The sequence below is a fragment of the Mixophyes fleayi genome, chromosome 4 (genome assembly GCF_038048845.1).
Source record: "Mixophyes fleayi isolate aMixFle1 chromosome 4, aMixFle1.hap1, whole genome shotgun sequence".
Classification (NCBI taxonomy): Eukaryota; Metazoa; Chordata; class Amphibia; order Anura; family Limnodynastidae; genus Mixophyes; species Mixophyes fleayi.
In genome coordinates, this window is record NC_134405.1 from 52,550,151 (window position 1) to 52,809,977 (window position 259,827).

The 259,827-nt window shown below is 41.4% G+C and overlaps 4 protein-coding genes and 1 long non-coding RNA gene across 8 annotated transcripts; 3 read left to right on the top strand and 2 right to left on the bottom strand.

Annotated features, from left to right (window-relative positions):
* Positions 1-15,906: 15,906 nt before the first annotated feature.
* On the top strand, positions 15,907-69,996 carry LOC142151407 (serine protease HTRA1-like). 2 transcript variants are annotated; one of them, XM_075207011.1, is made up of 9 exons: positions 15,907-16,922; positions 27,183-27,282; positions 28,333-28,537; positions 28,982-29,176; positions 29,376-29,408; positions 38,031-38,145; positions 41,383-41,440; positions 65,536-65,631; positions 67,576-69,996. In XM_075207011.1, exons 1-9 carry the CDS (start codon positions 16,460-16,462, stop codon positions 67,739-67,741), a joined length of 1,431 nt encoding a protein of 476 aa, XP_075063112.1. In that variant the 5' UTR covers positions 15,907-16,459; the 3' UTR covers positions 67,742-69,996. The 2 variants fall into 2 exon arrangements, with proteins under 2 accessions (XP_075063112.1, XP_075063113.1); XM_075207012.1 differs by lacking the exons at positions 65,536-65,631; positions 67,576-69,996 and adding an exon at positions 43,384-43,768.
* LOC142151417 (uncharacterized) lies at positions 65,359-111,429 on the bottom strand. Its single transcript, XR_012691190.1, has 4 exons — positions 111,199-111,429; positions 71,049-71,127; positions 69,942-70,111; positions 65,359-65,624 (listed from the first exon to the last, which is right to left on the bottom strand). It is a non-coding gene; the product is annotated as an uncharacterized LOC142151417 (long non-coding RNA).
* Positions 111,430-115,247: 3,818 nt separating this feature from the next.
* Positions 115,248-120,090, bottom strand: TM2D2 (TM2 domain containing 2). The gene is made up of 4 exons (XM_075207023.1): positions 119,850-120,090; positions 118,250-118,337; positions 116,950-117,065; positions 115,248-115,784 (listed from the first exon to the last, which is right to left on the bottom strand). The coding sequence occupies exons 1-4, from the start codon at positions 120,026-120,028 to the stop codon at positions 115,571-115,573; spliced, it is 597 nt and encodes a 198-aa protein (XP_075063124.1). The 5' UTR covers positions 120,029-120,090; the 3' UTR covers positions 115,248-115,570.
* A 508-nt stretch (positions 120,091-120,598) lies between these two features.
* On the top strand, positions 120,599-194,522 carry ADAM9 (ADAM metallopeptidase domain 9). 2 transcript variants are annotated; one of them, XM_075206999.1, is made up of 22 exons: positions 120,599-121,094; positions 146,234-146,328; positions 146,573-146,634; positions 151,655-151,733; positions 157,730-157,806; positions 159,289-159,478; positions 160,911-160,976; positions 168,062-168,133; positions 168,938-169,107; positions 170,191-170,272; positions 172,994-173,127; positions 174,576-174,747; positions 175,984-176,076; positions 176,537-176,732; positions 179,427-179,532; positions 180,710-180,893; positions 181,109-181,189; positions 182,191-182,296; positions 184,951-185,092; positions 186,093-186,402; positions 187,260-187,327; positions 189,212-194,522. In XM_075206999.1, exons 1-22 carry the CDS (start codon positions 121,022-121,024, stop codon positions 189,285-189,287), a joined length of 2,634 nt encoding a protein of 877 aa, XP_075063100.1. In that variant the 5' UTR covers positions 120,599-121,021; the 3' UTR covers positions 189,288-194,522. The 2 variants fall into 2 exon arrangements, with proteins under 2 accessions (XP_075063100.1, XP_075063101.1); XM_075207000.1 differs by lacking the exons at positions 120,599-121,094; positions 146,234-146,328; positions 146,573-146,634; positions 151,655-151,733; positions 157,730-157,806 and adding an exon at positions 157,820-159,058.
* Positions 194,523-197,373: 2,851 nt separating this feature from the next.
* On the top strand, positions 197,374-223,290 carry LOC142151410 (gamma-glutamyl hydrolase-like). 2 transcript variants are annotated; one of them, XM_075207019.1, is made up of 10 exons: positions 197,374-197,424; positions 198,050-198,177; positions 199,294-199,408; positions 207,360-207,410; positions 212,959-213,043; positions 213,253-213,391; positions 217,959-218,065; positions 218,185-218,278; positions 220,837-220,974; positions 222,316-223,290. In XM_075207019.1, the coding sequence occupies exons 2-10, from the start codon at positions 198,081-198,083 to the stop codon at positions 222,432-222,434; spliced, it is 945 nt and encodes a 314-aa protein (XP_075063120.1). In that variant the 5' UTR covers positions 197,374-197,424; positions 198,050-198,080; the 3' UTR covers positions 222,435-223,290. The 2 variants fall into 2 exon arrangements, with proteins under 2 accessions (XP_075063120.1, XP_075063122.1); XM_075207021.1 differs by having other exon boundaries at positions 197,383-197,424; positions 198,056-198,177.
* Positions 223,291-259,827: the final 36,537 nt, after the last annotated feature.

Genomic DNA, 259,827 nt, shown 5'->3' on the forward strand with positions numbered 1-259,827 from the left:
CCATAACTGCTATTACATGCTGGTGCTTGAAGAACTAAAGCGCCAGCTTGCACATGGGAGCAAATACATACGAACATTTGTAGAGCCACAAATGTACCATATAATGTCCCCAATAATAATATAATATTTATGGCCCCCAATAACGTAATAATTGGTAGTGAAATAATAATATGTAAGATCAGAAGAAGATGAGAATAACATTTGCTTCCTGTCACTGCTTCCCTTGCTAATGTTCCTCCATGATGCTTTGGACCCGTCTGAAGTATAGCAAAGGAGTTGTGAGGGGACCCACACTTGTGTGCATGCAGGATTGTGGGGCAAACACAAAAGGGAAATATATTGGCATTACAATGTGGGATTTAGAACCAATGGAGAGGCATTTAGGAAGTAAGCATATAAGTGAATAAGTCAAATCTAAGTAAGTAACTGTCTTGGGCTGCTGTCTGCATAGCAGATTCCGTTCTTGTTACCTCAACTGAAGGTGGATTCCAACACTATTTTAATGTAAAAATAAAATTGTAACTGGCATCACACCTGTCCACAACAGCTATTGCTTCAAATCTAACCAGGATATATGATATATTATTTATACCTAGCCTTACTCCTTGAGGACCCTCTTCCCCCATCCCCTCTCGCTTCCTCCTCTTCCCCTGGGGGTCTCCCTCTCATCCGTGCCCTCCCTCCTTGGTGCCGTTGTTGGCTGACCTTCCCCCGCCCCTCTAGCTGTGCCTTGAGCTCACTAAGTTACTGTGATTATTGTTTACTGTTCTGTGCCGTCTCTCCTAGTATTGTTATTTCGTTTGTCCCTGTACGGCGCCGCAGACACCTAGTGGCGCCTTATAAATAAAAATTAATAATAATAAATAATATATTCAATATAATTGTAAGCTCTTAGAACTCTTTCATTTGGTCTTTAAAACTTTAATTTCAATCAACAAAAATTAAATATTGCTGTGTTAAAATAATACATAGCAAACACACACACACACACACACACACACACACACACACACACACACACAGTAGGAACTCTGCCTAAGGCATGAATTTTGTATCACCTGCTCTAAGAACGACATTTTTGGATAAATGAAGTTATTTGGTAAGGAATGTACTAAACTATTTAAATCTTAATCTGGATTTTTTTTCTAGCCGCAGGAAACCAATTAAATAAGTTTATGCTGCAAGCAATAGATTTACAGAAGACCAAGTGATCACAAAGTGACACGGAACAAATAATACATTCAGGATTCCTACAAACACGTTTGTGGAGATACAGTGAAAAGATCACAATTTTCTAAATGCAATTTAATAAATATCACCCATCGATCTTAGAAAAATGATCCTCTTGATGGAGAAAGAAAATATCAGTATGAATGAGTAATACTTTAGTGTAACATATACGCATATTCACACAGTCCGTGAAACAATGGAGCTTACGATCTATTTTCCCTTCCACACAGACACGTGTTAGGGTTCATTTTGTCAGACGCTTGTGCAAAAGAGGGATAAACCTGTGATGAGAGTGGGCTAATGGGCATGTTAAAAAAAGATTAAGCTGGCTTGGGACCCTGTCTTGTGGGGAATAACTTCCCTAGATGTGTTCTTAAAGTTCACCATGTGGCATTTGTGAAATAAGAATTGTCAATCACACAGTAATCTTAGAGAAGAAGAAGCTATAGCCACTCTAGGTGTGTGTATCCCAAGATCTTGTATCAAACCACTACTCCCAGCTGCTATAGGGGCTGGCTGTTACAACTCTACCTAAGAGGTCTTTGTGCTTTAGCGATTGGCTATGGTGGACCAGAAGTTCCAGTAAACCTGATTTCCAAAATACTGCCGAGTATACGAAGACAGGTGATAACATATCTATCAGGATTATGTTCCTTTCTTGAAGAGTACCAGTCCACTTATCTGCAACCATCATCATCAGGGAGTCTCAAAGTAATTGTGTAAAGCCTCGTACTCAAACCACCAAAAGAGAATAAGTACCACCAATGTTGACAGAACAGAGGATGAGCTCCTCATTTGATTCTCAGCACCCCACACCATGGGAACAAGAGAAGAGATAAGAAGCCTTTCTGGGACCAGTTAGAAGACTTGCCAACTGTGCGGATACTGGGATAATAATAACCTTATAGCTTACCAGCCTGGCACACCCGGTATGCCTAGTGCCCTAATACTTAGGAAAACAGTTGGTAAAAACAAAATTGTGCTTTATTGTACAAAATACACAAAATAGACTTCAAATTTTTAAAGGGGCAAGTACTAGGAGGTTCACCGTACTAATAACCTAATTACCTATCCATAACAGAAAGAGCATGTAATCACTGTTCTGTGTGATCCAGGAGCCAGATGTTGTGATACACAATTAATTCCTCTATTAGCAAGATAGGGACCAAGCCCAAAGTCTTCTCACATTTTGTAGGCGCACAAAGTGACAAAGTCAGTGGAGGCTTACAGATTCAAAGAACCAGCTTCAATCCATGATCATTCCAATCGGAACCATAACTCAAAGTCAGTATTTTCCCCAGTAGAAAACTCCTGTTACCTAGGAGAGGCCCCTTTTCGTAACTCATCTGGTTCCCATGGTATAGGGCTTCCATCAAGGAGGGTGTTTAGAAAACAAGGTATCTCTGGATAGGGACGTAATCAGTAGAGGGGACTACACCAGCCTCCCTACAATCCACATGTAATCAGCAGGCCCCCTGCAGTGCTGGACCCTGGGAATCTGTTTGGCTGAAATATTAAACTACAGGATCCCACTTGTCCACACAATGAAGCATGATTACCCCTGTATCTGTCATCTAGAGCCACCAATTTATTAGGCCCTTAGCACTTTATTTAGCTCCACCTGGCACTTACCCAGGTGGAGCTGCAGGGGACCTGTATTTTATATACAGTCCAGAGCTCCGCAAAACAACTGAGGAACAAGAGACCACATCTGCAGGAACTGTGCCAGACACGAGGGATAGTGTTTTGCTCTGAGAAAATCAAAGAGGTTCTCATTGCCATATTGACCGCTTGGGAACGAGGACATCCTCAGGACTGGGATAGATGTCTCCAGCAATGAGGAAGATTTTCTGGCCTCACCACCTTTGTTTTTTTTAAAGAAGTCAGTCAGGAAGGGGGGCTACAGCAGTCCTGCAACCCTGCTAATGGAGCTACTTGTGGCACTAGGGATGAAATCCGTAGAGAGTGAGATGACCTGTACCATGGAGATGGTCCTGAAGTTATTGGTTTGGTTGAGACCAAGGAGAGAACTCTGGAATCTGTCTGGGATGTCCACACTTTAAATGAGGTGACCAAAGACTTAGACACTCATATACAAATGTTTGAGGCAATGTTGGCCCTCCACGGGATTGAGGAGGAGGATTGGTCCTGGTATTTGGGCCCCAGTGTCACAGGGTAGGCCTTGGAGAATAACCATATGTTGAGCCTGGCCATTTGCCAAGTATACAAGATATTACAAAAAGCAGTAGCATCTGAAATGTACTGGAACCAAGTTCCGGTCCCTGGCCAAGAGTGCATGCCAGTTTCACACTGAGTATACCGCTAGCTCAATGCCACTTGTTTCCGATGAACAACTGGAGGTTTTGAGAGACTTGATGGTGTTGAAGCAGCTACTACTAAAGCTAGTTTCCAAAATTCAAAAGTTCCACTAGCAGGGAGACAAGTTTGCTCATAAGTCTGTAGCCAACAAGCCTAGGTAGCGAATATCTACTGGGTCAACTTGTGGCGTGACCTCGCAATTTATCCAAGGTGTCAAGCTCATCCAAACCCCAGAGCAATAGCATGCCAGCAGCACCCTATGACAAACCGAGATAATGAACCCCAGAGCTTGCTTAGCCCTACTGCTCTTTCTGACATAATCAATGGTTCATTCCTGCGTGCCTGTTACAGAATCACTCCCGATTGGTACTAATAACCCAATGCAGTACCTGGATCAAGAGGAATGCTGAGAGATATACAATAGCACAATGAATACTCAGAGTAGTACTTGGTGAATAGACAGAGTTTATTTATTTCAGTAGCACAATGGATAATTAGAGTAGTACACAGCAGTATTTGGATTAATAGCAATGTTCAGTACACAGCAGTGCTTGGTAATTAGGTAGAGTTTAGTACACAGCAGTATTTGGGTTAATAGCAATGTTCAATACACACCAGTGCTTGGTAATTAGGTAGAGTTTAGTACACAGCAGTATTTGGGTTAATAGCAATGTTCAGTACACAGCAATGCTTTGTAATTAAGCAGAGTTTAATACACAGCAGTATTTGGTAAATACTTGCAAAACGGACAGGTCCCGGACACAGCGTGCTCCAGCGCTAGGATAGCATGCAACGTTCAGTACACAGAGGATCAGTGGATCAGGAATACACAGGAGCTTCCACTGGAGTCTTGCTAGCAAACAAGTTGCACTGACACTGAACATGTGTCAGTGCTGAGATTAAGTAGAGTCAGGTTTGAATGAATCTCCCGAGGATGAGTAATGTGACCACTACCAGTAAGTAGAGCGAAGCAGGACTGTTACAGTACCCACCTTAATTCACCCATGGCTTGATGGCTTGTTGTCTGGAGGATCTCCACTTATCCCAAATGCTCTACCTCTCTGATGGCAGAAGAGATGTGTTCCCAATTGTTGGTAATAGTTGGGGTGGAAAAAGCCTCCCCAGCCAATATTTGAGTGTAAATTGAATTTGTTTGGGTGGGGGATTGGGGAGTGATGAGGCTGAGTGACTCAGAAGCATCCATTACAATGATGCTACCTGACTTTGTCTCAAATGCTAAGGAGCCAAAGGGTCAACATTGCAATGGCCAGGCTACAAATTAAGAACATCCCTGTGACCAAATGATTGGGGACATGATTTTGGACAGGTGGAGGTGAGGAAACTGGATGTACTCGCTACTAATGTAACAAAGGTTGTCAGCACTGTGACTCGCAGCCAGATCTGGGCTTTCTGCCATGGACCTGGAAAAGCTCCACCATCAAGACTGGTTGCCCCTGATGGATCACCAGCCACCATCCCTGAGCCACAGCCAGTGAGAAACTCACTGACAGTTCTGACTGAACAGGAGGTTGACTTTGGTGAGATAGACAGAGTTCATTGAAGCCCAATGGATTGACCAGTCACTGGCTAGCCTCCACAACATCACAGATCAACCCAATAGTCCACCAGTGGGAATAAGATAGTGAGAGAGTATAACTCGCTGTATCACATAATTGACATATGGGTTCCACATGAGCCTTGGATGGCCACTAAGATCTGAAAGTATAGAGTAGAGCTCCTAGCCATAGCCCATGTTACCCAGTAGCAGGGCACCTAGGTATCTGCAAGACTAATGACATGTTACAGTTCAGCTTCTTCTTGCAAGGTTTCACCCTAGAGAGGAGGAGGAAGACTGGGAGAAGCCCTTGTAGCAGCTGCTGTCTATCGGGTTCTCCCCATTCTAGTTGTTGCATGTCCAAAGCATATGAGGACTGCTGGACCTAGTCAATAAATGCTGGGAGAGAATTTTCAGGGTACCTGAGGTACAAACCCTGGAATACGTAGAGAATTTCTGGAAACAACATAGATGATTAATAAAGCTCATTTGCTCCAAACTGCAGGTAGCGCACGACCGTCAGTAGCGGGGCTACGATGATGAGCCCGTAGTAGTTAACTGGCAAGCAGAGTGTGATGGTACTAATGCTGGTCCTGAGAAATAAGTTTCAGGCTACCTGGGCCAGGCCCTGCACTGTGGTGTAGAGGCACAGTGGCATGGATTATACAATGGGTCTGAATAGCGCAGGCACATTAAAGCATTCCACATTAACTGGGTCGAAGCACACCTGGAATAGGAGGTCAGGGCAAAGGCTGTTTGCTGCCTGCCCATGGACGGCTCTGAGACAAACCCCTTATCCACCTACAAGCTGACACTGAGCAAGAGGTAGGGGCAGAGTTGGTAGGTGCACAGTTAAACAAGAAGAAGATTGGGGAGATGATGGAGACACAACATCCCCATTTGCACAGCAAGTCTTGTCAAACTTATGTTATGGCCCACCATGTTGACATCAGAGGCAAACTTCCATATTGTATGAGCTCCGATGTCCTCAGCATGGTCAAGAAGGAGGTGGACTAGATGTTGGAACTGTGGGTAATTGTGCCTCATGCAGCTCCTATGTGGTGTTAGTACGTTAGATTGTAAGCTATCAATGTCAAGGACCTTTCTACCTTATGTCTCAAGTCTGTCCTCTATCCACCTACTGTGTATGTTCTCTGTCATATCTGATGCTGAATTTTGTCCACTGTACTTGTTATTTGTCTTCATATATGTCATATATCAGGCATTATGGAATCTGTGGACATATATATATATATATATATATATATGCATATATATATATAAACAATGATGCAGTGCCCAAAAAGAGCTGAACCATGACAGATGCCAACCCCATGTCCCATTAGTTAAGCTATTAGACCAACTGGGGAGGTGAGCTATATGTCCTACCTGGATCTTTGTAGAGGGCATTGACAGTTACCATTTACTTAGGACAGACCTGGAGCACCATACATTCATCACTTCATTTGGGCTATTTAAGTTCACTGCTTTGCCCTTTGGAAGGAAGAATGCCCAGCCACTGGATCACCACCTCGAAGACTAGACACGCAAGAAGCAAGCCAAGCAGGTCTTTGCCCAGACATACCTGGATGATATAGCTATCTTCAGCAAGATATGGGAATCCTAGACATCCTAGGCATATTGCATAGGTACTCAAACACATAAGCAAAGCAAGTTTGACTATCCACACTGACAAGTGACAGATGGGAATGGCAAAGGTTTTATGTTTGGATCACCAAGGCAAAATTTGACCAGAGCTGGACAAAGTTGAGGCTTTCTTGTTATTCCTCAGCTCGCCCATCCTAGGAATGGCTGAGTATTATAGGAACTTTGTGCCACAGTATAGCTCCATTGTCGAACCCCTGACAGACCTGACAACCATTAAGAACGCCAAGCAGATGTTAGGGAACCCAGAATGCAAGAAGTGATTCAATCAGTTAAAGACAACCATAGCGCATGCCCTTATTCTAGATACCCCTGAGTTCTGATGGTGGCTTATTGTGCAGATCAATGCATCAGTTTGTGGACTGCTGCAAGTGATTACACAAGTAAAGAATGATGGGAGGGAGTATGGGAGGGGGTTCTTAGTGGTCACTGACCATAATTTGCTAAACTGGCTGAACCAGACTGTAAGTGAAAAAGAATGGCTGTTGCATTGGAGTTTGACCTTGTAAACATTTGTTATGAGCCAGCAGCTGTGCCCCAAGCTGCAGTGGCTCATCATGTACTCACAGGCCGCTTCCCCGGCCGTCATCATTGTGAATGGGACATGACTTCTGGTGTTTTCATCCCAGCCATCACCTAGGGAAAGGTTGGGACGCTCTTCATTCATTCATTAGCGCCGCATGCCGGCAAGTGTGGCAGCCGGGTATGTGCGTATTAGTGATATATGTAATAAGCACATCCTGGGGCTAATTACTACTCACAGGCTTCCTGATTCCTGATTTGGCCACTCTCAGTATTTAAGGCAGGGAGAGCTTAGCCTGCCTGCTGGTTATAGTGTCCTGTGTGCTGCATAAATTGCTGACCAGCTTCCTGTTCCTGTGACCTGATTAACTGTTGTGTCCCTTGGCTTGCTTTTTGGATGTTGCTTGAACTCCTGTGCCCTTGACCTCTGCCTTTTTTTTTGTAATTCTCATGTTTGCAACCTGCCCTGACCTTTGGCTTTTCCCTCTGCTTTTGTGCTCGCTACTGACCCACGACCTTTCGCACAGGATGTATCAGCCGGAGGGACCCTCTCCCCACTTCCTCCAGTGGGGGGATTGAGCATGCTCGGAATCTAGACAAGTACCATCTGGGCCAAATTTAGTGATATTTTAAATTAGCATTTCTACAGGTGTAGACGTTTCTTTCATGTTGCACTGTAGCGCCCTCCACTTATGAAAATCAAGTGGGCCAGGGGCGAGCCAGGCCCTAGAAATCACTACCTTAGCCAGAGTCATAAGATTAAAGACATAAGCAGCAACATATTTATTAGTTAAATCTTCCAATGAAATGTCATAAAGGCATCACTTAGGACTCATAGATGGGGCGAGGCAAAGAGTATTAAGATCACATTCCCAGACTTCTGACCAAAAAGTATTTACAACCGGGCAATCCCATAACATATGCCAGAAATCGATGGATGGAGAGCCACATTATGGACATGATGAGTTACTCCCCCGTCCCATATGGTACAAACCAGTGGGGGTATGATAAACTCTGTGTAATACATTACACAGAGATTATCATAATACAAAGATGTGTTGATGTTTTGTTTGACGTGTGTAAAAGTTGATAATAGGGTAACCTAAGGTTAAGAGGGTGGCTGAGAAATATTGTAAGCTTGCCTGAAGAGGTGGGTTTCAGAGAACACTTAAAGGTTTGAAGAGCAGAGGAAAGACTTATTGTGCAAGGGAGGGAATCAGAGCCGGATTTACACCTCATGGGGCCCTAGGCAAGATATAGGTTGCCCCCCCTCCCTTCACACACACAGTGGCCCCTCACACACACGCAGGGCTGCCATCAGAAATTGTGGGGCCCAGTACAAACAAAAGAGTCTATGCCCCCCCTTCCCAATGTATAGTGCGGGGTATATTACATTGACTCCATATTAAGCCACACATAGTACCCCCAGATCATATTATGCTACACATAGTACCCCCAGATCATATTATCATACACATAGTACCCCCAGATCAAATTATCATACACATAGTACCCCCAGATCATATTATGCTACACATAGTACCCCCAGATCATATTATCATACACATAGTACCCCCAGATCATATTATCATACACATAGTACCCCCAGATCATATTATCATACACATAGTACCCCCAGATCATATTAAGCCACACATAGTACCCCCAGATCATATTAAGCCACACATTATGCCCCCAGATCATATTATCATACACATAGTACCCCCAGATCATATCAAGCCACACATAGTACCCCCAGATCATATCATGTCCCACATAGTACCCCCAGATCATATTAAGCCACATATAGTACCCCCAGTTGATATCACGCCACACATAATACCCTCAATACATATTATTTTTGTTACATTTACATATGTGCATAGTGTAGGAACCCCCTGTGTGCTCACCTTCTACTCAGCGCACCAGCAGAGACAGGAACATCAGCTGCCAGCACAGGCAGTCCCACAAGCCGGACATCACAGAAGAATACAGCCGCCGGCTCTATCACAACCCCGCCCCCGGTGACAAGACACAGTTCTCAAAATAAAAGACTCGACTCACGACTTTTTTTTAGATTTTCACTTGTCCCCCCCCCAGCTGGGCCCCCGGGAGCCGCTAGGCCCTAGGCAGGTGCATAGGTTGCCTAGCGGTAAATCCGGCCCTGGAGGGAATCCACAAAGTGGGTGCAGCCCGAAAAACGTCCTGTAATGGATGGAGAGTGGATGAGAGACGCAGATCTTGTGCAGTAATGAGATGTCGAGTTTTTTTTTGACACAAGTGAGTTGATGTTGATGGCCTTGTATGTTAGTAGAAGTTTTTTTATATTAGTTTTGGTAAAAAACAGGCAACCAATGTAGAGATTGACAGAGTGGAATGCAAGCAAAATCAATCTAGCTGCTGCTTGCAAAATAGATTGTAGGGGTGAGAGTGTGATTCATGGAAGATCAGTAAGGAGGGATGTACAGTAGGCAATACAGGAGATGATGAGTGCATGAATGAAAGTTTTTGCAGTGTCTTGTGTGAGATATGTGCATGTTCTGGAAATGTTTTATAGATGTATGCAACACACAATGGATCACACCCATTCCACTTGCCTGTGGGGTGGGATTTATTGTCATGTTGTCAACAGAAATAGAAATGTCAGGTAGGCAGCTTCTCTAGTGGGTTGAACTTTTATTAACTCTGTTTATGAAATATTTAGTTTGAGTTGGTGAGAGTACATCCAAGATGAAATGGCAGAAAGACAGTAACGCGGGAAAACACAGATAATGAGAGGTCAAGAGAGAATAGATAAATTTGGGTATTATCCACATAGAGATGATACTGACATCAAAAGGAGCTTATTAGTTTTTCAAAAAAAAGTGGTATAGGCAAAGAAAAGCAAACAGCAGAGGACATAGTAATGAGCCTTCTGGAACTCCAACTAGTAAGGAGCAAAAGTGGATCCAGAGAGATTAACACTGAAAGAGTGATTAGATAGGTAGTATGAGAGCCAGGATAGAACAGTGTTTTGAAAACTTAGGGATTGTAGTGTTTGTATGAGAAGAGAGTGGTCAACAGTGTCAAATGAAGCAGAGAGATCCAGGAGAATTAGAAGAGAGTAATGGCCTTTAGTTTTAGCAGTGATCAAATCATTGACAACCCTAGTCAATGCAGTCTCTGTGGAGTGTTACGAACGAAAGCCAGACTGAAGATGATCCAATAGGTTGTTTACGGAAAGAAAGCATGAAAGGCAATGGTAGGTAATTTTCTCTAGAAGCTTGGAAGGGCATGGGAGCTGAGAGATGAAATGGTAATTTGAGAGAGATTTGAGTCAGAATTTTGTTTTCTCAGAATAGGAGTAAATACTGCGTGCTTGTATAGTGATGGAAAGATGTCAGTAGAGAGAGATTACAGATTTTAGTTAGAGGTAGAATGAGCACACGAGACAGGGATCTACTGATTTTTGAGGAAATAGGATCAAGAGGACAGGAGGTAGAGTAGGAAGATAAGAAGAGAGTAGAATCTTCATCTTCATTTGTGAGATCAAATGAAGAAATGGTGTCACAGGGTGCTGGGAAGGAATTGAGCTGGAGGCTTGTCGAGTAAGATGATACCATTGCAAGTCAGATCTTATCAATCTTGCCCTAGATGTAGGAAGCTACATCCTGGGCACTTATAGTAATCGGAAGGTTTGGTAGGGGAGGGTTGAAAAGAGATTTAAATTTGTTAAAATGGCATTTGGAGTTAGAAGCCTGAGCAGATATGAGAGATTGGAAGTATGCACTTTTAAGGGTTCTTACAATGTGCATAGTAATATAACATTCAAAGCATAACAAATACAACAACAAAATATGTGAGGCTACTACGCTAATGTCGTACTATTTCATGTCGTATTAAAAAATATTTGTATTCACAAAATCACACAGGATAAAAATAGTTAGCAATAGCCAGGGGTTCACGACGCAGAGCATCTACTTAACAACCGTACCTTAAAGGGGCTATAGCGACCATTGCTTTGGAGCTCTGTTCCAGATGCGTAGCCACATCATTTACCCCTCTGCTGTAAGGCAGGGACAAACCCCAATGTCTTCCTGCTTTTACAGGTCCACAAAGTAGCAAAGTCCGCAGAAGACTTAGCAGATCTGATCCTCAATACACACAGCTCCGGGAAGTCTGACTAGAACTGGAAAACTACAATGGGCACTCATTTGTTGAACCATAAAAGATAGCACACTTTAGCAGATGTCCCATCTCTAAGCTCAATGTTGCCTACCACCAGTGGAGCACCAGCAAAGATTTTATCCAGCAGTCGGTGCAACTTCTTTATGTGCCTCATGACCGGGCCAGGTGGGGTTTGCGTTGGGGAGTCTTTTTCCTACCTGCAAGTGCACATCATTGGAATTCCCATGATCTTGACCCTTTTTGTGGGTGATCACAAAGTTCAATGCTGTTATGGCTACCGACTATTTAGATTAGCTTCAGAATCAGATTGAAAGAGGTCACCTATAGCAGCTGCCTTTCCCATAGAAGTGGTTATGTTTGGAGGTACTCCAATGCCCCAGAACTTAACTATAGGGTAGTAAAAGCTTATCAATGATAACCATAGCGCAAGTTGTAGGGTAACCAGAATACTGGAGGCAGGTTTCAGAGACAGTCAAAAGGTCATGGTGAGTCTTACAGCACTACTCCTGTATAATGCTAACACACATTTTGAAAATAGCTCATAGACTTATACATATTCTTCATCAGTTTATTTTACTTGTGAGTCAACATCTGTACTATGAACATTACGATTTACTTATGTTATGTATCTATTTATGTGTTAGTTTTGTTTGAAAAAAATCCAATAAAAATTGACCTGATTTAAAAAAAACAAAAAAACACTCTGAACCCCTGATCAACATTGCTGTGTGACTGGATCATATGGCCACTAAGCACCTTTTACCTTTGCATTCTGGCTGAAACATTATGCAATATGTAGCACTTAACCTCATGTATCCAGCTCCCAAAGATTGTAAGCTTGCAAGCAGGGCCCTTTTACCTTCACTGTGTTTGTTCCCCATTGTAAAGTGCTACGGAATCTGCTGGCGCTATATAAATAAATGTTGATGATGATGATGAAGTGTTGGGCAATACTGGACATCAGGGATCAGGTTTCAAAATAAGCCCATGGGTGCTGAACAGAAGCTGGTATTTAACTCTGGGTGCAGTCTTTGATGGTTGGCATGGGTAGTGAGCCAGTAAAAAGCTGGTGCTCTGACAGACCCAAAACTAAATCTCTAACTTTAATGGAAAGTCTGATCTTAGCCAACGCTGTCCAGTTTCTGGTTTCTGTCACTCTCCACCACTTTTTGAGCTCTTGGCTCTTTCCTTATTCGTTACAATTTCAAATGCTTACATTTTAACTTTTAAAAGTTATACCTGCATTATCCAGATAGCAGATGTGAGCTGGGACACAGAAAAGTAGGACTGTATTTTGTCTAAAGGAGAGCTATGTGCACCAAAAACTTGTGTGTACAGCATTGCAGAATGGGGAAGGAGAAAAGGGTAGTAATAGTTAAGTACAAGTAGTTCCCTCTGCAGGCTGTCCTACACCCCCTCCAAAGACTAACTACAATTCTCATTATTTGCCCTATGATTTAATAAAAAAAAAATCTAATCACCATACTCATAAGAGAATAGACAGGGGATATATTCTTACCCCAATTGGGTTCAAAATAGAACTTAAAGCCTGAAGTTAATTGCTATAAGGGATCTGGGCCTAGGAACACTGCCTACATACATACAAAAGTGGTTAAGTATATATGACAAATCACGTAAAAGTGAGGCACACCAACCAACACAAAATTCATACAGCAGATGTTGCTTGTAAAACTACTAGAATTACTGACATTAATTATTTGTTATCTGCACCATTTTAAGTGTGTTTTACTTGAGCATTAGCACACATACATTTTCAGGTCTGTTATGTTTTTTTACAGAGCAGGAGCTGAAACAAGTGCGTGTGAAAGAAGTCTTGGAAAAAAAACCTGCAATATCACTCCAAATGTACATGTGCATTTATCAAGCCATTCAAAGTGGAGCCTGGCTCTATGTATGATGTTTGTTTCATTAAGATGGACATAATAGAGATCTGGGAGTCGATTTACTAAAACTTCTAAAAATGAAAAGTGGAGGAATTGCCCATAGCAACCAATCAGATTCTAGCTATCATGTTCTAGAATGTACTAGATAAATGATAGCTAGGATCTCATTGGCTGCTATGGGCTACACCTCCACTTTTCCTTTTTAGAAGTATCATAGTTATCTCATAATCAGGGGTTAAATTGTATAAGGTGGTTTGCTTTAACTCAATGTGGGCAAGTACAGAAGTTATTAATTCTAATAACCTTAATTTTCCCTGCTTCATTTAGCTAAATGTTATATTTGAAGATGCCAGACCTGTCACTTAGCAGGGAAGTGTCAATAAGCCGTGTGTATAATCAGCCAGAAGAGATGTCTCTGGTACAAAATAAATCAGCCTGGGAGATATTACACTGCAAATGTTGTAAAAATCATTCATACTGTGGTCACTGAAGTCATTATATTTCATATAGGAATGGGATATACCTCAAAGAAATAACGTTCAGAATTCACACTGGCATCAATGTCTGCAATGTGTATATAATCATTGGGATTTGGCCTACGGCATATGTCAAACTTATGTGGTATGTTCATAAAGAAACCATAGTAATCATGAATCTTCCTTAGCAATGGACCTAATAATGTCTTACTTCATATGTAAATGTGTGGGAAGTTATGACCTGTTTATTGAATGGAAATATATATATATATATATATATATATATATATATATATATATATATATATATATATATATATATATAAATATATTTATATATATAAATATATTTATATTTATATATCTGTGATGTGTTACTAAAAAGATATTGTAGATTTAATAATTTCTGGTTATTTCTGAATAGGCTATGATTCACACACAGGTGTGAACGTCCTCCCCTTATGAGCATAAACACAGTCCTCTCCTAGTAACCTCACAGGTAGGAGGGCTGAGCTGAAAGATCAGTTTATAAGGTCTATGCATGTTATTAAACATTGCTCATGTACTTGGTGTAAATCTGATTTGGGAATGATCAATAATTCCATGTGATCCTGCAACAGAAAGAATAAACTGCAAGTATATCATATTAAGAGGTCTATGCATCAAGCAAAAACTTACTTGAAAGATGCGTAAACGGCTGTTTCCGCATCTTATAAGTAAGTTTGCTATGTATTAACTGCCTAACGGAGGAGATTTCATAGAAATCTCCTCCGTTTAGGCTGACACCGTGCGTCATCGCAGTCCCCATAGATTACTATGGGGACTGCGATGTTCTGCAATGCATGAAGCTTTCATAAGCTTTGCATTGCACAGACAGGTAACGCCATCTCAGGATAGCGTTACCTGTCATTTCCTATGGGATTCTGCTGAAGCCTCTATGGCTTCGAAGAATCTGGTACAGTGGAAGTGCTGTGCGCATGCGCACAAAACTTCCTCCTGTCACCGGCAACGCTAAGCTGCCGATAAGCAGAAAAAAAATACCGCAGGAGAGGGGTCACTTCGCCGGGGCTCCCAGAGTAGCCCCAGCATGGTGCATCTTAGTGATACCTAAATATGCATCACTGCGATGTGCAGCGATGCATATTTAGCTGTACCGCATCTTAGTGATGCATAGATCCCTTAGTTTCATTTAATAAGTTTCTGTCTTTGTGTTGTTATCGGACTTACAGTCAGACAGCTTGGTTATTGTAATTGCGACATAACTGTAGATGATTTAAAGGTTAATTATATTGGCATGTACGTTGTGATGGTGTTCCGAGTGATGGTAGTATCCTAGGCTGTGAAACCAAATACTGGGGGTGGCACTCTTGGTATTAATAGTAAACATATGATATAAAAAGGAGATTTAATTATTGTTAAATAGACCAGGTGGTCTTGTAGTGATTAACCCCTTGTCACACACTCATCACATAGGTGAGTCTTGTTTTGTGACGTTTCAGTATATCTAGCCTCTCGAACGTGCCTCACGGCTCATGTTTTTGTCTTGCAGTCAGAACTTCCCTTTCATCATATACACTTTAATATTTAAAAAAATAATATCATGTTATAGCTCTTTTGTATTTAAACAGTTCTGAGATGCTGGATTGGAATACGGAACTGCTGTATGGTAATATTAGAATATGTTTGCGAGTTATACCTATATATTTATGTGCATATTTTAAATTATTAGATCAGTGTACAATGTGATATATTATATAGCTTATTTATTTTTTCATTCTTCATAGTCTTATTATACTTATTTTAAATCAGGGCCTAAAATCTCCTTTTACCTTTCTTCTCTTCTCTCACTTTCTTTTCTCATTTGTCTGTAGGTTTTCTCAGTGAAATGATCATGACACTTACAGGATGATGCTGGAGATAGGACGTTGAAGGGAGGAATTTAGGGGCTGGATTTGCACTGAGGTGGGACTTGATGTAAATACACCAACCTAATCAGGGGGCTGAGCGAATGATTTCAGCTAAACTTACAGAGGCAGCTATTAGGAGAGGAGACAAGACCGAGAGCTGGATCAGCTGCTGGATTTCATGTCCTGGGGCCAGAATAGAGGGCAATTTTATTACGAATGACTAGTTTATGTAGTTTGTTTTGTAGCAGGGAGGAAAAAGGGGACTGGAGTATAAAAGGGGTCTGGGGAAATTCCATTATAAAACGAGGAGCAAAAATACATAGACTATTTGTATTGAGCAATTTGCATGGTTTTAAGCTATTTTCTACTGGATTATAACAGCTATCTGTGCACTTAAAAGGCCAGACATCTGAATGCAGTGAAGAAATTAATTCAATAAGATACCCAATTAATAGTAAGTAGGTAAGTTGATAGCATAACTTTCTGAAGCCAGAGGGAAGAAGTTAGCCATCATCAGTATACAATAACAAGTTGACACAGCATTAATTTCGCCCCAAAAAATTAATTTGGGTGAAACAGATTTTAATACATTTATTTCTACTTAGGACAAGTTCATGACCCAAGTTTATATACATAGGTTCCACGATCAGGGTGCTAGGCAGATGTCTATAGGATATAGAAGGTGAGCTTTGAAGGTTAGGTCTAGACTCCATTATGTTAGAAAAAATGTCTCCTTTATGGACACTGCTCCCCTTATTTCTCCTCTTTCTCTCAACTTCTGCCCTCCCTCGTATTTCACGTCGTCAGACATCTAACTGCCCTCGACTATGTGAGCTCTCCCGATGCCCACGTCCCCAATCACCCTGCCAGGCAGGGGAAGTGAGAGACTCCTGCGGTTGCTGTCCAGTGTGTGGGGCAGGTGAGGGAGAGTCCTGTGGACAGCGCGGGGGTTCCCCATGCGGAGAGGGCTTGGAGTGTGTCCTGCCTGGTGTTGGAGGTATTGTAGTCACAGCAAGGAGAAGAATAGGAGTGTGTGTCTGCAGAACCAGCGAGCCAGTGTGCGGAAGTGATGGGAAGACCTACAGGAACCTGTGCCACCTCAAAGCAGAGAACAGACGGGCAAGGCTGCATAATTCACCGCCTGCCATTCATATCCAGAAGGGGTCCTGTGACACAGGTAAGGAGGCTTTGTAGGGGGCACTCGGGGGGAGTCACAAGGTTTCCAGGTTGGAAAGTAAGGCAAAATTTATCTCCAACATTCCTCTTTTTTCATCTCGGTTGTTGTGACTGTTGTCTTAAACTTAACTTTACACATCCTCTCTACTTTATACAAACACTATACAAGCTCCACTGATATCAGTGCAACACAGTCCTTCGCATGATTTACTTCTTTGTACATTTCATTTCTGACTTCTTTCTTACTTAAGTCTTCAGTGTGACTGATATGTATTTATGTGGTTATGTCTATTGTGGACCATCCTTAGTTGCTGTGTGAGAATGAACAATCCTTGTGTTATTTTACTATTTTTTCAATGTTTTCTCAGGTAGGGTTGTATTTAGCATATAGGCAGATCACATATTGGCATATAAAGCACATGACTAGGGAAGCCATGTTCGGCATTAAAATAGTTCTCCGCTCATTTCACTTACTTTCTTCTCCTTTTAAATTTAATTTTCTATTTTATTTTATTATTTTTGCTCCATGCTCCTTGGAATGAGTGTACTAAGTTAAGTTGCATTTACTTGCAGTAGGTAATGCAGCATAATCTGATTACATGGCCCTGTTGTCAATTAATGTTTTCCCGTAAGCTTCAACACTTTAACCCCTTCCTTACAATTTTATGTCCTTTCAGAACTCTCAGTCACTTAGGGCTATAATTACTAAACTGCGGGTTTGAAAAAGTGGAGATGTTGCCTATGGCAACCAATCAGATTCTAGCTGTCATTTATTTAGTGCATTCTACAAAATGACAGCTATAATCTGATTGGTTGCCAGAGGCAACATCTCCACTTTTTCAAACCCGCAGTTTAGTAAATATACCCCTTAGTGTTATGACACTGTATGACACTATAAATGTTCGTTTTATTTCTGGATAGTTTAGCCTTCAACGAAACTGAGACAACACTTCACTTATCTGGCAAAACTTATTATATGTGCATCAGATTGACTTGTTGTTGTGTTTGAATGATAAAGGACAATGTTCTAGCTTTTGTTTTTTTTAGGGGGGGAGTATGAGAGTACTTATTCACACATTTCCCTTATCACTAACATGTACCCTCTTCATTTCATATTCACCTCTCTGCTAGGCATCTTCTATTTACATTTTTCCAATCCGTCTGTGCATCTCAGCACATCCCTATTTATTTCTTCTTCACCTCACATCCTATTCTATCATTGCTTCCTCTTTCATTTCAAGGGCACCCCATCATTCCAGCAATATTTCCTACATTTGCAATGTGTTACACCATGCATAGGGACATGCCAAGTTTCAATGCATGAAAAACTGTATTTATTATGGTGTTTGCTCCAAATTTAACACTCTTATTACTTAATACCACATAGTTTAATTTACGTTAATTAGCTAATGTTTTACCTTTTACTCATTTGTGTCTTATTTTTACAAGAATGTATTTAAATGTCTAAGCTTGCCACCAGTTTATGCTATGATTACAATGAACTTGTCAAATGCTTACTAAGACATATGAATTGTAGAACATAAACGGTGTTAAATTAGCAACAAACTAATACAAGAAGAGTAATAATAATAATAATAATAATGATGATAATATATATAGGGAAATCTCTGGATTTCTGATTTTCTGGTAACGTGAAGCACCATTCATCATTAACCTGGCTGGGCAGGGAGCAGTCGGTCCCATAGTTGGCTGCCTTGGGCCGGATACTGGGCTACCTGCATTTCTTTACTTTAAAATGTTCCTAATAAGTTGCTGAGTAGAGTTATTGAACAAATGTTGCACCTAAAATCAGTGCTAGTAAATTAGAATTAAAATGATTTAGCACTTAAAGCATTTTAGGTGGCATAGTGTGTACAAGTGCAAGAAAAGACAAATTGACATAAAAATATTATTTAAAGCCACATTATATTAAACCGCATTTCCCAAAGCACATACATGTAGCACATGTACAACATGTAGCACATATTAGATCACTGAGCATCACATCTTTTCCAGACACACAAAAGTGTTGTAATAGGTGCATAATATGCTAGAAATACATCCATCTTACAACTGGTTTTTAAGTACAAACCTCTCCTACAAAAGGAGTGTGAAATATATCTTGTCCAGGCCAGTGGCGGATCCAGGGGGGGGGGGGCGATCGGGGCGATCAGAGTAGCGGGACAGCACATTATCACTGCCTAACGGACCTGCACATACTGTGCAGCCGCCGTCAGCCTTAGAAGTTAGAAAGGGGGCGGGGCTTAAATCGCCCCCCCCTGTATCGCCCGGGGTAGAAAAAATTTCTAGATCCGCCCCTGGTCCAGGCCTAAAATGGATCTGATTTATTGCAAAAGAAAAAATAAAAAAATATTTACTGCACATTGTTTTCCGAACATGTAAATTTTATCCATGTTTCTTTGTATGCTTCCACCTACTAATTAGATTGTACTGATAGGGAATGTAATGTAGATTATTTTGGGATAGGGGCCTCTTTCGCACTGTATTCGTGGGTCCAAAGTTACTCTTGCTCCGAACTTATCTGTTATACATGTTTGTGCTGTGTACTTTGTGTGGTGCCATTTAGATACATTTATGTGTCATACAGGGAAGATTAAAGAACAAAACAAATACCTTGTGCGTGTGACTTGTACAAGAAACATCTTCACTATGTGTAAAAAACACTACTAATCAGACACGCGCTGTCATTGATTGATCAATGTTAGTTGCTGATTTATTGCAGATTTGCATTTTTTTTTTAGTAAATAAGCTCCCAATTTTTCTTGTTTGCTTAAACACTAAATACATCCATATTTAAATGCTCTACAAATACATATCAAACTTTTCCTTCTGAAAACCTTGGAAATTTATCCCAATATTAAATATTTTAAGATGACAGCATACAACATTTAGCATTAGTATTGTCAAGCAATTCAAATTGGCTTGCTTTAGATAAGGCTCTCTCATAATAAATGTATTGGTATTCTTATTGGCTGGTCTTTGGGTGATGCAAATAATGATATCACATGATGGTAAGGATGATGATGATATTTGAATGTGCACTCTGAATTACAATGAAAGGGAGGTGTCTGATGTGTACATACAGGATGCTATTGGCTTATTCATAATGATAAAGGGATAGTGATTTGCACAGTGCCAGTGTTTAAATCACCTCGAGGTGTGCCAATTAAGCTTGAAAGTAGCAAAGGCAGTTATAGGTACCTGTCACATGCTCTAACCTGAAAAGTAAAATGCATAGGTGTGCGGGATGGGGTTAGTAGAACACATAATAGTTTTTGGAAAATAATCTAGTAAAATAGTGCAATTAGCAGAGTATTTTATATGGTTTTCTATAAAGGACATGCAGAGCTATATGGACATGTGCCAAGTGTTTGGCTAAACATCTAAGAAGCTGCTGAAAATGTTGATGTCAAGTGTTGGAGATTTTTGATTGGCTGCGCCGATGTACCTGTGCTTTATAACTCATTGGAGTAAAAGATTCATCATCATCATCAAAATGTATTTATATAGCGCCAGTAAATTCCGTAGCGCTTTACAATTGGGATTATCTGCTCTATTTATCAAAAGGAGTGAAGCCCTAAATCCAGCGAAAACTAGAGTTTTCACTGTATTTAGGTCTTCTCCCTATTTATCAAAGATCACGTGCCGGTAAGGAATATTGACTATTAACCAAATACAGTGGTGGTACAAGTACAGTCCTATCACTATCGCTATCTCAGGAAGCCAAAGTCTGGCATGCAGGCTCACTCATGAGCAGATTGACCCCACCGAGCGACACAAGTTAAGATAGTGGGGGGAATTCAATTAGCCGCGAGGGTTGCGAACATTGCCGGCTACTATGGTACACAATCTCGGCTCATTTTATCTTCACACCTCTATTGGAGGCAAGTAAGAATGAGCTGAGATTTCAGTAAAAACTGTGCTGCAATGTGTCGCCACGGACTGCTCCGGAAACACATGATTGTAAAGCCGAAAAAAGACATCTTCAAAACTACAGGGTCTTGATAAATTGATGCATATATTTTTAATAACTGGGTTACTCATGGAGCAAAGTATTCATCTGCTGAAGGTCACAAAGATATTTTCAGAGTTGTGTAATTTAATAGAGGCTTGAATCCACACGTTTCATTCCTACAGGACATTTAACTCTGAGGTAATTTGTAATAAAATATCTGCCAAATAGTCATTTCTTACTATACATAAGTTGTAAAAAATGTTGCTAATCATCATCAGTTATTTATATAGCGCCACTAATTACGCAGCGCTGTACAGAGAACTCATTAACATCAGCCCCTGCCCCATTGGAGCTTACAGTCTAAATTCCCTAACATACACATGCATGCACACACAGACAGACAGACAAAGAGAGAGACTAAGGTCAATTTTGATAGCAGCCAATTAACCTTCTAGTATGTTTTTGGAGTGTGGGAGGAAACCGGAGCACCCGGAGGAAACCCACGCAAGCACAGGGAGAACATACAAACTCCACACAGATAAGGCCATGGTCGGGAATTGAACTCATGACTCCAGTGCTGTGAGGCAGAGGTGCTAACCACTAGGCCACTGTGCTGCCCCTAGCTAATATTGAAAGCTGAGTAATGTCACTACTTGCTGATCAGAACAATATAATCCACTAAGCAACTAATAGGAGGATTGATTATAGAGGCGTGTCCCTTACGTACTACAACCAAAATAAAATACTACTATGTGATATGGTAGACCTGTGGCCAGTATGGTCACATGGATGTACTTGCAGAGATTTGATCTGGTTCAGTTATTAGTCAATTAAATTTTCAAATCTACTTGTCCTAATCAGTTCTGGATTTAATTTGGTTGATCCATTTTCTGTGGCCAAATTGCTAGGAAAAACCTGCACATATGTAGCAGCTTAAATCAGTTTCCCTAGAAATCTATGCCAGTTATCTAGGGCTATGCATAGTATTTTGTTGCATTTGGGTATCCATGTGCATTGGGATTTTCTTTCCTTTGAAAAGTAAAGTAACATGCCGGAGAAGACATTCTCTGTTGATTTTATGTGTCGTTGCTGGAGGTGACAGGCAGTTCTCTGCAGGGTAAATACCTGTGAGTGTGTGTTGTGAGTCAGTGTCAAGCAAGAACATGCTGGCTGAACGTATTTGGGGGTTAGAAGGAAAAAGCAGCCTTGCAGCAACATTGACCCAATTGCATATCTGGATGTATGTAGTTTTAAGGTCAGTGTGCTCTAGTTGTGAATAGGATTTATTTAGTTTCACCCCTTTTTAATTGTTTAAATAGCCTTTTTTTTATATATTTATATGTATTAATATGAGATTAAGCTACCTTATTTGTGACTTGACTGAGATAAAATTAAATATTACCATAGACTGTATTAATATTAGATAAATGTCCCTGGTAGCATGTTATCATGGAAACAGTAAAATATTTGCTTGTTGGGGATGTTGAACTTCGGAAATTCCCTGAACACTGCCTTGGGAACAACTCTGTTAACTTAATATATACTATTAAGGGTCCATGGCTGTGGAGTTAAGGATGTAGCACCTGTGTGATCTGTTCTGCACTCAGTAAGTACTAGAGAAACTCAGCGGTAACTGCTTTAAATTAAACTGAAATGTAATGACTAAATTACTTTTTTTTTACAGAATTCAATAAGGTTTTTATACACTACATTACATGAAGAAATCTTAACACCAGAGTATAATGAATAAATAACTATATTATCAATCACTATTTTAAAGGAACTAAAGAATTTCTTTATACACTGCAATATGTGTATAACTTCTTCCATCGAAGTTACATTGCTGGGCATGGTCCCACTGAAATATGTGGCTGCAAATAACTGTCCCAGTTTCCAGAACACCCTGCAGATCACATGTCCTAGGTCACCCAGTAGGTGCATAGGGAAAGTTCACTAACTGTCACAGTTTCCAGAGCAACCAGCAGCTGCACAGGTGTATTGGCAACTGGCACATTTTCCAGAGGACAATAGTAATGCATTGTTGTACAGAGTGGATGTTTTGCAAAATAACTCGAAACAATGCAACCAATTACAACGCCAATTTTTTTCTGCAAATCTATAGACCAAGACCCTTCAGACAACGTCAGCATAGAAATAAGTCACTCATAAAACTCATACTTATGCTATTAATATATAGGTGAGAGAATTGTGCTACCTTGTGTATTCTCCAAGTTGCAATCAGCAGCTAGCTCGTTCAAGTGGGCCTGACACTTGTGCAGGCCACAAGACAAAGGGGATGCTCAAGGGTCAGACAGGAAACAGGAGGAACAGATTAGTGGGGTAAATATAGTGTACAGGATAGGAAGAATAGGAGAAATGCCAGGATGGCAGGCTAGAGACATAGGGAACAAAGGTGACAAACATGTTATACATGTTCTACTGACCAAGGTTGTCAATGATTTGATCACAGCTAAAACTAAAGGCCATTACTCTCATAGTTCTCCTGAATCTCTCTGCTGCATTTGACACTGTTGACCACTCTCTCCTCATACAAAACGCTACCTCTAATTAAAATCTGTAATCTCTCTCTACTGGTAACTTTACATCATTATTCAAGCACGCAGCATTTACTCCTATTCTGAGAAAACAAAATTCACCTCTAACGCAAATCTGTAATCTCTCGCTCTCTACTGGCATCTTTCCATCACTATACAAGCATGCAGTGATTACTCCTATTCTAAAAAAACTGATTCCGACCCAAACTCTCTCTCAAATTACCGTTCCATCTCTCAGCTCCAATGCCCTTCCAAACCTCTAGAGAAAATTACCTACCATCGCCTCCCATGCTTTCTTTCCATATACAACCTATTGGATCGTCTTCAGTCTGGTTTTCGTTCGTAACACTCCACAGAGACTGCATTGACTAGGGTTGTCAATGATTTGATTACTGCTAAAACTAAAGGCCATTACTCTCATAATTCTCCTGAATCTCTCTGCTTCATTTGACACTGTTGACCACTCTCTCCTCGTACAAATGCTACAATCTCTAGGTCTTCAAGACACTGTCCTATCCTGGTTCTCATTCTACTTATCTAATTGTTCTTTCATTGATAATTTCTCTGGAACAACCTGTACTCCGCTTCCTTTATTAGTTGGAGTACAACAAGGCTCTGCTATTCTCTATCTAAACCACTTCTCTTGGAAAACTAATAAGCTCCTCTGTTGACAACATGACCATAAATCCCACCCCATAAGCTCGATGCCTAGGTGTAATTCTTGACTCATAACTATCCTTTGTTCCCCACATTATATTTACATCATGCTGCACACGTCTAAAAATCATTTCCAGAATACGTACATATCTCACACATAACACTGCACAAACTTTAATTCATGCACTCATAATCTCCCGCATCAACTATTGCAATTCCCTTCTTACTGGTCTTCACAAAATCAGTCTCGAGCTCCCACAATCTATTTTGCATGCAGCAGCTAGATTGATTTTTTAAAAAAATTACGGCATATTACTTTACTTTATTTATCCACTCTGTCAGTCTTTACATTGGCTGCCTGCTTTTCGACGAATCCAATATAAAATTTTTCTACTAACATACAAGGCCATCAACAAAATTACACCAACATATACTATATGGACAAAAGCCTTCTCGTCCAACATCGGTGCCTGACCTCATAAATGCTCTACAGAATGAATGGGCACAAATTCCCACAGAAACACTCCAACATCTTGTGGAAAGCCTTCCAAGAAGAGTGGAAGCTGCTGTCACTGCAAAAGGGGGACCAACTCCATATTAATGTATATGTATTTGAATACAATGTCATTACAGCCCTTGGTGTAATGGTCAAGCTTCTGAATACTTTTGTCCATATAGTGTGCATCTCCTTACTTGTCTCAAAATATCCCCCAACTCACCACCTCCGTTCTGCACAAGATCTGTGTCTCTTATTCACTCTCATTACATCCTCCCATTCCCAGTTCTAGGATTTTTTCGGGCTACACCCACTCTGTGGAATTCCCTCCCTTGCACAATAAGACTTTCCACTAGTTTTCAGACCTTCATGCGTTCACTGAATTCCCATCTCTTCAGACAAGCTTATAATATTTCTCAACCACCCTCTTAATCTCCTTAGATTAACCTATTACCACCTTCTACACAGCTAACAAAAGACGACAACCCTCTTACCAAGAATAGTTGTGTGACTGAACATACAGCCCACTAAAACCTTTGCAATCTAGCTGGGCCAATATGATATATGATGTAGCATGTACCCTTGTGTATCAAACCATTGTCCTATAGATTGTAAACTTGTGAGCAGGGCCGTCTTACCTCTCTGTATGTATTAAATGGGACAGATAAAGGAGGCAGACAGGAGACAAGAATCAAAAGTGATTAGTTAAACAGAGGAGGTGTATTAGAGACAGAGGAAGGAGACTAGTGGAACAATCAAGGGGCATACCAGAGAGCAGTGAGTAAGCCTGTATTTTGGGGAAAATAATTTTATGATGACATTATTAATTTAGACACCGCCATCTCCTGACCAGTGAATGGAGACCTTGATTATTTGTGTAAGACAGTCTTTCATTTTTATTATTTTTTTCTCTTAACACTACTGGTTGCAATGTAGATAACAAGCTATTATCTGTATAGCACGTGGGGCGACAGGAGGAGGGAGTGAAGGACTTTCTATTGAGAATACTAATAATAGCATGAATATAGTTGGGATAGTGGTATCATTTTAAATAGTGGTTTAATATTGCTGGAACATTGTTGGAATATTTGCGGGCTATTGTATGCTTGAATATTTAAGGGCTATGCAGTGGTATTGCTGCAATACTGCTGAGATGTTACAGAGGTATTGTGGAATATATGCTGAAATGTGCTGTGCTATTCCAGATATATGGTTTAATGCTGTGTGCACCACATCAGATTAGATACCACCTTTATAAATCATGGTAATAGTACCAATCAACCCCAACTCTGGGAGTTTTTAGCAGTACCTCATCAATGCATGTATATATAGATACACGCAAATGAACTTTCAACATGAGATTAGCAACAGGGTGTGTGGAAAAAATAAATATTAGGTCATTGAGCTCATAGGATATAATATCCAAATGTGAAGAATAAAACACACAAAATATTGCATATCAATTAAATAATTATATTGCATAAATAAATAAACAATGTACATGCATATTCCATCCAAACCCTGGTGATCTAGTGTCAGAGGAGCTGTCTGTCTTGTCAATGTATACTTAACCCAAATAATAAGCAATACGTCCAGGCATTTAGGGAAGAAGTCCAACGCATGTCATTACATCAAGTGTCAGTACCTGTCTCCAACACAAGGTTCAAAAATAACTGAAAATCAGGTTTACACTCAACCACTATCCCTAATGAAAGGTGTTTGACCAGTCATGTCATACCATTTTTTTTTACCTTCTGTTTCTTGTAGTATGTTATTTATTTTTATTATGGTCACCTCAATGTACAGCACAGCGTAATATGTCAGTTTTTTATAACTAAAGGATTATAGAAATAATACTGACTGGGTTTCATGCTTCAGTTGCTCTTCATCAGAGGGTAGTGATTGGGTGTACACCTGATTTAGTTTTTTTGTTTCCTCTGGCTTTGAATTTTACTATTTTTATTTATTATTTAACCTTATCTTGGAATGAGACTAGCGCTGGCACGTGATATCATGACATGCTTTGTACATCTTCCCCACATACTTGTCTTGATCCATTACTTATCATTTGGATTATATATGCAAACTCCTGTAAAATGTATTTGTTCAAATGGCAAGTGGTGGTGTCATTATTGTGCATTCACAAGAAACACGGGTAGGACTTAACATATACACTACTGTAGATTATAAGGCTACCTGAAGTCACCTTTGAATTTTGTGACCAGGATATTAGCATCCTACATGCAACCAAATTCCTAGTATGTTCACAGAAATACCCAGTGACTGTATATATAATAACTCTGTGTGGGCTGGAAGCATCAATGGTGGAGATGTGGTCTTCAATTTTCTTTTTGTGAATAAAATTGTATTTGTAAACAAACCGTGTATAATATAGAGTTATCTAGACAAACACTCTAACTGTATAAAACAGTAGACATATAAACTACATCAGACACTGCTTGTTTTCTAAACCAAATTAGATTAAAAACATCATAGCGCCATAGAACTTTTCCTCTTAATTAATCTATCTTTACATTTATGTGGCAAATTAACTTAGTATATTAACTGTTTTTTAAGGTTCAAGTTACCCTGACAGCCTGAGATACAAGTTTAATTTCATAGCTGACGTGGTACAGAAGATCGCCCCGGCTGTTGTACATCTGGAACTGTTTAGAAGGTAATATTCTATGATAGTAAATTACGCGGTTCTATGACTTTCTGCTAGACATAATCTGGATGTGTCGACAATTATTGTTATGTGTACTGTAGACTCATAGGAAGCAATTCATTTTATTGTCCCCGTCTTTTGATTCAGATTAGTTGAGACTATGAAAGTGTATCTTACACGTGCTGAAAACTACCATTTTTATCCCACCACTGTACAGATCACCAACATATACTGCCTGCTGTAAAAGTCCACAAAGATTAGTATATATAATAGTTTTCTTTAGAGGACATCACATGAGTTACTTTATGCTATTCTACACAGCTACCTATATGGGGCATATTCAATTGTCCGCGGGATTGCCGAAAATCCCGCGGCCCGCGCAGAATTTCTGTAATAACGGTAATCCTGTGTGGAAAAACCGTAAATTTACTCGCTGGATTTCAGCTCGCAGCTCAGGGAGCTGACAATTGCGGACAATTGAATATGCCCCATGAATGTCTTTTTGCCAGCTGTGATAGGTTATCACCTATAGATACGTGAAAAATGGAAAGATTAATTTGCATCCATAAAATATACATTTTACCTCATGTGTTAGTGAAAAACTTTTAAGATCGAGCGGATGTAATTGTTATAGTGCACAAAATAATAGCAGCCGCCATAATTCAGCTGGAATTGTCTAATGTATGTTACAAAGGCAAGCTCACTGGGAAAACAAGAAGTGACAATGCCAATTCTTGTCATACTTGTGAGGCATAATCCATAGATATCAATGACACCTATTTAAATGTAGCTGTGAAAAAACTATAGTTGTTCACTTTTGCCCTCCTCCTCCATGTAGAACGTTGATGGGTGGTCTACCTTCTATCCACTTCTGTTCTGTTCTTTGGTGGCTAAGTTCAGGCTAACATGTTGTCATCAAGAATGTGGTATTTCACAGAAGTTATAGTTTATGAACAGAACCTAGTCACAACAGTCAATTCATCCTGATGTGTTGAGTGGTTGGTGAGGACTGTGTGGGACGTGTAGGACATAATCTCAAAAATTGTTTTCCTGTCACAGGTCTCCATTCACTGGTCAGGAGATGGCGGTGTCCAGTGGCTCGGGATTTATTGTGTCAGAGGATGGACTCATAGTGACAAATGCGCATGTCCTCACCAACAAGCAGCGGATTAAAGTAGAAGTGAAAGATGGTGCTCATTATGATGCTAAAGTGAAGGACATTGACCAGAAGTCGGATATAGCACTGATCAAGATTGACCCAGATGTGAGTGACGGAGACAAACTTGTCATCATGTCAACAGTGGAGGCTGCCATTTTGTGGGATGAACCAATATTTGTGCAAAGGCAGCCAAATAATTCATCGGGTGCTAGTCACATCACTGGGGCACACCATGATCACTAGACATGGATGTACTAGTGAATTGGTTAGCTGCATTGTCTTGACTGTGTTTAGACTGTAGGTTTTCTTTAATAGATTCCGTAACTAAATTTTTTCGGTCTCCTAAATAGTAATCATCATGTGAATGGTTCTGCACAGAAATTATTTGGAGCTGTGGTGTGGCTACTATTACCATTACCTTACCTTACCCTTCTCATTTCTTGATGTGGAATGTCTCTCTGATGTTACTAAATGCAAGCCCTTCCATCATTGCTTTATGCTACTATAGACTCTCTGTTAAACCTAACACTGTATAATCTGATTGTATAGGCTCCCCTCCCAGTTCTTATGCTGGGCAGATCATCTGACCTCAGACCTGGAGAATTTGTGGTCGCTCTTGGAAGCCCGTTCTCTCTACAGAACACTGTGACTACAGGGATTATCAGCACCACCCAGCGAGGTGGGAAGGAACTGGGTCTGAAAGATTCCGACATGGATTACATCCAGACAGACGCCATTATTAATGTAAATATGATGAACTGGCCCTCTTCTAATAAATACAGGATATATATATATATATATATATATATATATATATATATATATATATATATATATATATAAAATAAAAATAAATGCATATAATCAACTTATATTTCAACTTATATCTACTGATAGATCTTTTATTATGGAGATTAACATTTTCTCTTTTTCTTTTTCACAGTATGGAAATTCCGGGGGACCATTAGTAAATCTGGTGAGTAACCACTCTGCATTTCATTGCTCCCTGTTCTATGTGCTATTCACAGAATAGAGACACTTTTATCACTGTGTTCGTGTGGGGCAGATATGTGTGTGATTTTTCACCCCCGGTGAATGAGGAGTGCAAAACGGTTTAGAAACGGAGAGTATTTTTTCTTGTTTACTTTCATGAGATTAAAAAATTATTTACTGTAACTTTGTAATTGTATGTCATTTTGTGACTTTACAGTGCAGTTGTTTTACACGTACTACTTTTTGTATACAATTTCACTATTTAACACCTAAGTGAGGTGTATTTTGTATTGATTTACCTTAATAATTATGGTGCCTGTTTACTTTGAAAAGCAAACAAACAAAAAAAACAAACTACTTTTCCTTATGACCTTTGACAACTCCAGAAATTATTACATCAGATTATGCAAATATGAAATGTGGGATCCCCTGTATTTCTCAGGTGACATCTGCCTCCCTCTTGTTTCTGCTTGCAGCACTCTCTACTGGTGTATACAAATTTAAATAGTTACTGACAGTAGTCGAGTCAATATTGAAACACTAGTTTTGTACTAATATACATCCCCTGCATAAATAATAAACCAAAAAAGAGTAATGTAAGCTAAACAACATGAATGTAATAGCACATCATGATTCATTATGATAAAAAAGGTTAAAATATGTACATGACTATTTACCTTTCATGGGGCTATTTATCGAAAGATGACTGAAGGTTATTTTTTCGTTTCACTCTCTCTCTCTCTCTATAAATATATATATATATATATATATATATATATATATATATATATATATAAAATCACCTACCACACTCATGCAGCTAATCATAATGCAGTTCTTATTGGTGCTGCTGCTTTTATAAACCTCTTCCTGGCAGCATACCAATGCTGGTGATAGTTCCTGCTTGACCTAGTATGCCTTGTATCCTGACCTGTTCTGCTATCAGTGTTTGACCTGGATTATTTATAGGAATTGCTGTCTTGTCCAATCTTGACACTTGGCTTTGTTAAACATATTTGCTCTCACATCTCCACCTGCCCTGATCCCTAGCGTGTTTAAAGGATTCCGCTGTCTTCTCTATTCATGATCCCTACCTGTCTTACTCTGAGTTCTGCCAAATACATTCTGCTTGCTCACTACCTGTTACCATGAGCTGTCCACTCCATCAGACAAGTTCCAGACTAATCCACATTAAGCCGTGTCTTTCTGGCTCAGAGTTCTTCTGATATATCCTGGTTGTTCATTACCTCCTACTGTGTTCTGTCCTCTTCACCGGACAGGTGCTAGATCAACAACTGCTACTACCCAAGCCTACGTCCTGGGTGCAACCTAGTACTGAGGAACATAACAAGTTCCTCGGAAAGGGGCTGCTAAAGGTGAACATCTCGCAATGCAGTTCTAGCAGTTGAGGATCTCAAGTTACACTGCCTTTAACAGTTGTACAGTACATGCATAACCCAGCAAGCTGTCTCACGCATACACAGACTGACTCAGAGAAGTGAGAAGTATCGAGCTGCCCAAGCAATAATATACTAATACATTGTGGTGAATAGAAATTTTAATTATGCAATAAGAAGAGTTTTAATAAATAGGCCCCTATATTTGAGGCATATAAGCGTACATTTTAACAGAGTACTGGATTGTGGCAAGGAATTGATCACAACAGGATATGCCACACATGGGCCAATCCTGCTGCTCTGAATGAGTACTAGGCTCAGTGAATGAGAGATCGTCATACAGCCTCTCAAGCCGAGTGTGCAGATCACGTCTGGCATCACTTGTGTGTGCAGTCACATGACCATTTGCTAACATAACCCATAATGTTCTGATCAATTTTCGATTGGATGATTATTGTGCAGTGATTCTACTCAGGTTACACATACTGCAGTATTAGGCCAATTGAACTGATTTGGTGTCAATGAACTTGCTATTTTAGGTCCTTTCGTGTCATACGTTGTTCAGACTTTCATGTTGTGTATATAAGATACCTAAATACTTTGAAATATTAAATGTCAGATCAAACAAACCATAAATATCATAATTTGGAATAACATAAATATAACATAAAAAGGGACACTTAAGATTTGTTAAATAATAAGTCACAGATTTTTTTACGCTTATAGAAATGTGTCCTCGTCTTCCTCGGACATTGCCGGTTTTCTGGCTGGAGATCTGTAAGATTGAGTTTTTATTTTTCAACAATTTATATTTCCACAAACTGGGACTAGATTCCTATAACTGTTTTAAGGTATGTGACACCCAGTAGTGAGTATGTCCAATGCTGTCCCCCATTTCTGTTTGAAAATTTGGGATCCCTGACTACTTTTCCCAGCTGTAAACACAACACAGTACTACAAGGCCTACTAATGCTGTACATTAAGATAACAAGCAGACAGCTACAGGATCTCATTAAGGAGTTTATCCATGCAAATTTATAGACCATCCCAAAAAGGAAAGCGTATTCTGTAGTGTTTAACTATCAGAAATACCATCAGGGGTAGTTAAGGGATCATGTATGGCTAGTAGGGACAATAAAGAGAAAGGGCAACATTTCCCACGTAGCGAATGTGTGTATATGTTTGTTGTGTGTATGGCACTCAAATTCAACCATTCTGTGTAAGAGAAAGTTCCTAAATAAACTTCTATTTAAATGCACTCCCTTTTTCCAGATGACAGCTCTTTATCAGATATCCCTGTATGTTCCACCAGGAATGTAAAGTGTAAAAGAATAAAATAGGAAAAGGCGCCTTCTAGTGCAGTGTTGCCATCTGTTATAGTCATTTCTCGAGACAATCACGTACCATAAATATAATAAAATTGTGCTCCTCCGTATAGTATGATGATCCACTGTACCTTTTAGCTCCTCAATTATTATTTATTTAATTATTATTATTTAAATAATTAACTTATTTTGCTCCACATACCCAAGGATGATGACATAGAACTAGTAAAAAAAAACGTGAATTGTTCCACAGTAGAGCTCTTTTTAGCAGCTTTCTATATATTTTTCTGTGTACCTTTACAGCAGAAACTGATGTATAAAATTCCTACATACCAGAATTTCATCAAAGATGTGCATATCTCAAATTTGTGATCCATGAGGCCCAGATCTCTTTATAGTCCAGGGGATAAATTTATGTTGCCTATATTAACCAATCAGATTCAAGCTGTCATTCTGTAGAATAAATGATAACTAGAATTTGATTGGTTGCTATAGGTAATATCTCCACTTTTTAAAACCTGCAGTTTAGTAAATATACCCACAGGAGTCTTCTCAATCATATCTGCTCATGTTCTAACCAATTCCCTCCCCTCCCTCATGCCACATAGAGAGGCTCAATGGAGAGGTACATCTAAGTCTGCAAACATACTTGGATGTATACAATTTTACTGCACATGCACAATATAGAAAACATTTTGCTCTTAAGAGTTAGTGTATGTCTAACTCTACATGAAATAAGTGGAAATGCAAACTGTCACGAACACGCTCCCAGCTGCCGTGACTTTGGGTGTTCGCTGAATGAGGTAACACACGATTCCAGCACTCAAGTCTCTCTCTACCTATCACACAGGTTATAGACCTGCTGAATCGCCCCACAACAGCGCTCTCACACCCCCACACACTTCAGCCTTTGCCACCACCTATTGAATACGGGCAAAAGGACCCCAATATACTGTCCCACACTGGCACACAAGGCTTCTGGCTACCCACAGGCTAGCAAGGCCCACACCAGCACACAAAGAGTTAACTTCACACCTCCAGACTGTTACACAAATGTACATGCAAGCACACACTAAGCTTGTTAATCAATTGTATCAACAAATCACACACCGACATTCAAAGAGTTAACTTGGTCGAGCTATATTCTTCTTAACAGATTAATGGATTCGTTAGAGTATCAAGAACGTAACTTGCTAAATTTATAGATTTAATATACAAGTGTACAGGGCATTCAGATATTTTAAAAAAAGCAATTAATAAACAATTCACATAACATACATAAGCAAAGCAGTTTAAAATAAAAGGGGTTTCATTCAGAGTATCACATGAGTTGCATAATCTGTGCCATGGGAAATTGGCTAGGAAGATGGACAGCTTATCAAAGTGGATTGACTTTCCCAAAAGACTGATAATTTGCCCCTTCGCAACACAGGTTTATTAAGCAAAATGAAATGGGACGGTTTTCACAGGGGCAGTGTTAAATGCTAATAGGGAGGCAGGGATATCCCCTGGGTGTCATTATAGTTTGCTCACAAATATTCCAAAAGTTTGACCTTTGGTAATTCTTCAAAGATATATCCCAGAGACATAACTCCCCCTTCAATAAACCAGTCATAATCTCCTGCACATTTAAATACCAAACATGAGGAAATTATGACAATGTGACATACCTTTCCTACAGACATGTGATTATAGCTCTTCTCGGATGCTGCAGTACCTGTCATTCACAACCCTGGTGTGATTGCTGCTCCTCAGTATGGAGTTGCACCCAGATTTACCAAAATATGAACTATGATGACATTTTCCTTTGAAGCTCATATTCCTATATACATGTATAGGCCCTCAAATGCTGTCTTTGGCTGCAAGGATTTCAAGCTGTGACCGGCTCCGCAAAGTCTATTCAGGTGTCCAAAAACTAACTTGTGTCGGGATGTAGCTCACAGCAGGGGCTCTTAGAAGATAGGAGTGTAACCTGTGGCAGCTTCAAACATGGGGATGTACAGAGTCACTGAATACACATACAAAAGACTTTCTGACTTCACATTTTACACTTTTGTAGCTCAATTTATCAATGGATTAATTTTATATAACATACTTACACTGTAGGTATGATTAGGCCTTATTCCCTACAATTATGTGAAGGGTTAACTAACTGTAAGTTCTCTATGTTCACGACACAAGCAAAAAGGTTAAGAAGGAGATATGAGGGAGGTATGATTAAATGGAAAGGTAGATAAAGAGGAAATAGGAGGAGAAATGATAGTATGGAGAGGTAGAGAAAAAGGGTAGCAGAAGAGATGACATGTGGTGAAATAGAGAGAGGATTGGAGGGAGAGATGACATGTGGAGAGCTAGAGAGAGAGTGGACAGTAAGAAATGACCTGTGGAGAGCTAGAGAGAGAGATTTGGATAAGAGATGACATGTGGAGAGCTAGAGAGAGGGAAGAGAGGATTGGAGGGAGAGATGACATGTGGAGAGCTAGAGAGAGAGTGGACAGTAAGAGATGACCTGTGGAGAGCTAGAGAGAGAGGATTGGATGAGAGATGACATGTGGAGAGAAAGAGAATGAGTGGATAATAAGAGAGATGACATGTGGAGAGCTAGAGAGAGAGAGAGAGAGGAATGAATGAGAGATGACGTGGAGTGGTAGAGAAAGAGAACATATTAGGAGAAATGACATGTGTAGAGGTAGAGAAAGATAAGATAGTAAGAGAGATGATATGTGGAGAGCTAGAGAGAGAGAGGATTGGATGAGAGATGATATGTGGAGAGCTAGAGAGAGAGAGGAGAGAAGAAAGGAGGAGAGAGGATATGTGGAGAGGTATAGAGAAGAGAGGGGAGGAGGAGAGATATGTGGAGAGATGGCAAGAGAGAGGAGAGGAGGGAGAGATGATATGTGGAGAGGTAGAGAGAGAGAAGAGAGGATAGGAGGAGAGATGAAATGTGGAGAGGTAGAGAGAGAGAAGAGAGGATAGGAGGAGAGATGAAATGTGGAGAGGTAGAGAGAGAGAAGAGAGGATAGGAGGAGATATGATATGTGGAGAGCTAGAGAGAGAGAAGAGAGGATAGGAGGAGAGATGATATGTGGAGAGGTAGAGAGAGAGAATAGAGGATGGGGGAGAGATGATATGTGGAATTCTAGAGAGAGAGAAGAGAGGATAGGAGGAGAGATGATTTGTGGAGAGGTAGAGAGAGAGAAGAGAGGATAGGGGGAGAGATGATATGTGGAGAGCTAGAGAGAGAGAAGAGAGGATAGGAGGAGAGATGATATGTGGAGAGGTAGAGAGAGAGAAGAGAGGATAGGAGGAGAGATGATATGTGGAGAGCTAGAGAGAGAAAATAAAGGATGAGGAGAGATGATATGTGGAGAGCTAGAGAGAGAGAGAAGAGAGAATAGGAGGAGAGATGATATGTGGAGAGGTAGAGAGAGAGAAGATAGGAGGGAGAGATGATATGTGAAGAGGTAGAGAAAGAGTGGATAGGAGGAGAAATGATATGTGGAGAGCTAGAGAGAGAGAAGAGAGGATAGGAGGAGAGATGCTATGTGGAGAGGTAGAGAGAGAGAAGAGAGGATAGGAGGAGAGATGATATGTGGAGAGGTAGAGAGAGAGAATAGAGGATGGGGGAGAGATGATATGTGGAGAGGTAGAGAGAGAGAAGAGAGGATGGAGGAGAGATGATTTGTGGAGAGGTAGAGAGAGAGAGAAGAGAGGATAGGAGGAGAGATGATATGTGGAGAGGTAGAGAGAGAGAAGAGAGGATGGAGGAGAGATGATATGTGGAGAGGTAGAGAGAGAGAAGAGAGGATAGGAGGAGAGATGATATGTGGAGAGGTAGAGAGAGAGAGAAGAGAGGATGGAGGAGAGATGATTTGTGGAGAGGTAGAGAGAGAGAAGAGAGGATAGGGGGAGAGATGATTTGTGGAGAGGTAGAGAGAGAGAAGAGAGGATAGGAGGAGAGATGATTTGTGGAGAGGTAGAGAGAGAGAAGAGAGGATAGGGGGAGAGATGATATGTGGAGAGGTAGAGAGAGAGAAGAGAGGATAGGAGGAGAGATGATATGTGGAGAGGTAGAGAGAGAGAAGAGAGGATAGGAGGAGAGATGATATGTGAAGAGGTAGAGAAAGAGTGGATAGGAGTATGTTGAATACATAGTGACTTGTGGTGTGCCAAGACAGGAAGAAAAATAATGAATGGAAGATAATTGGGCAGAACTTTGTGGAGTTAGGCTGTAATTATATGGTTATAATTAATGAACATATCATACCTCTTTTCCTTTTACATCACTCTTCAAACTGTCGTATAAGATTTAACGAGCAATGAAAGTACTATGTCCTGGGGCTAAAAGTTGATGATGGCCCTCCATAAATAGTAACCATATAGCGGCACATTAAAATGCTAAATATCATTAACTGTTCCACTACGTTAATAGTCACTGTTTTGTAGTGACTGCGCTTATGCTGTCAAACTGTTCATATGATAAATTGCTTTTGAACCACATGTTCCTTCTTGCACATTTCATCCCAGGTGTTTGCTCTATGTCAGATATTAATATTAAACTAAAAAAATCTTGTTAAACTAGCTTTTCAGCACCAGCCATAATATTACGACACAAGTACAGGCAGAATCTGTTTTGCTGGTATTTCAGATGTCCAGAACGTGTAACATTTTTTTCCCATAGTTATTTCTAGATAGCAGATACCCTCAGGTGCTCAGTACCCACATACAGTTCCTGTTCTGCTGTCAAATGTTCCTAGGTTTAGTTTTTATATGTCTCCAGGTATATGTAAATTCTTACACATTCTCTAAACATGACTTTCTGGCTTGTAATGTCAATATTATAGTGCCAGCTGTATAATAATATATATGTTATATTTATATGTATGTAAACTGTGACAATGAGTTATTGTGACAATTGAGTTATTCTGTCTAATAACTCAACTTAAAGTGTACCTCTTTAGTGTCCTATGTCTGTTTAGAATATAATAGAAGAGTAATATGAACATGGTGATGATACCCAGGTGAGCTTGGCTTTTCCCCCTTGCTTGTCAGTCAAGGGTGCCCAAGCGACTGCCAGAAAAGTGAGACTTTGCTGAGAGTTGGCACTTTGTTATTTGCCTTACCCCTCACTGTGGTGCTGGTATAACTTCACACCTAGGCAGCTATCCACAAACTAATCAGGGTTTAATATATAAACATTCCAATAAGTGCACTGGTTTATCAATAAAGACACAATAATCAAACTGTATACAGAATTACATAGAGGGGAATCACCTATGACGAGAGAGAAGCACTAGAAAGTCCACCAGATATTGGAGTGGTTTGGGGGCGGATGAGATAGTCTTTTGGGTGGAGGACGAGAGGGGTTTATTTTGTCCTGATTCTTGCTTTCTAAAATGGTGGGAGATATGTAGACAGTAGTACTGTATGTGTCTTATGTAACCAGAATGCAGTTGCAGACTGATCAGTAAATTAAGCAAAATTTAATTAAAAGAAAATTATAAATAATAAAATAGTAACTTTTAACAGTTAATTCTGGTGCAAACCCATTTAAAAATTTAAGAACAGTTGATAGGTAGTGACAGTAGTGCATCATTAATAAAAACATATGCATCAATCGCACTGCTCTTTGGTTGCCTTCACAGACCACTACAGAGAGTTTTCCATTGCCACAAGCCATCTAATCTTGCCTAAAGTACTAGCCTACCTGTCACTATTTACCAAAACACACGACCCGCACATTTAAATTACTTTACTTGTTTGAAATAAAACAATCCCTAAATACAAATCAGATTCTATTGGTTTAGTATAGATATGTGCAGTAGATATGGGTTACCGAACACCAATCAAATTTTATGATTCCTTATTTTTGCTTTCTTATAGGATGGTGAGGTCATAGGTATAAACACATTAAAAGTGACAGCAGGGATATCATTTGCTATTCCATCTGATCGAATCAGGCAATTCCTAGCGGAGTCACATGACCGTCAACTTAAAGGTATGAAGCTTTCAGATTATTTTTTTTCCATCATTAATCACTTACATAATTTCCTTACAGCAGTGGGACCAACTGGACGATGTTTACATCCTTTGGCGAACACTAATACTTACGGCATTCATAAATAATTAGTAAAAAAAACAAATACAATTTCTACAGCACAAAATAAATAATAAAAACTAAATGATGATTAAGTACTCTAAGAATTACAGAATGAGTGAGTCCTTACTCCGGTCTTCTTAATCAGTTGCTGTTTTATTTTATCACAACAACACAGTAACACAATCATTAAATGTTCCTCGGCCTCCTGGCACTAACTAAACCCACCAGGCCTAATTATCGTCCGGCTGCTAGTCAGCGTCGGAAGCCCCACCCACCAGATCCCACAATCCTTTTATTCTTAACAAACACACCTCAGCAATCACAACTATGTCGTGCACCTGTGAGTAAAATACTTCCTTAAGGTAACAGCAGGATCCTTATGCCTGCCTGACCCATTCCCAGGTGGACGGGCACTGTTCTGGTTATCAGGCCGTTGTAAATTACGCCCTTTTCCACAGAACATATTCAGAACAAAATTGAAAACAATATTACAAGGGGGGAGGCAGGTGAGAAAACTGCTAACCACTACACGCCAATAGTTGATGCTAGTTGAATCAACCCAATAAAGTCTAATGAAGAAATCAGAGATTTGATCACTAGTTAATGCACCTATATCACCTATAAGAGGTGAGTGAAACTACTGCCCACAGCACTTTGTTAATATTCACAAACAATACACACTATATTTTATTCTTTGTTTCTGGGTTCATCTGTAGCAGAGTTTTCCATTATTCTACATGATTCTAAAATGAAGACTGGAACTTCCAAGTGGCTGCTACATGGGCCCTTGACTACTTCCACCCTAAAGAGTAAATGTATCAAACCTTCTAAAAAAGGAAAGCGGAGGTGTAGCTCATAGTAACCAATCATATTCTAGCTATCATTTATCTAGAACATTCTCTATAACATCATAGCTTGAATCTGATTGGTTGCTATGGGCAATATGTTCACTTATCCTTTTTAGAAGGTATCATACATTTAACCCTAAGATTTATTTAATCTGAGGAAATTGACTTTTATGTCAGGAGTGGCGCAGGGCATATCCACAGACGCTAGTCATTTCTTCAACCAACATAACCTGACAACAAGGCATTATGTTATAATTATATTAAAAGCTGTATAGACATAGGACACTACAAACCCAACATGACCTGACCAATGGACATGACTATAATACAGTTCTACTAAACTCTATATAGACATAGGATACTACACCTTCCAACATGAACTGAACATGATTATAATAAAATTGTATTACACTCTATATGGACATAAAACATTACATCTACCCAACATGTCCTGAGCACTGACCATGATACATTTATATTTCATTATATACAGTCATAGAATATTTAACTTCTCCAATATAGTGCAAGCACTGGCTTGGAGCTGCTACTCATTAACAGGCCCCTGCAAACACATCTACCCCAATTGTTGCTTGTCAGGTTGCTGAACTAACACTAATACATGTTACATACTAACATAAGTGTTTCCTTACATTGTGTGCTGCATGACATTAACAACTTCAGTTTACAATCCTAATTAGGCAAGTAGACCTAATTCTTCTACCTGAGGAACATAGCACAAATCAAACACCTCTGGATCTACGAAGCATAATCTATGCTTTTGTATGCTTCTCTGGTCTAGATAAGTGTAATGTCCTGTATTCAAGTCTACTAGACAAGGATCTGCACTAACTACTGGCTGTGAAGAATGCAGCAACTAGACTAGTAAACCAGCCCTATCACTTGTACATTGCACCTACTCTTCAGCCTATTTCAAGGTTGGCTACTTTTCTTTTAAAGCATTGAGTAACCATTCCCCCAAATTTCTGAAAGAACGTCCACATTTACTGTACCTAAGCTCCCACCTTTCCACGGACACAAGATATCTGCTTGTGCCAGAAGGCTGAGCTACAAAAAATCCTTATCCATTATGATAGCAACTAAGGGAAATCGGAATACTGTATCTAATCTTTGTTTATCATGCTCTGTTCCGAGGTTGGAGTTATGCAAGAGAAAAAGCACTAAATAAGCATTATATATTTGGTAAATTTTGAATTTATGTGAATAAATTCACACACATATGGTAGATATCAACAGATAGACACTTGAGTTGAATATAATAATTGATAATCTTTCATTTTCCGAGCAGGGCTGGCTAAAGGGTAATGCCAATGAGGTGATTGCCATAGGCCCCAGGCAGTGAATTAGGTAAAAAAAAATCTTCCAAACATATGTATCCTAGATAACACAGCCACAGCTTTCATGTATATATAAATGTATCCAGGAGCAGTTACTGCCATGCTCTATATACATTAAACACCACCATGAAAATCAATAACCAAAGACTTTAGTTGTCCTTCGTTTCTAGGGCTTTACTGAATAGGTCTGCACAAGCCTTCATGCATCTTGGTCTGTATGTTACTGTGTAAAGAGCTGTGGAATATACTGATACAATATAGATAATTGTCAATAAATAAATATAGCATATGTCCCGACCCTCTTCACTCCTTTAGTAATTAACTTTGTGACTTATAGATTGCTTTGAGTTGCCATTTTGCTTGAATCCTTATACTTATAGAAGACATCAAAATCATCTTTGACAGTGACCTAGCATCTTAGTTAATGAAACTATACTGTAAATATTATATTTGTAATGGTAGCATTTAGACACAATACTTGCTTAGTTAATACATTTGTGACTAGAACAATTTCAAAATTTTGCCACTAACTGGCTAAAATAAGAATATATTTTTACTTTGTTTACTTTTTTTAGGGTATCATATTGAATAAAATTTTGTGATAGGGATTCTTTTGTTAATGTTAGGTAGAGTTTTCCATTAGGTTTAACTATGACTACTATTATTTAATTGTTGCGCCCCCAAGAAATAATCCCCGAAAATGTATGTTCTTATTGATATAGGTTCCATCCCACTGCTGACACCCATACTCATCCTTCTACAAAAATTGTGCCACTGTATTCTATAGTTTTGGTATATTGCGGGGCCCCCAGATTTAGCTTTGGCCTCAACCCCAAATTTTGCGGAGATGGTCCTGTTCTTCAGAGAGAAGAAAAAGTAAATTTCAATAGGGGTTTTGGCTATTACTCATCAGCTGTATATGTTTTCTACAGGAAAGTCCCTTCCAAAAAAGAAATACATGGGAGTGAGAATGCTACAGCTGTCATCAAGGTAGGCGTTTCTTTCCTTATGTTCAGAGTTCTGGCATCTGTGGTATTCTAAATAGTTTCTTATGCAAAGGCATATATTACAAACAGTGAGGACAACAAGGCTCATTTACTATGAATGTTTTACAGTACAAAATTGCATTAATAGCATGACAAGCAATTGGGCACCTGCTTTCATCGTCTAGCCTGCGTTATACAGGTAAAAGCCATTTGTTGAAGGATGCTGTGGTTCAGTGCAAATTGTCTTCCTGAATGCAATGTTTGTAGATGAGTCCTGGGGGTAAATGTATCATACCCCGGTTTTTGCAACTCGTGGGAGATCGGCGTCTTCGCAGCTTAAATTTAAAGCGGCGCTGCCTTGTAAAGGGAAGTTTCTACTCAACAGTAGTTTTTGACAAAGTTCCTGGTGCTCTGTATTTAATTTCCTGCCAGTCTGAAACGTGCCTCCTAATTCTCAGGAATTATCCAACTGGAAAAATTTTAATAATGCTTCTGGTGCTCATTTTTCAAATTAGTTCCAGTATGAACAGCTCTTACTGATTCTTAGGCACTGCAATATTATGTATAAGACATCCATGGTGACAAGAATTAGCAATTAGTATATTATCACTACTGCTTGGTTTACAATAAATGCACATTTCAATATTAAAACAATGTTTTACTATTTAATGGAAAATCTAGAAAATGAATAGCAGATGGATATGAATCTACAGTTCACATTAAATTAAAGTTAATATGTTTCAACCATATCAGAAAATATTTTTATATTTCCAGTGATCCTTTCCAAACAAAAATTAGATTAATTAATAAAAAAAATATGATCCATGTGTGGGTTAACAGTCCAAACAGGTGGTATAAATCCCATAATCCCATAAAGAGATTTCCATATTAAGGTGCAAGTTTTGCCCCCATTGCTGCATCATGCTTCTTGAGTTATCCTTTACCATCAAACTTGAAATAATTAATAAAAAAGTAATACATTCAATACAAAAGTCAATATATGACATATATAATAATTATCTAAACAATGTTGTTTTGTGTTTATACCTTATGTATGAATAAAAGAATATAAACTGCATTCATACATATGCACAAATATGTATGCAAATCCTTTATCAAGGGTTGCAAATTATATTAACATTTACTGATACACTCTCCCTAAAAGACCCAGTAGAAGGGACAATGGGCCTCCTGGGGTTGGAGGGGAGGTGACCATAGTTTTTCTGTACTTTACATAATACATGGAAGTATTTAAATTAAAAAGCTATTCTTCTGTTAATATACCTACCTACTGAAAAACCTTGCCTAGCAGTTGTGTCAAGCTTTGCTTCATACCACAGTATGTGTTCATTTTTACCAAAGACTGATAGATATCTACATCAGTAATTACTCTATCGCTATGTATACAACCAAACTTTATCAGCATTCATAAATACCAGTTGATCCCTTTTAATAATCTCCTTATAAGGCTTGATACCCCTATAATTAAGAATTTAATTTTATGATTAAGAATTTATGAACACTTTCTATCCAAAAGTCTAGAAGTAGATTGATAAAAAGTAGAGATTCTTTATAAATAAGTTGTATATTTAATTGTGCACATTCTAATATAGTACTTTCACCCAATAAATAATTTCAATCTCTGACAGTAGCATGGTCTGGAAAAATTAATTGTAAATTCATTAGTTCTCAAAGGTTCTTATCAAAAATAGCATTGTCTTATGTAAAATATTTTATATCCATATATACATTAGACATAATGCCTTCATTGTATGACAATGCTTTCTACAAGCGTAAGTTTCCTAGCAAATCTATTCAGTCCAGAATACTATTAAAATTATTAAACTGTAGTCAGTGCCAAATTTAGTACCTTTGATAAAGCCCCCAATTGAATCTCAGACAGTGTAGTGTGTGACAAATTGACAACATTTGACTTGTCTATCACAGTGCTAGTTATCGAGGTCTTCTCCCTCTTCCTTTGTCCACATCTCGTGGTTTTGTGGAACGGCGTGTGCTGCATGACCAATAAAATCTTGTGCCTTTTGTCTGATCCTGACAATCTGGGTCTGTGTCCCTCTGGTCTCCTAAAGAAGACGATGAAACGGATAGCGCTGAAGCACTTTCTGCATCAGATGAGTCCATATCTGTACTGGTGTTAACTCTACCCCCTCTTCTTATAGATTTCAAAGGTGTACTGTTTATTCTATATAGATCAGATATAAAGTGTTTCCAGGTGCAAATATCTCTATATATTATTATCTTAGTCCCATTTTTCTCTTTGGATCTTAATTTGTTTCTTTTGTTAAATTCTTTCCTAATTTTTCCACTTTAATATTAAGACTCATATCATAGTCAACATTATCCTTTCATTGTACTAGTAAGTCCTGTATTTTAGAATCCCGGTTTAGTTGCTCTTGTTTCTTGTGTCTGATAAGTACTAACGTTAGAAGATTAAAGGAACATGTTGTTACTCTTTGATTCCAGGATGTAATAAATTCTATATTAAATGTATTAAAAGTTCGCACTTTTATTGCAATTCTCAGTCCATGTGGGCTTCTCTGTATCTTAATATAATTTTCCAAACTTGTTATTTCCCACCAAAATGTATTTTCCATTAGCATCAATTTCCTGAATCCCTTAATATGATTTTATGTTGTTCATTCTTGCCTACTTTTACTTCCTCGCCTCCGAGAGATCTTGGGGGGAAGTGAAAAACAAGTCTGGAGAGGGCAGGGCGCCATGAATCATATCCTTTTGGTCCCTCCCCTGTGATGTGTGCACTACATTTCGTCACAGGACAGGGCCACAATGACACGAATCACTAGGGGGCGGGCAGAATGCGTGAGAATTGCTTGCTCTCCCGGGAGTCTGGGACACCTACCCGGAATTTGGGAGTCTCCTGGACATTCTGGGAGCATGGGCAGGTATGTGTTAGTTGCTGTTTTACACAATGTTTGTATATCTCCTGCTCTATCTCCCCTGTTAGAATGGCCTTTTTGATTTTGAAAAAACAACACAGGAAGACCAGTCTGCATTGTCAGTCTGTTGTTTTAGGGGTTTTTTTAAGTAATTTTTTTTATAGAGACTGCCTTAAATACATGCACTGAATAAAAACAACCAACCAGGTCAAATAGTGGTTATAGTAATATGCAATTGTAAGGATTTCGAAATCAAAGGAATATTGTAACTGGGCAAACAGAAGACGCTGATTATTGCAGAGCTATACCTCTAATTCTAAAGGCTCCAAGAAAACATTCCATCTGTCCAGAGATGTTTGCAGTAATTGTTTTACATTTTGGCATCTTCCCTTCATGTGAATATCATTCACTAGTTCTGGTGCAGCCACATAAAGCACTGCCTCCGCCAAGTCAGGCAGCAAATACTTTGTGATAGCGCTCACGTTGCCAAATAGTATAAACCGGGGATAGTGATTGTAATGTTTTATTGTAATATATTCATTATCGACGCATAACACCAAAGCCTAACTGAATCAGACTGGAAGGGGCGCCCAACATGATTTGCGTCCTTGGTGTTTTCTCTGGAATTTCCCCTCTCCCTTTGGAACACCTCTAGCATTTAAACCCACAGCCATTTAAATATGTATTAACCTATTAAGAGGTATGCTGAATTTTATCAAATCAGACGTATTCAACTGTCAGTCCATTATTAAAAAAAAATAATATATGATAACATGAAAATAAATAAACAATCTGTCCTGATTTCCTGGGAGGAAAATGAAGGAAAGCTATAAATCACAGGCTGAGAGTTATAAAGTGGAAGACGCAAGGTTCCCCAACAGTAGAGAGGAGTAATGCAAGGCTCCGGTCATACTGATGCAGAAAGATTATCGTGTTACATGCATCTCTTACATACATTGAATGTGTTCAAACTTTCCATATCAAGGAATGCAAAAGTTATCTGTTACTTGTCAGTGGGTAGATACAGATCAATAGAATGACTCTTACTGTTGAAATATGACATAAAATTAAGTAAAAGATAACAAAAAAACTAAAAAAACAAGCCAAACCCCTGTGACAAGTTGGGTTTATTTTGCCACCCTGTCTGTCTCAAGTCAGTTGTTTGATCTCCTCTTTTGTCTGTTCCATACAGAACCTTTGTTTTTTTTATTCTGAATTTACCTTATTTTTTTAAATCAGAATGTGAAAATAAATGGCATTGATAAAATTATTGACACCTTTGACTTAATATTTGGTAGCACAGTCTTTCGTAAAAATAAATACAATTGACCAGCTTTCTACTGGCAGTTTGTTCCTCTCTTGTTGTGCAAGCTGCTCCAGTTCTCCCAGACTTGAAGCAGGCCTTCTGCCAAGTGTTGATTTCCGATCTCACCAGATTTGGACTCATTACTGGCCGCTTCAGAACATACCAGCACCTCATTTTGACCCTTTTTGAAGTGTGCTTGGGCTCATATTCGTGCTGAAAGATCCATGACATTCCTCCAGAGTCACAGCTTTCTGACACAGAATTCAACATTGCGCTCCGAAATGGCCTGCTAATCTCCAGATTTCATGAAGGCCATGCATACTTTCAAGAAAGCCAAATGCAAATGCAGCACAACAACCCAAAAACATTACTGAACCGCCTCCAAGTTTGGCTAAAAAGAAGGTGTTCTTTTCATTTAGCTTTCTGTAAACAGAGGAATGATGTGCTTTAGCAAAAAGCTCTAATTCAGTGTTATCTGTCCATGATCTTTGATCAGGTTCTCTACTTCTAGGGATGTTGGCTACAGAGCCATGGGTCCTAAACATCCTAATAAGACTATGGTGAAAAAGGGAACATCAATGTCCCTATAGATTGATGTGTGGCATTGAGATTGACCTCCTCAGACAATTCTATGGCTTTCTTTCTTTTCTTCACGCTCAAGCAGTGCACAAAGTGACATAAAACAGAAGAATGAGTCCTTTGCTCCATTCAAGCTCTTTAATAGTTGATTTTTTTATAGCGGCACCTCCTACTCACAGGTGAGTTCAGTTCCAAAGTGAAGGAAAATCACCTGTTTTAAATCTAATTAATATCTAACTACTTAACTAAAGGTGCTAATAATATTTCTGGCCCATTTAAGGATTTCTGTGTAGAAAAAGCTACGACTTAGTAAACTTTTTGGGTTTTTTTCCCACTTCAAATGAAAGAAATACATACGTGGATACCAAAATATTTTTCAAGTTTAACATTTTTCTGAAGTGAAAAAAAAAATTAGAAAAATCAAGGTGCCAATAGTTTTGGTCACAATTGTTCCTACTTTTATTCTAGGAATTTCAACAACCTCATTGACATCCCTACTGGCACTGTTGCCTCTAAACTCCTCACATTATTGTGGACTCTCCCAATTAACATTATCTCCCACCCATCATTGTGGACACTCCCTGAACCTGTTGTGCCATCTCCAGTATCTCCAACTTGGCTTTGTCACTCTTTGACCACAACCTTCTTCCCTTCTATCTCAGTTAAGTCTCTCGCAATCCCAACTGCACTCAAATCCATCTGCACATCCTCTTCTCTGCATCACTTCAACTGCTCATCTGTCCTTCACCTGCACTGATCACCCTGCACTGATACTGCAATATTTTTTACACTACACTCACAGCAACTCTAGCTGAGGAAGCATCAGCCACTATACATCATCTCTGGAAATCCATACCCCAACTTTGACACCCCAAGTAAACCAACCATTTGAACAAGTGTTCAAATATCACTGAGTGCCAATGGAGAAAATCTTGCTCCCACCCTTTCTCTCTCAAAGCAAACCAACTTTAATATCCACCCACCCAGACAACCTAAACAAATCACCTATTTGTCACCTTCAACTTGCTTCCCTGCTCACCCCCACTACTATCCAATTCTCCGCTTACTTCGTCGCCACCTACTTCAAAGTCGAAACCTACACCATCAACAAATCGTCTTTCATCAGATCTATGACGCCATTCAACTCCCGACCTTGCCTCTCTCACCTTTCCTTTGCTTCCAAACTACTTGAATGGCTTGTTTAAAACCACCTTACACCCTTTCTCTCCACTCATTCTCTTGTGATGTCCTAAAGCTACCTATAACTCTATGGGCCTGATTTGCATCTGATTGTGTAGCATATCTTGTATTAAATAGCTCTGTGCATGCCAAAAAATGGACATTATGCCAATCAATGCAATTTATGCCTGCACGAAACTGACTCTAACTGTCTATGACTTGAGACGCGACACTAACATAGGTCATTTACGAAAGTAAGGGCGTTCCAACACAGATGTGGCCAATTCAAGGCCTGTGTTTGTTGTAAGTATGCCGTATCTTTGGCACCCGTTACAGGTCAGTTGTAAATGCTGACTGATAGTGATGACTGACACAGCATATTCTATGAATTAAGAATGACACTTATGCATGTGAATAACTATCACATAACTGTACGCAACTAAGATATACTCTAAATACACAATGTATGTACAGTACACATTGAAATCTTCATTTATGTATATGATTATACTGCTAAAATTTGTTATTTTAAATTTTGATGAAATAAAAGGGTTACGCGTTCTGATGGGACCTTTTATTGTACTTACACATGTACATATATAGCAGTCTGTTCTGGGTGTATACATATGACAAGCACTGTTTAGGCAGAGCCTAATTCCACCCAGATAACGTATCTTTAGATGCACTTGAACTTGAATACGGCTGGAACAAGCTGCATGCTCTTTTTAAAAACGCAGTTTATGTGCAAGTTGCGTTCGGACATGAATCAGACCCAAAACAGGACTCATTATTTCCCCCCCTCCTTGTGTCACTACCTCTAGTCCACCGCACTGCTGACAGCCTCACACTCTGCCCAGTTCCCCAAGCCCACTGACTGGGTTCCATCCTTGACTATGTACTCAGCTTTGCTAAACGCATGACAGTCCCTTATGTCACCTTCAAAAATTCCCTGAAAACACAGTTTTCTAAGTCAGTAGAACTATTACTAAGACACTTGTCCAATCTATTATTATCTTCTTCACTACAGAAATCTCGTGCTATCTTACCTTTCCCCTCTACAATGCGTCCTGAATGCCGCTGCAAGTCTGAACCTTCCTTTCTTGCTGCTTTACATCTGACTACAGTGACACTCAATTGCCTCCAGAATTAAATTCAAGCTACTCAAGCTCACTTTAAACAGCCCTCAACAATTACTCCCATTGATACATTTGTGAGCTTGTCATAAGATAAACTCCCTCTGACTACCACCTCCAAGACTACATTGTGCTATCTCTACTTAATTAACTCCCTACTATGCCTAACCAGACTCTATGTCCCAGGCTTCCTGGAGCCTCAATGTTCACTTCCCCTGTTAGGCTAGCTGTGGAGAAGGGAAGATAGCAGTAATATGCACACAGATCACAAAGTCAGAGGTGTTTGACTGCTTCAGGCATCCTCATCCCTGGGGTCAGTTGGCTAGGAGACATCAGGTGGGAGAATGCCTGGGATTTCTTGGTTCCTGCACCATACTCCCATTCCCTGTTTGACTCAAGTCCCCCAGGTATGGGACCCTCTAGAGCTGGAATTCAGCCACTAGCTCTTATTTGGACAATTATTCATATGGTAGGTTTAGGACTGCAGTTTAATTTGATTGATGGATGAGTAATCACATTCAGTTCTCTCTATGTCAGGAACTCTGTATTTAGATGCCAGACTCAGTATTTGTCACACTTTTACACAAAGAATATCACTGACTGGTATTAGCGCTACTAACCTGAGAGGCGCGGAGTCTAACACACCACAGCAAGGAGGTTTGGGCTTTGCTGCGTGCGATGTGCAGGTCGCGGTTCTCCCAGGAAGTCACCAGTGCAGCGATTAGAGGGTAGTCAGACAGGCCGAGTCGAAACCAAGGAAGCGAGGTACCACGGAGAGTAGGCAAGAGTAGTCAGGAACGGTCCAAAGGTCAATACCAGTGCGGGCAGCGAAGTACAAGGGATATCCGGAAGAGAGGTCAAACAAGCCAAGCAGTCAAATACACAGGAGGTCAGGAACAGGAATATAAACTAAATGCTGGAGCTGGTTAGAACCAATACTCTGGCACTAGACATGTGTCAGAGGCTGCTTTAAGCACTCTAAGGTGCCTCCTGATAGGGTTAGGGAGATTTAGGCGGTAAAGACATGCTGGCTGCAGACAGGTGAGTAGATATAGAGTTCTGCTGCTAGGCAACAGGACGTGGATTGCGGAGAGAAGGTGTCCGTCTCCGGCGCCTGTGGAGAGCGGGGAGACGGCACCTGACAGTATCCTCCCCTTCTTTCTTACGGGTGATGAGGGAATCCCGCAGAAATCTTGCCAACAGACGTGGAGCATGAATATCCTCTTCATAGACCCAAGATCTCTCCTCTGGGCCGTAGCCCTTCCAATGGATGAGAAATTTACGTTTTCCTCTAGAGATACGAGATTCCAGAATGCGTTCTACCAGAAATTCTTCACCACGAATGGTCTTGACAGGAGGAGGTGGAGAGGATTTACTGGAAAATTCGTAGAGAATGAGTGGTTTCAGCAGAGAAATATGGAATGTATTATGAATCCGAAGGGAAGCTGGTAGATGAAGTCTGTAAGTGACTGGATTAATCACAGAAGAGATGGGAAAAGGCCCTATATAGCGTGGAGCCAGTTTCATAGTGGGAACCTTGAGTCTAAGGTTACGGGTAGCTAACCACACTTTATCTCCTACCCGAAGTCTTGGAAGGTTTCTTCCGTGACGATCAGAAAAGTGTTTGTACCGATTTGAAGACAGTAGTAACCTGGAACGAACTTGGGACCATATTTGGGAGAAATTGCGGACCAAGTTTTGTGCGCGCAGGTACGGAGGAATCGGATAGATCGGAGAAGGTGGGGAGAATAGGATGTCTCCCGTAGATGGTAAAAAAGGGAGAGTTACCTGTAGACTCGTGTTGGTGGTTATTATGCGTAAACTCTGCCCAAGGTAAAAGTTCACTCCAGGAAGATTGTTGGTTCGAACAGTAACACCTTAGAAATGCTTCCAGGTCTTGATTGGTCCGTTCCGTTTGCCCATTCATTTGCGGGTGGTACCCAGAGGAGAATTTTAAACTAATACCCAGCTGTTTGCAAAAGAACCTCCAGAATCGGGAGACAAATTGGACTCCTCTATCAGAAATGATGTCCCTCGGGCAGCCATGAAGGCGGAAGATCTCTCGAATGAACAGGTGGGCCAACTGGGAAGCAGAGGGAAGTCCCTTGAGGGGAACGAAGTGGGCTAGTTTAGAAAAGCGGTCCACCACTACCCAGATGGTGTTAAAGCCATGGCTGGCAGGAAGATCCGTAATGGAGTCCATGCTAATACTGAGCCATAGTAGATCTGGAATGGGCAGTGGGTGGAGAAGGCCAGCAGGGGATCTCCTAGGCGTCCTGTGTTGGGTGCAGACCTCGCAAGAGCGGATGTATTTCTGGACGTCCGAGGATAACGAGGGCCACCAGTATAAGCGGGATAGGAGAGCAACTGTCTTCTTAACTCCAGCATGACCAGCGAATTTGGCGTTGTGGGCCCATCTCAAGAGTTTAATGCTCAGATGTTCTTGTACAAAGGAACGACCAGGAGGAGGGGTCTTGAAAGAGGAGTTGGTCAAGGCTAGAATTGTAGAGGGATTGAGGATAGGTTTGACAAACATGGATGACGAGACATCAGAGAAATCAAAAGATCGGGATAATGCGTCAGCACGCAAATTCTTGGTACCGGCCCGGAAAGTTAGTATCAGCTGGAATCTGTTAAAAAATAGCGACCAACGGGCCTGTCGAGGGTTCAGACATTGTGCAGACTGTAAGTAGGTGAGATTTTTATGATCAGTATACACTGTGATGGGAAAGCGTGCCCCCTCCAACAGATAACGCCATTCCTCCAGGGCGGTCTTGATGGCGAGAAGTTCCTTATCCCCAATCCCGTAGTTGGCTTCACTGGCCGAAAATCTTTTGGAGAAAAAACCACAAGGAACAGGAAAGCCTTCAGAATTCTTTTGGGAAAGTACTGTTCTAATCCCAACGGAGGATGCGTCCACCTCTAAGAAAAAAAGCTTATTTTGATCGGGTTGAGATAAGATGGGTGCAGACAAGAAGGCCTCCTTGATTGCTAGAAATGCTCGTACAGCATCTGGGGGCCAAGACTTGGATTGGCCGCCTCTCTGAGTGAGAAGAGTAATAGGGGAAATTAACGTAGAAAACCCCTTAATGAATTGGCGATAATAATTTGTGAAGCCAATAAAGCGCTGGGTAGCCTTGAGCCCAGAAGGTTGAGGCCAGTTATGAATAGCCTCCAATTTGCTTGAATCCATCTGAAGACCAGAGCCTGATACAATATATCCTAGGAAGGGTACTTGAGAGCAATTGAATAGACATTTCTCGAGCTTGCAGAACAGGAGATTAGCACGTAAACGGGAAAACACCTCTTTGACATGCATGAGATGAGTGGACAGGTCTTGTGAAAAGATTAGGATATCATCCAAATAAACAACCACTGATTGGTAGAGTAAATCCCTAAATATTTCGTTCACAAAGTCCTGAAAGACAGCTGGGGCGTTACTGAGCCCAAACGGCATCACCAGGTATTCATAGTGTCCGTCTCTGGTATTAAATGCGGTTTTCCACTCGTCTCCTCTGGGAATTCTGATTAGGTTATAGGCTCCCCTGAGGTCCAATTTAGTAAAGATCCGTGCCCCTCGAATACGGTCAAAGAGCTCAGAGATTAAAGGAAGGGGGTAGCGATTTTTAATCGTGATGGCATTTAGTCTCCTGTAATCAATGCACGGTCTGAGAGAGCCGTCCTTCTTCTTTACAAAAAAGAAGCCTGCACCTGCTGGAGAAGATGATTTCCAAATGAATCCCTTCATGAGGTTCTCAGCCACATACTCCGACATAGCCTGTGTCTCGGGCAAGGACAGTTGGTGTACCCTGCCTCTAGAAATGTTCTTTCCAGGGATGAGGTCGATGGGGCAATCCCAAGGCTGATGTGGAGGAAGGATCTCGGAAGCGGTTTTAGAGAACACATCAGTGAACTCAGAGTAGACTTCAGGAAGGCCCACCAAGGAAGAGGTACAGAGACAGGCCAGCTTGGGTTTAGATGGGAAAACGGATCTCAGACATCTTTTATTGCAGGATGAACCCCAGCGGATAACTTGAGCTCGCTGCCAGTCGAATTGTGGAGAATGGAGCTTCAGCCAGGGTAGACCCAAGATGATAGGGTTAATGGATTGGGGTAGCACAAGGAAACTTATAGTCTCGGAGTGAAGTGCTCCTATCTCCATCCGGAGAGGAGAAATAGAGAGAGAGATTGAGCCATTGGAGACTCTATTTCCGTCCACCGCAGTGAGCATCAAATGTTGAGACAAGGGTATAGTATCCAGACAGAGTTCGGTCACTAGTTTGGAAGAGATGAAGTTCCCTGCAGACCCCGAGTCCACATAGGCCCAGGTAGTAAATGGGCCATTAGGGCAAACCAAGGTGAATGGCATCAAGAACTCCGACTCCTTCCGAAGGTAGGGAGAAAGGTCCTAGGTTGACCTCCCTACTATCACCGAGGAGGTGGCGTTTCCCGGCCTCTTGGGACAAACGGAGAGAAGATGTCCTGGTTCACCGCAATACAAGCAGAGGCGGTTTTTCATACGTCTCTCACGTTCCTCTGGGGACAGATGTGAACGGCCGATCTGCATAGGCTCCTCTGCAGGCGGAGTAGGAGGAATAAAGTTAGGTGCCAAACGAGGAAACAGCCGGCGAGTGCGGTCCCGTTCGAGAGCTCGTTCCCTGTGGCGGATGTCCACCTTAACACACAGGGATATGAGGTCATCCAGATTGGAAGGAAGATCACGAGAAGCTAAATCATCCTTGATGCGCTCATTAAAGCCTTGCCAGAAGGTAGCGATGAGAGCTTCGTCGTTCCATCGGAGTTTGGCTGCAAAGGTCCGAAATTGTACCGCATATTGTCCTGCTGTAAGAGAGCCTTGGCGTAATCCTAGGAGACCAGAGGCGGCTGAAGAGATTCTTCCGGGTTCATCAAATACCTTGCGGAATCTTTCAATGAAGACCACATAATTTTGTAGTATGGGGTCCTCTCGTTCCCAGAGAGGGGAAGCCCAGGCCAATGCTTGCCCCGAGAGAAGTGAAATTAAATAGGCCACTTTTGCTCTTTCTGACGAGAAATTCTCCGGAACCAACTCGAATTGAATCGAACACTGGTTGAGGAAGCCACGGCATTTCAACGGATCGCCATCATATTTCTCGGGATGAGGAAGACGGAGGACTCTAACGGTAGTACCCCTAGCGGGGATGGTAGGATCTGATGCAGCAGAGAAAGTGGCGGCCGAGGAAGTGGTAGATGGTGATGCTTGCAAGGAGTCCAGACGGGAGATGACTCCCTGAATGCATTGCAATAATTGGGCCTGGTTGGATTCTTGTCGTTCCACTCTTTAACCCAGGTGAATTAATAAGTCGCGGGCCGAAGGTTCGTCCGGTCCGCTCATGGCCAGAGTATTCTGTCACACTTTTACACAAGGAATATCACTGACTAAAGCAACACGAAATCTTCAAAAACGGTCCCGTAAAGCAGAACGTCACTGGCGTAAATCTCGCACCTCTAATGACTTCTTCACATATACTTCTGTCTACCACTCCTATCAAAATGCTCTGGACACTGCAAAACAAACATACTTCCAATCTCTTATCTATGCTCAGGCTTCTAACCCCAAACGCCTTTTCAATACATTTAAATATCTTCTCAACCCTCCCACCCTGAACCCTCCATCTACTATCAGTGCTCAGGATCTTGCTTCCTACTTCAAGGACAAGATTGACAAGGTCAGACTAGAAATAGTATCCTCTTTCTTGACAAGCATTCAGCTCAATTCCTTCCCACTACCCTCTGACACCCTCTCTTCATTTGACCCCACAAATGAAGAGGAAAATTCTACGCTCTTCTTATATTTCTACTCCACCTCCTGTCCTCCTGATCCTATTTCCTCACAAATTGGTAGATCCCTGTCTTCTGTGCTCATTTCACCTCTAACGCAAATCTGTAATTGCTCGCTCTCTACTGGCATCTTTCCATCACTATACAAGCATGCAGTGATTACTCCTATTCTAAAAAAAACTGATTCCGACCCAAACTCTCTATCAAATTACCGTCCCATCTCTCAGCTGCCGTGCCCCTCCAAGCTTCTAGAGAGACTTGCCTACACTCGCCTCACACGCTTTCTTTCCGCTAACAACCTGTTGGATCCTCTTCAGTCTGGCTTTCGTTCTCAACACTCCACAGAGACTGTGTTGACCTATGTTGTCAATGATCTGATCACTGCTAAAACTGAACGCCATTACTCTCTCCTAATTCTCCTGGATCTCTCGGCTGCATTTGACACCGTAGACCACTCTCTTCTCCTACAAACGCTGCAATCCCTAGGTCTTCAAGACACTGTTCTATCCTGGTTCTTAGCCTACCTTTCTAATCGCTCTTTCACTGTTAATTTCTCTTGAGCCACCTCTGCTCCGCTTCCCCTATCAGTTGGAGTACCACAAGGCTCAGTGCTAGGTCCTCTGCTGTTCTCTATCTATACCGCTTCTCTTGGAAATCTAATAAGTTCCTTTGGCTTTCAGTATCATCTCTATGCGGATGATACCCAAATCTATCTATCCTCTCCTGATCTCTCGACATCTGTGTTGTCCCGTGTAACTGACTGTCTTTTTGCCATTTCATCTTGGATGTCCTCTCGCCAACTCAAACTTAATCTTTCTAAAACAGAGTTAATAATATTCCCACCCACCAACAAGAGCATACCTGACATTTCTATCTCTGTTGATAACATGACCATAAATCCCACCCCACAAGCTCGCTGCCTAGGTGTAATCCTTTACTCACACCTATCCTTTGTTCCCCACATTGACTCTATATCTAAATCCTGCTACATACATCTAAAGAACATTTCCAGAATTCGCACATATCTCACGCAAGACACTGCAAAAACCTTAATTCATGCACTCATCATCTCCCGCATTGACTATTGCAATTCCCTCCTTACTGGTCTTCCCAAAAACAGACTCAAACCTCTACAATCTATTTTGCACGCTGTGGCAAGACTGATTTTCCTTGCAAATCGTTCTTCCTCTGTTGAATCACTCTGTATGTCTCTACACTGGCTGCCTGTTTTGTACCGAATCCAATATAAAATACTTTTACTAACCTACAAGGCCATCAACAAAGCTGCACCAACATACATCTCCTCAATGGTCTCAAAATATCTCCCAACTCGGCAACTCCGTTCTACACAAGATCTGCGTCTCTCATCCACCCTCATTACATCCTCCCATTCCCCGTTACAGGACTTTTTTCTGGCTGCACCCACTCTGTGGAATTCTCTCCCTCGCACAGTAAGACTCTCCTCTGGTCTACAAACTTTCAAGCGTTCTCTGAAAACCTACCTCTTCAGACAAGCTTATAATATTACTTGGCCACCCTCTTAACCTCCCTACCTTTAGCCTGTTACACAGTTTCAAGCGGGACGGCTGCCCCCTGACCAACATTGTTGTGTGACGGGTTCATTTAGCTTATGAGTCACTTTTACCTTTGCAGTCTGGCTGGGCCAAAATGCAAAATGTAGACTTAACCTCAAGTGTCAATCTCCCATTGTCCCATAGATTGTAAGCTTGCGAGCAGGGCCTTCTCACCACTTTGTTTGTTTTGCCCAGTTTGTTAATTAGTTTATTATGTTTGTCCCCAATTGTAAAGCGCTACGGAATATGTTGGCGCTATATAAATAAATGATGATGATATGATGATACCTGGTCCTGACTTTGTACTTCACTGACAGATTGCTTTTGAATGTTGAATTTTACTGCCTATTCCTCTGCCTGCGGAGCCTGACTATTCTGCCTTCAGAGCTACTTTCCAGTAGTGCTTTGTCCACCAAGCTAAGGGCCAGATCAGTGGACAACGACATAGTTACTATATTCATCCTGCGTTGTGCTGGTCAGTCTTCTTCACCTTAGAAGGATGATCAGGGCCAACAATCATCTTGCTGAGGTGCTGGTCATCCTCATGAAAGTCAGTCATGCTCCATAAACCATTGCAGTTTAGTAACCGCAGTTGGAGGTGGTGATCATCTTATATTTCAGGCCCTGCCATCTATTATTTCCATCCATGTGCTATGGAAGCTCAGGAAGGATCTCCTCCTGTGCATCTAGAATGGGCATGGATATTAGCTGTCCACAATGCAGCCTCTTCAACTCCTGTTCTGCTAGTGTATGTCTTTTTGTCTACTCTGGATTCCTCAACTATTCCAGACAGTGTGCTTCAGCCACTGAAGGTTTACCGTACATAATCGAAAAAATCTGTATCATCAATAACTTTTCAGCCAGTAAATAGCTTCCTTCTCCATTTTCTGATTCTGTGTGCATCACTGCAACAGATATTCCTTGAAGCCTTCCAAATAGGCATATGGATAGGAAATGGATTGAAATCTGGTGTGGTTCCATCTTCATAATAGGAGTCTCCACATTGTTGCTGAGGCACTATATTTTCTATACTTGAATACTTGTTCCATTTACAAGGCCAGCTAGCTGTGGTTCCTCCGCTTACACCACAGACCAATATTCCTTACCACTTACAGAGCATATAAGCCCTCAGCTAGGTGGGTGAAACCCTTGCCTGCTACTGGGGTTATATTTCCATTCATCCCTTGTTTGTCATGGCCCAATGCTCCATATTGCTTGTAGGGTGCATGAATCCTTGCCGGGCCAGAACCTATATGGATCACTGACTTCTGATCCCTCTTTGGCTTCTTGAGATACTCTCACAAGAAACATGGTGATGTTTGCATAACCCTGGAATGTACCTCAGGTACGTTCCCCAGCGGCTCTTCCCAGCTTGGCAAACAAGTCCAGCACCATATCAGCAGCACTGATCTTATTCTGAAGCCATGCAAATATAGAAATAGAGAATATGTATTTATTAAAGTGTTCTCCAACTGTCACTCACCGGACCGTGAGTGCCTCTGCGCTGGTGTGTGGTTCTCTATCCTTCCTGCAGGCGCCTGTTCTGAGCCGCGGCCGTCCCCATCTTGATGGACTGCGCATGCGCAGCATCCATGAACTCCTATGACCTTGCTTTTAACCTAATTGGTGGATCAATCACCTCTCCCTATTTAAAGCACCTGTGGCCATTGTATCGTTGCCTGATCTTGAGTCTCATTCCCTGTGAGTCTCTGAAGGTGTCTCCTGTGTCCTGCTCAAATCTTCAGTATCTTGCTGGATTACCTGCTCTGCTCATCGGCGGTTCCCATACCCGCTACTGACTCCTGTGTCCTGCTCGTGTCTTCAGCTGTCTGCTGGATTACTTGCTCTGCTCATCGGCGGTTCCCATACCCGCTACTGACTCCTGTGTCCTGCTCGTGTCTTCAGCTGTCTGCTGGATTACCTGCTCTGCTCACCTGCGGTTCTCATACCCGCTACAGTCTCTCAGCAATCCTGCTGTGCCTGCATATCCTTGATGGACAAGCTTCTCTACTCAGCAGCGGTATGCATACTTGTTATTGACTATCAGCTGTTATCCTGCATATCCGCTTTGGACAAGCTTCTCTACTCAGCAGCGGTATCCATACCCACTATAGACTATTAGCCGTTACGCTGCATATCTGTTTGAACAAGCTTCTCTACTCAGCAGCGATATGCATACTTATTATTGACTATCAGTTGTTATCCTGCATATCCGCTTTGGACACGCCTCTCTACTCAGCAGCGGTATCCATACCAGCTATAGACTATTAGCTGTGACGCTGCATATCTGTTTTGGACTAGCTCCTCTGCTCTGCAATTGTATTTATACAGTTACAGACTCTTATCACTCCTCCACGTATCCGCACCTGGACAAGTCCTCACCTCATCACAGCAGTGGTACAACTTGCTACACGCAGACCACTGACTCTTCCGCTACCTACCTACACCTGGACAAGTCTTCCCTTCACAGCAGTGGTACAACTTGCTATACGCAGACCACTGACTCTCCCGCTACCTACCTACACCTGGACAAGTCTTCCCTTCACAGCAGTGGTACAACTTGCTATACGCAGACCACTGACTCTCCCGCTACCTACCTGCACCTGGACAAGTCTTCTCATCACAGCAATGGTACAACTTGCTATACGCAGACCACGGACTCTCCCGCTACCTACCTGCACCTGGACAAGTTATCTCTTCACAGCAGTGGTACAACTTGCTATCCGCAGACCACTGACTTTCCCGTTACCTTCCTTCACCTGTTCACGTCCACTCTACTCTCCTACCAGTACAGCTGCAAGTTGCTGACTCTCCTACCAGTATAGCTGCAAGTCACTGACTCTTCCTACTATTCACCCTACTGCCCAGAGGACCGCTGTGTAAACCCCGCCCCTCTGGTAAGCATTATAAACTGGTGAATCCTGGGCAGAACTCCTAGTGCCCGTGATAGTAAGATCAGGCCATGACAGACCCAGGATCGGAACCAACAGCTAAAGAGATGCTGCAGTACCTGGTTACTCGGATTGAACAACAAGATGTTCGAGAGCAACAGTTATTCCAATGTTGTCAGGCTCTAGCCTCCCGAGGAATCCCTGCGCAAAATGTAGCAGCTACTGTTGATCCTCCAGTACCTTCTTCTTCCTCCCCAGTGCCATCCAAGGTGTCTACCGTTTCCACGCTACACCTGCCTACTCCCTCTAAGTATGATGGAGACCCGAAAACCTGTAGGGGTTTTCTTAACCAATGTTCCATTCATTTCGAACTTCAACCTCACAACTTTTCTACTTATCGTTCTAAAGTGGCCTATCTCATCTCTTTGTTTTCCGGACAGGCTCTCGCATGGGCCTCCCCTCTGTGGGAAAGAAATGACCCTTTATTGGAAGATAGTGCCATGTTTATTTCTACATTTCGAAGAATTTTTGACGAACCTGGTCGTGTTATCTCTGCGGCTTCCAGTATTCTCCGACTACGCCAAGGATCCCGGTCAGTAGCCCAGTACGTCAATTTCGGATTCTTGCCTCCAAGCTCCAATGGAACACTGAGGCGCTGATAGCTGCCTTCTGGCAGGGTCTTGCCGACAATATCAAAGATGCACTGACCTCACAAGAGTTACCCTCCTCCTTGGACGACTTGATTTCTCTATGTCACCATGTAGACATGAGGTTTCGTGAGAGAGATTCCGAAAGAGGAACTTCTTCCAAAGCGCCTGTTCGCTCAGCATCTCAAGTTCGTTATCTTCCACCTCCAGTAGAACCCATGGAGGTAGGACGTTCTAAACTAACATCTGAAGAGAGGGAGCGACGAGTGAAAAATAGACTCTACATCTATTGCGCTGACTCTACTCACATGCTGAACTCATGTCCTAGAAGGTCGGGAAATGCCAGGCCCTAACCAGTTCTGGAGAGGTAAGGTTAGGGTCCCTGAAGTCCTCTCCATGTTCTATGGATTCTAAAATCTGTGCTTTTGATGTTACCGTTTCCTTTGCTACCAAGTTATTTATGTCTCAAGCGCTTCTAGACTCTGGAGCTGCTGGAAACTTTATCTCTAGTGTTCTAGTGAATCAATGGTCTCTACCAGTGATTCCTTTAAAAGCAGCTATCGCTGTCACCGCTATCGATGGTTCTCGCATAATTAATGGACTCATCACTAAATGTACGACTCCATTGTCCCTTCAAATCGGAGCCTTACACCAGGAGAAAATTTCTTTGCTGGTCCTTTCTGTTACCACCAGTCCCATTGTACTTGGCCTTCCATGGCTTCAACTTCATTCTTCTCAGATTGACTGGAACACTCCTCAAGTCACTTCCTGGGGTCCAGATTGTCGTCATAGATGTCTGTCTCAAGTTGTTCCACTCAAAATAAATCAATCTTCTATTACACCCTGTCCGGTGGGTCTTTCTCCACAGTATACTTCCTTCGCGGACGTGTTTGATAAAATCCAGTCTGAACGCCTTCCGCCCGATCGGGCGTGGGATTGTCCGATTGATTTACAACCTGGCAAGAACCATCCTAGGGGTCGTGTGTATCCTCTCTCGCTACCAGAGACCCAAGCAACATCTGATTATATCAAGGAGAATCTCCATTGTGGTTTTATTCGACCTTCCACTTTTCCCGCTGGAGCGGGGTTCTTTTTTGTTAAGAAGAAAGATGGGTCATTACGACCCTGTATAGATTATCGTGGACTTAATTCCATTACCATTAAAAATCGGTACCCTATTCCGCTAATTACCGAGCTCTTTGACCGCATTAAGGGAGCCCGCATATTCACCAAACTTGATCTCCGAGGCGCTTATAACTTAATCCGCATCAAGTCCGGAGACGAATGGAAGACAGCTTTTAACACCAGGGATGGACACTATGAATATCTAGTTATGCCCTTCGGGTTGTGTAACGCCCCAGCTGCCTTCCAGGGATTCGTGAATGAGATCTTCCGGGACTTGTTGTATGTTTGTGTCGTCGTCTACCTGGACGACATATTAATTTTCTCCCAGGATCTGCCCACTCATCATCAACATGTGGCAGAGGTCCTTTCCAGACTCCGGAGAAACTCATTATTCTGCAAGTTAGAGAAATGTTCCTTTGAGTTATCCCAGATTCCATTCTTGGGATATATTGTGTCCAGAGTAGGTCTAAAGATGGATCCGGAGAAGGTGAACGCTGTACTACGTTGGCCCCAGCCAACTACCCTCAGAGCAATCCAATGCTTTTTAGGGTTTGCAAACTACTACAGACGCTTCATTCAAGGTTTTTCCTCCATTGCTTCTCCAATAGTGGCTCTGACTCGTAAGGGCGCTAATACTAAACAATGGTCCTCCGAGGCCTAAAAAGCCTTTCACTTCCTCAAAAAGGCGTTCTCTACCGCTCCTGTTCTTCGACAGCCTGACGTGACCCTTCCTTTCTTTCTGAAAGTAGACGCCTCTAATGTTGGTCTAGGGGCCATTCTATCTCAAAGATCGGAGCAACAAAAATTCCATCCTTGTGCCTTCTACTCTCAAGGTCTTCTACCTGCGGAAAGAAACTATACCATCGGGGACAAGGAGTTGTTGGCCATAAAAGCAGCATTAGAGGAGTAGAGATATCTGCTGGAGGGGGCTCGTCATCCTGTAACTATTTTTACTGACCACAAAAACCTGTTATATCTGCAGTCAGCTCAGTGTTTGAATCCTCCTCAAGCAAGATGGTCACTTTTCTTTTCTCGTTTTGAACTTATCATAACCTTCAAACCAGCTTCCAAGAATAGAAAAGCAGACGCCTTATCTCGGGCATTTGTGGCGTCCTCTGACACTGAGGATAGTCCTAATCATCCCATATTGGATCCCAAATGTGTGACTCTGGACACTTCTTCCACCAAGGTGCTACCATTTGGGAGAACCCTCGTGCCTCCTTCTCTACGTAAAAAAATATTATCGTGTTATCATTCTTCCCGTTTTTCTGGACACTCGGGAGAACGCAAGACATTAGAAATCCTTTCTCGAAGCCCTCTATGAGGAGAGATGTCAAAGAATTTGTGGCCGCATGTGAGATTTGTTCCCAGTTTAAAACCCCCCGCAGAACACCGGCGGGATTACTTCAACCACTAAACATTCCTTCCAAACCATCTTCCTCCTAGCAAAAGTTGCAATACGATCTGGGTAGTGGTGGATAGATTTTCGAAAATGGCACATTTTGTTCCTTTGACCAGATTACCTTCATCATCTACTCTGGCTGACCATTTTATCAAGGAGATCTTTCGGATTCATGGATCTCCATCTGAGATTGTTTCGGATAGAGGAGTGCAGTTCGTCTCCAGATTCTGGCGAGCCCTTTGCAAGACCTTGGGTATCCGATTGTCACTATCATCCTCCTACCATCCTCAATCAAATGGACAGACCGAGAGAGTCAACCAAGATCTTGAGACTTTCATAAGGATGTTCTCCTCAGCCAACCAAGACAATTGGGTAGATTTGCTTCCATGGGCTGAATTCGCCCATAACAATATGTATCACGAGTCATCTTCAAAAACTCCATTCTTTGTGGTATACGGTCACCATCCGTCTCTCCGGGAATTTCCTGCCCTCCCTCCCACCCAAGTTCCTGCAGTGGAGAGTTTATGTCATAGTTTCAAAACTATCTGGTCTCAGGTTATATCCTTTCTGAAGAAGACATCTGCCAGATACAAGTGTTTTGCTGATAAAAAGAGGCGAGCTATTCCACCACTTAAAGTTTGAGACTGCGTATGACTTTCTACCAAAAATATTCGCCTGAAGGTTCCGTCCATGAAGTTCGATCCCCGTTTCATTGGTCCATATAAAATCACTCAGGTGATAAATCCGGTGTGCTTCAAACTACTATTACCTAAGAACCTTCGTATCTCCAACGCCTTCCATGTGTCATTACTCAAGCCTCTTATCATCAACCGTTTCTCTGGCCCTCCTTCAGCACCTCGGCCAGTACAAGTTCATCAAGAGGAGGAGTTTGAAATTACTCATTTTCTGGATGCCAAAATTTTGCGAGGAGTTCTTCGCTTCCTAGTGCATTGGAAGGGCTTTGGTCCAGAGGAGCGTTCTTGGATCCACGCAGATGATCTCAACGCTCCAGCTCTTCTAAAAAAAATTTACTCCAAGTTTCCGGGCAAACCCGGCTCCAAGTGTTCTGTGCCCACCTTTAAAAGGGGTGTACTGTGACTCACCGGACCGTGAGTGCCTCTGCGCTGGTGCGTGGTTCTCTATCCTTCCTGCCGGTGCCTGTCCTGAACCGCGGCCATCCGCCACCTTGATGGACTGCGCATGCGCAGCATCCATGAACTCTTATGATCTTGCTTTTAACCTAATCGGTGGATCAATCACCTCTCCCTATTTAAGGCACCTGTGGCCATTGTATCGTTGCCTGATCTTGAGTCTCGTTCCCTGTGAGTCTCTGAAGGTGACTCCTGTGTCCTGCTCGTGTCTTCAGCTGTCTGCTGGATTATCTGCTCTGCTCATCGGCGGTTCCCATACCCGCTACTGACTCCTGTGTCCTGCTCGTGTCTTCAGCTGTCTGCTGGATATCCTGCTCTGTTCACCTGCGGTTCCCATACCCGCTACAGTCTCTCAGCTCTCCTGCTGTGCCTGCATATCCTCGTTGGACAAGCTTCTCTACTCAGCAGCGGTATGCATACTTGTTATTGACTATCAGCTGTTATCCTGCATATCCGCTTTGAACAAGCTTCTCTACTCAGCAGCGGTATCCATACCCGCTATAGACTATTAGCTGTGACACTGCATATCTGTTTGGGACTAGCTCCTCTGCTCTCCAATTGTATTTTTACAGTTATAGACTCTTATCACTCCTCCACGTATCCGCACCTGGACAAGTCCTCACCTCATCACAGCAGTGGTACAACTTGCTATACGCAGACCACTGACTCTCTCGCTACCTACCTACACCTAACAAGTCTTCCCTTCACAGCAGTGGTACAACTTGCTATACGCAGACCACTGACTCTCCCGTTACCTACCTGCACCTGGACAAGTCTTCCCTTCACAGCAGTGGTACAACTTGCAATACGCAGACCACTGACTCTCCCACTACCTACCTGCACCTGGACAAGTCTTCCCATCACAGCAGTGGTACAACTTGCTATACGCAGACCACTGACTCTCCCGCTACCTACCTGCACCTGGACAAGTCTTCCCTTCACAGCAGTGGTACAACTTGCTATCCGCAGACCACTGACTCTCCCGTTACCTTCCTTCACCTGTTCACGTCCACTCTACTCTCCTACCAGTACAGCTGCAAGTCGCTGACTCTCCTACCAGTATAGCTGCAAGTCACTGACTCTCATCTATTCCATTGGCATTCTCTCTCCATCTGCTGTTATATACGTTCCTACTATTCACCCTACTGCCCAGAGGACCGCTGTGTAAACCCCGCCCCTCTGGTAAGCATTATCAACTGGTGAATCCTGGGCAGAACTCCTAGTGCCCATGACACCAACAGAGCCTATAGCATTTTCAGGAACAAATAGTAATTAGTAATAACTCTATTATTTCTGTGGGATCCAGAGCTCCGCACTCACCGGCACTCCTGCATCATCCTGGCAGGGTGGGGTGAATGAGATGGTAATAGGAAAAGGGCTGCACACATGTCTTTGCTGGTTAGGTTACCCCAAGGTGGCTACAGCTCATTCATGGATAATTTTTACAAGATATAAAGAAGGATACATTTGCCCGTTGTGGACCTCCCAGGCTGGCCTTACATTTATTAAACATTCCCAGCACCCACTTCTCCAGCACATGGAGACACTCGGGGAAACAACAGAAAAAAAATGGCCAGTTGACATTTTCTCATGTCCCACTGTATGCACATATACTTAACCATTTTGCCACACGATGTCCACAATGGGAAATGTGTAAATTCAAGAGTAACAACAGCAACAACAGAACCTGCAACTTAGTGTAAATGACTTCAGTGTATAGGATGTGCTAGTGTAAACATTTTTCAGTTTAACATCAATGTTCATTTTTATATTATACAAAAACACAGACACCTAACGCATGCACTTAAATCTTTAAAGTGAGTTTCAGTAGAGTCAGAGAACCTTATTATATTCACTCTTAAACTTCTGCATGTCCATTTGATCCCAGTGTGATGTAGGCAGAGATAGAACTAAATTTAGCCAATCAGATCATTGGAATGTTCAGAGGCCCCCAAAATATTTCAGAAAATTAGAGTGAAATGAATATGCTGGTCTTGGGGGAGGTTGTGATCTGTCTGATCATGTGCTTGTATAAGTGAGGACAGGGGTTGCATGTAAAATTACAATGTTATGAAGGGAGATGAGGTACGCAGGGAGCCATATACAGGGGTAGGTAGTGGAAGGAGACTGCTGTTAAACTGATGCTGTAAGATTGCAAGGTCACGCGCAGTATTTCATAAATCCAATATTTACTGAGAATGAAGCCAAATTCACAAAGCATTTGAGTACTTTATAAAGCTCCTGTCATGTTTGTAAAAGTCAATAAAACTAGCAAAATACAATATGTTTTGAATACATTTGGATGGCAAACACTCTTTAAATAATTGAGTGGTTATTTTGGAAGCTTTGCAGTATGTGCATCTTTATTTTCCAGCCTTATTCGTGAGCTTAAAATGCGGGATAAAGATTTCCCTGATGTCAACTCTGGAGTCTACGTGTTTGAGGTCATCCCGGGAACTGCGGCTGCAAGGTGAGAAACATTCTGATTAATTGCAAAGGACCCACACTATTATTTTCACATGTTAAAGCCCAATTTTGTGAGAGAGTAATTTCTTATTCAAAGCTGTGAAAACATTACAGTACAAGACCCTGTACACTTAGTTACACTTCTGATGCCAGGCAGGCAAAGTAAGAGTCTGGTTGTTGAATAGTAGAAGAGAAGAAAGTAGAGAAAAGAAGGCAATGAGGAGTGTAGAACTGGATGACAACAAAGAGAAAATAGATCATTGCTCAAAGGGAGGCAACAAGAAAAAGGAAAGTGGGCAGTAGCATTGCTGGCCTTCACTCTGACTGTGGGACCAATTCTGACCAGGTGTTATCTACAAGAATTTGCTCAACCTCTGTTCGTGTGAGTTTCCATCAATTGCTCATTGTGTTTATCTATAGTAGTGAATTTAAGTTGTTAGCTCCACTAGGATACAGTTGTGTTATATGTTGGACCTTTACAAATAAAGATAATAATAAATATAGGCAGACAGTAGGAGGGTGAGGCGAAAATATTGTCATATTAAGTAGTTAGAAGTGAGGGGGGTGGTGTGAAAGTAGAAGGACATTAGATAAAAGAGCAGCAAGAATGAGGGCAATAAATGAAAGGGGCAGGCAAGGGGAAGGACAGTAATAGATGGGACAAAGCCAGAAAAGGAACTTTAGCATAGCATGTTGCCTAGCCCTCATATTCAACAAATGTGCCCCTCCCCAGGTTATCCCCAGTGTACTGGAATGGGCTCATGTTATGTTGCCTGTGCATACCCATGTTTATCTTGCACTTTGTTTGTGGCATCTTTCCCTATTCTTCTCCAGAATTCCTACGAAGACATGTTGGATCCCTCTCAGCCGGAGCCAGGGGTGACAACAGCCAAAATACCCCTGCCTGGGTCAGCCCACCCCAAAACACTATATGCACAATTACTTGTCTAACCTCTAACTGGGGAGATATGATAAATTCAAAAGGAGTAAGAGAGGGAGTGATAAAGGAGAAAGACCGGAGAGACCGTAGAAGAGTAGACATTGAGAAATCAGTGAAATTTAAGGAAAACAAAGAGCATAATTGCAGAATGAGGCACATACTCAAGATGACTGTGTGATATGAGCAATGTATAAAGATGTATATATGATAGAGAGACCAGGCAAATCCAGGAGTGGAAGGAGAGTTCACCTTCAAATTCCAAACATCCTGGATTTATTAACATTCACCAACATTATAGCGCAAAAGCACGATCTTCAATACTGATAGGGAGGTGATGAGACAACAAATGGAGGAGGGCAGCAAGGAATAGTGCAGTGGAAAAGCAGGTAGTGAATTATATTGAAGAAAAAGGAAAAGTCTAGAAGAGGGGTCAGTTTTGGGAGTGGTGGCAGAGGTGGAAGAATGAGAAAGACACTGGGGAAAGAAGTGAAAAGACTCAGGAGTATAACAACAATCAGACAAGGAAACAAGAATAACAGTGAAACAGAGTGCAGATGAATTGAGGTATGATATATTAAAAGTGATATGTAACAAGGAAAATAAGGGGAGACGGAGTCAGCAATGATGATGGTAATAAAGCAGGTATCAGAAAGTAGGAATGCAGGACATTTATGAAAAAGGATAGAGGAAAATGGGATGGAAGGAAAAGGAGAGTTCAACGAGTAGTAGAGACAAAGAGGATAGAGAGTGAAACACCAATAGAAGGGACAATGAGATAGCAAGGTAGCATTATGATGTGACAGTGGTGCAGGAAGGAAGGGAGAAGGGCAGTGGCGCAGTAATAAAAAGGTGTGAGAAGCGAAATACACAAGGCCGAGATGGTGGCTAGTGATTAGGCATCATTCAACTATTACTGATCTATGCATAATTTACATTACATATACCACCTGCATAAGATGTCTGCCTGATTTCTCTCATTTTCATGTTTTGCCTTATTGTCCTGTGCAGTGCGGGTATGAAGGATCATGACGTTATTATCAGCATTAATGGAAAAATGGTGGCCACTACCGAGGAGGTGAGCGAAGCAGTGAAGATCAGTGAAACACTCTCCATCGTGGTGCGACGAGGAAATGAAGATATCATCCTCAATGTTGTACCTGAGGAGATGGGCTAGAACCAACCCCTGTACTAAGATCAGATGTTCCAGTCCTTCATTAGGATCTCCTCACAGTGCCTTGTGCACAGAAGTTTACACTTGGAACTCACCAGTTGGCTCAGATTCTGAACTCCCATTGGATGGGAACTAATTCCTTCAATATATTCTATTCACACACAGGTTGTGGCGGAGAATTAGTATCCCATTAATACAAATATACATGGCTATATGTAAAACAGATCTAAAAATGGATATTCAAATGATGCCTTTGTCAAACTTAACATTCAGTGAAGAAGAGAGGAATGGGAACACCATCAACACAGCCCATCAGAGGACAATTGATCAAACCACACATATGAAGTATATTACACCGTCTCACAAAGAAAATAAAATGGTGCCAATATCGAATATATTTTATATATAAAGAACTTTTGTAAATTTGTAAAGCTGATGGACAAAACCCGCCCCACAATTTTGAACACCTTGACAGTAAAGCAGCCCGCTACTTTGTTTAATAGCAATGTATTTTATAAGTATATTGGTTGTGTAAAATTGCTGTGACATATTACCTGTTAGTATACATACACATTTTGTATTATTCTTGACAACATACAGCAGAACTGGATTCTGGGAATTGCAGTGCTTCTCAGCAGAACACATACCAGGCACACAAACCAGGTTGCAAGTCATTAGTATATTTAACATGCCTTCAATATGCATCAAATGATAAAAATGATGCAGAGAAGGAAACATCACAAGGTAATATAACAACCCCTTGTGTAAAATAAAATGTAAAGGACATGGATAGCAAGAGACTGAGCAGGCTATCGCTACATAGCAAACTAGATGGTGCTAAACTAGAACTTAATCTCAGTATCTCCCAATATTTCAAGTTACAAAATTCTTATAGTAGTAAAGCTTATTATACACAAATACCGACACATACAGTATACAAAACAACTTGTATAATTTATAGAGTGGATGATATTAAAAATTTAGGGAGCCATTGGAGTAGATATGTCATACAAATCAGTACATAAAACCCAAAAGATGGATAATCTTGGAGGAAAAATGCAGGGGGACATTTAATTGACTAAGATGGGAGATAAATACATTACGTATCCAGACTAATAAAAGTGATATAGCTAATTCCACCGTATTCTACGATTCACTAAACAAATCTTATATCAGGTTGTACCCTGTTTCAGAAAAATGTCAGCATGTTTCAATATGTCCTCTCAGTTCAGCATTTACAAACACAGATTCTTTAAGAGTGTTTGATAGGTAATGGGTTTACACAGAATATAACTTGAAATAAAACATATAAGTAACTTTGTTTTTATGTAAGGTATTGTTTCATCTATAATTCAATTTATATTATATATTGCATGTCAGAAAATATATAAATTGAGTAATCAGCTCCTGACATTTAAAGAACTGCCCTATTCAAGGGTGAAATAATATGAGAAAGACCAGGCTGTACTATGCATTCCGAGTGCTAATAATTGTTATTAAAATAGGAACTGGAGTAGTACTGGAGTAAATGTACAATTTATACCCCTCTGTCTTGTATTATGTTTATGAGGTTTCCTATCTAGAAATATGTTGGTATACTTGTATCTAGGTTGTTTTCTCACAAATCTTTGAATTCCATCAAAGTTAGCTATGGCAGTCTAGTTCAGGTCTATTTCTTTAGTATATGACTATCGAACAGTTGGCTCACCCAGATACTGTATGATTGTATTTGACTTAAGTGTCTTACAACAATACTCTAGAAACACTATTGTATGACATAGAATCTTGTCCAGTACGTATATACAACATGTAAGCAGTGTTGTAGTGTTGTATACATGATAACGTACAGGAACCAGATTGTGTGGATATTACCCACCATTTAGATTGTAGCTTTCATATGTTAGTGCTCCTATGTGACCTGAAATTATTGGGCTTCTAAATAAGGTAAAAATAAACCCGAAGTTTTAGGAGACGTCCCAGGTATCCAGTTAATTTTAACAGATTCAAGATGAGGAGCACAAGCAAAGTCAGTTTAAGATTTTGGGTGGAAAATGGGTAAGAACTATATGTCCACTCGCAGTGTCATTTTAGAATCTCTTATTAAGGAACAATGGTGCACTTTATAATGATACTGAGTATCTATGCACACTTGCAACCCTTAGTTAGAACTGTGCTATATATAAATGCCACATTTCTAAAATACCTGTAATAAGCATTCTGTAACAAAGCTGGCTATATACACAACTACAGGGTACCACAGTGGAATGATGGATCTCACATCGAGCACCGATTTTCATTTCGGAGGTCTATAGTCGCTAGAAGAGTCCTGCTTTGGACGTGTCTACCGACAACCTTCAGGGTGAAATTAATCATCTGTAAAAGTTATTTGTCATTTTCAGTTAATCAGATTTTTATTTTACATGTTAAAATACAAACAAAAGATGTGGCATTTGAGTTAGAAGTTTACATATAGCATATATCTATTCGAATATTTTGACTTTGTATTTTTCTTAAACAATTACATTATGTATGTTTAACTCTTCTGTATTATGATGTAATTATATTTTACTAATACAACTGTTATTTGTTATATACATGTTCATCTTTTATTTAGCCATTTTTTGTCTTACACACAGGACTGATAAATGACCTAGTAATTTTGATGTGACAAATTGATGGTGGAATAGTCTACAGCAGTGTTGGGTAACTGGCACTACAAATGTTTCCTAGTGCCTGCAAACCCCCCTCCAAGCCTAGGAAATTGTATAATTGAGGTGGCTGAACCCTGCCACCGCTTCACACAGCTCTACTTGAAAAGGTAGAGCTGCATGCACCTAACAGTAGTGCACGCAGCATTGCCCATGTATATTATGGGGATAGGAAGAGTTGGAGTGCAGCAAAGCAATGTCTAAAATTATAACCACGCCCCCATGCATGCTTGTCACGCCCACTGGCGGCATGGTGTGGAAATTTCCCTCTACAAATCCTGCGTTTGCCCCTGGAGGGGGGGGTCCAAATGCTTGATTTTGGAACAAAGGAAAAAAATAAAAACTTGACACAATAATAATAAATTAGAAAAGTACAATGTACATAAATATAATAACGTATTTTTAAACAAAAAATAAATTATTAAAGAAGTGTGAGGCATAAAGTACTTTATGTAAAACACTACACATTTATATTTACATAAATACATCTTGACCAACTTACCAAATTAATAAAATACTTTGGAAATTGATATAACTGTACAAAATGAATATTAAACTTCCTCTCACATCCAATTTAAATAAAGAAAATTACAGTTACTCACCCAATACTTCATATCACTGTCAGCAGCCAAGAATCTGCAGATGAGCACAGGTAACTTTCTTTCTGCATTTTCTTTTATCCTAAAATCACAGAAGAAAATTGAAGCGGAAACATAACTAAGAACAATACACTAGAGCCAAAAAATGAGTAAGAACAATAACAGTGGCCATTTTGTTGAAGACAAAGTTCATTAAAACATAGGTATGTTCCCAGAACAGGTGGAACTAAAGAGGTTGCTAAGGGGCCCGGCTCTCAAAAGAGCAAAGCGAAAGCCTCTTCTGGGCAATAAGAGGGATGGACAGAGGGCTAGAGCGGCTTTGCAGGACTCTATCTAAATTTTACTATGGAGCCTGACAACGCAATGTTCGACACCATAGAACATTTGCGATTTGAGTGTGTGGGGATTTCTCAGCAACCCACCTGTGACGGAGCCGGGCCACAATGCCAAGATAACATCTTCCACTGACCTGTCATTCTCGCACAGATTATATGGATTGTCACCCCAGGACCAGTTCTTAAATTGCACCCAGCAGACAGAGGGAGAACGTATTGCGGACACATGGGGGAATAAGAAGGAAGGGACAAGAAGCGAGGGACAACTGAAAGCCCTGACACGTAATAAAACCATGGAAGAGGTTAATTTCAGGAGGGACTGTGTGTTAGCCAAGATCTGGAGGTGGGAAAAGATAAGTATTAGCTATGTCTTTCACAGGACTGGCCCAAACATTGTGGCATGGACACAGCAGGGCACGCACTGTGGAAGGCCAGCTCATCTTCACTCCCACTTGAACCCCCCTGGTCCAGCACCCACCAATGTTTAAGGAGAGACCCAGCAGAGGGAAAACACTGGGGAGGTAAAACACTGTGGGAAATGGACCATGGATATAAGGAGCCACTCCAGGAGGGAGGGGGTATACATTCTCAGGATTGATTCCTTGAAGGTGTGGGGCTGACTGGTGTTGAGTTTCTGTTCTCTACCAGCAGACCCAGTGGTCATCACTGTCCTGTACCTCGCAAAGCAGGTTGCTTTCCATCTTGGGACCTGTCATAACCTCACTCCATTGGGAGATACTCGCCAGGTTCTAGGCAAATTGGTGCGCCCACAGGAGTGGAGAGACTGATACCCATAACCCCACCCCGATGATGGAGAGCAAGATACCAAGACTCCCTGGACCTTCTGTTGACAGACTCTTTTGCCTGTGGAACTTTGCGTGGCTAAGGTGGATGGGGAACCTTCCTGCGACTCCTATTGACACTGGTGATCTGCTGAAATATGGCTTAAAGTGTGCAGTTTTATATTCTGTTGTTTTACTGTAAGAAAAGTAAAGATAGAATTGTATCTTTCGTTCTGCTCCTTGCATATGTAATTTCTGAACCTAAGGGGGCCAGGTAACCTTATGAACTTTGGTTCTAAAAAACTCAATATCCTCACATTTGGAGTCAGACAGTGGGATCACACAGTCCCGACATTGGGTAGAGCGCAGGGACTCATATTCTGATACGGTCAGGCTCTGAAAGGATGAGCGGCAACAGAGGCTCAGCACCGGTATCAACATGGGAACTAGTAGGGGATTCCTCAAATATGGTCACAGAGGCAGACATGAGCAGGCTTGATGAGAGGGAGAAAACTTATCACAGGGCGAAAAAACAACACCTGCAGGTATTTTACAAGAGGTATGAGGACTCTTAAATCTAAGAGGTGCTGTTGGCCCGATTAATGGAGTGGGAAAGAGCCCAAAAGAATTAGATGAAAGAGTCAGGGGTGGAGGAGGATGAATCAGTGACTCCCCCACAGGGGCAAACCCCAATCACTACACCCGGAGTAACCAACGCCAGACGAGCAGTACTACAGGATTGGCTGGGAGCGCTGGGGGAAATAGCGACCTCACAGAAAAGAGCAGGAATCCTACAGGCGGTGCTGGGAGTCTCAATCGGAATGCCCAGGGGACCGCAGTTGATGAGCCATGAGATGTCCTCAACTGGGATATAGTCTTGATAGATAAATATTGGTCAAGTACCAAGTGTGTTATATAAAATTGCAGCTCAAGAAAAACCCAAACAACTGCACATAGGTTGAGAGTAATAAAGATAACAAAAAATATAGTAGGGATATTTTCAGAGCTATTGAAATCTCATAAACAGAATGGAAAACTGTGGAGAGCTAACTATATATCTGATTGTCCAAATGGATGACAATATAAACAACCAGCAACAAAAGTTTGTTTATATAGGCTCACACACCGTTCTTAATATTCCACTTAGGCATGTATAGAGGGACACGATAGGAGTTTCCAGGTGTCCTGTTCTCAATAAACTTACAATTGTAAAGCTGTCAGCATAGCAGGTACTTGTGAGGAGAACGATCTTCTATTCCAATATGTGTTAGGTGCACAACGTGGTAGGTAGATTGTTAAAACGATTCGACTTCACTACCCCTCTCAGCCATAAACCGTGTGCATAATAGAAGAATAAAACAAAACAAAATCTGGTGCAGTATGTTCAAACAGTCAGATTTATTAAAAAATATAAATAAGAATAAAAATCACACAAGACAAGAGATGCGGTTGCTCATACCAGATAACAGGTAATGATTAACACAGGATAAACATTGTTCCGGAACGAGATCCAAAGAAAATCTCTACATAGATGTTCAGATGCGGAACTGGGTTGCCGATACTCCTGTCCTCCAACCACCGACGCGTTTCAACTTAAGAAAGTCTTTTTCAAGGTAATGGATACATCCGAAACACGGTTATATTTATACCCCTACCGGATGCACCTGTGACTTAATTTGCATAATTACAAGGTAAATGTGTATTCAAATCAATTCCACACCAAAATTGATACATACATATATCATCAATATTACATCCGATATAAAACGTCAATATTAACATCCAATATAAAATAAAACAAATACAATTTACGTCTTAAATAAGAAAACACTCCATCAAGTCTTAATCTAAGGCTTGCGCATGCGCAAAGAGACCTGCGTTCCACCAACAAAGTGATGAAACTAAGCCTCATTGTGAAGTTTGCGCATGCGTACAGAAGGAGGATCACCTTCATCTATGTAGGGTAATGTTTTTACCATAATATAACTACTCATATGCTTGAAATACTGATCACATAGAGATGGGTATACCTTATCCTAAACAAACAATGTATAAATCCATATTGCATTTTTGTATCTTTATCCGATATACATTAGGGCCAACATGTAATAGAGGATAAATATTAGGAGATAAGTACTTCAATAATGTAATTAGCACTAAGGTTAAAAAGTAACTCACAGTTTTTTAAGTGTTTTCCACTATGCCATTATAAATCAATTAAGATTGGGATGCCTTTGTTTTATGAATACAAATAGATAGTTCTGATATACGGAAGGCAAATACATCGTAAATCATAATATACATAACATAATATGCAATAACTAAACGTGTATGAAAATCTTCTTTCTTCTTTTCAATTCAAGCAATAGTGATCCTTTGTATAGAAAATTAGTTCTAGCATAAAAGAAAAAAGGACAAAACAGAAAAAATATATATTAAAAGTCAAATCAAAAGTTATAAAAAGCCCTTTCATCATCATCATCATCATCATCATCATTTATTTAACTCAAAGTCTTTATTGAGACCCACCGGTATTAAGCAATTCAATTTAAAAATCCAGGACATTTCCTTTTTAGATAAGAGGTTGTCCAGATCCCTATTATTCCAATTCTTTTAACGACATCTATGCCCAAAAAATTCTTTATACCAGTTGTTGAGGAATTGTAACAAAGCTTAAAATGTTTGGATACCGAATGCAATTCAAAACCCAACTTAATATTGCAACAATGTTCGTATAGGCGTTTTTTCAATGGGCGGGAAGTTTTCCCTACATAAAATAGACCGCACTGGCATTCTAGAAGGTAGATAATATGATCCGTGTCACATGTACTAAAATGATTAATTTTAAACACTTGATCATGTACCATACATTCAACAGTTTTGTTCTTATCACATGGTACATTTTTGCAAGCTGTACAACATCCACATCTAAAAAATCCTTTTGATAGGACTTTTCCTGTTGGAATATTATTGATTGTTGGACCTTTCACCAATTTATCCTTCAACTTTAACACCCGTCTATAGATAAAATTAGGTTTACTCAGAATAATGTTAGACAAATATGGATCTTTTCCTAATACATGCCAATGTCTACTCATTATTTTCTCTAATTGTTTAGAAGACTGACTAAATCTTGAAATAAAAGCCAAATGAGAACCATTGTCACTTTTACCTTCCTTTACTCTATTACAATGTAACATACCGTATTTCCCCATGTATAAGACCTTTTCCCCCCAAATTTTGGGTCTAAAAAAAAGGTGCGTCTTATACACTGCAAGCGCTACTTACCTCAATGAAGAAGTCGGCACCTGGTGTGAGAGAGGAGTCCAAGCTAATCGGAACAGCGTGTCCCCGCTGGCTGTATGGAACAGCGTGTCCCCCGCTGGCTGTATGGAACAGTGTGTCCCCGCTTGCTGTATGGAACAGCATGTCCCCGCTTGCTGTATGGAACAGCGTGTCCCCAATCATCTCAGGAAGCAAACAAGTGTCACCAGCGGGTCCATCAAGTGTTCTCCACTACCCAGGTGCTGCTGGCCGATTGTAGGCTCAAAGGTAAGGCAGAATATGAATCCTCTGAGTGGGAGAGCACAAATTATGCGACCAACCGAGATGGTGTCTTAGCCCCCCCAGCTGGCTGTTTGGAACAGCGTGTCCCCGCTGATTGGCAAAAGGACCTTAAGGTCCGTCAGGCGCCTCCCACAGTCTCGGAGCTGTCAGTCTTTATGTAATACATCTTTTTTTCATTTTGGGCCCCAAAATTAAGGTGCGTCTTATACATGGGTGCGTCTTATACATGGGGAAATATGGTATCTAGTCTTTTCATTTTTCTTGCTTTCTTTTGCTACATTTAAGATGGGACTTTCATAGCCTTGTTCTTTAAACTCCTGATACATACATGTCATCTGAGTTTCAAAGTTAATATCCTCTGAACAGTTTCTCCTTTGTCGTAAAAACTGGCTATAGGGATAATCTTCAGCCAGTTACCATGGTGTTGACTGCTACATAGAATAAATGAATTAGTATCCGTAGGTTTACGGTAACATCTCGTTTGTATCAATAAGTCCTTAATATAGATCTCAAGATCCAAAAATTGTACTGAAGTCTGGCTAATATTAAAAGTGTATTTGATATTCCACTGATTAATATTCAAACTGGCACAAAATATATCCAGAGAGAATTTATCACCCTTCCATAGAAAAAGAACATCATCTATATATCTTTTCCAGGACACCAGACCAGCACCCAGTCTATCCACAATATGGTGATGTTCCCAATAAGCCATAAATAAGTAGGCATAGCTGGGAGCGAATCTGGTTCCCATCGCAGTTCCTGTTTTTTTAATGTAATAGTCTCTCTTGTAAAATAAATAGTTATTATAAAGTAGAGATGGTCACTGACCCCCGTGTTTTGGATTTGTATTCGGTTTTGGATCTGGATTACCGTCGTGTTTTGGTTTTGGTTTTGCAAAACCGCCATTGCGTGTTTTGGTTTTGTTTTGCTATTTTGTTGGAAAATCAATGTTTTTGGGCCTACAATAACCCAATTTAGTGCTCCACCTGTTTCATAGATAAGTAATCTAATTGTAAAGCTAATAAATTATCAAAAAAAAAGTTTAATTCCTGGCAGGTAGGCCTTCATTTATTCTACACACAAAACAGATTGTCTTCCTCTCCATCTATGCATATTGGCAATGCAGCCATCATCTTTGGATGTATATTACACCCTACACTTATAGTTAAATTGTCACTCACCGGACCGTGAGTGCCTCTTCACTGGTGCGTGGCTCTCCAGTATTCCTGCCAGCACCTATCCTGAACCGTGGCCGCCCGCCATCCTGATGGTCTGCGCATGCGCAGTTCCTAAGAACTCTTCTGACCTTTGCTTTTAGTTAATTGGTTGATCAGGCAACGCTCCCTATTTAAAGCACCTGTGTTCATTACCTCGTTGCCTGATCTTGGAGTCTCATTCCCTGTGAGTCTCTGAAGGTGTTCCTGTGTACTTCTCCGTGTCTTCAGCTTCCTGCCGATTCCTGCTCAACTCATTGCCGGTTTCCAGACCGCTTCAAGTCTCCTGTGTTCTACTATGTTTTCAGCTTCCTGCTGATTCCTGCTCAACTCATTGCCGGTTTCCAGACCGCTTCAAGTCTCCTGTGTTCTACTATGTTTTCAGCTTCCTGCCGATTCCTGCTCAACTCATTGCCGGTTTCCAGACCGCTTCAAGTCTCCTGTGTTCTACTATGTCTTCAGTTCCCTGCTGATTCCTGCCGGTTTCCAGACCGCTACAAGTCTCCCGTGTTCTACTATGTCTTCAGTTCCCTGCTGATTCCTGCTCTAATCATCTGCGGCTTCCAGTCCGCTATTACCTCCAGTGTTCTACTCGTGTTCGCTATCTCCAGTGATTCCTGCATTGCTCATCATTGTTCTACCCGTGTCAAGTTCTCTGCCTGTGTGCTGACCCGGACCCTGATTACCGCTACCACTCACCTGTAGTTTCTTTACTCGTGCTGGCGTGCAGCCGCTCAGCTGTTCCTGTATTCTCTCGTGGACAGCCTGCTCAACTGAACCGCGGTATGCTTACTTTCTATTGACTGTATTAGTTTACTGCATATCCGCTTGAACTGTTCTCCACTTACCCACGGAATCCTCTATCTCCCTGAGACTGTGTTATTACTCCGCATATCTGCTGGGAAGTTTACCTCTTTGTTAAGTCGTGAGATACATATGCTAATTGACCTTCTGCTATTAGCCTGGATTCCAGTAGTGAATTCATCTCTGTCAAGCAGCGCCTGCCACACCAACATAGACTTGTGCATATTGTTTGGGATCAAGTTCCTTGTGCTCTCAGTGTCTACATTCTATGTTTACACTCATCGACACCTGTACCTATCCCCACCTATAGCAGTGGTACAACTTGCTGTACGCAGACCACTGACTCCCAGTTACCTACCTGCACCAGTAACAAGTCCTCTCACTACAAGCAGTGGTACAACTTGCTATACGCAGACCACTGACTTCCCCGCTACCTACCTGCACCTGGACAAGTCCTCTCACCATAAGCAGTGGTACAACTTGCTATACGCAGACCACTGACTTTCCCGCTACCTAACTCCACCTGGACAAGTCTCTTCACTATAAACAGTGGTACAACTTGCTGTACGCAGACCACTGACTTCCCTGTTACCTTCCTGCACTTCTTCACGTCCATCAAGATCCTCGTGTTCATATCTACCTAATCATTAACCAGATTGCTGCTAGTCATTGACTTTTCTATTTGCATCCTCTCGCCATCTGCTGAGTCATATGTTCCGCTAGTCACCCTGCTACCAGAGGACCACTGTGTAACCCACACTACTCTGGTAAGATCATCATCTGGTGATATCCTGGGCAAAGACTCCTAGTGCCCGTGACATAAATATGTAAAGAAATGGAAAAAGGCAGTTTGCTTTCTGTCTCTATAGGCCCCCCTCCACTTGTTGAAAAAACAAAAAAATTCAGCCGTTATAGACTGTACAATATTAATTGAAATGGACAAAGCCAGTTTGGTTTCTGGCTGTCACTGGCACTAGGAGTCTTTACCCAGGGATCACCAGGTGATAGGCTTACCAGAGCAGTATAGGTGGTAATATGGTACTCTGGTAGCAGGGTGATCACGGAACAGGAAATAGCAGATGATGAGATGCTCAGGAAAGTCTATGACTAGCAGCACTGGTAATATGGAGGTAGTAATACACGAGGAACTGTATGGACAAAGGACACGTGAAGGTAGTCAGTGGTCTGCGGTAGCAAGTTGTACCACTGCAATAGTGAGGAGGAATGTCCAACAGAAATGAGGAGGTGATGAGAGTCAGCGGTCTGCGGATAGCAAGTTGTACCGCTGTCTGAGTGAAGGAATGGAATCCAAGTGGAGGTATCCGGGGAGTCAGTGGTCTGCGTTAGCAAGTTGTACCACTGCTATGTGAGAGGATACTGGAACAGGTGACACAGGAAACAGGGATCAGTGGTCTGCCTCTAGCAAGTTGTATCACTGAATATATATGTGAGGAGGAGCACGGGGAGAGACTGCAATACAGGAGATACACGGACACCTTAAACTTGATCCACAATAATATGCACAATATATAAATGACTGAACAGCACTGCAATAATAGAAAGTCACTTGAGGTAATCCGGCACAAGATAACACAGTCAATGATGGCAATAGACTCAGCGGATAGCAAACTCCAGAGGAGAACCAACACAGTCCAGCAAGATATGCAATACACCAGCACAGTCAATGAGAAGTATGCATACCGTGGTTCAGAAGCAGGCTGTCAGACAGGAGTGCAGAGATACCTGAACGGCTGGAGGCCGGCAGGATGCGAAGTCCCTGGATGGGTGAAGCGGTAGTCAAGTAGGTGCAGCGCACAGGTAGGTAGACCAGCAGGGGAACAAATACTCAGGAAGCAGTAGTATGTAGAACTGGACTCCTGGAGGACCCTGAAGAGTAGCGATGGTCTAGCTGAGAAGAAAGTAGTGAGGCGCAGATCCGATGCTGACAGGCGGGTAGAGACCAGCGGGAACACAGGAAAGCATGGAGAGCGGATCAGCTGTTGAAGGATGAGTAGAGCTGAGGAGTAGCAGCAGCAGGACTCTGCAGATACACGGAGGTAGCCAATAGCAACCAGCAGGTGCAGTAACGATGGAACACGGGAGAGCAGAGCTGAGCTGGAACTGTTGATCACGGAGAGTAGCGGATAGGAATAGTTGTAGCAGTCTCGAGGAAACACGGGAGAGTTGAGATGAGCTGAAGACTGAAGCGCACAGAGGCAGCGGATAGGAATCAGCCAAACAGTCACGATGAAACACAGACGAGTTGAAGGTTGAAGACTGTAGTGCACGGAGGCAGCGGATAGGAATCAGCTAACAGTCACGATGATGCACAGGTGAGTTGATGTAGATTGAAGGCTGTAGTGCACGGAGGCAGCGGATAGGAATCAGCTAACAGTCACAATGATATATAGTAGAGTTGAAGTGGCTTGAAGACTGTAGTGCACGGAGGCAGCGGATAGGAATCAGCTAACAGTCACGATGATGCACAGGTGAGTAGAAGTGGTATGGAAACCACAGGAGTAGAAGTGGTTTGGAAACCACAGAGGTAGAAGTGGTTTGGAAACCACAGGAATCAGCAGCGCTGAATACACGAGGAAACACAGGAACACCTTCAGAGACTCATGGGGAATGAGACTCCAAGATCAGGCAACGTGGTATTGACCACAGGTGCTTAATATAGGGAGTGTTGCCTGATCTGCCAATTAAGTTAAAGGAACATGTACTGAAGGGTTTGAAAGGGCTGCGCATGCGCAGACCCTCAGGATGGAGGACGGCCACGGTTCCTAAATGTCCGGGAAGAAGCACTCACAGTCCGGTGAGTGACAGTACCCCCCCTTTTAAAGGTGGGCACAGAACGCCTGGAACCGGGCTTGTCCGGATTTTTGGAATAAAACTTCTTCAGAAGAGCTGGGGCGTTGAGATCTTCAGCTTTGATCCATGAACGCTCTTCAGGACCAAAGCCCTTCCAATGAACGAGGAAACGGAGAACTCCTAGCGAAATTTTTGCATCCAATACCTCAGTAATCTCGAAATCTTCCTCCTGATGAACTTGAACTGGCTGAGGTGCTGAAGGAGGAGTCGAGAAACGGTTGATGATGAGAGGTTTGAGCAAGGACACATGGAAGGCATTGGAAATCCGAAGATTCTTAGGGAGTAGAAGTTTAACACAAACTGGATTGATAACTTGAATGATCCTATATGGACCAATAAAACGAGGAGCGAATTTCATAGATGGGACCTTCAAACGAATATTTTTGGTAGATAACCAGACACGATCTCCAATTTTTAGTGGTGGAATAGCCCGCCTCTTCTTATCTGCGAAAGACTTATATTTGTTAGATGTCTTCTTTAAACAGGTTTTGACCTGAGACCAGATATTTTTGAAGGTCTGACAAGCAGTCTCTACAGCAGGAACTTGGGTGGGAGGGAGGGCAGGAAATTCCGGAAAAGACGGATGGTGACCGTAGACCACAAAGAATGGAGTTTTGGATGATGACTCATGGTACATGTTGTTATGGGCGAATTCAGCCCAAGGAAGCAATTCTACCCAGTTGTCTTGATTGGCTGATGAGAACATCCTTATAAAGGTCTCGAGATCTTGATTGACCCGTTCAGTTTGTCCGTTAGATTGCGGATGGTAAGAAGATGAGAGTGCTAATCGTATGCCCAAGGTTTTACAAAGGGCCCGCCAGAATCTGGAAACGAATTGAACTCCTCTATCTGACACAATCTCAGACGGACATCCATGGATACGAAAGATTTCTTTAACGAAATGTTCAGCCAGAGTAGACGAGGAAGGCAAACCAGACAAAGGGACAAAATGAGCCATCTTCGAAAATCTGTCTACCACTACCCAAATAGTATTATAATTCTTACTAGGTGGCAAATCAGTAACGAAATCCATACTAATATGGGTCCAGGGCTTGGACGGAATGGGTAGTGGTCGCAGCAACCCTGCTGGAGTTCTGCGGGAGGATTTAAACTGGGAACATAAATCACAGGAAGCAATGAACTCTTTGACGTCTCTCCTCATCGAAGGCCACCGGTAACTTCGAATGAGAATCTCAAAGGTCTTGCGTTCACCAGCGTGTCCAGAAAAACGAGAGGCATGGAACCACGAAAGGATTTTCCTCCTCAGAGTAGGAGGCACGAGGGTCTTCCCAAATGGTAGCATTTTGGTGGACGAAGCAGCCAGCGAGATACATTTGGGGTCTAGAATAGAATGGTTGGGAACCTCTTCAACGTCAGCGGACGTCACAAAAGCTCGAGATAGAGCGTCAGCTTTTTTGTTCTTGGCCGCTGGTTTGAAGGTTATAATTAATTCAAAACGGGAAAAGAAAAGAGACCATCTTGCTTGATGAGGATTCAAGCATTGGGCAGATTGTAGATATGACAGGTTCTTATGATCCGTGAAAATCGTCACCGGATGGCGAGCTCCTTCCAATAAATATCTCCACTCCTCTAATGCAACTTTGATAGCCAGCAACTCCTTGTCCCCGATCGTATAATTTTTCTCTGCAGGCAGGAGACCCCGAGAGTAGAAGGCACAAGGATGGAATTTTTGTTGCTCCGAGCGTTGGGAGAGAATGGCTCCTAAGCCCACATTAGAGGCATCTACTTCTAGGAAGAAGGGAAGTGTCACATCAGGCTGTCGAAGAATGGGAGCAGAGGAGAAGGACTCTTTAAGAATTTGAAAGGCTTGGAGAGCCTCAGATGACCATTGCTTAGTATTAGCCCCTTTACGAGTCAGGGCCACAATAGGAGATGCAATGGATGAGAAGTCTTGAATGAAGCGTCTATAGTAATTGGCGAAACCTAAAAAACGCTGGATAGCACGAAGAGTAGTTGGCTGGGGCCAATGTAATACAGCATTCACCTTGTCTGGATCCATCTTCAGGCCAACTCCGGAAACTATATACCCCAAGAATGGAATCTGGGGCAACTCGAATGAACATTTTTCTAATTTACAGAACAATGAATTTTTCCGGAGTCTGGAGAGGACCTCTGCCACATGTTGGTGATGAGAAGGCAGGTCCTGTGAAAAGATCAATATGTCGTCCAGGTAGACAACGACACATACATATAATAAGTCCCGAAAGATCTCATTAATGAAGCCTTGGAAAACAGCGGGGGCATTGCAAAACCCGAAAGGCATTACTAGATATTCATAATGCCCATCTCTGGTGTTGAACGCTGTCTTCCATTCGTCACCGGAACGGATTCTAATTAAATTGTAGGCACCACGAAGATCCAACTTGGTAAAGATCCGAGCTCCCTTGATGCGATCAAATAACTCAGTGATCAGCGGAATGGGATACCGATTCTTAATAGTAATGGCGTTGAGTCCACGAAAATCTATGCAGGGGCGTAGTGATCCATCCTTCTTTTTAACGAAGAAGAACCCGGCTCCAGCGGGAGAGGTGGAAGGTCGAATAAACCCTCACTGGAGATTCTCCTGTATGTACTCAGATGAGGCATGAGTTTCAGGTAACGAAAGTGGATAGACCCGACCCCTGGGAGGAGTCTTGCCAGGTAGAAGATCGATCGGACAATCCCAAGAACGATGAGGAGGAAGACGTTCAGACTGAGCTTTATCAAACACATCGGCAAATGAAGCATACTGAGGAGGGAGTCCCGGTGAGGAAGACGAGATGGAAGATTGCTGTACTTTAAGAGGAATGACTTGGGAAAGGCAACGATGATGACATTCAGCTCCCCAAGACGTAACTTGAGGAGTGCGCCAGTCAATCTGGGGAGAGTGACACTGAAGCCATGGAAGGCCTAAGACAATCGGACTTGTCATAACTGGAAATATTAAAAACGAAATTTCTTCATGGTGCAGCACACCAATCTGAAGTGTTACTGGAGACGTACTCTGGGTGATGAGACCATTGATGAGACGTGATCCATCTATAGCAGTCACAGTAATTGGTGTTTTTAAAGTAATCACTGGTAGGGACCATTGATTCACTAGGGATTTAGAAATGAAATTTCCTGCTGCTCCAGAATCAATCAATGCCTGTGACTCAAAGGATTTGGTAGCAAAGGAAATCGTAACATCAAAAGCGCAGACTTTTAATTTCATAGAAGATGGAGAGGACTCCAGGGACCCTAACTTCACCTCTCCAGAACTAGTTAGGGCCTGACATTTCCCGATTTCTTAGGGCAAGAACTGAGCATATGTGTGGAATCAGCACAATAGATACAGAGTCTATTCTTTACTCTTCGTTTCCTCTCTTCTAAAGATAATTTGGAACGTCCTATCTCCATGGGAATCACAGAAGGTGAAGCTGGACGAAATTGAGGGGTTGAACGAAGAGGTGCTTTAACAGAGGTTGTTTTCTCAGATTCTCTTTCACGAAATCTCATGTCTACACGATGGCAAAGAGAGATCAAATCTTCTAGTGACGAAGGAAGCTCTTGGGTAGTCAGTGCATCTTTAATTTTATCGGAGAGCCCCTGCCAGAAGGCGGCAATTAATGCTTCAGTGTTCCACTGAAGTTCAGAGGCTAAGATCCTAAATTGAATGACGTACTGGCCTACTGTATGAGAACCTTGTCTTAAACGAAGAATGCTGGAAGCAGCGGAGGTCACACGACCTGGTTCATCGAACACACTTCGGAACGTAGAAATGAATTTGGCACTATCTTGTAGTATAGGATCGTTTCTCTCCCACAGAGGGGAGGCCCAAGCCAGAGCTTGTCCAGAGAACAATGAGATAAGATAGGCCACTCTGGAACGATGGGTAGAAAAATTTTGAGGTTGGAGCTCAAAATGAACTGAGGATTGGTTAAGAAAACCCCTACAAGTTTTGGGGTCTCCATCGTATTTTGACGGAGTAGGCAGGTGAAGCGTGGGAGCTGTAGACACCTGGGATGGCACTGGGGAAACGGAGGAAAGCACAGGAGCTTCAACATTAGCTGTAACAGGTTGTCCAGATGGTCCTTGGGAGGCTAACGATTGGTAACATTGAAGTAACAGCTGTTGGCGAGCATCCTGTTGCTCCACACGGGTGACCAGATGCTGCAGCATCTCTTTGGCTGTAGGTTCCGTATCTGGGTCTGTCATGGCCTGATCTTACTGTCACGGGCACTAGGAGTCTTTACCCAGGGATCACCAGGTGATAGGCTTACCAGAGCAGTATAGGTGGTAATATGGTACTCTGGTAGCAGGGTGATCACGGAACAGGAAATAGCAGATGATGAGATGCTCAGGAAAGTCTATGACTAGCAGCACTGGTAATATGGAGGTAGTAATACACGAGGAACTGTATGGACAAAGGACACGTGAAGGTAGTCAGTGGTCTGCGGTAGCAAGTTGTACCACTGCTATAGTGAGGAGGAATGTCCAACAGAAACGAGGAGGTGATGAGAGTCAGCGGTCTGCGGATAGCAAGTTGTACCGCTGTCTGAGTGAAGGAATGGAATCCAAGTGGAGGTATCCGGGGAGTCAGTGGTCTGCGTTAGCAAGTTGTACCACTGCTATGTGAGAGGATACTGGAACAGGTGACACAGGAAACAGGGATCAGTGGTCTGCCTCTAGCAAGTTGTATCACTGAATATATATGTGAGGAGGAGCACGGGGAGAGACTGCAATACAGGAGATACACGGACACCTTAAACTTGATCCACAATAATATGCACAATATATAAATGACTGAACAGCACTGCAATAATAGAAAGTCACTTGAGGTAATCCGGCACAAGATAACACAGTCAATGATGGCAATAGACTCAGCGGATAGCAAACTCCAGAGGAGAACCAACACAGTCCAGCAAGATATGCAATACACCAGCACAGTCAATGAGAAGTATGCATACCGTGGTTCAGAAGCAGGCTGTCAGACAGGAGTGCAGAGATACCTGAACGGCTGGAGGCCGGCAGGATGCGAAGTCCCTGGATGGGTGAAGCGGTAGTCAAGTAGGTGCAGCGCACAGGTAGGTAGACCAGCAGGGGAACAAATACTCAGGAAGCAGTAGTATGTAGAACTGGACTCCTGGAGGACCCTGAAGAGTAGCGATGGTCTAGCTGAGAAGAAAGTAGTGAGGCGCAGATCCGATGCTGACAGGCGGGTAGAGACCAGCGGGAACACAGGAAAGCATGGAGAGCAGATCAGCTGTTGAAGGACGAGTAGAGCTGAGGAGTAGCAGCAGCAGGACTCTGCAGATACACGGAGGTAGCCAATAGCAACCAGCAGGTGCAGTAACGATGGAACACGGGAGAGCAGAGCTGAGCTGGAACTGTTGATCACGGAGAGTAGCGGATAGGAATAGTTGTAGCAGGCTCGAGGAAACACGGGAGAGTTGAGATGAGCTGAAGACTGAAGCGCACAGAGGCAGCGGATAGGAATCAGCCAAACAGTCACGATGAAACACAGACGCGTTGAAGGTTGAAGACTGTAGTGCACGGAGGCAGCGGATAGGAATCAGCTAACAGTCACGATGATGCACAGGTGAGTTGATGTAGATTGAAGGCTGTAGTGCACGGAGGCAGCGGATAGGAATCAGCTAACAGTCACAATGATATATAGTAGAGTTGAAGTGGCTTGAAGACTGTAGTGCACGGAGGCAGCGGATAGGAATCAGCTAACAGTCACGATGATGCACAGGTGAGTAGAAGTGGTATGGAAACCACAGGAGTGGAAGTGGTTTGGAAACCACAGAGGTAGAAGTGGTTTGGAAACCACAGGAATCAGCAGCGCTGAATACACGAGGAAACACAGGAACACCTTCAGAGACTCATGGGGAATGAGACTCCAAGATCAGGCAACGTGGTATTGACCACAGGTGCTTAATATAGGGAGTGTTGCCTGATCTGCCAATTAAGTTAAAGGAACATGTACTGAAGGGTTTGAAAGGGCTGCGCATGCGCAGACCCTCAGGATGGAGGACGGCCACGGTTCCTAAATGTCCGGGAAGAAGCACTCACAGTCCGGTGAGTGACAGTACCCCCCCTTTTAAAGGTGGGCACAGAACGCCTGGAACCGGGCTTGTCCGGATTTTTGGAATAAAACTTCTTCAGAAGAGCTGGGGCGTTGAGATCTTCAGCTTTGATCCATGAACGCTCTTCAGGACCAAAGCCCTTCCAATGAACGAGGAAACGGAGAACTCCTAGCGAAATTTTTGCATCCAATACCTCAGTAATCTCGAAATCTTCCTCCTGATGAACTTGAACTGGCTGAGGTGCTGAAGGAGGAGTCGAGAAACGGTTGATGATGAGAGGTTTGAGCAAGGACACATGGAAGGCATTGGAAATCCGAAGATTCTTAGGGAGTAGAAGTTTAACACAAACTGGATTGATAACTTGAATGATCCTATATGGACCAATAAAATGAGGAGCGAATTTCATAGATGGGACCTTCAAACGAATATTTTTGGTAGATAACCAGACACGATCTCCAATTTTTAGTGGTGGAATAGCCCGCCTCTTCTTATCTGCGAAAGACTTATATTTGTTAGATGTCTTCTTTAAACAGGTTTTGACCTGAGACCAGATATTTTTGAAGGTCTGACAAGCAGTCTCTACAGCAGGAACTTGGGTGGGAGGGAGGGCAGGAAATTCCGGAAAAGACGGATGGTGACCGTAGACCACAAAGAATGGAGTTTTGGATGATGACTCATGGTACATGTTGTTATGGGCGAATTCAGCCCAAGGAAGCAATTCTACCCAGTTGTCTTGATTGGCTGATGAGAACATCCTTATAAAGGTCTCGAGATCTTGATTGACCCGTTCAGTTTGTCCGTTAGATTGCGGATGGTAAGAAGATGAGAGTGCTAATCGTATGCCCAAGGTTTTACAAAGGGCCCGCCAGAATCTGGAAACGAATTGAACTCCTCTATCTGACACAATCTCAGACGGACATCCATGGATACGAAAGATTTCTTTAACGAAATGTTCAGCCAGAGTAGACGAGGAAGGCAAACCAGACAAAGGGACAAAATGAGCCATCTTCGAAAATCTGTCTACCACTACCCAAATAGTATTATAATTCTTACTAGGTGGCAAATCAGTAACGAAATACATACTAATATGGGTCCAGGGCTTGGACGGAATGGGTAGTGGTCGCAGCAACCCTGCTGGAGTTCTGCGGGAGGATTTAAACTGGGAACATAAATCACAGGAAGCAATGAACTCTTTGACGTCTCTCCTCATCGAAGGCCACCGGTAACTTCGAATGAGAATCTCAAAGGTCTTGCGTTCACCAGCGTGTCCAGAAAAACGAGAGGCATGGAACCACGAAAGGATTTTCCTCCTCAGAGTAGGAGGCACGAGGGTCTTCCCAAATGGTAGCATTTTGGTGGACGAAGCAGCCAGCGAGATACATTTGGGGTCTAGAATAGAATGGTTGGGAACCTCTTCAACGTCAGCGGACGTCACAAAAGCTCGAGATAGAGCGTCAGCTTTTTTGTTCTTGGCCGCTGGTTTGAAGGTTATAATTAATTCAAAACGGGAAAAGAAAAGAGACCATCTTGCTTGATGAGGATTCAAGCATTGGGCAGATTGTAGATATGACAGGTTCTTATGATCCGTGAAAATCGTCACCGGATGGCGAGCTCCTTCCAATAAATATCTCCACTCCTCTAATGCAACTTTGATAGCCAGCAACTCCTTGTCCCCGATCGTATAATTTTTCTCTGCAGGCAGGAGACCCCGAGAGTAGAAGGCACAAGGATGGAATTTTTGTTGCTCCGAGCGTTGGGAGAGAATGGCTCCTAAGCCCACATTAGAGGCATCTACTTCTAGGAAGAAGGGAAGTGTCACATCAGGCTGTCGAAGAATGGGAGCAGAGGAGAAGGACTCTTTAAGAATTTGAAAGGCTTGGAGAGCCTCAGATGACCATTGCTTAGTATTAGCCCCTTTACGAGTCAGGGCCACAATAGGAGATGCAATGGATGAGAAGTCTTGAATGAAGCGTCTATAGTAATTGGCGAAACCTAAAAAACGCTGGATAGCACGAAGAGTAGTTGGCTGGGGCCAATGTAATACAGCATTCACCTTGTCTGGATCCATCTTCAGGCCAACTCCGGAAACTATATACCCCAAGAATGGAATCTGGGGCAACTCGAATGAACATTTTTCTAATTTACAGAACAATGAATTTTTCCGGAGTCTGGAGAGGACCTCTGCCACATGTTGGTGATGAGAAGGCAGGTCCTGTGAAAAGATCAATATGTCGTCCAGGTAGACAACGACACATACATATAATAAGTCCCGAAAGATCTCATTAATGAAGCCTTGGAAAACAGCGGGGGCATTGCAAAACCCGAAAGGCATTACTAGATATTCATAATGCCCATCTCTGGTGTTGAACGCTGTCTTCCATTCGTCACCGGAACGGATTCTAATTAAATTGTAGGCACCACGAAGATCCAACTTGGTAAAGATCCGAGCTCCCTTGATGCAATCAAATAACTCAGTGATCAGCGGAATGGGATACCGATTCTTAATAGTAATGGCGTTGAGTCCACGAAAATCTATGCAGGGGCGTAGTGATCCATCCTTCTTTTTAACGAAGAAGAACCCGGCTCCAGCGGGAGAGGTGGAAGGTCGAATAAACCCTCACTGGAAATTCTCCTGTATGTACTCAGATGTGGCATGAGTTTCAGGTAACGAAAGTGGATAGACCCGACCCCTGGGAGGAGTCTTGCCAGGTAGAAGATCGATCGGACAATCCCAAGAACGATGAGGAGGAAGACGTTCAGACTGAGCTTTATCAAACACATCGGCAAATGAAGCATACTGAGGAGGGAGTCCCGGTGAGGAAGACGAGATGGAAGATTGCTGTACTTTAAGAGGAATGACTTGGGAAAGGCAACGATGATGACATTCAGCTCCCCAAGACGTAACTTGAGGAGTGCGCCAGTCAATCTGGGGAGAGTGACACTGAAGCCATGGAAGGCCTAAGACAATCGGACTTGTCATAACTGGAAATATTAAAAACGAAATTTCTTCATGGTGCAGCACACCAATCTGAAGTGTTACTGGAGACGTACTCTGGGTGATGAGACCATTGATGAGACGTGATCCATCTATAGCAGTCACAGTAATTGGTGTTTTTAAAGTAATCACTGGTAGGGACCATTGATTCACTAGGGATTTAGAAATGAAATTTCCTGCTGCTCCAGAATCAATCAATGCCTGTGACTCAAAGGATTTGGTAGCAAAGGAAATCGTAACATCAAAAGCGCAGACTTTTAATTTCATAGAAGATGGAGAGGACTCCAGGGACCCTAACTTCACCTCTCCAGAACTAGTTAGGGCCTGGCATTTCCCGATTTCTTAGGGCAAGAACTGAGCATATGTGTGGAATCAGCACAATAGATACAGAGTCTATTCTTTACTCTTCGTTTCCTCTCTTCTAAAGATAATTTGGAACGTCCTATCTCCATGGGAATCACAGAAGGTGAAGCTGGACGAAATTGAGGGGTTGAACGAAGAGGTGCTTTAACAGAGGTTGTTTTCTCAGATTCTCTTTCACGAAATCTCATGTCTACACGATGGCAAAGAGAGATCAAATCTTCTAGTGACGAAGGAAGCTCTTGGGTAGTCAGTGCATCTTTAATTTTATCGGAGAGCCCCTGCCAGAAGGCGGCAATTAATGCTTCAGTGTTCCACTGAAGTTCAGAGGCTAAGATCCTAAATTGAATGACGTACTGGCCTACTGTATGAGAACCTTGTCTTAAACGAAGAATGCTGGAAGCAGCGGAGGTCACACGACCTGGTTCATCGAACACACTTCGGAACGTAGAAATGAATTTGGCACTATCTTGTAGTATAGGATCGTTTCTCTCCCACAGAGGGGAGGCCCAAGCCAGAGCTTGTCCAGAGAACAATGAGATAAGATAGGCCACTCTGGAACGATGGGTAGAAAAATTTTGAGGTTGGAGCTCAAAATGAACTGAGGATTGGTTAAGAAAACCCCTACAAGTTTTGGGGTCTCCATCGTATTTTGACGGAGTAGGCAGGTGAAGCGTGGGAGCTGTAGACACCTGGGATGGCACTGGGGAAACGGAGGAAAGCACAGGAGCTTCAACATTAGCTGTAACAGGTTGTCCAGATGGTCCTTGGGAGGCTAACGATTGGTAACATTGAAGTAACAGCTGTTGGCGAGCATCCTGTTGCTCCACACGGGTGACCAGATGCTGCAGCATCTCTTTGGCTGTAGGTTCCGTATCTGGGTCTGTCATGGCCTGATCTTACTGTCACGGGCACTAGGAGTCTTTACCCAGGGATCACCAGGTGATAGGCTTACCAGAGCAGTATAGGTGGTAATATGGTACTCTGGTAGCAGGGTGATCACGGAACAGGAAATAGCAGATGATGAGATGCTCAGGAAAGTCTATGACTAGCAGCACTGGTAATATGGAGGTAGTAATACACGAGGAACTGTATGGACAAAGGACACGTGAAGGTAGTCAGTGGTCTGCGGTAGCAAGTTGTACCACTGCTATAGTGAGGAGGAATGTCCAACAGAAACGAGGAGGTGATGAGAGTCAGCGGTCTGCGGATAGCAAGTTGTACCGCTGTCTGAGTGAAGGAATGGAATCCAAGTGGAGGTATCCGGGGAGTCAGTGGTCTGCGTTAGCAAGTTGTACCACTGCTATGTGAGAGGATACTGGAACAGGTGACACAGGAAACAGGGATCAGTGGTCTGCCTCTAGCAAGTTGTATCACTGAATATATATGTGAGGAGGAGCACGGGGAGAGACTGCAATACAGGAGATACACGGACACCTTAAACTTGATCCACAATAATATGCACAATATATAAATGACTGAACAGCACTGCAATAATAGAAAGTCACTTGAGGTAATCCGGCACAAGATAACACAGTCAATGATGGCAATAGACTCAGCGGATAGCAAACTCCAGAGGAGAACCAACACAGTCCAGCAAGATATGCAATACACCAGCACAGTCAATGAGAAGTATGCATACCGTGGTTCAGAAGCAGGCTGTCAGACAGGAGTGCAGAGATACCTGAACGGCTGGAGGCCGGCAGGATGCGAAGTCCCTGGATGGGTGAAGCGGTAGTCAAGTAGGTGCAGCGCACAGGTAGGTAGACCAGCAGGGGAACAAATACTCAGGAAGCAGTAGTATGTAGAACTGGACTCCTGGAGGACCCTGAAGAGTAGCGATGGTCTAGCTGAGAAGAAAGTAGTGAGGCGCAGATCCGATGCTGACAGGCGGGTAGAGACCAGCGGGAACACAGGAAAGCATGGAGAGCAGATCAGCTGTTGAAGGACGAGTAGAGCTGAGGAGTAGCAGCAGCAGGACTCTGCAGATACACGGAGGTAGCCAATAGCAACCAGCAGGTGCAGTAACGATGGAACACGGGAGAGCAGAGCTGAGCTGGAACTGTTGATCACGGAGAGTAGCGGATAGGAATAGTTGTAGCAGGCTCGAGGAAACACGGGAGAGTTGAGATGAGCTGAAGACTGAAGCGCACAGAGGCAGCGGATAGGAATCAGCCAAACAGTCACGATGAAACACAGACGAGTTGAAGGTTGAAGACTGTAGTGCACGGAGGCAGCGGATAGGAATCAGCTAACAGTCACGATGATGCACAGGTGAGTTGATGTAGATTGAAGGCTGTAGTGCACGGAGGCAGCGGATAGGAATCAGCTAACAGTCACAATGATATATAGTAGAGTTGAAGTGGCTTGAAGACTGTAGTGCACGGAGGCAGCGGATAGGAATCAGCTAACAGTCACGATGATGCACAGGTGAGTAGAAGTGGTATGGAAACCACAGGAGTAGAAGTGGTTTGGAAACCACAGAGGTAGAAGTGGTTTGGAAACCACAGGAATCAGCAGCGCTGAATACACGAGGAAACACAGGAACACCTTCAGAGACTCATGGGGAATGAGACTCCAAGATCAGGCAATGTGGTATTGACCACAGGTGCTTAATATAGGGAGTGTTGCCTGATCTGCCAATTAAGTTAAAGGAACATGTACTGAAGGGTTTGAAAGGGCTGCGCATGCGCAGACCCTCAGTATGGAGGACGGCCACGGTTCCTAAATGTCCGGGAAGAAGCACTCACAGTCCGGTGAGTGACACTGGCTCTATAGGCCCCTCTCCACTTGTCGAAACTACAAAAATATTTAGCCGTTATAGACTGTACAATATTAATTGAAATGGACAAAGCCAGTTTGGTTTCTGGCTCTCTAGGCCCCCCTCCACTTGTCGAAAATACAACAAAATTCAGCCATTATAGACTGTACAATATTAAGAGAAATGGACAAAGCCAGTTTGGGGTCATTCTGTCTATGACACCCTACCCTTAAGGAGAAATTGCCCAAACAGCAGCCTTTCAAGACGGTACGTGATATGGAAATGCCACAAGTCCCTTTCCTCTTTTTAAAAAGATGTTATCATCATCATCTTCAGCTTCATCCTCACCCTCATCAGTGTGTACGTCATCATCACAGACTATCAATTCATCGCCGCTTGAATCTGCCATTAGAGAACAGTCAGTGCTTGGATGTCTTGGATGGTGAAGGCCTTCCTCGTGGAAGATGTAGTTCATTTTTATAAACATCATTTTCTCCACATTTTTGGGAAGTAACCTTCTACGGCGATCACTGACTAAGTTCCCTGCTGTGCTGAACACTCGTTCAGAGTACACACTGGAGGGTGGGCAGCTTAAGTATTGCAAAGCAAGTTTGTACATGGGTTTCCAAATGGCCTGCTTTTCCTCCCAGTAAGGAAAGGGACTGTCTGACATTTCCATATCAATTACCTTTTGAAAATAATCCTCCACCATCCTTTGCATGTTTATACTCGTATTGGATGGAGTTATGGGCAAAATGACACATTTTTTTGAAAAATCCTTCAAACCAGCCCAGATGTTAAATTGTTCTGGTCTGCCCCCTGCGTCTTCCCTGCTTCTTTTTGGGAAATTTAATTTTTTACGAGCAGCAGAAGCTTGAGAAAGGGAAGGAGGACACCTCGTCAAGCCGAGGCCCAGTTCAGCAGCCAACTTGCTGAGCAATAGCTCCTTGCAATAGTTCACATCTCGTTCATTTTGAAGCAAAGACTCAATGTAGGTCTTAAACCTTGGATCAAGCACAGTGGCCAAAACGTACTGATCCGAGTTCAAGATCTTAATAACTCAAGGATCATTGTGAAGTGAATGAAGTACTTGATCGACAAGGCCAACATACTTTGCTGAATTGCTTGCTTTCAGCTCCTCCTTCATTTTCTCAAGCTGCTTTTCCAATAGTCTAATTAAAGGAATGACTTGGCTCAAACTAGCAGAGTCTGCACTCACCTCACACGTCACAACTTCAAATGGTTTCAGCACCTTGCACAGCACTGAAAGGATTCCCCACTGTGCAAGAGTGAAATACTTCCCCCCTCCTTTCCCAATGTCATGGCTTGTGCAATACGCTTGGATGGCTTTGCGCTGTTCCTCCATCCTCTGAAGCATGTACAGGGTGGAATTCCACCTAGTTACCACCTCTTGCTTAAGTTGGTGGCAGGGCAAGTTAAACTGCTCTTGGAGCATCTCCTACATGCTGTGGCTGAATGCCTGAAATGGCCTGAGATTTTACGGGCCACCGAAAGCATCTCCTGCACCTCACGGTTATTTCGTAGGAAGCTCTGCACCACCAAGTTGATGGTGTGAGCAAAACAGAGAATGTGTTAGAAATCACCCAGCTGTAATGCTCGCACTATATTGTTGGCGTTATCAGAAATGACATACCCTGGGGAGAGTCCAAGTGGTATAAGCCATGTATCAATCACATCTCTCAGTTTGCGTAACAAATTGTCAGTTGTATGCCTGTTAGTGAAGCCGGTGATACAAAGAGTGGCCTGCCTGTGACAAATGTTACGTAGTGGTGTAAATGCTGCTGCTGTTCTTGCTGTTGAAGGTGAATGACCAACCCAGTGGGCTGTCACAGTCATATAGTCTTTGGTTTGGCCACTTCCACATGTCCACATATCTGTGGTTAAGTGGACAGTGGGCAGAATGGCATTTTTCAGCGCAATCTCTACATTTTTACACACTTTTTGGTATAGTTGTGGAATTGCTTTACGGGAGAAATGGTGTCGCGATGGAATTCTGTAACGCGGACACAAAACCTCAATTAACTGTGAAAAACCAGCTGCGTTTATTGTGGAGATTGGACACAGATATAACACTAACATTGCAGCCATGGCGTCTGTGATTCGCTTGGCGACTGGGTGACTGCTGTCATATTTGCTTCCCCTAGCAAATGATTGTTTCACAGTTAATTGCTGAACTGTAGGACTGCTCATTTTCTTGACCTGCCTCTGGGCTGACGATTCACCCCCAGCAGCAGCAGCAGTAGTGGGACTAACGCTTTCTTCAGAGGAATCAATAATAGTGCAGGAGTCATCCAACCTTAATAAGTGGGATGCCGGGCTAACTCCGAGCGCTACTGAGGATAATGATGAGGATGGTGTGGTGGGTGTATATTGTAGCTGTCGGGATGTCGGTGAGCGGAGTGTCTTAGCTGATGATGGAGTGCTTGTAATTTTTGGGGAAGAACTTTCAGCTTTTCCCAACACTTTGCCATGAACTCTCGTTAAATGCGTAACATAGATGAGGTTCCAAGATGGTTAAGGTCCCTCCCTCGACTTAAGGCTTCATTCTCTCTTTGCCACTGCATGTGTAGAATGGCATGTTGGCAATTTTTTTTTATCGGCACTCAACTTTTGCTCAGTAACACTTCTTTTTTGCTTCAACACAGTAAAAAGAAAAATTGTTTTTGTTTTTTGGACTGATTTCGAAACACTGTGTAGTTTGACATCGCCTTGCCTAGATGACGTACTGGGAACACTAACATCAGGACTGGTGACAGAACCTGGTTGCTTATTCTGATCATATGTGGACTGCTTTGATTCCTTTCTGAGCCCAAAGCACTTGTAGTGCTAAAAAATATTTGGTAAGATACTGCTGACAGATAGTAATTTTGACAGCCAGAAATATTTATGCAAAATAATGGGGGACACCCCAAAAGCACTGGGGAGTGCTAAAAAATATTTGGTAGATACTGCTGACAGATAGTAATTTTGACAGCCAGAAATATTTATGCACAATTATGGGGGACACCCTAAAAGCACTGGGGAGTGCTAAACATTATTTGGTAGATACTGCTGACAGTAATTTTGACAGCCAGAAATATTTAGGCACAATTATGGGGGACACCCCAAAAGCACTGGGGAGCGCTAAAAATTATTTGGTAAGATACTACTGACAGATAGTAATTTTGACAGCCAGAAATATTTAGGCAAAATAATGGGGGACACCCAAAAAGCACTTTGAGTGGCAAATATTGAAAAAAAAAAACTCCTCTATCCTCCTCTCTAGCGATTTTTGTTAGCACAATTGGAATCAGAATATTGTATTCTCTGTCCCTGCTCTAATCAGCCTGTGACTACACCCTGCTCTCTCCCTCTGTCAAATGGCGATGGATTGCTGTGGAGGCGGGTATTTATAATCTTCAAGTATCGTGAGAACCGAGCCCCGAGATCCGACGACATCACAATGACGTTCGGCCTCGATTTGGATTCCGAACGGGCGGGAGAGTACCGAGCCTACTGAGCTCGGTACTCGGATACCCAAAGTTTGGGTGGGTTCGGTTCTCGGGGAACCGAGCCCACCCATCTCTATTATAAAGTATATATTCAATACTCTCCAATAAAAACAGTTTCAAATTTGTTTACATGGTTATGTTATCCAAGAAAATTCTTACTGTTTCTAAACCCTTTTGATGTGTAATAATGGTGTACAGCGATATTACATCAGCTGTTACCAAATACATTCCTTCCTCCCACTTATAAGTCTCAAGTAAATTGAGAACATCTCTTGTATCTGTTAGATATGAAAAATTTTCCTTAACCAAAGGCTGAAGATTAAAGTTTATGAAGGTTAATAGGTAAGATGAGATACTGTTGACACCTGATATAATCGGTCTGCCGGGTGGATTCAGCAAGTTTTTATGTATTTTTGGGAGTATGTATATAAAAGGAGTGGTGGGTCCACTCACTTTCAGATAATTTAATACATCTTTGTCCTAAGCGTTTCCAAATTCACTAATAAGAATATCAAAACGTTTTTTAACCATAATTGTTGGATCATTAGGCATTTTACTATATGTATCCAAATTCGGCAATAACCTCTCAATTTCACTACAATGCTGATCTTTATTCATCAACACTAATGCCCTCCCCCCCTTTATCAGCTGGTTATATGTAAGGATGAGCGGGCTCGGATTTAGTAAATCAGAACAGCCCCAAACAGTGCGGATCCAAGCCCGATCCGAGCACTGTTCGGGTATTCCCGCCAATTAGCAAAACTCAAAACGAGGCTATGACTCATATCCCGCTGTCGAATCTCGCAATACTTGGATTCTTTAAATTCCCCGCTTGCCGCCGCCATCTTCACTCGGGCATTGATCAGGGAAGCGGGAGGTTGTGTTTTGTTAGTGGTGTCCTCTTTCCTGGTCATTCCTGTGCTCTGTCCTGCTGAGTCCAGTGGTGCTTTGTCCTGTGCTCTGTCCTGCTGAGTCCAGTGGTGCTTTGTCCTGTGCTCTGTCCTGCTGAGTCCAGTGGTGCTGTGTCCTGTGCTCTGTCCTGCTGAGTCCAGTGGTGCTTTGTCCTGTGCTCTGTCCTGCTGAGTCCAGTGGTGCTGTGTCCTGTGCTCTGTCCTGCTGAGTCCAGTGGTGCTGTGTCCTGTGCTCTGTCCTGCTGAGTCCAGTGGTGCTGTGTCCTGTGCTCTGTCCTGCTAAGTCCATTGGTAGTAGTGCTATATATCAACATTCACTGTTCCTGCAGTCTAAAAAAAATGGTACTGCAATCTAACTATGTTCACTGTTCCTGCAGTATAAAAGAATTAGTACTGCAATATATAACTACGTTCACTGTTCCTGCAGTATAAAATAATTAGTACTGCAATATATAACTACGTTCACTGTTCCTGCAGTATAAATGAATTTGTACTGCAATATATAACTACGTTCACTGTTCCTGCAGTATAAAATAATTAGTACTGCAATATATAACTACGTTCACTGTTCCTGCAGTATAAATGAATTTGTACTGCAATATATAACTACGTTCACTGTTCCTGCAGTATAAAATAATTAGTACTGCAATATATAACTACGTTCACTGTTCCTGCAGTATAAATGAATTTGTACTGCAATATATAACTACGTTCACTGTTCCTGCAGTATAAAGGAATTTGTACTGCAATATATAACTACGTTCACTGTTCCTGCAGTATAAAGGAATTTGTACTGCAATATATAACTACGTTCACTGTTCCTGCAGTATAAAGGAATTTGTACTGCAATATATAACTACGTTCACTGTTCCTGCAGTATAAAAGAATTGGTACTGCAATCTAACTACGTTCACTGTTCCTGCAGTCTAAAAAAATATAATATAATATTAATATATATAATATATATATATAATATTAATAAAAAAATATAATGGAGTACAAAAATTTGGAGGATAAAGTAGGGAAAGAGCAAGAACTACTTCCTCCTAATGCTGAAGCTGCAGCCACTAGTCATGACATAGACGATGAAATGCCATCAACGTCGTCTGCCAAGGCCGATGCCCAATCTCCTAGTAGAGGGCATGTAAAATCCAAAAATCCAAAAAGCCAAAGTTCACTAAAATTAGCAAAAAAAGAAAATTAAAATCATCTGAGGAGAAGCATAAACTTGCCAATATGCCATTTACGACACGGAGTGGCAAGGAACGGCTTAGGCCCTGGCCCGTGTTCATGACTAGTGGTTCAGCTTCACCCAAGGATCTAAGCCCTCCTCCTCCCCCCCCCCTCTAAAAAATTTAAGAGACTTAAGCTGTCATCAACAACACAGCAAACAACTCTGCCTTCTAAAGAGATGGCATCACAAATCCCCAAGGCGAGTCCAAGGGTGTTGGTCAGGGCCTGATCAGCCAATAGGCTGACCAGGCTGCAGCCTGGGGTGCTGTGTCCCAGGGGGCGCAGTGTCGGGCACATTTATATCTGTTTTTATATTTTAATTATTTTTTTTAATTACCGATTGGCGCCTTTTCCCTTAATCTCGGGGCCGCCCCTTAGTCTTAAGGGGGGCGGTCCCGACTGTCAGTGGATCCAAGTAGGAGGCAGGCAGGCAGGCAGCTAACAGTAAATCCGAGGATGTTAGCTGTCCTGCCAGAGCGGGCGCGCTGTCACTGCTTAGTGTGGTCACATGAGATTCACATCTACACTAAGCAGTGAGAGCGCGCCCGCTCTGGCAGGATAGCTAACATCCTCGGGTTACTGTTAGCTGCCTGTCAGAAGACAGAAGTGCCGGCGACTGCAGAGAGGAGGAGCAGAAGACATCCAGGTAAGTTTTGTCTATAATATAATGGAGGAGGGTGTGATACAGGTGGTGACTGAGGATGGGGGGGATTACTGGTGTGGGCAGCAATGGTTTTGAAGAATTGCCTGGGGGGTGGGTAATGAGTTACCTGTAATGGGTTGATGATTTTGTGGGGGACGGGGGGGGAGGTTAATTAACTACCTGCAGTAGGTAGATCATTGGGGGGGGGTGTAATGTTATTGCCTGTAATGGGATAATCAATTTGCCCTGGGGGGGTTAATGAATTGCCTGCAGTGGGCTGAAGAATTATGTGGTTGGGGGCAATGTATTGGATGCAATAGATTGATGAATTTACCTAGGGGGGGTTTCTGAATTACCTGCAACCGTTGATGAATTAGCTAGCAGGAGGGGGGGGGGGGTGTTAATGGATTGGCTATGAAGGGTTAATGGATTGGTTAAAGTGAGGTGATTCATTGGCTGGGGGGTGGGTGAGCAAATAAGTGGTTGGTTGGGAGAAGATATGGATGGAGTGTCAAACTTTCTGGTGAGGGTTTACAAAAATGGCTGGGGTAGGTGATAAAATAGCTTGTGGGGGACCTGATCTCTGTATTGTATGGTAGTGACGTGGATGATCTCTGTAGTCTCAGCGGTCACTAGAATGTTAAATACTTGACAGATGGGGCTGGTAGATGTTAGTATATGATTATAAATAATTTGTATATATTTTATTGTCTATATATGCCTGTACTAGGAGGTTGTTTTATATGGTCATAATGGAGTGTTGTGTTTGTATCATTCAGGGTTTGTTAACATTTTTCACTATAATAACATTTTTGCACATTTTCGAAACAGGACTCCCAAGTTTCCAGAATCCAGCCAACTAGCAACAATGCTCCAAGTACAAACAAGAAAAAACATCAGGTAGTCTACGCTGCAAGATCAGGTAAGAGAGAACGGAGCAATTTGTCTAAATTTCACTGCGGAATCTTACTGTAATGATATTTTAATATGTTTGCAGAATTAATTGTATTCTATGTATTAATTTATATTTTACAATTTTGTGTGTGGTGTGTTTGTATGTGCGTGTGTGTATACATATATATATATATATATATATATATATATATATATATATATATATATATATATATACACGCACAGTGGCCATACCGCCACTTCTACTGTCTTCATTGTAAAACTTTCCTGAATTTCCACTTTGACCACTGTTTATAAATGGGATTGGGGGGGGGGGGGCGGCAACCTGTGTATTAGCCTAGGGCGGCTGGAACCCTTAATCAGGCCCTGGTGTTGGTGGTTGCAAAGCCTGACCTTCCCATCACTGTATGGGAAGAAATGGCTTCTTCCACCATTTGCAGCACACCCTCTGCATATGCTGGAAGGATCAACCACAGTGCAGTTACAGATTTGGCTAATGAAGGTGTCAATGTTGTACACCGGGAGGAGGATATTGATGTAGCTGGCGCTGAGGAGGAACTTGACGAGGAGGATGCTGATGTGGTTATCTTAAATGAGGCACCAGGAGGGGAAACAGTTGTTGTCCATGGGATGAAAAAGCACATCGTCATGCCTGGCCAGAAGACCAAGAAATCCACCTCTTCGGTCTGGAATTATTTCTATCCCAATCCGGACAAGAAAAGTATTGCCATATGTACCTTATGTAAAGCTCAAATAAACAGGGGTAAGGATCTTGGCCACCTAGGGACATCCTCCCTTATACATCACCTGAAGAACCTTCATAATTCAGTGTTTAGTTCAGGAACTGTGGCTAGGACCGTCAGCAGTCCAGGGACACCTAAATCCCTTGGTCCTTTTGTATCCACACCAGCAACACCCTCCTCGTCAATTTCCTCCTCGATCTCGATTGGAGATAGTCCTGCAGGCCATGTCACCGGCATGACTGAGTCCTCTTCAATCCGGTATTCTTCCGGAGGATCCTGCAGCGCTACGCCTACTACTGCCGCTGCTGCTGTTGCTGCTGGTAGTTGGTCATCTTCCCAGAGGGGAAATCGTAAGACCGCTACGTCTTTCACTAAACAATTGACCGTACAACAGTCGTTTGCCATGAGCACGAAGTACGACAGTAGTCATCCTATGGCAAAGCGGATAACTGCGTCCTTAACAGCTATGTTGGTGTTAGACGTGCGTCCGGTGTCCGCCATCAGTGGAGTGGGATTTAGACGGTTGATGGAGGTATTGTGTCCCCGGTACCAAATCTCGTCGAGATTCCACTTCACTAGGCAGGCGATACCCGGGATGTACAGAGAAGTGCGAAAAAGTGTCCTCAGTGCTCTGAAAAATGCGGTTGTACCCACTGTCCACTTAACCACTGACATGTGGACAAGTGGTTCAGGGCAAACTAAGGACTATATGACTGTGACTGCCCACTGGGTAGATGCATCGCCTTCCGCGGCAACAGCAGCATCATTAGCAGCATCTCCAAAACACCTGCTCGTTCCAAGGCAGGCAATGTTGTGTATTACCAGTTTTAGTAAGAGGCACAACGCTGACAACCTCTTAGAGAAACTGAGGGAAATAATCTCGTAGTGGCTTACCCCACTTACACTCTCCTGGGGATTTGTGATGTCGGACAACGCCAGTAGCATTGTGCGGGCATTACATATGGGCAATTTCCAGCACATGCCATGTTTTGTCCACACAATAAATTTGGTGGTGCAGCATTACCTGAAAAGTGACAGGGGTGTGCAGGATATGCTTGTGGTGGCCCGCAAAATTGCTGGACACTTTCGGCATTCTGCCACTGCCTACCGCAGACTCGAGCAACATCAGAAAAGGCTGAACCTGCCCTGCCATCACCTCAAACAAGAGGTTGTGATGCGCTGGAACTCCACCCTCTATATGCTGCAGAGGATGGAGGAGCAGCAAAAGGCCATTCAAGCCTACACAGCCACCTACGACATAGGCAAAGGAGTGGGGATGCGCCTGAGTCAAGCGCAGTGGAGACTGATTTCCGTGTTGTGCAAGGTTCTCCAGCCGTTTGAACTCGCCACACGAGAAGTCAGTTTCGACACTGCCAGCTTGAGTCAGGTGATACCCCTGATCAGGCTGTTGCAGAAGCAGCTAGAGAAAGTGAGGGAGGAGCTGGTAAACCATTGCGATTCCACAAAGCATGTAGCTCTTGTGGATGAAGCCCTTCGTACGCTTTGCCAGGATCCGAGGGTGGTCACTCTTTTAAAGTCAGAGGAATACATTCTGGCCACCGTGCTCGATCCACGGTTTAAAGCGTGTGTTGTGTCTCTGTTTCCGGCGGACACAAGTCTACAGCAGTGCAAAGACCTTCTGGTCAGGAGATTGTCATCTGAAGAGGACCGTGACATGCCAACAGCTCCTCCTTCATTTTCTTCCACACCTGTGGCTGCGAGGAAACAGCTGAGATTTCATAAACGACCCGCTGGCGGGGATGCAGAGAACATCTGGTCCGGACTGAAGGACCTGCCAACCATTGCAGACATGTCTACTTTCGCTGCATTGGATGCTGTCACCATTGAAAAAATGGTGGAGGATTACTTTGCTGACACCATCCAAGTAGACATGTCAGACAGTCCTTACTTTTACTGGCAGGAAAAAAAGGCAGTTGGGAGCCCCTGTACAAACTGGCTCTATTTTACTTGAGTTGTCCCCCCTCCAGTGTGTACTCCAAAAGAGTTTTTAGTGCAGCGGAGAACCTGGTCAGTGAGCGGCGAAGGAGGTTGTTTCTGCAAAATGTAGAGAAGATGATGTTCATAAAAATGAATAATCAATTCTTCAATCAAGACCAGCAATGGCCTCCAGAGACTACAGAGGGACCGGTGATTGTGGAGTCCAGCGGGGACGAATTGATAATGTGTGAGGATGAGGAAGTACACACTGAAGGGGGCGAGGAATCAGAGGATGAGGATGAGGACGACATCTTGCCTCAGTAGAGCCAGTTTATTTTGTACAGGGAGAGATGAATAGCTTTTTTTGTGTGGGGGCCCAAACAAACCAATCATTTCAGCCACAGTAGTTTAGTAGCCCTGTCACTGAAATGATTGGTTTGTTAAAGTGCGCATGTCCTATTTCACCAACATAAGGGTGGGTGGGAGGTTCCAAGGACAATTCCATCTTGCACCTCTTTTTTTGGCATTATGTGCTCTTCGGGGCCTAGTTTTTCAAACTGCCATCCTGTCTGCCACTGCAGTGCCACTCCTAGATGGGCCACGTGTTTGTGCCGCCCACTTGTGTCGCTTAGCTTAGACATCCAGCTACCTCGGTGCAACCTTTTGGCCTAAAAACAATATTGTGAGGTGTGAGGTGTTCAGAATAGACTGGAAATTAGTGGAAATGAATGTTATTGAGGTTAATAATGGCATAGGAGTGGAAAAAAAGCAAAAATCTGGATTTTAGCACTTTTTAATGCTTTTTTAAAAAAAAATCAGAACCCAAAACCCAAAATCAGAACCAAAACCTTGAGTGGGGTGTTTTGGCAAAACCCATTCGAACCCAAAACCTCAAGGTAATCAGAACCCAAAACCCTAAACACGAAAAGTGGCCGGTGAACACCCCTAGTTTTATGATCAGGTTAGGATCCTTTTGAAGCGATTTTAATGCTGATCTTTCCTTTGGGGTCAAATTACACATAAATGAATAATTAGTCTTCTTTTTATTTTTGAGTAATTTCATAGCATCATCTGTCACTAATTTATTAAATGTGTCTATAAATGAGCCTTTAGCATGAATCAGGAAGAAAGTAGATTGATTTTTGAAAATCACATTTACATCTAATGAGTCCATAGCTTCCAATGGTTGTTAATCATTTTTCATGGCAACAAATCTTTTTAAGGCAAGTTTACTAATGTATTTCTGAATGTCCAAAAACACATCAAATGGATCTTAATACCGGAGGGTCTCAATAAAGACTTTGAGTTAAAGTGCTTTTTATAACTTTTGATTTGACTTTCAATATATATTTTTTTCTGCTTTGTCCTTTTTTCTTTTATGCTAGAGCTAATTCTCTATACGAAGGATCACTATTGCTTGAATTGAAAAGAAGAAAGATTTTCATACACGTTTAGTTATTGCATCTTATGTTATGTATATTATGATTTACAATGTATTTGTATTCATAAAACAAAGGCATCCAAAGCTTAATTGATTTATAACGGCATAGAGGAAAACACTTAAAAAATTGCAAGTTACTTTTTAACCTTAGTGCTAATTACATTATTGAAGTACTTATCTCCTAATATTTATCCTCTATTACATGTTGGCCCTGATGTATACAATGTATACATTGTTTGTTTAGGATAAGGTATACCCATCTCTATGTGATCAGTATTTTAAGCATATGAGAAATTATATTAGCCTCCCAACCATTCACTTAACCCCTCATCCACTCTGGTGTTCTCCCCTCTCTCCCCTGGTCCCTTTTTCTCCCTTGCACCACTGCCTCCCTTTGTGCCTGTTTTGTCCACCCTCCCTTAGGATGTAAGCTCGCATGAGCAGGGCCCCTCTCCCCTCCTGTCTCCATACCTACTCTTCTGCTCCGCCCTCTCTCCATTTGTCTGCCCCGGAGTTTCTGAAGCATTGGTACTTAGTACGAACAGTAGACCATACAGGGTAAAACATTACAGAACAATAAACACTATGTAAGGCGCTGCGAAAATCCTGTGGCGCCCAACAAATAAATGATAATAATAATAATAATAATAATAATATTATGGTAAAAACATTACCCTACATAGATGAAGGTGATCCTCCTTCTGTACGCATGCGCAAACTTCACAGTGAGGCTTGGTTTATCACTTTGTTGGTGGAACGCGGGTCTCTTTGCGCATGCTCAAGCTTTAGATTAAGACTTGATGGAGTGTTTTCTTATTTAGGACGTAAATTTGTTTTGTTTTATATTGGATGTTAATATTGACGTTTTATATCGAATGTAATATTGATGATATATGTATGTATTAATTTTGGTGTGGGATTGATTTGAATACACATTTACCTTTTAATTATGCGAAATAAGTCACATCCGGGTGAAAGAAGAATTTGCTCAACCTCTGTTCGTGTGAGTTTCCATCAATTGAAGACTTTCTTAAGTCGAAACACGTCGGTGGTTGGAGGACAGAAGTATCGGCAACCTAGTTCCGCATCTGAACATCTATGTGGAGAGTTTCTGTGGATCTGGTTCCAGAACAATGTTTATCCTATGTTAATCATTACCTGTTATCTGGTATGAGCAACCGCATCTCTTGTCTTGTGTGATTTTTATTCTTATTTATATTTTTTTATTAAATCTGACTGTTTGAACATACTGCACCAGATTTTGTTCTATTTTATTCTTCTGTTATGCACATGGTTCATGGCTGAGAGGGGAAGTGAAGTCGAATCCTTTTAACAGTCTACCTACCACGTTGTGCACATGACACATATGGGAATAGAGGATCGTTCTCCTCACAAGTACCTGCTACGGGAAGGCTGACAGCTTTACAATTGTAAGTTTATTGAGAGCAGGACACCTGGAAATTCCTTTTGTGTCCCTCTATATATGCCTAAGTGGAATATTAGGAGCAGTGTGTGAGGCTATATAAACAAACTTCTGTTACTGGTGGTTATTTTGTCATCTATTGGACAAATCAGATATATAGTTAGCTGTCCACAGTTTTCCTTTCTGTTAATGAGATTTCAATAGCGCTGAAAATATCCCTACTATATTTTTTGGGATGTGTCACTCACCGGAGTGTGAGTGCCTCCACTCTGGTACGTGGTTCTCCATCTTTCCCGCTCACACCTGTGTGGAACCGCGCCGTCCGCCATCCTGTCGCACTGGGCATGCGCAGGTCCCTTTAACAACTACACCTGACCACTAATGTGATTGATGGATTAATCACCCCTCCCTACTTAAGGCACCTGCAGCCTTAGGTAGTGGCCTGATCTTGAAGTCTCACTCCCAGTGAACTTCTATAGGTGTGTGCAGTTTCCAAGCTGCTTCCAGCTCTACTCCTGTGTGCAGTTTCCAAGCTGCTTCCAGCTCTACTCCTGTGTGCAGTTTCCAAGCTGCTTCCAGCTCTACTCCTGTGTGCAGTTTCCAAGCTGCTTCCAGCTCTACTCCTGTGTGCAGTTTCCAAGCTGCTTCCAGCTCTACTCCTGTGTGCAGTTTCCAAGCTGCTTCCAGCTCTACTCCTGTGTGCAGTTTCCAAACTGCTTCCAGCTCTACTCCTGTGTGCAGTTTCCAAACTGCTTCCAGCTCTACTTCTGTGTGCAGTTTCCAAACTGCTTCCAGCTCTACTCGTGTGTACAGTTTCCAAACTGCTTCCAGCTCTATTCGTGCTTCAGCTTCCACGCTGCTCCCTGCTCAACTCAGCGGCGGTTCCCATACCGCTACAACGCTTCACTTCTCAGCTGATTCCGGATCTACACAACTGGGTATGCTCTACTGACTATTGACTATTGCCTATTGCTCGCATAACAATTGTATCCATTGTTGTTTGCTGCACAGGGTACAAGTACCCATATAGACTGTGTTACTGCATTGCTTCATTTAGGACAAGCTTTCACTCAAGCTACGATATCTCCGCACGCTACTACTAGCGTTATTGTGCATATCTGCTGTGACCAGCTTCTCCTCCCTGCAAGGCATCTACTCCATACAGACTATTCATTGTGCCTTCCATCTCTGCCTCACAAGACATTGCTCTACTCGCGCTGTTTCCATACAGCCACAGTTTGCCTTTCAACTTCACTCCCCTGCTACCTACCCGCACAAGTCCTCCTGTCACAGCGGTGGTACAACTTGCTATACGCAGACCACTGACTCTCCTATTACCTACCTACACCTGGACCAGACTCCTCACCATAGCGGTGGTACAACTTGCTGTACGCAGACCACCGACTACCCTGCTTCCTACCTGCACCAGTACTATTCTTCCCATCACTGCAGTGGTACAACTTGCTGTACGCAGACCACTGACTCCTCATCTACCTACCATCACCTATCCACGTCCACTCCTCGTGTCTACATTATCTTCAGCCTCCAGTTTACTGTTCCAAGTCGCTGACTTTCCTCTAACCATAGCTGCAAGTCGCTGACTTCCTCAGACTATCTCTACTCTCCTGCTGTTGTGTCACTCCAATCATTCACCTGCCTGCTTTGAGGTGCGTGCCATAACCCCGCCTCTCTAGCAGAGTCCATCTGGTGAAACTCGGGTAAGCAACTCCTAGTGCCCGTGAATGGATGTAGTCTTGTGAAAGTGATATGGAGATTGACACCCATCTGCAGGTCTTTGAGAACCTGATGAGTGTCCATGAAATCGAGATGGGGGAATGGTCCAGGTACTTAGTACCAAATCTGACTGTAAAAGTGCTGGATGCCTTCCAGGCATTAAGCTCTCAGGATTGCGGGGACTTCGAGTCAGTAATAATTGGGCAGACAAGATGGGCAAAGCTGTTCTTATCTGCCTTCAAATTCTATGCTTCTATGTTTCAGTGAAGAAAGCACAGTTGGCTAAATTCAAGGTGACTGTGGAGACTTATAGTTACAATTTCATACCCTTGCCAGAGTTTGCCAGCCAGCTGAGGAGGGAGTGCAGCAAGTGGATGGAGGGCAAGAGGGCAATTTCGGTGAAACAGGTACAGAATTGAATCCTGCTGGAGCAACTGACTTTAAAAAGGGCTCCAGAGATCCAGGAATAGCTGGCTGACTGAAAACCTGAGACCCCTGAGGAGACAGCCAATCCAGTTGGAGAGCCAGTTATGCAGTTATCCAGTTATGTGCCTGCTGGGGGGAGGGTCCCGACAGAGTTCAATAGAGTGTGTGCAGGTGGGGCCCCCTTTTAACCAAGGGAATTTTGAGAGTACCCAGATGGGGAAACCATCGAGACCCAGGGCACGAGAACAGGAGCCCCGGAAGTGCTGTCACCTAAGAAGGAGTGTCCCCAGTACAGAGGGCAATTTTCTGGTGCCTGACCAGCGCAAGTGTCGGTGGTCCAGTACATTCAGAAGGACTACCAAGTTGGCTTGGAAGCTGCACCTCCCCATCCTGATGTGGCAGAAGATGGAGTCTATATGGTAAACTCGGCTTTTGGGAAGGAAAAGAACAGCCCCAGCAACATGCAGGGTCACCTCCAATATGTTTCGGTGGGGGGCTGCAAGGTGCAAGGGTTAAGAGGTTCAGGAACCTCCCTTACGCTGGTGGAACCACACGTGATCCTCTGGTCCCAACTTATTAACAGACAGCATGTCAGGATTGGCACTGTGGGGTACCAGAAAATACATAGTCCAGTGGCCCGAGTACATCTGGACTGGTGGGTGGGGCATGGGCATGTGGAAGTTTTAAAGGAACTGCCCGCAAAGGTGATTTTGGGCAATGATTTTGTCCAAGCGATTACCAGAGTAGGAATCATCTGGTGACAGCTACTCTTCCAAAATGTACCCAGGTGGGCCAAGGGAAACCCCTCCATGATAACAAAAGCCAGTGATCAGTTCCCTCGGTGAGTAATCCTGACGTTCAATATGACGTATAATATGCTGTACCAGAATCAGACTTGGGGGAGGTGGACAGAACAGAGTTTAGAAATGCACAACAAATGGACACTTCCCTATTTAAATTGTGAAGTGCAGCTGACACTGAGGCAGAGGGAGTCACGGGCAGTACGAGTTTGCGGGACAAGGGCTTTTTAAACAGGGTGGATCTGCCCATAGAAGATCAGGATCTAGTGACGGAGGTTAAGCATTTGGTGGTACCCCCCCGACCCTATTAAGCAGTTACTAGCCCTGGCCCATGATATCCCTGCCACTGGGCATTTTGGCACTCACAAAACTCTGGCACGCGTGTTAAAGAACTTCTTCTGGCACAGAGTCTACCAAAAAATAAAACAGTATAAAGCCACTTGTGACGCATGTCAGAGGATATGCTAGACACTCACCATGTAGACATGGGGGAGGCGAAACCAATCCAGTGTGAGGCAGATAGGATGACCCCCGCAGTGCTGGCCTAGGTCAGGACCGAGATGGAGGAGATGTTAATCTTAGGGGTGATTATGAAGTCTAAAAGCCGCTGGGCAGCAAGGTTGATGCTCGTTCCGAATTAGGATGGGACAACCTGCTTCTGAGAGTAATATAGGAAGCCCACATAGACGAGTCATTGTACTGGTTGGGCTCTGCCAGGTTTCTGTCCACATTAGATCTAAGCAAAAGGAATTGGCAAATACACCTCACCAAGGAAGCTCAGGAGAGATCAGTTTTCATCATCCCACTAGGTTTGTTTGAATGGACAGCCAAGCCCTTTGGAATGAAGAACACCCCTGCCACATTACAGAGAATGGTTGATGATCTCCTAGCTGGGTGTCAGGACTTTGCTCAGGCCTACCTAGATGACATACCCATTTTTAGCCAAACGTGGGAGGAGCATATTGTACAAATAGCAGAGGTCCTGAAAAGAATCACACAGGCAGGGCTGACCATACGCCCTGACACATGTTACATGGGGATAGCGGACGTCCAATATCTGAGACACAGAGTTGGAGAGGGCTTTATTCATCCAGAACCAAACTTGAAGCCATAGCTCAATGGCCCTGGCCCACCAACAAGAGGCAGGTGCGAGTATTTCTAGGGCACACTGGGTATTACCGAAAAAATGTGCCCCAGTAGAATATCATCACCCCTAATTGATTACTAGGCAGAATTACAGTAAGCAGATTGAGTGAAACCTCGCTTGCGAAGAAGCCCTGACGACTTTAAAAACAGAACTGACCCAGTTCCCAGTCCTAGCAGCCCCAGATTTAAGAAGATGGTTTCTTATCCCTCAGGGTGCAGGTTGGGTACTGTTCTCAGTCAAGTGGGGGGGGGGGGATGGGCAAGAGCATCCATTTCACTACCTGTCACAAAAACTGGTTAAGTGAGAAATGGCCTATGCAACTATAGAGAATAAATGCCTGGCTATTGTTTGTACTCTAAAGAAGCTGCAACCCTACCTATATGGCCAGAGGTTGCAAAAATCATCAGGGAACAATAAGTGGTTGTTGTGCTGGGGTCTGGTATTGCAAGAGTATAACTTTGTCATCTCTCATAAAAAGGAGAAAGACCATTCCAATGCAGATGTGCTCTCATGGCAGATGTGCTCTCCAGGTGGGAGGCAGAGGATACCCCATGAAAGGCGCCAACGGGCTGAGAAGACCTCCAGGAGTCTGTCCCTAAGAAACCAGTGGTCTCCTCTCAATTTAAGAAGAGGGGGGTATGTGACAGGATCGGGCCACACTGCCAAGATAACATCTCCCACCGGCCCATCAATGCGCAGGAATTACATGTACTGCCAGCCCAGGACCAGTTCTTAAATTGCGCCCGGCGGACAGGGGGAGGACTTATTGTGGGACACATGGGGAAGAAAGAAGAAAGGGACAGGAAGTGAGGAACAGCTGTCAATCTTATTAAGTTGTTTGCAAAAATAATACACATATATCCAATGAAAAAGAATAATTAAGAACAATTAACAGTACTCATTGATATTAATAAGATTAAACTAAATAAAACAACAATGTGTACAGAAATGTGCTCATCTCACTCGATACATAAAGACAACGGCCTTATGTGTTAACATTTCATTCCTAAGCACCTCACTTAAAGGAGTGACAAGTTCTTCATAAAGCACCATAAAAAGATATAGAAGTGTCCAGGGAACCACAATTATTATTTATTTATTTTTAAATGGATGACTATACATATTTAAAAAGTTGTAAAACATTTCATAAAAAAATATGCATATAGTATATAGTTCAATCATATTATGATGTACATAAGAATAAGATAAAGGTGGTAATACTTAATGGTAAAGGGAGAAAAATTACATGTACAAAAAGGCTATTTAAATAAATGCAGAATATGTATCTCCATCACACAGTTCCCCTTCATCATCACACTGTGCCCTTCATTATAATCATCATCATTTATTTATATAGTGCCAACATATTCCGCAGCGCTTTACAATTGGGGACAAACATAGTAAACTAATAAACAAACTGGGTAAAACAGACGAGAAGAGGTGAGAAGGCCCTGCTCGTAAGCTTACAATTCATTATGCTTTTCCCCCTTCATGGCAGTGTTCTCCCTCTGTTCCTTTACTTACCTTTTACCTGCCATTCTTGCTGCTGCTTTTTTCTTCAGGCTCCTCTGTGCGTCGTGACAGTCAGTGAGAAGTGAACATGGTGGAGGATGCCCTGTCTCAGGCACTGCTGTATTGGTAATAAAAAAATTCTTGGCCGGCCAGTGGACAAGCGAAGTATTGCAGGCAGAGGGGAGCGCCTCTCAGGCTTGGCACCCCCCCCCCCCACTGTGAACTTGGACTTGAGCATTTAAGATATAAAAATATGTGCGTTCCATTGCCTCATTCTGCCTCCTGAACTGTTCTCATCGGACTGTGTTAGTTTTAGTGTTCTCCCCAAAACATTGTGCCAGCCGGGTGGCATTAAGAGGCAACCGGGTAGTTGCAGTGTAATACTTTGCAATAATAATGAGCAATATTAGAGGTTATTGTCCACACCTGCTAGGACTGGTCAGACTGGCGGCTTAACACACACTGATGGCTGTAGTGCTCACATAGTGCCCGTTATAATTGGAGAACAATGGTTTATTCTATTATAATAGGACTTTGTAGAACTCCAAGAGCTGGATGACAAGTAAAAACAGCCGGGTGGAGCATCTTGGAAATAGCTGCTGGGGAGAACACGGAGTTTACTGTACTTTTGTTTACATACATGTGCTAAAAAATTAGATTATACTTCCTGGGTATTTTAGGTTATTGATTGGGTATTAGAAGGGTTTATTCTTAAATATTGCCAGGTAGAAGAGTTAATCAATGATAAGACAGGACAAGGACGTTGGCAAAACAAGGAAAGAAAGCAACCACCATATCATCATTGTACTCTTGCCTAGACTCCTAAGCACCCTCTCCCCAGGGAACCAACATTTACCAGTTAGTGGGGGGGGGGGGGGGCACTCCGGGGTTAGCCAGTCATATTACCACCAATCACCTGCGAGTTACCGCCCCAGTACACTCCCCATTAGCTTTGTGACCGTGGAATAATCAGTGTTATATAAACTGTGTTTTTGGGGACTGTGACTGCATCTTGTGTGATAACTAGGAACTGTGTTTCCGTCACGTGCCTATGCTGTGCTTCTAGGGAATCACTCTGCTGTTTTCTCATTGGTTGGAGAAACCGCAGTTCGGTTGCAACAATTTGCCTAGGTGATTTTTTAACGAAACCACCCAGACGCACGGTCATCACACCTGTTGACCACCGGCCCTGGCCACAGCACCGCAGGGAGCCACGGCGCACAGTTTGGGAGCCACTGATTTAACCAATATGTATGAGAACACAACTTATCAACTCTAGGAGCTAGTGACATCATATAAAATGAAGCCAATTAATTATATAGGAACTGCTGATGTCACTAAGACACCACCTTCATTGCAGGCAACAAGTGCCCTTTAAAAAGGGGTTTCTACTTTAAATAACACCTGTACTAAAACCGCTCTCTTTTTCCAAGCGTACTTTGGTTAGAGGTCCATTACCTGGAGCTCCAACCATTTCTTCTATAAAGCAGCATCCCAGCACTCACATAAACTCAGGATGATTACCTACAGCATTGCTCTACCTACCCTAACAAGTGCTCCTAGCAGTACCTCTAATGCTGTGTCGGATCTATTCTACTACAGAGACCAGATAAGCTCTCAAGGTAACTCACATTTGTTCTATTGATCCAGAACTCCTGCTGAGTGTCTCAAATACTATTGGCAAGGGAGGTTTATTTAGTACAGGGGTTATTATATATATTTTTATTAAACTGAGAAATACAGAGACTAATGTTTCTGTGTTCCAGGAGAACATACTAGGAGCAGGGAGCTTACAGACATAAGATAACAGATAATTCTTTCCCAAAGGCCCTCACTATATTATCTGGCTTGAAGTTTTCTGGTATCACCTAAGTGGGTACGAAGTCACCTAGGCAATTGATGGGTAAAGACATTTAATTGTCAAACACAAGACACAGGATTATAGTAATTGACAGGAATAAGTACCAATTCTAACACTACACCCCTACCTAGGAGCTATAGTCACTGCTTACCGATGGCAGTGTTCTAACAATCCGGGCAGAAGAGTTCTCAGAGTCTGACACCTGGCTTCCTCCCCGGTCTCAGGTCACTGGAGGCACCCTACAGTGTGCAGCTCTGCACAGTCTAGCTGGACAAGAAGATGAGCACTTAGGGCCTTATTTATTAAGGAAAGTTAAGCAAAAGTAAACCAAAACCATGTTGCATTGGAGGGGAAGGTAAATTTAAAATGTGATGGCAGATTTATACTTGGAGTAGGACATGTCCTAGATTAACTTTAAATTTCAGTGTAAAAATAAGATATTAAGTATTTGGGGCAGATTCAATTGGCTGCGTTACTGTAAAAAGTAACGCGGCCTGCACACTTTTACTGTTATTACGGTAATAGTACGGGTTAAATTTACCGTAATAATGGCAGTACATTTATTGCGGTACTATTCTGGGAGGAATTGAATTCCCCTCCTTTGCGTGCTACATAAAAACATACAGTATTTTCCTTATGTGCAAAATAATAAACTAATTTGCACCCCTTGCATTGCAACATGGTTTTGTCCAAAAAAACTTGAGTAAGAAAACGTACTCAATTTTTTGCTTAACTTTCCTTAATGAATCAGGTCCATAGTATCCACACAATCATCGAATGGAAAATAATTTATATTAAACACCTTGGACAGCGTTGCCCGAAACTTCCGTGGCCGATCACTGGGGGAGGAGGGGGGCTTAGTGCTCTGATAACCCTGAGTAATACCCCATTCATACTGCACCAAAATCCTGGGTTTTTCCCAGGTCGAGCTCAAACGACCCGGGCTTGGTGCAGTATGAATGGTACAAGTCAAAAATCCCAGGTCTAAAAACCCGGGTCTTCAACCCGGGATTTATCGAGGGGTAATTCCCGGGTCGGACCCGGGTTGCCTGCACTATGAATGGGAAAACCCGGGTTTTTCAACCCGGGTTGCACAGAAAACAAGATGATTGGCTGTCTGCCTGTCAGTGAATCATGAAGAACTGTGGGGCAATGGTGAGGGGTATGTTTTATTGTACAGATCTGTGTGCAGCATATCTCACAGTGATTCTACTGTGCTGTGTACATACATTTTTTGGAACTGAAGGTGACCTCTCAGTTTTCTTTATTAAAAGGGGAAAGAGTAAAATGTAGTAATTGGATTTGGATTGTGAGAAAATTAAGAACATCAACCAGAATAGAGCTACAAGTACACTAAATTTGGAATATAAGTAGTATATAAAGGTCATCAACAATTAAAGGTCATTTAGCCAGTCCCTGCAGCTGTATAATGCTCATTCTTCAGCCACAGAGGGGTCACAAAGAAGAAAGCTCAATGTACATGTCAAGTTGCTGCCTCGTTTTATTACCATAGAGTAAAATTAAATTCTAAGCACCAATAGTTATTATCCCTGCACCTTTAAATCACAATAGCTTGGTACACACCTTCTTACCATACCTTTTTGTAAATATTGTGCAGGAATCCGAATGATAAGTTCAGTCGCTGAGTGATGAAGAAAGGTACTTAGATCCCAAATACTATACACATTATTATATTGATTGCGTGAATCATCACATCCCCAGATTATGAGACATATAAATGCTGTGTTCCAGCATTAACTAGTCATCTTTCAATGACATCACCATTTTTCAGCCATTGAAAACTGCTCTGGTGATGACTCCCACAAATTGAGACTTGTGCAGTATGAATGGGGTCAACCCGGGAAATTCCCGGGTCCGAGGTGCAGTATGAATGGTGTTTCTGAGCTGGGACACTCCGAGACCCTGCAAAAACCCGGCTTCAAAAACCCGGGATATTGCAGGGGCGGCAGTATGAAAGTGGTATAACAGAAACTCCATTAGGGTGCATAGAGGACCTACCAGTTGACATTTAAGAATTGTGCAAGCATAACATGGAAATACATGACACACTATATACTATGTATGCAATATCAGTATAGGCGAGAGGGGATGTCTATACTGCACTTTATACACCCCACTTATACAGTAACTTCTCATTTTTCTGTAATCTTCAATGTATATAGAATGCCCAGAGGCTGAATGAGTATAACTTCTGTCACTTTTATTAAACCTAAATACAGGCAATTATAATGTATTTACAGGATTTTTAACTTACAAATGAGACCAATTCTGACAATGGTTCTGTGTGTTCTGCCTTTCTGCAATTTTGGAAGTTATCAGTCTAAGGGTTAATTTCCTTGTTTATGCCTAATGTAAAATACCAAAGAAAGGTACAACTTTGGCGATGATTGCCCCCCCCCTATGAAACATGTTGGAAAAGGAGAGTCTGTGACGGGGTCTCAGCAGATTAGAGTTCTTCAATATAAGTCCATAGCTGAAGTGCTAGAAGAGACAATGGCTTTATCAGTAGATGGTGCACCAGTTGCTATTGTCACTCGGCATTAGTCCTCCGGTGATGAGTAGAATCAGATCTACAAACCACCAGATGCCCAGTCCTCCTAGAGTGAGGAGCTTTCCCACCGCGGCACCTGTATGTCCCAGGCAGAAGCGATCTACCCCAAAGCAGCCCAAGAAGAAGGAGTACAGTAACGTGGTGATAAAATAGTGACCGGTATACCTGATAAAAGACAAAGAAACATCACATGAGTAGAAATGGTTTAACGTCAGCAAACTTTTGTATAAATATTATGTAATACATAAGAACATCAATCATTCTGCACCATGACCTTTCTTTCTGGACATACAAATGTATCAGTGGTTAGCACTTCTGCCTCACAGTGCTGGGGTCATGAGTTTGAGTTTGTATGTTCACCTCGTGTTTGCGTGGGTTCCCTCTGGTTGCTCCGATCCCTCCCACACCCCAAAAATATACTAATAGGTTAATTGGCTGCTGACAAAATTAACCCTTGTGTGTGTGCTTGTTAGGGAATTTGCTGCAAAATTTGTGGCGCTATATAAATAAATAGTGATGATGATTGGTCTGGTTAGGAGCTTGTCATAGATAAATATTATCAAAATACTCCAAATGCCCCTAGTGGCCAGATTATCATGGAGAAGGAGTACATTACTTAAAGCCACTGATCACCTTTGGACAACCCCTTATAAAACCTATACCCAACATATCTTATAGGTGCTGATTCTTACAACCTGCTTTCCTCACAGCTACTGAAATATGTTGACATCCATTATGCTCCTACATCATATACCATTTTCATCCTATACCACCCTGTCTTAATATCCAACTACTTTTCACCAAATATTCTCCCAACCTATAGTTTAACAAGTCATTTAATTTCCTATTAAAGTACACCTACACATGTTGATAAAAGCCATTTTGTGAATGACCCAATAAATAGGAGAATGCAGCCTATTATTAGAAACCGTGGAGGGGTGGGATGGCAAATTTCGGCCCAGGGGGCAAGACTTGACTCAACAGCCTATTTTAAAGCAAAAAATGACCCAGCCCAAAGTAGCCCATTATGGGACCAGCCCGAGGGTCATCATCATCATTTATTTATATAGCGCCACTAATTCCGCAGCGCTGTACAGAGAACTCACTCACATCAGTCCCTGCCCCATTGGAGCTTACAGTCTAAATTCGCTAACATACACACAGACAGACAGAGGCACAGATGTCCCCCTGCCCAACCTGCCCCTGAGGCACTAGAGAAGGAATAGGCCGCATTGTTATAAATGTTTGTAAAACCTGCAAACTGGCTGCCTCTACCGTTTGCTGGTGCAAGGTGCTACTTAATAAAAACATTATACGTAAAGTCACATACTTGATGCAAGGTTTGTCCCCACGATGGAAGGATCGAGGTCCAGCACACTCAATCCCGGCTAAAGCTCGGCACAACACTTTCGTGTGCTCCACCTCGCCATACGCCTGTCCCCCGAACTGTGGAGGACGAAAGCCCACGTTATTCACAATAATTCTAACATTGCTCTCAAACAAAGAATCAAGACAAATAAGTGGACTGGAACAAGGACACTAAATAAATGGGAGGAAAGAACCAGTCAAATCTGCTCAGTTAGCAAATACAAATGAACCACAGTAGGGACACTGTCTGGATTAACAACAACTACAGCAGCTATAGAAAGTATTAATTTCCTTTCACATTTTATTTTCTTACAACATAGAATTAAGATGGTTTTATTTGGGAATTCTCACCACTGATCCTTCTAATGTTAAATGAACAAAAAATTAATTGTTCAAAACTTGTTTTTTTAATTAATAACAAACAAGCAGTAACTGGATATATAAAAGTATTCACTCGATTGTTTAATACTTGGTAGAAGCACTTTAACTGCAGATATGACAGCAATTCAATTTCGGTATTTACCAACTTTAAAAATCGGGACGCTGTAGTTTTCCCATTTACACACTCAGAGAGATTATGTCCCCGGCTACCGCTGAGAGAGGGATCCCCGGCAGGCTTAACATGTATCGAACGTGTTCGATGTCCGCCTCTCCTTGCACCTGGGGACATAGGATAACTTGTCTATTTCACTTCTGCCATGGAAATCTGCCAGTTGCCAATAGTCTCCCACTCATGCTCAGTATAGCCTCTTCTAGGCAAATTTACAATTGTGCCTTAACCTCTACATTTTATTATTTCATGATCTTAAGTGTGCTCTGGGGAACATTGATCAGGTAAAGGATATAAGAATATGTCAAATACTTTCAGTGCTTTTCAATAACCTTGTTTCAGATTTACTTTAAATGTTTGTTGATCTTCATGATGAAACCCTTGTGAATACTTTTGCAATCCATACATATTATTTGTAATTAATTAAGAAAATGTTTTTATTTGACACCACTGATTATTTTGGTTGATTATTGTCAATAATTCCAGAATAAATCCATTTTACCTCCATGATGTGAGAAAAATGGCAAATGCGGTACATATCTTTTAGAATCACTTTATGTTATAGGAAACAGTCACTTTTGGAAAGATGTTTATTGAATTGTAAAATAAAATAAATAATTTAGGTCAGACAGATTTTGACCATGGACTGACTTCCCATAATATAATAATTATATGAAAAATGACACAAACACATGTTTTCTTAAATATTCACCTTGGCACATCCATAACCAAGCTCTTGTTGCATGGACGCATTTCCTGTGTGGTCTACTGGATCGTCGCACTCGATAAACTCTTCTGGCCTGAGGAACATAACAGGGGATATGAACATTTTAAATATGAAAAGCTGTAACTCTAACTGAATTGTACGGACATAGATGGTGAGCATGTGCAGCATATACTTTACAAGCTCAACCCTCTACAATAGAAAGAACATTGTCACAGCATTTCAGAGTTTCTATTGGTTTAACCACTGATGGAAGTGATGAATAGCATGAATATAGGACAACAAACAGATACCTGAGGACTTATGTCTCCAAGTCAATGACAGTCCTGTGTAACTCGACAATTAGAGGGTTTGGGTAACAAATAGCATATTCATGGTGAGAATGCATCTCCTATTTTGTAGGTGTAAGGGTGGCTTGTCACACATCACTCACACTCTACCTCTGAGGTGTAAGGGTGGCTTGTGACACATCACTCACACTCTCCCTCTGAGGTGTAAGGGTGGCTTGTCACACATCACTCACACTCTCCCTCTGAGGTGTAAGGGTGGCTTGTCACACATCACTCACACTCTCCCTCTGAGGTGTAAGGGTGGCTTGTCACACATCACTCACACTCTCCCTCTGAGGTGTAAGGGTGGCTTGTCACACATCACTCACACTCTCCCTCTGAGGTGTAAGGGTGGCTTGTCACACATCACTCACACTCTCCCTCTGAGGTGTAAGGGTGGCTTGTCACACATCACTCACACTCTCCCTCTGAGGTGTAAGGGTGGCTTGTCACACATCACTCACACTCTCCCTCTGAGGTGTAAGGGTGGCTTGTCACACATCACTCACACTCTCCCTCTGAGGTGTAAGGGTGGCTTGTCACACATCACTCACACTCTCCCTCTGAGGTGTAAGGGTGGCTTGTCACACATCACTCACACTCTCCCTCTGAGGTGTAAGGGTGGCTTGTCACACATCACTCACACTCTCCCTCTGAGGTGTAAGGGTGGCTTGTCACACATCACTCACACTCTCCCTCTGAGGTGTAGGGCTGGCTTGTCACACATCACTCACACTTTCCCTCTGAGGTGTAAGGGTGGCTTGTCACACATCACTCACACTCTCCCTCTGAGGTGTAGGGCTGGCTTGTCACACATCACTCACACTCTCCCTCTGAGGTGTAGGGCTGGCTTGTCACACATCACTCACACTCTCCCTCTGAGGTGTAGGGCTGGCTTGTCACACATCACTCACACTCTCCCTCTGAGGTGTAGGGCTGGCTTGTCACACATCACTCACACTCTCCCTCTGAGGTGTAAGGGTGGCTTGTCACACATCACTCACACTCTCCCTCTGAGGTGTAAGGGTGGCTTGTCACACATCACTCACACTCTCCCTCTGAGGTGTAAGGGTGGCTTGTGACACATCACTCACACTCTCCCTCTGAGGTGTAGGGCTGGCTTGTCACACATCACTCACACTTTCCCTCTGAGGTGTAGGGCTGGCTTGTCACACATCACTCACACTCATCCCTTTCTCACTCCACCTTTGACAACACATTACAGTCAGGGGACACTGACGGATAGGACTCATACTCACAAGTACTCGCACAGTACAAGGGGTCCCGTGGGGTCTCTCTGTTCGGGCGTCGGGGTGCTGCTCGGCTCAGTGGAGGGGGCCGGGCTGGTATGGTTCTGCGAAGCGATAAGGGAGAACGTTAGGAGCAGTCCCTGGCCTCCAAGTAACAGATAACCCACTGGCGGCACAGGCCAACCCATCTTCCTCCTCCACGGACTAACTTGTCGGCTTCTTCCGCCAGTACTACAACCCACCAATCACAAGGCTGTCCAGTGACGTCAGTGTACGACTAACCGCAGCCGTCCTTCTCAACTGTTTGTCTTCAGATATCGGTCTTCAGTATCGGTGCCTTTTTGACTGAGCTGGATGGTATAGCTCATGGTACACGCTGGTCTCCAAGAAAATGGATACTCCCTGAAAATAAAGTAGTATTTATACGAAAATCTATCAGACTTTTTGGTGACAAACTATATCCAGTCAGGTTCAATGGGAGTCACATATACAATCGCAAAAGAATGTCTTCTTAAAACATCTTTTTTTCATAAAACTTTAGAGATACTCGTAAAGGTAACAAGACACTGCAAAATACCACAGTTTTGCTACTTATGATGGTGCAATCATTTATTAAGATTAATAGGACTATACACTTCAGGTAACTGGGGACCTGGAACTAATTTATTTATGACTACATTGAATTAAATGCAGTTCACATCAAGAACATGAGATGGCGCTGTTGCGCGGAGAATCATGCAGTGGCAGCCGGTTCGCGCATGCGCGCCGGGCATGTTGAGGTCAGGGAGTGATCAGCTGGGTAGAGTGTGAGCACTTCTATGGGAGAGCTGAGCCAGAAGCGGGACATAGGGATCGTTTTTCTCCTCCTCCTCCTCCTGCCAGGGATCATCCAGCAAGGAGGAAGTGCTGACTTCAAAACGCAGATTGTTAACTTTGGGAGGCTTTCTCATTGTGTCTGGAGGAATCTGCTGCCAGAGGAGAGGGCTGACGCTTTGCGCTTGAGCATGAGGCTCAGTTAGGGGGGCTACTATTGAGGTGGGGTGCAGGGCACATAGAGAAGAGGGTAAAGTGGGCTGGTATCGGCTTCAGTCAGGGGGGTATTGTGATCAGACTGGGGGGGTCAGGGGGATTGTGCTGCTCTTGTGTATACAAATATCATCTATAGTAAAGGTTTACATCCCATGGCTGCTACCTGCATATCTGTCACCCTCCACACAGGGATTATACTGATCATCACCTGCACAGTGGTCCTAGGTAAGAAACATTATAACATTCTTCTTTGGATCCTTTACCTGATAAAACTATGCGGCTTTCATTTTGGCACATATATGCTAGGCATGTACACATGTTTATTTGGTTAAACATGTTTTTTTGATGTAGTAGATTTTATGGCACGTTTATTATATTATTTTCTTGCTGTACTGTATACTTTGTGTGTAATAATGTGGTTGAACTGTTTCCTCTTTCCTTTTTTTTTTTATTCCTTGGAACACATGAGTCATATGTTCCATATAGATGTCAATTACTGTACGATAGGTAGATGTATATCACTTTTTATGATGCCATAGGAAAAGCCTGGAATGTTGCTGAAAGCTTAATTAATGTTATCAGCTGAATCAATACAACTATGTTACATAGGGGCCTATTTAACAAACAACACAGAAAATGAAAAATAGTTTTCAATCCTTATTGCATTGATAAGGATTGAACTTTTTCTCATATTTATTAAAAAACTAACACAGGAACAGCAGTTTCGATAAACTGCTGTTTCTGTGATAAAGAAAAATACTTACAACGGCGTCTTCGTAATGTGCTCGTGTCAGGATCTCCTCCTCCTCCTTTCTTCGTTCCTCTTCACCGAGCATGTGCGCATGTCCCGAACGAAAATCTGCAGCATGCGCACAAGAACCCTCCTGTAGAAATTATATCATGTGGCAGGGAGGGATCACATGATCCCTCCGCACATGCGCTGTAAGAGCTGGACATAAATGAAAAATTAAATAAAGTCTTCATTACCGATGATGTACGCCAGTGTACATTAACATGACAAGTTTTCGAAAAAAATCTCTTTTTCGAAACTTGTTAGGGAGCAGTCCCCATACTATTTTTTGGTGACTACTAATAAAAACGAAATAGAATGCAAAGCAGCAGATATCCACGATAGAAGGAGGAAGGGGGCAAAATCTCTGCATGAAATCAATTGGGTTTGACAAAATGTAATAAAATATAAGACAAAAATCATTTAGATTATAAACATTTAACCAGGGAAGCCAGGTATTGTCAGAAGTGTTAGAGGCGTTATTAAGAAAACGTGATACGCTGTATATTATAAAATGATGAAACTCTGTTTATATCAGTGATGATAGAGGGCGGATTCCAAGACTTCCAAAGAGCGACTATCTGGGAAGGTGTTGCACGGTAGATGTGACAATTTAGTTCATTACAGTGTCTGTTAATACCTGCAATCGGGAGTGGTAGAAGAAAAAATTATAGTGAAAGAGGAATGTCGAAGGATGCTACAGCTTTAATCAATTTTTTAGTTACGTTCCAACATTTGAGTAATTAAGGCAAGTCTCCAAAATTTGAGAACAATTTCTCCAGCAATGATCAGATGAAGATGGGGAAAAGAGATGTATCTTGAAGGGAACAAGATATTGTTTGTAGTGATGTTTTTTAATTTTAGTACAAATGTACATTTTAAAAAGCTCTTTTCATATACATTTACATAGCCAATTTCCAATGGCGAGCGTAACCCCCATCTCTGGTCCTCATGATATTCCAAAAGGATGTTTCATCGTTTGAGGTTAAAGCTATAAATAATTTGTAATTTAAAGTGGTACCCCAGGAAGTTTAATGAAATAGATAAAACGTAGAAGTCTGTGACCGGATGGACCTCCTATGCCACCCTATGTGGTATGTTGCTGGGAACCGGCTGGGCTTGTCTTGTCACCGCCCCCTTTCTTTTTCCCAAATTGTGCCCTCTAACCGCAGTAGGAGGGGCTTTTTCTGCTGCCACCACTAGGCTCCTTCACTGGCACTTAAAACCACGTCCTTCTGGGTACCTGGTAGTGTACCCCTTTGCTGGGCACCTGGCTGGTGCACCTGACCTCTTGCCTTCAGATCAGGTTTGCTGTGAAAGGTTCCCCCTGGCCTATCCCACTGGCCATAGCTGCAGGGTAGCTGGCAAAGCGTTGGTACTCGATGCTGGGTTCCAACCTCGGAACAGCCGGATAACAGATTAGATTGGTCTAATCTGTGGTCACAGGAATTACAGCAGGTAAGTAGGCGTCAAAGCAGGATCTTGAGGCAGTGGTGTTTTATTAGCTCAAGCAATCCTAATAAGGACAGTTACACACTAGTTTATGATACTGGTGATCTCAGAAGGTACAGATGGAATAATGCTACTACATGTTCAGAAAGAGCTGTTTTTATACAGATTCTGACACAAATCCTGGCAGTGGGTAAACCAGTCCACTGATCCGATCAGGCACAGAAGCGTCTGATAACCATCAGATAATGTAACATCAGGATGTGATATTTCTCTAGACGTGAAGTTAACACAATTTAACTTACAAAATTCACAGCATTTTGTGATATCCTAAATTACTTGTATCCTGAGGCTATATTGTTCAGACAGGTTCCTCTGACAAGACGTAACAACAGGTAACGACCACCTGCTGGACCTTCAGGCTAGAGCAGGTTTTTGTCACTTCTGCAATGAAAAGACTTGCTTAGCATTTCCTGCTATCAGCAAAACAGACTTCCTCTAACCTGGCATGATACATTAGAAATCAATACATTTTATATACCGACATATACACAATTTAAAAAAATATAGTAAATATCAGTACATTTGCAATGATATGCAGTGGTGCCCTGCACTCTTCATTTTAATATGTACAATAAGTTATTCCTATGTGATCCAGCCACAGCCCGCAAAGAGTTTTTTGATGGATTGAACAAATGGAATCATGAAAGTTTCGTATTTGTAAATATTGGTGAGAATGTTCTTCTGAGAGATGTAGTTTCAATCGAAGGTCAGATAATTCAGGTTAAGAATCTAATGCCACTAATAACAATTAGGGTTCATGCTAGCTGGAATTATTCCAAAGAGAACAAACGGAAGGTGTTGAAAGATAAATTTTAATAAAACTGTCACATGATCCCACATTTTAAAAGAAAAAGCCATCGTAGCGATGGATTTAATTAATAGAGGTCTATGGGTCTTCCGAAGTCGTAAACAAGACGCTTGATACTACTTGTAGTAATTCTGTTTAAAAATCAGTTTGATAGTTTGATGTTTGAACGAACATGGATTTGAACGTATTGTGAAGTATGCAATGCTAAAAAACATTTTTTTTTAAAGTCTGGGAGACCTAAGCCACCATCCACAGTTGTCATAAGTAGAGTTTTCATTTTTACCCGGGTCCTTTCCCACCCCATACAAACTTTTGAACGAAACATTTTTATTGTCATGGGTACATAATTTTTTTCTGAACAGTACTGCTTACTTTGGCTATATTTTGTTATGAGATGTGGCTATCTAGGTTTACATCACATCATTTACATTGTAGTCTGCAGGGTGTCAAGGAAAGAAATTAACTTTTGTTGGTCAAACATTGTCCTATAGTGCAGAAAAGAGAAATCATGGCTCCTCAGCTGCTGTGGAACTACAAAAATAGGGGTGATCTCCCTCACTCCCTGAAGAGTCTGGCATTTTCCCTGATGCTGAGTCAGTACAAGACGTGGTTGACTTTGCCTTCTGTGGCATGATGACAAAGTTCAGAAATTGTGTCCTATGTCCATGTATTGATGCCTATGGAGGCGGCCATTTTCATGGAGACCAAGATTTAATCAAAGACTGGCAGGTAAGACAACATGACTTCAGTAATGGAGACAGAAATGTAAAGGGACTTCAGTCTCTAGAGATTAATTAGCTGCTTTTCTTTAACGCATAGTTGCCTACTCTCCCGGAATGTCCAGGAGACTCCCGTATTTCTGGAAGACCTCTCGTGGTCCCAGGAGAGCAGGGCAACCTCCCGATTCTCTTCCCCGCAATAGATAAGTGGTGGGAGTCGCAGCTTAATGACGCAAATATCGCGTCAGCCACCCCCTGCTGTAATTGCGACAATCGTTTAGGGGGGCGGTGTCAATATGATGCGATTCGTCAAGCCCCGCCAACACACACCCGCCTCCTTCGGGATCTCCCTGAAGCCAACGAGGAAAAGTTGGCAAGTATGGCTTAAATACCGTTATTTTGGTAATTTCCACGCCAGCTTTTTGCTTGCTGGGTTAAATTTACCGTAATAACGGTAGTAGGATTAATGTTGCATTAATCTGGGGGGGGAATTGAATTCCCCCCTCCTGAATTTTTTTTAAAAAAAGTAGTTAAAAAGACATTGGTGGCTTGTACAGCCTCATTTGTATATTAAGCAGATTATTACTCAGTGATTAGTACCTTACTTTCTTATCTTTTTCTGAGGTTATTTTTATACAAGGCTTTGGCACGCTAGCTGTTGCGAAACTACAGAAGTCTGGTAAAACATGCTGGAACTTGTAGTTCAACAACTGCTCAAGTGCCACAAATTGTCCTCCTTGGTTTTATACTTTTAACGTTTCACTGCTGCATATGATTGCAGGTGTGTCGTCAAATTGTCATAATCGGTTCATGGAGTTGATTTGAATATTTTAGGAGGTTGTGGTTCAAGGGGAGGTTTACATAATGTTTTACAGTGGAGGAATTGCTTATAACAAATCCATTATAGGTTAACACACATTCTTTAATTGCATCTTGGGTGTATTAACCTTAACACTGTTATCCATTTACTTCAAACCCTAGTTAAAAGCAATTGTCCTTTGTAACCTAGTCCATGTGTTCTGGCAGCAGTGTGTGGAAGCCATATCGGTGTACTGCATTGCTGGTGTATGATAATGGTTACATCCTGGTTCTATCGTGACTATGCTACATGTGGCTGTTACATCGCATGTACACATTTGAACTACACTGTGCTGTGTTCCCTTCATACAAGCAGCTCAGCTGAGGCAAATATGTTACATCGGGAGACTGTTCTGAAAACTGGGGAAAAGGAAAAAGGTGGCGTTGGCCCATGATTTTCTCTGTGGCTGCTGTGGTCCATGCCATTTGCTGTGATGCTGTGGGCCCGTTGTACACATGGGGGTAAATGTATGAACCTCCGGATTCTTCAACTCCGGCGAGTTCGGCGTCTTCAGCGCTTAAATTTAAAGCGGCGCTGCCTTGTAAAGGGAGACTTATTGTATACAGCACCACCGCAGATGCTTCTTAGACATGCGCAGTAGCTCTCTCTCAGTTTTTTTTTTTTGTTTTTTGGGGTCGGCGGGGGAAAACCCCCCCGCCGACAATACTCCGTGTGCCCCTGTCATTGACCCCCGTGTTCTGGTTTTGGTTTTGAATCTGGATTAACTTTGTGCTTTGGTTTTGGCAAAACCGCCCTTGCGTGTTTTGGTTTTGGATTTTTCAAGTCATTTGCAGTCAATTTTGACCATCTCACAGGTCACAATATTATTTTCAAATACTTTCAAACAAAGACTGCAGCGACCTGGCTGGATGGTAAGCGACTGAGCTATGACACAAAAACATGGCAGTTCATAGCATATCTAGGACACATTGGCATACAGCAGTGGCAGAAAAGAAAAGTGGTGCAAGATGGAATTGTCCTTGGATCATTAAATCAGTTATTTCTATTTCAGCAATGACAATTAGCAATGGAGCAATGGAGCTCTGAATGTCACTGGAGACTTTAAGAACACTGCTAGAGACTGCCAAGAACTGTGCTACCCCTTCTGTGTCCCTCTATGAAATGGCACTGGATCGCCGTGGAGGGGGGTACTTATAGAATCCAAAACTCGTGAGATCCGGCGACATAACAATGTAGTTTTGCCTCATTTTCAATTCCGAGGGTGCCCGATAGTACTGAGCCGGCTCGGTACTCTGGTCTGCTAAGTTCGGGTGTATTCGGTTCTCGGGGAACAGAGCCTGAGCATCTCTACTGAATGCAGAAGACATCCCACCAAGTACTGTGTCCCTTACACTTTTAGGTATTAATTAATATCCTCACAGGTTCTTGAAGAAGTTCATTTTTGTTTTTTTCGAATAAAATACATCATCCCATCATAGTTTGAGTGGTGTTATTTTATTATTTGCATCTTTTCTCCCTGCTTCTTCATAATGACTGCAGCTAAAATTTGAGTATTTTTTATATGGTTGACCACTAATTTTGCTCTTCTCTAGATTTTTCACAGTGTCGAACCTCATGTCATTAAGGCAGCAATACCATGGTAAAATCAGGTGTACTTTTAACATACGGCACTGTGGCAGGTTGTCAGAAGAATGCTGGTATTTACCACTTTCCCTGGTCCCCCAGTCATATGATATAGTGAGCAGAGAGGCTTTGGAGCATTCCTCTGTGCTATGACAGCATCCTTCTCCTCACTGTACCTTCACGTCACATGCTGTGAGTCTATGTTAGTGTAGCGGACCTACTGTATCTGTCTGGCAGCCATTTTTGTTTGCCAACCAGAGAGCTTTTAAAAAGGAGGTAATGATTTGTGGGAATATATCTACGGAAAATGACTTTCAAATGCATGCTTAAAAATGACTTAATTTAGAAATCAATAAATTGGGATTGCTGCTTTATGAAGCCGGTTTAGCCCGTGGGATGTACAACACTGGAATTATAATATGTGGATATTTATCCATTATGCTCTCCCACGTTCCTTTCCTATTGCCAAAGAAGATACAATTTCTTATCTTGCAGTATGGCTGTTCTCTCTTATTTCAACTCTTCTGGAAAAAACAGCGTTTTTAATCCTTCCCCAGCACGTTTGTCCATCCATATATCCGTTTGTTCCTGATCTTTAGGTGTCCTCATATCTATAAGAAGACTTTGAGAGTGTTTTGTGTGCAGTTGGCTGGTTATTTGGTTACTTGAGAAAGGAGATTGAGTAACCCTTTAATATGCTGGATATAGATGAAAAAACAGCATTCGGATGTCTGGATCCAGGTGAACAATTGGAAAGAGCTACTTGCATTGTCCAAGGATTAATTAATGTCTCACATACATGTCTTCATTCTAGTAGTACTGGGAAATATATTTCATTTGACAGCATCTGCACTCTCACTTTTTGCAGAGGGTGAAAAAAGAAAATTACAATGTAATGGCTGCTTGTATATATAAAGCTGTGGATATGTAGTTATAAATGCAGGGAGAGGTCTCCCCAGAGTTACCTGTAAATAACTTTCACTGCTTACGCTGGATAATTCCTCACATCTTATCACAGTCATCGGAACTCAATTATTAATTAAATAGGTAGTAAGAATATAGTATTGTAGTTTAAATTTAGCTCTTTTGCATTTAAATAGAATGACACTCTTGTACTGCGTCTGAATCTCAGGCATACAGGGGACGCTGGATGCAGGTCCCAACTCCAGATGCTTTATACCTATATTGTGTCCTCTCTCCTGAGTCATTTGAGCAGTAAGGGCAATAAGTGACTCTGGTTACAACAGTCACTCTGCGGAGAGGGGTTTCAGGAGGGCTGGTTAAGTTTGGAGAAGAACAAAGTCACCCATTTATTTGGCCACAAAAGATAACTCACTTAAGAGCGTGTCCCACCATGAATTGACGCATGAGTGTCTTATTGGGCAAAAGTGGTTCCATGTCTGACTGCAACATGATCGGAGGAAGGTTCCTCAAAATTGCAACTTGCTAACTGACTGAAATGTCAGGTTGGTGTCAGATCACCTTTGGACAGTGTGCTAAATATGTGAGACGTGGTTCTAGATGTTTAATAGAAGAGAAAGGTACATTTTAGCAGAACTGCAGTGAAATGTTAGGGTGACACTGGACAGTATATATTACCTTTGTGTGTCGTATATATGAAAATGTTAAATTGGGTTTTGTTGGTCCTTTTAACATTCCTATATAACAACAAGCTGTTTTGCTTCTTTGGTTATACATAGTTAATAGCGTATTAATAATCTTTAGCTATTCGGGAAATGACGTTCATTTGTTTCTGAATGGGAAGGGAGGTAACATTAAAGTGTGTTCATTTCCTCTTATGCTTCTTGGTGAAATGAGAGGGCAGAAAAACGATCTGAGGAAACTGTCATGTCATGTGTTTGGGAAGTAGTGCCCTTTGTCTGTGTACATTCTTTTATGTGACCTGACTAGTGCCCTCTGTGTACATTCTATCATGTGACCTGACTAGTGCCCTCTGTGTACATTCTATCATGTGACCTGACTAGTGCCCTCTGTCTGTACATTCTATCATGTGACCTGACTAGTGCCCTCTGTCTGTACATTCCATCATGTGACCTGACTAGTGCCCTCTGTCTGTACATTCCATCATGTGACCTGACTAGTGCCCTCTGTCTGTACATTCCATCATGTGACCTGACTAGTGCCCTCTGTCTGTACATTCCATCATGTGACCTGACTAGTGCCCTCTGTCTGTACATTCCATCATGTGACCTGACTAGTGCCCTCTGTCTGTACATTCCATCATGTGACCTGACTAGTGCCCTCTGTCTGTACATTCCATCATGTGACCTGACTAGTGCCCTCTGTCTGTACATTCCATCATGTGACCTGACTAGTGCCCTCTGTCTGTACATTCCATCATGTGACCTGACTAGTGCCCTCTGTCTGTACATTCCATCATGTGACCTGACTAGTGCCCTCTGTCTGTGTACATTCTTTTATGTGACCTGACTAGTGCCCTCTGTGTTCATTCCATCATGTGACCTGACTAGTGCCCTCTGTCTGTACATTCCATCATGTGACCTGACTAGTGCCCTCTGTCTGTGTACATTCTATCATGTGACCTGACTAGTGCCCTCTGTCTGTGTACATTCTATCATGTGACCTGACTAGTGCCCTCTGTCTGTGTACATTCTATCATGTGACCTGACTAGTGCCCTCTGTCTGTGTACATTCTATCATGTGACCTGACTAGTGCCCTCTGTCCGTGTACATTCTATCATGTGACCTGACTAGTGCCCTCTGTCCGTGTACATTCTATCATGTGACCTGACTAGTGCCCTCTGTCCGTGTACATTCTATCATGTGACCTGACTAGTGCCCTCTGTCTGTACATTCCATCATGTGACCTGACTAGATCCTGGAAATTGGGTTGTCATGTCAGTATGTATATATGTTTCTTTGTGTAATTGGCTACACAAGAATGAGAGCCTCAGGCTGATGTGCCCTTTCATGACTTCCTGTATGTGTATATATCGACTCCTTGCAGTTAATTAAACAGTGTGTTGTGTAAACATAACTTGCAAGCTGCCAAAACCAATGTTTTAATTCTCTTTGGAAAAGAACCATTGTCCTTACATAGAGGAAGCAGACATGATTACCTATTTTTTGTGTTATGGAGCCAAATGTCGGTCATCAAAACTGTTGTTGTCACCTGTTACGAAAGTTGTTGGAAAGATTCCATGAACATTGGTTTTATCTTACATAATAGCTGCGTGTGTGTGTGTGTGTGTGTAAGTGATGGGTGTACTTTAACATGGCTGCAAAAAAACTTGAAAAAAATATTCTAGGTACTTGCCACGTTGAAGTCATTCACATTTGGTCCCACAATCGTCAATTGTTTTGTGGCATTTTACATAAGGATCCTGTTACCATGAATTGATATTGACTTATTAAATGAATTACAGGTTGTTTATTTTCATTTTTTAACTGTTCTTTGTTAACCTGCAGTAGTAAGCCACTTGGTCACCACCATTAATAAATAATTTGGCCACCATGATTCAAGCAAGGTGGCAAGGAAGGAGGGACACTAGGGGGTATATTTACTAAACGGCGGGTTTGAAAAAGTGGAGATGTTGCCTATAGCAACCAATCAGATTCTAGCTGTCATTTATTTAGTGCATTCTACAAAATGAAAGCTAGAATCTGATTGGTTGCTATAGGCAACATGTCCACTTCTTCAAACCCGCCGTTTAGTAAATCTAGCCCCAGGACTGTAATGCAGCCTCTTATCTTCTGACTTTGTAAACACACTTCCAGCAGGGGTCTGGTCAAGAGATGGCCAGAGAGATAAATCCTCCTTGGCTACATCCTGATTAATGACCCTTATTGGCAACAACTCAAGTATAGACTATTCACCGGGACAGGATCCGGAGCCGCTCTCCTGGCTGACAAATTTTTTAATAAATAAGAGCATTATATAATTTCTTCTCATTGTGATAAGAAATGGCAACTAGCATGAAGAAAATACAATTGGTAATAAAATAATTAGTCTCTTAGTGGTATATATTGACTCTGCTCTGAGAATTGTAAATGTAACATGATTTTATATTACGGTAAATGAAAGAGCTGATAATTGTCTCGCCATCAGATCAGTTAGCGGTGAACTCTGCAGTCACACTTGGCGGTCACAGGAATCCTCCAACAAACATAATACAATCCTCCAAAGCCCGATGGCTTTAATATTGCATCTCTCAAGCAGTGAACTCTGCATTCAGTTAGTGGTCCAGATAGATGCATCCCAAGTGCTTAGGCCCCCAGTATACTGAAAGGGCTTCTCCTATCCAAGTATAAAAGCAACTGTAAAATGATGTGTCCAATAGCATATCACTGCTTCAGCCTTGTTACTTGTTGCACACGCGCTTCTCCACCAAAACAGTCATTTCTTCAGAATCATATATTGACAGAGTATAAGCCATCACTATTACTGTCTTATACTCACATTGCACAAATATATTCCGCAGCTCGGTATATTCTATAATAATCATTATGAATGACAATACGGTAAAAAGTAATGGGACCTACTAAACAATTATTTCCATTAATTGGTTGATCAAAAGTGAATATCTGATTGGTTGTCATAGGTTGGTCTCTGCCTATGTATACTATCTTCAACTGTTTTCTATATTCGTATAATGGACAGGGGATCTGTCATACTTGGAATACTGGAATGGGAAAGTTTCAAAGGGCTGTTTATACATCTCTCTCTCCAGTCTTGTGGTGACCGGTCTGGGTCTGGTTTGCCAATAAGCAGGGGCACCCCACTCCGGTTCATGGTAATACCCACAATATTGCCAAAATTCACCATCATTCATACATTACTGAGCTGAAATTTGGCTGAAATGCACAATTTCTGAGCTTTTATGCACCTCAAATGTGCTTCACAATTTGTGTCACAATTTGTTTTTCTTATATTCCCAGACTACTCTTGTGGTTAGTTACTACTAGGGAAAAGTTGGTTTCCTGCCCAGATAACAAATATTTCTAACGTTCTGAATTAGGAGAGGCTGAAAACATTTCCCAAAAGTGAAGCATCTCTATGTACGGGCAGTTCAGAACTGCTGCTTCCTGTCTAACTAGGCGATTCTGCCGAAACATCTGGGGGTGGGGCCCAGAACTAGACACATAGCACGTGCACATTGTGTAGAGTCTTTAGTTGTGATGTCACTGACTGTTGCCAAATAAAACTTACAGTATAAACACAAATCTGTTAACACTTTCTAACATCACTATTACTTTTGTATCTGTAATGAAAACCTGATGGACATTTTCCTCCAAGGTTTAAAATGTGCATAGTCAAGGCAGCCATTTTGTGGGCCTGTCTACACACTGGGTACTCGTGACATCTCCGAGGCACAAGGCAATTTGCATTGTCGTGAATATTGGCTTCAAGCTGTAAAATAATTATCTCCTCAGTGTGTGGGAGACGACTACACTTCAAAGGAGATGCAGATTCTTGATATTTCCAATATGGGAACCCTCTCAAAGTATGTGCCGCTGCTTTGCACGTATTGACATGTTCATTTAATATGCTCCACAATCCTGTTGTCATGCTGTGTTCTGTCGCTTCTTAACCGTACGATTGGTCAGTGATGCTAAATAATGCATTTGATTTTTATATTCTACCCATAGATGAGGTTATTAGATTTTTTTTTTTTTACTATGCAGTGTTGCAAACATGTATTTCATGTTCACACATCTTGCAATCCTCTTAGCTAACTTTCTCTCTTTTTCTGCTTCTATTAGCTCAGATCCCCCACACTCCTCACACACACATACATCAGAACACTGCCGCAATCCAGCAAACCTCAAACACATCACCTTTCTTTCCTCTCTTCCAAAGTCCTTTAAATGTGCCCTTTGGAATGCACGCTCTGTTTGTAACAAACTTACCTCCATACATGATCTCTTCCTCTGAAACAACCTCAACCTTCTGGCAATAACAAAAATATGGCCTCCTCATACTCGCAGAAATCTTAACTCTATTAAAGCCTTCCAGTCTCCCACTTAACTACCTACCTTATCCTCTGCCTCTCCCCCTTCTTTCCCCTTCCCTGCCGCCGTCCCTCTACTCTCCCTCTCTTCCCTGTGTTTCTCCGTCTGTCCACCCCTCCCCTTAGATTGTAGGCTCCTCTGAGCAGGGCCATCTCTCCTCCTGTTTCCACCACTTCTAACTCTGCTCTCCAGCTACTTTGCCCTCCTCCTCGAGGGCCCCCTCCACCTCTGGGGGTCTCCCTGTCTTCCGTGCCCTCCTTTTGGGGCCCGTCATTTGCGGATACTCCCCCCACCCTCACTAGCTGTGCATTGAGCTTACTGAGTTACTGTGCTTTATGTTTACTGTACTGTGCTGTCTCACCTTGTATTGTAATTCGTTTTTGTCCCTGTACGGCGCCACGGACACCTTGTGGCGCCCTATAAATAAAAATTAATAATAATATTAAACTTCAACAGTTTTCCACCTCTCTCCAACACCTTATCTCCCCTATCTCTACATTCTCCTCCCCTGAGTTTGCAGTGCTTCATTTTCACCAAACCCTAGCAACAGTCCTTGATCAAGTGGCTCCAGTGACTCTTCATACTACACATCAACTTTGATGTCAGGTCTGGCATACTAAAGTAACATGAAATCTTCAAAAACTTCCCCGTAAAGCAGAATGTCACTGGCGTATATCTCGAACCTCTAATGATTTCTTCACTTATACTTTTATTTATCACTCCTATCGAAATGCTCTACACACTGCAAAACAAACATACTTCCAATCTCTCGTCTATGCTCAGACTTCTAACCCCAAACGCCTTTTTAACACATTTAAATCGTACCAAGACTACAATCCCTAGGTCTTCAAGTCACTGTCCTATCCTGGTTCTCATCCTACCTATCTAATCGCTCTTTCAGTGTTAATTTCTCTGGATCCACCTCTGCTCTGCTTCCTTTATAATTTGGAGTACCACAAGGCTCAGTCCTAGGTCCTCTGCTGTTCTCTCTATCTACACCACTTCTCTTGGAAAACTAATAAGTTTCTTTGGATTTCAGTATCATCTCTATGCGGATGATACACAAATTTTATAATCCTTGACTCACACCTATCCTTTGTTCCCCGCATCGATTCTAGATCTAAATCATGTTACATACATCTAAAAAAACATTTCCAGAATACGCACATATCTTACACAAGACACTGCAAAATCTTTAATTCATTCACTTATCTCCAGCATTGATTATTGCAATTCCCTCCTTACTGGTCTTCCGCAAAACAGACTCGAGCCCCTACAATTTGTTTTGCACGCAGCGGCTAGATTGATGTTCCTTGCAAATCGTTATTTCTCTGCTGAATCACTCTGTAGATTGATTTTGCTTGCATTCCACTCTGCAAATCTCTACACTGGTTGCCTGTTTTTTTTTACCAAAGCCAATATAAAATACTTCTACTAACATACAAGGCCATCAACAAATCTGCACCAACATACATCTCCTCACTTGTCTCAAAATATCTCCCAACACGACACCTCGGTTCTGCACAAGATCTACGTCTCTCATACACTCTCGTATCTTCCTATTCCCAGTTAAGCTGGGTACACACTACACTGTTTTCGTCCAATAATCAGCTCAAACAGCAGACATACGACCGCTCGTTCAAAAGTCGGGTCGGTGTGTGCAGTGACACAATGGTCGAAAGTCTGCCCAAATGAACGATTATCGCCTCATTTGGTTGGTCGTACCGTTTAATATTTTTGTTCCAATCTTGTTTCCGCTGTGTAGTGTGTATAAACTTCCGACCGATCCACAACAGCGAGTACGAAATTACAGTCATTGCTCACGACAACATGGCTGTAAAAAGTCGCTAAAGGAAGTCCGCTCTTCCCTTTATCGTCCGAAACAAGGCTAGTGTGTATGCAGTCCATGGACCGAGTGATCGGACCATCGATCGCATGTATAATCGCTCGGCATAAAAAGTTGGTCGAAATTTCTGTAGTGTGTACCCAGCTTTACAGGACTTTTTTTTGGGGCTGCACTCGCTCTATAAAATTCCCTCCCTTGCACAATAAGACTTTCCTCAGGTCTACAAACCTTCAAGATTTCTCTGAAAACCCACCTCTTCAGACAAGCTTATAATATTCCTCAACCACCCTCTTAACCTCACTAGATTACTCTGTTGCCACCCTCTACACAATCCAAGCAAGACAACTACACTCTGACAAACATTGCTGTGTGACTGGATCATATAGCATACTAAGCATACTCTGTCTGTTTTACCCAGTTTGTTTATTACTGTGTTTGTCCCCAATTGTAAAGTGCTACGGAATATGCTGGCGCTATATAAATAAATGTTGATGATGATGTGTGCCTGAATTTACAGGGCTGCCCAGTGACTCTAAATTCATCATAATCTCTGTAAAGTGTAGTGAGTGTGATTGGCAGGTATTATTTGTTATATTTTGGCAGTTGTATGGAATAATTTTGTGACCCATCAACCAACTCCTGCAGTATATTCCGTATTATGATAACACTACTCAACTAATTTTAAAATGTTCTCTGCATCTAGCATGTGAATGTGTGTTTTTGCCTAATTTAGGAATGCTGAATTCAGTGGAACAATCAGATTATTTCTATAACATCACATTTTTCTAGATACACACAAATAACAAGAGCACTAATAGCTATATCTGAAAAAGTAAGATACCTGTAAATTTCAATGAATCTCTACAGAATTTATGAATTCTCATTGTATTAATTTATAAAATACTAATTAAACTGCCAAAATTAAACTTCAGAAACTCATAGCTATTCAAATTAGCCATAGTGTAATTGTTAATAAAAGATAAAATGTCACTTTGCTTTAGGGCAGTGTTTCCCAAGCCCAGTACTCAAGTACCCTTAACAGTGCAGGTTTTCCAGTTCACAAGTGAAATAATTGTCACTTGTGGATATGTTACAATGTGTCAGTCAGTAATGAGTACACCTGTGCTCCAGCAGAGAGAGATGGAAAACCTGCACTCGGGGGCAAACGCAGGATTTGAGGAGGGGGTTTCCAACGGCACAGCACCAGTGAGTGTGACCAGCATGCATGGGAGATTGACCATAATTTTAGACAGTTCTAGGTAGCTCTCCAACTCTTCCAATCTCCCTTTAAATACACGAGCAATGCTGTGTGCACTACTGTTAGGTGCATGCAGCTCCCCCTTCATGAGCAGAGCAGTGTGAAGTGGGACACACCTCCCAACTGTCTCTGTAGTTGGGACAAAGTCCTGACTGAGTGGGTCAGTCCCCAAACTCAGGACTGCCCCACCAGAATCAGGACTGTCCTGCTCTCTCCTACCTGTTCTTCCTGCTTCCAATACTTGTTGCTGCTGCTGCTCGTGTCTTAAGCTCAGTTGTACTTTTCTGGATCCTGGAATGTTGGCATCAGCACCCCTCACTTACCTTTAGGTGCTCCTCGCTGCTCAGACAGGAAGGAAGTGAAGTGAGCACTTCCTGTCTGAGGCCAATCGGCAAAAGGTAGACTCACGATTGGCTGCCTGTTGCTGCCACTGACCACCAATGACTTGATCATCACCCCCCCCTTCCTCCAAAAACAGCAGTACTTTGTGAATCCATCTTTCATCTACGTTTAAGTCACAACAATGGTTCCATCCACGATACTCATACTTGATTCCCTCCAACAACACAGCTAGACTTTCATAAGTTTCTTTCATGTCTCCTGCATAGGCCAGAGGCACTGAAGGGAGTTTGTTCCCATTATGGAGTAACATTGCTCCACATTTCTGAGAGTATATTTAGATTCTACACACCAAATGACATACAAAATTGATATATTTCTTGTCAGATGTAAATTGGCTGTTGAATAGTGTAATGCTTATGTGGTTTTTGTTTGTTTTTCTTCTAAGTGGGGGGGGGGGGTAACACTACTCTGAGGTTAAGTTTGAAGAGAACAGGTGAACGGAGCATGGGGTGGGGAAGTTGTAAGCGTTCAGTTTGTGTTTTCTCTTAACAAACTTCACCCGAAACAAATCCTTAAAACCAGAATATTTCATTGATACTCCCTCCTTTTGTGGGCTGAAAGAGACCTGGGGGTAAATGTATGAATCTCCGGATTCTTCATCTCCGGCGTGTTCAGCCTCTTCAGCGCTTAAATTTAAAAACACGCCGGAGATGAAGAATCCGGAGATTCATACATTTACCCCCTGGGGGTAAATATATGAAGCTCCGATTTTTTTCAACTCGCCGAAAATCTGCGACTTTGCAGCTAAAATTTAAAGCGGCGATGGCTTGTAAGGGCAAACTTGCCTTTACAAGCCATCTCTGCTTTAAATTTTAGCTGCAAAGTCACCGATTTCCGTTGAGTTGAAAAAAATCGAAGCTTCATACATTTACCCCCTGGGGTATATTTACTAAACTGCAGGTTTGAAACAGTGAAGATGTTGCCTACAGCAACTAGTCAGATTCTAGTTACCATTTATTTAGTACATTCTACAACATGACAGCTAGAATCTGATTGGTTGCTATAGGCAACATCTCCACTTTTTCATACCCGCAGTTTAATAAATATACCCCTTTGTGTAATGTTGAAGAAGCGCCAAAAATGAGGAGGGATTTGCACTTGCCTAAAAAACCTAGCTGGCTCCTGATTGGTTTTTAGCAGCCTCATCCACTCAGGCACAGCTACCAAGTTACACCAAGTGGTGGATTTATCAATCCTTTTAAAAAGTAAAAAAGTGAAGTGTTGCCAATAGCAACCAAACAGATTCTAGCTATCATTTTCTACAATGTACTAGATAAGTGATAGCTGGAATCTAATTGGTTGCTTCAGGCTCTTGTCAACCGTATGGGTATGTTCTATTTATCTTACTTCTAAAATATCCTGTATTGTGATATTTTCTTTGTTGCTCCTAAAAGTGCCCGCATTGTAACGTCTCTAATGTAAGATGTGTCTGGGCATGCAACATTGTTCTTCTAACTTGATTGTTCATTTACAGAAGTGTTTACTCTGTACATTTGGCTTGTCTTCATAATTGTACAATTGCCCTTATTTAAACCACATTATTATTAGCCGGGGATTTGCATTCTTTTAGCAGCTGTTTTCGTAAAACAGGGTGAGGTTTGCTGTGTTCAGTATGAGTGAAGTAGAGGAACGAAATGAGTTTTTATAAATGTGCACAATGGTTTTTATTTATCAGACTGGCTTTGTCTGCTGCTGGCACCAAGTGAAATATTAGTCCTGTTTGTCATAATTCCTGTCTGCTATTATCCTCTCAGAGTCCTAGCAGATAAGGCAGGAATTCCCTTACAGATAATTCCACACAGGCCTCACAGGGATTTGTCAGCTGAAGGAGTCTTATAGGTAAGTAATTACATAGTATATAGAATAATCATTTACATTACACAAATATAATGCAGAGAAATTAGTTATTTTAAAAAATATTATGCTTTGCAGTTTCCCCTCAGCTGAATGAGTACCCTCATATCTTATAGTTATAATGATATAAATTTGTTGTACAGATTGAAATGAGGCTCTTCAATGATAAATTAGTCACACAGTATAGCAGTGGATCCCAAACCTTTTCAGTTCAAGGCACCCTTAGGTTCTCCATAATTTTTTTAAGGCACCCCTGAGCCAAAATAATTACTGAGTGGTCCCCCCACATTGCTTACCAGTGACCCTGGCCAAGGCACCCCTGTGAGATTGCCAAGAAACCCCAGGGAGCCTAGGCGCACAGTTTGAGAACCACTGCAGTATAGTGTTCCATTGTTGTCTATCTCTTCGGTTGAAGGAGGGAATATATAATATTAATAATATATATATATATATATATATATATATATATATATATATATATATATATTCATTCTAGTGTACTTGAAGTTCACTGTATTCCAGGTCGGCTACTAGAGGGATTATATTTCAACCTATTTCCTGCCCCGGTCCTGCTTACCTGGGTAATGATTACACCTAGGTAAACGTCTTGGAATAATAAAGAAATCTTTATTTAGCAAAATCTCAGTAAGTCAATAGCAGTTTTATGAATTGAATTGTTTCTCAATTACACTGTAATCATAAACAGGCAACTCCTACATTTAAAAAACAAAAGCTCTCTGTTCAGACCACAGAAATGTTTCGATACCCCATAAGCCTCGTCTGGGGTATCCACAGTCTGGTAAATGAATGCGCTGATCTCTCTCTTTATTTCTTGGGAGACTCTCTAGTGATTGTCCAATTGTAAAGCGCTACGGAATCTGCTGGCGCTATATAAATAAATGATGATGATGATTGCTCCCCAAAGTCTGGAGGTAAAAGGCACACACTATGGGCATGTACCTTGAACATCAGAATGGCATAATCAATGTAGATAAAACTGAGTGCTGGTCCCCTCCCAGAGTTAACCCTTGTCCTTACAAGTTCATTGGCACTTTCGGTACATGGTGACAGACCGTCTTAACATATAGTCCTTCTAGCTGCAGAGGCATGGGCCAGTGCTTAGCACACTTGTAGCAGTGTCCTGGTGACAGTCATTTAAAGGGCAAGTTTCCCTAGGATGACTGTAGCTTTTTCAAGGACTATATGGATTATTATTATTATTTGTTTACATTTATATAGCGCTGAGATATTACGAAGCTCTGTACATTGAGGGAGTCTGTGAAACAGAAGGTAAAGATGGTGTGGGGAGCAGTTGATACATAAAGAAGCGGAATAACAATTGTAGCTTCTTGCGGGACCGGTGTGTATGGCCGTGCAAAGCAGAAGCATTGCTAGCCACAAATATTAAAGCAGCCATTGGCGACTGGCATTTCTATGCAGCGACCGGTGGGAGATGGAGACATGAAAGGAGGCACAGAGGTGGCATCAGCAATGACGGTTGAACTAACTGGGCGCAGCAGTGGAGCCGATGTTGCATTCCAGTAGATGATTGAAACATCCCTGTTCTTGGTTTCTTGGTGTGAGCAATGTTTTATATTTGTGAGGAGAGATAGGACAGATCTGATTTATAAAGTACAGTCATGCACATGCCACTAACCAATAATGTAACATTTTCAATATCACATATCAGTAATGCAGAAACTTAGCACTAGTATTCTTCCCATTGAGAGGGGTTCCAAGGTAGGCTTAACCTATTATTATTAATTATTATTATTATTATTATTATTATTATTATTAGTGCCTGGTCACACCTCCAATGCTCATCATGACATGTTTGCTGAATTTGATTATAATGTTGGTTTCTGGCATTTTCAGATATCACCTTTAGTATCTATGACTGTATAAAACTTAGAGAAAAGGATTAGAGAGCTAGAATTACATCCAGAAGATGTAATGCTGATGGTGAATATTGTGAAATAGGGACATTTCATGTGACAACATTTCAGGGACAGATCTTTACACGTTGGGACTGCTTCTGGAAATAAGGGGCAGTCGGTAACCATGTTGATGTGCTAGTCAATGAAGGTTAAGCCCATGTGGGAGCCCTTTTTGTCACTTCCCCACATTTTTAAATGCAACACGTGACAATGTTACATAATGTGTTAATAAAGGATTGTAATCAATGTATTCCTAAGAGAGCTGTAACCACCCTAGGGCTGCCTACCTGGCCAAAACTAAGCCCTACAGCCCTTTTTACTTGTGCACATTTGGCCTTTGCCAAAGCAAGATGCCCTGTACCATCCCTGGGGATGAGAGGCGAACCCATACCGGAAGATGCAGGCAGGTTCAGAGTCCTGCTCTTGCTAAAATATACTAAAGCAGTGGTTCTCAAACTTTTGCAGCTCGCGGCACCCTTAGTCTCCATACCTCCATCACCTCCACACACTCTGTGCGCCTGCATCACCTCCACGCACTCTGTGCCCTCCTTCATTCTTTTGCCCCTCCATTGCTGTTTTCTATCACCATTCCCCTCCGTTTCTTTACTTACCATACTTGACCTTCTTTCTTCAATTTCTTCTGTCTTTTCTTCTGTCTTGCCAATCCTCCTGGCCACGGCACCACCGTGAGAGCGCCGCGGCACCCCTGGGAGCCGCGGCGCACACTTTGGGAATCGCAGTACTACAGGGTAGTGTAGAGGACCAAACCTACTCTACCATAAACTGTTTAGGGCCTTTGTTCCCCATCTGTTGGTGCCCATTGTTTGGAACCCTTGTCTCCAGATTGAGTCAGGGTCAGCGTGGAGGATTGAGCAGAGGGCTTTCTGTACATTGGTTCTGAATGATCACATGAGATCCGTGTCACAGAATCTTTTGCACACACCAACAGCTAATTAAAGAATTCCTAAGGTATTAATGACAGACAGGGAGGGGCAAGTATTATAGCTGATTTATCTCATTAATGGTATGTGTGTTGACAACCGTAAGTTAAACTATTGTTTAATATTTCACAGCTGCATGATAATTATGCTTTAATTGATTATTTTAATTTCACTAGACTTTGTCCTTTTCAAACTAGTTTGCTTTATTACACAACACTAGACACATTGTAACTGAGCTCCAGCCCTGATGTTTACTGATGATTGTTCTCTGTTTCCCCAAGACCTAGTTGTTATGGTTAAAGCTTTTCATAAAACCTCCTGTGTTTAGGCTTTCCTGCACACTAGTGCTGCTTATACATCACAGTATAGTATTCGCAGTATATAGCTAAACTATAATGTGTTCCCATAGAATAGTCTAGGCCTGGCCATTCTGTGGATCTCTGGGTGTTTGTGAAACTACAAGTCCCAGCATGCCCAGCCAGCTATTGGCTGGCTATCTGCTGGCAAAGCATGCTGGGGTTTGTAGTTTTACAACACATGGAGTTCCACAGGTTGGCCAGGCCTGGTTGTCCATTTAAACCCATTATAGCTGACAGAATGCAGAGATCCCAGGAGCTCCAGACTGTAGGCATCACCAGTTTTACCCAGGAGCTGTGCACATGGATCATTAGTAGGGTCTGTGCTAGACCATGGTCATAGATTAGATGTAACTGTTTTCTGCAGCACAATTAGCTTTTATGGAAAGGGGGTTGAGATATATAAAATAGAGAAGTGCATATCTTTCTTGCGTTATGGTTCTTATTTTTTTTAACATGTAAATCTCAGTGAGAAGTAGCTGAACAAATGACTGTATCCCTAGCTTATCTACAGAATACATGTGGAGCATTTTCCTAATCTAGTGTTGTCAGATGTCCTAGAGATTCACTATCCATTATAAGCTACTGATCTAACCAGTGTTAGACACTGATTTGTTTAAATCTGATACAGCTTTGTTCTGGCTGTGTCACTGCGATATTGTGTCCTCTTGGTTCTTTCCACAGATGTTTTTTTTTTTTTTTTCCCCTGCAGGTTGTCGTACCCTTGTCTGCATGTTCCAGACTAAGCGAAATTAACTTATTTAAAAAGTTTCCGTGCCTGTTGAGAGTCTGAAAGAATTATTTGTATGTGCAGCAATGGTTTTATGAATCACGTGGGCGTGTGGTTTGGGAATTTTAAGAGTGTGGTTCTGTGCTAATCCAAGTTGGCAGGTGATGCAAGTTTCTATGTACAAGGAAAGTTGATGTGTTTTCAGCAGCATAGCCATAGCGGATGAATTATTAGAAGCAAAGAAAATTAATAATACAGGGTGTTCGGAAAGTCACTGTGCACTTTTAATAAAGCAGTGAATACAGTGCAGAATTGACGCAGCAGAGAAGTTGCCCATGGCAGCCAATCAGCATTGAGGTAACATTTCTAATTTGCATATAATAAAATTATGATATTGGTCTTGGAACTGCTCATAAGGCCGTGAAAAAGAAGTTACGGCTCTTCCCATACAAAATAATGGCGGTACAAGAACTGAAAGCAACTGACCATGAGAAAAGAATACACTATTGCAGATGGTTTAACCAATTTATCACAGAAAATACAGATAATGTGTTGGATGTGACCTTTTTCACAGACGAAGCTTGGTTCCATCTCTCAGGTTATGTTCATTCACAAAATTCAAGATTGTGGTCATTCAATAATCCTCACGTTTTGCACGAAAAACACCCCTACACGATCCCAAGGTTGGTGTGTGGGTTGTGATTTCCAGATGTCGATTTGTGGGCCCTACTTTCTTTATGAACACAATAAACAGCGAGTACTATTGTTTGGAGATTCTTTACCCCTTCATCAGTCAGATGACAAGTGATAAAATAAGTTACTCATGGTTTCAACAGGATGGGGCTTCTTACAGATCTATGCAGTTGTTAAAGGAATTTTTTGGAGATCGCATTATTTTCAAAAGATAGGTGACCACCGCGCTCACCAGATCTAAATCCACCAGACTTTTATCTATGGGGAGCAGCAGAATCTGCAGTGTACAAAGATCGTCCGCGCACACTGGATGACTTGAAAGCAGCGATAACCGCATTCATTCAGCCTATTTCAAGCGAGCAACTGATAGAGATGTTTAGAAACAAAATACTAAGGATCCAAGCCTGTGTTGATGCGAACGGTGGTCATTTTCAACATTACTTATAATTATCATTCGTGTTTACATCATTGTGTATTGAAACGTGTGTTAGTAAATATACATAAGTGCACAGTGACTTTCCGAACACCCTGTATACTTCATAGCAGCAAGTGTATTGTATGAAAGTTACATATACAGTAATATATATATATAGGCAGGGCAGGAATTCCATGATCCATTCAAATCTAATGGTGAATAGATTGAAAATGCAGCATATCATATTAAGGCAGACTCATCCAAAAAGTGAGACTGGCGCCATAGGCTTTCATGGGGTTTATTTGTAAAACTGGTGCACAGGTAACTATGCTGAAACTCATTGCAACCTATCCTCTGTTTGCTTTCATTTCCTAAACCAGTGATGGGAAACTGCCCCCCCTGAGCCATCACCTGTGGCCCCCAGCTCCTGCTTTATTGTCAGATGTGTTTGGTATAACTTGCAACACTTGTTTATCTTACATTAAAATGCCTGTTGATATATTATTACAGATGGCTGTCTCTTAATTTCAGTAATACATTAAAACAATACCATGAATTTGTTCTGAACTGCACTAGAGAGATGGTAGAATCTGGTTGCTATAGGTTACAGTACCTTTTTTGCCAGCTGTAATATTTGTTGTTGAGTTTAGTTTTATGCTTTTTTTTTTTTTTCCTCCACCTAGTTTTCATCTGTTCAAAAGAAAACTGTGCATGTGAAACCACATAGGTGAATGTTTACTCAGATTTGTCTGCCTCTGACCTTCACATCATTTGTACCTTTGTTTTAGGTGGTCGGTAATATTGGTCACTGGAAAGGCTTAAACTGACCACCCGGTGAGATGGATACATCTTGGCCACCATGGCCACACACAAGCATGCAGCAGGACCATAACATGACTACACTTTAAGCCTTATCATTTGATTGGCTGATATGATAGTTTATTCTGTATCCCAGTGGGTTGTGCCTGTTGTCATTGATTCCGAATCAGATGGAATTTGGGGACTCGCTAAACCATTCTGGGCCATTTACAGGTTTGAGTTGGATAAAACCATGATGGGCAGACAGCAGTGTGTTGCGCGCACACAGTTTCCATGTCACACAGGGAATGCTTCATGGAGATTTAGAGGTCAGAGCGCTGTGTTTTAGCAGCTGAAGGGTTTCCTGTGCCATGGTAGTCATGCTTCCCATTGTCACCGCAGGAGCTTATAGAATGCTTTGCCTAAGGTTGGATGCTTCCCCCCTCCCCCCAATTATTAATATAAAAACTAACTGAGTTAATAAATAGGGCTAGTGCACAAGGGCAGGTTTAATCCTCTAATCTGCTCGCAATGTCCTGATTTTCTTCCATGATATGTAAGTAAATGCTGGTGCACTAGGGACCCCTCAGGTCATGTGCTTTTTTACGTCCATATCAGTCCTGTGTTATGTGAAGATTATTATGTGCCTTGTGGCACCTTTTCTCATAGACATCAGTGGTAGCTAGAGCACTGGCATTACCCGCTGCCTCCATCCTCCACCGTAGGGTAGAAAGATACAGCACGGGCAGGATAAAACCACACTAGCCTAGGGTGTATGCTTCTATCCTGAACAGGGTACCCACGTTGTATCTAACATTGATGCCATTAACAGCACCCACCCATTTGTATTAACTGTGTAATAACCTCATCAATGTGGTTTTACATAGAAAATGTTCATTTTTATTCACAGCTTTAATCTATTCAGCCTTTTTATACTGAATTTCCAACTGTTTCTATTCTTGATTTGTGTTTGTGTAGCAAACGCTACAGCCTGCAGGACACAGAGCTGTATGCAAACTTTCAGCATCCCTGCATCTGTCAGCAGACTGACACCATGTGACTGAAACATCCAGCGCAGAGGAAGCTGGTCAGTCTATTTTGGGTGATGCTGACTGTATAATAATGGTGACACAATAGCAAGAGCGATTTATGCAGTGTGTGTGTATATGTATGTATGTATGTATGTATGTATATGTGTATATATACACACCTACATGATGCATCTTCAGATCTGTGCTCTTCATCTGTCCATCTGTCATAAACATCTACTGATAAGATTGTGACTCTGCACACTCTACAGAGATCTGCCTACACTGCTGGTTGTGAGTGCGTATACACTTCAACATTTGTCCAACATCGTTCCATCGTTGATCTTGACTTTTTAGGAAGTTTTATAAAACCGAATCAATATTCTTTATCTATATGACCAGTTTCTTATGGGTTAATGGTTGGTATTGGTAAAAGCATTTTACCAATTTCCCAGTGGATATGTGTGAAAGACCCCTGAAGGTTTTCAAGCAATTGCCAGGACTGTCTCAGGAAACCACATGGATTCATTGAGCTTGTATGGAAATTATTGAGACCTCAATGCCGCACAACTCCATATTGGTAAAGGATAAAGAAATCCTAATCAGCTTTTGAAAGAGGTCAGCTATTTGTAGTGTGAGAGTGTCCGATAACATAATGAACAGACGTTGGATATAAACCGTTATTTCATATATTAGCAATATGCTTTGTTTGGTATCACTGTCCAGTAGCGAGTTGACTTGTCCTTTTAAAAATGACACTTTTGCTGATGATAACCTGAAACTGTTTTGTCATTTCCTGTGAACTCAAAGACTAATATTTGTCCTATATACTTTTCATAGGTGTGGATCCTTCATCTTTTTTGTCTTCATATGAAATTATTATACCCCAGAAATTAACTCGACTAAGAAGAGATGCATCTGGCACCCTGAAGGAGGTAATAAAACCTGTTCTGTTTGCTAATAAATTGTCCCAAGTGCTCTTGGGTGATGGCTGACAGGAGTTGCGGTGTCATAGTTTGGGTGGGGAGTAGGATAGGTGGATTGTGTTGAACCATGTGGGTCCCAGCTGTCTGTGTTTTTTTTTCTTTTTTTCTATGAGTTGTTCTGATGGCTTCGCTTACATATGGTAAAATGATGACTTGAATAGGAATATTGTAACATTCTGTTTAATATTTGCAGGGTCTGTCTTACATCATCGAGGCCGAGGGGAAGAGACACATACTACATCTTGAGCAGAACAGGTATCTATCTTCCCTATCTTCCCTAACCCCTAGTCTAATGCTATGCTCTCCAATAGCATTCTGGTTGTATTAATGAAGGGGGGGGGGGGGGGGATCAATATCTCTATCCTTTGTGCTTGTAATCACTAGTAGTGTTGTCCCCAAAGCTTTTCCAGCAGGACTGAGGGGGAGATGCGGTTTGATGCTTAGAGGGGCACATCATAGATGCTTGATGTCAGAGGATTTTTTACCAGTGGAAATGAGTATTTTATGTAGTCATTCGTTCTTACAGGAGGGCAGGAATGATGCATGTGGGTCTGTGGATAAACCATCCAGGCCAGAAGAACCCAGGGGTCTTGGAGGGGAAGGAGGAAGCTTATTTACAACAAAATATAAAAAAATAGGTGGTTTGGGCTAAAAAAAAAAAATCAAATCCTTAAATAAGTTTTTAAATATAATACCAGCCTGCATTTCTCTTATATAAATAATTGATTATATGCTACATTTTTAGTACTCTTTTTCTAATATAAGTGTTCATCATTTTTTAAGTAATCTACCACTGCTTCAATAAATATTTGCTTTCTTTTCTTTCTGTTTAACATACTTAATAACTCCTCCCCATTGATTGGTTAATCCTACATTGTATTATGAGCTAACAATGTGTGTGTTTGTGTTTGTATTTTTTTTATTTTTTATATATATATATATATATATATATATATATATATATATATATATATATATATATATAGATAGATAAATGACATTATATGTGATGTTTATGTCGTACCTCGATGTAGATAAGGTGTTGAGTGTATAATAGTCAGATCAGATGGTTTCTTGTATAGCATAGCTACAGCAGAGAGATAAGGGTCTACCCCCCAGATAGAGATTATAATAGATAAGTTACACAAAGGTTAGAATAATTTCTGGTTTTATTAACTCTGTCCATAGGTGTAACCTGGAGAGTCAAATTCAGTCAGCCTTTATATGCAATCATAAACATTTAACGTGTAAACAATGTATTTTCCAATATAGTACCAATATGCAATAAATTCAAAATAAAACACTTTGGCTTACATATAAAAATAGAAATAACTCTAAACAGTACAAGTAATCATTTATATGGCCGTACAATAAAGATACACCTCTGAACACAGTATTTAAACTTGGTTTGCCAGTAACTCACTGAAAATGTATTACTTAGGCAGCAATGCTGAGTTCCACGCGGTTTTGCCAGAGTTCCTGTTCCAATGTTACACACAAACCTATAGCTAAATATCTATATATATAACCCGGGTTATCTAAACTGTTTAATGTGCACGTTGGGGCCCTTGCTGTCCAGGATTTATAGGATAGGAATTGTTGATCTCTTCCACTTTCTATACACAGATATGGATGTTACTGCTCTATGAGTAAAAATGCCTGTGGTGCACACATGGGACTTGCTTTATACAGTGTACACTTGTTCTCTGGACTGTCTGTACCATGTAGAATAGGGGCTGGTGAAGTGCAAATATGTAAATACAAAAAGATAAATGTTTTACTTCTCACCACTGCAGACTGTCCTGGGAGCAATAGATCTTTCCCTCTTAATCATCAATCACAATGGGCTTGGAGAAATTTGTGGGTGTCAGACACCAGTGAGCTATTTTTATTGAGGTGACTGTTTCCAACTTGTTGCTCTCTCTTCTGTCTCTAGCACTTGTTAGACTGTCTCCTGTCAGCATACAGCACCTGCAGTTCCCGGCAGTCTTTATTCTTGTACTTTTCTCTCACATTCTCAAACCGTTTTTCTCCCAGTGCTTTCTGGGGAACCATGTGCATTATGGGGAATTTTGTTACTATAAAGGCTCGCCCAAAATGGGCGCCAGTTCCACATATGGGCTACTTAAAGATGGCCATCCACAAAGAAACTGACAGTCTGAATGATAGATGAGTGAGGCTCTGCATCAGCAGGAATTACATTTAGCCGGGCAAACATATCAATGTCAGCTCTGTGCTATGATCCTTTGTGTCTTATAACACGCTGCTCACAAGCACTAGATCTGACCTCTGAACATGCAGATTTGAAGCCGCCTTATGTTTTTGTTTTGACTGGAATCCAGGTTCCCATATAGTTATCAGTAGTGATCTGGACAGAGGAGAGCACATCCCTCTGACGTTTGGTAGCATCACAGTTCTCTCTTCCTTGCTCTGTTTTTACAGCTTGTAACTCTCATTTGTTTACCAGGAATTGTCAGAAAGAGAGAGTGTTATGAATCATGTCCAGTATCTATTCTGTTCTCTTGCAGAGATGAGTCACCTATACAACTGTTGACTCTAGATTTCACTACCTCTTAGCTTTGTCTTAATAACGGCTTTCTTTTTCAGCTATTATTATTATTATTATTATTATTCATACACTTTATGCAGTGCCAGTTGTATAATTGATAACATGATGTACTTGTGATCATGCCAACAATGTACTGCTTGCGCTATACAGCACAGCAGAGATATTGTCACTTTTTATAAATAAATTGTTATAATGTGATGCTGTCATACAGGCTATAAATGTTTTGTATTGTATATTATGTGTGTTATTGGGGAAGGTTACAAGTATTATTTATGGCCTACACACTTTAGTACTTCCACAATTTATTCAGCCTTGTGAAAGTGTATCATTCGTCTATTTCTCATTACAAACTGTTGTTGATATTATGTAGAATCAGAACCGGTACTTTTTCCAAGTTTAGACAGTAGTTATTGCTAATTTCAGACTCAATTTAATTATGTGTTTTTAATCTTCTCTCAATTGACTGTAAGATTACTTACAAATCATTATTCATCTTCTAGTGGAAATCTTATTGTCCTGTCTGGGACGATCAAGTGCACACATGTAGCTTTTGGAAGATGACTGTAGACATAATTCGTTGCATTGTCGGTCATGGCTGATATTGATCTGACAATATTGATAAGGTCATTATGTGGTATTGCAGTCGTATTAGAGTCACATACTGCAATATGGGGCCTATATCGCAACATATGGCCAGGTTTAGTGCTTCTAAAATGTATCCTCCAGTTATCTCCGTTAAGTACAGCTTAGTTGAGTTACACAAAGTGAAGGTATCCATTTTGTGGGCTGTACCATTGTGCTGTCTATCAGTTTGCACTACCTGACTGATATATATGAGGTCTGTCTAATTCATGAGGTACTGTTCATAAAGAATTAGTTAAGTGGAGCCATCCATTTTCTGAGTTGAACTAACAGTTACATCCAAATACACCCTTTACAGCTACTTCCTTTACGTTTCAGTCTACCTGTACCTGTGACAGCCTAAGCTGATATCAGATGTGTTATTGGTTTCTTCAGATACTCACAGGCTGTGACTCTTGGTCATGCTGATTATCCTGGGGTCACATGAGTCTATATTGGGTCAATCTGTCTGTATGATTGCTGATATTGGGGCGTGTGTGGATTTAGAGTTTTATAGTTACCGATCTGTATCTGTATCTTGTGAAGTTAAGGAAATTAGTAGGTGGTGGGGTTATATTAAAAAAAAAAAAGTGGATCTAGCTTTTTTAAAAAATAAATAAAAATGTAATTTATCTTATGCTTCCTGTGTTCTATTCAGATATCTGATTTGTTTGACAAATAATCATAAAAGTCAGCTATTTCCTTTTGTTACTAATGACCTGTCTAAATATGAAAAGAGTGAGTATTACTGTTATTTTTATGTGTTCAGCAAGTTACATTTAATTAAATTGCTGGAAAGAAAATATATTAATTGCATTTCATAAAACTGTACATAATCCTTGCTCTTGTGTAATAATGTATAGTAAAAATGCACGGTTGGCCAAATTGGTCAATGACATCATTGAGCTGCCAGCTTTCTGTACATTGGTTCTGAATGATCACGAGATCAGTGTCACAAGCCATTTTGCACACAACAGCTATTATAAATAATGCCTAAGGGCTAGATTTACTAAACTGCGGGTTTGAAAAAGTGGAGATGTTGCCTATAGCAACCAATCAGATTCTAGCTGTTATTTTGCAGAATGTACTAAATAAATGATAACTAGAATCTGATTGGCTGCTATAGGCAACATCTCCACTTTTTCAAACCCGCAGTTTAGTAAATCTAGCCCTAAGTCTCTTATGGCAATAGCAATTGCAACATTGCAGTCAGGTTTTTACTAATTATGTACGTAAATTGTGTCTATTTCAAAATCACATGTCGGATGCAGGTTACAATGCATCTGAACAAACGTTGTATTTTTCAAAGCCAATAGAGTTTTCTCTTCTACCTAATGGTTTCCAAGACTGTGTCTGCTGACCTGTAGCACCCGATTGTATGGCATCTACTCCTGTTTAATTGTTTCCCTGGCACCATGCATGGAGCATACAGACAGTGACCTTATTCAAAACTGGTGCTCTGGAAAAAGATGCTTTTAATAGTAACCAATCAGACTCTTTGATATTTTTCTGCTACAGGGTAGAAAATAAAATGCAGAAACTCATTGATTATTGATTGATTTCCGCATGTTTTTTCTATGCATCATTTGTCAGAAATATTACTTGTTGCAATTGCTGTTTAATATATGCATTAAAGCTCTATGTATTCTTGCACCAGAAACTTGTTATGTCATTGTCCCATGATACACAATATATCACTTTTGTTTGGCATTATTTGATCAGTAATCCATTACAGTAATACTTTGTACCTGTGACAGCTGTTGCCTCATTTAGAAACATATTTTCTAATAATCGGTAATCTAATTTCATAATCTTAGCGGTATCATCCAATCACATGCACATATTATTACATTGGTGTCAAAGTCCAGGAACTGGAGCTATTGAAGGAATTCAATAGGAGGCTGAGTATAACTAGTCCCGCCCAGCTCCACAATGATCTGGCCACGGAGCCATACCTGGAGCAGCCAGGTGTGCTCCTTCTGGCACAGATACTATGTACTATGTTCTGCAATGTTGAATTAGAGATTTAACCTGTCATCCTGACATTCACATTTATCATACTTTTTTCTTTTTTTTTCTTAACAGAAACTTGTTAGCAAAAGATTTTACAGTCTATACATATGCTGAGAATGGAACTAGACTGGCAAGCCTGCCTCACAATAAGGTGTGTGTTAATTAATCAGCGCTATAGTGTAATATTGACTTTATGTATTTGCCATTGTGTTGGGTTTTTCTACAAGGTATAATAAGGAGGCCAAGTAGAATCTTCTAAGGCCTTTGTTGGCGCTGGACAGTGAGGTTTATTTATTAACATTTGGTCAAGGTAGCACTCAAATCGTAGCGATCAATCAGACATTTGCTTTCATTATCTCTCCTGATTCGGGCAGATAAAAGCAAATGTCTGATTGGCTGCTGGGATTTGAGGACTTGTTCACTCCAGGAGTTGTCATCTGCTTTACAAGCAATGCTGACCACATATCTACCACATGTAACGTGCTTAGTGACCTAAAGATCATTGGCATATTTGTCTTTAGCATGCGCGGCTACCATAGAAATCGATGATCCCTAGGTCATTGTGTCAAAAACACGTCTTTTAGTTCCTCCTTGTAAAGTGGATGGTGAATCCTACTGTGAAGGAGCCTTGAGCAGTGTTAGTAAATATGAACAAGTGTTTATGTCCAAATTGTGGCCTACGAGAATCTCAACCTGTGCCTAGCGATTGTGCTGCCATTTTGTTTGACTATGAAATGTTTCCTAATGCCATACTGTAAGTTGAAGTATGGATTATGACCTATTACAGTCCTGTGACTACTTAATCAGTCACATAGCTGTGCTTCGCTTAGTGACTAGAAGTGATTTGGAAGATCTTTGTTGTCTAATTTCACTTCCCTTTAAGGTTACGACTGAGATTAGCATAAAGCATACAATAGTTAGTTCTGTAAGTTCTGCATTTTGGTGTGGGAATAATCCCATATTGGGAAATGTCTTCAAAAAGTTCAGCATCATTATTTTTACTTGAACTAGAAATCATACACTTGTCTGTTCTTTTGTTACAACCGACAAAGTGGGGACGTCTAAGGACTCTTACGCAATGGTGGTTTAACTCCGGGTTGGCTAATGAGCTCCCATGTGCCGCAAGACCCATTTGTTTGATTGTCCCAACAGATTTTCCATTTTGATTATTCAAATAGGATTGGGTTTGAATCATTTGTTTTTCAAGGGCCTTACAAGTGGTCTTGGTCCCAAAAAAGGAATCACACATGACCTTTGTTGAGAAGAATCAGATCTCCCAGAGATCAGAACGTTGGTATAGAGAGTTCACACAATCCAAACTGTAGGGTCACCTAAGGCTGGACAGTCTGGTGAGAATTTGCTTTTCGGTCACAGACTATTCCTCTACAAAACACTGGAATCGCTTTGTGACATCAGAATCTCTAGAAGGAGGCAAAAGAGGGGAAATCACTCTGGTCAGGAGTTACACATGTCCCCTTTAGCAGCCAAAAGATATCCGCCACTGGTTCAGAATGACTATTTCTGCACACACACATAATGCAATTATTATATAATTAGGGGAAAAATATCAAATTGGTAGAAGAAATCTGCAGTTGTGGCTGGAATAAGTAATACATGATGATTTACTAATTACATTAGGCATTTGCTTCTACAATCGCAGCTTTTATTGACTGGGAAACCATGCCCTCCTCCTTAGCATATTAAAATATCAAATTTTGTTCCACATTAAATGAACAAATTAAAGGATTTTTTTTCTATTGTTTCTTATAATTAATTGTATTTCGTGTTCTTGTTTGACATCCGTGTTTCCTCCCAGACATGTATGAGTTGGTACACTATCTACTTCTCCTATGTCCTGTTGTAGTGAGTCAGCAGGAACTGCTGATAAGACAGAGTTTATAGGTCAGCCACACTTAATGGGAAATGAGGCAGTCTCCAGTAAGCTGATTGTAAAATACGATTTCCTGATAGATAAAATCAATTGTTTAGCACTTTTTCTTTCCAGATTTATATTAGGTTTTGGTGATATGGTGCATATTTTAATAATTTAATAGTTCATTATATAGCGCCTTTCTCTCAGCAGAACTCATATCCTTGTTGCAGGGGGTGAGGCAGCCATTTTAGACTCGCTCGGCTTTTATTCTCTGGAAACATTCGCACAAGTCCCTGCCCCATTGGAGCTTGCAGACTAAATTCCACATGCACACACTAGGGTTCATTTTTGTCAAAAGCCAATTAACTAACCAGTGTATATTTATGGACCGTGTGGGAGGAAGCGCATGCAAACACGGGAGAACATACAAAGTCCACACAGATAAGGCCATGGTCGGGAGTTAAACTCTTTGTAGGATTCGAATGCATGATCCGAGCACAGTGAGGAAGCAATACTAACCACTATGCCACCGTGTTGCCCTAAATTCATCTGATCAAGTACTTTGGTCTCAATTGAAATGTTAAAATGTACCCATTAATTACACTTGGCGGAGGCAGACATTTTGTGAGCTGATCCAATATGTACCCCATCACTTTACTAGCAGCTAGTGATGTCACTGGTTCCTAGTGAACTGCTTGACTGAACATTATGTCATGCTGAATATTGCCTCAGGGATGTCACTAGTTCCTGATGAAGTGATAGGTTCAACCCACCAAATGGCTGCCTGAGTGCGCTGAAAAAAATAAATAAATGGAATGAAAAATATGTTTTATATCAGCAAAATATTAGTATGACATGGAAAAATGTATGTTTCTTTTCCTCAGAAGTAGATCTGAGGAAAATCTTATGTTCATTGGTTAGGACAATGATAGGAATAAGGCGGCCCTTAAACCTTCAAAGGAGCCCGCTATTGCCCTTAATCTTAGTAATAAGTTCAAAACAACACATTAAATGAAAGAAACATACCCCCATCTGTAATAACATATCAGCAGGTGTTTTAATGTAGTGTTACCAGCTACAGTCATGGCCAAAAGTTTTGCGAATGACACAAATATAAGTCTGCTTCCTCAGTTTTTATGAGGGCAATTTGCATATACTCCAGAATGTCCAGAATGAAGAGTGATCAGATGAATTGTAATTAATTTCAAAGTCCCTCTTTGCCATGACAATGAACTGTATCCCAAAAACAACATTCCCACTGCATTTCAGCCCTGCCACAAAAGGACCTGCTGATATCAGGTCAGTGGTTCTCTCATTAACACAGGTGAGGGTGTTGACGAGGACAAGGCTGGAGATCACTCTGTTATGCTGATTGAAGTAGAATAACAAACTGGAAGCTTTAAAAGGATGGTGGTTCTTACAATCATTGTTCTTTCTCTGGTAACCATGGTTACCTGCAAGGAAACGCATGCAGTCGTCATTGCTTTGCACAAAAAGGGCTTCACAGGCAAGGATATTGCTGCTAGTAAGATTGCACCTAAATCAACCATGTATTGGTTCATTAAGAACTTTAAAGAGAGAGGTTCAATTGTTGTGAAGAAGGCTTCAGGGCGCCCAAGAACATCCAGCAAGTGCCAGGACCATCTCCTACAGTTGATTTCAGCTGTGGGATTTGGGCACTACCAGTGCAGAGCTTGCTCAGGAATGACAGGAGGCAGGTGTGAGTGCATCTGCACGCACAGTGAGGCGAAGACTTTTGGAGGATGGACTGGTGTCAAGACCAGCAAAGAAGCCACTTCTCTCCAGGAAAAACATCAGGGACAGACTGATATTCTGCAAAAGCTACAGGGATTGGACTGCTGAGGACTGGGGTAAAGTCATTTTCTCTGATGAATCCCCTTTCAGATTGTTTGGGGCATCTGGAAAAAACGTATCATGTCAACAGTAAAGCATCCTGAGACCATTCATGTGTGGGGTTGCTTCTCAGCCAAGGAAGTGGGCTCACTCACAATCTTGCCTAAAAACCATGAATAAAGAATGATACCAAAACATCCTCCAAGAGCAACTTCTCCCAACCATCCAAGAACAGTTTGGTAATGAACAATGCCTTTTCCAGCATGATAGAGCACCTTGCCATAAGGCAATAGTGATAACTAAGTGGCTCAGGGATCAAAACATCTAAATTTTGGGTCCATGGTCAGGAAACTCAGCAGACCTTAATCCCATTGAGAACTTGTGGTCAACCCTCAAGGGGTGGGTGGACAAAAACCAAACCCCCCCTCCACAAATTCTGACAAACATTTATTAGACTAGAATGGGTGGCCATCAGTCAGTGTATGGGCCAAAAGTTGATTGACAGCATGCCAGGGCAAATTGCAAAGGTCTTCAAAAAAAAAAAAAAAAAAAAAAAAAGGGTCAACACTGCAAATATGGACTATTTGCATAAACTTAATGTAATTGTCAATAAAAGCCTTTCACACTTATGAAATACTTGTAATTTTACTTCAGTATATCATAGCATGTGACAAAATGGTCTAAAAACACTGAAGCAGCGGACTTTGTGAAAACCAATACTTGTGTCATTCTCAAAACTTTTGGCCATGACTGTATAAGGCTGGGTACACACTGGAGCATTTTTGTCCAATAATCGGGCAAATCAGCCAACATATTACTATTCGGTCGGAAGTCGGGTTAGTGTGTATAGTGACACGATGGTCGAAAGTCGTTCCAAAGTCTCGAAAGTTGGCTCATTGCTTGGTCGTACTGTTTAATATTTTACGTCCAATCCGTAGAACGATCATGTAGTGTGTATAAGTCTCCAGTCGACAAACGAGCAACTGTGAATAGTTCCTCGAGCTGCGACTCCTTTAGAGGCGTGAGTATGTTCATTTCTGATGCCTTTACTTCTCCCATGTGGTGTGTCCACACGTCACTCATTTGGTAATTAGGTGTTTCTAGCGGTAAAGCAATAGCAGGTGTCTATTGCACTATGCGTACAGCAATGAGACTTACTGGATGCACCCCTGTTTGTGGAAGATATAATCAAAGGAATATTAAAAACATATATTTTTTATGAGGTTTGGGGTGGTTACTATTGAACATGCTCTGTCCTTTATTTAAATGTCTTGGGGATATTGTTACATGGACCTCATAAGACCTTTCAGTGTGTACAAAATTCTAATCTTTGCTCGGAATAATATGGCTGTGAAGAGTCAACTCAGACGATCGGTCTTTTGTTAATCATCTAAAACGTGACTAGTGTGTACACATTAATCGCTCAACGATCGGATAACACGTCGGTTGGAAAATGATTCAACGTGTACCCAGCCTAACAAAGACATTTAACCATAAAACAGGAAGGAACTGGGGGCCACAGTTGACGTCTTGTAGAGCCAAGGGCCTTAGGGCCCCGGTTGACCATCACTGGGTTAATATCATTGCTTTTTTATAACCGTTTTGAAATTTAGATGGCTGTCTGTATAATGCATCTAACTAACTCTACTGTATCTGTATTAGAAAGGTTAGATAATACAGTCATTATTATCTGATAGGGAAACATACTAATAAATAATAATATGGCAATGCACAGGCTTGGTAGATGGCAATCAGTTGCCATCCAGTAAACACTGCCCTCTACTGGTCTGTGCATCCATCTGATCTTTATTCCAGCCACTGTATTATTACAGCTGAACTTTGTCAGAGCAGTCTGTCAGCATTAATGTCTTTATTGGCTGCACTCCTAGTTCACTGAACAAGTTTGTAGCAATAATTTAGTTAGAAATTAACACATAATCAAATGAAGGTTATAAACATTATTACTCTGATGAAAACATTCTGGTTTGAGTATTGCTTTTCTGATCAGGGTTTTCCACCTTCAGGTAACCTTAATGGCACTGGCTTCTGATTCGCTTTGTCTCACCTGTGCCTTTCAGCCATGTGTCACTAGACTCTGTTTCCCACAGATGCTGCACATAGTTCCTGCAGAGCTGTCTGGTGATGTAAATACATGGCTGAGGAGCACAGAAGAAAGCCAGAAAGCAATTGATTTAGTGAAAGCTGCAAGAGAGTGTGTACACATCAATACATTAAAGTCGCCTGCGAGTGCAGAACCCGTTTCATTGGAAATATGTCCCATTTGTAAATCACCTATGTATTTACATTTTTTACTACCGAGTTTTACTTGTTGATGTTTTGATTGTTACATGATTTGCAGAACTCTAGTTTGTGTTTCCTAAGCAGCAATGTTGTTTCATTCATGTTCTTTATACTCTCAGGACCAGTGCATTTATCAAGGCTATGCAGAAGGGGATCCAGACTCACAAATAGCCGTCAGCACCTGCTCAGGCCTGCGGTAACTATCACCCTGCGTCTGCACATACTTGGTTGCAATCAGGGATAGTTTTTCATTTATTTATTTTTTGTACTGATTTTTATTTTAGCTTAAGCATTTAGTTTAAAAGTTTTATTTTCCCTTTCACCTGTGATATTGAATATTATCATAAGTGGCACTCTATATACGGCTAAGGCCAACAGCCCTAAATATGATTTGTGTTCTGTGGATCCAGCTGGTCTCCCGATACTTCTGGCAATCCGAGTGGGAGATACTCCCTCCAACTCACGTGTGCCTTGTTCAGGGTTGTCTAGCCCCTTCCCAAATATCAAAAGCTGTCCGAGCATCGACATCTACTATTTCCATCCATGATTTAGCTTAGGGAGGAGATAACCTTCAAGGTCTACCCCATTGCCTACACAAAGTGGGTATTTAATTTTTATCTTGTATAGTTCTGCTGTACACTGTCATTTTTAAACTAAAATGTATGTGTATGTAGAATGCATGTAGTAGGTATGTGTATGTACTATGTATGTGGAACACAGAAAGCTGACAGCATTTAGGTTAGAAATGCAAGATGTCAAAAGGACAGACATCTGCAATTGTCATTTCCATTATTGTAATTTACAGTAATGCGTAAAGAATTTGTAGAGCAAAGAAACTCAAATGTACTTAAACTGTAGTTTAAAATAAAGAAAGCAATCTTTAGAATTCACTCATGTGATACAAGTGGCTGGAGCTTTTTCCTAAGTACACATGGGTATAATCTCGAGAGTGCACTCTGCAAAATATAGAGGGTCTCATTCATTAAGGGACACATACTGAATGTAATTTGCATTTAAAAAAAAAACTACTACTAGACAAGACTCTGCAGGATATGTCTGATACCTGTGTGGAATATAAACTCATGAAAGAGCTCTTGGGGGAAAAAAACAAACAAAACTATTCATCTAATGTTGTCACCTGCTATTAATAAAAAAAACATATCAAACAAATAATAAGTATTTTTTTCCCCATGAAATGCACTTATTAGGTCCGTAACTTACGCTTAGTATCCTCCTGATGGTCCTTTAGGGTTAATAGCCTGAAAAAGTGGGAGATTGTTGCGGCAACTGATTGGACGGCTGCAGTAGTTGGCCCAATCAGCTGAAGCCACAACTTTCCACAACGCCTGGTTTACATTCAAGCTACTCCAAGCTGTTAACTGCAAAAAGTGTATGTTGCCTGCACAATTGTTGAAGTCTTCAAGCCCTGCATGCAGATACCAGCATGAGTGAGTATGTGCTGAATTGTGGGGCTTTCGGAGGTATCTGTTAGTTTGGGAGAAGAAGTTCATAGTGTACACACCAAGTCTTTCAAGGCTACCGTGGCTGGTAACCAAGGACCATAGCTTGCAGCCATGTCTAACATCTTCTTTCCTTGTTGACATGTAAACCTTTCATATTTGATCAAATGATGGCTCTTCAAGCATAAATATTACAAAGAGTTCTGTTTGTTTCACAGCGGCCTGCTGCACCTGCGAAATGGAAGCTATGGCATTGAACCCTTCCAATCACCTGAATCCAAGTTTCATCACCTGATTTATCGACTTGAGGATGTGAAGAAGGAGCCAGCGGTCTGCGGTGTGTCTAGCCCTGAGGAGGGCCATGCCAGTGAACACCAGTTCTCTCCCAGCATGACTCCATTATTGCGGGTATGCATTTACCTATACTTGTATCAAAATACCTGTCCATTGTGGTTCCTATTCTCAACTGAAATAACAATATTCATTTTGTATGGGTATGGATGCACAGAAATGTTATCTCTTGCTTCTCTTTGCACACTTTTCTCAGTTTCTTAGGTTTATGTGTCTAGAGTACAAACATCTATTGTTTTCATACCTTCAAAACTGGGGACACGTAGAAGAGTAGAGGGTGAAGTGGACAATGTTTTAAACACTTGTAGCCAATCAGAGCATTAACATTTTAACGCAAGAACACAGTGTTAACAGCTCTGCCAACGTCTTCATGTGTAGACCGGTTTGAAGTGAGAGGGGCAAAACCAACATGTTGCCAAAGTAATGATGTGAGTTTCTTGCCACACTGCCGTACAGAAACTCAGCTCTGTAAAACATAAGTTTCATGCAGCCAGCCTTTCTTGTGGTTTATAAGCTTTGCCTGTTTTGTCAAACAATAGGAACACAAAACAGCAAAAACTTCAAATAGGACAGGATGAAAAGCAAAAGACAGAAGAGAACTAATTTGTGTACTGTACAATAGACTAAACTGTGTTTTAAGTACATTATGCAGAAAAACACAAACAAAACAAAAAAGGACCTGGGAGCCTATAGATATGTAAAAAAAAGTTACTATATTTAATATCCTTTTTCTGAGTCAACTCACATTTTGCCAATTTGTCTTAATAACATTGTTTCTAAAGTAAAATAACATTTAACAAATGTAACTGTTAAGAAGCTGCCATGTGTATAAATAAATAGTATATGTATTGTTTCCTATGTCCCCTGTACAATTTACCTGCCAAACAATCCAGTTTTCCTTTCTCTTTGGTTTTGTGGTTTTCAAAGTTCCTAGAGACAATTTATTTGCTATACATGCAATGTTGTAGTTTATTAAAGGACATGATTATTATAATATTGTGTCCTGTCTGTGAAGAGCTGCAGTCCTGTTATTAGGGCAGATGGCAGCTTACACTTCATTATTCACTTTTATCTTCTAAATGAAGGAGTGATGTTACCGATACAGCTATATAGAGACAGGAAGCTAGGACTCCTCTTTAACATCTACTGGAGTACTATGAGTTTTTTATTAGCTTTTATCGGGTTTAAGTCATTAATAATTCAGGATGAATATTTTACCAAAAGAACTTAACATCTGCTGATACCAATAAAAAATGTTGATGAGCATTAAATTGAAATGAATCTGCAGAATAGGAGGCCAGGGATGGCACAACACAGAGCTTAGGCGTTTGTAAGGCAGTTTACTTTATTCAAACAAATGGCGACAGTGGTGAAAATTTTCCTAATGCCCCACACTCAGTAGAAACATAACAATTATAACTAATACATAATTTCCTCCTGCTCTAAACTAGTTCAAATGTATAATCCTGATTTATTTTCTTGCATTTAGAGGAAGAGAGCGGTCCTGCCCCAGACGAGATACGTGGAACTGTTCTTGGTTGTTGACAAGGAAAGGGTAAGTCATGGGAGCAAAGGACTCTGGGTATGATAATTGCCACATATGTTATTTCATCTTGCATTTTTCCGCTGTGTTGAGAGCAAAATCATTTTTAAAGTTTAACTGTTACCTACACACATTGGTGGCCAGGGGCGGATCTAGACAAGTGCTCTACCCAGGGCGATTTTAGGAGGGGGGGGGGGATTTAGGCCCCGCCCCCTTTCTGATTTCTAAGGCTGCCGGAGGCTGCACAGTATGTGCAGGTCCGCTTGGCAGTGGCAGTGTGCTGCCCCGCTGCTCTGATTGTGTTTAAAACACAATCAGAGCAGCCGGGCAGCACACTGTCCCTACCTGTCACTGCCGAACGGACCTGCACATAGTGTGCAGCTGTCGGCAGCAAGCCCCCTCGATTGCACCGATGCCCCCCCCTAGATCCGCCACTGTTGGTGGCAGACGCTTTGTGGGCTTAACTAGTAAATGAGGAACAAGTCATGGATCAGGTGTGTTAACAGTCCCTAGTAAAATGATGGATTGCTTGAGGAGGGCAATATCACCTTTAATTCTTAGCACATACAGCCCTGAACCCAGCATCACATCCACATCCTGTAAGTAGATCATCATGTCCTTGTTCCCAGATTATCAGTTTTATACTTACCACAGCCAAATACCCACTATATACTTCTGTGTCCAGTTTATCTGCATCCTGCTAACCTTACAAAGCCATGTTCACCTCTCCTCCTCCTCCTTCTCTCTTATTGGTGATCTGTGTATAGCTCCTGCAAATCCATTTAAATCACCCTTCACACATTTTCCAGTTACCTTCCCTCCACTCTTTCTGTGGATGTTAGTAGTCTCTGACATTACGTGTGTGAGACGCCTCTCCTAGTGGGGGGAGCTTTGTGTGAGATAGTCATGATGTCATCCAACGAAATTGCGGCACTTTCATCCACTTGAAAGAAGCCAACGAAATCACCTTTTGTTCCGTGTAGCGAAGCTACATCAGCTTTTATATTGAAACCGTGTAGTTTCTTCTTGAGAACCGCAAAGGTTTTTTTGCTTGTTGCTGTATCAAAGAGTGAAGTCAAAGCAGTCAAGGAGACCGCTCAGCTCAGAGTACCCTTTTATATTACTATCAACGTCAACCCATTAATTTCTGTGGTTTATAGGAAGAAGAAATTAATTGTCTGACTGTGGTAGTAATGTGAACCATTGCAGGCAGCTGTCCGGTATGAGTAGAGCTCCCTGTAATACACCTAGAAACAAGTGACCACTTGTAAAATACAGAGGTGACTGCACATGGACGGTCAGGACCTAAGGCAATCGCCCTGCCTAGCCCGGCACTCATCTCAATCAGATGTTCTCCACGCTTATTAAATGTTAATAAAGGTGGTTGAGGGATCTGGTTCAATTTGTGCAGAGTACTAACAAGTGTAATTGTTTTGTATGTTGATTGTGGTCAGCATTGTCTTTTTGTGTACAAGCACCATATATAAGTTACTGGATTAGTACTTGTATAGATAAAATAAGTTGCATTATAACATAAAAGCATGTTGCTAACCAGGTTCTTAATGCCAACATCTGTTTAGCATAAAAAAAGCAGCTGCAGTAGTGCATGATGGGTATCATAACAGCTTCTACTGTAACTTACTTACTATGAACAATTACAGTGGTTCTGTAAAAGATGCCAACCTATACTATTGTGTTGTATAACTACACTAAATGAGGGAAGTCCATTCTGAGCGCAGTCCCTTCGGAATCTTGCCAGAAGAGTCTCCCCGGGATGTTCGAGTACTAAATCGGTGGTGATTTATATTCCGCAATACCAAGAAATGTGCTCCGACGCACATCATGGAAGAGTCCGTCAGAAAATTGCTCAACATTACTCTCAATGTGACAGATTATAGTAGCAGCGACTGGTCTTGGTTAGCATACTTGTATGTACAGCACTGAAAAGACATTTTAGATCTATAACTCAGTCACATCATTATTTACATGAAGTTTTCAAAAAGTTTTATTTACTGAAGAGTCCAAAATATCTGTAAAATCCACCCTTTGGGCTGACTCCAGTGTATGACACATAAGTGTATCACAGTCCAGATAATATTTCACAGATTTGTCTGCGTGTCAGTGATTCAGTGTTTAGTCAATCTGCTCCATGAGTGGTAATACTTAGAATTACTCAATAAAAGTATTATTGATTGTAACTTTGACCAGGTTATTCATGTGAGACATTTGTCCTACATAACACCTGACTGTACCCAGATCACTTTGTTTCTATATGTGATTATTCATTAATGAACAAATCGTAGTCTCTAGATCAGTAGACTTCGAAATCTCAAAAATACCGATTTCGAAATGTGTTGCACACAGCCAAGCAGCATTCAATGCTATTCTCATAGAGTACAATGTCTGGCTATTGCCATTTTTCTATATATTTATTCGGCACAGGTTTATGACCAGGACTGCCAATCCTGTGTATAAATATGAGTATATGTATATGTTTTTTGGTTTAAGGCATCTTCGATTGTATTTAATGCGCTATGTAGCCTGCCATAACCAGAAAGGGTGCTCCTTTACAGCTTACAACACCCTCAAAGTAGTTATAATGTTGGTTTATGTAAGGAAAATTAGGGCATTATTTTAATTATCATCTCAAGGCTTCATTTGAGAACACACAACGTCCCATTAACAGTGCAAAATCAGCTTTGGTCCCACCGTGTGCCTTGATTTGTACAAGAAGTTTGCTGTCACTATCAACAACTTCTGCTTCCTTATTTTCTTGATGAACTTCAACAAACAGAAGAGAGGCTGTCTCCATGCAGACAATCTACTTTTTCACACATTGTTCTATTTCTTGATTTGGTGCGGCTGTTTCCAAACACAGACAGGTTTATTGCTGCATAAAATAGAGGATTCTGAAGGAGGCTGTCAGGAGCTACATTGTGCAGAGGCCTTACCACCATGTTGCTGAAGGGATTTGCTTGGCACAGTCTCTTATTGCATTCCTGGACGAAACACCTGACAATGTTTTGCAACCTTTGAGAGCACCCTTCCAAATGGAATACAGTAGCAGTGCTATCACAGCCAACACTTCTTCCATTGAATCTTGGATCCCCGTTATTTGCAGCAGCATGAATTGGCTGGCAACAGCATTCATTCAGTCTTTAGTTTTCCTTCTTGGAAACATGCAGGTAAATTCTAAGCAACATTGGATTTTATCTGGGCCATATGATGAACCCGGAAGGTATCCCATCCAGTTCTGGGTACTTTAAGATCTTTAATTATCTCTTCTTCTTAAAGAGCTTCATAATTTTTTATTAGTGAGTATGGAAGTAAGATCAATGCCCAATCTAGGACTTCAGCTATAATAGTATATCTTATATGTCTGTTCATTTTGCTTTGCTTTTCTATCGATCTTTTGCAGACTGTCTAATTTCATGGTGCCATTTAGAAGCCATTAAGTAGCCCATATTGCTGCTGTATCATGTGAATATTTATCCATTATGCTGTCCTATGTTGCTTTCATTTGCATTATCGGTTATCAAAGTAAATACTTCCAATGCTTTCCAGGACGTCACATGTTCTACTTCTGATTTGTAGTCAGGCTGTGCTCTCTGGTTTCATTGCTTCTGTAAAACACTGGTTGGGGTTTGAATCCTTCTTCCCGCACATTTGTTTTGCATTCAGTTGGCTGCAATATGTGGTCACTAGAGGAAGGAGATGGGGTAGCCCTTTATGATGCTGGATATAGAAGAAGAAACAGCATCAGGAGTTCTTGATGCAGATGATCATTGGAAAGAGCTACTTGTACTTTCATCATTGTGGTCCATGGATTTATTAATGTCTCACATACATGTTCTCATTCTAGTAGCATTTGGAAATGTATCTTTCTTTTGACAGTATCTGCAAATCCGTTTTGTTCTCATCCACGTTTCCACATTTTGCCAGAGCTTGTTTATATAAACGCACAGCTACAACATGTATGGATGCAGAATTACCTGTAGATAACATCACTCCCCTGCAGGCATACCTGCCCTCTATTTCTAACTCCTCTCCGTGAGATCCCGGAGGGGAGGCCGGGTGGCAGCTGCGGTGGGGGCGTGACGTTGCGTTTGGCTTCAGAATGAATCTGGCTATTGTTTATGAGAGATGTACTGTACTGCCTGGCCGAAGTGTAACAGGATTGTAACCTGAAGCCGTATGGTCTATCGCAGTGATGGCTAACCTGTGACACGCCAGGTGTTGTGAAACTACAAGCCCCAGCATGCTTTGCCTGCTATCAGCTAATTATCTACTGGCAAAGCATGCTGGGGCTTGTAGTTTCACAACACCTGGCGTGTCACAGGTTAGCCATCACTGGTCTATCGTGTTCCATAAGTGTTTCTATCACTTTTGTTTTAAAAAAAAAAAAATCATTTGGGGCACATAAAGGGTGGAAATATATGAACACTGTCTTAAAAATTCAACGTTCTTAAGAAAAACATTTGTAGTACAAATCAATTGTTTTGTTGTTTTTCTTTGTGACGGAAAATTGGTTTACTTTGTGTTGATGAATGTTTATTAACTGTTAACAATTTTACGGAACAAAACGATACAATACCTTCAGAATTTCACTGCAGTGTATTGATTAGGTGCTCTCATGGGTAAATTATACCTCACTTCTTATTCTCTTTAAAGATTAAAACCATTCATACATTCATTGCTAAAATAACAGAGAACAGCCGCCCTCTTATGGAATACTTTGTGCTATATCCAAAAAGGTGAAGACAAATCACAAGAAAAAAAAGGGGGACTAAGAAAGCGCCTTTTCCTCTACCTCCTTTTTTTGTGTTAACAATTTTCCCTGTGGCTCCTCAAAGTGGAACTAGATGGTTATGTAATGATGCTGCACATCTGCTATTGTATCATTCCTAAGAAACTCCCTGGACATTTTCAGCCTTAGTTAGGATCCCCACCCCTGTAATCCATGCACACAATGTGCACAATGCGATGGAAAACACCAAGGATCCTGCTACGGTCATTTTACAGTTACAGATCCAAATACCTATTTAATAACATCAGCGTTTATTGTCTCTCGTTCCTTCATAAATACCCCCACAGTGTCCTCCTTACACAGTCCTCATCACGGCTCTCAAAATTAGAGGCTCCCTGTTTAGAAATAACACTACCTTTGATTATATTAAAGAAATATATGCTTTTATCACTGCATTAAAACAGCAATCCCACATAGAAGTTTTTTTAGTTTTAATTTAAAGTTAAGTTCTTTTTCAAGCATGCTTCTGCTTGTTGTTTTTCTTAGCTATCTATCCTACAATATGTCTAGTTGGCAAACGACATACTGACAGACGCAGTTAGTCTGCTACACAGACACAGGCTCACAGCTCTCAACATGTCCAGTGATAGCAGGAGGGGTGAGGGGGGATGTCACAGTGCAGACAGAGCTCAGAGGGATGTTCCAAAGCCTCTCTGCTCACTCCAAATGGCTGGAGCTCATCCAGAGAGTTGGAGATGAATGTAATTCTTAAATTCTGGGGATGTCTGCTGGAGATGATTAGTGTGTCATGAATGCAAGCAGTCCTTGGTGAATAACTGTATAAGGACTTTGGATGTGTAAAGTGTGAGCATCCCCCACGGGGGATAGTGGCAAGAATAGTATGAAGTGCAGGTGTATTTTTAAGAAGTTTGTATAGTGCTGACTTGTGGTTAGAGGAGTGGGCAGTGGGAGAAAATAGTGGCCCCCTAGTCGAAATGAATAGATGACCAGGTATGGAAGTGTCTTGTGGATATTAAGGAGGGTGTACTTGACAGGGCATATAGAATGAGCAGTGGTTATTATTTATGAATAATATCAGAAGAAAGTACATTAGTGAGACCTAGATCAAGGTTCGTATTGTATGCTACCATGCGTCCTTTGTCTGGGACTAAGCTGAGGGGCATAGGGGCGTCTACCCCTGCCCCACCCGAGCCGGTCCCATAGTGGGTTACCTTGGGCTGGGTAACTGGGCCGCCTGCCTTGTTTTTTTCCTTTAAAATGTTCTTAATAGGTTGCTGAATAGTTGACAGAGTAGTTTTGTAAAACTATCCAGCCACCTTTTGTGGTAAAAAAAAAAAAGTAGTAATCGGACAGCTGCCCATGTCTGCCTCGGAAAGTTGGAAAAAGCCTTTTTTTTATATTTGGGTATTCTTTAACCATTTAGAGTTATTGTAATCAGTCTACCAGTGGAAGGACGGTTACTAGAAGGGGCAAATATGTTACGACCCCTAAAAGGTGACTTCAGGTTAGTGTTCTCAGTCTGATTTTTTTTTTTTTTTTTTTTTTTTTTTTTTTTAAATATTCTTTTATTTTTATTTTATTTTTTAAATAAATTTTTTATTGAGGTTTTACATCTTTTCTTTTATAACCCTAACAATGATAAACTTAAGCTAAACCCACTCAGGGGTAGCAGCAGTGTCATGAAATAAAACATACAATATCAAAGTATAGTAAAGAGCAGAAAACATTCGCAACTGTGCATATGTATGTCGGTGCAATTTTGTTGATGGCCTTGTATGTTAGTAGAAGAATTTTATATTGGATTTGTTGAAAAACAGGCAACCAATGTAGAGACTGACAGAGTGGCTCAGCAGAGGAAGAACAGTTTGCAAGGAAAATCAATCTAGCCGCTGCGTCAAAATAGATTGTATATTTTGCACCCCTATTTCTGTAGACTTATGCACAGCAGCTTACTCCTAAACAAGGGGTCACCGACCTTTCATACACCAGAGAGAGGCTGGATTTGTATTTGTGGCGGTGGAACTCTATTTTCTATAGTCTTGCAGTTTGTTTGTTTTTATTTCAATCAGTACTGTTGCCAGCTGTGAAAATTGGGCGTTTGGTATGATCAAATGTAGCTATTTCTAATTTAGTTATTTATCAGCAAAGTGTACCATCAATAGTATCCAATCTAGGGAGCATTTATTTGAGATATCGCACTATGTGCGTCAGAAGTCGTCAATTTTTCAGCTGATGGTAGTAATGTTCTTTATGCTGAATCTTCTTGGAATTTTTTGGGGTATATAATAGTGAAATAAACCTATTTTATAATAATTGATTTCTCTTCCAGTATGACTTTTCGGGAAAGAACTCCTCCGCTGTGACAGCAGAGATGGTGCAGTTGTCTAATTACCTGGATAGCGTAAGTAGGAAGATATCAAGATCCTTTTGGGTTTGTTATAGCTACACTGCCATCATGTGGTTGACAATCAACCCCCCCTCCCCCCCCCTTGGAAATGGCCAGCTGTAGCCACTGCTGTATAGCCCCTTCATCGTTTCCATGTTGAGCCCTTTTTGGTAATGTTTTGTATTGGTCAAGACAAAGTTCAATTTCACCTGATGCATGAATATTTAAAAACTGTAACAAAGAAGGAACGGAGCCATGGTCAACTGGAGGATCTGTCTTCTTGTCTGTGTTTCCCTGAGGAAGGGACGCTTCCTACCTAACTGTGTCACCAAACCCCACCTTTAATTGTCAACGCATACAAAATATACAGGTTATGTTGCTGTTGAATAATGTCATACTCTGCCTGAGCCTATGGTATTAGATTTACTATTAATATTAGTGATGACTTTTTCATTGCAATTATTATCAGTAGTAGTATTATCCTTCACTGATATAATTTATGTAGCAAAAATCTAGTCCTGAATACAATTCAGAATATTGTATTTAGGCATGTCAGACTCCCAAGTGGAGCTTACAATCTAATTTCCTTACCAAAGGCACATGGACACGGACTCATGTCAGTTTTAGTAAGAATCCAGTTTACCTACGAAGCTTTAGCTTACATTTGACGAGATTTGACTTGGAGGAAATCCGAGCAAGTGGAGGTAGAATTGCTCTTATAAGGAACACATTGATTACACAGGTTTTGTGACTACAGGCTCTCTACAATGTCCTTTATGTCTTTCCCTGGAGATGAGCATATTGTTATGTTGTCCCTAGATGTACAAAATGCTGAATATCAGAATTGTCTTGGTTGGACTGGAGATCTGGACGAGTCTGAACCACATTAACATTGATGGCTCTGCTGGAGAGGTTCTGGGGCGCTTTGTGCAGTGGCGTGAGAAGGAGCTGGTGCCGCGACGCAGACATGACAGCGCGCAGTTTGTTCTGTAAGTGCACACGGCATCTGTAGGATGACAGAGAGAATTAATTCCACTGATTGCAATTGTATTCTATTATATAGTTGTTTTATCAACCAGGGTAGTGACGGTTATAATATCCACTACTACACATAAAGAAATGATCATTACTTTGACTTTCATTTGGCATTCTATGAACACATTGGTAGTATCCTGCAGTTCTGTTAGGCAAACTATTCTCCATGCAGATACAGACAACCGCTCAGACAGTCTGTCGATAAGTCCCACTAACGATCCAAGGCAAAGTTAGCTGACGGCACATGTTCTCTAGTAGTCTCCTGTATTTAGTGAAGCAGAGAGTATGTGTGCCTGAAAAATAGCTCATTGATGCGTGTTGGGAGCAAAGGTTAGTCTGTCTGGTCCAATCCAACAATAGAGCTACTGTAGCACAAATTGCTGAAAAAGTTAATGTTGGCTATGATAGAAAGGTGTCAGAGCACACAGTACATTGCAGCTTGCTGTGTAGCCACACACCGGTCAGAGTGTCCATGCTGACCACTATCCACCGCCGAATGCGCCTACAATATGCATCTGAGTGCCAGAACTGGACCATGGAGCAATGGAAGAAGGTGATCACAGGAATGGTGTGAGGAACATGACAAAGAGTTCAAGGTGTTCGTTCACTTGGCCTTCAAATTCCCTAGATCTCAATCCTATGGAGCATCTGTGGGATGTGCTGAATACAGAAGTTCGAGCAATGGAGAACCCACCTTTCAACTTACAGGATTTTAAGGATCTAACGTCTGGGTGCCAGATACCACAGGACACCTTCAGAGGTCTGGTGGAGTCCTTAGTCCTTGCCTTGACTGCTTAGCGTTGTTTTGGAGCACGGGCAGGATCTACACAATAGTAGGCAGGTGGTTTTAATGTCGTGGCTGATTGGTGTATAGGGTTATGTGTCCACTATTGTAATACATATTAAAAGCTCTGTAACTTAGCAGCACCATGACCTGACGATATATCTCTGTCTCTGTATTAAATCACAAGTGTAAAGGATCTCTCAATATTTAACTCTCAGGTTCCCAGTGATTGTTTTGCTTTGTCTCCTTGTAGGAAGAAAGGTTTTGGAGGAACGGCCGGGATGGCTTTTGTGGGCACCGTGTGTTCCAGGAGCCACGCAGGGGGCATAAACGTGGTATGACCACTATACGTTATTAATACTAAATGGCATTTTCACTAGTGATGGAACTGTGGTGTTTTGGAGACCTGTCATTCCACATTAAACTTTATTATTTAATGCTTAACTTATATAGGTATAATGTTCCCCTTAAAGTGGACCTTTTTTTTTAACAAACTTAAGAAAAAGGACAACAGAAAATAATTCAGTAAAATAAGTATGTAATTATAAAAAGAAAAGAAAATGTTGAATTTTGGAAAAAGTGTGTGTTTTTGTTTTTTTCCCTCTCCCATAAAATATTTTTACTTCAGCTTTGATCGGTACAGTGGAATATAATGATGCATTCAATAAAAACAACTGTACGGCCATTATGTAAATCATGGTCTGACTGGATAATCTATAACTGTTGAGTAGCATTTTATCATGTCTGCTGTCTGTGGCAAATGGGTAATTTTATAGTCTTGTCCCTTGTCTTAATGCGTGAGTTCTCTTCCTCAATATTCCATTCTAGTTTAATTTTATGCACGTCTGAGGTGGAGTGAGGGCCTTTCTGTATGGCTAAGGGGTCAGTGTATGTGACTGGTTTTCAGGATGAACCTCGAAGGTCCTACAATTTAGTCCCAATTGTGCTCATCTTATGAACTGTAGTTTTGCTTCTCCCTCCTGAAATTCTACATTTTTTAAGGAGGTGGGGAATAGAAATTGTTGGTTGTTTAATTTATTAGCTCTAACCAATTTCCAAGCATTACATGTTGAGTTAATTAAGATATTATGTATGTTATTGTCTTTGCGCTTATTGAGAGATGCATGTAAAGCATAAGGCTAGGTACACACTCGAGGTGTTTCAGCTGATTATTGGGCCAATCACTGACAGCTTGGCCTCATATTACGTTAGTGTGTACAAGCACATGTTGAACGACAATCGTTCCAAAGTGCCGATTGCTTTTTCATTTGGTTGGTCGTACTGTTTAATAATCTCGTTCCAATCACCTTCGATCATGTAGTATGTTGCACTCACGATTTCCATAGAGTTTACAGTGCCATCGTCTTTTCAAGCAATGAACATGTCCCGGTGACTTTAAATGTAGAGAATGCTGTAGATGGAATAGTTTGTTTGTTCTGCGACTGAAAAGTTAATTTCAGAGTCACAGAAGCTAACGAAATTCGTAAGGACATGTGGATAGCTATAACAAGCCGGTTTAATCAGCGTGGCAGTATTGAATGAATGAGTGACTATTGTGCTGTCATTCTCTAAACGACTAGAGGACCAGATGTAGAGCACAGCTCTGAAGGGTAAATTGTGTCATTGTGTACACAGGAATCGCCCGAGCGATTGTGCCTTCAGTCGTTCGTAAAATCGTTGTAGATAACACGTCTGTCGGAAAATACTTCAGTGTGTACCTAGCCTAACTGAGGGATGCATAGCTGAGAGTTTTTCACTGTGTCTGTATATGCGCTTTTATTTCTAGTCTAGTCTACCACAAAGCGAAGCTGGCATGCCATCTTGTAATATTTACGGTTTGGACGATTAACGTCTCTGAACCAACGACTACAACTTAGTCATACTAATTCTAGCCTTTTTCTTCTTCAATATAAAACCTGTGTTGCTTTTGTTAAGTCTTTGTAAATCAACCTTTCCCACCAAGCAGAGGGTCATTTGCCTAACAAGTCATTGGAGAGCAAGACCCAGAAAGTTAATAAGTCTTGCAATGTGTTTATAGTACCCATTCCCAAGTTGTGTGTCTTTGGGCCCATTGGAAGGGATAGTGTCCCACCAGCTGCCAAACATGGTTAGAGCCTCTGATTGTTCAAAGTTTATGTTAAATCCTGCAAAGGATGGGAATATATTTATATTTATTGTGTTTGTCATTGTTGGTGTGCATTGTCTAGGATTTGAGGTGAAAATGAATAGATCATCCGGAAAGCCTGTGATCATTTAGGAAATTACTATAATATTTGTGACTCTTGATAAACCTAATGCATTTGTTCACCATTAGTGAAATCTTACTCTTGTGCACTGTTTTGTGATACTCTCCTTGTGCTGCAGCTGCAGGGTGCTCACCCCTTTGTACAGCATTCTGTACTAGCCCTCTGATCTGCTCTAGGTCCTTCTGTCTCTGTCTGTGTGTTTCTTTGGGAATTTAGACTGTAAGCTCCAATGGGGCAGGGGCTGATGTGAGTGAGTTCTCTGTACAGCGCTGCGGAATCAGTGGCGCTATATAAATAAATGTGATGATAGGGGTTCAGCCTTATTCTTGCCTTCCCCACAGGATTTTTCTTTATTGAAAGAGACAGTTTTGTCTTCCTTGCGGCGCTATGCGGCAGGAGTTGCGGTTGCCGCTTCGAGGTCCCGTTATCGGTTTCGTAGGGATTAAGGGGTGGCGGGTCGCCGCAATGTTTGTTGCCCCTTGTGTACCCCAAGTGCTACTATGGGGATTGGCTGTCTTTTCAGTTAGTTTGGTAACCGCAGACACCTGATGGTTGTATATTTTATTCAGATCAGATCATCAGAAAACAGCTGCCAAGTCTTCTGTTTAGTATGCTCATTTCAAACTAAAAATGTATTTTGCAGCAGTCATAAAGTGAGAAAGTCTTGCAAAACATTTTTTTCCCTACTGGAAATCGACAGAAGTTACTTCCTAGAAGTGAACAGCTGAAATTGTTTGTAATGTTGTTAGTATTGTCATGTATTTAGAATTGTGTCATTATGTGTTATCTTCTCTCTCTCTCTCATTTCAGTTTCCAAATCAGAATTTGCAATCTTTTGCTTCAATCGTTGCTCACGAATTGGGCCACAACTTGGGAATGAATCATGACGACAGCCGAGGCTGTACCTGTTCTGTGGGGGCCTGCATCATGAACTCTGGAGCCACGTAAGAGTCACTGTGGGCTCATAGGGTCATGTAGGAGCTTTGCTTCTAGGCATTAAATAGCTCTGTATGTATAATCCTATCACAGTGTTATTAGTTCAAGGGATTCACAACTCAGGAACTGAGAAATGTAATCATAAGAGTAAAAACTGTCAGTCTATGTTAGGCTGCTGTCTAGGAGACGGCCTTACACGTCTCCTTAAAGAAAACTACCAAAAAAACAAAACAAAAGACAGCGCTCATGAGCCCCTATAAATTAATTAATAAACTTTAAAAACACAGATGGTTGCAAAAATCCGCAAACACAATTAAACATTAAAAACTGATTTATTACAAAATATGTATACAACAGAGTAATGCTTAAAATAAATCAGATAATAATCAAAAAAAATGTAAAAACATATATTGATCATTCAAAGAAAGACTGTATGATATAACTAAATGTGCCTGAGCAGTCATAAATCATGTATAAAATAGTTGTGTATAGTTCTTATGCATACTTAGCTATATTATACAGTCTTTCTTTGAATGTTTTTAACTTTTTGGGTATTTGATTCATTTTAAGCATTGCTGTGTTGTATACATAATTCATAATAAATCAGTTGTTAATGTTTAATTTTGATTGCAGCTTTCTTTTGCCACCTGTGTTTTAAAAGTTTATTAACTTATAAGGGTTTCTGAAGGCTGTATTTTGTTTTTCTTTTTAGTGTTGTTATAAAATTATGGGGAGAAGAATCAGCACATTTGTATTCACCCTACAGGACAGAATTGTCCTTAGTGCGTTTTTTTGCAGGAAAATTACACAGATCTTTCTTTTTTACACCACATTTGGAAAAACCAGCATCACTCAGTTGGCAGAATAAGACTGTAATGATGTTATATACCCTCGCTATTTGTCCACTTTGTCTGGATAACCTCATTGATTACTCACACCCATGCCACACTTTTCCTTGAGGTATTTATACTGACACCCACCTTTCTTCCATTGACAACACAATCGTACTGTACACCTACATTCATTGTAGATAAACCACAATCACAGGGCAGACCATATATTTTACTCACATTGTGTGTGAAAGTTAATATGATAAATCATACGCTGTCCATGATGCTTGCTGTGATATTACTGCTAGCTGTATGCCTTGGTGTGAAAGCGCTAACCTGTAGTCTGTACAGAATATTTCTGTTACTTAGGAGACTGCAAATCAGTAAGAAAAAACTGTGGCTTTATACTTCCCCAGAGTGATGAAAGAAAGACAATTCCCTCTTAAGCGGTTTTAGCTGTTTTCTACAAGTAGGGATTTAGTTGATTATAAATACATCAGTCAGTTCAAGTATATTATTTTGCTGTGTTTGCTTTGATATGTATTAACGTCAGAGTTACTTTACTTTCAGTTTTGGCAAAATATCAACAGTGTCATTACCTGAGATGTCGATTTTCCTCTCCGCAGTGGCTCTAAAAATTTCAGCAGTTGCAGTGAAGATGACTTTGAGAAACTGATTATAAACAAAGGTGGAAGCTGCCTCCAGAATGTGCCTCATCCAGACGAGTCTTACAGCGCCCCCTCCTGTGGGAACAAGCTGGTGGACCCAGGGGAGGAGTGTGATTGCGGAAATGAAAAGGTCAGATTGCACAAGAGCAAAGGAACGTCTTAGTTGTGACTTATGTCAGGAATGATGATTGACCCACACATCAGTCATTTACCATTACTAGTGCACACATTAATGGAAAATATACTGTATTTAGACTGTTTATTTCTGCTTCATTTTTGTTTTGTTCGTAAAACAAGGACAAGATAAAGTAGCTGGTTAACCGTACGTTCCCATAGAACAGGGCCCCCTGGTGGCCAATTGGCATGATAGAAATCCTAGCAGAGTAAATATTTAACTTTAAACAAAGGGTGCACAATTGTTATTTTTGTTGTGCATTTAAGAGACAATAAGTGAACCAATTGGCTTCATAATATGCATTGCTTTTTGGCCACAGGGTACAATAGAAAGCAACTATCTCCCCCCTCACACTTGTTACAGTATGACATGTTAAGCCAAAAGCAGCATAAATTATCATCATCACCATTTAATTATATAACGCCACTAATTCCGCAGCGCTGTACAGAGAACTCGCTCACGTCAGTCCCTGCCCCATTGGGGCTTACAGTCTAAATTCCCTAACACACACACACACACACACACACACACACACACACACACACACACACACACACACAGACTAGGGTCAATTTAATAGCAGCCAATTAACCTACCAGTATGTTTTTGGAGTGTGGGAGGAAACCGGAGCACCCGGAGGAAACCCACACAAACACGGGAAGAACATACAAACTCCTCACAGATAAGGCCATGGTCGGGAATTGAACTCATGACCCCAGCACTGTAAGGCAGTAGTGCTAACCACTTAGCCACCATGCTGCCCCAAATTATGGGCTCAATTGCACACAAATCAGGGGGTAATTGTATCAAGCTGCGAGTTTCCGGCGGGTTTGAAAGTGGAGATGTTGCCTATAAGCAACCAATCAGATGCTAGCTGTCATTTTGTAGAATGTGCTAAATAAATAACTAGAATCTGATTGGTTGCTATAGGAAACCGTCACTTTTCAAACCCGCCAGAAGCTTGCAGCTTGATACGTTTACCCCCTGGTCCTTCATCTTTCGTAAGCTGTGACAACCAATGAGATTGTTACTTTCAGTAGTGTGAGCTGAATCACACACGATTGCTGTTTGTTACTCATTTCATTTTTCTTGTTTCAGTTGTATTGTCTTTACTAATTTGAATAATTCATTCCTTGGACATGTGTTTTGTTTTTCTCTAAGTGTATATTTTTCTTCTTAATTTTTTTCCAGGAATGTGAGAAGGATCAATGCTGCCAATTTGGGACCTGCAAACTGCGCTCGGGGGCTCAGTGTGCCTATGGGTCCTGCTGCCAAAACTGTCGGGTCGGTACTCAACACAGTCACTGTCTGATATACTTGTGTGCATACAAATACTACTGTGACACATCAGCGTGAATGAGTTTAGTGAATTAGTGAATGAGATTAGTGCATTAATTCAGTTGTAAATATAATTAATACTGCAGACCTTGGGAAGAAGTGTGGGAGCGTAGGAGGAGAGTTGTGTGATTGGAGTGAAGGAGAAATGGGATAGTGGTATTGAGATGGGAAAGATGAACAGGAATAGTGTGGTGTTTCCCTAGTGTGCCATTACCATTACATATTGATCTCACCATGCCAGGCTGAACGCGCCATCATTCTTAAAATATGTTAAATATATGCAACGTAGATGATAGGCTGGTGGCACCTCACAGGGGATTGAATCCCCCCTCCTTAGATTTTGTGTTTATTGTTCTTATATTGCTATTATTCCTGTCTCTTAATGTAAATTTGTTTTTCCCTGTAGTTCACCTCCGCTGGTACCGTGTGCCGTGGTGTGGGCAATGAGTGCGACCTTCCTGAATACTGCAATGGCTCCTCTCCTTTCTGCCAGGGTGATGTATTCATCCAGAATGGGAGCCCGTGCCAGAGCAAACAGGCCTACTGCTACAATGGCATTTGCCAGTACTACAATGCCCAGTGCCAGGGAATCTTTGGATCCAGTAAGAACTTGTCTGTGTTTTATTTCGGAAATGATGTCCCTGTGTACAGTTTTATGTTTTATATCTCAAATGACAAAACTAGCATTAGTCCAACAAGAGATTAAATCCTATAGTAACAAGCAAATGAAGGTAAATCCAGCACACGTTAGGGACCGGTGTGTAGCCCAGGGTTATTTTACATTTAGTCACTTCTAGGAAGTTGTTCTAAAAATATGCATAAGGAAGTGTTCACATTTAGTTAATTTTCTTTAACTCCTTATAGTCTTAAATTGTTTGTTATGCAGTGTTCATCTTGCGTTGATACCCTGCACTATTAGATAGCAGTCACCCTCGTGTACCCTAATATCTGAATCTACTCAAACATGATCTGTTCATTTTAAATTATTTTAATACAAGTTTAAATATGGATGGAAAAAAATAAATATATTGTAGACTTTCCTTTCTTACTAAGATCCGAAAGACAATTCAGTAAAAGTCAGCGAACTCTGTTTGCACTTTGTCTGCACAATTTGATGATGATTCTGGCTGACTCTTTTGGCTGCTGCAAAACTACACCTTCTAGTTTGATTTACTCCTAATTCTGAGATCCACTGTGCCCTGCATGCAGAATAAGATCCGTAATGAATCTGTGCGTTTCTGTGACTGATATTAGAGCGGCCATGTGCTCGACTCTTCCCAATAGTTTCCTGTCCCTAGCGGCTTGTTGGGTGACATGTGGCGAGCAGGGAGTAACCCAGTGGCACAGCCTTGCTCTTTTGTGTAAAACAGCTGTCAGGAAATGTTTTAAGTAAAGTTTTGATAATGTCATTAGCCGGACACTTGGAATGGAATTGGTTTCCCTCTCAGCAGACATTTGCTTAGTTTGCGTTTTTAGTTTTGTTCCCTAAGTAAGAGCGGAGGAATAAAACAACGTTTCTCCAGCATCCAACTGGGGGATACTGGAGACATTGGGGTATAGGTGTAACCAGGACCACAGACAATGTTTTTTTTTCTTTCAAGCTGCATAGGCAGCTTGGTTTTTTGCTTTTATTTAATGCTTATTTTAAGTTTATTTGTACTTGAGACCACTGCTGTGGTTTGGCGGCACCTTACAGAGCGGACATCTGTGTGGTACCGTAGAGGTGTGTCTGGTGATCATAGTCCCTGGGGAGCCAATAGCTGCCAGATACAGGAGGAGAGCTGGGGAAGTCGCAGTTGGCTCCACTATGGTGGGCTGCGCCATTAGTTTGTTAGATCCCAGGTTTTCACAGATTCCTCTAAGTATCTATATCTAATAAAGAATAAAGAAACATAGTATATATATATATATATATATTCAATTAAGAGTAGTACTGTGGTACAGATTCCGCTGCGACTTATCTGGCCGGCGGCTAAACACGTGTATACATATTGTGTAGGTCATTCCCCTAATGATAATAGAAATAGTTGATACTGCACCAATGCGCTGCTGTCTGATAAGGAGTATGATGAGTGACTTTTAAGATTATTATATTGATACTTAGAGGAATTATGAAATTTGAATGTCTATGATAAAATTGTTGATAATAAGAAAGATTTAATATAGATATCTGAGTTTTGGGTTTGAATCTCCTGTTACTCATTGAGCCGAAAGTGTATGATCCTTTTTTCAATACAGGGTGACAAGAAATGATGATAAATTCATAATCATTAGGAGTTATAGGTGTTTTGCGTCAGCAGTTTTTTTTACTGCTATCTTAACAGTTGATTAGTCTTCATCGTTTAATACAATTTTTCTCTGTTTTTATTAAATATTTTGCTATGGACATTTGGATAATGTGTACTGTAATATATAAATATTTTAATGCATAGCAATTAAGTTGTTTTTATGTCTTACTAGAAAGGTTTGAACTTAACCTTTGAGTGCCCAAATAGACACATTTTCTCTCTTTCACTTTTGGTTTATCTTCAGTCCCTTTCCATACCACTGGTATCATGAGGTATAGAGAGGGAAGGTGGGTTGTTTTATGAGTGATTGTTCACTCCGTTTTATTGGTCGGTTGGGAGGTTCACATTCTTTCTTTTAATTGTGTTCTGTTGTTATGTTCTAAGTTTGTCTTTCTGCAACGTCAGACAAGTGGGGCTCTGTCAGAGTGATGTGTTTGAGGTAACTTGCTTAATGCTATTTATGTGTTCTAGATGCCACAACAAATAAGTTTGGGAGAGTCAAGCGAATGCCAATCTGAGGATTGGGTGCCGAGTACACCTGAGAGCTCTGGTACCAATATGGTGGAACTGGCCTGGACTAGTTCTGTAGCCAGTTGCTTAGCTCGCCCAGCGGATATATTTCTCAGGTTCCCTTAGGTTCTGGGGGTTCATTAGTGCTTCCTTCAGTCACACCGAGAGCAGGGTCCCATTGGTGCCATGGTGGTGTATGAGGAGGAGCCTGTGTGGTAGAGAAGTCTAGCGGCTTTGGTTCAGGAGCTGATCAAAGTTTCCTCCTCTATGGAGAGGACCCCAACTGCCTCTTACAAGTGCAGAAGTCTGGTGTTACCTCTGCCTGGAAATGAGTCAGAGTTTTAAGTTTAAGTTCCTGGCTGCACCTATATCTCAATTATTTAGAGGAAATGATTTATGAGGATGTATAAAAATCCTTTTTGTTTTGTATGAACAGAAAATTTTGCTTAGAGTGGATACAATCTGAAAGCATCTGACATTTATTTGTTTATATTCTAGATGCAAAGGCAGCTCCTGCAATTTGTTTCCAAGCGGTGAACTTCAAAGGTGACAGGTTTGGGAACTGTGGTTTCCAAGGCAACACCTACAAATCATGCGATGCCAAGTAGGTTGCAGGGTTTGTCCTAGAACTTTGTAATCGCAGTCAAATTTCTAAATAAGTTTTTTGCAGAGAACCTCCCTTGCTGCAATTGCTTTCTATAGGAAATGTTTGTGGCGACATTGCTTAATTGCAATAATAACAGTGACGCCTTTTATTATTTATTTGTATTTATTTGTCAGACATACTGTATTCTGTAGCATAGAATTGAGGCTCAATAATGTTGCCATATGTAGAGAAACTAACATGCGCTGACAAAACTGGCACAAGTAGTAAGTGTGACAACAAGTGTAACAGTACAAGAGGAGAGAATGCTAAATTGTACTCCAGGACAAAGGGAATAAGACTCTATGTTGAGTTAATTCTTGGGGAAATGTTAGAATAATGCAAAGTGAAATGAGGTGCAGCACAAGAGAAGTCTTAGAGGGTGAGCAGTTGTTTTAAGAGATGAGGAAGTAACTGTTCGAGTGCAGACGTGCTGAATGGTATTTAGGAACCAGGTAGATGTCAGGTGAAGACTAGAGGGAGCTGTGCAGGGGCTGGCAGAGAGAAGAAGATGTGGAGCGCCTAGAGGTGCAGAAGAAGCCAACTGCAGCAGTAAGAACAATCTAAACCAGTCTGCTTAAGAGAAGGAGGTAGTAATCAATATCACATAGACGTGAGACATCATATATAGGTCACAGTCACTGAGCAATCATCTGGCTACACCAATGGGTTGTCCCAGTGAAGGAGATCCTGAATTTATAAAGAGGATGACAGCCAATTGATGACTATATCAGAGATGCCAAGAGAATGAAGCTTTAGTAATGGCCGTGTCTGGTTGTATTACCAACTGCAGAGAGTATAGTAAATATCAATGACAAGTACCGAGGACCCCATCAAAATATAATTTGGAAAGAGTATTAATATTGCTCTTTCATTACTCACCAACCTTTATTTTAATCACTGACAAGAGCATGACATCATCTATTCAGGAGGTGATTGCACAGTTTTGATATATGGTGCTTCCATTAATTCAGTATTTGAAGAGTTCTAGACTTGGTTGAATGAGACGAATTGGCGGATGGTTTGAATCATGAGATATTCATTCACTTCCAGAGACTAATATACTTCAGTGATGAACAAGAGCTGTTGCTGCATCGCCCACATGAACCTTTGCTGTGTTTTGTTATCCTTGTCTCAGGAACGCTCTGTGTGGGAAGCTACAGTGTGAGAATGTGGAATCTACACCCGTTTTTGGCATTGAGCCTTCAATCATCAAGACTACAATCCAGGGCACTGTATGCTGGGGTGTGGATTTCCAGCTCGGCAGCGATGTCCCAGATCCTGCCATGGTTAATGAGGGCACCATGTGTGAGACGGGCAAGGTAAGGAGTAAACCACCAACTCCTCTTCTGGTGCCGAAATACTCATGTATTACCCCATTGCGTGTTTTCATATATTACTATAATATGTAACTATCATATGTATCTGCCTAAATTAATTTTAAAGACAAACCCTCGTCTTTGCCTATGACCTTAATGCCACATAGTTGTTATTAAGACCAAGACGTGACCTAAGGATCTGTATTATCCTTTATTAGGTGTGCAGGAATTACCAGTGTGTAAATGCATCAGTGCTGGGATATGACTGTGACGTACAGACGAAATGTGGAGGTAATGGGGTGAGTATGATATATTAACTTAGAGAGAGAGATTCAATTCAGCACAATTTGTTTCCGGACCATCTACGGAGACACATCACGGCAATGTATTGGCTGGAATTTCAGCTCAGTTTTCCTTGCACCACAATGGCTGGCAATGTGCCCAGTCGTACATTACGATGATGTGCAATGTCGGCAATTGAATTCCCCCTCATAGAAAGTCATTATCCAATCTCTCTCCTTTCAACAGTTTTTAACACTGACTACACTCTTGTCCACCACACTATCTGAGTGATCATGACACCCTGGCTTCCAGTCCTTCCTTCTCACCACCTCGGTGTGCCCTCCTATCCCCCATTCTTCAGGTGTCTGTTCCTAAACCATTACTACGCTCCATATTGAAACTCTCTTGGTTGACCTAGCTGCTAATACCACATCTACGTTGTTCATACACATCCGGTATTTTAGCTTGGATGCCTTGTTGCTACCTGAAAATGGAACATGTCCAAAACAGAATAGTTGTTCCTTCCCACATCTAATGCTCTTAAATTATTTTGAATTCTCCATCAATAGCCATAGTTCTATTTACACTCGCACCTAATGTTTGTTGTCGAGGGATAGTGTATCCTTCATCCCTCCTATGCAGTAACTTACCAAATATGACCCTATTTGTACACTCAAAATCTTTATATATAATAATGTATAATATTTTGTTATCAATCTCTCATTAGCAGGGGCAGGTTATAGTAAGGCTACTAAGCAGTATACAATAGTTGCTGTTGTATTTTATCATTGTTATATTGGATTTTTTTTATATATCAGTAAACTGCGCTAGTATCCTCATGTACCGATAGGAAGATTATTACATTCCAGATCACCTAGGACATATTTGCATTTTCAACAGAATCCTAAAATATTGAACTTCAATTTAAAAGATCTCATTCATTTGGGTAACTTGTTTTGTGTTTGATATTAAAAGTCATGTTCTTTGTGAATTTGGTGATCACATGTGTGTTTTGTAGGTGTGTAACAGCAATAAGAACTGCCACTGCAACGAAGGCTGGGCCTTCCCCGACTGTAAGGTGAAGGGTCATGGTGGAAGCATTGACAGTGGCCCTACGTATAACGGTACGATCATGTTAACTGGTGGACAATGTGGCTTCTTGCTGGTTACAATACTCACATTATCAGCCTATATGGGACTCTTCCCTGCATATTACACACTTACTAATCAGTCACTTCCTGCTAATACAGTGTGTACATCTGTGCATTATGCTGCATGCGTCAAACTTGGAGACTATATAGTGGGTCTATAGCCATTTGTGTACAGAAACCGTTACCTTTCAGGTCCCCTCCATCCAATTGTAGACTCTTGTTCTAGAAATCTCCTTGGGCTAGATTTGCTAAGCTGCGGCTTTGAAAAAGTGGGGATGTTGCCTATAGCAACCAATCAGATTCTAGCTTTCATTTATTTAGTACCTTCTACAAAATGACAGCTAGAATCTGATTGGTTGCTATAGGCAACATCCCCACTTTTTCAAACCCGCAGTTTAGTAAATCTAGCCCCTTGTGTACAAATATGCTGCTTACTTAATCTCTGTGAACCCCTCCAGGCCTGGAGGTATTTCATACCTTTGTGCCCAGACCACACTTGAAAGTTTTGCTACGTGTTGTTTTTATAGAGAATGATTACTTATCAATATAATTAATGTAACTGCTTTGTTTCCTCACTTAAGTGTGTGTGTGTATATATAATATATATAATATTATATTATATTATATTTTTTATACTTTGTAATTATTATTATTATTACCATCTATTTATATAGTGCCACTAATTCTGCAGTGCTGTACAGAGAACTCACTAACATCAGTCATTGCCCCATTGGGGCTTACAGTCTAAATTCCCTAACACAGACAGAGGCAGACAGACACACACAGACTAGGGTCAATTTGTTAGCAGCCAATTAACCTACCAGTATGTTTTTGGAGTAATCTTAGTGCAGACATGTCAGCTGCTGTTACAGTCAGATGCAGACTGCGCTGTATCAGTGTCGACACTAGAGGGAGACAGACCTCCACTGTAGCTGCTACAACTTCCCTACACATAAAGGAATCCTTGGTGACATAGCCATTGTGACGTCCTAGGATTCCCTGCCCTCAGTAGGGGAGCCCAGGGTTCCCAATTGAGCTGTACGTAGTGCTCACTTACACTATGTGCAGTCATTGGGTGGCCATAAACTGTAAGCCATGGTTCCTGAGCATCACTGGCAGGTGGCCACACACAGCTGCTACCCACCCACTTATTGAGGAGCCGTTTATAAAGGCCCACCCACCTCTAATGTAAGTGGCAGTCAAAGAAATGAATATGCCTGATATATTTTAATATTTCTATCATATCACCTGTGCCCTTTCTCTCCTCTCAAGTACATGTAAATGTATATGTTGTATTATGTAGCCCAAATACCACCCTTCCATTGATTTATTTGCATTTAATGAGTGTCTCCAGAGACTGCATCACTGGAATAACATGAGAGGTTAGAGGGAGATGTCCAAGGTAAATGACTTTGGTATAATATGTAAATGAGCCAACTGAAATGGAAAATGGACTTCTGCTTAATGACTCTAACGTGGCTGCCTTTTGAGAGAATATAAATCTGTTGGGTTTTTAAAACATGAGAATCCACAGAACAAGCCCGTATCAGTCTCTGTCACTCCTCTTATTACTTTAGCTGTCAGTTATAGTCTAGAACAACATATCACACATTGACCAGACCAGTCATGGCCGAAACAGTGATTGTTCTTTGTCAACAAATACTGAAATCATTCTCTAAAAACCCAGTAGGTGGGGTGTTAATGCAAAAAGGCAATATTTTGAAACAAACCTTTTTGTCGTAGCAGCTGTCCATCAAGCCTATTTAAGGCACATTTGGGTGTGGCTCACAAGCCAGCCCTTGCTAGATGTAAACCCCTATACCTGGGAGGTGAGTGCATCTGATTTTAACTGCATTTTGATAGTGTTTAAAGCATATAGGTCAGTGTAGGACGTGCATATAATGAGGTACCCTTGATGTTGGGATGCAGGCTTAAGTCTTTTGATCAAAATATAAACTAATACCTCATGTTTTCATTTTGCTAGACACACACAGATATGCAGTTTAAAGGATAAGCGCTGACAACTTTCTTTTTGTTTTGTATACATATATGGGCATTTATATTGCCACGCAGCTGGTACCACATACAATATGGGATATACCGAGCGCGGGCTTATTGCCAAGCAGCTGGTACCATATATAATGTGGGATACACCGAGTGCGGGCTTGTTGCCAAGCAGCTGGTACCATATATAATGTGGGATATACCAAGCGCGGGCTTATTTTTCTCTGGTTTTGTTAATGCAAAGGACCGCTGTGACAATGGCATTACCAGCAGGACTAGTGTATTTGTATTTGCAATAGAATAGCTGAAACGCTAATAAGGGTATGATTAAATTAATAGAAATGGGTTAAGATGCTCTAATATCTTATATATTCATTATATTTTCATAATTATAGCACAATATATCAGTGTCGTCATCCCTAACTTCGGCCTATGTGCCGGTCTCTGGCACATATACAATAATAGCAGGGATTGTAGCATTAAGGCCAGGGGTAAACAGGGCATTACATCTGTCAGTAAGCCGGCACTCTTGCTGACCATGACAAACACATGTATGAGCAGCTAGCACCCTACCTGTCTAATCCTGCTGTCTGACCAGACTGATTGTTTTCTGAACCTTACAGATAAAGACACCTCTCTCAGGGATGGGTTGCTGGTCTTCTTCTTATTGGTTGTACCACTGTTGGCCCTCGGAGCCTTCGTCTTTTTCCGAAGAAATGAACTGAAAAGGAGATTCTGCAGGAAGAAGAGGTCACAGGCCCACGAGTAAGTGGAGCATTACAAGAATTCTAAAAACTTGTTGTGAAAATGTCGACTCTTGTGACACTCGCCCCTCCCTCCCCCCCTTGGGATATGTCAGTAAAAGGGAGGAGGTAGTGACTGCACGTGATTCCAGCATGCCCTTGAAACACACTACCAATAGTTATTCTAAACATTACAGAGGGTTAACAGTGAGCACAGTGTCTTTTGACCAGGGGTACATCTGGGGAGAACATAGGGACACCTGGTGTTTGATACAATAACAGACAGGAAGTGGGGTTGCATTGACTTAGTCCCTGAGGCAATGGCGGAACTACCAATTGGTACGGCAGGTGTAGTGCACCGGGGCCCACTGGAGATGATGGGGCTTCCCTGCCTCCCTGCTCCGGGGCCCACAGCTCGCTAATTCCGCCTCTGCCTTGAGGTTAGTGTCTCAGACCCCTCCCCCTTGTTTCGTCACACTCATGCTATAAAGCTCTATAACTACACTAAAAACCCTAATAACACTTGTTATTTTAATATAACAAATATGCTACCAGATTACCTCTTTATTGATATATGATCTGCAAAGTGACTGTCACTACTATAGAAGTGTTCAACGTTCTATGACAGGTAACAGGCTTTTCTGAGCCAGTCACCTATTTACAGCTATCCTAGTCAGCCTCTCTGTGTAGTTCTTAAAGGGGCAATGTCCTTCACATTAAGCTTAAACTGTTATTTACAACTTTGTGCCTAAGTCTCTTTGATTTTGTTAAATATAATGAACTGCGCCAGCAATAAAAAGCTTAAGTGTTGTAAACTGCTCTTTTTAAGTCCTGAATTGGTGCAGGTGGGCTAATTTCTGAAGGGATGTAAGTGGGTCATTTTGACTTCCTCACTGGATCCTTTATTGTCTGTAGCCGAAGTCTTACTAGTGATCCCAAAGGCACACTGAAACTGCTTCTAAATTTTTTCGGGAGCTTGAGTTCTCCTTTGGCTATTTTGGTAATGTTATCTCTTATATCAGAGTTGACAGGACAAGACAAGATGGAAGGCCACCACCTAGGAATGCACCCAGCAGAGGTGGTCCTGCAACAGGTCCACCAAGGAATGCACCAAGGAGCACTCCAAGCACTTCTCCAGGATGGGACGATCCATCAACTAGCCCACCAAGGAATGTACCACATAGGCCGACAGCAATGATTCCCCCAAATTCGGGCCCCCCAAGAAATATGCGAAATGGTCCACCAGGTGGGGGCCCAGCAGCTAATGCTCCTCCAAGAAATGTGCCACCTATGGGACCCAACAGAAATATGCATCCACCCACTCATGAAACTGTGAGTACCTGTGTATAAGGATACGCATTGTTCATGCTGTAGACAATAGCTTTCACATAGCTGCTTTATAAAGGTACATGTGATGCCAAGGTACTAAGGGAAAACAATCTGTTCTGTCATATTGTTACTTTAATGGAAGATTAATATCGTTCTCACTGTTATTAGCAGTCACTGTGCACTGGGTCTTTGAATGTTTCTTGCACAGCATTTAGGTCTCACTTGGTGATACCTTTTATTTATTTATTTTTATTATTATTATTATTATTATTATTATTATTATTATTATTATTATCAATTATTCATTTATATCGCGCTTTTCCAACAAAAACAAAATGGTTTAACCATTCACTTCAGTTCCTAGCTCCAGTGGACTTTACAGTCTATATTGTGTGCCACAGATGCACACACTAGGGTCAATGTTTAAAGTTTTATCATAAGCCACTTATATGTTTGGACTGTGAGAGGAAGCAGGAGCTCCCCAAGGAAACTCACCCGAGTCCGGGGAGAACATATGAACTTGCCATAAATAGCGCTCTGGTCAGCATGGAACCCGTGAACTCATCGCCATGCTGCAGCAATACTGACTGCAGTGTCACCATGCCAGGCTTCATGTTCAAAAAGGGTTTGTCACAGACTGTACTGTGTTGTTAACATCACTATTAGCTAATTAGTTATAATACAGCTAGATATTATGTGACACGTTACTGAGAAAAGTTACAGAGATGACACCTGCAGCTCTGCAGAAACCGTTATTCTAACACTAAATACAGGAACTTTTGTATATATTGGTGACTGCTGAAATTTAATCTTCATATAGCATCAACTATGGTCCTTTTTCTTTTATTATTCATTTGCAGTCCTATATACCGAATAACTCTGCTGTGCCAACATATATGGTGAAACAGCCTCAACACACACCATCTAGGTAAGTGCTATGTTTTTAGATGATTCTCCAGAGCCCTTAATGACCAGGCTGTTGTTCTAGATTCTGACACGTGTTCACGAAAATAGTCCCAACTCCATTCATTTGCCCCAGTCTTTAATAAGCTAGTTTTCCTCAGTAGAGCCATACCAAATGCGTACAATATTTTATATAGTCCTAATGGTCAGAAACTGTAGTATTTTCTTTATTAATTTTTTTTATCTTCTAATTTATATTTTATTTTTTTATATTTTTCTTTACATGTTTCCCTAACCAGTGAAGGGACTTCAGTTGGTCTCTATTGCCAACACTCATACAGGTAGTGGGCAATAAAATGTAGACAGCAATATAACTTGTTGAGCCACCATATTCAGCCTATATGTATTGCAGCGTTGAGTTTGCCAATATCTGGAATTGTGCAGTGGGGACGCAGCCACGTTCTTTCACAAGAAGGTCACTCAACGGACACCTGGTGGATGGTGGGGAAACCGCTGTCTCAGACGCCATTCCAGAATATGCCATAGGTGCTTGATTGGGTTCAGATCTAGTTGACTGATAAGGCCTTGACATACGGATAACATCAGTGTTGTGATCATGAAACCATTGGCCAGCCAGACATGTTGGGTGTATTCGGGGTTGTCCTGAAAGACACCGATCCTGTCAAGGAAGAAATGTTGCAACACGGGGGTAAAGAGGACCAGTCAGTACCATTAAGTAGTGATAAGCCCTGACCTTGCCTTCTAAGAAATGACCCGAACCGTGCCAGTAAAATGCGCCCCAACATATGCAATCAGAACCGTCCACCACTGGAAACAAGCACTGAGGACCCTGTAGTTATTTAGGTTGGCTCCACTTGTGCTCCGTTTGTTGAGAACGTTGTAAAGGAAGGATGACTCATCTGGCCGTGCCACCTTCCTCCTCTGCTCTGTACTCCCCTGTCTGTACTGTATGCACCTCTGAACTCGTAACACTACATTGTCAGATATGATGAGTGGTTTATGCACTGAACCGACCAAGTTTTGGTGAAGCTGACTACTAGCGCCACAGGGTGAAAGTTACAGTTAGTTGCAGTTCCGTCGCTCACCTGTTTTGTCTTCCCTTTGCTGGTGATGTTTTCCCTCTGAGGTCCGTGCCTACATTACCTAGGATACTGTTACACATAAAACATTAACAAGTTGAGTTGTCTTGGTCATTGACGGTCCTGCCCAATGTACCCCAACAACCAACCATTTTCATTCATCACCCAAGTCATTGAGTACTCGTCTAACAACCATGCTAGCCATAACTATATGCAACAGGGCTGTTTATGTGAACTGAATCTAGTAGTACCTGGCAGGTTGGCTATTATTAGATCTGTTTTGCCTCTATCTATTAGTACAGGCTGGCGGAGATTTAGGCATTATCTGTCCACCCCTGAGGGGATGTCCTAATTACATGACAATGTGATGAAACTTTTAATGACATTGGAGTACTGAAAGTGACCAGATATGGGGTTCTTTAGAAAGAAGGTTTATAAATGGCCCAATGATAAATTCAAAACTGAAAATATTCATATACGAAAGATGAATGTAAAATGAACTGTTCACTCTTACGCTGAATTTCCACTGCAGATTTGTTAATAAATAAATACTAGTTAAGTATTTTAACTCCAGCTATTGCCACCAGTCATAGACATGGTGTAATTGGGTACTTGTACAGGACAAAAAGCATAAATGTCAAAGCATAGCAAATCAGTTATGCTGACTGTCAGATCACTGATTGTGCTCCTGTCAAGGTATATATATTTTTTAGTATGCTAGGTTCAGTGGTTCTTTATCAGCTCAGTTACTCCTTCTGTTTTCAGACAATAACCCTTAATAATATTTATCCATTTTCTTATCTTTACAGGCCTCCGGTTCCTCACCAAAGAGAACTGAATCCTCACATTGCCCCATCACGCGCTCCTCCTGCCCCACCAGTATAACGCCTAGCTCCTGAATCAGTTTAGCATTCTTCTTTGGACTTTTTTACAATGACTAGGTACATCTGTGTTTCCAAGAGACATAGCTTTTATGACGTTTGGGAGAAAGAAGAAATGCCTTCTGGAAGCAGGAGGCCGACCATAAACTCTGTGATTTTTGGGATTTATACACAGTGTGAATTTTCAAAGCTGTCAAAGCAATTCTACATATACCCGTCAAGCATGCACACATGTGTGAAGAGATTCAGAAAAGAAGACTTGAACAGAATCTGATTTTTGACCATAGAACAAACCTTTGAGATTTTCGTTCCATGTAATCTGCTCTTGCCCCCATTACTAGGCATTTTTAGGGAAGTAATCATTTACATGCAATCCTGATAGAAAATTCAACTTGACCACTGCTGATCATCATCTAGATGTCATGTGTTGTCCTAGACTGACCCTCCCTGTATTACTGCCTTGCTGTACAGCATTGTTTTTAAAAATCCGAAATACACAATTCTGATACCTGTTTCACTCCTTACTCTTCCCTGAGGGATGAAAACAGACTTATAATAAGAGTCACGTATGCAAGAAACAAACCATCTGGAATGTACAATACATTTTAATAATGATTACCTGCAGAATGCCTTATAACCCATGCAGTCACCTCAGTTAAGGATATTTTTATGTCATACATCACGTTCACACAGTGGAGGTCGGCCGTTTTATGGGTCGAACCAATGTTCAGCCTATGCAACCACTATAAACTAGTAAAATCACTGAGGTACTGACTGCCTCGTGCTTCAGCGATGTTCCTAATGAATTGATAGGCTCCCTTCTCACGCTTATTGCTTTAGCCCATAAAGTGGCTGCTTTCACTGTTTGTCTGCCTGTGGTACACTTTAATGACGGTCCCACATGACCACCGCCCAATCAGAGCAGCCGTGTGTGGACATTTAGGGATTAAACCTGTAACCTACAAATATCTCGGACTGTGAAACACAATAAATAGATGCTGGACAGGAGAGCATTTCTGAGCATAAATATTGTATAAAAGTGTTAATTTGGGGGAAATAGCTTGTATTGCTTTTTTTTATTTGTTGTTAATCTCTCGTGTCTTTTATGTATGTTTCAAATAGTCGCTTTAAATTCAAAATTGGGATAACAGTGGAATCTGTGCCATGAATACTTTGCAAAATGTGTAATTTTTTGGCTTAGTGGTTAGCACTTCTGCCTCATAGCACTGGGGTCATGGGTTCGATTCCCACACATGGCCTTATCTGTATGGAGTTTATATGTTCTCCCTGTGTTTGCGTGGGTTTCCTCCGGGTGCTCTGGTTTCCTCCCACACTCCAAAAACATACTGGTAGGTTAAGTGGCTGCTATCAAATTGACACTTTAGTGTGTTTGTGTGTTAGGGAATTTAGACTGTAAGCGCCAATGGGGCAGGGACTGATGTGAGTGAGTTCTCTGTACAGCGCTGCAAAATTAGTGGCGCTATATAAATAGCTGATGATGATGATGATGATTCTGTAATCCCTTCTTATTAGCAGAAGGCCGACATGCAGGAAACGACTTTTCTTTCCTGTATGCTGTTAATTTCTACAGATTACCTCTCAATCATGTTGTATTCGTATGAAAGGCAGAAATTAAGTTTGTACACCAACATAGATAGATAAGAGATAGGTAATGGGTTGGGGCAATCTTGCCAGTGTGTGTATTTTTTTTTTTTTTTTTGTGGACATAAAGAACAATTGAACTTTTAATAAACAGCGTACCTAAATGGTATAGTCCTTCCCCTGTGGCCCCTTCATGGTGTTATCAGGCCTCAAAAAAGAACCATTTTAGGTGCTAAGTTTGCTGCCATGAAGCGCCTGTTGCTGCCCATATCACGTCATGCCACTGTTTCATTTACCACATTAAATAACATTTGAAAGTCCCTGAATGAATAATTTCTGCTATGGGACTCTCATATGGTATTATATATGGTATTATATTGAGGAATGACACAAGGGGGCATTCATGGCACAACCTCTGCACATCAGGACCTCCTTTGTTTGTTGCCCCTCCAGATGAACAGAGGCGAAGGTGACCACCATTTAGATATCCGTGAGGGACTAGCTTTTTAAAAATACTCGAAGGCTGGATTGTTCAAATCATAGTGGATAGACATGTGGACATAAATCTCATATTTGCAGTGTTACGAGTACAATCTGATCTTGTGGTTGAAATTCATTTCAGAATCCATTTTTAGAATAACGTGCATTGAATTTAATTGCTTTCTGCTTCTTAGTATTTTATAGTTCACTGTTCCATCCATGTTTTATTTTTTTTATGTCAAACACTTCATATGAAACTCTGTGAAAAATGCAATAATATACTTCAAGTATATAATGACACTTTTGAAGAATGTATGTTTGAAATTCAATTTATCCTCTTTTGGTTGAGGAATTGTGATTGGTTACTTCTTTTTGTTTGTTTTAGGGACAATGTAATTGCGATCATTAGAACAATATGTCCTATTTTTTAACTGAATTTCCTTTCCCATAATCACCTGATCTTCTCCTAAAACCGTCCGGTCTGTTTAATTAATGTGTGATAATCATCATAAAGTGCGCAGCTTGGGGTGTGGTTTAATGCAAGTGGCTGGTCTGATGTTTTTGTGATAATTTGACTATTACGTGGCACTGCTTTTTTTTGTTTTTTATAAATAATATTTTAATACTTTTAATCTGTCTTTCTTCAGATAGAGATTCACAATGCAGTTTTACTCACCTTTTAATAAAGCAGTGTCACTATCCCAGTTAATTATAATTGACCTATACAGTGTTATTAAGTGTATTAAATGCTTCTACAATGAAGTACTGAACAACATAAACATATACAATATATTTCTTTTTGCTATATTATATTTATTGATAAGAGCTTTGTATATAGAAATGGGGTGTAATATATAGAGAATGTCGCTTATAAATCTACATGCCTTACACAAATTGATATACTGTGTAAAAGCAATTTAAAATATTGCAGAGGGTAGCACATATTACATGGCATTTTTCAGAATTTTTTTTTATCTCGGCCAATAAATTCCATACTGCAGAGCTGTCCAACTATCGACCTAGAATCGTAGACAACATTTAATTTTATATGGGGACAAGTCCAAAAGTTTATATTTACTCCATCCCATTACCAAGTTGGACAGAGCTATCCTACAATATGGATAATTGCCAAGGGACATGTAACACTAATATTGCACAGTTTAAAAATTTTAATCTAATATATAAAAGCCTAGCGGCGTGTGTTAGTGTGTGTGGAAAAAACTATTTTCTCAGAAAGGGCTCATCCAATTGACCTGAAATTTGGTATACTGACATTATTTGACAAAAAAATTATAATAGTGAAGTCAGTTAACTTCCATCATCCCCCCCTTCCCCCCGTGGGAGGGGTAGTAAAGGCTAAATTTACGAGTTGAGGGCTCAAACTAATTTTCGTGAGGTAATTTTACCTCATGAACACACATGCTGTGTTAGTGTGTGTGTGTGTGGAAAAAACTACCGGGTGACAGAGTGCTCAAGCTGCAGCGCCACCTGCTGGGCGGAGTTATATACTACACTGACCTACTAAATTCTTAGCATTATCTAATATATAAAAGCCTAGCAGCATGTGTGTGTGTGTGTGGTGATGAAGATGACAAGAACCTTTTTAACACCTTAAGTAGCTTGATTTGACTAGAATGCATCAGTATCATGCACGGGTTAACTTGTTTCCACATATGTTTACATTATATGCATCCTCATAACTTTGTATGCTGCATGATTGTTAAGTACATTTTATTCTAAAGTGATGTGCATTGTACACTTAATTACACTGTACAAAATAAAACGTTAACTCCATCCATTACAAATACATTTGGGTAGAGTCTGATCAGCTGAAATGAAAACAAAGATTACTTGCGCGTCTTTCAATGTACGTGGTCGCACTGCGCATTTCACTCTTACCTTCCTGATTGGCCCGTTTGAAACAAGCAAGCTGGTTGTCTCATGATGTGGGACTGATAGGCCAACCACTGACCCCCAGGCAGTTCTGGTGACTGAAGCACAGAAGGTCATTTAGCGTTTTTTTTTTTTTTTTCATTTTGTCTCATCAAACGCCACCTAAAACAACATTTTTTTGTTTTGGGTACAGTTATCCTTTAAACCTACGCAGAGTGGAGGTAGCCATTTTGTGGAATGAACCAATATTCCTAAGAACGCAGGGCATCTGCTCAGTAGGGGCTAGGCACTTCGTACCACATGTCTGTGATGTTGGTGGTGAATTGATCTCTGCCTCCACTGTAGATGACTGGGTCTCTGTAATCGGCCAGTGTGCATGTTGTGTGCCGAAAAGTTTTGGTGGGTTAAATGAGGTCACTAATTCAATTATTTTACAAAGAACATCAGAGGATAGCTGGGCTTTTACCACTCTCAGAGTGACATCTTAGCCAATCATGACTTTGTGAGCTGACTAACTAAAATGTTTAATTACTACTTAATTTTGCATAGCTATGACTCTAATAAAACCACTGTTTTATTTTTTGTTTTTTACTGTATACATCGTATGATTTATCCACTTGTAACTTAAAACGTTTTTTTTTTTTCTAATTGCAATAATAATAACGTAGACATCAAACTAAATTAGTTTATTAGTACATGGTGATAGATACATACTGACTGTCTGCCTATTGTGCAGTTTAATAAAATGTTTGCAGCTTATTCTATGACAAGGTAAACATTGCAAATTCGACTGACATGTTTGGCTGCTGCATAACTCCCAGAATCCTCAGCTTACAAGGCCATGATTCTGATATGTTTGGTTTATAAGCAACTGAACAGCAGAAGTAGCCTTGTCCTATAAATACAGCAGTTGTAGAAAAAGTATAACTCAGAATTTTAGATATTTTATGTCCCTCTTTCCTGCTGGGTTACTGCTGACGAGATTCCATAGTTCCTAACACTCTGAATTTTATCTAATTGCGAAATAGGAAAAGCATAAACCTATTTAACACTTCGTCAGCTGGTAAAAGCAAGGTGTCGCCAAGAACTGTGATTCATTTTCAAGATGAGTGTTTAGTATCTTGTCCATACTAATTTAGCTTTATTTCTATTTGGTTTGAGGTTTCACTTGATTTGTTTTGTGTTGATTGATTTTATTGAAGGGCTTTTATTAAACTTGTAAAATAATTACACTGTAATCAATAAAGAATGTTTTTGTAATATATTTTGTTATTGTTATTTTTCCAGTACATGGATAGGATCCGCTATATGGAAACAAAAAAGCTCAGAAAAATGCAATACTTTCTGTAATAATGTCATAGACAAGATTACGAGATAAAGAATGTAATACATCAAAAAGACAAGAAAAAAGGGTTCTAGTGTTGGAGGCTAATTACTTTAATCTGTCAGTTCTAAGACTCCAAATTACTTTTCAAAGTAAATAAATTGAGTTATTAAAAATTCATTTTATTTCTCAAATTGTCAGAATGTGCATCCGATACACAGTGTAGTGTCCTGTGAACTCCAGCAGAATATTAAAATAGAATTGTAGTGTAGAAACAGAATTGTCTGTCTGCAATATTAAAACAATAGAGGAGAAGAGTCCTCTAAGAGATATCTGGCACTCTTTGTAAATTATAAGCCTGAATGCCAATCACCCCTATGTATATGTGTGTGTATATATACCGTATTTGCCGGCGTATAAGACGACTGGGCGTATAAGACGACCCTCAACATTTCCACTCAAAATATAGAGTTTGTTATATACTCGCCGTATAAGACTACCCCCTCTTCCGCACACCATACGGTATATGTTTATTGTACTAATATGTATGTACTAATGTGTTTTGACATGGTATAGATGATTCTATAGTAAAAAAATAGCAAAATTAAAAAAAAATGCTTAAGTACTGTATGTAGATATTATAAAATATAAAATTTGTGTAATGCAATCTAACGTATGCCAGTCTTTTTTTTAATTATTATTAATACACGACGGCGTTAAACCCTCCCCTTCACTCCCCTAAAAATTCGTAAGCACCAATGATTAACTCGCAGGGGCAGCGTTACCCGTTTTCCAATTGAATTGCACAAGTTTTAACGCTATCTAAAAACGGTCATAGCAGGTAAAAACCGGTGCAGGATTTTATTTTATTTTTTTAAAATTGAAAATATAAGGAAAATCGCACTTGCGAATATCAATGAGTAATTAAGTGATGTGTATTGGCACTAGGAGGTGTTAGAGGCCAACAAATAGAAACCAGAAATGAAAGTTGTACACCTTGGGCACTAGGTGGCAGGAGGGTACCAGACAGATCCTAAAGAAAAAATAAATCTATACTTTAGCCATAAGATGGCAGCACTGCCTCAGGGGATGCAGTATTTTTACTGAGGGCTAATATGACTGCAAAATTTATTATTTTCTTCCCAATGATAAAGCCAACAGTCTGCTCAGGGGGATCGCGGTTAGACGCCACGGGTCACTCGCTCCACAGGACCCTGCTTCCAGGGAATTAGATTAGCAGGCGCAGCCCCTTCTTCACAGAAGCCACTGATGAAGCCAGGCGATAAGTGCCGCGCGGAAGGTGGTGTAGCGGGGAACAATCGCTGATTCTCCGTGTTCCTTTATTCTTCACCGCCCTCCACACACAACGAGCGTAGCGGCCAGGAAGGGTCAGTGCTGCCTAAAGATCTAGGCGCTGCTCTCTACTTTCTAAATCAAACCACTCTGCCTGCACCCGGCGTATAAGACGACCCCCCACTTGGAGGCATGTTTTTCAGTGCAAAAAAGTCGTCTTTTACGCCGGCAAATACGATATATATATATATATATATATATATATATATATATATATATATATATATGTATATGTATACGTGTGTATATGTATATATATATATGTGTATATATCATACTCACCAACTTTATATTCTTCTTTTCCGGGAGGCTGCGAGGGGGGTGGGCGTGGCGGGGGTGGGACTCCAAAAATGTGCGTCATTCTGGACCCGCCCCCATGACGTAATGACGCAAGCGCGTCATTTGACAGCGGGGGGGGGGGCAAACACTGCGATTCACCGGGAATCAGCGCCTGTTTATATTGTAGGCTACTTTGTATCTGTTGGCTGAAAAACCATGGAAGATTTTAGACAATTCAATTAAATTGCTATAAATCTATTAATAAATATAGATTAAAATTCACTATATGGATATTAGAGATTCAGTACAATATAGGAGATGATTATAGTCACGTTTAATCAAATGTATTGCACGAGTTTGTCAAATCCATAACAACAAACATGTTTTTCTAAAAAAAAAACAACAAAATATAGAGCATATTAAATTAATTACAATGATACCAGAATAATAAGTTGTTGTTTGGAATTTGACTAATAAATATAGTAAATGAACAAAATTAAATATAAGTTAGCTAAAAATATTTAAAAAATACATTATATATATATATATATATATATATATAAATAGAAAAAATATAGAAATATGAAGGCCAGTTTAAAAAAAATACAGTGTACATACTAATATACAAGTGATATACAGACATTTGAAGGTTCTAGTTATATTTATTTGAAAAATTGTAACATATTGGCAGGGTGCCATTTTGGTGAACACCACAGAAGGTTTTGGTCTACTCTTACACAGGTGAATGCTAATTTAATTGCGCTTTAAATACCCTACTTTAATAAAATATATGCGGCATACAGATTGAAAAACATACGGAGAACTTCATGTGGCCATCAAAACAAGGAAGGTTTCACTATTGTAAAACATTAAAAACCCACCTTACCAGTGCAGCAACTGGAAGTCAGGGACCTTCTACATTAGAGACCTTTTATACATGTCCCCAATAAGTGTCTGTCATTGTTACTCTGCTATGTAACCAAGATCTGTTTACTTGCTTGGAGTTTTTTTACTTTAGAAACTTCCTGGCTTTGTGCCAGCTCATGTTGTCCTATACAGTGCTGACTGTGTCATTTATGTAAGTCTGCCTGTTGCTTCCTCATTCTACTAATGATGTACTCCTCCCAGTCATTGCAGAGAACAAATACCATCTGCTTCCTGGCTGTATCCACTAATGAGACAGTAGGAGCTCAGTCTCATGACTATTAAGGTAAAACCTTTATTTTCACTGTCTTCTTTTCACTCTTATTTTTAAAAATCGCCATGTAGCTAAAGTACTTTCTGCCTCATTATTCCTATGTGCCTACAGGCTTCCAAGAAATGTATTTTGTTTATACAAATGACACATCTACTTCATGCATTATGAAGCAAACCCTACATGTTGCACCCTCCTTCCTGTCTCAGTGAGACAAATGAAACGTTTTATGTTAATATCGGCATCCTTAATGTATGAAGTGGCATAAACTGGGGCAACAGGACAGGTTTAGTGGGTGTATTGGTCTCTTTAATTAAAGTGAACCTATCACAACTAAACCCATAAATATCCTCTTTAAACCCTGTGAATGAATCCTGTGGATTGAATAATATTTTGACATACAAATGAATAAAGAGACAATGCACAATAATTGCATTGATATTTGCAATTTTTATTTTATGCATACACTTCCTCAACTATATTTTTATTTTGCTGTTTTATATATCATTTTTAAATATATTTAATTTTAATATATGTATATTACTTTTTTTCACCATATATCTGTGCCTTAGTTTTACACTATACATCACAACACAACACAACACTGGTTCAATTGATGTGTGTAATTATTCTCATACAACTACAGAAGTTAGAGAGCCCCTAGGACCAGGATGTCTCCACTCCAGGCTGTCCCCTTGTACCTCATCCTTCTGGCCTCTGCACTGCTTTACATCGAAGTGTTGGGAAAGAATGACAGGCCAATAATAGGTAAGGTTATCAAGATGCTACTTCTATGTTATCTTTGCACTATACTATCAACACTCCCCAATTGTGCCGTGTATGAGGACTCTGCATATCTTATATATAAGATGAAAATGTTACTGACATTTTCAAAACTCCTGTGAAATAGTCACAAAGTTCTGCCCATTTCACTGTTGGATTTGGCCTTTAGTGTTCCCATTGCTCCCCAAACTACACCCAGGGCCATCTTAACATCATTACAGGCCGCCGGGCAAAGCAGTGCACTGAGACCCTACTTACACAACCGCTCACAAGAATAAAAATGTCAATTATCGATAAAATTAAGCTTATATTTATTGGTACCTTCAACAAAAATCAGTGTTTAAATATTATAAAACCTGCTGTACAGCAGAGATTAATCCACACAAATGTTTGGAAAATAGAACATTAGTCTTAAAGTTGTAAAACATGAAATTCAACATAAAAATGTTACTCTGTTGGTAAATCATACAGATGGAGATGGGGTAGTACAAACTTACTAGGAATTATTTATTATCAATCAAGTGTTCAACACAAACATTTTCCAAATTTCTTTGCAGAGAATTGCTTTAGAATTGACTTGAAGTCCATGGTCTTCAGGATGTCATTTTCCATACACATGAGTGAAAGCCAAACGCTGCTGCCCCATTTTGCCAAGAAGCTGATGTTTTTATCCATTTTAGTTTTGAAAATGACCGCTCTCCTACACAGTTGGTCACCGTCATGTACATGAACACTCTGAGTGCAATTTCTGGCACACAATATACTGAAAAGAGTGCAAGCCTATAGGGCCCCTATGCTCGTGGGGCCCCAGGGCAACTACCCAGTGTGCCCTTGTGTTAAGATAGCCCTGACCACACCACACCACACCACACAGTAAAAGGAAATAATTATTGTCACCCCAGGTGTATATAGACTATAAACTTAGTGAAATGCAAATTTACAAATGGGGTGGAGTGAAGTGGAAATTGAAGATTTAATGAGTCTAATGTAGAGTGGGACGTATGTCAGTTTGCGTAGCATAAATAGGTACTAATTATCTGCCATGCATGTGGATACAGATAGGGTATACTCTTTCGTTATCTCTTCTTCTACTTGTCTCAGGAATCATAACTCAGGAGGTTTCTGATGAAGTATTCTTCCAGTATGGTAAAACATATATTGCAGACTCATACGTTAAATTTTTGGAGTCAGCTGGCTGCAGAGTTGTTCCTATTCGGTGAGTATGGTTGGAATATGATATTCATCAGGATGGTTAATGCAGTGTGTCATGTGATGTCCTATACATACTTTATTATAACATGAATATTTATTATATATTGATTATAGAAATGAATATATAATATGGAGATTTGCACTAGTTCCAGATCAGGTTAAAGGGTGAGAGTACCAAATCACAATGATCAGCTGAAGCTGCCACTTACTCAAAAAGTAACATATTTAAACTGAGGTGGAAACCAGAGCAAGGTATAGGAGACATACTGACTCCTGCAGCTTTGGCTATAATATAATGCACAAGCCCTGGATAAGCCCTGTTTGGACAACGTAACCTGCATCCTGATTGGCTCCTTAGATTCATTCTACCCCGTATCCAGATGGTTTGTTTCTGCTTCCTGTACACACTATATTGATTTAACATTCCAACATTGTGATTTGGATTTATGGCCAAAAAAATTACCTCTCTAGAATCTATAAAGGTCGGATAGGTAAGTACAATAGTGAGCACCATATGGTGGCTCTGAACCCCTGAGAAGACACCACAGCGGTAGCTCACTGGATAAGCTGCTTGTAGCTGCTGGAGAACGAGCCCTGTGGGTATATTTACTAAACTGCGGGTTTGAAAAAGTGGAGATGTTGTCTATAGCAACCAATCAGATTCTAACTGTCATTTTGTAGAATGTACTAAATAAATGAAAGCTACATTCTGATTGGTTGCTATAGGCAACATCTCCACTATTTCAAACCCGCAGTTTAGTAAATATACCCCCTGGAGTTTACTTGGACTAGAGGTGGTCACTGACACCCGTGTTTTGGTTTTGTATTCGGTTTTGGATCTGGATTACCGTCGTGTTTTGGTTTTGGTTTTGCAAAACCGCCATTGCGTGTTTTGGTTTTGGTTTTGTTTTGCTATTTTGTTGGAAAATCAATGTTTTTGGGCCTAAAATAACCCAATTTAGTGCTCCACCTGTTTCATAGATAAGTAATCGAATTGTAAAGCTAATAAATGATCAAAAAAACAGTTTAATTCCTGGTAGGTAGGCCTTCATTTATTCTACACACAAAACAGATTGTCTTCCTCTCCATCTATGCATATTGGCAATGCAGCCATCGTCTTTGGATGTATAGTACACCCTACACTTATAGTTAAATTTGTAAAGAAATGGGAAAAAGGCAGTTTGCTTTCTGGCTCTCTAGGCCACCCTCCACTTGTCGAAAATACAAAATAATTCAGCCGTTATAGACTGTACAATATTAATTGAAATGGAAAAAGCCAGTTTGGTTTCTGGCTCTCTAGGCCACCCTCCACTTGTCGAAAATACAAAATAATTCAGCCGTTATAGACTGTACAATATTAATTGAAATGGACAAAGCCAGTTTGGTTTCTGGCTCTCTAGGCCCCCCTCCACTTGTCGAAAATACAGAATAATTCAGCCGTTATAGACTGTACAATATTAAGAGAAATGGACAAAGCCAGTTTGGGGTCACTTTGTCTATGACACCCTACCCTTAAGGAGAAATTGCCCAAACAGCAGCCTTTCAAGACGGTACGTGATATGGAAATGCCACAAGTCCCTTTCCTCTTTGGGGGTAGATTGCACCCTACACTTACATAGAAAGTTTTAAAAAGATGTTATAATCATCATCTTCAGCTTCATCCTCACCCTCATCAGTGTGTACGTCATCATCACAGACTATCAATTCATCGCCGCTTGAATCCGCCATTAGAGAACAGTCGGTGCTTGGATGTCTTGGATGGTGAAGGCCTTCCTCGTGGAAGATGTAGTTCATTTTTATAAACATCATTTTCTCCACATTTTTGGGAAGTACCCTTCTACGGCGATCACTGACTAAGGTCCCTGCTGTGCTGAACACTCGTTCAGAGTACACACTGGAGGGTGGGCAGCTTAAGTATCGCAAAGCAAGTTTGTACATGGGTTTCCAAATGGCCTGCTTTTCCTCCCAGTAAGGAAAGGGGCTGTCTGACATTTCCATATCAACTACCTCTTGAAAGTAATCCTCCACCATCCTTTGCATGTTTATACTCGTATTGGATGGAGTTATGGGCAAAGTGACACATTTTTTTGAAAAATCCTTCAAACCAGCCCAGATGTTAAATTGTTCTGGTCTGCCCCCTGTGTCTTCCCTGCTTCTTTTTGGGGAATTTAATTTTTTACGAGCAGCAGCAGCAGCTTGAGAAAGTGAAGGAGGACACGTCGTCAAGCCGAGGCCCAGTTCAGCGGCCAACTTGCTGAGCAATAGCTCCTTGCAAAAGTTCACATCTCGCTCATTTACAAGTAAAGACTCAATGCAGGTCTTAAACCTTGGATCAAGCACAGTGGCCAAAACGTACTGATCCGAGTTCAAGATCTTAATAACTCGAGGATCATTGTGAAGCGAATGAAGTACTTGATCGACAAGGCCAACATACTTTGCTGAATTGCTTGCTTTCAGCTCCTCCTTCATTTTCTCAAGCTGCTTTTCCAATAGTCTAATTAAAGGAATGACTTGGCTCAAACTAGCAGAATCTGCACTCACTTCACACGTCAGAACTTCAAATGGTTTCAGCACCTTGCACAGCGCTGAAAGGATTCCCCACTGTGCAAGAGTGAAATACATCCCCCCTCCTTTCACAATGTCATGGCTAGTGCAATATGCTTGGATGGCTTTGCGCTGTTCCTCCATCCTCTGAAGCATGTACAGGGTGGAATTCCACCTAGTTACCACCTCCTGCTTAAGTTGGTGGCAGGGCTAGTTAAACTGCTCTTGGAGCTGCTGCAATCTCCTACATGCTGTGGCTGAAAGCCTGAAATGGCCTGAAATTTTACGGGCCACCGAAAGCATCTCCTGCACCTCACGGTTATTTTGTAGGAAGCTCTGCACCACCAAGTTGATGGTGTGAGCAAAACAGGGAATGTGTTAGAAATCACCCAGCTGTAATGCTCGCACTATATTGTTGGCGTTATCAGAAATGACATATCCTGGGGAGAGTCCAAGTGGTATAAGCCATGTATCAATCACATCTCTTAGTTTGCGTAACAAATTGTCAGCTGTATGCCTGTTAGTGAAGCCGGTTATACAAAGAGTGGCCTGCCTGTGACAAATGTTACGTAGTGGTGTACATGCTGCTGCTGTTCCTGCTGGTGAAGGTGAATGACCAACCCAGTGGGCTGTCACAGTCATATAGTCTTTGGTTTGGCCACTTCCACTTGTCCACATATCTGTGGTTAAGTGGACAGTGGGCAGAATGGCATTTTTCAGCGCAATCTCTACATTTGTACACACTTTTTGGAATAGTTGTGGAATTGCTTTATGGGAGAAATGGTGTTGCGATGGAATTCTGTAACACGGACACAAAACCTCAATTAACTGTGAAAAACCAGCTGCGTTTATTGTGGAGATTGGACGCAGATCTAACACTAACATTGCAGCCATGGCGTCTGGGTGACTGTTGTCATATTTGCTTCCCCTAGCAAATGATTGTTTCACAGTTAATTGCTGAAATGTAGGACTGCTCATTTTCTTGACCTGCCTCTGGGCTGACGATTCACCCTCAGCAGCAGCAACAGCTGCAGCAGTGGGACTAACGCTTTCTTCAGAGGAATCAATAATAGTGCAGGAGTCATCCAACCTTAATAAGTGGGATGCCGGGCTAACTCCGAGCGCTACTGAGGATATTGATGAGGATGGTGTGGTGGGTGTATTTTGTAGCCGTCGGGATGTCGGTGAGCGGAGGGTCTTAGCTGATGATGGAGTGCTTGTAATTTTTTGGGAAGAACTTTCAGCTTTTCCCAACACTTTGCCATGAACTCTCGTTAAATGGCGTAACATAGACGAGGTTCCAAGATGGTTAAGGTCTCTCCCTCGACTGACTGTGGCTTGACATACACTACAAATGGCTATACAATTGTTGTCTGATTTGGGTAGAAATAATTCCACACATAAGAAGTGGATTTTTTTGTTTTATGCCCAGGCATGACAATGGCCTTTTTCTTGTCACGTGCCAGAACTGCTTCCACTGGTGCAGGACTTACACAAACAACCTCATCCTCATCAACATTCTCATTAGCGCCCTCGTTGTCTACGCAAATCTCCCGCTCATCCTCTTCTTATTCCAAAGTGACATCCTCAATTTGTGTATCACCGGCTACACTCGGGCTATTAAGGCTCACATCAGCAGAATGCTCACAATTAGACATCCCACTGTTGGATGGACTCTCCACAGAGATTTGTGTCATTTGTGAATCAGAGCAAACATTATCTTCTAATGCCTCACTGTTATCTTGCAGCTCGGCTTTGAGGCGTAACAGTAGTTGTGCACCAATTGCTGTGGAGGCGTGTATTTATAATCTTCAAGTATCGCGAGAACCGAGCCCCGAGATCCGACGACATCACAATGACGTTCGGCTTCGATTTGGATTCCGAACGGGCGGGATACCCAACGTTCGGGTGGGTTCGGTTCTCGGGGAACCGAGCCCGCCCATCTCTAACTTGGACCAACCGAATGGTGTAATGCCAGTACTGCCAAATCTCTAGAGAAACACATATAGCAAAGCTATTTAGCAGTCCCTTTTCCCTTAGAGCTAGATGTGCTTACTGGTACTCAGTTGTCCTCAGGACAGCAGTTATAAATATTTATGATTAGGGTTGATCCCAAATGAGCAATGAGAATCTAACAAGTCAATAGGCCCGTTTCAAGGTCAAAAATAAGCAGGCAGCAAATACAAAGACAGAATTTAAATAGCCACCCAAATACACCCAGCACGTACAAAGTTGAAGTTATAATGGGCACCTAAGCGACATATGAAGGCATCACTCCATCATGATACCAGCACGTGTGTTCAGCAGATCTTGTATATCCATAAGAGCTCAGTTTCCATTAATTCACATAAGAGTTAGGATCTTTACAAGAGTGCACTCTTGAAATGTGCTGGCTGTTGTTGGTTTGGTGTCTTGTAATCTTCATTAAAACCTAAAAGAACTAATACAAAAACTCATCACCAATCGCTTGGGGTAATTGTTTTTTCTTTTTCTTTTTTAATCCCCCTCATAGCTCCTGCATGTACTATATATTGAAATCTGCTGAGCTGCTAATCAGCTGACCTGTCATGTGACAGTTTAAAAGCCCATTCAGCATATAAACTGATCAGTGTACAGGAGTTTCCCAGACACTAACAGTCAGAGTCTTGCCATCTCTGATTTGGTAATATTTAATATATTTAACATATGAGCTAGTATAGAAAGCACAAGTAATGCGGCTTAAATTAGAGAAGAGCAACATTTTAAAAACTGTTCTGCAGAATTCTTGTTCCTGTTTTATAAGTGGACTGTTGCACACAGCAGAATGAATTGACTTCTGTCTGGCATGCTCTGGGTAATAAAGGTTTTGCAATGTAGGTAAATATAAGGAGCCCCATATAAAGTACTAGTAGATTTTAATGATCACTGATTATTGTGATCACTGAGCTAAAAACAAGGTGTTTCTGGTTCTCGTATCTCAGTTATGGCATTATGGCAGGAAAATATTATACATCTCCGTACAGTATGGTGCTGTGGACCCTTGTAAATAAAATATGATAATGATAATAATAATAATATATGAAATGCATTGTTTATTTTCCATGCTGCAGCTCCACTCTGTGGTCAATCTAGGGAATTACAGGCTGCCAAACATTACTGTCCTTTATATAGAGAGAATGCAATCTGATACACCACTAACATTAATTAACAGTGATCTTTTGTATTTTTTTTATTATTTATCAAAAAAAATCTTGAAAATTAATTTTCTATGTGCAGCAATCTAACAAAACAGTGCAAAAAAAGGTTTCTTATAAGTGCAGCAACACATGCAGTAAAATATTAGCTTCTGTCTCAACCCCCTCCTGAAAAAAAGAGTCTCATAGAATACAGCAGAAACATTTAGATGGTGCTACAGCAGCCTATATCAAGTTATGCTTTCTCCGATTCCCTATAGATTAATCTGCCCAGCACTGGTCTGCACTTTCTATTGGTGGAGGACGCAGAGGACCTTGAGGCTCCCCTAAGCCCACAAGAAGTAGCACTAGCTCTTCCCCACATCCAAGCTGGCAAAGGCTATTTCAAAACCACTTAGTGCCTCATTTGATCAGTGCTTTATCAGTGCATTTAATTCCTATACTGTGAAGCCAGGGATAATGTGATTAAGGTAATGATCCAACAAACATCAATCTTCTTGCTGTCAGCAGATTCAGAAATGACCTTTGACATAGCAGTCCAGACTTTATAGTCTAGGTCAAAGGGCTAATATGCTGAACTGGGTATCAGACCTTTATAGTGTCCTAACAGCCAGGTAAGGGAGAATGGGCTCTTTTTGCAACCATTTGACATATAAATTGGAACGAGGCAAAGTTGTCTCTGACATTAGGGAGGTTGATGAGATCCTTCCACAAGCTTTTACAGAAGATCCTTTATACACCAAACCTTTCCCTCTCTACACAGCAGCTCACCATGCTGCAATCAAACTACTTATTTTACTGTTAACATTCACAAATCGGGTACCTGGGTATTCAGTTTACCCCAATACATAATATAAAGGCCCTTTATTTATTGCATTAAACATTTTGGGGTCGAATTTCAGATACATTTCTTTTTGAAGCGTGGAACTGGTCAGGGATGTCCATTGTCAAATTATTCCATTGGGATCCCTGGAATAACTGATACGCTACAATGAAAATATTGTAAATTCCGCCTTGGACAGATGAAGGAGACAATATCTATGTAGGCATACAATATGCTAATATATTTGGCAGACCCCAAAGTGTCTCTCCAGACTATGTTAATAGTGCTGGATCTATTTGGGAAATGATCCTGGTTAGTAATTTAATGGGATAAATGTAATCTATTTGCAGTGGACACAGGAAGTGGGAATGACATAATCCATCTCTGTAAGCTTCTCTAAAAATACACATTAATGTACACATGTAAGTACTTGGGTATACATATTGGTTTAAACCCTACTGACTTATATGAAACTTAGCCTTGTCCGTTTTATATAAATTATACAAAGAATAATTGATTGAAACTTCCTTTAGCTATTGTTGGCAGGATTGATCTGATTAAAATGATCTGCCACCCAAGGTAAATTATATTTTATTGAATTGCCCATTTTTTTCCCTCAATTACAGTTTACCATAATATGCAAAGTTATTACACAATTGATAAGGCAGGATCACAATCATGTCTCAGTCATTCCACCTTACAACTTGCAGTGTAGGGCTGTAGTAATGTTTGGTCTGGGGTGATTTGTACAAATAAGTGACACATGTCATGGGAGCCAACAATCACGATTACCTTCAGTTGTTAGAACAAGGGTTGCCCAGATAGAAACTCCTGATGGGGCAGAAAGCATGTCCTCCTGTAGTAAAATAATGGCTGTACATATTCCCAATTGTGATCGGAAATCTTCTGCGACACAGTTTGTATGGGCCACACAACCCTATGCAGCCACTGTATCCTGTTTAGCTCACTAATTGTAGCACTGAATGATGCCCCTCCCTTCTCCAAGTACCAGCCATCATTTGTAGAAACAAGAGTGGCCTAGGGGGTAAATGCCCTCTTGCACCTTTCACCACCCCAATGGTGTCCTTAATAAGGACCTGGTGCTTGATTCAACTGATTCTAGAATTGTAAATGATTAGCTGGTTAACCAGATAATGATCAGGAACTTCCTTATCACTGTTGAAGGCTGCCAGCCATGTAAACCTTATCGCCCCTTCTGTTCCCTAATTTGAAACCTCAGGTTCCCCTAACCGCATTAAGAAGAGAATTGGCCTGAAATGTGGAAGGGCACGGGCTGAATAGGGACATGTAGGTGAAACTTCCATAAAAACTGTTACAAAGTTGTTCAGTCATTTGCTGCAGTTATAAAATATGTATATTCTTACATTACTTGTGTATCATTTTCAATCTTGCAGGTTGAATCTGACTGAAGAAGAATATCTACATCTATTCCATTCTATCAATGGGTGAGTTTTGGAGTGAGATGTAGGTAACACAACCTAGTAACCAAGTTGTAGGCCATAGTGGAGGGATGCATCCTAAATTATGGATTATATTGTACATCCAATGCCTGCATATAGCAGATTTTAGTTATATTTAAAACTTGATTTCATATTTGACATGTAACACTTGTGCAAATCACAATTTTTTTAACCCATAGTGATTTGCTTCATATAACTTACATGCATTTCCACATCAGTGTTCACCATTGTTTATAGGAGTAACCACTTAATGTTGCATAATTATGTTTCATTCATTTTACGTGGTTCAAGTTGCTATACCATGGGCCTTTGTTCTTTACAAAGATGACGCTATATGAACAGACAAGAACAAACATATTCCTAGCATAGCTTCTATATAGTACCTTCTTTGAGGATAATGGGTTGAAGTTTTGTTCTTTTACCATACCAAGTAGTTGGTTTCCCTGGAGGAAGCGTTATGTACCAACCTGGTACACCAGGTACCCGTCAGTACAAAATCATCAGTAAGTAGTTTGGAAAAGTAAACTATACTTTTATTGCAAAAGGCATAACACATAGATAAATGCACTCTTAGGGTGGTTTATCAATTGTTCCTATCTTAAAGGAGCTTATTATCATGGTTCTTCCGGAGCACTGTCTCGACTGCTGAGCCACAATATTCACTCCTCTGCCAGCATTGTAGTGATCAAGCCCAATGTTTTCATGCTTTTAGCAGGCTCTCAAAGTGGCAAAGTCCCAATCACCAGCATGATCCACTGGGCTGCCTGGTGGTCCAGTGTGTATGCGGTGCAGGACAACCTATGCGGTCCGTGCATAGGCGGCCACATCGCATACTACTAAATGCGGCCACATAATTCGTTAATAAATTATTGTACTACAGCTTGCAGTACAATTTTCTATGCATGAATGACACAGCCACAGTGAGTACTATGCGATGTGGCCGCCTATGCATGGACCGCATAGACTGCCTGCACCACATCTCTATAAGTAGTGGCTGGATTCCCATCAGCAGTCACATGGTACACAGTGCAGGAGACCTCTGGAAGTCACTGGTAGAGAAAAAGGTAAGAAGAAGGGCTAATGTGATGGGGAGGGGGCATGTGTGTGTAAAGCTTGTTGGCAGAGAGAGCATGTATGAGTAAATCACCTAGGCAGAGAGAGCATGTGTGAGTAAAGCATGTGGGCAGAGGGTGACATGTGTGAGTAAAGCTGCTGGGCACAGGGGGCATGTGTGTGTAAAGCTTGTGGGCAGAGAGAGCATGTGTGAGTAAAGCATGTGGGCAAAGCAAACATATGTGAGTAAACATACTATTATATTCCTAAACCACCCAATTGGCACCTGCTTATCAGTGCTCCACTGTGGCTAAAAAAAATTTACAATGCAAAAACCTGAGGATGATGACTAATGACAGCTGCTCAGTAGTAGATCGATCCCAAGAAAATTGACCAATTCTAAATTCAATTTTTAATTAGAGTCAAGGTTACAAGCAGGATATTACATGGGACGAGCACCACATGACAGGTGTGTGTGTGTTGCAGAGAGAGGAGTCTCTGATACATGGCTCAAACAAGGAAAGTGTGGGGGCTGCTATACTATACTACACTACTATACTTGGAGGGGCTGCTATACTATACTACACTACTATACTGGGTGGGCTGCTATACTATACTACACTACTATACTTGGAGGGGCTGCTATACTATACTACACTACTATACTGGGTGGGCTGCTATACTATACTACACTACTATACTGGGGGGGCTGCTATACTATACTATACTACACTACTATACTGAGTGGGCTGCTATACTATACTACACTACACTACTATACTGGGTTGGCTGCTTTACTATATTACACTACTATACTGGGGGGGCTGCTATACTATACTACACTACTATACTGGGGGGGCTGCTATACTATACTACACTACTATACTGGGGGGGCTGCTATACTATGCTATACTACTATACTGGGTGGGCTACTATACTGTATAGCAGCCCCCCCAGTATAGTAGTATAGCAGCCCCCCAGTATAGTAGTGTAGTATAGTATAGCAGCCCACCCATTATAGTAGTGTAGTATAGTATAGCAGCCCCCCCCCCCAGTATAGTAGTATAGCAGCCCCCCAGTATAGTAGTATAGCATAGTATAGCAGCCCCCCAGTATAGTAGTGTAGTATAGTATAGCAGCCCATCCAGTATAGTAGTGTAGTATAGTATAGCAGCCCCCCAGTATAGTAGTGTAGTATAGTATAGCAGCCCCCACAGTATATTAGTGTAGTATAATATAGCAGCCCCCACAGTATATTAGTATAGCATAGTATAGCAGCCCACCCAGTATAGTAGTGTAGTATAGTATAGCAGCCCCCCCAGTATAGTAGTGTAGTATAGTATAGCAGCCCCCCCAGTATAGTAGTGTAGTAGATTGGCCGACATGGTTCTGTGGAATGGCCACCCAGATCCCCCGATCTCACACCACTTGACTTTTATCTGTGGGGTTATTTAAAGCAACTCGTATATGCACAGAAAATAAGAAACAGACACCATCTCCAGCAACGCATTGAAGAAGCGTGTGCCAGCATTTCTGCGGAAATCCTTCTGCGAGTGCATGACGATTGGATCCAGCGCCTTCAAATGTGTGTTGACCAAGATGGACATAATGTTGAACACATTAAGTGACTGTCCTTTATGGAGAACAGTCCAGCCTGTAATTCCAAACAAAATGTGTTGTAACTTTTGAACCATAACTGCTATTTCAAATCTGGTTACAGAAATGAACTTGTCAGAAAATGCTGATGTTATTTGATATATCACACGACCCCCTTTCCATTTAAAAAATTGAATTTGATTCAAGATGGCTGCTTTCAAGATGGCGCCCATGTTTGGTACATACCGTAAAAGATAGACCACGTCACCCATACCTTACTGTAGTATTCAGGTTTCCCAATTCCTGTCGAGTTTTTGAAATAAAAGAGTGTGCTGCGACTTTTGATTCACCCTGTACTATACTACACTACTATACTGGGGGGGCTGCAATACTATACTACACTACTATACTTTGAGGGGCTGCTATACTATACTACACTACTATACTTGGAGGGGCAGCTATACTATACTACACTACTATACAGGGGGAGCTGTGCTATACTATACTACACTGCTATACTGGGTTGGCTGTTATGCTATACTACACTACTATACTGGGGGGCTGTTATACTATATTACACTACTATACTGGGAGGAGCTGCTATACTATGCTACACTACTATATTGGGGGGCTACTCAACTACACTACTGTACTGGGGGGCTGTGATACTTTGCTATGCCACTTTACTGAGTGAGGTAAGGGGGGGCTGAAATGCTACTATACTGTGTGAGGGAAGGGTGGGCTGCCATACTATGTGAGAGAAGGGGGCTGCTATGTTACAATAATGTGTGAGGGAATTGAGTGGGGGGATCTTAACATAATGTGGGTGTGAGGTATGCTGTTCATTTAATGGTGGAGTGTAGATGGGGGCTAATTGATGGGTGCTATTTCATTTGTGAGGTTATGGTGGGGCTATTTAATTTATTAGTGGGGTTATTAATTTAGATGGGGTGATGGGACCTTTAACTTAATCCTTGGGTGGTATAGGGAACTTTTAATTAAATGTGGGGATGTTTGGGGAGAATGAGGTCTATTTATTAAATATGAATTATTTAATGACAGTGATGGCTGCAGGAAACAGGTATATTTATCAAACATAAATGCTATTAATTTATTGGGGGGGGTGGTCTCTACAATGATTTGGGTGGGAGGTAGGCTATTTAATGGTGGACTGTGGGTAGGAGCTAAATATTTAATGGTGGGTGGTATTAATTTATTTGTAACCAACAATGATGGGACTATTTAATTACTAGTGGGTTCTATTATTATAGGTGAGGTGACGGGACCTTTAATGCTGGGTAGTTTGGGGCTACTAATTGAATGTGCGGCTGAGTTTGGGGAGAAGGCTTTTTATTAAATGTGAATATGAATTTAATTTAATGCCAGGGATGGTCATGGGAAATCCTTTATATTTATTAAACGTAAATGCTATTGATATATTGCTGGGGCTGTTTGGAGGGAGGGATATTTACATTTTAAATGAGAATTCTATTTTAATGTTGGCGCCGAAGGGAGGCCTAATTATTAAATGTGGGGGCTATTAATTTAATGCCAGGGCTGGTTGGAGTTTTCTAAATTTCATGTACCCATTTTTATTTTTATTTTCAAATAGGGCCCCCGACATTCCAGGATCCAGACAAGCAGCAACTGATCTAAATACTCCAGCAGCCACAGGTAGGGAAAGTGACAAGAACAGGTAGGAGAGAGAGTCTGCCAACTATCCTGAATCTAGTGGGGCAGTCCCAAATTTGGGTGACTGTTTAGCTTAGTCAGGATTTGGTCCAACTGCAATGACAGTTGGGAGATACAGTATGTCCCGCATCACACTGTACTGCTCGTGAAGACCGAGCTGTGTGCACCTAACAGTAGTGCACACAGTATTTCCCGTGTATTTGTCTAAAAGGTGTCTAAAATGATAATCCCCTTGTCTTAAGAGCCCCAGCCTTTCCCCTCCCCAGAGCCTTATTCCAGCTCTGGTGATTCTTTAGTAGTTCTTGCATTGATTCCATTGCCTGCCTTCTACCTTGCACTGGTCCCATTCTCAGATCACTTTGTTGAGCATATTGCCAGCCCCCACTGCACTGACAATATCATTAATCCTGCCTCCTTTGCACTTACTATATCACCAGCAAACCCCTGAAATAGCTCTCCCCTTGACTTATGCCACCGTCTGCCAACCCTACCTGCACTATTATTAATTCAAACCACCATCAATCACTGGTTACACACAGCAAAGAGAGACTTGACTGGTGATTTGCATCTCGTGACGTCAGGGAAAGATGCAACAGTGCAATGAGGTGCTCATATGCTGCTCTGGCAGACAGATCCAATACGATTGTGCCAATATGTTTCATAATAGTTAAACTTTATTAACCAAAGTCAGATATGTTTCTATGAAGGGAATATTGGAAGGATATTTTAATAGGCAACTAAACAAATTGTAGCACAGAGACATAAACCAGTTGCAAATAATGCAAAAGCATTCATGTCTTTTTAGAACACAGGACTGGCAGCCTTTTCCCTGCATTGCTTTAGAGATGACCCTCTGTGTCTTAAATCATCACGTTTAGGTTTTCCTAAATGTTACTACAACCACATTCCAGTAGTTCTCAATCCCACCTACTTTTGTGTTGGCCCCACCCACAGTAGTTGATTTGGTTCCGTTCACATGAGGCCACTTCAAGAATTTTTTCCAGGGCCATTTTAAGTTCCCAATCCACCTCTGATTGGATTGGTTGCCTAGGTCTATGTGAATCCCTCCATCTGATGACTACAAGAAGAACCAACTCTAATACATGGAATCAGATTACCAGACTGTCTTCTACATTGAGTGGTTAACATGAAGCAGTAAATGTGTTATGTAATGTGTGTCTTTGTTCCATAGTGTCCTGTTACCTGGGGGAGCAGTTAGTCTCCTGACATCCAGTTTTTCTCGGACAGCTGAAATATTTTATAAACTAGCTATCCAGGTGAGGAGGCACTGGAAACAGAACTGTATAATCTCTACTCTCTATATTTGGTATTGAGATGGTTCAGTATTTAATCATGTATTCCCATCAGTCTCTTATTTAGAATTGTCTATATTTGGAATCCTTCATTGCTGGATTTATAATTATTAAATTTCTGTTCTTTACCTTTAATTGCTGTTTTTATTTCTTTAAAAACATTAAATTCTCAGGCCAACTCCGATGGTATTTATTTCCCCATCTGGGGGACATGTATGGGTTTCCAGATCCTCACAGCCATGACATCTGGGGAAGATTTACTAAGTAAAACATCCGCTGACAACATTTCTCTTCCGCTCATCCTTGCTGAAGGTAAGATGCACAATAGAGCAGATTATTTTTAACCTGTTTTACAATTACTTTAAAAGTGTAAAAGAGCTTTCAGCGTTCAGGTAATTTTTTTGTTGGTTATTCCTGTTTGCAACTTTTAACAAATACTTTAGTTTTTATCTTTAGAGTTATTGCGTGCATTTTCTAACACCTTTATATGCTCAGGCAGATTTGCATATTTTCACTGTTACCGTGCCAACAACCCATCCAAACTCATCCTAATCTTGAATCTCATTCCATCTCCCACCTCCTCTTGTCCTGTGCACTCTGCAAAATTTGATTCTACTTCCTGCCCCATCCTCCCTGCCGTTTATCTATTGCCTACATCACAAACATTCACCTCCTATCTACTCTTCTTCCCCATGATATTTCTCTCTAACCTCTTACTTTCCTCTCCCTGATTACTCATCTGCCCCCGTCACCGCCTTCAACACTGCCATTGCCCCTACTCTATCCGCCCAGCAAACTATCCCAATAACTGCACAAGATACTGATACCCTTTGCTCTGTTCACCCTCCCTATTTCCATTCCTTCTCCTCTCATTCCCCCTCTCATTCCCCCTGTCAATTTCCTTGCTTCAAACCCAGCAAACACTCCAACCTCATACACAAGTCTCCTCTTCCCTCCTTCTCCTGCATCCTTTGGAATGCCAGATCAGTCTGGAATAAATTAGACACCATCCACAACCTCAACTGACATTGCCTCTCCTGCTGCTCTCTCCTCTGGATGCCTTTCCTTCTCCCACACCCCCAGACCTGGGGTTTTGGAAATTCTGTGGTGTAGGGGTCCTGCCATCCCCCTACTGCACATTCTCGGTACTTCCCTTTTCTTATTCTTATTTGAGTGCCACTCTGCTTCTTCTATCCGGTCCACCTCCACATTGCCATCATCTATCGTCACCCAGGAATCATCCATCTCCAAATTCCTTGATAACTTCTCTGCCTGGCTCCCACAATTTTTCTCTGCTGATCTCCCTTCTCTCATCCTAGGAGACTGCAACATCCCAAACAATGACCCAACCAACCCCACAGCCTCCAAACTTTTCTCCCTATTGTCCTCATTTGATCTTTCTCAATGGATCTAGTCCCCCTCCCACAACAGTGGCCACTCTCTTATTTGGTCTTTTCCATCCTCTGTGGTATCTCTTCAACAACTTATCCTTCTCTATGTCTGACATTCATCTCCTCTCCTTTAGAACTCCCACCCCCAAAACTCCCACCATCTCCTAAGCCCAGGCTCACTAATTCCAACCTTGATGCCCACGACCCTACCTTCTTCTCGTCCTCACTGGCTCACTTCTCTTCCCCATAACCACCCTCTCCTGACCTAACTATGATATCTCCCTTTATAATAACACGCTTCTCTGCCCAAGACTCCGCCACCATGCCTTCCTCTCCCTACCATAACCTTGGCATTCTAAACTGAATTGCTATCTACAAAAATGCTCTCCCAATGTTCTCTGGAGTGAAGCATGCTCCATGCTGATTTCCTACAGTTCAAGTTCATTCTCTCCTACAGTTTTGTGCTTTCTCTCTATAAACAGTCCAACTTCCAATCCTTCAACCACAATCAACTTTTCACCAACTTCAACTCTCTCTTCTGCCTCCATCTCCCTTTCATCTTCCCCTCACTTGACTTTGCCGCCCACTTTATCTTCAAAACAGTGCAGTCCCTTTGACATCTACTCTCTTCAAGCTCACCTCTCTACGTCCCCACTGCCACTCCCTTCTTCCACCATTGGCCTATCCACCTTTTCCTCTTTTCCACCATCTCAGTGTGCGATGTCAGCGTCTTTCTCTCATCTTCCCCTCTATCCACCTGCCCTCTCGATCTCCCCTCACCTCCTCCATTCCATCTCTCCTATTACCTGTTCTCACATCACCCACTTCCTCGACATATCTCTTTCTTCTTGTACATTCCCCTTCTCATTCAAACATGGGCTAGTTTTCCTGATACTCAAAAACACCTCCCTCGATCATACCTCTCTCTCGAACTACCACCCCATCTCCCTTTTCGCCTCAAAGGTTCTTGAGTGGGTTGTCTACAACCACGTCACCAACTTCCTCTCCTCCCCATCTATCCTAAACCCGCTTCATCCTAGCTTTTGAACCCTCCACTCCACCAAAACGGTCCTCACCAAGGTTATTAATGACCTCCTTACTGCCAAATAAAGGGTCATTTTTCCCCATTTACCCTTCTAAACCACTCTGTGACATTCCTCACCATTAACTTCAATTTTCTTTTACGAACCCTCCATCAGAATCTGCAACACTGCCCTCTCATGGTTCTTCACCTACCTCACCAAACGCTCATTCTCTGTCTCTATTCCACTTCCCAACTCTACCACTTTCTGTCAGTGTCAGCCTCCTGCTCTTCTCACTCTACACCTTTTCCCTCTGTGATATCATAGCTCTTTTGGCTTCCAATATCACCTCTATGCAGATGACACCATAATTTACCCCTTCTCCTTCAATTTTCCCCTGTCCCCCTCCTCTCTCATGTCTCCATTTGTCTATCCACCAACTTCTCTTGGATGTTTCAGTGCTGGTCTTTGATGAAATTCATTGCTTTCCCCCCTCCTTCCCAAGGTCCTCTTACCTACCCTCACCATTGACAATACCATCCTCTCCCCTGTCCATTAATGCTGCTTCCTGGGTGTCACTTGCAACTCCTCCCTCTCATTCACCACCCACATTCATTCCTTCTCCCAATCCTGTCAATTCCCTCTTCATAATATCTCCAGTGTCATGTCCTTTCTCCCCATGGAAGCTGTGAAGATACCGGTTTTATCTGGCCCATTGCTACCCACTTCACTCTGGCTGCCAAGCCTACCCAGTACCTTCTAAGGTTCTTATTAGTCGCTCAGGCAGAAAAGTACTACAGCACATTTATTGTAATCAAAACACTAGAATATTATGTACACACAGTAAATATATGCCAGGCAGATTTTCCACATCATCTGTACCTTACCCCACTAGCTTAAGGAGTTAGAGTCACCTGGCTGTCCAGACTTGACGTGCCATGGATATTTACAATGAGATACAATGTCCCTTTACCCACATGTAATTAGACACTGCAATGGTATTCTAGTGAGCGGGGAACAAAAGCAAGGGCTATAAAAAGTACATGCTATAATCCACATTTTGTGAGAAGGGAGGGACAGGCTGGTTAGGGTGATATTAATACCTCGTTTCACCACAGAAGCAATTAAAAATCTTTCTCCACACTTCAGTTGGTTATCAGTGCTGCTGGCTGACTCATTTTCCTCCTGTTGCTCTACCTATGGCTGCCGCCTCACCTTCTCACTGTTTACCTCTTACCACTACCGCCTTTAGGATTTATGCAGTGCTGCTCACAATCTATGCAATGAACTCCCACGTCAAATTAGAATGTCCACCGGTCTCCAAGTCTTCAGAGTGCCTTTAAAATGTATCTTTTCATTCAAGCCTACCAGCCCTCCTCCTAACTCTTCCACCTCTGTAATCCCACTCAGATAAACCCCCTCTGGTTACGCCCATTCCCTCTAGAATATAAGCTCTCATGAGCATAGTCCTATTTGCTAGTGTTTTTCTTACATGGTAATTTAGCAGGTTATAATGGTGTCATTATGTAAATTTGTTGCTTGGATTTATATCCTTTTGACACTTTTGTACTTATTTTGTTGTATGTTCTGTTTACGTATACCTTCTGTTTTGTTGCTAACCAAGAGTAGGATTTTTATCTGCTATCATTAGAAAAAATAAGAATTAGGTCAAAACCTAATATTGTCTTGGGAAAAACAAATGCTGTAGAATATTCTTAAGTTATTGATAAATAAGATTCTAAGGCTACGTGATAAAAAATCTCTAAGGGTGCTATTTATCAATAAAGCTGTTTTTTTTATCATTGCAAATCACTTATCACCACAATGTTTTAATAAAATATCCCCATTGCAGCTGAGTGATACTCAGCTGCCCCAACGTCACTGGCTCAGAGAGGTGAGGGTTTACTTGCTGCTTCGACTGGCCAGTCTCTGTAGATATGCACTTCCAATAATAAAAAAAAGGTACAAATAGATAAAATATAAAGAAAAGGTAGCAACCTTTATACATTGGAAATATGCTTTATTTAGAAATTCTCATCTGTTATCACGGGCAGTAGGGCTTTTTGCAGTAAATAATTAAGCTCCTAAGTATATTTGATGGATGCAGTACTGGTTCATAACCTACAGAGGACACAATTGCTATTTCCGTCTGTACACAAATCTCAGTTGATCATTAAACATCTTATTAGTTCCATATATTTGGCATTATGCTTGCACCAGTCATAATTTACTACAAGGTTTATTAATGTGTGTCTCAAACTCCTAACTAGGGAACAGTAGCCATGATCATTATGCACATAAATTGGAAAATAGTTGACCAGGACAGTAATCCCAGTACACACTTTTTGCTGCCAGTGTTTATAAGAACTCAACTGTCTTTGTGAGAAAATGTAGATCACTAAACCAGCACAATTTTGAATGCAACAAACCCTGGCTGTATGTCTATTCTATCTACTTGCGGCACAGACATCTTCTCCAGCAGAATGTTCCGTCATGCCCCCACAGAGTTGCTGCACGCAGTCACCCAGGAGAACATAACTGCAAATTTCCATCATTTTGGGATTACCCCTGAGGTGAGGAAATACCAGCATAGTTCCTGTTATGTTTTCTGTTTTCAATCCTGGCTGTACATCACATAAATATCTCCTTATTTTCTTGTTCTTCCATGTCTTTCATTTGTTTTATTTATCAGGTCTTCCAAGCCAACAAGAAGCTGTCTACTTTTTACCGAATCCTGTCTACAAACCGAGATCAGAATGGTGTGGAATTCATATCAACTATGGAGGGTGAGCTGACATTCTCAGAACCAGCTGGGGTGAACTTAATACATATCATTTCAATAAGGGATTGTGTCAATCTTATGAATATTTCTAGCAATACTATTTCTACTTCAGCTTCAGAGGGACACAGACATTGGGTTATGTTTCACAATAAGTAGACGGGGACCTGGAAAAATAACTGATTTCCCTCCTCATTAAAACCCAAAGCTCTCTTGCTCTTCTTCTGCTCTTTTTTTCCCGTTAGATTAATTATTTTATACATTATGTTTCACCTTTTGAAGGACAACACGCTAGACCATGGTGGAGAGATTTTTCCACATTGTCAGTCTGCCTGCGCCCAATGCAGTAGACCTTCACTTCCACCTCTTTTGCAGGTTTCAGCTGCAGTTAAAGTCTAGTGAGAAGGCTCATTTATCACTACAGACCACTGCATCTTTGTTCTATCTCAGTCACTGCATTTTCACGGTAGGGGAGCTAGTGCCCAACTGTCCGGGAGCCTTTTTAAGTGTTCGCAAAAAGGAGTTCCTTCATGACTGGATTGCCTTACTGTGCGTTCGCAATTGGGGGACATCCAAAAGCCGCAATTTGGAAGAGGGGATTGTGGAGATGTAAGCACTCTAGGAGACTCAAACTTGAAGGATGCAAAACTAATTAGGTCCTACATATGTAACATGGATGAGCAAATAGCAGAAGTTCCTGGATAATAACATGCATGACTAGGTTGCCTCCTATTCTTGTACTGTGCTACAGACTTCCCTTACTTGCCTCCTCAGCCTGTACAGTGACCATTCATTAGTCCAGCAATCTCAGGGGATGCAGTAGTGCGGGCTGACTAGGACTAGTGGGTGGCATATAGTGCCTTTGCAGTTTCCTTGATCCCCTGATTTCACTACAGATGTTGTGTCTTTCAAGCACCCCACTGATAGGAGTTTTAAATTGTCTTCTGAAGAACATATTTCCCACCTCTAGTTTGGTGCTTAATCTAGCCTTTATAGCAATTTTAATGGCTATGGGGACCTTCACTTATGCCACTTGGGTTGAATAACTTCTTGATGGGTTGCAAAATGGTACAGCTAGAGCAGAGCAGATGACGCTTGCTTCCACTGTCTTAGACAAGTCATTTTGCACGGACAAATTGGCCTTTGATTCTGTCAGGTTATCGGCCAGATCCTTGACCAATTTGGTGGTGGCGTTAAATACAAAAAGTTTATTGTCTATGCTGCCCTTTTCAGGGAAGGTTATTATTGGGACAAGGCTAAAGAAAATAATTAGGGATGTTAGGGTTGAGAAGAGTTTTTCCTTAATCAGATTAAGTTGAAGCAGTTTAACTCCGAGTAGTATATAAGGGGGCTCATTTCCAAATTCAGGCATCATCTTTTAGACTTTTGTCATTCGCTTAATGGGTCTTTAGTGAGCTCATGGACTCTGTTAATGCTTCTGCATCATAAGGGGGTTAATATAGTTACCAATGAAGCCAGTCTCCTGTGATGGGGGCAGATTTCTGTATGGGAGGAGCATTTTGCTCTGACTTTCTTAGCAATTCATATTCCAGCAACTAGGAAGTGGACTTCCTGAGCCTGGATCTGGTCAATCTCTTGACCAAACAATCTTGGTGTTTTCATCTTTGGCCTGTGTTTTCAGTGCCTGTTGGTGCAACGTCTAAAGGTTGCAGTGTTTTTATAAGAAATTGACCATGCTCTGCCACCCTAGTATTGTTTTTTTGTTTCTGTGTAATATGAAACTGGTTCTGCATGGTGCTCCTTGTGATCCACTTTCTTCTGTTCCTTTTCATTTTCTGATATAATTGTTAGAACTAGACATGTCTTTGAGCTGACAATTTATTCCTAGCAATCAACACCTTAACCAGGATCTGGTGGTGCAGTTTTTGTGTCCTCCACTTGTAACTCCAAGAAAGCAGCATTTCACTCATTGGTTGTGGTGCATTGTCCAAGACAAGGAGTTTGGAGGTCCTGTTTATTGTTTCTGAAGGTTATAGGGAGAGATGCGGTACCTCCTCCGATTTGATCATGATAACAATATGGCTGGCCTTTTCTGTGGTAGGGGGACCTGTTATCTTTGGACTATTGACAATCTCATTCAGGGCAAACAGTCACGTTTGAGCATTAGATCATTGGATGTTCACACACTAGGCTTACAAAGTGGCCAACTGTCAACCCAGTATACTGTTTCCAAATTTTCCAAAGCCAACATTGCTTCCAAGCAGCCTTTCGATCTTAGGATTTTTTTCCTTTCTCATTAAAGAGCCTTGAGACATCCCACCATCTGTGTTCTACTGCTGATAAAAGGAATTTTTGTGCTTGCTTTTAAATCCTTTTCTACGAGGCTGTAAGGAACACAGGCTAGCCCACATAGGAAATTGTGTTATCTACTCTACTCTGCTGCATTTATTGCCTCCTTATTGGGCTACATGTAAATAGAGAAGGAGTGGGGAGGGTTATAGGGATCATAGAACAGAGAAGGGATGTAGTGGTAAGTACCAAAATTCCTTTATTCATTTTAAAAGAAAAAGCAGCAATTAATAATGAATTCTCCTGTTTCCATAGCTCGGGATTATCCAATCTATGGAGTGCAGTGGCATCCAGAGGTGAACAGGTTCCAGTGGAGCAGTGACTATGCATATCCACACTCTGTGAATGCAGTCTGGATATCACAGTACATTGCAAATTTCTTCGTAAATGAAGGTAATATTCTGTAATGTTAGCAATCAGATCCAGGGCCAGGAATGCAGGGAGAGATATTTTATGTGATATTTTAATGTCTCCAGCTTGCATGTGTATTACATCACAGAACTGCTTTCATGTAATGTCCTTCTTATCCGTCTAAATATTCCAGATTACTTTATATTTTTCAGATTTTAGATTTATATATTTTATATTTTTCAATATCGTTCTACTAAATTTGAGAGTTCAACCTTTTAAGTGTGGTGAGCTCTGATTCCTGACAAGATGTGAAACATTACAAACCTTGGTTAAGAAGATATATTAAAGGAGTCTCCTTTAATATATCTATCCTCCTATCCTCCTCCTAAATGCATTCGGCTGATGCAACGGTTTCTAGTAATGCTGTAACCTGTAACAACCAATTGCACATTTTTCTTTCATTTCATCCAAAATCATATACAAATGCCAGACTCTGATTGGCTGCTCTGGGTTACACCACCATTATTATTTAGTGAATTTAGTTCTTAGTCATTTATTCTCTATTTGCTAGAGAGGTGAGTGGTCGAGAGGCATAAACAAGTGTGGACTAGGAGGTTAGCTGGAATATAAGCGTATAACAATTTTGAACACATTAAGCCTATTGTAACCTTTTACCTGGTAGCTGTAAGTTACCTATCGCTTTGTTGTTTTACAGGAAAAAACTGGCAAAGAAAAATTACCATGGTTAAAAAAAACATGGGCTGGCTTAAAAGGGTCTCAATATTGGCCAAAATGCCAGTGATGTGGGCGTGGCCTATTGCATCTATGTTTTATAGTCAGCACTGTTGGAAAGTCTGCGTTATAGCATGACATACTATAAAGGTTTAGTTTAAGTACGGGGCAGCACGGTGGCGTGGTGGTTAGCATCTCTGCCTCACAGCAGCATGAGTTCAATTCCCGACCATGCCATGGCCTTATCTGTGAGGAGTTTGTATGTTCTCCCTGTGTTTGCGTGGGTTTCCTCCGGGTGCTTTGGTTTCCTCCCACACTCCAAAAACATACTGGTAGGTTAATTGGCTGCTAACAAATTGACCCTAGTCTGTCTGTGTGTGTGTTAGGGAATTTAGACTGTAAGCCCCAATGGGGCAGGGACTGATGTGAGTGAGTTCTCTGTACAGCGCTGCAGAATTAGTGGCGCTATATAAATAAATGATGATGATGATGATGAAGTAACGGCTAAGCCCCTTATGAGCTCATCTATCTTTATATTGATGGTAGCATGTTGTTGTTGTATCTATTTAACAGTAATACTTATATTAACATTTGCTAAGTAAAAAAAACTATAGAGAGAGTTCACCAATGTTCCTTTTTTCCACCTTACAGCCCGAAAGAACACAAATCACTTTTCAAACACTAAAGAAGAGGAATCGGCTCTGATCTATCGGTGGCCGACCACATACACGGCTAATATCAGTGGTTATGAACAGGTGTATTTCTTTTAGTCATCATCCTTGGAAGACTTTGAAGACCATTACTGAACCATACTAATGACTAATGGTTCACAAATACACTCCTGTCACTTCCATTTCAAGCTGCAGAAATGGAGCGCTTAAGTCAGCTGATGAAAAGGGAGCGGCACGTTATTTAATGGTTTTGCCTAACAACATTTTATATAAAGTCATTACACATCTGTCTGTGAACAAGTTTGGAGTATTGTGACTTACATTCTGGCCAGAGGGTATTCAAGTCTGCCCACCTGGAAGTCCAAGGCACCGATATACACAGTGTTCACCATAAAAGCATGGACTACCACTTAAATGATTTGTTTAGTTTGACTTTTTACATCACACTTTTGCTTTTTACCAATCCTTATTTTTTTTTCCATCTCTGGGGGGGGGGATTCATATCCGAGCGATGTGTGTCTGGAATTTCCGCGGAGTCCACTTGATGTAATGGCTGAAATCTCTGCTCATTTTACCTCGCACCCCATAGCCAATGTCCGCCAACCACATTGCCGGCAATTGAATCTCCCTCTTAGTGTGAGTTTAAAGGATAAACAAAACATTATTTACCCATAAAACACTTTAGAGTACAGATATTTTGTAAAATTTATTATACTGTTAGATATTTGGTCAGTCGCTCCAAACATTAGGTCAGTACAGCCACCTTCTTAGCTGTGAAGAGACAAGTTTATCTTGCCTTAGATAGTAGAGAGCAGGATAGCATGATGCACGGGATTGATGAACAATAGTGTGCGTACTACATTAAAAAATGTATATACTAAGTTTGTTTCAGTGCCGTGGTTTCCTCCTGTAACCCAAAAAGAGTGGTTTAGTGGTTTAAATTATATAAAACTCCCTTTACTTTGTCAGGAAAATAATTTAAGCTGAACCGGTCAAGCTGCTTAATTCATGACCTGTCAGTGTGTTGTACAATGCTACATTTCCTATAGACTGTAAACTTGCAAGCAGGGCCCTCTTAGCTGTTTGTTCTTCTGGTCAAGCAATACTGAATCAAAAATAATTTTTATTTTTTATTTTTGTGTAGTGTTTAGGAATTAGTATTGCTTGATCTGGTGAATATAGTTGACCAGATTGTATATTTAAAAAAAGAATCCTTATATATTCCAGTTATCTTGCGATCAATAAACAGTTACCCTAAGTGAATGTTTTATAACATATGCAAATTTGTCCCAAATTCTTCACATATAACAAAAAAGAACCAACAATGTTTAATTTAAAAATATGGTGAGCTGAAACTAAAGGATTAGTTGACAGTTTGTACAAATCTGTTAGTCATTATGTGGCATCAAACATGGTAATACTGTTTATCATCTACAGCCAAAGAAAAATGAATGAGCTATAGTAAATCGGTCTTAAAATTATTTTTCAACCAACTTTCAACATCCTTCTCTCTTGTGGCCACTGTGTCAAAATCAGCCCTCTGAGGCCAGCTGTTTAACTTGCAATTACAATTTGCAGTACTAATTAATGAGAGGTTTCTTGTTTGTGTTATGTGACAGTGAAATCTCCGGAGACAGATGAAGACTGAAGAAAAACAATTTTTATATAATTATATCTATATACCAGTGGTCAGGGAACAGGGGTAAATTACCCCAAATGGGGTAAAATTAAAATTCCTGGGGGTAATGCTGACGATTCACATGCTGTCAGTTGGATTATAGACCCCTTTAAATGTGAAATTGCTGTTGTACCAGAAGAGCCTCAAGGGTTGGCAGAGGCACTTCTTGAGCTTTGATGTAATAATGAAGCACATATTGCATTTGAAAACAAAGCAGATGTCATATTTTTGGATGTCAACAGCTGCAAAGACATTCAAAATTGCACATGAAGAGGCAGTCAAAAAGTTGCTGCCTTTTGCAACAACCTACCTTTGCAAACAAGGCTTTTCCACTCTAACGAACATAAAAACAAAGCAGAGAAATTGATTTGACGCTGAAGATTGTATCTAAATTGCTCTGACATCAAAATGCCCCAATATTGATGCTCTAGTATGAAAAATGAAGCAACATCATTTCTACAAAACCTGAAGTTTTGAACTTGAAGCTTTCAAAGAAATTTTGAATAGATTCAATAACATTTTGAATTCCAATAATTAATAATATATGATTTCCTTCCTTTCAAATCAAGGGGGTAACGTGGGCATATCTAAATATATTTGAGGGTAAAATGTAAAAAAGATCCCTGACCCCTGCTATATACGAACAAATAAAATAATGAAAAATGCAGTGTGAATACATATATCAGTCCATATATCTTCTATGTAATTTCACCTAGGCGGAAACCTGAGAACATGTAAAATAATAAAGAAAGATATAGATAGTGTAGTAATTCAGAAAAAATAAAATAATGTTACATCTAGAAATGATGCATAATACATGTTTAAATCATCTGTCAAACTCAAAAGTGAACAAAAAATTACCATACCAAAAGGCAAAATGGTACCACCGCCTAGTGGTATGTCATACTGAAAAACAAAAAAACAACCACCTTGTGGTATATAAATATCAAATACCACTATGTGGAAATCTTACTTGACTTTAAATGAAACAGGCATGTATATGTCCAATGTCAAACTTGTTTGAGTGATGGAGGCTTCCAACTGGTCATGCAAAACCTTCAAGCATTCTCTGAAAACCCACCTCTTCAGGCAAAATTCTAATATTCCTCAACCAGGCTCTTAACCTATTACCACCTAATAATAATTAATACAAGACATCAACCCTCCAACGCCCTGACCAACATTACTGTATGACTGGAACAAATAGCATACAAATCACTTTTTACCTCTGTACTCCTGCTGGACCGAAATGCAATATGTAGCACTTAACCTCATGTTTCTAACTCCCATTGTCCCATAGATTGTAAACTTGTGTGCAGGGCCCTCTATCACTGTGTGTATTACCCAGTAATGTTTTATTACTGAGATTGTTCCCAATTGTAAAACGCTACGGAATTTGCTGGTGCTATATAAATAAATGTTCATGATGATGATTAATCCTCAGAAAATTATAGTGGCTAGCACCTCTGCCACACAACACTGGGGTTAGGAGTTCGATTTCTAACCATGGCCTTAGCTGTGAGGAGTTTTTATGTTCTCCCCGTGTTTGCGTGGCTTTCCTCAGGGTGCTCTGGTTTCCTCCCACACTCTAAAAACATACTGGTAGGTTAATTGGCTGCTGTCAAATTGACCCTAGTCTCGCTCTCTGTCTGTTTGTGTATGTTAGGAAATTTAGACTAAGCTCCAATGGGGCAGGGACCGATGTGAATGAGTTCTCTGTACAGCGCTGCGGAATCAGTGGCGCTATATAAATAGCTGATGATTATAGTGAGAAATAAAGAAAGCACATAGTGTATTCTCACATTTATTTATCAAAAAAGGTTAAAAGAAAAGAAGTATAAAATAAACAGGTAAAAAACTTCCCAATAAAACAGTAAAGTCTATCTGCCTACCATAAATTCTGGATGAATATGTTTTTCAGCATGGTCATATAGGGCCCAAAGGATGCTGCACATAAGACTGGAATAGCAGAAGTCCACTGACACTGTAATGTGCAAACAGCTGTCAACGCATTTCAACCAAGAAGTAGCCCCTGAATATGTAAGTTTTCACCAAAGTGTGCCCAGATGGGCAACAAGAGAAATACCTAAGGAGCAACTAGTGAGCTGCACATAAAAAACAGAAGGAACATGGTGTCATATGCAGGAAGAATTTTGAACCTATCTACCTAATAAAAAAAACTACTGTAAAATATGCACTCTAAGGACTACTGAGGCTATGTGTCAGGCGCCGTCCCGTTGCTGCCGACTCCGGCAGTGGTGATCAGCGTCACCACCGCCAATAGGTAGTCCGGCCCACTTACACTACAAATAGCTGGCTCTGGCACCTAGTGGGTGCCAGAGTATTAGGTCCACTAATCTCCAGCACTCCAGAGCTTCAGAATTATTGTGTCTCCCTGTGTATGACCTGGCTATCGTTTCTGACTATTCCTGTTTCCAGTGTTCCACGTGTATTGACCCGGCTACGTTTGACCTCCCTCCTATCTCCAGTGCTTCTGATACTTGACCCGGCTGGTTTATTGACCACACTTACGGACTTCCCTATTGGTACCTCCTGACTCCTCTTCCATCATAACTCTTCACCCGCAGCAAGTCCATACTCCTTGCGGGGGTTCCTGGCGAAGACCTGGGACACGTTAGACTCCGCACCTCTTTGGTGAGTAGTGTTGAAACTAGTAAGCTACGTTCCCTTAGTTCCGTGACAGTATACTCTGGCCATGACGTCAGATGGAACAGGTGAGCTTCTTCTCCATCTTGCTCGCTGGAACAGCAGGAGGCGGATCAGGCTTGTTTACTCCAGTGTGTCCAAGAGTGGTCTCTCGACTAGATTCCTTGCAGGAGGTCTTAACAGCGACCATAAGAACATGCTTTACATCAGCGAAGCTCGGTGTCTCAACCCACGCCAGGCACGATGGGCATCTTTCTTTGCACGCTTTGACCTAATCTTGACCTACCACCCTGGGTCCAAAAACATTAGGGCAGATGCCCTGTTCCGATCCTTCGACAATACCGACCTATGCACTTCCTTGGAGCCTCTCCCCTTCCTGACGCCCACCAGAATTATTGCACTTGCCAAGACAGCTTCTAGGAAACCCCCTAGGGGATGTTCCTTCCTGGAACCTAATCTGCGATCCAAGGCTCTACGGTGGGCACACTCCTCCAAATTATCTGGACATGCAGAGTCAAGAAGACTTATGAATTTCTTTGTCAATGTTTTTGGTGGCCTGCATTACATTCTGATGTTCGGAAATTTGTGGCCTTCTGTGCAACTTGTGCTTGTTGTAAGAACCCCAGGTTGGCTCCATCAGGTCTTCTGTAACCTCTTCCTATTCCAGACCTTCCTTGGCAAAGTATATCCATGGATTTCATCACTGATCTTCCCTCCAGCAACGTGCTTGGTTTTCCTACCATTTAGGTTGTTGTTGATAGGTTTTCTAAGATGGCCCACTTCGTTCCCTTGACTGCACTTCCATCTGCATCTCAGCTTGCTCTTATCTTTATCAAGGTAATTTTTAGACTTAATGGCTGTCCCCGTGAAATTATCTCAGATCAAGAGGTTCAATTTGTTTCTCAATTTTGGAGAGCCTTTTGTAAGATGCTTGGTTCTGACCTCAAGTACTCGTCTGGTAACCATCCGCAAACTAATGGCCAGACCGAACGGGTTAACCAGGACCCAAGTCTTCCTACAATGCTTCTCTTCAGACAATCAAACCGAATGGTCTAGTCTCATGCCCTGGGCAGAATTTTCCCATAACTTTCATCAGCATGAATCCTCTGGTTCCTCTCCATTCTCTATTGTCTATGGAACCCAACCCACCCTCCCTGATTTCTCCAGTCATGTTCCCTCTACAGTTCCTGCTGCTGATAGCTTAATTCGGAACTTTTCTCAAATTTGGTCGGCTACCTAAACCAGACTTCAGGAGACTTCCCAATGCTACAAGCAAGCTGCGGACCGTCATCGGAGGCTTATTCCCCTGTTTCAGGTCCACGACAGGGTATGGCTGTCTACGCGTAACCTCAAACTGCGAGTACCTTCTCAAAAGTTAGCTCCTCGCTATATTGGTCCCTTCCCTATAACTCATGTTATCAACTCCGTAACCTATAGACTACGTTTACCTCCCTCCCTGAAGATCCACAATGTCTTTAACGTCTCTCTCCTCAAACCACTCATCCTCAATAAATTTCATTGTCTGCCTCGTCATACTGCTCCTATCCGGACTTCTGCTGGTGAAGAATTCGAAGTGAGTTGCATCCTGGATTCCCGTGTTCTCCATGGACGACACCAATTCTTGGTCCAAGAATGGGGAAAAAATACATCAACGTGTTGACCCTGGCAAGGTATCTCGTTAATTCGGAGTGGACAGTGTGACAATACTTGGGTTACCAGTGACTCTTTTACCTGTGCTTCTCATTAAGGGATGCTCTCAGTATTAAATGAGCGTGATGTCAACACTGAACCCACACCATTGGGTATTTTGATCAGTTACCTTCTCCGGTACTGTTACTAGTGGCTAAAAAATGTCACCTAGGCAAATATGTTTTTTTCTCCTTCATCCTATCTAGGGGAAACTGCTACCATGGGGGTTGTAGTTGGGGAGTGTGGAGTTGTCACTTAACTAGTTAATTTGTGACTGCTGACTAACTCCTCTCTGCAACTTCCTGAAGCTAGTCAGTGTAGTGTAAGTGCCCAAGGAGTTGGGCTGACTTTTGCTTTGCTGCTATGTTTTATTTATTTTTACAGGTCGTTTTATCCTTATCGGTGAAAAGAAGATAGGAGAGTGCTTGGACAGCAAGGCTGCACAACTTACAGGTTAGCTGCAGCCCTGTCAGGTAGTGAGAGCGGCGACTCTCACAATCGGCATCTGTCTTCTTTTTTCTGATGCTAGCGAGTAGCGGGAGAAGCTGCAGTCACTTCAGTTCCTGAGGACCTGTGCTGCTCTGTGGATCATAAAGCGCCGGAATTCAGAGTGATGACGGCCGCCATCTTGGTGGAGCTACCGAGTTCCTTCCTCAGAAAGGGGGGGGTACCGGATCTACAGTTAATGTGCACAGCATTAACGGAGAGACAGTCCGCGGCCTTAATAAAAGAAGCGCCGCAGACAAACTAGGAAGCAGTCAGGAGGCCCGCTGGACGCTACAGACAGGGAGGAGTTATAATAGAGCTCCCCCTGTCTCAATCGTCATGATGGTTTCTTCCAGAGTGCCAAAACATCGCTGTGGAAGGAGAAACTCTTGCAATAAAACTCACATGCTTAACTGCTGCTGGACTCCCTACTGCCTGCTACACGTTAGCCTGGAAGGCTAAGTATCATTCCTTTCTTAATCCTACACTGTACTTGCTATATAGAGAGGAGGTAGATTGTGTATTACATCAGATATAGTGAAGTAGTTAAATATTTGCATATATTGAATTCTACTCACATATATATATATATATATATATATAAGTCAAACAAGGATACGGCGCACAATGGTGTGTTACTAGGAATTTATCCCAGGTTCAGTGGGGAAATAATAATATAGTCAATAGATTAAAATTCCACGCTTGCTGGACGGTCTTATAGGACCAAGGGTATAAGTCCAGTTTGCACATATAAAAGACAGAATAATATAGGCATAGGATTAGTAGGAGCAGTGTGTTAGTGATAGCCCATCACCATAGTATTACACACCCAAAGGAAATTATATCGCTTATCTGTATGATTAATCCAAAGACTGGAACACAGCTTAACAACCACTTCTCTTTCAATATTGTGTGGTCAGCACTCTCAGCAACTGCAAGTCTGGTCTCCAGTCAAAAACATCAGCATACTGTAAACACCATATCTCTCTTCCACTCAGTGGGTAAGAAAAAAGGAGATAATACACTATATGGTGTAGTATTTCAAGGTAACAGTATTTAATTAGGATTTAACATATAAAATGCACACTCACAAAGAGTAATAATAATGCAAGCTTATCTGAAATTCAGGTATCAGATATACCATGTCCTCAGGTACAGCAGGAACCTCCCATAGTCTTCCGCACAGGATTAACTGATGGTATGGTGACCCAAATATACACAGGAACAGTTGGAAAAGAGCCTATATACACATACATACATACATACATACATATACACACACACACACATACATATATATATATATATATATATATATATATATATATATATATTTATGTGTGTGTGTGTATATATATATTTGCTCCTGATGAAGTCTTGGGTGTTACAAGACGAAACGCGTTGAGCGGTATCCAGCATTAGTTCCATTACCTCATGTGAGTGCTTTTATACTTTTTATTAAAATATTTTTGCATACACATTGAATTATCTTCTTTTTTCAATCTTATGCATTTTCGCCACGTGTATGAGGCTGGGATTGTGAAGTCATTGATGTTGCATATGTCTTAAGTACCTAGACGTGAGATCTGCATGATTTTTGGTACGCAGATTTTATTACACATCTGTTGCACTCATTTGGGTGTCCTGTATATGATAATCTGAGACAATAATCTCAGACACTCCATAGGATTGTGGGGTATTTGGTGAACGGCCCTTACCAATTACATTTCAGTGTTACACTATGTTTGCTCTTTTCATATTGTATGACTGATTGGTGGAGATTTGGAGGACTACAAGTACAGCAGAGACTGCTCCATTTTTTCCTGGAGACCCATTACTGCTTACCTCACGGTACGCATACTATTACGCATTTCCACCTTGTATATTTGATATTCCACTTAGAGGCGCCCTGCCTGTTTTTGTATTACTATATATATATATATATATAATCATCAGGTATCATCAGAGCAGGACGGGGAACTTCTAGATGAATCAGATTTCCAGACACAGATCTTAGATCTGGATGACTAAAACAGAAACCAGGGCATTGAGGATCTGGTTTTGGTAGTACGGCGTGCCTTAGACCTTGTGGACATAGACGAGCACAGACCAGTTAAAGAAGGGTTATTCAAAAAGGTTAAAAAACCCACGGTTTGTTTTCCTCCTTCATTGAAATTAAAGGAGATTTCATAATCGGCCTGTTCACAGCCCTATTGCATCGTCATTCTTCAGGATGCCACTGATCAGAAGGTGGAAGGATTTTTTAAATCCATTTCTGGAGCAGCTGGAGCTTCCTTTAGACCCATTGTGTCATCTGCATGGGTTGCTAGGGCTATGGAAACTTGGGCTGACTGACTAGCAGAGGGATTGCGGGATTCGGACCTCTTTCCCCTGGCTTTACACCTGAAGGACGCCTCAGGGTATCTGTATGAGGCTGCACAGAATGCGGCATCTATGTCTTCTTCAATGTCTGCTTCTGCGGTGGCAGCTAGAAGAACTCTCTGGCTTCGGTTCTGGGAAGCGGATGCGGTATCCAATAGAGTCTTGGTGGCCCTTCCTTATTTGGCTCGGTACTTTTTGGATAGGAGTTAGATAACAATATCTGCCAAGCTACAGGGGTGAAGAGCAACTTCCTTCCTGTTAACGTGCTAAAGTCTCGTACCCCGAGGTTTAGCTCCTTTCACCAGCTCTTTCGGGGAGGCACTGCGTTTAGAGGTCAGACAAGCAGAGGTAGGTATTCTGAAATCAGAGGTCACTCCCATAGAGTAAGGTCCTCATCTGCCAGCAGGCGCCATGCTAGACTCCTGGGAAAACCGGCAGTCTGACTTACACCCTCCTCTCCTCACGGGTATGGGAGTGGGGGGAGGAGCGTCTGCGACTGTTCACAGAACAGTGGATAAAACCCTCTCCAGATCCCTGGATTCAGGGGATCATAGCACGGGGATATATTATAGTTCTTTTAAGTCAGGCCCCTCATCTTTTTTTGCAACTTCCTTGCCCTTCGACCAGAACAGAAGGTAAGCAATGCTGCATTGTGTTGATTCTCTTCTTTTAGCGGCAGTAATCTGCCTGATCCCAGAGACGCCAGGGATTCTATTCAAATCTTTTTATGGTCTTCAACCTGAATGGCTCCTTCCATCCCATTTTGAACTTAAAGACTCTAAATCTACACCTGAGAGAAGACAGGTTTCAGATGGAGTCTCTTCGTTCAGTGATAAATGGATTGCAGGGGGTAGAATTCCTGGCGTCAATAGATATTTGGGACGCATATCTTCATGTACCCATCTGGGAGGGGCATCAGCTATTGCTCCACTTCATGGTAGGAGTGGCCCATTACCAGTTCAGCGAGCTTCCTTTTGGCCTGGCCACAGCACCCAGAGTATTTACAAAAAATTATGGCAGTAACGGCTGCCCGTCTCCTTTCTATGGGGGTGAGCATTTTGCCCTATCTCGACGACTTGCTGATCAAAGGCCATTCAAACCAGCTTTTGCGTCCGCATTTACACCTAACCATAGAGACCCTGCAGCTTCATGGTTGGATTATAAATGTGCAGAAATCTTAGTTAATACCAGATCAAAGGATGATTTTCATAGATCTCATTATGGATACCAAAAGCCAAAAAATCTTCATTCCACAGGATAATGTCCACTTGGTACAAGACCTTTTTGGCTTTTGGATCCATAATGAGACCTAAGAAAATCATCCTTTGATCTGTCAAACACCTTGTCCAAGGTGTTTGACAGTCACATGCCTTCCATGCTCCTGTGCATGAGGTTACTTGGCAAGATGATCTCGACCTTCAAGATAATCCCCTATGGAAGGTTTCACTTGAGACGCTTCCAGAGGGATCGCCTAAACAAGTGGTCAGGTTCAACTCTTCACTTGGAGCACCAGAGGATGCTGTTGTCCCCAGAGGCTCGCTTATCTAAGGTGGTGGAAGATTCAAGAACACCTAAGCATGGGCAGATCCTGTGCCCCGTGTTCCCAGATCATCATGACAACGGATGCCAGTCTAATGAGCTGGGGCACAGTGGCGCTACATTTGCACCATCAGGGTCTTTGGTCGGCACAGGAAAGTTCCCTTCCAATAAATATCCTGGAGTTGAAGGCCATGTTGATGGCTCTAAAAGGTGCTCAGTCCCTCATTCTGGGATTACTAGTACATCTACAATCAGACAATGCCACGACCGTGACATGTGTCAACAAACAGGATGGGACAAAAAGTCCAAAAGCAATGTGCATATCAACCCAGATATTTGCTTGGACAGATCAGTTTGTCCCATTTTTGTCAGCTGTATTCATTCCAGTCATTCAAAATTGGGAATCCAACTTCTTAAGTCGTCACAGCAATACCAGGGGAATGGTCACTCCATCCAGAGGTAGTTCAGATGCTGGTCTGGAAGTTAGGCCTTCCGGATCTGGTTTTTATGGTGTCTAGACACAATCGGCAGGTTCCCAGGTTCTGCTCAAGAGCAAGGGACGGTGGTGGTGGACATAATGACAATGCACTGGAATTTCCGGTTGGGGTATCTCTTTCCTCCCATTCCAATGCTTCCCCGAGTCCTCTGATGGGTCAAGCAGGGAGGGCTCCCAGTCATGCTAGTAGCTCCCGATTGGCCACGTGGGGTATGGTCCTTTTCATGGCAATAGGACAAGGAATTTGTCTACCTCTTTATAGTGAGCACCTTTTGCAGGGTCCATTTTATCATTTAACGGCATGGCTGTTGAAGTCAGCCTCTGGCAGTCCAAAGGATTTCTTCCAGGGTGGTGAATACCCTGTTATGAGCTAGAAAGCCGGTCTCAGCCTCCATTTACCATAGAATCTGACGCACACCATTCAAATAAATTTAATTTACCCTGCTGGTTTTTCTTCAAAGTTGTCTTGACGCAGGGCTCCGCCTGGGATCCTTAAAGGTCAAGATCTCTGCCCTTTTCCTTGTTCTTCCAGGGCTGTCCGGCGGATCTTCTGCACGTCCGTACCTTTTTGCAAGAGGTCCTGTACATTCAACCTCCCTTTGTTCTTCCCACGGCAGCTTGGGATCTGAATTTGGTACTTTCCATGCTACAGGAACCCCACTTTGAACCCTTACAGTCAGCGGTCCTTAGATTCCTGACATGGTAGGTGGCGTTCCTGCTGGCCATAGTGCCAGCTAGATGAGTGTCAGAGTTTGGGGCTCTTTCCTGCAGGGAACCTTTCCTGATCTTCCATGATGATATGGTGATGCTTCAGACTGTCCCTTCCTTTCAACCGAGAGTGGTTTCCGGGTTTCAGATTAATCAGGAAATAGAGTTTCCAGTGTTCCAAGATGGTTCTGCTTTAGAATATTTGGGTGTGGTCAGGGCATTATGTATTTATGTCCAAAGAACTTTGGGTATCCAACGTACGGATTCTCTTTTTGTCCTGATTGATTCCCAAAGAGGCTGGCCAGCTTCCAAGCAAACCATTGCTAGATGGCTTACATTTACAATAAAAAAAGGCGTATCTTAAGGTTAACCGGACTGTGCCTACACACATTACGGCACACTCCACCAGGATTGTGGTGGCTTCCTGGACTGCGCGCAATGATGCTTCAGCTGATCAGCTATGCCAAGCGGCCACATGGTTCTCGGTCCACACATTCACCAAATTTTATCAGTTCATTGGGTTCGCATCCTCAGATGCTTTCTTTGGCTGTAGTGTGCTTCAAGCTGGGCTTCCAGGACGGTTCCTCCCTTGTACGTCCCCATGGTAGCAGTGTCCCCCAGATAGGATGAAGGAGAAAAGAGGATTTTTATACTTACGATAAATCCCTTTCTCTGATTCCATCTGGGGGACACTGCATTCTCTCCCTTATACTCTTCTGCTGTTTGCTTCTTGGTTGTTCAGCTCCCTTTCCTTGAGGGCTTTAAATTACATTAACTAGCTACAGGGGATTGCAGAGGGGAGTAGTCTGTCAGCAGCCACAAATTAACTAGTAAAGTGCCAACTCCACACTCCCCAACTACAACCCCCGTTGTAGCAGTATCCCCCAGATGGAATCAGAGAAAGGAATTTATCGTAAGTATAGAAATCCTCTTCTTCCAACATAATCCTCGAAATGTATTACATTGGTTACACTGAAAATGCAGCATTATATAAAAATAAGGGACAATCAATACCCTATATGGCGTTTACTTAACAAGCCAATCCCAGGGTGATGCTCCACTATGACCTGCTGACAATGTTCTTCTGCTGGCATGGCAGTGGTCAAGTGCTTTGTTTACCAAACTGCAGCTTACACCACAACGAGATCAGATGGAGAAAGATGCTGCAGAGTTCCAGAATGCTCTGATCACTTTTTGGCTTCCAACCAGTCCAACTGGATTAGTGATCCATTGTCAGTAATGTTGCCCTCCAAGATCAACTTCAAGCCACTGGGACTCCTGTTATTTATTTGGGCCATAGTTCTCAAGGTGTGGAGTTCTGGGCAATTGTGCATGAAGACCGATATTATCGATTATTTGAAACAATAGTTGAAGACCCTATGTGTCATGCACCATCTCCGCACTGACACTTGGTGCAGGAGATGGATGCCTGCACCCCCCAGCAGCCGTGTCCCATTGCCTAGTAATGGGTCGCTTCCTTGTTCCCTTGCACACTGTGCATGCGCGTGCTCCATTCTGTCGTGTCCCGTTCCTAGGCAACGTGACACTTTCTCCACATACCTGTCGGAGGTCAGCATGTCTGACCGCCGAAATCTCCATCACCCATTCAGGGTGCACCTTATGATGTATATAGAGCCCTTTGACACCTGTCAGGTGCCAGAGAATTGGTTCTCTCCTACTCCAGTGCTTCCTGAACTTCTGATCCTGTGTTTTTCGGTTCTGACCCGGCTTCCTGTTACAATTTTCCTGTGTTACGTTTTTGTATTTCACTGCTCGGCTGATTTGACTATTTGGCTTGACCTGACTTCTTTCTGGATCCTCCCTGTGTACCGCATCACTCGTTTGGCTTTGACTTGGACTGCCTGACTACAACTGTCTACTACTGTCGCTACACTGGTGACTGTCTTGGAGAACCACGGCCTGTGTACCCTCTGCAGCTAAGCACAAACCCCCTTGCGGGGGTCCCTGGTGAATACCGGGGGTATGTTAGACTCTGCACCTCCCTGTTCAGTTGCGCTAATACTGGTTAGTGGCCATCTCTGCAATTCCGTGACACTCTGTCTCCTAAAGGGCTATAATCACCCTCAATAAAAGGATCAGGTAGACCTTGATTACATGAAACCCTGAATATCAAAGTCCTGGTGTACCGGCACTGCTGACATTAGTGGCCGATTGTTGCCCCTTAGAAGCAATAGTCTGTTAGATCACTGGATAGGTACCCCAGAGTGGCAATAGTTCTTACATGAACGTTTTTTATAGACTGTAAGCTCTCATGAGCAGGGCCCTCCCCCTCTCTTTCTTTTCATGTTCCGACCTTGTCCAACTGTGTGTCATTGTATTCTACCTCCTGCATGTTCTTTAGGACACCTGTTATATGCCTCGCCTATTATGTCTTTTGTACAGTTTTATGCTTCTTGAATGTCCAGCACTTTGCCTGTTGGTCCTCTACATCTTTGTAATATACTATATACTATACTATATATATACTATACTATATATATGTGAATTGGATCCACATATGTGATTGCCTCATTACCTGAACCTTTTTCCACTTTTGCTCGCCAAGGGGATATTATATTCATTCATTCCCATTATCGGTCTCGGCCCGCTCCGAAATCTACAGCAGGTATGGATATTATACCAGAGAGTCATCTGGCAAGACCCGTCTAATATCGATGAGTGATTCACGCTGGATACGGCTATTATCAGCTTGCTCCGATATCCACTTCCGGCACGGATACTATATTTGATAGTTATCGGACAAGATCAGGATACTATCGGGGCGTGACTCACGCTGCAAACGGGACTGCAAATCACGGGTCACTGGTAATATTCACCCTCTAACAACTCAAGGTGGAGCTGGCTAGATAAGCCTACGAGTGAATAATCAGACTCGGGCCGTGCGAGATACACCACACGGGCGTCTAGGATTCAGGTGACTTAACACTCTATATTAGGAGGAATATATATTGAAACATATGTGTTACCATCTATACATACGTTCCTACATCTGATTGGGACTGCATTACTATTGTTTCACCTCGGAGGTGTCTCTCCATTCACTGACTGGTTTTATCAAGTGTTGGCCACACTTCTTCTGGTTGCGCAGCCATATGTTCAATTGATTTATTTATTTATTTACAGCCGCGGCTATTTATATGCATTAGTGGCCGATTGTTGCCCCTTAGAAGCAATAGTCTGTTAGATCACTGGATAGGTACCCCAGAGTGGCAATAGTTCTTACATGAACGTTTTTATAGACTGTAAGCTCTCATGAGCAGGGCCCTCCCCCTCTCTTTCTTTTCATGTTCCGACCTTGTCCAACTGTGCGTCATTGTATTCTACCTCCTGCGTGTTCTTTAGCACACCTGTTATATGCCTCTCCTATTATGTCTTTTGTACAGTTTTATGATTCTTGAATGTCCAGCACTTTGCCTGTTGGTCCTCTACATCTTTGTAATATACTATACCTCCCCCACCCCCTCTGTCCCACACTACTTTACATCAGTGCAGATTTTTGTGGCTCCTTATAAATAAATAATCATAATAACGTTTCTTAACATTTACACATAACATAATATTAACATGGCCACATAACTACATTTATAAACCTATAGCGAGATGCAACCAACATTTTTCCAACAAAAGGGATTCCAGACAGGCTTAACTTTATTGATAGCTCCAATGGGGGCAGGGACTGATGTGAGTGAGCTCTCTGTACAGTGCTGTGAAATTAGCGGCGCTATATAAATTGATGATGATGATTGACACTGTGTGGCATCTCCACTCTTGTCATAAAACATCATCACGCTGCTTTGTTCCTGAGATGCATGTTTGAAGTCCTGAGTAGAAGAGGCTGTGGCCAGGTACTGACCAAACCACACCAGATGCGATGGCTCCCTCCCTGTACTCAAAAGCCCTGACCTTTGAAATCTGAGCATGTTGAAAAGGGCTGACACCGGTAGATTCGGGAGACTGTAATGATGGTACTGGCTGTGGATTACAGTTCCCTCTGGACGGTTATGGAGCAAGAGGCTGGAGACATCAACAAAGAGGATTATGAAGTGTCTACTTCAACACACCCTGAATGCTGCAGGTATGTCAATGTGTACCCGCTGAAAGTGGGGAAACATTAAGCAGGCAATAGTTTTTAAAAGCTCTTAAATTGCTCTTAGAAACTCAGTTTGGTTAAATAAACCCTTTTGATTTTTATTCACGTATCTGCCTGGGTGTAAAAATCATTACCCACTTTCCTGGTTTTATAGCAGGCGAGAGACTGAAAGGTAGTTTAGGTCTGTCTTGGTGTAGAGAGCTGGCCCCCCCTGTCTCCGGATCCGGTGCCCCTCTTCAGCGCGTGAAGAGGGTGAAGACGGATCCGGAGACAGGGGAGCTGTGCCCCTGGAGGGGCTGAAGAGTGTCCTGGCTGCTGCGCCCATCAAGCGGGTGAAGAAGGAAGAGGACGTTTACTTACCGGTCCAGCGATCTAGCTTTGGTGAGTATTCCCATCTTCTTGCAGGTCTGGGCAGTGGAGGAAGGATAAGCCAATCAGGGCTCATCTTTCTCCACTGGCCAATCAGCGGCCGGCTAGATGAGCCAATCGCGGCTCACCTCCGGCCGTTTATAAGTTTGGCGCCGCGGCGAGCCAATCAGCGCTCACGGCGACGCCCAGTGTGGACGCTGCGCCGTCGAGTATATAAACCGCCAGCCGGCGCCATCTTGGCAGAAGTGCGGCGGAGAGAGAGAAGGACGTCGAGGGAGGTCCGGAGCGGCGGAAGAAGAGACCTTCAAGCAACAGGACGCCGATAGTGGCAGGGAGCCCTTGTAAGGGCTAAGAGCGACCCTGCCACTAATAACACAGGTCTGCAACCAAAAAGCTGTTTTCATAATTTTATCTGATTCTTATGTTTTTTGGTGCGCTGAATTCAAAAATGACCACAGGTTTTTCCTGGGACGTCAGGTTTTTTCACAATCAAAATGTGTCTTGGTCAAACAGGTAGCTGGAAATCGCTAAATTTCAAATTCATCATACTTGGGGAAAAAAAAACTGAACATGGAAAAACAAATTTATTTTCACTGCCAGTGCTCCCAAAAACATGAAAGTACATGTTTATTGGTTCTGATGGTAAACACTGCATTGTACTTGCTAGGGCCTGCCCAGACATATTCTTTCATGCATTAACTTGTTCTCTGATTCCTCCACAATCTTGTATTTCATTTCAGTCGTCATCCTGCTATTGTCTGTGTGGTTCAAAATTAGTGCAATGCCTCCAAGAAAGTGTGTAAATTCGATGACCACCTGTTTTTTATGAAAACCTGACGTCCCAGAACAAAACGGCTGTCATTTTTGGATTCAGCGCACCAAAAAAAGTAAGAATCAGTCAACTAAACCAAAACAGCTGTCCAAAATTTTTTTTTTGCAGACCTATGTAATCACCACCGGAGACGTCGGTAGGGAGCCCTTGTCAGGGCTAAGATCGCCCCCGCCCAGAGCACTGCCAGAGACTCCGCGCCGAACAGGAGAAGAGGCGCTGCCGGCTGAAGAAAGAAGACTGCGGGTCAAGCTGAGTTTTCTGCGCAGAGCAGGTAAGTATCTTCAGCGTTAATTCGGGCACAAGGCCCATGGGCAATTCAGGCAAATTGCCCGTGGCGCAAGTTAGGGGCACAAGGCCCAGGGAGTTGGGCACTAGGCCCCTATAAGGTAGTGGGCTCATAGCCCAAGGAGTTACAAGGGCACAAGGCCCTAGTTTAGTTAGTTAGGGGCTATAACTCCATAGTGTATTAAGGGCACAAGGCCCTTATAGTTAGTGGCCTAGAGGCCAGAGTCAAGAAGGCCACAAGGTCTAGTTAGGCAGGGGCTAGAGCCCCCTGGGAGGCAGAGCACAAGGCCCTAGCTAGATGCTTAGAGGCCTAAGCAGGAGGGCACAAGGCCCTAGTCAGTGGGCTCAGAGCCCTGAGGTAGAGAGGGGGCTAAGGCCCATAGCCAGAGCGCAAGACTCTGTAGGCAGCTTGGCAGAGAGGCCCATGGTGTAGGGCATAAGGCCAAGGTGGTGTAATCAGAGGCGTGAGAGCCCTGAGTAGTGTAGGGCGCAGTCCCGTGAGAGTGAGAAGTACACTGAGAGTAGAAGGTACATTAGAGCAGAAGGCTCCTGTTGGTGCTGTGGCAACCGGCTGATTGGCTAGCAGCTGTGTACTCTGGTGAGAAGCTTGCAAAATACTGTATCACTGTTTTTATTCTGTCTGTGCGGCGAGTATTGCTTGTATACTGTATTTTTGGTGTGCAACATATTTGTTTCCAGGTGCAAGACGTCAGGCCCCCATTAAAGGTAGGCTCTTGTACTTGTTGTTGTCCTGTACTAACCTGCACTGTGAATTATGTGTAGTTACCAGCTTGTACACATAGCTAGGGGAAAGCTGACATAGTCTTCCCATCCGGTAGGTCCCTGGGGTCACCCTGGCTTCCAGAGGGGGTGACTGAGTGAGTCAGTGGCAGTGCAGCACAGCTTGAGTCAGTTCCAGTGGCGGCCCGTGGTTCTGGTTGAGTGTCCCAAGCCTGAGTTCCGTGCAAGTTCTCCGGGTGGACGGACACGTGTTCGATACCTGGGTGGAGGCAGTCGGGCGGTTCAGTTACGATCGGCTGTTCCGTGCGGCAGTCGACGCCCAGGTTAGTGTGCTGTTCCAGTGAGCCTCAGTCGGGCCTTGTGCAGCCGGTCCTTAGGCTCCGTGGGTGACCCCATAGTAAGAAGACAGTCTTCTTGTTACGACCTGGGTGAGGGGGTTAGGAAATGCCCTCCAGAGGAATCCGTGAACACCGGCTGGTGTTCCCCGTAGAGCATAGTGAGTAGTTCCCGTTAGTGCACCACACCTAGTTAGTGTTTAGTTGTTTAACCTAGTTGCGTTGCCGACCATTAGAGAGCTGCTAGGGTCGGGTCGCCTGTTGTAGTAAGTTTAGTGTTGTGGGTGCACACCTTAGTCTCACTGATAGCGCAGAGGGAGGCTGTGTGTTCCTTATCATCTGCAGGTGTCGGGGAGGAGCAGGAGAACAGGACCGGAAGTGGGAGTGTCCCGGTGAGTATCACGCTCAATTCCCCTTTTCGATTAGGCCCCCACCAGGAGGTGTGCGAGGTACTTGAGGCAGGACTGTTCCTGGTCTCAAGTGCCTGTAGTCCCCCGCGCCTTGGCAAGAGCAAAGCGAGGAGGCGGCAAGTGAGCATTGACTAAGAGTGTCTTTGCTCATTGCCGTGGTCTCGGACAGCCCTTTCCTGGTAGGCACGGCCGTAATCTCTGTCTCTTTCTTAGAGGGACGTGGTTGGAGGTGACAAGGGTTGTGGGTGCTGATCTGCTGGGATCGGACAGCGGCTGGGCATCGGAAGCGGACCGGAGGTGACCATCGTTTATAAAGTAAGTTCTTCTGTGTGCGTCTGTCCTGTTCCCCGCAGGCGCTACATTGGTGCGGGAGTCATTGCCAGTTAAATGCGGGTACACTTTCCACTACTCAGAGGGCATTGTGACTGCTGTATAGGTTATTATAAATTCACCTTTTGAATGTCACAGGATCTTCAGGCCACAGGTCAGCGCACATCAACAGTTAATTGATAAAAGGGTAAAGAATGCCCACAGCTTTACACAAGAAGTGCAAGACAATGGGACAGTTATAGAGTTCTACATCTGGTGTTCTTAAGAATGGCATTTGTCTTATTAACACTACATTCCAATTAGCTCCTTACATAGGCTGCACTGTTAATGGCAGATTTTTCAAAACTAGTAAAGTGAACAATAAATGTGGAGACATACAAAGGTCATGTAAAATGTAATGGAGAATTTAATACCTTTTTCATAATCAAGAGGTTGCATTGTCTAATTAACCGTCCCTTAAGATATCCAGTTGTACAATTAATTGGTTGTCCTGAAGGACAACATCCCCTATGTATAAGCCAAACAAAGGTTTCCAAGGTATAAAAACTCCTCCATGCGTTCCCTCTAGTAGAGATGTCGCTTCTCTTTGTAGTGGTAATCTGTGTTCCATGTTCAAGAACCATAGTCAGATTAATTTACATTTATTGGGAAGTATTTGAAAGGTAGAACTTTTTCATTAAGTGGTGAATTATTATATTGTGCCAAATGTATTTTCTTTATAAATGTATAAATTGTTTATTCATTTTTTCCTTTTTAGAAAAGGTCAGTGCACTGTTTAAATCTTACAGAATCATGTATCATGCACATAAATTTTCTCTAAAGGAGATCAAGACAAGAACCGTTGCAGCATAACAAAATAGATAGAGCAGTTTCGCCTGTAAAATGTTACAGTGCATCCGGAAAGTATTCACAGCCCTTCACTTTTTCTACATTTTGTTATGTTATGTTACAGCCTTATTCCAAACTGGAATAAATTCCTTTTTTTCACTCAAAATTCTATACATAAAGACAACGTAAAAAAAAGTTTTTGGGGAGATTTTTGCAAATGTTATAAAAATAAAAAACTAAGAAGTCACATGTACATAAGTATTACATAAGATTATTAATAAAAGCAAAACAAAAGCTGTTCAATGTTAGTTATAAGAATAAGAAGAAGGATCACCAAGCTCTAAAATGAATATCTCAGCATGTAAAAGTATCTTGAATATCACACAGAGCTCATGAGGATTTGATAGGATATCAGACACATATATGAATTTTGAAATACTACCCATTAGACATATATTTACAGTATAAATCGTACACTAATTTGGATGTCCTAAACACTTCACACTTTCAATTATTTACATTTGTAAACATCCATCCATCCTCTCCTTGCTATATACAACTAAATTACGAAAAATTCCAAATATGGATCAGGGAGGCACATATTTTAAGACAGTGTGCTAATGGGATATGGTACAAGTGAAAAAGCTGAGAATGTAGTCATTTTCGATTCTGTTACATCAATGACCCTGCTCTTGTTTTGAAACAAACCGATCCACACATTACATTTCTGAAAAGCAAGTTTAAAAGTCTGTCAGTCACTTTTGTCTACTCTGTTAGAGAGGCATCTCACCTTCTAACACTGCTAATTGCCCAGAAGTAGAGAGAGCAGTTGTGCTAACTGATGCCAAAAATATTCTGTTTGTTGGCTACAGATCTCTGGCATTGCTTTATCTTATATCTTCATAAACCTTTAAGCTGAAATACTAATCTCTATAGATGGTAGCAGTGATGCAAACTTGTCTATGAGTACTTACACTTACATACCTTTAACAATGGCCACTACTTTATCCCATAGCACTTGTGAACTTTTTTTACATTCAGCACTTTAAATCCCCCATCGTCCATTTAGACTATAACTTACTTGGACGTGAACGTTATTGATAATGTTATCACTCTTTTGATAAATATTATTATACAACATCCCAAAAATTACCCATTGTCAGCGAGTTAAAAAACAGGCTAAAGGAATGTTATGATATCACTCATTGAGTGCCTGATTCATCTTCAAACGTATGTCCATCTGTGTGCCATATCTTGCATGAAGTTTCTCTGCACATGTGCTAGAATGGAACTTACGGCAGTGAACACAATTGCATGTACTTCATGTCCGCATTCCTCCAAGGGGAGGAATGGGCTGCGAAGAGGTGTACAAACATAGGTAATTTACAGTAAGGGTGTGTGGAGGGAGAGCATACACACACTGGTAAGTGTTTTATAGCCGCATCATTTGCACATGCTACAGAAAAGATGTAAGTGCACACTGATAGTGAGGATTATACATATGTGTGCCAGAACATGTGTGTGTAAGCAAGATAAACTAAAGAAATGCATGTTATGTACAGTACACGTTAAGATACACTTGTATGTGTGTGTGTATATATATATATATATATATAGATATTGTAACAAAAGGAGGCATTTATCTGACAAGATGCAGAGAAAGCATGCAAGCAGAGTAAGACATTGGTGCAGTTATGCACCTAGATTGAGGTTAAACCAGGTAAAGACTTATGTATAGTTTAAAGTTTGGTTAACTTACATGATTTGAAAGCTCCTTCCTCTCAGCAAACAGACAGGGTGTGTCTGTTAGTGCAAACAGAGCCAGTGATGGGCGTTTCCTCTTAAAGAGAAGGTGGGTGTGTCACCTGCCCATCAAGCTAAGGCTGGGGGAGGAGTATCAGGTATAAAAGTTTGTTTGTAACATTTGTTCAGGGAGACCAACGCTGGGGAAGCTGGCTGGTCTGGAGAGAGCTGGTCTATGTATAGCTAGCGTTTAGGGTCTCCATAATTGCAGTGAAATTCATACGGTGTCATATACATTTTAACCATCCTGACAATAAAGCTGCATAAAAAGAAGTTGTTTGCGTGTGCTTCAGCAGTAGCGGGCTCTTGCCACAATATATATATATATATATATATATATATATATATATATATAAATACTGGGTAAAACATACAGAGAGAGAGGTAAGAGAGCACTATTAGCAAGCTTATGGGACAATGGGAGTTTGTTACACAGGGGTGAGTGCTACATCATATTGCACATTGGAGCAGCTAGAGTGCGAAGGTAAAGAGTATTGAGTGGGCTGTATGATCAGTCACACAGCAATGTTGGTCAGAGGGTTGTTGTCTTATGTTAGTTGTGTAGAGGGTGATAATAGGGTAACCTAGGGAGATTAAGAGTGTGGTTGAGGAATATTCTTCCCTGAAGAGGTGGGTTTTCAGAGAACGTTTGAAGGTCTGCAGACTAGAGAAAAGTGTTATTGTGCGAGGGAGTAAATTCTACAGAGTGGGTGCAGCCCGAAAAAGCCCTGTAACCAAGAATGGGAAGATTTGATGAGAGTGGGAGAGAGGCGCAGATATTGTGCAAAACGGAGGTGTCGATTTAGGAAATATTTTGAGACAAGTGAGAAGATGTATGTCGGTGCAATTTTGTTGATGGTCTTGTAGGTTAGTAGAAGAATTTTATATTAGATTTGTTAAAAAACAGACAACCAATGGAGAGAGTGGCTCAGCAGAGAAAGATATGCAAGGAAAATCAATCTAGCCACTGCATGCAAAATAGATTATGGGGTAAGAGTGTAATTTTGGAAAGACCAGTAAGGAGGGAATTGCAATAGATGATGTGGGAGATTAGTGCTTGAATTAAAGTTTTTGCAGTGTCTTGTGTGAGATTATAGAAATGTTTTTTAGATGTAGGTAACATGATTTAGATATAGAGTTGATGTGGGGAACAAAGGATTGTTGTGAGTGAAGGATTGTCCCTAGGCAGCGAGCTTGCAAGGTGGGATTTATGGTCCTATTGTCAACAGAAATAGAAATGTCAAGTAAAAGGCTTCTGTTAGTGGGCGAGAATAATATTAATTTTGTTTGTGAAAGATTGAGTTTGAGTTGGCGAGAGGACATCCAGGATGGCAGAAAGACAGTCAGTAATGTGAGACACAGATGGTGAGAGATCAGGAGAGGATAGATAAATTTGGGTATCATCCGGATAGAGATGATATTGAAATACAGAGTAGCGTATTAGTGTTCCTAGAGTAGCAATATAGATAGAGAATAGCAGAGAACCTAGGACTGAGCCTTGTGGTACTCCAACTGATAAAGGAAGTTGAGCTGAGTTGGATCCAGAGAAATTAACACTGAAAGATCAATTAGATAGGTAGGATGAGAACCAGGATAGGACAGTGCCTTGAAGAACTAGGGATTGTAACATTTGTATGAGGAGAGAGGTCAACAGTGTCAAATGCAGCAGAGAGATCCAGGAGAATTAGAAGGTAGTAATCACCTTTAGTTTTAGCTGAGATCAAATCATTGACAACCATGGTCAGCGCAGTCTCTGTGGAGTGTTGAGAGCGAAAGCCTGACTGAAAAGGATCCAATAGTTTGTTTGCCATAAGAAAGTGTGTGAGGTGAATTTAGGCAATTTTCTTGAAGTCTGGAGGGGCACGGGAGTGTCAGGACGATCTTCTGTATTTCCTATACAGATGCAACCAACTACCTTCAATTTACAAGCCAATGTTAGCGTTATCAGATGTAGTAGCAGCTGTAACGATTGATCGGAGGTCAGAGATAAGAGACCACACACAGTGTCTGGTGTCCAAACTGAACTGCTTTACTCAAGGATATAGCTAATATTTTTATAAACAATAATCACGTCACAACAATCACGTCAATGGCAAGTTTCTATAACCTAAGAAAACAGGTATAAAACAAGGTAGTGGTAAAGCTCAGTAATTTCAAAAATGCTAAATGTCATCAAGTTCCTTATTGCTTATCCAACCAGGGGTCCTTGAGGCTGGCATTACTTCTTGATTCTAAAATGTTTCACATTAGCAGGCACTCAGGTAATTTCCTTTGTGCTTAGCTTCTTGATTCCAGACAAACATTAACACAAAATACCTGATTTGATTTAAGGAGATACAACATCTTAATAGATTGAGAAAGATACAACATTATATATATATATATATATAAATATACACACACACATATATATATATATATATATATATATATATATATATATATATATATATAAAGCATGCAAAGCACCATTTCTGAATATAGCTTAAAGCCCTAAGTAATAGGATAACCTTAGCAACATTTTTTCTTACTTCATATGACCCTTCATATGACCATAGACCCCACAGGAGCTGAGAGATGGGGCAGTAATTTGAGAGAGAGTTTGGGTCAGAATTTTGTTTTTTCAGAATAGGAGTAATCACTGCATGCTTGAATAGTGATTGAAAAATACCAGTAGAAAGAGAGAGAGAGAGATTACAGATTTTAGTAAGAGGGTGAATGAGCACAGGAGACAGGGACCTACCAATTTGTGAGGGAATGGGATTAAGAGGACAGGAGGTAGGAAGATGAGAAGAGAGTAGAAACTTCCTCTTCATTTGTGGGATCAAATGAAGAGAGGGTGCTGCATATATTAATGATTATTGTATTAAGTTGTAAATAAATGTTATGACTTTTTTTCTCCATGTGTTCTGATGGGACTTTATAATGCACATGTGCGTATACTGCACTGGGTTCTGTCAGTCTGTTAACATACGGCAAGTAATGTATAGCCAAACCGCACTTAAACTCAGATTCAAATGGAAACGTTTCTTGAGAACCGCTTGCATTTGAATACGGGCATCCGTGCGCACATGTTATGTATGGTTTATTTTAGATGCATTAAATGAGGAATCAGGCCCTCAGTGTTTTAAACATCCCTGATATATTGGACTCTAGTTGACTGTCTTAGTTTACGGCCCTGTTTGCATACAGTTAGCTCTTTCTTAAGCTGGGTACACACTACAGAAATTTAGATTGAACTTTTTATGCCGAGCGATTTTACATGCGATCGATGGTCATATCGCTCGGTCCATGGACTGCATACACACTAGCCTTGTTTAGGACAATAAAGGGAAGAGCAGACGTCCCATTAGTAACTTTTTACAGCCATGTTGTCATGAGCAATGATTTAAATTTCGTACACACTGCAGAACATTTGCGGGAAATGTACGAGATACCTTCAACTCTATATCTTCTCTCCTGATCTTTCCTCCACCCTCTTCGCTCGGGTATCCGACTGCCTCTCCGCCTACCAAACATCTACTTAACCCTCATCTCCTCCCTTTGCTCGTCCTCCCTTCTCTCCTCTTGCCTCAACTGGCTCCTCTTGTGCCTGGTCTGTTTACCCTCCCTTAGGATGTAAGCTCGTATGAGCAGGGCCCCCTCCCCTCCTGTCTCCATACCTGTTCTTACGCTCCGTCTTTACTGCATATGACTAGCCGGAGTTTCTGAAGTATTGGTACTTTTTGTTCATTGTTCTGTATGGTTTCACCCTGTATAGTCTACTGTTAGTACTGTGTGCGGCGCTGCGGATACCTTGTGGCGCCTAACAAATAAATGATGATAATAATAATAATATTAATACCAAAGACATTAGCATAAAGGGGCAGAGCTTTCGCTATAGTTAACTCCCAAAGCTGCCTAAAAAGAGAAGGCTACACTGTCTCTTCATTCATTTCTATAAAATAGAAGTTTAGTAATATACATTAAATTTAGAAAAACATTTAACTGCTAAAGTGGAATGCAATGAATATTCCCTAATAATAAAATTCCTTCGTATGTAATGGAATGCTCCATTCTCGGCATGCATCATCGCTGATTGGTCCACAGCAGAAACAAACGCCCATGTCTGAGTGTATAAAATAACAGCGGAACCTGTTTGGCGCCAAGGAGCGTCAGAAGATGGCGAGTGAGAAGATTTCAGTGGGGGTTGCGGGTGAGGAGAAGGTGTCAGTGGGGGTTGCAGCTATGCAGACGGAGATAGAGTCAGAGATGGTGCTGGAAGGGCCAAAAAATGTTGAAAAAGTTAAGGTGCGGGATTGAGATACTCGAGAAGAGCAAAGAGCAAATCCAATGAGTCCAAGAGCGGTGGAGATGATGGTCAAAGTACTGGACCAGGACGACAACGACATTAAAAAAGGTCAGTAGCACGTGTAGTGTACCTGTTAGAAGGACTTTATTTCATTCTAATTGAAAAGGAAAAAACATTCTAATAACCAAAATGGTGCCTGTTTTCCAGAATGCTCGGAGGTTAAGCCAGCTATTGTTGCGATTTCGCCACAGGGACCAAAATATAAACTGATCTCGAACAGTGTGCAAGGTGAGAAAATTAGAGTATTTATGTCGTCGAATATAAATTACAGATATAGAAGTTAAATGGTAAACATTTTTTATTTCCTTGTTTCGTAGATAAAGAAATCAAAGGGAATAGAAACCCAAGCGACATCAAGACCTGTTCTGCCACGAACCAGTAGCACCTTTAAAAATACTAAATACTAACAATAATACTCTGCAGTATTCAGCTCTGTGATTGGTATGGGCGCGCTCACTTCTCATGCAGATCTTTCAGACAGCTGTGTGTGTTAAAATTTTTGTACCTTTTTCATGCAATAAAAATGTTGCTTGAACAATGTGTGGTTTATTCTGGGTACTTCACAATTATAAGTTAGAAAAGGTTAAAATAACTTTAATAGGTTATAAAGGTATAAGTGTGTAAAGAGTAAATATGAATACATTGCCGATATAGACGCAAAGGGTAATAACACACGTGCTTTACACAAGTGTAATGGTCTGCAGCCAGACAGGTGCAATATACATCGATACAAAACACAGTGATGTGCGGATTCCGCACCACGTGGGACTGGGACAGACCTCAAAAAATTCACATACACACGCCCCCCAGGTCGAGGAAGTATCGGAGGAATGTCGTGGATCCGACGTAAGTTTATATACACTGCACAGCGGAAACGAGATTGGAACGAAAATATTAAATGTTACGACCAACCAAATGAGGCAACAATCGTCCATTTGGGCAGACTTTCGACCATCGTGTAACTGTACACACTGACCCGACTTTTGAACGAGTGGTCGTATGTCGGCTGTTTGAGCCGATTATTGGGCGAACCCAGTGTAGTGTGTACCCAGCTTTAGTCTTTGTATGTTTCAGCCATGGCACTGTATGCATTTATATTGCTTCAATTTATTTTGAAAACAAAAATGTTTTACAATATATTCCCTTTTTATATTATAGTCACAATATATTTAATAGAGTTACATTTTACTGTTCTATAATATACAAATATAATTAAAACAATCTTTTTTGTATATCATTTAAACCATTCAATGCACCAAATTTAATTTGAAAATATTTTCTGTTTATATTTAAGAAGACAAAGTATCATTAAACCAGAGCTTTCCACCATCTAAAGAACAAGCTGATGGATAGTCGGATACATGACTTCTACCTAAGAGCATTTTCCAATTCAACAGAAAATCCCATTCTTCTGTCCTTTGCATTTCTATTGATGTACTTGATTGGGGTATTGGGGAATTTAATTATAATTACCTCTGTGATCATTGATATCCGGTTACATACCCCCATGTACATCCTAATATGCAACTTGTCATCTGTGGACATGATTTTTAACTCATCCACTCTTCCTAAACTGATGGTGTAACTTAGTTTATTATTTTGTGCATAAGTTAAATACTGTCTGTTTTTTCATGTAGCATACAAATACTTTATAGCTTTATTTGTACACTGAAATTTAAAGTTGATCTAGGACCTGCCCAAGCCAAACTATAAATCTACCATCACATTTTAAATTTACATCCCCCTCGAATGCAGCATGGTTTGGCAAGGTGCAAAGTTACTCAATTTTTTTTTCTGCTTTACTTTACTTAATGAATCAGGCCCTCTGAACTTGAAATTAAATGGAAAATTAACTTGTGATGGTGATTACCTTTAGTGCTGTTTTAAGTCTAGTGAGTTATGTTGACATTTTGAATGTCAACCTTACAAAAGCACACCTACCAATATTTCACAAATGAGGCAAAGTTATTATTTCTATCAGTATTCACACCTAGGGCAATTGCTAGGTTTCGTGACAGAACTGGGGTTCAGACTGACAGCCAGGATTGCCCTAACGAGGCACACATACAATATACAGTTATTAGAAAAGTGGCGCTAGGTCTCAGCAACACTCCTGGTGAAAGAAATAATTTCCCACAAGGCTGGAAGAATAGCAAAGAGATATGATGGATTGTACATTTTTGAAATAGCAAAACTTAAAGAGTACATGTTGTCTACACATAACCAATGTTCCCTCCAATTATTGATAGGCTTTCTGAGCAATATTTTTTTTTTTGTAGCTTAGTTAAGATGCTGTGGCATGTATACACAAATAAGTATAATGCATGTAATAAAATGAGTAAAAATATGAAACAATGTTGGCCCATTATGTCCAGCTAACTTATAATAGTGAAACCCAGCAACCAGCCCTAGAATTATTACTGCCCATACATGATATGCAACCAAGTTGGGATATCGAAGGAAGACTGGATCGGGTGCCAATTTGTGTCTTCTACCACTAGTACACTACTCATTTTTCCACTGTACAAATTAGAGAAGCAGAACAAACGCCAAATTATATTAAATGATCTACTGAATGTGAAAAATGTTCAGGGTGATCTGTGGAAAGCAATGTATGCGTAAAGAAACGCACAAAAAAGAACGACCCCACAGACATTAACCCATATCCCGTCGTCACATTACTCTCCTGTCTATACACTATTGTAAATTATACAGTACACATCACATTACTACAGTAATTAGATACAAGGGGTCTGATTCATCTTTGTATTTAATTTAAAAAACAAAAATATTTTTTACAACACAAATTTGAATTAATGATTATAGTATTGTGAGTTGTTAATTTCTTTTATATTTTTTTATTTTGCATATGTTTTGATGGGACTTTATATTGCACATATGCATATCCTCCACTGTGTTTTGTTCACATACGACTTGTAACGTTTAGGCAGAGTGTACTTATACCCAGATTCAAATGGAAATGTATATTGAGATCCACTTGGATTTGAATATGGGCGCATATATACGCGCAAGTTTTTAAGTGCTTGTTTTTAAAAGTGCAACTTGCGTGCAGGTTGCTTTCGAAGATGAAACATGCCCAAGGGCTACAAGGGAGGAGTTAAGTGTAATAAGCTTTCCCCACTAATCCAGACAAGCAAAGGTTACACAACAATGTAACCAGCATTTTGAAATGGCCTCAAAAAGCAACATGTAAACAATAATAGGGTTAGAATTAGCTGCATGTGATTATAGCATTAATGACAACATCAAAGCCAGGATAGTGCCTATTATGAAAATTAAGTATATATTGCAGACAGCTCTTTTTGGGGTAACAAAATGTGTAAAATTCACTACGAAAAAACAAACTTGCTATAAAATTGCACATTAAAGGTCTCTAACTTAATAATGATTCAGCCCATAATATTTATCTTTTATAATGTACTATATTTTAACACACATGACATCTTGTGTAACCAATGTGAAGCACATCATTTCAATTTCTACTTTCTGCAGAAGCATGACTGGGCCCAGCCCTGAACCACGCTAAAGATACAACTACAGCATAGAGAACAATGTAATGGCTAAAGTGATCAGCAGCATATGACCTGACAAACGAGAAAAACACGCAAGCCCTCTACAGGTTTACTTTCAGGGCCACTGACATTTGTAGTAAAAGGGTAAGCTCTCCTTATGCTTTTCTCTACTTTTTTCTTCTTCTCCCCTGTCTCTCTCACATATCCCCCTGTGTCATCTTCTCCTCTGTCTCTCTCACATGACTCCCTATACCATCTTCTGCCCCTTTCTCTTACATATCCCCTTGTACCATCTTCTACCCTGTCTCTTATTCACATATCCCCCTGTACCATTTTCTCCTCTGTCTCCCTCACATGTATCCCTGCACCTTCTTCTTCCCATCTCTTTCACATATCCCCCCTGTAGCATCTTCTCCCCTGTCTCTCTCACATATCCCCCTGAATCATCTTTTCTCCTGTCTCTTTCACATATCTCCCTGTACCATCTTCTCCCCTGGCTCTCTCACGTGTCTCGATGTACCATCTTCTCCCCTGTCTCTCTCACATGTCTCCATGTACCATCTTCTCCCTTATCCCTCTCACACTTGCCGCAATCCAATCCCCTCAGAATTATTTTTTTTTTAAATTGTCAGGGCAGAACTTTTTACTGTTTCCAGATTGCACAGAACAGTGCCAATTTAAAAGTGCAGGTATGGCACACTTCGAGCCCTGATCAGGAGTCAGTTCACAACAGCCTAAAAATGTACACAGTTTATACCTATCCCTGTCCTAAATGTCAAACTTTTAGGAGATGAGAGCTGTACAATAATTTTGTCTTTCTTGCATCTGTATTGATCACAAGATAAAATAACAAGTAAATCAACCATGTACAGCACCAAAGTGGCTAAAAATAGAAAAGGATGCAGAATAAAGGTCACTGTCAGAGAAACATATTACAGTAAGAGGTATCAAGACAAATATAGTAATTAAATTTGGGACCACAGGAAATGATTGTTCGATAACATTATTAACAGCTCTCCTTGTATGAGTCTGCAGGATTCATCTGGAGGTAGGTATAATCACCATTTCTGTAGAAAATCTACAATAACATGCCATGTGGCTTATGTCAGATCTAAATTCAGTGCATAGTATGCAAACACAAGCAATTGTTTAATTCCATTCAATTTAACTTTCACAGTGTCAATTGTCATCATACCACATCATTGGGGCTTGTGGTCCACTAGAAAGTAAAAACATCCACAAGGGTCCTTTGCTGATCTTCCTTTCAGACATAAAAAGATTGCTGAGACATACAAACATTATAGAGATCATGACATGAGCAGTAGATATCAGAAAGAAACAATACTTTTTAAAAAGTATTTTGGTATTACAATAGAACAGGTAATGTGCAACTAAGACTAATGAAGTGTAATTGTGTAAATATTTGAATTTGAAACAACAGGGCTATACATTAGAACAGAATTCCACATAATGAATGATTTCAGCTCTTGTCAAATGTCACATAACTGTTGAACACTCAGCCCCACCCTTATTCAATCTTGTTAGAAGTGAATTTATGAGAGCATGGTAATTAGGACTTGGAAAATCTAAAGAAAAAGTGAATAATTAAAGGCAGACAGATAAGTGATGTTGGCTTGTTCCATTATTCAACTAATTGATCAAAAGCTACTATTGGATGGAAAACAGATGAATTGTTTGATCTTCAGTTTAATCCCACTAACCTTTCTGGAATTGTGGGAAATTCTCCTTCTGTGCTATTCCTATAGATTGTAAACTTGCAAGCAGGGCCCTCTTACCTCTCTGTTTGTCTGTATTACACAGTTTTGTTTAATTACTGGTTTTTCCCCAATTAAAGCATTACAAATATGTTGGTGCTATATAAATAAATGTTGATGATGATCTCTTATGCACAACTGCTGAAAACTCGCAGCCCCCCTTTCCGCTATCTTCACTTCAGTGTGAGAAAAGTCTGAGCTGTGCTTTTTTTTCTTTTTCTTAAGCCACTAGTTAAAACACATCAATTATTACCTAGCATTTTTAAAAATTAACTTTCTTTTACAAAACCGTAACGTATTAATTCTAGAGATGTTCACTGATCCCCGTGTTCTTGTTTTGGTTTTGGATCTGGATTAACTTCGTGTTTTTGTTTTTGTTTTGGCAAAACTGCCCTCGTGTGTTTCGGTTTTGGATCTGTATTTTTTTAGAAAAATAGCTAAAATTTGTTATTATCACTTAATTTTGCTCCTTTTTTGTTCCTACATTATTATTAACATCAATAACACTAATTTCAAGTTATTTGCAGTCATTTTTGACCACCTCACAGGTCACAATATTGTTTTTATACACTTTCAAACAAAGACTGCAACAGTTCTTGCCAGTGATAAGAAGGCCATTGTCATGCCTGGGCATAAGACCAAAATATCCACCTCTTATGTATGGAATTATTTTTACCCAAATTCTAACAATTGTCTAGCCATTTGTAGCATTGTAAAGCCACAGTCAGTAGAGGTATGGACCTTAACCATCTATGATCCTCATCCATGTTACGCCATGTCAAGCGAGTTCATGGGAAGCTCTTGGGAAAATCAGAAACTTATGCTAAAAAAAATAAACAAGCAGTCCAGCATCAGCTACCTCCCTTCTCTCATCTAGATCCCAGCACCTGCAATCTACACCAAGTGATCGGAGTTAGTTCTGCATCCAAATTGCTAATGCAAGATGACTCCTCCCCTATCCAGGACTCCTCAGAAGAATCCTTGAACGTTAGGCCCACTGCTACTGCTGGGGTTGGATCTTCAACCCAGAAGCAGATCAAGAAGAAGATTACTAGTAGTTTACAACAATTGACTGCTACACAATCCTTAGCAAGTATGAAAGCTGTCACCCAGTCACAAAGCGGATCACAGACACCATGGCAACTATGTTAGTATTAGATCTGCGTCCAATATTCACTATTAATGCAGCTGGTGTTAGACAATTACTTGAGGTCTTGTGTCCTCGTTACCAAATTCCATCATGACACCATTTTACTAGAAAAGCTATTCCTCACCTCTACTAGAAGGTTCGTAAAAATGTAATTATTGGGCAAAAAAATGCCATTCTACCCGTTGTACACTTAACCACAGATATGTGGACAAGTGGAACTGGGCAAACTAAGATTATATGATTATGACAGCCCACTGGGTTGTTGATTCGCCTTCACCGGCAGGAACAGCAGCAGCATGTACCCAAGTTCGTCACATTTTTCAGAGGCAGGCTACTCTGTGTATCATCTGCTTCACTAAGAGGCATATTAATAATAATAATAATATTATTATTATTATCACAGATTTGTAAGGCACCACAGTGCTCCACAGCGCCGTACAGTAGGGAAGACAAGGACATACATAAAACAAGACATACCTAAAATAAGAACAGACAAGGCAGACAAAATGAATGGAGACATGAAAACAAAGGGTATGGAGGTCCCTGCTTATTACAGAGCTTACATTCTAAAAGGAAGAGGGCACAGCTGAAACAAGAGGAGCGAGTGTGGCTCAGAGTGGAGATTGGAATAGGTGTGGGGGTGCATTAGTGTGAATAGTGTTATCGAGGATAAGGTCACCTCTAAAAAAGAGATGAATTTTCAAGGAGCATCTAAAGATTTGAAGGCTGTGGGAATGTCTTATTGAGCGTTTTAGGGAATTCCATAAGTGGGGAGCAGCATGGGAGAATTCTTGATGGCGGGAGTGAGTGGTGGTTATCAGACGAGACAAGGCGCAGGTCAGAGGTAATACCGCTGACAACCTGTTTGAAAAACTAAGGCATGTCATTGCAACCTGGCTTATCCTGCTTGGACTCTCCTCAACAGCATGTAGAAGAATGCAGCAGCTGCAAGAAGTTGAGGGGGAATCTACTTTAGTCCAGCGAAGTAGTCACCTGTGAAGAGAGTGCAGACACTGTTCGCTTGAGTCAAGTGATTCCCCTAATTAGACTTTTTGAGAAGCAGCTAGAGAAATTGAAGGAGGAAATGAAACAAAGCAAATCCGCTAACTGTATTGTTATTGTAGATTAAGTATTTAATTCGCTTCGCCAGGATCCAAGAGTTATCCAAGAGTTATCAACATCTTGAAATCAGATCACTACATTTTGCCAACTGTGCTTGATCCTAGGTTTAAGAGCTATGTCTTCCCTTTCTTTCCAACTGACCTAGATCTCAAGAGATGCAATGATGTCAAGGCTGACAGCTCAAGTGGGACATGACACAACGATGTCTCCTCCTTCAGTTTCTCTGGCAACTGCTTCTAGGAAAAACTAAGCTTTCCCAAGACACCCAGTGGTGATGCAGATGAGTCTGCACAACATTTTGACATTTGGTCTGTTCTAAAAGAATTGCCTAAAAATCGTGGCAGCTCTGCCATAAAATGAACTACAAATTCCATGAGGAAGGCCATTACCGGCGATTACATCAAAGTACACAGACTTCTGTGATGGTGGATTCCAGCGGGGATGAATTAGTATTGTTTGAGGATGATGTACACACCGATGAGGGTGAATATGATGACAGTGTAGATTGCAGGTGCTGAAATATAGCTGAGGGAAGGTATGCTTGGTAATATTTTGGGTAAAATGGCATCTTGGCAATTTTATCTTTTTCCACCATAATCTTTCACCTTTATTAGAGAGGTTTTTTTTTCTTTGAAAAGGTACAAGCTTTTTATTTACATTTTTGTTTCCCTGACTTAAAACTACTATGCACTTGAACATAGGCTTTAGCACATGAGGTAGAAGGATTAGTATAACTTGACTGAGACTGGAGAGTGACAAGAACAATGCCACATCTCCTGTTTATGTATGAGCTATGGCACAGTAGAATGTCACTGGAGACTTTTAAGAACACTGACAGTTCTATTTTTACAATTTCTGTTTCAGCACTGAACCCTGCAACCTCTCCTGTTTCTGAGTGAGCTATGGTACAGTGAAATGTAACTGCAGATTTAGACCAAGCTTGTCAGCCCTATTATTTCTATTTCAGCAATGACCATTAACAATGGAGTAATGGAGCTCTCCTCTTTGTGTGTAACCAATATAACACCGTTCAATTTTACTGCAAATTCAGAAGACCAAGCCTGCCAGCCCTAGTATTTGTATTTCAGCAGTGACAATTAACAATGGAGCTATGTAACACTGTACAGTATGGGACTGCAAATTCAGAAGACCAAGCCTGTCAGACCTATTAATTCTATTTTGAAGAACACTGCTACCCCCTCCTCTTTCTATTCTACCTATGACGCTGCCCAACTGCTGTACAGACTACCAAGAACGGTGCTACCCCTTCTGTGTCCCTCTGTGAAGTGGTGCTGGATCGCCGTGGAGGGCGGTACTTATATAATCCAAAAATCGTGAGATCCAAGATCCGTCGACGTAACGATGATGTTTTACCTCGTTTTCAAATCCGAGGGTGCGTGAAAGTACTGAGCTGGCTCGGCTCTGTACTTAGATCTGCTAAGCTCGGGTATGTTCGGTTCTTGGGGAACCGAGCCTGAGCATCTTTAATTAATTTATAAAACATTGCACAACTTCAGCACATTTTCCCTAAAGACACAACACACATTTTTCCCGGTATGCCCATCTGGGAGGGCAGTGAGACTACTTTTTCTGTCTCTTCATTTTTTTTTTGTTTTTTTTTAATCTATTATTCGAATACAATCAGAGATATGGTCTGTTGGATTGTATTGAGATTCCTGCAACCTATTTTTAATATCTTCTGTTTACATAACATTTGCCTTGGTCTATTTCAACCAATATTTAAAGGTATTCATGTTATTTTGTTATATTTTATTATTTTATTTAAAAAAACACAAAATCACATAAAGTTATAAATATTTACATATATGGTAAGTTCATGTTCACTCACAATCTACCCTCTCCCAAAGGGTGGTATCTGGGGACATGTAAGTTCATCCAAGATGCCAGTTGGAGACCACAGTGGTTGCATTCAGCTTACTATCCCCTCTGATTCAACATGTAAGTAAGAAGAAAAGGTCTTACTCAGTGCCTTGGAGAGTCAAGGGGGATTTCAGCTGAAGTTATTGAATAGCTGAAAGTCTCTCTGTGACATCCCACCACTGCCACCAAAATGGCAAAGAAACTGAATGTCCAGAGATCGATTAAGCCTAAATCTATATTTGTGATAGAACCTGCCATCAATTTAGATGGTGCAGCTAAAGAGACACAGCGGTACAAAACATATATACCATTTACTCATGTACCATTTAAGGAACAAACAATTCACTGTCTAATTTTAACACAGTTGAAAGGGTGTTTGTAGCGCTACAATTAGATGTCTCTCCCTCAGAGGGCTACATTACACACATACAGAAAACAGAAAAGCAGATTTCACTGCTGTTAATTGCTATATGCTATTATTAAGCCAGTAACCCTTATAATTGCTTTCTCAGGGACCACAGTAAGGAGCTGGCAAAAATGTTTGTTATACTATCAGGCAAAGTTTTAGAGAGGGAACTGCATATTTGCTATAGTATCCAGCAGTAATCAGGAAGGAAAGCGCCTACTTCTGTTTGAAATGGTGATGGTTTCTAGATCAGACTCCCTCTAATTTGTTGTCCCACATATTGAACCTTTCCCGTCCCCACTTATCTGGTCTAATGGTCACCCCTACATCCTGGATATGGGACAGGTCTCTGGTGACATATTTCAGGTGAGCATCTCGGGTATACTGAAATCTTGTGAAAAGTCCTGAAAGTTTTCCAGAATGTGGTTTATGTGGTTCAACATCCACTGGATTATGGCATGAGCATTCTACACCCTGAAATGTGTATCTAGCTGAGCCCACTCCAGCCCTACCTCACGCATAACGACTGCCATGAAATCTAGGAGCAGGTCAATATACTGTTATTGCTCTGATATAGCATTCAATATAGGTTTTTAACCTACTATTTTGGTATGTCCACAGTCACTTGATCGTGACATCCAGTAGTAACATGTAATTGGACTCCCTATTTTGTGTTTGTTTTACCATGGCTGCTTGCAATTTATTCTGGTAGGTGAACACTAAGACTAACACCTTCTGTCCTATGAATGGCTTCCAAGTGTAAGTGTGCCTATGACTGCCCCCTCTACCATTCCCTTATTTCATGGGCTTACTTCTGTAACATGTAGTACAAGCTCTCATGGACATCTTCAGCAGTGTAGGGTTCCCACAAAAAGTAGTTAGTAATCAAGGGTCCCAATTTCATTCGGGGCTAATGCAGCCTCTCTGGGAAAAAATTGTCGATTGACCCTTCTGCACCATTCTGTACCCTCCCCAAACCAATGGTCTATGTAAGATGTTTAATGAGACCCTCAAGCAGTTTTTTCTGGTGTACATCCACTTGGAGACTGAGAAACATTTATGCAGCAACTCTTCTTGATCCGGTGGTGCAACATGGGTGCACCAGGTTTTCCTTGTTCAAATTGTTGTACAGATAGAGGGTTAGGAAACCACTGAATTTGGTCATGGAAACTTAGGAAAGAATGATTAGTGACCAAAGTCACCATTCTCATAAACATTTATTGGCTTCAGGAGCTGCTTGTGGAGCTTGATGGAGATGACAAGCTTGAATCTACAAAGCAGTGTAGGCCCATCAAAAATACAACCAGCATGCACAGATCAGAGATTTGCCGATAAATCAGCAAGTCTTGCTACTGGTCCCTGCACAAGAGATTAAGATGCAAATGACCCGGAGTAGGCCATTTAACATTGTGCAGTGGTAAGAAGAAGCAGACTATACATTAGTGTAGATGCCACAGGAAAGGAGCTTTATACATACCACATAAACTGGGCCAAAGCTTACTTAGAACATAAGGTAAAGGTAATGACTATTTGCTGACTGATAGAGTAGCCACAGAAAGACCCACTCTCTGGGTTGTTTGCTGAA

Excerpts from the sequence above, each read along its gene's own strand:
- LOC142151407 (XM_075207011.1), top strand. The coding sequence starts at position 16,460 with ATGTTAGAAAAAATGTCTCCTTTATGGACACTGCTCCCCTTATTTCTC. Across the intron at positions 41,441-65,535 it reads ATGCTACAGCTGTCATCAAG|CCTTATTCGTGAGCTTAAAA; the intron begins GTAGGCGTTTCT and ends TTTATTTTCCAG. Across the intron at positions 65,632-67,575 it reads CCGGGAACTGCGGCTGCAAG|TGCGGGTATGAAGGATCATG; the intron begins GTGAGAAACATT and ends TGTCCTGTGCAG.
- TM2D2 (XM_075207023.1), bottom strand. The coding sequence starts at position 120,028 with ATGGGTTGGCCTGTGCCGCCAGTGGGTTATCTGTTACTTGGAGGCCAG. Across the intron at positions 117,066-118,249 it reads TTGGTTATGGATGTGCCAAG|TTCGGGGGACAGGCGTATGG; the intron begins GTGAATATTTAA and ends CGTCCTCCACAG. Across the intron at positions 115,785-116,949 it reads GGGGACAAACCTTGCATCAA|GTATACCGGTCACTATTTTA; the intron begins GTATGTGACTTT and ends GTCTTTTATCAG.
- ADAM9 (XM_075206999.1), top strand. The coding sequence starts at position 121,022 with ATGGCTGCTACCTGCATATCTGTCACCCTCCACACAGGGATTATACTG. Across the intron at positions 169,108-170,190 it reads GACAGCGCGCAGTTTGTTCT|GAAGAAAGGTTTTGGAGGAA; the intron begins GTAAGTGCACAC and ends GTCTCCTTGTAG. Across the intron at positions 173,128-174,575 it reads ATCATGAACTCTGGAGCCAC|TGGCTCTAAAAATTTCAGCA; the intron begins GTAAGAGTCACT and ends TCCTCTCCGCAG.
- LOC142151410 (XM_075207019.1), top strand. The coding sequence starts at position 198,081 with ATGTCTCCACTCCAGGCTGTCCCCTTGTACCTCATCCTTCTGGCCTCT. Across the intron at positions 199,409-207,359 it reads TGCAGAGTTGTTCCTATTCG|GTTGAATCTGACTGAAGAAG; the intron begins GTGAGTATGGTT and ends TCAATCTTGCAG. Across the intron at positions 213,044-213,252 it reads TTTATAAACTAGCTATCCAG|GCCAACTCCGATGGTATTTA; the intron begins GTGAGGAGGCAC and ends TTAAATTCTCAG.